This window comes from Heterodontus francisci, chromosome 11, assembly GCF_036365525.1.
Source record: "Heterodontus francisci isolate sHetFra1 chromosome 11, sHetFra1.hap1, whole genome shotgun sequence".
In the NCBI taxonomy this organism is placed as follows: Eukaryota; Metazoa; Chordata; class Chondrichthyes; order Heterodontiformes; family Heterodontidae; genus Heterodontus; species Heterodontus francisci.
Genome location: NC_090381.1, coordinates 55,113,487 through 55,401,844, shown reverse-complemented (window position 1 = coordinate 55,401,844; position 288,358 = coordinate 55,113,487). Strand labels below are relative to the sequence as shown.

General features: G+C 41.5%; 1 protein-coding gene across 2 annotated transcripts; it reads left to right on the top strand.

The window, feature by feature from the left end:
• The first annotated feature begins 104,462 nt into the window (after positions 1-104,462).
• si:dkeyp-97b10.3 (uncharacterized) lies at positions 104,463-284,612 on the top strand. 2 transcript variants are annotated; one of them, XM_068041447.1, is made up of 18 exons: positions 104,463-104,634; positions 209,919-209,950; positions 215,227-215,262; positions 215,866-215,910; positions 216,319-216,354; positions 216,565-216,612; positions 218,327-218,368; positions 230,199-230,246; positions 234,129-234,172; positions 234,341-234,393; positions 234,497-234,717; positions 235,305-235,558; positions 235,746-235,880; positions 256,034-256,172; positions 257,333-257,386; positions 260,672-260,749; positions 280,526-280,810; positions 284,129-284,612. In XM_068041447.1, exons 1-18 carry the CDS (start codon positions 104,597-104,599, stop codon positions 284,170-284,172), a joined length of 1,632 nt encoding a protein of 543 aa, XP_067897548.1. In that variant the 5' UTR covers positions 104,463-104,596; the 3' UTR covers positions 284,173-284,612. The 2 variants fall into 2 exon arrangements, with proteins under 2 accessions (XP_067897548.1, XP_067897550.1); XM_068041449.1 differs by lacking the exon at positions 215,227-215,262.
• The last annotated feature ends 3,746 nt before the right edge of the window (positions 284,613-288,358 follow it).

Below are 288,358 nucleotides of genomic sequence, written 5' to 3'. Positions count from 1 at the left end.
CTGTGCAATTAATTATCTGCGGGCCATCTTAAGAATAGAGATACAACATGAGAACTTAAAATACATTGGTACAGGAGAACACTGGCACACAACTTTTAGCCTTGGAGTAATGTTACATCACACCCCAGGCTTCAAAGATAATGTCATCAAAGTAAAGGTGAAGGTGGCAGTCAGAAACAACATCTTAAGGAAGCGGGCCAACTCCAAGTGGGGAACTGACCCAGGAACATTACAAACAACTGTTCTTGCCCTGTGCTACTCAGCAGCTGAATATGCCTGCCCAGTCTGGGAATGCTCTCCCCATGCCAAGAAGTTAGACCCCACCCTCAACACAGATTGCAAAGCTATTATTGGTTGCCTGAAACCTACTAAAGTGGACAATGTGTACCTGCTTGCCGGTATTGCTCCATCTGCCATAAAGAAGCAAGTTATACCAAGAGTGACTGGGGATTGGGGGTAATATGTTCACCATTGAGGTTCACCAGATTAATCCCTGGGATGGCAGGATTGTCTTATGAGGAGAGATTGAGGAGATTGTGCCTGTATTCGCTAGAGTTTTGAAGAATGAGAGGTGATCTCATTGAAACTTCCAAAACTCTTACAGGGCATGAGAGGGTGGATGTGGATAGGTTGTTTCCCCTGGCTGGTGAGTCTAGAACCAGGGGACACTATCTCAGAATAAGGGGTAGGCAATTTAAAACTGCCATGAGGAGGAATTTCTTCACTTAGAGAATGGTGAATCTTGGGAATTCTCTATTCCAGAGAGCTGTGGGAGCTCAATCATTGAGTATATTCAAGTCAGAATTCGATAGATTTCTGGATACTAATTACATTATGGGATATGGAAATGGTGCGGGAAAGTGGAGTTCAGGTAGATTATCAGCCTGATCTAATTGAATGGCAGAGCAGGCTCAATGGGCTGAATGGCCTACTCTTGCTCCTATCTTCCTATGTTCCTAAGTAAAATGGACAAGGCAGAGCAGTGACCTGCATCATCCTCTCTTCCAGAAATAGCCAGCAACAAAGCGGCTCAAGTCAAGGGGCAGCTTCTTACATACTGTCCAGCCCCTAAACTGTAACCCCCATAGCTGCCTCCTTGTTGATCGGTCAATACATCTACATATGAAGTCATAAGAATTGTCTAATGACCCAGATAAATCCCTCCCATCAGGAGCCAATGAAACATGGTCTACTTGGCTGAGTCTCAATTGCCTCAGGACTGGTGTCGGCCGCTGCAAAGCCTTTATGCAGATATGGGGATACAGCCAAATAAATTCTGCCTACTGTGACTGTGGAGAGGCATCCCAAACAATAAAACATCTCCTAGAATGCCCTTGACTACCAGACCAATGTAGCCCTGAAGATCTGAAGGTCTTCAACTCTCGAGCCAGAGCCTGCATCAAACAGTGGTGAGGGAAGTGTAGCGACACGACAGGAAGTGTCATGGAGTCATTACAACACAGAAGGAGTCCATTTAGCCCATCGAATCCATGCTGGCTGTCTGTAGAGCAATGCACTCACTCCTATTCCCCTGCCTTATCCCCGTAGCGCTATAGAAGAAGACTGCAACCAACAAGCTATAGAAATGCCCAAAATAAACATTATTGCAGTTCATTAATACTAATTTATTTCTGTTCAGCACAAACACAGGAAAATTGTTTTTATTTGTTTATTTTGCTGAGTTGCATTGTGAACTTTTTCTATTCCATCGCATTTCTGTTCCGTATATTTTTACAAAGAGAAAAGACAAATTCAACAGCCAAACATTTTAGCTCAGCTCAAGTGCAGATAACATCAATTATTGCTTAGTTTAGTCAAAATATATTGCATCATTGCTTAAGTCAGCACTTTCCATGTGTGTCTGGTCTATGATAGCACTGTAGTTATGATTAACAGCATTGCAGAATATGATATAGACCTAGCAAAGCAAAGTTTAATGTAAAACCAGCAAACCTCACTTTTGTGTGGAGCCAGCAAAGCATATTCCAGTATAGTGCTAGTGAGGCATAGTGCAGAGGTCAGCTCCCGACGTTTCAGTTTTAAAATAACTTTTGCAATTGGCAATCTGACGCTACTCCTCTCAGTTTGCACCCTGCTCTTTTTCCCTTGCTAGTCCTTAATTTTCATGGTTTGGGTCACCAGCTAATCGAGAGTTTTCCCTTTAATTGCAAGAATCTGTCATTTAGATATGGGGCATTATCATTTTACAGGATAATAACTTACAGATATTCCTTTTAACTTGGGAGTGGGAGTGATGGGAAAGATGGTTGTAAACATTGGTAATCTGGAAGAGATCATGATTGACTCATGTACACATCCTTTCTGTTTTTCGGAGACACAAAAAGTATACAATAGCATATTGACAAGATTAGAATGTAAGAGTGAGTTTGTTGCTGAACCTGATATGGGGCAGGATTTTGGTTTTTGATTTGGGACCACAACTTCGAGGTAAAGGGGGTCTCAACCCCACACCAGGCTGGATTTTGTGGAGGAGGCAGGGCCCCCGGCACTGGTCCGAAATGGCAGAGGGACTCCCACCTCAGCCTTTTTGTGCCCCACTAAACTGTGATCTTCTGGTGTTTTGAATTTTACGTGTCCTGCACTGGGATCCCCATCTTTAAAGGGATGGGGATCACGCCTCCAAGAGCTGCTGGCCAATCACAGGGCTGGCAGCTCAGCAGTATTGCCCGCACCACTGGGAGCAGTGGCCACTGCTGGTATTGCAGAGGCCTTGGACCCAGGCCCAGCGCTGGCACCCTATACCTCAGGTAAGTGAGGCTGGGTCACTGGGGCCAGTCTAGAAGGCCCCGGTGAGGGGGGTGTTGTGAGGGTGGTCATAAAGCCAAGAGGGAGGGGTTCCTGGAAGCATTGTTTCCCATCCGGGGCCCTCCATGGGCCACAGGTTGTCCACAGAGGAGGGAAACACCTCCCCAAGCCCGCAGGGAGGGTGCCTTGTTTTAAAATGCACACTCCCCACGCAGTGGAGGCACCCCCCTGCTGCTGGTTAGTTCCCAGCTGCGGTGGGAAGAGGCCCTTAAGTGGCTTTTAATAGGCCGCTTATGGGTCTCAATTGGCCTCTGCCCGGGAAGGCTGTCGTTGGCCTATCCCACCCCCGGCAAGATCACTTGGCGACGGAGTGCGACGGGCCCTCCGCCTCCCAACCGCCACCCATCTATTGGCCCTCCTGCCTGCAATCCCGCCTCAGGGGGCCCATAAAATCTAGCCCACTATGTGGGGAACAGTCACTTGGCAGTGATTTTCCCCGAATCGGCCCATTAGTAGCTGGGGTGGGCTCGCCATCCAATTAAGACAGCAGGCAGGCTCTTTATTTTTTCTAAATTTCCAAAATATACTTTATTCATAAAAATCTGTAGAAAATACATTACAAAACAGTTCCAAACACCACCAAATCAAAAAATACAAACAGTGCAAAGGAGGTCAGTTTCCTTCAATACAGGAGTGAGTTGCCTCACAACCCTTCCGGGCAGGCTCTTTAAGCTGGAGGACCAATAGGAAGCCCTCCAGGAAGAAGCAACAGGTTGTCTTTTCAGGTAATGGAGAGAGAAGACACACCTCAAGGTGAAGGCACCCTCTCCCCAACTTTTTAATATTTTAAATAAATGGACTCAGCAGCTGGGCTGCCATTGTGGAACTCCTCCACAGGGCAGCCTGCGGCCTCAGCTATAACCAGGCAAGGGAGGGCCTCAAAGCCTACCTGGAGCACCCACCAACCTTCATGCTCACCCCAATCAGGGCTAAAAATTCTGACCCAGCAGTCAAACAAGGAATCATTTTTTAGTGCACTGAATTTGACGTAATATGGCTGTGTATATTGAGGAACATAAAAGTGTATTTTGTAGGAAGCCAGCCAGCAAAGTTTGATTTTGTTGGATCTGGTAGAGATGTATCTCTATTTTGTCGAAAAATCAAAAATTTGAATTTTCTTAAAATTATATGCATCTGTAGGAACTAAAGTGATGCTACAAAATTGAATTACGTGATGTTCCAGCTTTGAGTATTTTCAGTTCCATAATACACTGACAAATCAACAATTTTGTCTCAGTGGTTTTAAGCATAGCAAAAACACGTGCAGATGGATTGTATTAAGTTAGTTAGAAGTCAACTCTGCCTGAATTTTACCTAGTTTTCACCCTACTTCAGCTTCCTATTGCATCTAGAGTAAGTGGTGGAAGCTGCAATCCAAAATTGTTGGAATTTTCATTAAAATATGACACCCTCACACATACAGTATAGACATCCCTCACACAGTTTTCTGCCTTGCAGGCAAGCTGGACACAAGGTCAAACCCACATCCAGGAACTTGTTATCCAGCTTTGCTAAAATGGACCACGAGAACCAATCTCATCAGGGTCTGCCAGCAGAGTGGCAGATGCAGAGTGTGCCATCTGTTGCAAGGATATGTGCAGCTTCTCTGCAACATAGGGCTGCCACATGCAGAGACAGTAATGGTCGGCTGTTGCCTGAAATTGGACTGCACTTTCTTGCAGGCAGACTACAATGCTAACCAATGGGTATGATGCTATGGAGTGGCACCCCTCCTTGAAGACATCACGTGCATGGCACTGTGACTTCAGCAGGCATAAAACAATAGAATGGGTGCTGGATTGCTCCAACATTGTCTGCAATTCATCCTGCACCTGGGACTCCCTTACCATTTAGCTGTGCTTGTCTCTTCCAAACCGCACCCCGCCACCCGCCCCCCCCCCACCTCCTAAACCTTGACAAAGACTGCTGAAGGGTTGAGGTGCTTTTTGAAATTTTCCAAAGGTTTTATGAATTTTGGAGCTCCTATTGTGCCACACTCCTTTAATTGTCCCTATTCATTTGATTTTGGCTAACACACAATTACTGTCTCCTACTACTTGTGGCCTCCCCTGACCCATCTGAATTGGCAACTGCTGCTGTGGATACACAAATGAGCATACACCAGAGAATTGACTGCTATTAACACTTGACCTTTTAGACTTTTTTTAAACTAATTTAGGACTGGCTTAGACTTGTAGATTAAAATGGCCCTAGTGACTCTTTTTCCATTTACGATGCTAGCTGAGCCTCTTTGTGAACTGCTGTGGGAAATGCTCTCCTGCCCATGTCACCATGAAGCATATTGGGGAATCCCCAGACTTGCTTGGTCTTCATTTAAGGTGGGGATTGTTGTCTGGCTGGAGAATATGGTTGAGATCATTAACTTTGCTGCATGTGCTAAACCAATACAAACTTTTTGCAGGATGGCAGTTCTTAAAATGAATGATGACTAAGTACTTTTAAGTTCTCAAAAAGCTATGTGATGCTTTAGGGCTTTACGTTGTCACTGGTGATTTTTTAAATTATGTTTTACATACTTGTTGTTTTCCAGTCTCCACTTCTGAGTCTGTAGTTAGTGCCATTATAGCATTACAGCATGATTTTGCCATCACCAAAATGTTCTCAATGAAACACAAAGGCTAGGTTGCATTTGTATCTGCAGCTGGACTCTTTCTCACATGGGTATATATTGTTTTCCTGGTGCTCTGTTTAAAACTCAAAAGATTGTGAGTCCTCCAGTGGATAGTTTTCAGAGTTAACTAGACTTTGGCCAAAGCCAGACAATTGGATAATAGATAATGTGATTCCCATCTTCAGAAAAAATGAGAGGGATGAACGATCAAATTCTAGACCTATAAACCTTAGTTCCACTGTTGGGAAAGTGTTTGAAAGTATTATGAGGGATAACATAAAGGAGCAGCTTGAGAGTCAGGAGCTAATCCAAGACAGTCAGTGCAGCTTTAGGAGTGGGAAGTTATGCTTCACTAATTCATTGGATTGTTTTGAGGAGATGGCAGGCCTAATAGTTAGGGGATGGGCAAATTTCTTTATGACTTCTCTGACTTTATTGCTTCCTCCAGCCTTAAAACTCTCTTGTGATATCTACGCTTTTCCAGCTCTGGCTTCTTGCACATCCCCAATTTTCATTGCACCACCATTGGCAGCCTTGCTTTCAGCTACTTTAGTCCTAAGCTCTGGAATTCCCTTCCTAAACCCCTCTCTACCTGTCCCTCCTCCATTACAGCCTACCTCTTTGAGCAAGCTTTTGGTCAAATGTCCTACTAGCTCATGGCACAGTGTTAAATTTTGTTTGGTAATGCTCCTCCAAAGTGACTTGGGGTGATTTACTATCTTGAAGGCACTATATAAATGCAAGTTATCTACCTGGATTTCAGGAAGGTATTCAACACTGTCTCATCTAATAGGCTACTATATCAGGTTCATGTCGCAATAGGGAGGGGGATAAAAAAGGAGGGGAAGTGGAAATTTTAGTCAAAGAAACTATTACAGCTGTGAGGAGGGATGGTATGTTGAAAGGTTCATCAAATGAGGGCATATGGATTGAGCTAAGGAACAAAAAAGGGGCAATCACACTGCTGGGAGTGTACTATAGACCACCAAGCAGTCAAAGGGAGATAGAAGAGCAGATATGTAGGCAAATCTCTGAGAAGTGCAAGAACAATAGGGCGGTAACAGTAGGGGAGTTTAACTACCCCAATATTAACTGGGATTGTTTCAGTGTGAAAGGAATTGGGGGAGCAGAATTCTTGAGGTGCATTCAGGAGAACTTTTTGGCCATTATGTAGCAAGTCCAACAAGAGAGGGCACAGTTTTAGACATAGTTTTAGGAACTGAAGATGGGCAGGTGGAAGGAGTGGCAGTGGGAGAGCATTTTGGTGGTAGTGATCATATTTCAGTCTGTTTTAACATAATTATGGAAAAGGACAGAGATCGAACAGGAGTTAGAGTTCTCAGTTGGGGCAAGGCCAATTTTACTAAACTGAGGAGTTATTTAGCAAAAGTGAATGGGAAATAGCTACTTGAAGGTAAATCAGTGTCAGAGCAGTGGGAGGCATTCAAAGGGAAGATTCAAGAGGTTCAGTGTAAACATGTTCCCACAAAGAAAAAGGGTGAGATGGCCAAATCTAGAGCCCCATAGATGTCAAGGAGCCTACTGGGTAAGATAAGGCAGAAAAGTAGCAGATATCGAGAACACAATACTACAGAAAGCCGAGAGGAGTATAGAAAGTGGAGGGGTGAAATCTAAAAGGAAATTAGGAAAGCAAAGAGAGGGCATGAAAGAATATTGGCAAACAAAATCAAGGTGAACCCAAAGATGTTTTATCACTACATTAAGAGTAAGAGGATAACTAAGGAGACAGTAGGGCCCATAAAAGACCAAAAAGGTAACCTATGCGTAAGGGGGGAAGATGTTGGTATTGTTCTTAATGCGTACTTTACATCTGCCTTCACAAAAGAGTGGGACAATGCAGATGTTGTAATTAAAGAGGGGTGTGATGTATTGGATGTGGTAAACATAGGGAGAGAGGAAGTATTAAAGGGATTAGCATTCTTGAAAGTTGATAAATCACCAGGGCAAGATGAAATACACCGCAGGCTGTTAAAAGAAGCAAGAGAGGAAATAGCAGAAGGTCTGACCATCATTTTCCAGTCCTCACCGGATACAGGTGTGGTGCTGGAGGATTGGAGAACTGCTAACGTTGTACCTCTGTTTAAAAAGGGAGTGAAGGATAGATCGAATTATTACAGGCCAGTCAGTCTAACCTCAGTAGTCTGCAAATTATTGGAAACTATTCTGCGAGACAGAATTAACTGTCACTTAGAAAGGCGCAGTTTAATCAAGGATAGTCAGCATGGATTTGTTCAGGGAAGATCTTGTTTGATCAACTTGATCGAATTTTTTTGAAGAAGCAACAAAGAAGATAGAGGAGGGTAGTGCAGTTGATGTGGTCTACATGGATTTTAGCAAGGCTTTTGACAAGGTCACACATGGCAGACTGGTTGAAAAAATAAAATCCCATGGGATCCAGGGAAATGCAGCAAGGCGGATACAAAATTGGTTCAGTGGCAGGAAACAATGACTAATTGTTGACTGATGTTTTAGCGACTGGAGGGCTGTTTCCAGTGGTGTTCCGCAGGGCTCAGTACTGGGTCCCCTGATTTTTGTGGTATATATTAATGATTTTAATGATTTGGATGTAAATGTAGGTGGCATGATCAAGAGTTTACAGACGACACAAAGATTAGCTGTGTGGTAGGTAATGAAGAGGATAGCCGTAGGCTGCAGGAAGATATTGATGGTCTGGTCAGATGGGCAGAAAAGTGGCAAGTGGAATTCAACCTAGAGAAGTGTGAGGTGATGCATTTGGGGAGGTCAAACAAGGCAAAGGAATACATGATTAATGAGAGAAGTGTAGAGGAAGTGAGGGACCTTGGAGTGAATGTCCACAGATCCCTGAAGAACAAAGAAAATTACAGCACAGGAACAGGCCCTTTGGCCCTCCAAGCCTGCGCCGATCCAGATCCTCTACCAAAACATGTCGCCTATTTTCTAAGGGTCTGTATCTCTCTGCTTCCTGCCCATTCATGTATCTGTCTAGATACATCTTAAAAGACGCTATCGTGTTCGCGTCTACCACCTCCACTGGCAACGCGTTCCAGGCACCCACCACCCTCTGCGTAAAGAACTTTCCACACATATCCCCCCTAAACTTTTCCCCTCTCACTTTGAACTCGTGACCCCTAGTAATTGAATCCCCCACTCTGGGAAAAAGCTTCTTGCTATCCACCCTGTCTATACCTCATGATTTTGTACACCTCAATCAGGTCCCCCCTCAACCTCTGTCTTTCGAATGAAAATAATCCTAATCTACTCAACCTTTCTTCATAGCTAGCGCCCTCCATACCAGGCAACATCCTGGTGAACCTCCTCTGCACCCTCTCCAAAGCATCCACATCCTTTTGGTAATGTGGCGACCAGAACTGCACGCAGTATTCCAAATATGGCCGAACTAAAGTCCTATACAACTGTAACATGACCTGCCAACTCTTGTACTCAATACTCCGTCCGATGAAGGAAAGCATGCCGTATGCCTTCTTGACCACTCTATTTACCTGCGTTGCCACCTTCAGGGAACAATGGACCTGAACACCCAAATCTCTCCATACATCAATTTTCCCCAGGACTTTTCCATTTACTGTATAGTTCACTCTTGAATTGGATCTTCCAAAATGCATCACCTCGCATTTACCCTGATTGAACTCCATCTGCCATTTCTCTGCCCAACTCTCCAATCTATCTATATTCTGCTGTATTCTCTGACAGTCCCCTTCACTATCTGCTACTCCACCAATCTTAGTGTCGTCTGCAAACTTGCTAATCAGACCACCTATACTTTCCTCCAAATCATTTATGTATATCACAAACAACAGTAGTCCCAGCACGGATCCCTGTGGAACACCACTGGTCACATGTCTCCATTTTGAGAAACTCCCTTCCACTGCTACTCTCTGTCTCCTGTTGCCCAGCCAGTTCTTTATCCATCTAGCTAGTACACCCTGGATCCCATGCGACTTCACTTTCTCCATCAGCCTACCATGGGGAACCTTATCAAACGCCTTACTGAAGTCCACGTATATGACATCTACAGCCCTTCCCTCATCAATCAACTTTGTCACTTCCTCAAAGAATTCTATTAAGTTGGTAAGACATGACCTTCCCTGCACAAAACCATGTTGCCTATCACTGATAAGCCCATTTTCTTCCAAATGGGAATAGATCCTATCCCTCAGTATCTTCTCCAGCAGCTTCCCTACCACTGACGTCAGGCTCACCGGTCTATAATTACCTGGATTATCCCTGCTACCCTTCTTAAACAAGGGGACAACATTAGTAATTCTCCAGTCCTCCGGGACCTCACCCGTGTTTAAGGATGCTGCAAAGATATCTGTTAAGGCCCCAGCTATTTCCTCTCTCGCTTCCCTCAGTAACCTGGGATAGATCCCATCCGGACCTGGGGACTTGTCCACCTTAATGCCTTTTAGAATACCCAACACTTCCTCCCTCCTTATGCCGACTTGACCTAGAGTAATCAAACATCTGTCCCTAACCTCAACATCCGTCATGTCCCTCTCCTCGGTGAATACCGATGCAAAGTACTCGTTTAGAATCTCACCCATTTTCTCTGACTCCACGCATAACTTTCCTCCTTTGTCCTTGAGTGGGCCAATCCTTTCTCTAGTTACACTCTTGCTCCTTATATATGAATAAAAGGCTTTGGGATTTTCCTTAACACTGTTTGCTAAAGATATTTCATGACCCCTTTTAGCCCTCTTAATTCCTCGTTTCAGATTGGTCCTACATTCCCGATATTCTTCCAAAGCTTCGTCTTTCTTCAGCCGCCTAGACCTTATGTATGCTTCCTTTTTCCTCTTAGCTAGTCTCACAATTTCACCTGTCATCCATGGTTCCCTAATCTTGCCATTTCTACCCCTCATTTTCACAGGAACATGTCTCTCCTGCACGCTAATCAACCTCTCTTTAAAAGCCTCCCACATATCAAATGTGGATTTACCTTCAAACAGCTGCTCCCAATCTACATTCCCCAGCTCCTGCCGAATTTTGGTATAGTTGGCCTTCCCCCAATTTAGCACTCTTCCTTTAGGACCACTCTCATCTTTGACCATGAGTATTCTAAAACTTACGGAATTGTGATCACTATTCCCAAAGTAGTCCCCTACTGAAACTTCAACCACCTGGCCGGGCTCATTCCCCAACACCAGGTCCAGTATGGCCCCTTCCCGAGTTGGATGCTCCTTACAAATTCTGCTCCATCTAGACCTCTAACACTAAGTGAATCCCAGTGAAGGTAGGAGGAGAGGTCGATAAGGTGGTTACCTATGATCCTAAGAAGGCATATGAAATCCTTTCCTTTGTTAGCCGAGGTATAGAATATAAGAGCAGGGAGGTTTTGCTGGAACTGTCTAACTCATTGGTTAGGCCACAACTTGAGTACTGTGTGCAGTTCTGATTGCCTAATTACAGAAAGGATGTAATTGCACTAGAGAGGGTACAGAGGAGATTTCTGAGAATGTTGCCAGTACTGGAAAAGTGCAGCTATGAGGAATGATTGGATAGGTTGGGGTTTTTCTCCTCGGAACAGAGAAGGCTGAAGGGGAGATCTGATTGGAATGTACAAAATTTTTAGGGGCCTGGGTAGAGTGGAGGTGAAGGGCCTATTTACCTTAGCAGTGAGGTCAGTGACTAGGGGGCATAGATTTAAAGTGATTGGTAGAGAAAATAGAAGGGAGTTGAGGAAAAACTTTTCACCCAGAGGGTGGTGGGGTCTGGAACTCACTGCCTGAAAGGGTAGTTGAGGCAGAAACCCTCAACTCATTCAAAAGGAGCCTGGATGTGCACGTCAAATGCCGTAATCTGCAGGGCTACGGACCAAATGCTGGATGGTGGGATTAGAATGGGTGAATCGTTTTATGACTGGCACAGACATGATGGGCCAAGTGGCCTCTTTTTGTGCCCTAAACTCTCTATGATTCTATGTCCAACATGATAGATGGAAGTGTATTAAAATGGACTGCCAAATGATTGGTTGGTAAGTAGTTCAATGAGTAGTAGTGCATGGTAGGTATCTAGCTGGCAGCTAGTTAACAGGGGACTGCCGCACGGTTCACTGTTGGGGGCATCATATATAATTTTTATAAATATTTAAAGAAAAGAATTGTGTCAAATTTGCAGACAATACCAATGAACACAAATTTAAAAGGATCTTAACAGGCTCCTACAGTGTGTGGAGAAATGGAAGATATTGTTCAATACAGGAAAATGTAAGGTTATGAGATTTGTCAGAAGCATGGTTGATACAGATTATGTACTGAATGGAAATGTACATGAGGTATTGCAGCAGGAGAGGGATGTTGGTGGTTTTAGTGGACAAATCACTAAAGCCATCAGCACAATGTTCCCCGGCTGTTCAAGCAAACAGAATGCTGGGATGCATAGGAAGGAGTCTATCGTATAAACCTAGAGAGGTCATTTGGCCCTGATGAGACCACATCTGGAGTACTTCATGCAGTTTTGCTCTCACAATTTCAAAAATTATATTCAGTTATTGGAAGAGGCCCAGAGAACAGTTACATGGCTGATCCAAGAACTTAAGGGAATGAAACATGAGGAAAGATTAAATACCCTGGGTCTATTCTCTTTTGAAAGAGAGGGCTGAGAGGAGGTATGATTAAACTGTTTAAAAATTATGAAAAATTGGTTAAATTGGATCTAAGTAAGCTTGTCTGCCATGTGCAGGATTTAAGTACAAGAGATCATATTTACAAATTAAGGGAATACTGTAGATAGGCGGACTAAGTACACTGAAGGTCTTCTCTTGCCTGAAACTGTTACTATGCTATTTATCAGGAGTAATGTAGAAAGCAAAAGGTGGAAATATCAGAGTGGGAATGGGAGAGCAAGCTAGAAAGGTGAACATACGAACATAGAGCAGGAGTAGGCCACTCGAGCCTCCTCTGCCGTTCAATAAGTTCATGGCTGATCTTATTATAATCTCATCTCCACATTTCCACCTACCCCTGATAACCTTTCACCCCCTTGCTTATCAAGAATCTGTCTTCCTCTGCCTTAAAAATATTCAAAGACACTGCTTCCACTGCCTTTTGAGGAAGAGTGTTCCAAGACTCACAATCCTCTGAGAGAAAAAAATTCTCCTCGTCTCTGTTTTTAATAGTGATCCCTAGTTCTAGGTTCTCCCACAAGGGGAAACATTTCCGCATTCATCCTGTCAAGACCCCTCAGAATCTTTTATGTTTCAATCAAGTTGCCTCTTACTCTTCTAAACTCCAGCAGATACAAGCCTAGCCTGTCCAATCTTTCCCCATAAGACAACCTGCCCATTCGAGGTATTAGTCTAATAAACCTTCTCTGAACTGCTTACAATGCATTTACATCCTTCCTTAAATAAGGAGACCAATACTGTACACAGTACTCCAGATGTACTCCACAGTACTCACCAATGCCCCGTATAGCTGAAGCATAACCTCTCTGCTTTTGTATTCAACTCTCCTCACAATAAATGACAATGTTCTATGAACTTTCCTAATTACGTGCTGTACCTGCATACTAACCTTTTCGATTCATGCAATAGGACACCCAGAACCCTCTGCATCTCAGAGCTCTGAAATATCTCACCATTTAGATAATATGCTTCTTTTTATTCTTCCTGCCAAAATGGACAATTTCACATTTTCCCACATTATACTCCATTTGCCAGATCTTTGCCCACTCACTTACCCTATCTATATTCATTTTTAGCTTCCTTATGTCCTTTTCACAACTTACTTTCCTATCTATCTTTGTGTCATCAGTAAATTTAGCAACCATACCTCTGGTCCCTTCATCCAAGTCATTTATATAAATTGTAAAATGTTGAGGCCCCAGCACAGATCCCTGTGTCACACCACTCGTCATATCTTGCCAACCTGAAAATGACCCATTCATGCCTACTCTCAGTTCCTGTTAGCTAGCTAATCTTCTATCCATGCTAATATGTTACCCCCTCCTCCAAGAGCTTTTATTTTCCGCAATAACCTTTGATGTGGTACCTTATCAAATGCTTTCTGGAAATCTAAGTACAGTACATCCACCGGTTTCCCTTTATCCACAGCACATGTTACTTCTTCAAAGAACTCCAATAAATTGGTTAAGCATGATTTCCCTTTCATAAAACCATGTTGACTCTGCCTGATTATCTTGAATTTTTCTAAGTGCCCTGCTATAACATCTTTAATAAAAACTTTTAACATTTTCCCTAAGACAGATGTTAAGCTAACCGGCCTGTAGTTTCCTGCTTTTTGTCTCCCTCCCTTTTGAGCCACAAGGAGGTCCAGATCACATTTATGGACACAACTGTCCAATCCAGCAGAGTAGTCATCCAACCTACATTTGGTCTTCTTAGTGTAGAGAAGAACACTGTGAACAATGAATACAGTATACCAGATTAGAGGAAATATATGTAGATTGCTTTCTTATTGGGAAGGATTGTTTGGGCCCATGGATAATGATATGGGAAGAGGTGACTGAACAGATATTGCATCTGTTACGGTTGTGCAGGAAGATAAAAGTCAGAGAATAAGCAAGGTTATCTTGCAGGCAGTAGTCTCTTCAGAAAACAGAGGGGAAGGGGGACGGAAGATGTTGCTGGTGGTGGAATCATATTGTAGGACTGGAATCTTATGTGTGCCACAGTGTTCCCAACGGCAGGACCGGCAGTTGTCATAACTTCCACTCCCACCGCAAATCCCGTTTCCTACGTGATTTTGTATGTAAATTAGCCATGCAGCAGCGGGCACAGGGAACACATGGGATCATGCGGCGGTGGTGGCCTTTCATTGGTGGAACCCGCTGTCACTACCCAAGCACCACGATTGCCACAGATATAAAACATTCTGTGCTTGCAACCTCAAGGATCATCAGCCTTCCTTTCATTTAAGTATCTTCAGACTAACTTAAATTGAAGATTTTACTTAAATCAAAATGTTTTTTGCTTCGCTTATTTTGTGCGAGTCACCACCAACTTCATACCATTTATTTTCCCTGCAGCCAAAGTGAATCAAACGGAAGCCAGCAGGCTGCGTCCCACCCCACGGTTCAGTGATGCCTCCCTGCAGGTTCTCCTCCAGGCTGTCAGGGAAAGGCAGGAGGTCCTCTTACCTGCAGATGGAGTCAGAAGACCCTCCCACCTCACCAAGTTGGCCTAGCTGGAGGTAGCAAGGAGGTCTCGAGTGGTGGCGTAACTGGAAGAACATAGGTGCAGTGCCACAAGCAAATCAATGATGTGCTCCGATCAGTGAAGGTAAGTGGTCCTGGTGAAGTAGCTCCATTGTTTTCTTTCATGGCTTTGTGTCTTTAAGACAGAGGATACGCAAGGAATGGAGTAGAATGCGTGAGCAGCCTTGGTACCATTTACTAAATGATGAAGATTGGCATGGTTTATGTGATTGGCGAAAGCCCATGCAGAATGAGTGATGTTGATGCATGTATGCAATAGTTGTGATGCATCATTTGCCAAGTCATTAAACCTGCACTGTCTGTTGCAGGATAAACAAAGCCACAACCAGCATGAGTGTGATAAGACGGAAAGAGGGGTCCCTAACATCAGGCTGCTGATTATGGCTGAGGAGGAGGCGTCGGAGATGGTGAGGTAGGAGCCACAAGGCGTAAGAATGAATTGTCATCTCTGCTCTTGCAGCCATATATGGAAACTGAGGGAAATTGTGCAAACTCATGTGAAGCACATGCTTAAAGTGCCTCTGTGTGTGTCTCCACTGCAGGTGTCCACTCTCAAGTAGCAGAATCCTCCTCTGGGGAAGAAGAAATCAATGTCCCAGAGGGTGCACCGTCACCTGCCTCTTCTTCCACCTCCGCCACAGCAGATACATCCATACGGTCTGAGGAGGGTTTAAGTTTAGAATCCGCGTCACAAGCTGGTGTGCACAACACAGACACATCCTAGCAGCTGAGGGAGCATGTGCCAGCCAGGTCCCCTGACAATTGGATGACTGCTGGGGACCAGGCCCCTGCTCAGCCCCACGCTTATGATGATCCTCTGTTTGTTGCTACGAGACGTCTGCTGCAAAGCCATGTGGAAAATATATCAGTGATATCCAAGGTCATGCATGGCTTTGCGCTTGCCATGGAGGAGTCCATGCAAGCCATGAGTCTGCCATGTCCCAGGCATTTGAATGTATGCATTCCTCAGTCGAGAGTCTGGTGAGCTCCATAGTGAGTCTGGTTGAGCACTCGAGCCATATGTGATCTGCCTTGCACTCCATTGCAGTTGCCGTGAGCTCCATGTAGCACAGTCTAAGCGAGATGGGGACAAGGAACCTGGACCTCCCTCCAGGTGCTCCTTTCCCTCAGGGACACAGGCAGATGCCATCATGCACGCAGATGGAGGAGGAGCGCATGGCCTTCCTCTCAGGACATCCCCAGAGTTAGCGGTGTCTTGTCCTTCCCCCCGACATTAATTCCCTTACCTCCAGCAGGCGAGCACACTGGGGATACTCAAGCACCATTGCTGTACATCCCTCGTAGGATGGAGCCATCAAGGGCTCATTCCTCCAGAGGACGCCTTCCATGGTCATCCACAGCAACGAGGCAGCGCACTGAGCAGACGCCTCCACCTCAGCCGCGAATGTTGGGGTAACACCAGACGTACTGGCAGGAAAAGAAAATCGAAACAGTTTTGAGCACGGAGGGTGATGTAGAAATGCTCATGATTGTAAAGATGTATTAAACATTTTTATTTCATGCAAAATTTGATTCATTCTCGGTAATGTTTTGTTGGTTACAGATGGATAAAAAGAAGTTTTTTGGAGGTCTATGGCAGGAACGCAAAGATACTTGCAAAGCATCTCAGGAAATGTCCAGTGCCCATATCTCATCGGAATTTGAGCCTTCACTCTTCAATGATGGCTGTTTTCCTATTGGTGATTAATAACCTTTTCTAATACTGCCTTGCCATACTTTTGTTTTCTACAGTGATAACTTAACGCTGCTTGCAAAAGGGAATTTCTGTGGGGAATTTTTATGTTTCTCCTCCCAACTTTCCTTGATGATGTGGCTTATTTTTGGCTGAAATGTGTATAAATTAGGCTCTCCCTGATGCCCCTTTCATGTCTCTCCATGGCCCTCATATCGATGGTGGCATTGTTGTCATTGTTGTCCTCCTCCTCACCCACCTCATAGTCTTCCTCATCTGAGGAGGTCTGGTGTTCCTCCTGTTCCTCATCCAGCAGAATGTTGCTGCATCTAATTGAAAGGTTGTGCAAGGCACAGCAGATGATTATTCATGACACATTCTATGGCACATTCAGAAAAGCCCCTCTCGACCAGCCAAGGCAGGGGAATCACATTTTCAGCAGGCCAATGGTGTGTTCAAAAATAGCTCTGGTGGATGTGTGAGTGATATTGTACCTCTCTTCATCAGCACTTTGGGGATGACTTACTGGTGTCATCAACCATGTACAAAGGGGCTAACTCTTGTCATCCAGGATCCATCCATCCACTTCGGCTGGTTGCTCAAAAACTGCTGACAGCTAGGAGTTCCTCAAAATGTATGAGTCATGACAGCTCCCTGGGAAACCTGTGCAAACCTACATGATTCTTCCGCTGTGATCACAAACCAGTTGCACGTTTAAAGAGTGGAAGCCTTTGCAATTAACCAAGACAACAGGCTGGTCCCAGGAGCTCCTATGGCCCCATGAGTACTTTTGATTACCCCTTGCACTCTAGGGAAGCCAGCGATGACTCTGATGGCCGCAAACCTTGCAGTCCTCATCTACAGGTAAGTATTGGCATGTCTGAAAAGGGCATTGGTCACCTCTTTGATGCAGCTGTGGGTTACAGACTGTGAGATGCCACATATGTCGCCTGTGGATCCCTGGAAGGAACTGCTGGAGAAAAAATTGAGTGCAGCAGTCACCTTGAGGGCAACTGGCATGGGATTCCCACTGAAGCCGAGCAACTGCAGATCATGCCGCATGATCTTACAGATTTCTGTGGCCATTTCACGTAACATCCTTAGGCATCCCTGGCATTGCCTCTCTGACATTTGAAGGGGTAATTTGCCCTTGTCCTGAGGATGCGATGACATGCCAGTGCCCATCTTCAATAAGGACTTTCCTGGATGCTATCATTCAGAGAATCCTCATCTTCCTGTTCTGCCTGTTGCTGGCACTTAGGCATCATGAGTTGAAGGAAAAGAGCCCTCCTTAGTCTCTCTCTTTGTTCTTCTTCTAGACAAATTGGGTGTATGAGACCCATGTCACTATGGCTTTTCTGAACAATAAATAAGCAGAGCGGCAATTCAGCCCTCTGTTGCTAGTGAGCTGAAACATCGAGGTAATGAAAATCTCCCTTATATCTGCCTTCAAATTGCAGCCAGGTAGAAGACACACCCACTGTTGTTTGCCTCCTTCCACTCTCCTTGAATCCTTGAGTGTCCACATGGTTCCCATTATCGTTGGAGAAGATGGTGCACATGGAATTCAGGACAAGTCTTCCCACCTTCCAACCTCCCCCTGCAACTTTCCAGCTCGGACCCATCACCCTTGACCCACCCAACGTTAACCTTCCCTCCGTTACCATTGAGCCCCCCTATTACCGTGCTCAGTTTAATCATCAATGTATTCATGCTATCCCCCCCCTTCCATTCCTACTCCCATTACTATCAACATGTCAAGTCTTAGCTTTGAACCTTCTTACATCAAACTGATCATTGTTGCTGAGTCCCGTTCCCCTCCATATGAAGCTGTCAAATACCCACTCATTAGTCTTGACCTTCCCCCCTACAGAATCCATTTGCCCCCATTGACTGTGACTGTTCCCTCTGCTAGCCAGTACCCTCAATTTGCCCCACAGCTCCCTGATGTTGACAGTGCTGATCCCTCCCTTTAGGGTCTTGCCAAATATCTTCACACTGTACTGATCTAATCCACCCACCATCCTGCCGCCGACAAGATGCATCTTCAGCGTCAACATCAACCATTCAATACACTGGACGCTCCACTCCACCCTCCCCTGCTCCTCCAGGCACCCGATCAACCTCACCCTTCCCTCCCTGACTACCCTCCCCTGCTCCTCCATGTAGCCCCCACCCACGCCATCGCTGTCATTCCCTGAGATGATTCACCCTTGCTGGTGCCGAGCCTGGAGGCAAACATCTATTCCAATGCTGGCGTGAGTTTAGCAGATGAGTTAAAGAGAGAAGAGCACAGTCCTGAGACTCAACTGCACAAATCCAACTGTTGCACGCCACGTTGAAACATTCGTGAACTGGGTGGCGTGGAAATATTGCTCATCGTTCACTTAATCTGGCAGGTAGGACTAAATTGTAACTATGCATAAGGTATTGAGCATTATGTTATTTAAATGAATGCAAAGCTGCAATCTGCCACCGTGCTGAGGGAACCCCGGAAACGCCGCAAACCTGCCGCCGTCTTAATTCCTCTAAAATATCCTGCCATTTGGAATATGAATAAACACCTCCCACCTAATTATATCACCCCAAATCCACTGCAGCAGACTGCATAAAATTCCCACTTAGGTGATGGAAATGGCATATAAAGATCTGGTTAGTTCAAAGCTAATAGGGATGGGAAAGAACACCAAGTTAGACTCTGTCATTGTGGGAACACAACGAGTTGATGAGAGCAAAGTTGAGCTCTTTTGAGTGCAACCAATTGAACATGTTGACTGAGGGAAAATGACATTTTGGAAGCTCGGGTGTGAAAAGTGGAATCATCATTTAACAGTATGGAGAAACTGAGAATTTGAAAAGTTGTCTTTATATGAAACAAGGTGGGTAGAAGTATATCTCAGGTCTCTGTGGACTTGTAATTGATATCTGTGCAGTGCCCATTACAAGGAGTGAAGAGCGAGAAATCCAATAAGGGGATGGTAGGGTATTCTCCGGCTCTCTGGTCTAAATATTGATTTGACCTTAGTGATCTCCCCATTTACTTGCCTCTGTCCCCCTTCTCCCTTCCACTTTCATCATTATTTTAGTGTGTTTTTTGTGGGCATCTTTCTCATGCCTCTTTTCCACCTTCTGTCCGAATTTTCAGACCCTCCTGTTCTTTTAATACATTTTCATTTCCTCACTGAGATGATCTTTTGTTTTCATTTCTTTCCAGGTTTCAAAAATTATGGGGGTGATAAAATTCATTTAATGTTTCCCCATGACAGAAGTCAGTACTCCTGAATCTGCTGTTCTCATTCCCCATTGTATCAGTCCTATAAAAGGGTTTGCTTATCTTCCAGATTCCAGTCTGACAATGGTCTACACTCAAAATATTAACCTGTCTTTTCTCTTTTTAGAAGCTGATGACTGTAATTGCAGCATACTCAGGTTTGAAAAAATGTGTTTGCTATATATGTATCTAATAAATTTGAACTCCAAATCTTTTGACATTCAGAAGGGGAATTTTATGCTCTCCCCCACGACGGGTCTGGAGGCAGGAAGAGCATAAAATCAGGTGGGATGGTCGGGGGGGGGGGGGGGGGGGGGAGGGGAGGGGGACTCCGCCACCTTCCCGCCTCCGCCAAATTAAGTCTGCTGCAGGTAAGCCTGTGAACAGCCTTCCCACCCAGACACCAATTGAGGCCCTTAACTGGGCAATTAATGCCCAAGTAAGGGCCTCATCCTGCCACCATTGCAATTAGCTGTGCGCCAGGCTGCCCTGTCGCTTCGTGGGCTCCTTCCCAGCTCCGAGAGTTGGGGAGGCGGGAAGTGGGTGGGTTGTAAAAAGGCACAGTGCCTGAATGAGGGACCTGGCATCGGGAAGGGAAGGCCTGCTGAAAGCCACACCCTGCCCTTGCTAATGACCACCTTACACCCCCCTCCCCTGCGACCCCCACCCCATGAGACCCCTCCCACCCTGACCTACCTGTGACGTGGGTCAAGCAATGCTCCTGGGCCTCAGGTGGATGTTCCAACGGCAGCAGCCACTGCCTTCACGGTGGCGCTGCTCAGTGGAAGAGCTGTCGGCCTCTGATTGGCCAGCAGCTCTGCAGGGCCAGCAATTCCATTGCCAGGGTCCTTGCTCCCGTGGAAGGCTTGCCTCTGTCCACTTAAGTGCCTAATTGGCACTAGATTCAGCGGCCCCGCCACAGAAGAGGCATTGCGGGAGTTCTCACCATCGCTTTTTCCAGACGTCAAGACCCCCGTCACCAGCATAAAATCCAGGCCGATGTTGCTATCCAAACAATAATATATAAATGTGTCAGATGGGGCTGTTCTGTCAGAGCTTTGCAAGACAGGAGCACAGATCAAAGAAGCCACAGTATTGTAGCCCTATCTTCAATTGTGTTGCCATCTTGAAAAGCACCATGTAGTGGCCTGCAGCCTTGATGAACTTAGCCTTTAAAGCAGACTTCATCAAACTGCACAACAAAGAATTTATCATCAAGTATGACTGAAAACTGGCATGAGTCTTAAGGCATCACCTTTTCAAATGTAATAAGGTCTAAATCAGCGTTACTGTGCATATATATGAATGCATAGTATGGTAAATAAGGATGGTGAGCTGCAGGCACAGATAGCCACGTGGAAATATGATGTTGTGGCAATAACGGATACTTGATTCAAAAAAGAGCAGGACTGGATTCTAAATATTCCTGGATACAAGGTGTTCAGGTAAGATAGGGAAGGAAGGAAAGGAGGAAGGGTAGCTGTATTGATAAAGGAGAACTGTACAGTGCTAGAGAGAGAGGATGTCCTAGAGGGGTAAAGGACAGAATCTGTTTGATTAGAACTAAGAAACAATAGAGCTTCCATTTCATTGAAATTTGCAAGGAAATTACAGAGGTGCAGGAATTATTGAGTAGTTATAATGGGGGACTTTAATTATCCTAATTCAGGAGGGGTGTAAAGGGCAGAGAGGGGCAAGAGTTTCTAGCTGTGTTCAGGAGAACATCCTTCATCAGTATGTTTCCAGTTCAATGAGGAAGGCAGCATTGCTAGATCTAGTTCTGGGGAATGAGGTGGGTCAAGTCAATCAAGTGACAGTCAGGGAACATTTAAGGGACAGTGACCGTAGCATCATAAGGTTTATGTTAGCTATGGAAAAGGTCGAGGAGCAATCCAGAGTAAAGACAATTAACTGGGGGAGGGCCAACTTCATCAGAGTGAGAACAGATCTGGCCCAAGTAAATTGGAATCAAAGATTGGAAGGCAAAAGTGTAACAGAACAAGAGGCTGCTTTTAAAGAGGAGATAGCTCAGATACAGTCAAAATGCACTCCCGCATGGGGGAATGGTGGGCAAACACATCCAGAGCTCCCTGGATGATAAAAAAAAAATGGAGAGTAAGACGAAGCAGAAAAAGGGTGCAAAAAACAGATATCAGGTGGATAAAATAATTGAGAACCAGGTTGAATATAGAAGGTTCAGAGGTGAAATGAAAAAACAACTGAGAGAAGCAAAGAGAGAGTATGGGAAGAAACTCAAAGGCAACATAAAAGGGAATCTAAAAGTCTTCTATAGGCATATAAATAGTAAAAGGGTGGTAAAAGGAGGAGTGGGCTGATTAGGGACCTAAAAGAGGATTTACGCATGGAGGCAGAGGGCATGGTTGAGGTACTAAATGAGTACTTTGCAAATGAATACTTTACCAAGGAAGATGTTGCCCAAGTCATGGTGAAAGGGGAGGTAGTTGAGACACTGGATGGGTTAAAAATTAATAAAGAGGAGGTATTAGATAAGCTGGCTGTACTTAATGTTGATAAGTCGCCAGAACCGGATGAGGTACGTCCAAGGATACTTAGGGAAGTAAGGGTGAAAATTGTGGAGGCATTGGCCATAATCTTCCAGTCTTCCTTAGATACAGGTGTAGTGCCAGAGAACTGTGAAAATTACACCCTTGTTCAAAAAAGGGTGTAAGAACAAGGCCAGAAATGACAGGCCAGTTAGTTTAACCTCGGTGGTGGGAAAGCTTTTAGAAACGATAATTTGGGACAAAATTAATAATCAATTGGACAAATATGGGTTAATTGAGGGAAGCCAGCATGTTTAACTAACTTGCTTGAGTTTTTTGATGCAGTAACAGAGAGGGTTGATGAGAGTAAAGCAGTTGATGTGGTGTACATGAACTTCCAAAAGGCATTTGACAAACTGCCATATAACAGGCTTGTCAGCAAAGTTAGAGCCTATGGAATAAAAGGGACAGTAGCAGCAAGGAAACAAAATTGGCTGAGTTACAGGAAACAACTAGTAGTTGTGAACGGTTGTTTTTTGGACTGGAGAAAGGTGTATAGTGGGGTTCCTCAGGTGTCGGTGTTGGGACCCCTGCTTTTCTTGATTTATATTAATGACCTAGACTTGGGTGTATAGGGCATAATGTCAAAATCTGTAAATGACATAAAACTTGGAAGCATCGTGAACTGTGTGGAGGATAGTCATAAAGTCATAGAGTCGTACAGCATAGAAACAGGCCCTTTGGTCCACCGCGTCCATGCCGACCATAATGCCTATGTATACTAATCCCACCTGCCTGCATTAATTCCATATCCCTCTATGCCTTGCTCATTCAAGTACCTGTCCAGATGCCTCTTAAATGTCGCTACTGTTCCTGCCTCCACAACCTCCTCAGACAGCTCATTCCAGATACCCACTATTCTTTGTGTGAAAAATTTACCCCTTTGATCCCCTTTAAACCTCCTCCTTCTCACCTTAAATCTATGCCCTCTAGCTTTAGTCACCCCTACCATGGGAAACAGACTCTGGCTATCTGCCCTATCTATACCTCTCATAATTTTATATACCTCTATCATGTCCCCTCTCAGCCTCCTTCGCTCCAGGGAAAACAGACACAGCCTATCCAATCTCTCTTTATAACTCAAGCCCTCCAAACCAGGCAACATCCTTGTGAATCTTTTCTGCACCCTCTCTAGCTTAATCACATCTTTCTTGTAGTGCGGCGACCAGAACTGCGCACGGTACTCCAAATGCGGCCTAACCAACGTTATGTACAACTGTAACATGACGTCCCAACTCTTGTACTCAATGCCTCGGCCGATGAAGGCAAGCATGCCATATGCCTTCTTCACCACCCTGTCTACCTGCATTGCCACTTTCAGGGAACTATGTACTTGCACCCCAAGGTCTCTCTGATCAACAACACTCCCCAGGGCCCTGCCATTCACTGTATATGTCCTGCCCTGGTATAACTTCCCAAAATGCATCACTTCACACTTGTCTGTGTTAAATTCCATTTGCCAATCCCTTGCCCACTTTCCCAGTTGATCTATATCCTGTTGTAACCTCAGACAACCTTCTTCACTGTCCACTATACCACCAATTTTGGCATCATCTGCAAATTTACTACTCATGCCCCTTACATTCACATCCAAGTCATTAATTATATATGACAAACAACAGAGGGCCCAGCACCGATCCCTGCGGCACACCACTGGTCACCGGCCTCCAGTCTGAAAAACAACCCTTCACTACCACCCTCTGCCTCCTATCACCAAACCAATTTTGTATCCAATTTGCTAGCTCATCCTGGATCCAATGTGTTCTAACCTTCTGGACCAGCCTACCATGCGGGACATTGTCAAAGGCCTTGCTAAAGTCCATGTAGACAACGTCCATTGCCCTGCCCTCGTCAATCCTCTTGGTCACCTCCTCGAAAACCTCAATCAAATTCGTGAGACATGATTTCCCACACACAAAGCCATGCTGACTATCCCTAATCAGACCATGCCTTTCCAAATTCATATGAATCCTGTCTCTCAGAATCCCTACCAATAACTTTCCCACCACTGATGTAAGGCTCACCAGCCTGTAGTTCCTTGGTTTATCCCTGCTGCCCTTCTTAAATAAAGGCAGAACATTAGCTATCCTCCAGTCTTCCAGTACTTCACCCGTGGCTAAAGATGATACAAAAATCTCTGCCAGGGCCCCAGCAATCTTCTCCCTTGCTTTCCATAGCATCCTGGGATACAACTGGTCAGGCCCTGGGGATTTATCCACCTTAATGTGCTTCAAAACCTGCAACATCTCCTCCTTTGTAATGTTGATATGCTCCAGGATATCGATGTTCCCTCCCTTGAACTGACGAGCTCCCATGACCTTCTCCACGGTAAATACAGACGAGAAATATTCATTTCAGACCTTGCCCATTTCCCGTGGCTCCACACATAGATTACCACACTAATCCTTAAGGGGATAAACTCCAAGAGACATGGACATGCTGGAGGAATAGATGGACAAGTGGAAGATGAAATTTAATGCAGAAAAGTGTGAACTGATTCATTTTGGTAGGAAGAATAAGTTCAAGGGTACACTTCTAAAAGGGTCTAGGAGCAGAGGGACCTGTGGTTATATGTGCACAAATCATTGAAGGTTGCAGAGCAGGTTGAGAAAGCAGTTAATAAAGCATCTGGGATCCTGGGCTTTATAAATAGGGGCATAGAGTACAGAAGCAAGGAAGTTATGATAAACCTTTATAGAATATTGGTTTGGCCTCAATTGGAGTATTGTGTCCAGTTCTGGACACCACACTTTCAGAAGGATGTTTAGGCATTCAGGAGAGTGCAGAAAAGATTCACAAGAATGGTTCCAGGGATGAGGAACTTCATTTACGTGGATAGGTTGGTGAAACTGTGTCTGTTCTCCTTGGAGAAGAGAAGATTTGATACTGGTGTTCAAACTCATGCGGGATCTGGACAGAGGAGATAGGAAGAAACTGTTCCCATTGGCCAAAGGATCCAGAACCAGAGGACATTGGTGATTGGCAAAAGAAACAACAGCAACGTGAGGAAATATTTTTTACACTGCGAATGGTTAGGATTTGGATTGCTCTGCCTGAGAGTGTGATGGAGGTGGATTCAGTCGAGGCTTTCAAAAGAGAACTGGATAATTATCTGAAGAGAAAAAATTTGCAGGACTACAGAGAAAAGGCAGAGGAGAGTGGGAGTAGGTGAGTTGCTCTTGCAGAGAGCTGGGACAGACATAATGGGCTGAATGGCCTCCTTCTGTGCTGTAACCATTCTATGATTCTATGAAATGCATGTAATTACATGTAAATCAAGTGAGACATATAAATCATATTCAATAAGATATTCTTTATTCATATTCTTTAGCCATATAGCTATAAAAATGTAACAGTTTATCATCTATGAAACAATAAATACATGTCTTCTTATGAAGACTATGTTTGAATCTGTGGGGATAGAATTTCTACTTGTTTATGTCAGTTACATCAACGCAATCCGGGCTGAATGAGCCAAACCAACAAAAAGGATTAGGGAATTTTCAACATAAGTGACTTCCACCCAAAACCACTTGTGTTGTGTTGCACACGATCTTTTATGCTGGTCAAGATTCAATTTGATCAAGTCAGGCTGACCACAAAACTGGCTATGCCCCCAGGTCAAAGTTGGGAGATTCCTCCCATTGGACTGGTTCAGGAACGCTCTTCAAATTGTGTGAATTGCTTTAGGCACACAGACACTAGTCGGCACATTATAAGTGTTTTTTCATATCAAAAGATATTTAATTTACTAAGAAATTGACCATTGCACACCAATTAAACGATTAAATGGTTCGGTATAGTTTCGGAACATCATTTTCAGTAATTTTAAATAAGGTTGCCCAAAGGTCAAGGACTGGACACCAGTATTAGAAATGCTTATTTTTGGTGATAAAACCATTTTCAGCTGTATTAATAAAACCATATCAGTTTACCACTCTTAAATATGTCAAGGAATTTTTAATGGATAGAAAACAAAAGCAACAATCAATCCCACTTCCTTATGTTGCCCGATTGCTCTGGTTCATTGAAGATTTTATGTTTATGATTATACAAATTAATTTCAGTGGAAATTTGATCTATTAACCTAACCAGCACAATTTTAGAGTACATTTTGGGCAATTTCCAATTGTGCACAAAGTGGAAACTCTACCCCATAGTGTTTCAAGAGCTGCTGGTTGCTAACTTGTTGCATCTGGATGTAAATGTTGTATTGTGTTTAATGCCTACAATCTCAAAAGTTATTTAGTCCTCAATCCTAGCTAAGTCATGTGAGGAAGGGCAGAATAGAGGAAAGGTGCTTCCTTATCTAGGTGAGAAAGATCATAGGTAGAGTTATTGCACAGTCATTTCTATCCACCACCCGACAACTGGCTCATAGTAACAATATTAGAGGTCTTGCAGCAGATGAGCTGCGTCTTTGGTCATCATGGTGTAGTGTCAGAGAGACCCATGAATATGGGAGAATAAACTCATAAAGTACTTAATGGAATATTTGTTCTGGGCCAAAGATTCACAGTAGGCAGTAATTGCAGATAATTCTCATAAAATGCATGCAGGGTTGATCATGGTATAATGCAATTTTCATCCAATCCAAAGGTCAATTTTTTATTCTGTTTGTGGCCAACTTTTATGGAAACTATTCGAGTCCCACTTTTTCTCTCAGAAATGGCAAATGAATGAATCATATTCCAAGAAGGATGCATGCTGATGGGCCCTGCTGAAAAGCTGGCTCTAATGACAGGCAGCACTGACTCTGAAAACTAACCTCATACATTTTGGAAGTCAGTTGGATTGTGTTAAAATGTGAAACAGAATCTTTTTTATGGGGAAAAGAACATCTGTTTTTGCACTTAATAATTCACCAGCTTGATCTAATATTGTGAGAGTAATTGAGACAAAAAAAGGATTTATCAACCAATTTGGATGAACTTTTAAACAGCACAATGGGGAAAGTTCCCCTCGATGTATTGGTAACATTGTTGACATAGTGGTAAGCTTCCTATGGTCACCATTTCTAGTATAACTATAAACTTACTTATTCTATATACATTTCCGATTCTACTAGACATAACGACTAGAGGAAATCATACCAATATGTTTCTGATGTCACTAAAGTTTAAAGAACCAGAACAAATCTTACCTTGTATCAAGATATAAATGGAAGAGGCTCAGATCCAATAGAGTTAACAAAAGTGATTGTCAGCTATATACATTAACCACCGAGATCCTTATTTCACAAAAAAACCTCCCAGATCACAATGATTAATTGTTACTTGGGCAAAATACTGATGGTAATCCATGTTGGGAGAGTAGAGCTATCTGCCAGCGTGAGTCAATGGCCTGGACCTTCCTCCATTATCCAAGCCCAGATCAGATGGAATAGCAGGGAAAATTGGACAGTGCGGCCTAGGGATGCTTCCCACCCTGATTTCCCTCTCTCTGGCCCCATTGATACCGCTACTAATTGATCCCTCCTGACCCATTAAATGCAAATACCAGTGGAAGGCTGTATCTAGATTTTTGCCCATTTTACTGCCGTCAACAGAAAGGCATTGGGAAAGGCTGAAATAGAGCATGAAATACGCAGTAACTGTGACGGTCCTGAAGAAAGAGAGGAGGAAACATCAAGAGTGAATAACTGATGAAATACTAGATATGATGGAGAAAAGGAGACAGAATAAGAACAATAAAGAAAAATATGACAAAATAGAAAGGCAGATAAGAAAAGCATGAAGGACAGCCAAGGAAAAGTATTATGAAGGAAATCGAAGAACTGGAGAAAAGGCATAATATGAGAGCATTGCATGGGAAAGTTAAAGCACGGAGAGATAAGAAGAAAATAGCCACAAATAGTGGCTGTATAAGGAAGGTGAACTTCTCTTTGAAAAAGGTTAGAGAAATGATGGGTGGAATACATCAGTGAGCTGTATGATGATGAAGACAGAAGTGAATTAATACTACTAGAGGGAAGAGAAGGACCAGAGATAAGAGAGGCAGACGTTAGTGCAGCGATAAAAAAAATGAAAGCAAAGAAAGCACCTGGAATTGATGAGATATCAACAGAATACCTGAAAGCCCTGAATGATGTTAACATTGGGATACTGTCAGACCTCTGCAACAAAACTGGCAGAGCAGGATTCATACCTATGGATCTCATGCCGTTAGTGTTCATTAAGCTCCCAAAGAAACCAAATATCCTAGAGTGTTCAGAGCACAAGACAATAAGCCTAATAAGACGTGATGAAAATGATTTTAATAATTATTTTGTAAAGAAATTACCAATCTGTAGAAACAGAGATAGATGATAGTCAGTCAGGATTCAGATCAAAGAAAGGAACAAGGGAGGGAATCTTTAACTTGAGAGTAGTGATCGAAAGTTATCTGGAAGTACAAAAAACCTGTGTTTCTATGCTTTATAAACTGAAAAGGCATTTGTTAGAGCCCACCATCAGAAAATAATGGAGTGCTTAAACAAACTAGAAATTGACAGAAATGATAAATGGATAATTCAGAATCTATATTGGAAGCAATCAGCGGTGATGAGTCTTGATAATGGCTTGTCAGACAGTTTCCCAATCAAAAGAGGAGTGCTTCAGGGTTGTGCTATGTCCCCAAAACTGTTCAACCTGCACACTGAAACTATCTGCAGAGACATAGAACATCTGCAATATTGATGGGTTGAACATTTACAACTTGAGATATGCAGATGACACTGCACTGATTGCATATTCAGAAGAGGCTCTACAAGAAATCGTTAACAAAGTGAATGCAAGGAGTGTGGAACATTGATTAAGAATGAATGTGAAGAAAACCAAGACAATGGTGATAAGCAGAGAGCTAAATTGAAGTAAATGGACAAGTCCTGGAACAAGTGAAAAGGTTTACATACCTTGGACATGTTATCAAAAATGATGGGAGATGTGATTGTGAGATCTGAAGAAGAATTGAGATAGCCAAGACCAGCTTTGTCATAATGAAGTACTGGTTAACATCAAAGAAACTGATCCTGAATCTTAGGAAAAGAATGCTGAGGTGCTACATTTTGTCATCTGTGTTAAGTGCCTTGGAGACATGGGCAACAAATAAAGAGACTATTGATAAGCTGAATACATTTGAGATGTGGACATATCGGAGGATGTTTCACATATCCTACACAGACAGAAAGACTAATGAGGAACTGTTGGAAATGGCTGGAGAAAAGAGGAAATTAGTGCCTAACATCAAAGAGAGAAAGATGCAATACTTTGCTCACATCATTAGAGCAGAAGGTAGACAGGAACAATTATTGGAAGGAAAGATCGACAGAAAACATAAGCGAGGGAAGCGGAGAAGAAAATGGATGACAGATATAATAAATTGGATGCAGTTAACCTATGCAGAATGTGTAAGGATAATACAGGACAGACAGTGGTGGAAATCCATGATAGTCAACTTTCTGGGAAGAAGATGACAACAACGAATGAACAAACTATTACTGCTGCTCCCCAGGGGTACGAGGAGAAGCCTGCTGGTAATACTTGGGGTAGCAATGAGAAGGCACCGAAGTCTTCGGATAGAGGAAGAGGGCTTACTGAAACCCACAGTATAAAACAGGAAAAGGATAACAGCTTCTTGAAGATTGAAATATGTAAGAACTAAAGGAATTTTAATATAAGAATGTAAGTGTGCTCCCAGCTGTATTGAATGACTTGTTCCTAATTCATACAGCATTCATGAAGCTTTCCCAGTATAACTTTGCTTTGTTAATATGCGTCTGGTAGTCTAATTAATACACCTTCCTAGTTCCTGTCAAGTGCACTACTTAAGCATTGGAAAAATAGTTGCAGAGGTTATTCTGCTAGTTTAGATGGGACTCTTTGACAGGAATGTTATGGGGAATTTGGATGATCTGATTTTGATGAGGCTGTGCTGTAAGGTACACAGTGATTAGTATTTCCCAAAGTGGAAAAGGGAAACATATTAAGGCCTAGTTTTTGAAATAAGAGTGTGCCCTGGCTGTTCAGCCCTTTGAGTTCCATTTTAATCCCCACTTGTGATTCACCCCTATTGATAGTGAAGACAAGTTATTCTGGAACCTCTTTTCATAAAACTTTTGGGAGCTACAGTGTTTTTCTTTGAGTGAATTTGTGTCACTAGAATGGATGCCCTATTAGGACACCTTGTGGGCTTTAAATTCTATTTACGTTCAATAACACACCTTATGTCAAGGAAGCGGGGGAGCTGAGTGAGAGTGGAGCAGGATAAAAGGCTCAGCGGCAGAGCAGGCTTGTGGCCGAAGAAGCACAGGCAGAAATTGAAAGAGTGAGGTCAGAGTAAGTGCGGAGAGGAAGAAGTGGCAGAACACGAGGGAACTAAGATCTATATACAGGGAAAGTATTGAGGTAAAGGTCTAAGACAAGGAACTAGAAGAATTAAATCAGGTTTAAATCTTAAGCTTGTTTTAAATAGAGGAATGGCAGAGCATGTCAGTCCCATTAGATGCACATCCTGCTCCATGTGGGATCTCCAGGATGCTTCTCATCTCTTGGACAACCACATGTGCAGGAAGTGTTATCTGCTGGAGGAGCTCGAGCTCCAGGTTTTGGAGCTTGAGCAGAAGCTGCAGTTACTGCGGTGTATTTAATATTTATCTTAGGAATCTAGCACTAGGGACCATATAGTTATAACAATTTAGTAAGGATTTAATAAGTATTTATTTATCTTAAATTAATTTATTAATTAGTGCTAGAGATGTAAGTTAGAGGGGTAAAGTGCTTCACCTGTGAGATGTGGGAGGTCCGTGACGCTTCCAGCGTTCCGGATGACTACATCTGCAGGAAGTGTACCCAGTTGCAGCTCCTCACAGACCCCATGGATCGGTTGCAGCGGCAACTGGATGCACTTAGGAGCATGCAGGTGGCAGAAAGCGTCATAGACAGGAGTTTTAGAGAAGTGGTTACACCCAAGGTGCAGGCAGATAGATGGGTGACCGCTAGAAGGGGCAGGCAGTCAGTGCAGGAATCCCCTGTGGCTATCCCCCTCTCTAACAAGTATACCGTTTTGGATACTGTTGGGGGGGATGGTCTATCAGGGGAAAACAGCAGCAGCCAGTGCAGTGGCACCACGGCTGGCACTGTTGTTCAGCAGGGAGGGACAAAGCGCAGAAGTGCAATAGTTATAGGGGACACTATAGTCACGGGCACAGATAGGCGCTTCTGTGGACGTGAAAGAGATCCCAGGATGGTATGTTGCCTCCCTGGTGCCAGGGTCAAGGATGTCTCTGAACAGACAGGGGGCATTCTGAAGGGGGAGGGTGAATAGCCAGACGTTGTGGTACACATCGGTACCAACGACGTAGACAGGAAGAGTGATGAGGTCCTGCAGGGGGAGTTTAGGGAGTTAGGTAGAACGTTAAAAGACAGGACCTCTAGGGTTGTAATCTCGGGATTACTCCCTGTGCCACGTGCCAGTAAAGCTAGAAATAGGAAGACAGTGCAGCTAAACATGTGGCTGAACAGCTGGTGTAGAAGGGAGGGTTTCAGATATCTGGATCATTCGGATCTCTTCAGGGACAGATGGGACCTGTACAAGAAGGACGGGTTGCATCTAAACTGGAGGGGCACAAATAACCTGGCTGCGAGGTCTGCTGGCGTCACTCAGGAGGGTTTAAACTAGTGTGGCAGGGGGCTGGGAACCAGAGCAGTAGGACAGCAAGTGAAATAAATGAGGGGGAACTAGTAAATAAGGTCAGTAAGACTAAGAGGAAGAGCAGGCAGGGAGATGTTGCGGAGCACGGCGGGACTGGTGGTCTGAAGTGCATTTGCTTCAATGCGAGAAGTATAACAGGTAAGGCAGATGAATTTAGAGCTTGGATTAGTACTTGGAACTATGATGTTGTTGCTATTACAGAGACTTGGTTGAGGGAAGGACAGAATTGGCAGCTAAATGTTCCAGGATTTAGAAGCTTCAGGCGGGATAGAGGGGGATGTAAAAGGGGTGGGGGAGTTGCATTACTGGTTAAGGAGAATATCACAGCTGTACTGCGGGAGGACACCTCGGAGGGGTCATGCAGCGAGGCAATATGGGTGGAGCTCAGGAATAGGAAGGGTGCAGTCACGATGTTGGGGGTTTACTGCAGGCCTCCCAACAGCCAGTGGGAGATGGAGGAGCAGATATGTAGACAGATTTTGGAAAGATGTAAAGGTAACAGGATTGTAGTGGTGGGTGATTTTAACTTCCCCTATATTGACTGGGACTCACTTAGTGCTAGGGGCTTAGATGGGGCAGGATTTGTAAGGAGCATCTAGGAGGGCTTCTTGAAACAATATGTAGATAGTCCAACTAGGGATGGGGCCGTACTGGACCTGGTATTGGGGAATGAGCCCAGCCAGTTGGTCGAAGTTTCAGTCGGGGAGCATTTCGGGAACAGTGACATAATTCCATAAGTTTTAAGGTACTTGTGGATAAGGATAAGAGTAGTCCTCGGGTGAAGGTGCTAAATTGGGGGAAGGCTAATTATAACAATATTAGGCAGGAACTGAAGAATTTAGATTGGGGGCAGCTGTTTGAGGGTAAATCAACATCTGACATGTGGGAGTCTTTCAAATGTCAGTTGATTAGAATCCAGGACCAGCATGTTCCTGTGAGGAAGAAGGATAAGTTTGGCAAGTTTCGGGAACCTTGGATAACGCGGGATATTGTGACCCTATTCAAAAAGAAAAAGGAAGCATTCGTAAGGGCTGGAAGGCTGGGAACAGACGAATCCCTTGAGGAATATAAAGACAGCAGGAAGGAACTTAAGCAAGGAGTCAGGAGGGCTAAAAGCGGTCATAAAAAGTCATTGGCAAACAGGATTAAGGATAATCCCAAGGCTTTTTATACATATATAAAGAGCAAGAGGGTAACTGGGGAAAGGGTTGGCCCGCTCAAGGCCAGAGAAGGCAATCTATGTGTGGCGCCAGAGGAAATGGGCGAGGTACTAAATCAGTACTTTGCATCAGTATTCACCAAAGAGAAGGACTTGGTGAATGATAAGCCTAGGGAAGGGAATGTAGATAGTCTCAGTCATCTCATTATCAAAAAGGAGGAGGTGTTGGGTGTCTTGCAAAGCATTAAGGTAGATAAGTCCCCAGGGCCTGATGGGATCTACCCCAGAATACTGAGGGAGGCAAGGGAAGAAATTGCTGGGGCCTTGACAGAAATCTTTGCATCCTCGTTGGCTACAGGTGAGGTCCCAGAGGACTGGAGAATAGCCAATGTTGTTCCTTTGTTTCAGAAGGGTAGCAAGGATAATCCAGGAAATTATAGGCCGGTGAGCCTTACATCAGTGGTAGGGAAATTATTAGAGAGGATTCTTTGGGATAGGATTTACTCCCATTTGGAAACAAACAAACTTATTAGCGAGAGGCAGCATGGCTTTGTGAAAGGGAGGTCGTGTCTCACTAATTTGATTGAGTTTTTGAGGAAGTGACAAAGATGAATGTTGAAGGAAGGGTAGTGGATGTTATCTATATGGACTTCAGTAAAGCCTTTGACAAGGTCTCTCATGGCAGACTGGTACAAAAGGTGAAGTCACATGGGATCAGAGGTGAGCTGGCAAGATGGATACAGAACTGGCTCTGTCATAGAAGACAGAGGGTATCAGTGGAAGGGTGCTTTACTGAATGGAGGGATGTGACTAGTGGTGTTCCGCAGGGATCAGTGCTGGGACCTTTGCTGTTTGTCGTATATATAAATGATTTGGAGGAAAATGTAGCTGGCCTGATTAGTAAGTTTGCGGACGACACAAAGGTTGGTGGAGTTGCGGATAGTGATGAGGATTGTCAGAGGATACAGCAGGATATAGATCGGTTGGAGACTTGGGCGGAGAAATGGCAGATGGAGTTTAATCTGGACAAATGTGAGGGAATGCATTTTGGAAGATCTAATGCAGGTGGGAAGTATACAGTAAATGGCAGAACCCTTAGGAGTATTGACAGGCAGAGAGATCTGGGCGTACAGGTCCACAGGTCACTGAAAGTGGCAACGCAGGTGGATAAGATAGTCAAGAAGGCATTCGGCATGCTTGCCTTCATCGGTCGGGGCATAGAGTATAAAAATTGGCAAGTCATGCTGCAGCTGTACAGAACTTGAGTTAGGCCACACTTAGAATATTGCGTGCAATTCTGGTCGCCACACTACCAGAAGGACGTGGAGGCTTTGGAGAGGGTACAGAACTGGTTTACCAGGATGTTGCCTGGTCTGCAGGGCATTAGCTATGAGGAGAGGTTGGATAAACTCGGATTGTTTTCACTGCAACGACGGGGGTGGAGGGATGACATGATAGAGGTTTACAAAGTTATGAGCGGCATGGACAGAGTGGATAGTCAGAAGCTTTTTCCCTGTTTGGAAGAGTCAGTTACTCGGGGACATAGGTTTAAGGTGAGAGGGGCAAAGTTTCGAGGGGATGTGCAAGGCAAGTTCTTTGCACGGAGGGTGGTGAGTGCCTGGAACTTGCTGCCAGGGGAGGTGGTGGAAGCAGGTACGATAGCTACGTTTAAGAGGCATTTTGACAAATACATGAATAGGATGGGAATAGAGGGATACGGTCCCCGGAAGTGCAGAAGGTTTTAGTTTAGGCAGGCATCAAGATCGGCGCAGGCTTGTATGGCCAAATGGCCTGTTCCTGTGCTGTACTGTTCTTTGTTCTTTGTATCGGTGAGAGGTTTGTGGCTAGCACATTTCGAGAAGTGGTTACCCCACAGCTTAAGCGTGTGCAGGCAGAGAGGGATTGGATGATCACTAGACAGTCAAGAAGAACTAGGCAGGTAGTGCAGGAGCCCCTTAAGTGCATCTTGCTCTCCAACTGGTATACAGTTCTGAAGAATGGTGGGGATGATGGTTCCTCTGGGGTGTGCAGCCAGAGCCAAGACCATGGCAACATGGGTGACTCAGCTGTGTGGGGTTGGGGAGGGGGAGGGTCGCAGGAGGAAGATTAGGAATGCATAGGTGATCCAGTAGTTGGGGGAACAGACAGGCGTTTTTCCGGCCACTGACTGATTCCAGGATGGTATGTTGTCTGCGAGGTGCCAGCATCAAGGATGTCACTGAGTGGCTGCAGAGCACTCTGAGATGGGGAGGGTGAACAGGCAGAGGTCGTGGTCCATATTGATACCAATGACATAGGTAGAAAGAAGGTTGAGGTCCTGCAGGCAGATTTTAGGGAGCTAGGAAGGAGACCAGCAAGCAGGACCTCAAAGATAGTAATCTCCAGATTACTGTTGGTGCCATGTCCTTGTGAGTATAGAAATAGGAGGATAAAGCAGAATGTGTGGTGGGAGAGATGGTGCAGGAGGAGGACATTTAGATTCCTGGGACATTGGAACTGGTTCTGGGGGAGGTGGGACCAATACAGGCCCAATAGTTTGCATCTCAACAGAGCTGGCACCAATGTCCTGATAGGGCAGTTTGCTAGTGCTGTTGGGGAGGGTTTAAATTAACTTGGCAGGGTGATGGAAATCACGATGTAGCTTTAGAAAAGAGAGACAAGTTGCACAAAGGATTGTGAGAGGCAGATAGCGCTAGCGTAAGGAATAGTACAATATTAAGTGGATCACACGAAAAGAGTCTGTAAGTTTTAAAATGCTGCGATAATGGAGACTTGACTCAAAAAAGGGCAGGAAGGGGTACTAAATATTCCTGGATACAAGGTGTTCGGGAAAGATAGAAAAGGAAGGCAAGGAGGAGGGGTAGCAGTATTGATTAGGGAGAATATTACAGTGCTGGAGAGAGGGGATGTCTGGGGGCAGGTGGGGTTGGGGGCGGGGGGGGGGTGGTCAAGTGCACAATCTTTTTGTCAGAGTTGTGATATAGAGGAGTAAATTTGCAAGGACATTTCAGAGACGCGCAAGAAATTTAGAGTTGTGATAATGCAGGACTTTTTATTATCCTAATATTGACTGGGATAGTAATAGTGTAAAGAGCAGATAGGGGAAGAGTTTCTGAAGTGTGTTCAGGAGGATGTTCTTGATCAGTATGTTTCCGGCCCAAGTTGGAAGGAGGCATTGCTGGATCTGGTTCTGGAGCATGAGATAGGTCAATCGATTAAGTGTCAGCAGGGGAATATTTTTGGAACTATGATCATTGTATTATAAGGTTTAAGTTAACCACGGAAAAGGACAAGGTGGAATCTAGCGTAAAAATATTTAATTGGGGGAGGGCCAATTTCAGTGGGGTTCTGTCCCAGATAAATTGGAGTCAAAGATTGGTAGATAAAACAGTAACAAAAAAATGGGCTGCCTTTTAAGAGGAGATCGTTCGGCTACAGTCAAGGTACATTCCCACGAGGGGGAAAAGATAGGGCAAACAAAGCCAGAACTACCTGGAGGTTGACAGAGATAGAGAGTAAGATGGACCAGAAAAAGGGGGCATATGACAGATATCAGGTTGACAATGCAAGTGAGAATCAGGCTGAATATAGAAAGTTCAGGTGGGGTGAAAAAAGAAATCAGACAGGCAAAGAGAGAGTATGAGAAGAAACAGGCAGCTAACACAAAAGTCTTCTGTAGACATATAAATAGTAAAAGAGTGGCAAAAGGAGGAGTGGAGCCGATTAAGGACCAAAAAGGGATATATGCATGGAGGCAGAAGGCATGGCTAAGTATTAAGTGAGTATTTTGCATTACCAAGTATGAAGAGGCTGCCAAACTCATAGTAAAAGAGGAGGTATTAGCTGGCTGTATTTGATAAGTTGATAAGTCACCAGGACCAGATGGGATATGGCCAAGGATACTGAGGGAAGTAAGGGTGGGAATTGTGGAGGCACTGGCTATAATCTTCCAATCCTCCTTGGTACTACTGTGGTGCCAGAGGACTGGAGAATTGCTAATGTTACACCCTTGTTCAAAACAGGGTTAAACCCAGCAACTGCAGGCCAGTCAGTTTAACCTCAATGGTGGGAAAGCTTTTAAGAACGATAATCCAGGACAAAATAAACAGTCACTTGGACAAATGTGGATTAATTAAGGAAAGACAGCAGAGGTTTGTTAAAGGCAAATCATGTTTAACTAACTTGATTGAGTTTTTTGATGAGGTAACAGAGAGGTTGATGAGGGTAATGTGGTTGATGTGGTGTATATGGACTTTGATAAAGTGCCACAATATACACTTGCCTGCAAGGTTGACGCCCATGGAATAAAAGAGACTGTGGCAGCATGGATGCAAAGTTGGCTGAGTGACAGGAAACAGGGTGTAGTAGTGAACGGTTGTTTTTTAGACTGGAGGAAGGTATATAGTGGAGCTCCCCAGGGGTCAGTAATAGGACCACTGCTTTTCTTGATCTATATTAATGACCTAGACTTGGGTGAACTGTGAGGAGGATAGTGATAGACTTCAAAAGGATACAGATAGCCCTGGTGGAATGAGCAGATAGGTGGCAGATGAAATTTAATGCAGAGAAGTGTGAAGTGATGCATTTTGGTAGGGAGAATGAGGATAGGGCATATAAAATAAAGGTAAAAATTCTAAGGCGGTGGGGTGCAGGAGCAGAGGGACCAGGGTGTATATGTGCAAAAATCACTGAAGTTGGCAGGGCAGGTTGAGAAAGTGGTTAAAATGACATATGGGATCCTGAGCTTTAGAAATAAACATAGAAACATAGAAAATAGGAGCAGGAGTAGGCCATTTGGCCCTTCGGGCCTGCTCCAACATTCAAAAAAGATCATGGCTAATCGTCTAATTCAGTATCCTGTTCCCGCTTTCTGCCCATATCCCTTGATCCCTTTGGCATTAAGAAATATATCTATCTCCTTCTAGAATATATTTAATGACTTCGCCTCCACTGCCTTCTGTGGTAGAGAATTCCACAGGTTCACCACCCTCTGAGTGAAGAAATTTCTTTTCATCTCGGTTCTAAATGGCATACCCTGTATTCTGAGACTGTGACCCCTGGTTCTGGACTCCCCAGCCAGCGGGAACATCCTCCCTGCATCTAGTCTGTCTACTCCTGTTAGAATTTTATAGGTTTCTATGAGATTCCCTCTCATTCTTCTAAACTCTAGTGAATATAGGCCTAGTCGACCCAATCTCTCCTCATGCGTCAATCCTGCCATCCCAGGAATCAGCCTAGTAAATCTTCTTTGCACTCCCTCCAAGGCAAGGACATCCTTCCTCAGATAAGGAGACCAAAACTGCACACAATACAGCAGATATGGTCTCACCACTGTATAACTGCAGTAAGACATCCTTGCTCCTGTACTCAAATCCTCTTGCAATGAAGGCCAACATACCATGCACCTTCCTAGCTGCTTGCTGCACCTGAATGCTTGTTTTCAGAGACTGGTGTACAAGGACACCCAGGTCTCGTTGCACCTCCCCCTTTCCCAATCTATCACCATTCAGATAATAATCAGCTTTTCTGTTTTTACAACCAAAGTGGATAACCTCACATTTACCCATGTTATACTGCATTTGCCATGCATTTGCCCACTCACCCAACTTGTCCAAATCACATTGGAGCCTCTTTGCATCCTCATCACAGCTCACTTTCCCCCCCTAGCTTTGTGTCATCTGCAAACTTGGAAATGTTACATTTAGTTCCTTCACCCAAGTCATTAATATATATTGTGAATAACTGGGGCCCAAGCACTGATCCCTGCGGTACCCCATTAGTCACTGCCTGCCACCCTGAAAAAGACCCGTTTATTCCTGCTCTCTGTTTCCTGTCTGTCAACCAATTCTCAATCCATGCCAGTATATTACCCCTATTCCTTTGTGCTTTAATTTTGCGCACTAACCTCTTATTTGGGACCTTATCGAAAGCCTTCTGAAAATCCAAATACACCACATCCACTGGTTCTCCCTTTTCTATTCTACTAGTTACATCCTCAAAAAACTCCAGTAAATTGTTAAGCATGACTTCCCTTTTGTAAACCCATGCTGACTTTGCCCAATCCCGTTTATGCTTTCCAGGTGTCCTGCTATCACATCCTTTATAATAGACGTTAGCATTTTCCCCACTACTGATGTAATGCTAACTGGTCAGTAGTTCCCTGTTTTTTCTCTCCCTCCTTTTTTAAATAGTGGGGTTACTTTTGCCACCCTCCAATCTGTAGGAACTGCTCCAGAGTCTATAGAATTTTGGAAGATGACCACCAATGCATCCACTATTTCCAGGGCCACTTCCTTTAGTACTCTGGGATGTAGATTATCAGACCCTGGGGATTTGCCAGCCTTTAATCCCATTAATTTCCCTAGCACTATTTATTTTACTAATACCGATTTCCTTCAATTCCTCCCTCTCATTAGACCTTCGATTCCCTAACATTTGTGGGAGGTTATTTGTGTCCTCTTTCGTGAAGACAGAACCAAAGTATGTGTTTATTGTTCTGCCATTTCTTTGTTCCCCATTATAATTTCCCCCATTTCTGACTGCTAGGGACCTATATTTGTCTTCACTAATTTTTTTCTCTTTACATATTTATAGAAGCTTTTACAATCAGGTTTTATGTTCCCCGAAGTTTACTCTCATACTCTATTTCCCCCTTGCTTAATCAACCTCTTTGTCCTCCTTTACTGAATTCTCAACTGCTCCCAACCCTCAGACTTGCTGCTTTTTCTGGCAATTTTATTTGCCTCCTCCTTGGATCTAATACTATCCCTAATTTCTTTTGTAAGCCATGGTTGGGCCACCTTTCCAGTTTTATTTTTGTGCCAGACAGGAATAAATAATTGTTGCAATTCATGCACACGTTCTTGAAATATTATCCATTGCTTTTCCGCCACCAACCCTTTTCGTAAAGTTCCCCAATCTACCATAACTAACTCGCGCCTCATACCTTCATAGTTTCCTTTATTTAGATTCAGACATACAGACATAGAGTACAAAAGTAAGGAAGTTATGATGAACCTTTATAAAACTCTGTTTTGGCCTCAACTGGAGTATTTTGTCTAGTTCTGGTCACCATATTTTAGGAAGGATGTGAAGGCTTTAAAGAAGGTGCAGAAAAGATTTACGAGAATGGTTCCAGGGATGAGGGATTTCAGTGACTTGGATAGGCTGGAGAAGCTGGGGCTGTTCTCCTTAGAGAAGAGAAGGTTGAGAGGAGATTTGATTGAGGTGTTGAAAATTATGAGGGCTCTGGACAGAGTAGATAAGGGAAAAATTGCTCCCATTGGTGGAAGGGACGATAACCAGAGGATGCCAATTTAGAGTGATTAGCTAAAGAACTAACAGTGACATGAGGACAACATTTTTACGCAATGAATGGTTAGGATCTGGAATGCACTGCCTCGGAGTGTGGTAGGGGCAGATTTAATCATGGCTTTCAAAAGGGAATTGGATGGGCACCAGAAGAGAGAAAACTTGCAGGGCTATGGGGAAAGGGTGGGGAAGAGGGACTAGCTGAGTTGCCCTTGCAGACAGTTGGCACAGACACAGCGGGCTGATTGGCCTCCTTCTGTGCTGTAACCATTCTAGGATTCTAATTCATCCAAACACCAGCATCACTAACTAAATTGAAAATAAAAGCAGATGCCCTGCAAAGTGCAATATAAATACTATTGGTAATACCTGAAAATCAATTAGATTAAATTGCACAAATTAACCAATTAAATATTACAAACACAGGAAGCAGCCTATGTATTTCTGCAATGAAGTGCCCTTTAATTTAAAGATCTGAATTCCATTCTGGAAATAAACTAATGAAGCTTTGTTGGTCCTGTAGATCAAAGTGTCCAGGGATAACCTTAAGTAAAATTAAATTAAAGCTATTTCATTTATTGTAACCTGAAGTGGGCTTTCAATTGCCTAAGATATTTGATAAACTTGCTAAGTGCAGTTCTGCTGTGTGATGTAATTCATCACTTGGAGTATTAATGGATGAGGTTGAAGTTGCTTAGAGTTGTTTCACTTGAAATGAATGATACAGAGCTTTTTACAATTTTATGTCACCCAAAAAGCTGATATTATTTGATATAGAAGTTGGAGAGTTTATTGTAATTACTTTAAATTTCAATATGTTAAAAGTTAAAAGAAAGAATATCCATTTTAACATCACAGAATAATGGAAATCTGCATAAAAAGATGATTTACGTTTTCTGATAAAATATTAAAGATGATATCACAAAGAATGGGAAGTGGATAGGAAAGAGAGGTTAGGCAATGGATTAACTGAATCCTGTAATGGTAGAGAGGCAATTTTGACACATATAGATGCTGAGAGAGCTCAGGTGTCACAAACAATGACAACTGCAATCACAGTTTGCTCCCAATATAAAATATCTTATGTTTATACATTTATTAGTTGCAGTGCATTGCGTGCTTCTGAGTGCTTTGGATAGCTGAAATCAAAATTTAGTCTTTATCCTCTCAAATGTAATTGATGAAAGAATGACACACTGCTGCCCCCTATGGGTCATTGTGTATTCTGCTGCCTTGGAAGAACTTGTATTATTTTTTAAATCAAGTTTTCCCCTTATTGAGATCTGAAAGAAGGAAAAATGTTAGCGCAAGAGTTTGCATTGGCATGCTAGTTATAAATGCTGTTCAATACAAAAAGCTTGATCTTCCAAAAGGTGCATTTCAAACAATGGCCCACAGCTGCATGGAGACAGGTTTGTGACAAGAATGTAAGAACATAAGAATCTATAGCTAAAAAGATGTATGGATCATGCTTGTATCTTCTGATGTCCCTAGTGTTACCTGAATGAGATCAGTGGAATGAGATCAGGACATATTATTTTCGTTGCTCATTATCACAGTTTCAATAAACATCCTGATGTTACAAGACAGAACAAGTGTGATATATTTCAAAACAAAGGGGAAGGGATCCCAATAGTATACAAAGTAGTTCAAATAGTATTCTTCTAATATTGGGTAGTTAAATAAATGTTTACAAAAGCTCCAGTCTCATAGAGAATATTTCAAATATTGCATTATTTTCTGACTCCCATTTCAGCTCTCTGCACTCTGGAACAAGCTGTTCAGCTGATTTCAGCAAATGGTTCCACAGAGAGTATCGCTGGCATCCTTTTACATCCTGGATGCCAGTCAGGAGACATTAGTATTGGCAGAGATTTTATTTTTTTTCAATTAAAAGAAATGATTAGGACTTGAAGACAAAGGTTCCCTGCAAAATTACAGAAGTAAATTCAAATTGATGAATTACAGAAGGAATTCTATGATAATAAAACAACTTCCATAGAAAAATAGAATATCTTGATTAGAGGCGATGGAGCCAAGTGTTCTTTGTCTTTAACTGTTCAGCAAGAAACTTCAGTGATCGAGCCAGCTATGCACACAATAAGATTGGTTTGCAGGAGTTGTCACAGGCCTAGGGGGGCAATCCCAAACTGCATGCAGAATGAAGGGCCTGGATTTTTAGGACCCGCCACGGGCGGGCAGGCGGGTGATAAAAATAGTGGCACTGGCTGGCATGTTGGTTTCCCGTTGCCATTTCTGCCACCGGGGAAGGCTGGCCATAAGAACCCGCCTGATCCCCAAATCAGTCCGATAAAGGTAGTTAAAGAGCTGATTGGGACCTCATAGAGGGCTATCTTCAGATTTTGGTGGGGGTTTGAGCTGTATGCTGGGTGAGCGGCAGACCAGGTGCATGGAGGCAGCAACACAGCAGGGAGCCAGTGATGTCTGCCTCAAGAAAGGGAGAGTGGCTAAGTGGGGCACTCAGCCACTGGCACACAGGTGCCATCGGGTGTGCGCAGGTTGCAGGGAGAGCGATCTGTACAGGGGAGTTGTCACCCTCCTGGCATCGTGGGGCATAAGTTGGGCGAGGTGGTAAGGCTTTCAGACACAATTGGCAGGCAATCTGTGAGCAAATAAGACAGCAGCTGGCAATGGGAGTATGACTCTCAGATTATGGATCCTTTGGCGATGAGGAGCAATATCCTCCAAAGGAAGGGCACAGCCCAGGCATGAGGAGGGCAGAGGAGAGGGACGAGGGATAGGAAGGTAACGGAGACCATATCCCCGGCACAGCTCCAAAGACAGAGAGATACCTGCAGAACTGCTCGCCATGCCCTCTCCGTCGCCTTCAAAGTCACTGTGGCCTTGAACATCTTTGCCTGTGGCTCCTTCCAAGGATCAGCCATAGACTTTGGTGGCATATCGCAAACAGTTGCACACCATTGCATCTCATAGCTTACTGATGCCTATTTGCAAGAGTGGGACAATACATTCAATTCCAGACAGATGGAGCCTCACAGGCACAAAGGGCAGTGGGATTTGCCTCCATCGCAGAGTTCTCCCTGGTGAAGGACATCAATGATTGCACTGGTGTGGCCATAAAGGCACCCAGTGACTAGCCAGTGAGATTCATCAATAGGCAGGGCGACCACAGCAAGAGCTTTCTCCATGTATGCACTCACTTTCCTGTCAGTGGCCATGACTCCTCCCATCCTCTGGTGTCATGCATCAATATTTAAATGGCGTTGAAAATTGGAAAAGTGCACAGTTACCGGCGAAACAAACCCCAGTGGCCCACTCAGCACTCTGCTGAAGGCGGTGGCCTCCCCTCTCGGCTGCTTCTATGCAGTGCTCCCCTTGTGGCCTTGGATGAGGTGGAGACAGCTTTCTCACTTCTCTTGGCTTGCGGCTGAGACATGGTGGTTGTCCTTATCGTGGAGGTCAGGGGGCGGGGCACCTCCAGAGGCTGCCGCACTGGCGTCATTGCAGGGGTAGCCTCCATCACTGGGCCCTACTGTACAGATGGCCGCTCAGTCAGAGGAGCCAAGGAGGCCAATGATCATGGTGTCCTGTATGGAGTGGCACCCTCGTCCTCCTTGGTGACTACCTCAGCCCTTGGGTTGTGCTTCCGATGTTGAGGGGAAAACCAACTAGGGCGCAACTAGCATCCCCTCCAAACAGCTCTCCACCATCAGTGCCACTGACATGTCAAGCTACATAAGGTGGCATGCATTTTGTGGATGTCAGTGCGCAGTCCCTTCATGCACTCTGAGTGCTGTCACATGGGGATCTCCATGAGTTTGGCCACTCACTCAGTGGAGGAGATCATGCACTCAAAGCCCCGAGCCATGGTGGCTCACAAGAGTTGAATGGACTCCTCCAATCTCAGCACATGACCCTGCACTGCCTCAGGGAACTCTGACATGTGGGAGCACATCTGTTACTGCTGGTCTAAGTAGAGCCTCCTTTCTTGTGACTCCCGAGGCCCTGCATCCATGCCCAGTTGAGCAGGGCTGTGTCTGTCCTCCCTCCTCCGAAGGGAACTGCCCACAGCTGCCTCTGCCTTTGTCATTTCCTGTTCACCCATGACGTGGTCATCACCCAGTTTCACACAAGGGCCCACCAAGGTGACTATATCTGAACTGATGGAGGGTGAGCTCGTAAGATGTGACGGTGCTTGCTCAGAGATTTCTGATGCCAGCGCTTGCCCCAGTGCAGATACAGGAATCTGTCCTTCTGTCTCGACGTTCAAACCTGTGGGAGACACAAGAAGAGAACATGAGAACGAACCTTGGAGAGCAGAAGCCTCTGCAGTGCTGACGCTTCCTAATGCAACTGAATCTTTGACCGCTGTCAGACATGTTGGAGTGCACTCCACCCCCTTCATTTACGGATTGCAGTTTCTATTCACCCTCTTCCCCAGGGATACCCATCTCGCCTTCCCCGACCTGCTTGTGGTCAGCCACCCTGGTGATCCCCCTTGTTCCCTCTTCCATGGCAGTGATGATGAGTAGGATGGGAAACCCGCCCCCAGACTGTGCCCTTTTACCTTTTGCAATGGCCTTTTCTCCTGTAAGGACAAAAGAGAGATAAGGCACTGCTGCAACTAGGGCCTCTGTCTGCGGCTCATTGACATAGAAAGATGCATGTATCAGCGCTGGACCATCCTCCAGATGTTAATCTGTTAATTGTGTATCAATTGTTTAATTATATGCATGTGGAGTGTGTTAATTAACATAACATAATAGGAGGAGGAGGCCATTCAGCCCCTCAAGCCTACCCCGCCATTCAATAAGATCATGGCTGACTTGCCCCAGACCTCAACTCCTCTTCATGCCAGCTCCTCATAGCCCTCAACTCCCTGATATTTCAAAAATCCATCTACCTCCTCTTTAAATACTTTCAATGATCTAGTCTCCACAACTCTCTGGGGTAGAGAATTCCAGACATTCACTACCCTCTGAGAGAAGAAATTCCTTCCCATCTCAGTTTTAAATGAATGTCCCCTTATTCTGTAACTATGTCCCCTAGTTTGAGATTCCCCCACTAATGGAAACATCTTCTCAACATCTACCCTGTCAAGCCCCTTCAGAATCTTGTATTTTTCAATAAGATCACCCCTCATTCTTCTAAACTCCAATAAATAAAGGCCTAACCTGTTTAGCCATTCTTGATAAGTCAATCCCTTCATCCCAGGAATCAGCCTAGTGAATCTCTTTTTGAACTGCCTCCAATGCCTGTACATCCTTTCTTAAAAACAGGGACCAAAACTGTACACAGTACTCCAGGTGCGGTCTCACCAACACCCTGTACAGTTGTAACAAGACTTCACTATTTTTAAACTCCAACCCCCTCGCAACAAAGGCCAAAATTCCATTTGCCTTCTTAATTACTTGCTACACCTGCATGCTAACTTTTTGTGTTTCATGCACAAGAACACCCAGATCCCTCTGTGCTGCACTTTTTTGGAGTCTCTCTCCATTTAAATAATAGTCTGCCTTTTGATTCTTCCTACCAAAGTGCATGACCTCACACTTTCCTACATTAAACTACATCTGCCACGTTTTTGCCCACTCACTCAACCTATCTATATCTCCTTGCAGATTCCTTATGTCCTCATCACAGCATGCCCTCCACCTATTTTTGTATTGTTAGCTAATTTGGATATGTTACACTCTGCCCCCTCCTCCAAGTCATTAATATAGATAGTAAATAATTGAGGCCCTGGGACTGATTCTTGTGTTACATCTTTCTAACCAGAAAAAGACTCATTAATCCCGACTCTCTGTCTTCTGTGAGTTAACCAATCCTCAATCCATGCTAACACATTACCCCCAATACCGTGAGCTCCTATCTTGTGCAATAATCTTTTATGTGGCACCTTATCGAATGCCTTCTGGAAATCCAAATACATTACATCTACTGGTTCCCCTTTATCAATTCTGCTTGTTATATCCTCAAAGAACTCTAGCAAATTTGTCAAACATGACTTCCCTTTCATAAAACCATGTTGACTCTGTTTGATTGCTTTAAGCTTTTCTAAATGTCCAGCTATTTCTTCCTTAATAATGGACTCTAGCATTTTCCCAATGTTAGGCTGACTGGCCTATAGTTTCCTGCTTTTTGTCTCCCTCCCTTCGTGAACAGGGGGGGGGGGGGTCACATTAGAGGTTTTGCAATCCGCTGGGACCCCCTCCAAAATCCAGTGAGTTTGAGAATATTTTGACCAATGCCACCACTATCTCTGCAGCCACTTCCTTTAAAACCCTTGGATGCAGGCCATCAGGTCCTGGCGACTTGTTTGCCTTTAGTTCCATCAGTTTGTCAAATACTTTGTCCTTCATGATAGAGATTGTTACAAGATCTTTCGTCCCATTAGCTCCTTGCTTAAGCACTTATAAGCAGACACTTACTGATATTGGGGGAGGGTTTTATTGAGGAGCTACATGTTTGTAATCCTTTTATTCTGTACAATAAATGTGAAACTGAGTAAAGATAGACTCCAGCATTATCCTTCCATTACAGGCTTTCTGGAGTTTAACATCAGAGCCTTGCTGAGAGGTCAGTAAGTACCCTGGGCACACATTCCTCCCATTTTAGGAACAGCATGTGCCCTCACGCTCCTCAGCTGAGTGTCTGCTGGAGGTTGAATACCCAGAGGCTTGGGTATATGAGGGTCTGGCATTGCACTCACCTTGCCAGAGTGAATAAGGTAATTGAGCCTCTTCCTGCACTGCACCCAATTCTTCCTGACTACATTCCGTCTGCTTACAGTCTCAGCCACCTCTATCCATGACTTTTCCTGCCACCCTCTGGAAAGAGGAGCTCCCTCCTGTCCCTCACTGCCTCAAAGAGGACCTCCAGGTCTGCATTTGCAAAGTGAGGGGCAGCCATGCCCCAGGTTCCAGTCCTCTGCCTTTCCTGCTTCAGAGTAATGCAGGAATTGAATCAGTAAAATGGCAGCCAAAGTAATGGCTGCCGTGGTCTGTTTAAATTGGGCTCACACTCCTTCAGTCCAGCCTCCGATCATGTCCCCGTGGCTGCTAATTGGCCACCCAAACTGCTCTCCAGCCAATTAACAGATGGCCCCCGTGAAAATCTGGGCCTATAACTGCTCTCCTCTAGGATTGGGATCGGAACTTGGAAACAGTGTCGACACCCGTTTTCAGACCCTGGAAGGAAAATCAGGCCCAGGGTCATCCAGTTCCATCTTTTGATGATGTTACCCAAATGACGATTCCTTAGTGTACATGTGTGGCGGGGAGGGTCGAAACTGAGTTTTTGTGTATTACGTACAAGGGATAAATTGAACAACAGTATCATTTTCTAGTTAATTGTGAAACTGGGTAAAAGCTTTGACTCAGAGACTTCTAATATCTTAAAATATTGCTTCAAGTATTGGCACTGAAAATCATTAAAAGTGTGTTTGTAACAAAATAGATGTGGTATAAATTAGACCAAAGTCAACCTTTATTAAGTATTTTAAAGCAACATTTAACTCTATTTCAAATGAGAAGTGTACAATATAGGGTTATCTATATGGACTTGCTTATTCATAGTGTCATGCAAGCCCCCACCTGCCAAGAATGAGGCATATTAATTTTGTCATATGAATGTTGATTTTAAACTGTTGCTGGGGAAAAGAGAAGCCGGTTACAAGGGCTGCCAAACACTTAAGCTGAAAAACATTTGCATACTAACAGATAGTGCTTGTGGAGACAAAAGGACCATTCCCTGACACATTCAACCCATAATGGATTTTGATCACCAGACATTGAAGGTGTAAGGAATAGCATTCTAGAGACTGCTAAGGTGATACAATCCACAAAAGCCAGGACTGGTTAAACCAGCTGGTCACATGACTAACTGGCTGGTCCAGGGTTTTTTGAACTAGCCACAGAGTTTTTGAACTCAGAAAGACTGTTTGCCCCTGGAGTGAGAAGACCTCTCCTGTCTGCTCCCATCTCTTTCTCACAAGCCTCTGGACCTACTGAGGACACATGAACTTCAAGAGAAAAAAGTCTCCTACATTGAGCAATGTTTAAGAAGAATATTGGGCCCTGACGAAAAGCAAGACCTACCTACAATCAAGGACTTTACAGCGAGCTCGAAGAACAGTAACAAAAACCATCTTCAGATATTGCCTCAAACTTTTCCATTTTATTTCTTATGCTCTTTTCTGTCTCTATCTGCATGGGTTTATCACGTATGCATACTAGCATGGGCGTGTCACGTATCCGTAGGCATTAACCAAATTAGAGTTTAAGTTTAATAAAGTTCAACCTTTTTTCTTTAAACCTAAGAAAACCTGTTTGGCTAGTTACTTTGTCTTATAATTGGAAGTTAGTGAACATGCATTCATTAAGGGAGAGCTAAAAATAATGTGCTCAAAATTAAACCCCGTTACGGCAAGACAAGGTGAAGGCTGAGAGGGAACTCTAGACCCCTTTCTCAGCTGGTTGTAACAATAGGATAAAAAAAACCTGTTTTCCATATTTATCCATTAAGTATTGACTATTAAAGTCAGAAGGAAGGCAAAAATCAACAGAATTGCATTAGAGCAGGGTTGTCCAACATTTTTGCACGGGGCCGGGGGGTGGGGGGGGGGGGGGGTGGCGGGTGTGGGGGACCACATTAAAAAATTTTCTTACATAGGGGGCTGGTGAGACAATTTTGGAAAGATTAAGGCATTAAAAATTTATCATACTATTAATCAAGACAACAACAAATGCACATTTTTGTAAAGAAGCTTTAAATGAGAAGATTAATTTATTGACTTACTTTCTTGTCACTATGTTGGATACTGATTTATTGAGATATGTGGCATTTTTTTGCTTGCATAAGTAGTCAATGTTTGCCCACACACTTTTTGTAGTGATGCAGAGTATTCCAGATAAATGTCCATCTGTCAGGAGTGATCTTGATCACACTCTCTCCCTCTCTCTGTCTCTGTCTGTCTGTGTTCCCCCTCATGTCTAACCCCATCATGTGTTGTGCCCCCGAGTCGTCCTTGCTCTGTGTTGTTCCCCATTCTCTGTCCCCTTTTTCTCTCCCTGTCCCTCTCTCTCTCTGTCCCCCCCTTGCTGTCCACCCCCCTCGCTCTTTCGCTGTGCCCCTTCTCTCTCTCTGTCCCCTCTCTCTCTCTCTGTCCTCCCTCTCTCTCTGTCCCTTCTCTCTCTCTCTGTGCCCCTCTCTCTCTTTGTCCCTCTCTCTCTCTCTCTCACTCTTTCTGACAGTTGCAGAAAGTGGGATGCTCAGCAGAGCAGCTTTGTGGTTGGTCAGTTTTTTAAAAATCGCAGGTCAGTTTCATAGCTGACAGGTGCTGGGAGCGGGAATAATGGTTTCTGAACTTTGGGGTTTTCCAATGGGTTCTGACTTTTTTTCAAAAGCCTGCTGGAAAACACTAAATCTGTCTAAAGTTTGGAAACCGCTGTTTCCGCTCCCAGTATTGTATGATTGTCTTCAAGGATGATGTCCCTTTAAGATCTAAATATGCTAATAAGCTAAGTATCAGGATGCAATCAAGTGACTAGAAGCCAGAGTCACTGCAAATGAACACCTAGAGGCAGGTTCTGTAAATAGTTAGCTCTGTACTGTATAATAGTTTAGCTGTAATAAACCTGTTTTTCTTCAAACAACTGGACTCCACGTATCTTGTTTATGTTGCATCAGACAACATAAAAGAACTCATTTTATGGTGGCAGTTGTGGTGAAAGGATAAACTCTAAGTTGAAGACCACAGGCAAAACCGCTTTAAACACAACCTTTACTAAAGCCAGTAGAGATATATTTCAAGAAAAATACTGGCACTAACAGTGAAAAAAGAACTTACCTCAAGCTGTAGAAGAAAGAGAACAGAATGGCAGGCTTCAAGTAAATTTGGTGAGTCATTGTGTTGACAGGCAAGGGATACTGCTTTAAAAAAAAACTTTGAAGTCCTTCAAAAGACCATTGTTTTTCAAAAGCTCTCTGTAGAAAACAAAGGGGAAGACCCGACTCCTTTCCTGAGCTGATCGAGGTCGGCGCCATTACAGGAGGTGTCCATTAGAAAAATATGAGGAAACCCAGATCACTGCAGAGCCTTCATCCACGCAGACAAAGTTTTAAAAAACATTAAACTACTCAAGCATGAATAAGAGCTTCCAGTCATGAAGCCATAGCAAAAAAAAAACGAACCCACTTGAGTGTGAAGAACATTAAAAAACTCTTTAGAAAACCCATTGAACTGTCTATTGAACAGCTATGTAAACAGACCAGGCTTAAGCGCTGGAAGCAAGATAACTACACAGCACTAGCAAACAGCTGCTCCTGTCAATCAAAGCAGTTAGTATAAATAACAGAGAGTGTCTTAAAAGGGAAACAGTGCAGAGGCGTAGAACAAATCTTAAAGCAAGTTTTAAAACAAAAGAACCTGATATTTTGCAATGAGACACATGGAAGAAAGTTAAGTAAGATCTGATGACCTTACACAATCTAGTAAGAGGATAACTATTTTTCTTACAGCTTTTGTAAGGGGCATAGGAGTGGGCCATTCTGCTTCTCTAACTAGTTCCACCATTAAATGAGATCATGGCTGATTTGTATTCTAACTCCATTCACCCGTCTTGGCTCCATATTCTTCATATACTTGGCCAGCAAAAATCTAGCGACCACAGGTTTTAAATTATTAATTGAGCTTGCTACACCTTTTTGTGGCAGAGCATTCCACACTTCTACCACCCTTGCATTAAGTAATATTTCCTAACTTCTCTCCTGAATGGCCTGGCTCTTATTGTAGGGTTACAGCCTCTTCTGCTAGCCTTCCCACCAGTGGGAAAGTTTCTGTATATCTACCCTGTCAATGCCTTTCAAAATCCTTAAAAACCTCAATCAAATCACGCCGTTACCTTCTACATTCCAAGGAATACAAGCATTGTTTATGTAATGTGTCCTTATAATCTAAACCTTGGAGCCCTAGTAACATTCTGGTGAATCTTCACTGTATGTACTCTTTCCCACAGTTTGATACCCAGACCTGTATACAGTACTCCAGCTGTGTTACTGGCGCTTTGTATAGAGTGATGGAATCTGCGCTTTGCAGGACCAGTGGGGGAGTGTGTGCAAACTGTTGTCTGAACAAATGATTTGTTGAATGTTCTCGTAGGTGCACTGACCCTGGTTTCAAAGTTTGTTTTTTTGAGCGTACCCTGACTGAAAGGGAAACTAAAACATCAAGTTTTTTGGGAAAACAGAAACTGGTTGGAACCAGATTAAAAGTCACAGAGCTATCCAAGCTCAGATCACGTAGGAGTGCAATGTAGGCTGGCTGAGCAAAGTAAAGGCTTGATCCAGGAGCTGGCAATAGGCAAATATGAGTTGCTGCAGCTGCTTCAGTTACTTAAGATAACTGTTTAATCAGTCCCAGCCATACTGTGAACAGTGTTGTCACTGAAGGGCTCAGATAAATATAATATAGGTGGATCCACGCCGTCAAGACTGTCTTGAGCAGAGCTGAGGAGGTTTTGGAGAAGTGCCCCGTTTTGGTGAAAACCGTACTCGTGGGGTTCAGGTTGAAGGGAATTGCTGTCGGATGAAAATTGGTGGTGGCATCTTGGAAGAAAGGAGCTAGAGATCTACCCGAGGATGTTCAGAGCTTTACAGAACTTTGTGGCTGTAATTGGCACCATGTATGCTGAGTGGGCTGCACAGTAAATCCGTGAGATCTATCTTTGTTGTACCTGATAGTTAATGTGTAATTTGTAATATGTATATTGAGCGTGATTTGTCTGTTAATTCATGTTTAATTTATGTTGATTGTTAAAGTAAAAGATATAACATTGAAATCTTGTCCTTTTTTTTATTGGGACGTTCAGTAAATTTGATTCCTTTGGTTTGGTGATCATAACAATAGCTGTAGCAAAACTTTGTCCTCTTTATATTATAGCCATCCAGATATAAAGGCTAACATTCCATTAACCTTTTTGGTTATTCTTTGTACCTACTCCAATTTAGAGATCTATGTACATAGACAATTAAATCTCTTTGGACTTCCACTGTTCCCATAATTTTCACCATTTAAATTTACAACTTACTTTTGTTCCTGTTAAATCTCCAATGCTGCATACTTTCTTCTTCAGCTCTGATGTAGAAGGGCTGAATCTTTAAACCAGTGCCATCGCTTGTCTTAAATGAGGCTGTACATGTGATCAATGGGCCTGATAATAAAGCAGAGGCAGGCTTTGAGCGTGGGATGGAGGATAGCGGGAGCAAAACTCAGAAGAGGTTTCGGCATGTCGCAACGTTCAATTTCAACATGGATACCTAATTATCATTTTACTTTGGGTTTCGCGTCTCCAACGCATATCAGCAGGCATGATGTAAATCCGCATGACATAGTCTCAACTTGCTTATTTACTGGGCCATTCAAAGATAAAATTTGGAGGAGTTGGGAGATGGAAAACTTACAAGATTGACTTAGGACATTCGATGGCTGTGTTTATGCCTCACTTGATGTACTGCTGGGTGCAGTAAGGAGCACAAAGAGACAATCTTCCCCCGCAAGAGGAAGAAGAACCCTGCTTCTGTCACCAAGAATGAGTGGCTAGAGCTGGCTAAGGAGGTCAGCAGCAGCAGTATTTGCCCTGTATGTGGATCCAGTGCAGGAAGCAGTTTAACAACTTAGCAGGTCAGGAAAGGTGAGTACTTGTTGGTTCTCAACCTTTTTGCTTCTGAGGCCCCTTCCATGTTATAAAAATTCCATGGACGCCCTGTAACACAAAAATATTTTTCTGTACAAAAATGAGTCATACAACAGTGGCGCAGTGGTTAGCACTGCAGCCTCACAGCTGCAGGGACCCGGGTACCCGATTCTGTGTTCTGCCTGTGCGGAGTTTGCAAGTTCTCCCTGTGACCACGTGGGTTTTTGTCGGGTGCTGCAGTTTCCTCCCACAGCCAAAGACTTGCAGGTTGATAGGTAAATTGGCCATTGTAAATTGCCCCTAGTGTAGCTCGGTGAGAGGGAATATGGGATTACTGCAGGGTTAGTATAAATGGGTGGTTGTTGGTCGGCACAGACTTGGTGGGCCGAAGGGCCTGTTTCAGTGCTGTATCTCCAAATAAATAAAAATGGAATATATATATTTATTATTTTTGTTTTACTTATTTTGAAGCTTGTTGCTGGACTTTGTTTTCAAATTGCTAAGTGGCCTCTCCCCCTCCCTGTATCTATAATCTCCCCCAGCCCCTGGGGGGAGGCGGTGGCACACTGGTAATGTTCCTGGACTAGTAATCCAGAGCCCAGACTAATGTACTGGGGACATGTGTTTGAATCCCACCCAGCAGATGGTGAAATTTGAATTCAATTAATAAATCAAATTTTAAAAAAAGTTAGTCTAATGGTGGCCATGAAACCATTGTCGATTGCTGTAAAAACCTATCAGGTTCACTAATGTACTTCAGAGAAGGAAATCTGCCATCCTTACATGGTTTGGCCTTTTTATGACTCCAGCCCCACTGCAATGTGGTTGACTCTTAAATGCCCTCTGAAATGGCCTAGCAAGCCACTCAGTTCAAGGGCAATTAAGGATGGGCGGCAACCTGCAAATGAATAAAACAAAACCGAGATCTCTGCTATCCTCCATTCTGGCCTTTTGTGCATCTGTATTTTCATTGCTCCACCACTAGCATCTGTGGGCTGGATTTCATTAGCGCTTTGCGGCAGCGTGCTTTGAACGAGGCAACTTTCCAACATTGGAGTGCCGCCACACAGCACCCGCAATATTACGCATGGGGTTGATTTAAATAGAGGGGGAGGAGCGGCTGTCCCTGATGATGTAGAGAGGGTGGCCGCTGTGTCTCTGGCAATGGCATCTGGTGCCATCGCGCAGGCGCCAGCGTCATTTTTAAAGGGATTTAAGCCCTTAGCACAGATTTAAATTTTTAATGATGTATTGGACATTATATGTTTTTTTATAAATACTTAGGAAATGGAGGCCCTTCCTCAACTGGTCATCTCACTGCCGATATTTGCAAAACTTACATTATTCCCTATCCGAACTTTCCCCCCAACCATCTAACTTTTGCCCTTCAACCCCTGCCCACCATCCCCACAGCCAATAACAATTGGTTTCCCTGCTCCCCCACCCCTCTCACCCTGAAAACTTTATTACTCCCCGCTCCCCACCAGGTTCTCGCCTCTGAACTCCATACAAAAGTTCTGAAGGCGCGCGAGGTATGAATGTCAGCCATAAAATCAGTATGGAACGGCCGCCGGCTGCAGGTAAGTTCATTTACATATCATTATTGTGCATTTAAATATTTAGATGAAGGCCCTGCCGCTATGCAGTGGGGGTCTGCACCGAGGTCCCCCTGCTGCCGGTAACATGCAGCAGACCCTTCTTGATGTCGGGGTCAAGGCGGGCCTCTCCCCGCAGATTTTAACCGGCTCCCGTGCCACGACCTGTGGCGTCGAGGGGTCAGTAAAATTCAGCCCTGTGCCTTTAGCTAGCTAATCAAAACTCTGAAATTCCCTGTCTAAACCTCCCTTTCTCTCCACTTCTCTCTCCTTTAAAATGCTCCTTAAAACCTATTTTTCAATTCATCTGGTTAACTGTACTAATGTTTCCTTATGTGGTTCATGGTCAAATTTTGTTTGATAATGCTCACGTGAAACACCTTTGGATGTTTTCCTATTCTAAAGGCACAATATAAATGCTGTTTTTGAGGCTGCGGGCATTCCCAAGATTCTGCAGACACTGTGGGAGAAAGTTAATTTGGTGACCCAGCAGAACCACCCCGGAATATACAAAATAATCGGGATAAATCAGTTCCAAATTATTTTGTGACTGTTTTGTGAATTTCACTGAACTGACCTGCAATATAATCCCTCATCTTCAGAAATGCCAGCCCATCTTTTTGCTCCATCTGTTTCTGCAACTTTGACACTTTCTCTTCAATGGAATTTAAATTCTCTTGAATTTCTCGAAGAATTTCCTCCATTGTTTTTAGAATCTTCCCCTCTTGTTCCAAGATCTCTGATAAAACATTGCTCTTTCCCAGTGAGAATCTGGTGACTGAGGCGATCTGACCAATCCAATTCCCCAGGAAAACCTTAACTGAAATCCACCTCCATCACTCTGAGTGAAAGGTGCTCTGGTCAATCTACTTCCCTCGGAGCTCTTCAGTCGGCCAGAAACTGGCCAATCACTGCTACTGGAAGGCAGGGTTTACAGACATTATTTCAGTTAGCGATGACCTTATCCATCTATTCTCCAGGGACATCATGTGTAGTTTGGAGATTTTATGGGTTATGATTCCTCAAAGAAGCTGATTGCATCTGAGGGTGCACCATCATAGGACACATGTTTACTGGGTACCAGTGCAGATACGCACACTTCAGTGGGTCCTGTTACACAGTTAGTTGGGTTTTCACTTGATAACTCACAGTTCACAGGTGAGCATGATCAGAGACTGATGGCAGGCATAGCTTTGGAGAGTTTGTATCAGAGAGTACAGCACTTTCAAATCTCTGCTCAGCTGGATGCTGATGCTGAACCCTGGGGGCCATGGATGAAAAGGATAATTATACAGGGACAGCAGCAAATCGGAGAGCGCTTCCATGCACAATATTCACAATAGCAGAGAGGATGGAGGAGTCCAGCAATCAGATGAGCCCATGCAGGCCCTGACCATACCATGCAGACTTTGATTGCCAGCATGTCTGCCATCTGAAAGAAGATGAAAGTTACCTTTGCCATGACTTTACAACATGTAACTGATCTGCACCAAGTTGTTCCCTCGCAGAGATGTAGGAGTGTTGTGCTGCTGTCTTAGGAGACGGATGATGATGAAAGGGTCATGGAAGTGCGAACTCCACTCAAAGCTCTCACACATTGTTCCTTCCCCCATACTCCCAACCCTCCCAGCCAATACCTGACATGCTGCCTCCTCTCCCGATAGTCAAGTCTGCCATGCAGCGGCGCAGGTGGGGCAGTCTTTGGCGAGGCTCTCACAAGCTTCAACACCCAGACGGTGTCAGTCACGAGCATCTCAACAGTCAGAGCAGGGATCTGAGCAGCCTGCCTCTACATTGGCTGAAGCCACATGTAGGCATGCTAAGCAAAGGAAAAGTAAACCATTGTAGCTGACCAAGGTTACGCACATTGGAGTTTGTGAAAATGTTATGTTATTAGGGTCCCTTTGTTTTATCAAACACCCTTTTTGTTTTTGGTATCTTTTCCATTCGTCAGGATCTGTGCTTTTTTTGTCTTTTTGTGTGTTTTTTCTTTTAGTTTATGTCAGGGGTTGCCAACACGTCAATCACGAGCTATCAGTAGCTCGCGGAAGTCATTGGAGCAGCTCCCAACATAGTCAGGTCACTCGCATCATCCACATTTACCATCATTAATCTGTGCATGTGCATCCATGGTGATGCAGTGAGTCCAACGGCAAAATCGAGCCGTGATGCGGTGAGGTCAAGTGGCGTGGTGAGGGTTCACCGAGGGAGCAGCAAGGAGGGAAAAGAGCAAATGGTGAGGGAGCAGCGAGGAGGGTAACTCGAATCATGGATGCTGAGGCAGACCCGTCTAAAAAAAGACAAAAGACAAACTATTTATACCAAGAGTGGGAGAACAACTTTTTGTTTACATGCATTAAAGACAAGTGTGCCTGTCTAATCTGTAGTGTGGTAGCTGCAGTCAGAAAAAAACAGCAAAATGGAGGCACTTTGCAATGCTACACAAGGATTCTGAGAAATATTTTCCTGCAGGAAGCAGTCTCTGCACAAAAAAAAGTGAACTAAAGGCAGCATTGCAGAGACAGCAATCGTTTCCAACTAAACCAGTGATGAAAGCAAATGCGTTAACAGAGGCATCTTTTTAAGTTGCTCACTTTTTAACCAAAAACAAGACAGCATTTTCAGATGGTGCAATGGTAAAGGGCATGTTGACTGTTATGGCCAAATCATTATTCCAAAATTTCGAAAACAAGCCAGAAATTGTCTGCCATATCCAACGTACAGTTAGGGGCAAAGACCATGGCAAGAAAGGAATTGGCGTTATCTGCAGATGTTCCGGAATGGCTAGTGAGGGTTAGTGACGCCCTGAGGGTTACCATTAACCAGAAAGTAAACTGGAACAGCCACATAAATGCTACAATAGCAGGTCAGAGGCTCGGAATTCTGCAGCGAGTAACTCACCTTCTGTCTCCCCAATGCCTGTCCATCTACAAGACACAAGTCAGGAGTGTGATGGAATACTCTCCACTTGCCTGGATGGGTGCAGCTCCACCAACACACAAGAAGCTCGACACCATCCAGGACAAAGCAGCCTGCTTGATTGGCACACCATCCACCACCTTCAATATTCACTCCCTTCACCACCGACGCATAGTGGCAACAGTGTGTACCATCTACAAGAAGCACTGCAGCAACTCACCCAAGGCTCCTTTGACAACACTTTTTAAACCCATGACCTCTACCACCAAGAAGGACAAGGCAGCAGATACATGGGAACACCACCATCTGCAAGTTCCCGTCGAAGCCACGCACCATCCTGACTTGGAACCATATCGCCGTTTCTTCACTGTCACTGGGTCAAAATCCTGGAACTCCCTTCTGAACAGCACCTATGCCCCAAGGACTGCAACAGTTCAAGAAGGAAGCTCACCACCACCTTCTCAAGGGCAATTATGGATGGGCAATAAATGCTGCCCTAGCCAGTGACTCCCACATCCCATGAACAAATAAAAAAAATTAAGTACTTGTCAGTGGTTGTCCATTCAATGTGATGAATCGGATGACTCCAGTGACACTGCTCAGCTGGCTTTGTTCATTCGAATGTGTTTGAAGACTTCACTATTGAAGAGGAATTCTTGGCATTGTTGGCTTTGAAAGCCACTACCAGAGGTATTGATATCTACAACAAGGTTAAGAGTTATTTTGCAATAAAGAATGTGCCAATCAAGAAGCTAGTGTCAATAACAACTGATGGAGCCCCTTCAATGACTGGGCGTCATGTTGGTTTCATTGCAAGCTGCAAAGCAGAACCCGATTTCCCTTGTTTCCTGCACTACCATTTTATCACTCATCAACAGGCAATTTGTGGCAAAATAATGGGATTTGATCATGTTATGACTCCCGTTGTGAAAATAATCAATTCGATTGCTGCAAGGGCCTTACAACACTGTCAGTTCAAGTTACTTCCTGACGACTATCATCCGAGTATGGCGATCTTTTGCTGCATTGAAATCCAGTGGCTTCGCAGAGGGAAAGTGCTGCATTGATTTCTTTCCCTTGTATCAGAAATAAAAGCTTTTATGGAGTTAAGGAACGAAAGTACCAACCAAACATGAGACGTACGTGGCTGCTTGACTTGGCATTTCTAATAGACATGACAGAGAAATTTAACAGCCTGAACTGTGAATTGCAGGGAAAACAAAAAAAAACAATTGCAGACATAATAAGTGCAGTGAAAGCTTTCAAATCAAAACTGGACTTTTGGGTGCAACAATTGCAGAAAAAGAAAGCACTTTCCATCTGTGCTCCAAATGCTGGCAGAAAATGGAGCTGCTCCTGAGCTTCTGGACACCAGCAAGTAGAGTGATCTCTTGACCAGGCTTGGCCAAGAATTCAGTGACAGATTTTGTGACTTTAAGCAGCTGGAGCCCTGTGCGATGTTTACTTCAGACCCCTTTATGGAAATGGATGTAAGTTACATTTCTGAACAGTGAGCTCACTGTTTAACCTGGATTGTGCCAATTTGGAAATGGAGATTATTAATCTTCAAAATGACATTCAACTTAAATCAAAGTACCCTGCAAATGACTTCCGGAGTCTTGTGGGTATGGAGAGATACAGAAATATCTGCACAGCAGCAATGAAAGTGGCTTCATTGTTTGGTTCCACATATCTTTGTGAGTCTGCCTTTTTTTACTTGTAATTTATCAAATCAAAATTTCCAACCTGACTGACTGATGATGCATTTGAACGACTCCATCAGGGTTGCCCTCTCTAGTTACAAGCTGAATTTGACAGGGCTGTTGGACAGCCTGCAGTGTCAAGTATCAAATTGAAATAAAATTAAGGTCAGTTTTCCTTCATATTAGATATATTATAATGTCATGAAGACTCCCATCTGCCAAGAATGAGGCATATCAATGTTGTCATATGAATATCAATTTTAAACTGTTGCTGGAGCAGAGAGATGACTTGTTTAAAGAGATCAGCAGTGGCTGGAAGAACATTAGCATACTAAAAGACAGTGCTAGGAGAGACAAAAGAATTGCTCACTGATTCAATTAACAGAGATTGTGGTGATCCACATCTTGTCGGTGTAAGAGACAGCACTACATCCACCCCCACCGAGAGCTTTGGAAACCACAAACACAAGAGTTGGTTGAAAAAACTTTGTCACATGACTAACCTGCTGGCCAACTTGGAGGTTTGAATTGTGCTCACAGGACAGTTTTCAACACAGACTGCAGGGTGCAACTGAACCTGGAACAAGCGAGCCTTTCTCCTGAATGGCTCTCGCTCGCTTTCACACAAGCCTCCGGACCCACTGAAGATACGTAAACCTCAAGAGAGAAAAGAATCCTACATCGAAACTGGTTAAAGTGTGCACTGGGCCCCAACGAACAACAAGACTTACCGGCAACCAAAGACTCAACATCAAACTCAAAGGACTGGAGCTACAATCCAGATATTGCCTCAAACGTTTCCCCTTTATTCCTTCTATTGTGTCTGTCTCTATCTGCGTGTGTGCTTATCGCCTGTGCATGCTAGCGTGGTCGCGTCGCGTATTCATAGTTGTTAACCGAATTAGAGTTTAAGATTAATAAACTTCCACGTTTCTTGTTTAAATCTAAGAAAACTTTCTGATTTCTTTGTCTTACAATTGGAAAGCAGTAAATAAGGATTCACTGAGGGGGAGCTAAAGACACGCTGTTTTAAAAAATTAAACCCTGTTACAGTGAAACCAGGCAAAGGCTGAGATGGAACCCCTAGACCCCTTCTCGCCTGGTTGTAATAATAATGTAATTATAATAGCTACATGTTTAGTTTGTATTTATCTATCCATATTTTTAAATATATGTTTAAGTAGCCCATGATCATTTTTTGTTTATCGGAAGTAGCTCTCACGAAAGAAAAGGTTGGAGACCTTTGGTTTATGTTGTGTCTTGTCTCTTTATTTGTTGATGTCTGTCTTTTCTAGCAAGTTGAGCTCTTGCCCCTTAGGGGTACAAATTGGTTCTGTATCATATTAAATTATCTTTGAACACCTCCCATTGATCGTCTGCCACTTTACCCATTAACAGATTTTCCCAGTTTACTGTGGATTGTCTCTGTCTCATCCCATGGAAGTTAGCCTTACCTAAATCTAGAATCTTAGTAGCTATTTCTTGTTTCTCCCTTACAGACCTGACACTGAATTCGACCACATTATGATCACTATTAAATAAATGATCATGCACTGTTAGGCTGTTAACCAAATCAGGCTCATTATTCATTACTAAATCTAAGAGAGCATGCCAGCTTGTTGGCTCTAAGATATATTGCTGCAGAAAACTATCCCGGACACATCAAAGAAATTCATTACCTTTCTAACGTGCTAATCTGCTTTTCCCAATCTATATGAAAGGTAAAATCCTGGGCTGAAATTTATATTTCCGTGCGGGCCTCATGTCACGGAGCTGCCACGATATTAAGCGAGGCAGCTCATTTGAATAGTCAGGGGGGGCCTCACCCCGATCACGTGGAGGGGGCAGGTTGGCTGCCCCGGTAATGGGGTCAGCTGCCTGTGTGCAGGCGCTGACGCCATTTTTAAAGGGCTTTGAGCCCTACCATTCAATTTAAATAGTTAAAGAAACAGTTAATAAAAAATATTAAAGACATGTTGTTATGACAGCGGTGGGAGTAATGCACCATCAATTCAGTCCCGTCACTCCACAGGTCACAGCATATTACTAAGCTTTCACACCCAATTGGAAAAACAGCCAAATTAAACATACTAATAACCCCAGAATGAAACAGACCAAATCAGGTATCTTTAGACAACAACACCAAATTAACTATTTAATAAAACCCTAAATCTTCAACACTATTAAGATAAACCTATGTCTAAAGACCTTATAACTTCTTATTTTAACCTAATTCCCCCATTCACACACATACACTCAAAAACTAACAGTTTTTAAAAAAATTAGCTGTCTCTTAAGAATAAATAAACTAAGGAAGTCTTTGTGGATTACGTTACTGGTGGATGGGGTCTTCTAATGTGGAAATAATCAAAGTTCATTCAAAGTCTTCATCCGGATTTGATGAAAATAGTCCTTCAGAAGATAGACATTCAACTCTTTGGCTGCGGCAAGCATTAGACAGTCCTGTATTTAGTTAGCATTTAATATTTATAGTAGAAATCTAGCACTAGGGACCATATAGTTAATTGTAACATAATTTAGTAAGGATTTAATAAGTATTTATTTATTTTAAATTAATTTATTAATTAGTGCTAGAAATGTCAGTTAGAGGGGTAACGTGCGTCACCTGTGATATGTGGGAGGTCCGTGACGCTTCCAGCGTTCTGGATGACTACATCTACAGGAAGTGTACCTAGTTGCAGCACCTCACAGACTGCATGGATTGGTTGGAGTGGCAACTGGATGCACTTAGGAGCATGCAGGTGGCAGAGAGCGTCATAGACAGGAGTTTTAGAGACGTGGATACACCCAAGGTGCAGGCAGATAGATGGGTGACCGCTAGAAGGGGCAGGCAGTCAGTGCAGGAATCCCCTGTGGCTATCCCCCTCTCTAACAAGTATACCGTTTTGGATACTGTTGGGGGGGATGGCCTATCAGGGGAAAACAGCAGCAGCAGCCAGAGCAGTGGCACCACGGCTGGCACTGTTGTTCAGCAGGGAGGGACAAAGCGCGGAAGAGCAATAGTTATAGGGGACTCTATAGTCAGGGATCGGATGTCCACCAAAGCTATTAAGTATCATCACCTCATTCCATGACAATATGAAAGGGACAATTCAACATGGTGGCTCCTCATCAGAGCCCTTTCCTATCCTGAGTGGCGTGAAACAGGGCTGTGTTCTCGCACCCACACTTGCTCCATCCATCAATATTGGCGACCATGCTCTGGAAGTGGTTCAAGAGTTCACCTACCTAGGCTCAACTATCACCAGTAACCTGTCTCTAGATGCAGAAATCAACAAGCGCATGGGAAAGGCTTCCACTGCTATGTCCAGACTGGCCAAGAGAGTGTGGGAAAATGGCGCACTGACACGGAACACAAAAGTCCGAGTGTATCAGGCCTGTGTCCTCAGTACCTTGCTCTATGGCAGCGAGGCCTGGACAACGTATGCCAGCCAAGAGCGACGTCTCAATTCATTCCATCTTCGCTGCCTCCGGAGAATACTTGGCATCAGGTGGCAGGACCGTATCTCCAACACAGAAGTCCTCGAGGCGGCCAACATCCCCAGCTTCTACACACTACTGAGTCAGCGGCGCTTGAGATGGCTTGGCCATGTGAGCCGCATGGAAGATGGCAGGATCCCCAAAGACACATTGTACAGCGAGCTCGCCACTGGTATCAGACCCACCGGCCGTCCATGTCTCCGCTTTAAAGACGTCTGCAAACGCGATATGAAATCCTGTGACATTGATCACAAGTCGTGGGAGTCAGTTGCCAGCGTTCGCCAGAGCTGGCGGGCAGCCATAAAGACAGGGCTAAAATGTGGCGAGTCGAAGAAACTTAGTAGTTGGCAGGGAAAAAGACAGAGGCGCAAGGGGAGAGCCAACTGTGCAACAGCCCCGACAAACAAATTTCTCTGCAGCACCTGTGGAAGAGCCTGTCACTCTAGAATTGGCCTTTATAGCCACTCCAGGCGCTGCTTCACAAACCACTGACCACCTCCAGGCGCGTATCCATTGTCTCTCGAGATAAGGAGGCCCAAAAGAAAGAAAGAAGAAATAGTCAGGGGCACAGATAGGCGCTTCTGTGGACATGAAAGAGACTCCAGGATGGTATGTTGCCTCCCTGGTGCCAGGGTCAAGGATGTCTCTGAACGGACAGGGGGCATTCTGAAGGGGGACGGTGAACAGCCTGAGGTTGTGGTACACAGCGTTACCAACGACATAGGTAGGAAGAGTGACGAGGTCCTGCAGTGGGAGTTTAGGGAGTTAGGTAGAAAGTTAAAAGACAGGACCTCTAGGGTTGTAATCTCGGGATTACTCCCTGTGCCACATGCCAGTGAGGCTAGAAATAGGAAGATAGTGCAGCTAAACACATGGCTGAACAGCTGGTGTAGAAGGGAGGGTTTCAGATATCTGGATCATTCGGATCTCTTCAGGGACAGGTGGGACCTGTACAAGAAGGATGGGTTGTATCTAAACTGGAGGGGCACAAATATCCTGGCTGCGAGATTTGCTAGCGTCACTCGGTAGGGTTTAAACTAGTGTGGCGGGGGGGGGGGGGTGGGAACCAGAGCAGTAGGACAGCAGGTGAAATAAATGAGGAGGAACTCGTAAATAAGGCCAGTAAGACTAAGAGGAAGAGCAGGCAGGGAGATGTTGCGGAGCACAGCGGGACTGGTGGTGTGAAGTACATTTGTTTCAATGCGAGAAGTATACCAGGTAAGGCAGATGTACTTAGAGCTTGGATTAGTACTTGGAACTTTGATGTTGTTGCTATTACAGAGACTTGGTTGAGGGAAGGACAGGATTGGCAGCTAAATGTTCCAGGATTTAGAAGCTTCAGGCGGGATAGAGGGGGATGTAAAAGGGTTGGGGGAGTTGCATGAATGGTGAAGGAGAATATCACAGCTGTACTGCGGGAGGACACCTCGGAGGGGTCATGCAGCGAGGCAATATGGGTGGAGCTCAGGAATAGGAAGGGTGCAGTCACGATGTTGGGGGTTTACTGCAGGCCTCCCAACAGCCAGTGGGAGATGGAGGAGCAGATATGTAGACAGATTTTGGAAAGATGTAAAGGTAACAGGATTGTCGTGGTGGGTGATTTTAACTTCCCCGATATTGACTGGGACTCACTTAGTGCTAGGGGCTTGGATGGGTAAGGATTTGTAAGGAGCATCTAGGAGGGCTTCTTGAAACAATATGTAGATAGTCCAACTAGGGATGGGGCTGTACTGGACCTGGTATTGGGGAAGGAGCCCGGCCAGGTGGTCGAAGTTTCAGTAGGTGAGCATTTCGGGAACAGTGACCATAATTCCGTAAGTTTTAAGGTACTTGTGGATAAGGATAAGAGTAGTCCTCAGGTGAAGGTGCTAAATTGGGGGAAGGCTAATTATAACAATATTAGGCAGGAACTGAAGAATTTAGATTGGGGGCGGCTGTTTGACGGTAAATCAACATCTGACATGTGGGAGTCTTTCAAACGTCAGTTGATTAGAATCCAGGACCAGCATGTTCCTGTGAGGAAGAAAGATAAGTTTGGCAAGTTTCGGGAACCTTGGATAACGCGGGATATTGTGAGCCTAATCAAAAGGAAAAAGGAAGCATTCGTACGGGCTGGAAGGCTAGGAACAGACGAAGCCCTTGAGGAATATAAAAACAGTAGGAAGGAACTTAAGCAAGGAGTCAGGAGGGCTAAAAACGGTCATGAAAAGTCATTGGCAAACAGGATTAAGGAAAATCCCAAGGCTTTTTATACGTATATAAAGAGCAAGAGGGTAACTAGGGAAAGGGTTGGCCCACTCAAGGACGGAGAAGGGAATCTATGTGTGGAGCCAGAGGAAATGGGCGAGGTACTAAATGAGTACTTTGCATCAGTATTCACCAAAGAGAAGGACTTGGTGGATGATGAGCCTAGGGAAGGGAGTGTAGATAATCTCGGTCATGTCGTTATCAAAAAGGAGGAGGTGTTGGACATCTTGCAAAGCATTAAGGTAGATAAGTCCCCAGGGCCTGATGGGATCTACCCCAGAATAGTAAGGGAGGCAAGGGAAGTAATTGCTGGGGCCTTGACAGAAATCTTTGCATCCTCATTGGCTACAGGTGAGGTCCCAGAGGACTGGCGAATAGCCAATGTTGTTCCTTTGTTAAAGAAGGGTAGTAAGGATAATCCAGGAAATTATAGGCCGGTGAGCCTTACGTCAGTGGTAGGGAAATTATTAGAGAGGATTCTTCGGGAGAAGATTTACTCCTATTTGGAAACAAACAAACTTATTAGCGAGAGGCAGCATGGTTTTGTGAAGGGGAGGTCGTGTCTCACTAATTTGATTGAGTTTTTTGAGGAAGTGACAAAGATGATTGTTGAAGGAAGGGCAGTGGATGTTATCTATATGGACTTCAGTAAAGCCTTTGACAAGGTCCCTCATGGCAGACTGGTACTAAAGGTGAAGTCACATGGGATCAGAGGGGAGCTGGCAAGATGGATACAGAACTGGCTCGGTCATAGAAGACAGAGGGTATCAGTGGAAGGGTGTTTTTCTGAATGGAGGGATGTGACTAGTGGTGTTCCGCAGGGATCAGTGCTGGGACCTCTGCTGTTTGTAGTATATATAAATGATTTGGAGGAAAATGTAGCTGGTCTGATTCGTAAGTTTGCAGATGACACAAAGGTTGGTGGAGTTGCGGACAGTGATGAGGATTGTCAGAGGATACAGCAGGATATAAATCGGTTGGAGACTTGGGCGGAGAAATGGCAGATGGAGTTTAATTCGGATAAATGTGAGGTAATGCATTTTGGAAGGTCTAATGCAGGTGGGAAGTGTACAGTAAATGGCAGAACCCTTAGGAGAGGCAGAGAGATCTGGGCGTACAGGTCCATAGGTCACTGAAAGTGGCAACGCAGGTGGATAAGGTAGTCAAGAAGGCATACGGCATGCTTGCCTTCATCGGTCGGGGCATAGAGTATAAAAATAGGCAAGTCATGCTGCAGCTGTACAGAACTTTAGTTCGGCCACACTTAGAATATTGCGTGCAATTCTGGTCGCCACACTACCAGAAGGACGTGGAGGCTTTGGAGAAGGTACAGAAGAGGTTTACCGGGATGTTGCCTGGTCTGGAGGGCATTAGCTATGAGGAGAGGTTGGATAAACTCAGATTGTTTTCACTGGAATGACGGAGGTGGAGGGGCGACATGATAGAGGTTTACAAAGTTGTGAGCGGCATGGACAGAGTGGATAGTCAGAAGCTTTTTCCCAGGGTGGAAGAGTTACTAGGGGACATAGGTTTAAGGCGAGAGCGGCAAAGTTTCGAGGGGATGTGCGAGGCAAGTGCTTTACACAGAGGGTGGTGAGTGCCTGGAACTTGCTGCCAGGGGAGGTGATGGAAGCAGGTACGATAGCGACGTTTAAGAGGCATCTTGACAAATACATAAATAGGATGGGAATAGAGGGATATGGTCCCCAGAAGTGCAGAAGGTTTTAGTTTAGGCAGGTATCAAGATCGGCGCAGGCTTGGAGGGCTGAATGGCCTGTTCCTGTGCTGTACTGTTCTTTGTTCTTTGTCCTTTGAACGATGAGCACAGCAATACAAATAATTTCTTGAAAAAAAAGGCTTTTCTTCTTTACTTAGGGAATTAACTGGGCTTGTAGCTCCTTGTAGAATTTTTTCTGAGAGAGAATAAAACAGCTCCTTTTCTTCAGTATGCCTCACTGGAAAATCTCTCAGAACTAACAGGTTTCTCCCAGTTCCACACATAGTCAAGTGGACATGTTGCACCATGTGACCTCTCTCTCCAGCTGTTGCCCAGGGTAACAAAAATGCAACTGTGGCACACTGTCTCTCTAGAACGTTCTCACCCTCAAAGGTGCACTGTTTTTAACAAAGTCTTAAAGGTGCACACACTGTTTTTAATCCAAGGAGAAAAATAATTGCAGTTCCTTGATACCTCCGCCCTTGGCAAAATGAAACGCCATTCCCGAAATGAGTTTCATTACAATGCCAAAAAAAATAGAAATTGGGAAAAACACTAACATTTTTCACATTCATGCACCATTCACTCTACTGATAATTTACAGCATTTTCTTTCTACCATCCTCATCCATATGAGTTAACATCGTTAAATTTGTGACAAATTTGCCACCGAAATATGTATGATTTATAGATGATAAAGCTGTTACAACAAACACCATTTAAATATTCTAGCATTTTGGTTTTTAAATTTTTCCACGAACGTTGATGGGTTGTGGTCAGTGTATATTAATATTTCTTTATATACCTGGCAGCCATTTACTTCAAAATGTTTGAAAGCCAGTAAAAGTCCAAAAGTTTCCTTTTCCACAGTGGAATACATTTTTGATGGCAATTTAGTTTTCTTGAAAAGTACCCTACTGGCTTCTCTATGCCCAATTCGTCATCCTTCAGTAGGACTGCACCAACCCCCAGGTCGCTAGCATTGATCGCTGTTTTAAAGGGTTTAGCCAACACTGCTTCATTAGTTAAGATTGCCTTTAGCTTTTCAAAAGCTGCCTGACATTCACCTGACCAAACCACTTTGTTTTTCTTTTTCTGTAGCAAATTGGTTAATGGAGCAACCACAGTCCTAAAATTCCGTACAAATTTCCTGTAAAAACCGCACATCCCTAAAAACCTCATTATTTCCTGTTTAGATTTAGAGATAGTGAACTCTACTAAGGCTTGCACCTTTGCCATTTTTGGCAATATCTGTCCTTGCCCCACTATGCGTCCGAGGTAAGTTACCCTTGCTTTTCCGAATTTGCTTTTTGCCAGATTTATCACTAAGTCCACGGCTGGTAACTTTTTAAACAGAATTTTTAGCTGGTTTAAGTGTTCTTGCCAAGAGTTACTGTATATTGGAACATCATCGAGATACACTACACAGTTGGGAATACTGGCTACCACCTGATATTTTAATCTTTGAAAAGTGGCTGGGGCATTTTATAGCCTGAATGGCGTCACCTGGCACTGATAAAGACCGTCAGGTGTTACAAAAGTTGATATCTTCTTGGCTTAAGGAGTCAAAGGAAGTATCCCTTTAACAAGTCGATCTTCATAAGAAACCCAGCACTGCCCACTCTGTTGATACAGTCTTCCAAACATGGAATTGGGTCGGAGTCTGCCTTCATTACCACATTGATTTTTCTATAGTCTACAAAATCGGGTTGACCCATCAGGTTTAGGTACTAGAACTATTGGTGAACTCCAGCTACTTTGACTAGGTTCGGTCAAATTGTTTTCCAGCATGTATTGGATTTCTGCTTTTACTTGAGCCTGTTTGTCCGGACTCAAGCGGTAAGGATGTTGTTTTAAAGGAACGGTTCTCCCTCTATCCACATCATGTGTGGCAAAGGTTGTACATCCTGGCTTATCCCTATAAACTCTTTTAAATGTTGTAAAAAGCCTGGTTAGGTCTTCACATTGTTTTGCCTCGAAGTTCAAAAGCAAGTTGTCCAATTTTCCTAGACATTCTGTATTCGCTTATCTGATAGTTGGAGGTTCAATCTGAGAACTTTCTAGGCCTGCCTCTGCCTCATCCTCCCTATCCTTTTCCTTCTCAGCAGTCCTGCACTGGCTTAAGCTCCTCGCTGCGATAATATTGCTTTAACATATTGATGTGACACAACCAGTTCTTCTTCCGGCGATCTGGGGTGTCAATCAAGTAATCTACCATTACCACTCTTTTGATCACTCTATATGGGCCACTGAACCATGTTTTTGATGGTTCTCCCTGTAATGTTAATAACACCAATACTTCATCCCCTGGTTGAAAATCACAGGCTTTTGCATTCTTGTCTGCCCATTTTTTCATATTGACTTGGGATGCTTTAAGGTACTCCTGAGCCACACCGTAAGCTTTTGTGAACCTTTCCCGGAACACAGATACATAGTCCAGTATCGAAGATGCATTCTTTTGTTCCAAGAATCTGTCTTTTATAAGTTTTAGCGGACCTCTTACTTCATGTCTGTAAACCAGTTTGAAAGGACTGAAGCCTGTAGACTCATTCGGTGAGTCTCTGGTGGCAAATAAAAGAAAGTCTAGTCCTTTATCCCAGTCATGCGAATATTCACGACAGGATGTTTTAATCATTGTTTTGATAGTTTGGTGGTATCTCTCTAAAGCTCTCTGTGACTGTAGGAGATATGCTGAAGATTTTAATTGTCTCATCCCCAAATTGCCAATGACTTCTTGAAATATCTTAGAAACGCAATTAGAACCTTGATCTGATTGAACTTCAAGTGGTAACCCATATCTCGGAAAGAACTGGGTTAACTTTTCTACTAATATTTTTGCAGTAATTGTCCTCAAATGAATGGCCTCTGGAAATTGAGTAGCCATATCCATGATAGTAAGTATGTATTGATGTCCTGCTTTTTCTTTGGCAAGGGTCCTACACAGTCTACTAATACTCTGCTAAATGGTTCCTCAATCACTGGCATAGGAACTAGTGGTGCCAGTTTTATGGTAGGTTGCGGTATTCCCACCATTTGACATGTCATAGTCATAGAGTCGTACAGCATAGAAACAGGCCCTTTGGTCCACCGCGTCCATGCCGACCATAATGCCTATGTATACTAATCCCACCTGCCTGCATTAATTCCATATCCCTCTATGCCTTGCTCATTCAAGTACCTGTCCAGATGCCTCTTAAATGTTGCTACTGTTCCTGCCTCCACCACCTCCTCTGACAGCTCATTCCAGATACCCACTATTCTTGTGTGAAAAATGTACCCCTTTGATCCCCTTTAAACCTCCTCCCTCTCACCTTAAATCTATGCCCTCTAGTTTTAGTCACCCCTGCCATGGGAAACAGACTCTGGCTATCTACCCTATCTATGCCTCTCATAATTTTATATACCTCTATCATGTCCCCTCTCAGCCTCCTTCGCTCCAGGGAAAACAGACACAGCCTATCCAATCTCTCTTTATAACTCAAGCCCTCCAAACCAGGCATCAACCTTGTGAATCTTTTCTGCACCCTCTCGAGCTTAATCACATCTTTCCTGTAGTGCAGTGACCAGAACTGCACACAGTATTCCACATGCAGCCTAACCAATGTTATGTACAACTGTAACATGACGTCCCAACTCTTATACTCAATGCCTCGGCCAATGAAGGCAAGCATGTCATATGCCTTCTTCACCACCCTGTCTACTTGTTTTGCCACTTTCAGGGAACTATGTACTTGCACCCCAAGATCTCTCTGCTCAAGAACACTCCCCAGGGCCCTGCCATTCGCTGTATATGTCCTGCCCTGGGAGGCAGTGGCGTAGTGGTATTATCACTGGACTAGTAACCTAGAGACCCAGGGTATTGCTCTGGGGACATGGGTTCAAATCCCACCACAGCAGAAGATGGAATTTGAATTCAATTAATAAATATGGAATTAAAAAAGCAAGTCTAATGATGGCCATAAAACCATTGTTGATTGTTGTAAAAACCCATCTGGTTCACTAATGTCCTTCAGGGAAGGAAATCTGCTGTCCTTACCTGGTCTGGCCTACATGTGACTCCAGACCCACAGCAATGTGTTGACTCTTACATGCCCTCTGAAATGGCCTAGCAAGCCACTCAGTTGTATCTAACCACTATGAAGTCAATAAAAAGGAATGAAACTGAACGGACCACCTGGCATCGACCTAGGCACTGGAAACAACAACGGCAAACCCAGCCCTTTCGACCCTGCAAAGTCCTCCTTGCTAACATCTGGGGGCTTGTGCCAAAGTTGGGAAAGCTGTCCCACAGACTAGTCAAGCAACAGCCTGACACAGTCATACTCACGGAATCATAGCTGACAGACAACGTCCCAGACACTGCCATCACCATTCTCGGGTATGTCCTGTCTCACCGGCAGGACAGACCCACCAGAGGTGGTGGCACAGTGGTATGCAGTAGGGAGGGAGCTGCCCTGGGAGTCCTCAACATTGACTCTGGACTCCATGAAGTCTCATGGCATCAGATAAAACATGGACAAGGAAACCTCCTGCTGATTACCACCTACCACCCTCCCTCAGCTGATGAGTCAGTACTCCACCATGTTGAACAGCACTTGGAGGAAGCACTGAGGGTGGCGAGGGCCCAGAATGTACTCTGGGTGGGGGACTTCAATGTCCATCACCAAGAGTGGCTCGGTAGCACCACTACTGACCGAGCTGGCCGAGTCTTAAAGGACATATCTGCTAGACTGGGTATGTGGCAGGTGGTGAGGGAACCAACAAGAGGGGAAAACATACTTTGATCTCGTCCTCACCAATCTGCCTGCCGCAGATGCATCTGTCCATGACAGTATTGGCAGGAGTGACCACCGCACAGTCCTTGTGGAGACGAAGTCCCACCTTCACATTGAGGATACCGTCCATCGTGTTGTGTGGCACTATCACCGTGCTAAATGGGATAGATTTTGAACAGATCTAGCAATGCAAAACTTGACATCCATGAAGTCCTGTAGGCCAACAGCAGCAGCAGAATTGTACTCAACCACAATCTGTAACCTCATGGCTCGGCATATCCCCCACTCTACCATTACCATCAAGGCAGGAGACCAACCCTGGTTGAATGAAGAGTGCAGGAGGGCATGCCAGGAGCAGCACCAGGCTTACCTCAAAATGAGGTGTCAACCTGGTGAAGCTACAACACAGGACTATCTGCGTGCCAAACTGCATAAGCAGCATGCGATAGAGCTAAGCCATTCCATAACCAACAGATCAGAAGTAAGCTCTGCAGTCCTGCTACATCCAGCCGTGAATGGTGGTGGACAATTAAACAACTAACTGGAGGAGGTGGCTCCACAAATATCCCAATCCTCAATGATGGGGGAGCCCAGCACATTAGTACGAAAGATAAGGCAGAAGCATTTGCAACAATCTTCAGCTAGAAGTGCCGAGTTGATGATCCATCTCGGCCTCCTCCTGAAGTTCCCAGCATTACAGATGCCAGACTTCATCCAATTGGATTCACTCCATGTGATATCAATAAATGACTGAAGGCATTGGATACTGCAAATGCTATGGGCCCTGACAATATTCTGCAATAGTACTGAAGACCTGTGCTCCAGAACTTGCCACGCCCCTAGCCAAGCTGTTCCAGTACAGCTACAACACTGGCATCTACCCTGCAATGTGGAAAATTGCCGAGGTATGTCCTGTACACAAAAAGCAGGACATGCCCAACCCGGCCAGTAACCGCCCCATCAGCCTACTCTCAATCATCAGTAAAGTGATGGAATGTGTCATCCACAGTGTCATCAAGCGGCACTTGCTTAGCAATAACCTGCTCAGTGACACTCAGTTTGGGTTCCGCCAGGGCCACTCAGCTCCTGACCTTACTACAGCCTTGGTTCAAACATGAACAAAAGAGCTGAACTCAAGAGGTGAGGTGAGAGTGACTGCCCTTGACATCAAGGCAGCATTTGACCAAGTATGGCATCAAGGAGCCGGAGCAAAACTGAAGTCAATGGGAATCAGGGGAAAAACCCTCCGTTGGCTGGAGTCATACGTGGCACAAAGGAAGATGGTTGTGGTTGTTGGACGTTAATCGTCTGAGCTCCAGGACATCACTGCAGGAGTTCCTCAGGGTAGTATCCTAGGCCCGGCCATCTTCAGCTGCTTCATCAATGACCTTCCTTCAATCATAAGGTCAGAAATGGGGATGTTCGCTGATGATTGCACAATGTTCAGCACTATTTGTGACTCCTCAGATACTGAAGCAGTCCGTGTAGAAATGCAGCAAGACCTGGACAATATCCAGGCTTGGGCTGATAAGTGGCAAGTAACATTCGCACCACACAAGTGCCAGACAATGACCATCTCCAACAAGAGAGGATCTAACCATCTCCCCTTGACATTCAATGGCATTACCATCGCTGAATCCCCCACTATCAACATCCTAGGGGCTACCATTGACCAGAAACTAAACTGGAGTAGCCATATAAATTCCGTGGCTACAAGAGAAGGTCAGAGGCTAGGAATCCTGAGGTGAGTAACTCACCTCCTGACTCCCCAAAGCCTGTCCACCATCTACAAGGCACAAGTCATGAGTGTGATGGAATACTCTCTGCCTGCCTGGATGGGTACAGCTCAAATAACACTCAAGAAGCTCAACACCATCCAGGACAAAGCAGCCTGCTTGATTGGCACTCCATCTACAAACATTCACTCCCTCCACCACAGACGCACAGTGGCAGCAGTGTGTACCATCTACAAGATGCACTGCAGCAATGCACCAAGGCTCCTTAGACAGCACCTTACAAACCCACAACCTCTACCAACTAGAAAGACAAGGGCAGCAAATGCATGGGAACGCCATCACCTGCAAGTTCCCCTCCAAGTCACACACCATCCTGACTTGGAACTATATCGCCGTTCCTTCACTGTGGCTGGGTCAAAATCCTGGAACTCCCTTCCTAACAGCACTGTGGGTATACCTACCCCAAATGGACTGCAGTGGTTCAAGAAGGCAGCTCACCACCACCTTCTCAAGGGCAATTAGCGATGGGCAATAAATGCTGGCCTGGCCAGTGACGCACAAATCCCATGAATGAATTTAAAAAAAGCATCACTTTGCACTTGTCTGCGTTAAATTCTATTTGCCAATCCCTTGCCCACTTTCCCAGTTGATCTATATCCTGTTGTAACCTTAGACAACCATCTTCACTGTCCACTATACCACCAATTTTGGCATCATCTGCAAATTTACTACTCATGCCCCTTACATTCACATCCAAGTCATTAATATATATGACAAACAACAGAGGGCCCAGCACCGATCCCTACGGAACACCACTGGTCACCGGCCTCCAATCTGAAAAACAACCCTCCACTACCACCCTCTGCCTCCTATCACCAAGCCAATTTTGTATCCAATTGGCTAGCTCACCCTGGATCCCATGTGCTCAAACCTTCTGGACCAGCCTACCATGCAGGATCTTGTCAAAGGCCTTGCTAAAGTCCGTGTAGACAACGTCCATCACCCTGCCCTCGTCAATCCTCTTGGTCACCTCCTCAAAAAACTCAATCAAATTTGTGAGACATGATTCCCACACACAAAGCCATGCTGACTATCCCTAATCAGACCTTGCCTTTCCAAATTCATATAAATCCTCTCTCTCAGAATCCCTTCCAATAACTTTCCCACCACTGATGTAAGGCACACCAGCCTGTAGTTCCCTGGCTTATCCCTGCTGCCCTTCTTAAATAAATGCACAACATTAGCTATCCTCCAGTCTTCCAGTACCTCACCTGTTGTTAACGATGATACAAAAATCTCTGCCAGGGCCCCAGCAATCTCCTCCCTTGCTTCCCATAGCATCCTAGAATACACCTGGTCAGGCCCTGGGGGTTTATCCACCTTAATGTGCTTCAAAACCTCCAACACCTCCTCCTTTGTAATGTTGATATGCTCCAGGATATCGCTGTTCCCTCCCTTGAACTCATTAGCTTCCATGACCTTCTCCACGGTAAATACAGACGAGAAGTATTCATTTAAGACCTCGCCCATTTCCCTTGGCTCCATACATAGATTACCACACTGATCCTTAAGGGGACCTACTCTCTCCCTTGCTACCCTTTTACTTTTAATATACTTATGGAATCTTTTAGGATTCTCCTTTATCTTATCTGCCAGGAAAATCTCAGCCCCTTTTCACCCTCCTAATTCCCTTCTTAAGTATACTCCTACATCCCCTATACTCCTCAAAGGACTTGCTTGATCCCAGATGCCTATACCTGACATATGCCTCCTTCTTTGTCCTAATCAGACCCTCAATATCCCTTGACAACCAAGGTTCTCTAAACTTGCCAGCCTTGCCCTTCCATCTAACAGGAACATGCCGGCCCTGAACACTTCCTATCTCACTTTTAAAAGCCTCCCACTTGCCAGACGTCTCTTTACCTGTAAACAGCCTCTCCGATTCAACTTTTGAAAGTTCCTGTCTGATGCCATCGAAATTAGCCTTCCCCCAATTTAGGACTTCAACCTGAGGACCAGTCCTATCCTTTTCTATAACTATCTTGAAGCTAATAGAGTTACGGTCACTGGTACCAAAGTGCTCCCCCGCTGACACATCAATCATTTGCCCAACCTCATCTCCTAAGAGGAGGTCGAGTGTAGCCCCTTCTCTAGTAGGGCCATCCACATGCTGCTTCAGAAAACTATCCTGGACACACTTAACAAATTCTTCCCCATCTGATCCCTTAGCACTAAGGCAGTCCCAGTCAATATTAGGGAAGTTAAAATCACCTACTATTACAACCCTATAATTCCTACACCTATCTGTGATTTCCCTACATATATGCTCCTCCAATTCCCTCTGACTATGTATGGCATGTCCAACAAAATTGTCTAACATCCTTTGTAAGACCTAACCAGTAATAATGTTGACTTATGTGTGATTTGATCTTCCGAATTCCCCTATGTTCTGCAAAAGGAATGTCATATGCTAACCTTAATAATCCCTGGTAATATTTAGGTGGTGCCACTATCTGTTCAACAACTGTCCAGTCTACATTTGCAGGTCTATGAGGCGGTCTCCTTTTCCTCCTCAAAACCCCGTTTGCCATATAATAGCCTTCCAAAACTCCTTTCGCCTCAGCTTCTGTCAGAGCCATCTGTGCCATTCGATATATCTCTGGATCAGCTGGATCAACATCTCAGTTGGATTATCTAAATCCCCAAAAGGTTTCAGGTACTTGGCTATCTGTTTGTGGTTCCACTTTTACCTCCGACGATGGATCCTGTTTCGCCATTGCTCGGGTGACTACACACGCAGGAAATATTCCCGGCACTTGTTCCTGTAATTGCTCTGTTTCTCTAACTTCATTTGGTTCTTCTGTAATTATAGGAGAAACTGATACTTTTGATCTGGCCAAATCATTTCCTTGGAGTAGATCAAACTGTGGACAACTCCTACAGTTACTATCCCAGATATTAATTCACTCTCTAGGCTCACTTTATATAAAGGTATGGGTATATACTCCCCACCAATACCATTAACTAAAACTTTAGCATTCAAGGCGGCCTCTGGTGGAAACATAATATCTTTCCCAGCAAGAGTGTTTGGGTTGCTCCTGTATTCCTGAATATAGTGATAGATTTTCCTGCCTCACTTACAGGATATGGAGTTACTTTCCCCTTTGATAAAAATTCATTATAACTTTTGGGTATCTTATTCTTAACTTCTACACTCACCTTAGTTTTTGTTTTACAGCTGTCGGTAAATCTATAGCCTGGTCAGCTATACGCTCAGTCAGAGTCTTTTGCTCTGCATTTGCTTTGCGTACCCCAAGACCTGTGGGTTTACCTTGAAATTTCCAGCACTCTGAACGAAGATGACCTGTTTTGTGGCAATGTTAACACTTTGGCTTGTGAACTTCACTCCTACCCTCAGCACCTTCCTTTCTGATCTGAGGAGGTGATCATGGGGCATTCCCAGCTGTTCCTTCTTGTCCCAAGCTACTTGCCTTCCTTTTACTCTCTCACTTTCCATCCTTCTTGGGTTTATGGGGGTGATGAACAAAAGGATTTGGCTTATTCACAAGCTCAAAATCATCAGCAATTTCTGCCGCTTGCCTAGCTTTCAAAACATTAAGGTTATCCACATGAGTTCTCACTACTGAAGGAATGGAGTTTTTAAATTCCTCCAAGAGAATCAATTCTCGAAGGTTCTCACATGTGGTTTCCATCTTTAATGCCCATATCCAATGGTCAAAATTAATTTGCCTTACCCTCTCAAATTCTACAGACGTTTGCCCAGCCAATCGTCGTAGGTTCCAAAACTTCCGACGGTAAGCTTCAGGGACTAACTCGTACGCAGCCTTTTTTTGCCATCTCATAATCTGCAGGAGCCTCTTCAGGAAGCATGGCATAAACTTCATGAGTTCTGCCTACCAACCTGCTTTGCATAAGCAGTGTCCAGCTTTCCTTCGGTCATTTCATCTGTTTGGCTATTTTTTCAAAAGATATGAAAATGCCTCCATGTCCCTTTCCTCAAACTTAGGAAGAGCTTTTATAAATTTAAACAGCTTTTTGCTGGCTTCTGGCTGAATTTAGATTCTTCCTGATCCGAATTTTCCCTGGATTCAAGACTTCCCCTTTGTCTTAGTTACATCTCTCTTAACCTAAATTCCCTCTCTTTTTGCCTTTCCTCTTCTTCAAGTTCAAGTTTTCTGAATTCTTTTTCAGCCTCAAGTTTTCTTATTGCTATTTCCTTTTCTGTTTCCTGTTGAAGCTCCAGTTGCCTCAACTGTAACTGAATTTTAGCCAATTCCACTGCATCACTCTATGACTTACTACCTTCTTGTTCCTTGTCTTCTTCTTCTAACTCCAGATGTTGGGCTATTAGGTCAATTATCACTGCTTTTTTTGGCACCTGATTACAATTCTAACCCCAATTTTGCCACCAATTCTTTTAGTTTATTCTTGGTTAAAGTTATCAAATCACTCAGGGATTCATTTGCCTTTCCCAGAGACTCTGTTGCAACTGCTAATGCCATTACAATGGTGTAGACTGTACTTTATTGCACAAGAATCATGGTTCCTTTTATTTTTTAAAATTGGCGTTAGATTTGGGTCCTGACAATTAAGTTTCTAATTAATATGATCCCAGACGTGAAAGCAATTAATATGATGCCAGACACAAGACCCCAATTTATATGTTATCCTAGAGGTGAGTAATTACTATGATTCCAAATGTGAGCCCCCCCCCCCCCCAATTAGACTGATTCTGATCCCAGAACGAGCTGCCCAATTAAATTAGTTACGACCGTAGCGGGAGTAATGCACCGTCAATTCAGTCCCATCACTCCACAGGTTGCAGCATATTATTAAGCTTTCACACCCAATTGGAGAAACAGCCAAATTAAACACTCTAGTAAACCCAGAATAAAACAGACCAAACCAGGTATCTTTAGACAACAACAAATTAACTATTTATTAAAAAAACCCAAATCTTCAACATTATTAAGATAAACCTATGTCTAAAGACCTTATAACTTCTTATTTTAATCTAATTCCCCCATTCACACATATACACTCAAAAACTAACAGTTAACTGGTTTTAAAAGTGGAGTTTTTACAAAATTAGCTGTCTCTTAAGAATAAATGAAATACGGAAGTCTTTGTAGATTACGCAACTGGTGGATGAGGTCTTCTAATGTGGAAATAATCAAAGTTCACTCAGAGTCTTCATCCGGATTTGATGAAAATAGTCCTTCAGAAGATAGGCATTCAACTCTTCGGCTGCAGCAAGCATTAGACAGTCCTTTGAACGATGAGCACAGCAATACAAATAATTTCTTGAAAAAGGCTTTTCTTCTTTACTTAGGGAATTAACTGGGCTTGTAGCTCCTAGTAGAATTTTTTCTGAGAGAGAATAAAACAGCTCCTTTTCTTCAGTATGCCTCACTGAAAAATCTCTCAGAACTAACAGGTTTCTCCCAGTTCCACACACAGTCAAATGGACACATTGCATCATGTGACCTCTCTCTCCAGCTGTTGCCCAGGATAACAAAAATGCAGCTGTGGCACACTGTCTCTCCAAAACGTTCTCACCCTTAAAGGTGAACTGTTTCTAACAATGTCTTAAAACACAAACACTATTTTTAATCCAAGGGGAAAAATAATTACAGGTCCATGACAATCTATTTTTGCCTCTCTCCCACCCCGCCAATAACGATAAAATTAATTACTTGCCCTCTTCCCACTTACCTTGACCACCTAACGTTTCCCACACCCAAAGTGCATAAACTTCAACCTAAAACCCTTCCCACTATCCCCTACACCAATGATGTTTCTTTGACCCTGTTTCCTGCACCCCACTGCACTGAGACACTTACCTCCTCCCCCCTCCCAAGTGTTCCACCTCGTTTCCCTGGATGGGGATCCAAAGGTGCGGGAGTGCCAAACAGTGGCATGAAGACTGCACAGGATAGTAGGCATATAAATATTATTAATTCATTGATTTTAATTTATTTAAATATTTAAATGGCGGTGCCGTTGCTGAGCGGCGGGGGGTTGCCACAAGGCCTTGTGGCTGCCAGCAATATTGGGCCGGGCCCTGCCGCTGTCGGGGTGCATGGCGGTCCTCTCCCAGAGGCATCTTTCAGCCTCCCCCTGCCACGACCCTCAATGTCAGGGGGTCTGTAAAATGCAGCCCCCTCTATTAAAACCATGCTGCCTTTGTTATATGCTTATCTAATTTCTGCATTTATATAATCTACCACTTCACAGCTGCTATCAGAGGCCTGTACACAATCTGTAGGTGTCAGTTGTGGCTTAGTTGGTAGCCTGCTTGCTTCTGAGTTAGAAGATTGTGAGTTTAAGTCCCACTCCGGAATTTGAGCGCAAGAATCTAGGTTGACACTCCAGTATTGTTTTGAGGGAGTTGCTGTCTTTCAGATAAGACATTAAACTGAAGCTCTTTCTTCCCTCTCAGTTGGATATAAAATATCCCAGGGCACTATTTCAAAAAATTATAGAGGAGATATCCCTGGTGAGCTGGCCAATGTTTATCCCTCAATCAACATCACAAAAAACAGATTATCTGGTCATTATCATATTGCTGTTTGTTGTTATCTTATTCTATCCCTTTTGTTTGTTTTTGAACTATTATTTATATTACCTTTACCACCTGAGCCATCCCCTCTATTTATCAGGTTAAAGTTCTTGTGACTACCCAATTTACCCGTTCTGCTAGGACCCTGGTCCCAGCCTGATTCAGGTACAGCCCATCCCAAAGGTACTTTTCCTTCCTGTCCCATAAAATGGAACCCGTCTTTCCGCACCACTCTTTCAGCCCTGTGTTCACATCCCTAATCTGTTTATCCCTACACCAATTTTCACATGGCTTGGGTAATAACCCAGAGATTATAACCCTTGAGGTCCTGCTCTGTTATTTAGCTCCTAATTCCTGGTACTCTCCAAACAGGACCACTTGCAGACTCTTCCCTAAGTTATTAGTCCCAACATGGATCACAATGACTGCATTCTCCATCCCCCTTTCCAATATCCTTTTCATGTTGGTTTGAGATGTCCCTCACCCTGGCACCAGGAAGGCAACATACCATGTGGAACCCTCGATCCTACTTACAGCGGATGTTCTCTGTCCCTTAATTATTGAATCCCCTACAACTACCACATCATACTTCCCCCCTTCCTCCTCTCCCCTTTGTACAGTCTCCAGTTCCAAGGTACCATGGTCCATATGCTGGCTAACTTTCTCTATCCTTATCCTCACAGGTAGCGAGTACATTGTGCCTGTTGAATAGGATCAGTTTCTGTGGATTTTTGTTCTTTATCTCACCTGGGTTCCCTTTAGCCTGCACACCACCAGTCACACCATCCCTGTCCTGAAGCAACAGCTCTCTACGACATCTGACTGAAATCTGGAGCAAACTGTCCAGATACTGCTCCCCCTCGTTTATGTGTTGGAGTGTCTCCAACTTGCACTCCAGCTCTGGCAGCTGGAAGCTGGAGGGATCTCTGGCAGCTGGAGGGGCTGCAGCTGGGAGCTGGAGGGGTCACTGGAAGCTGGAGGGATCTCTGGCAGCTGGAGGGGCTGCAGCTGGGAGCTGGAGGGGTCACTGGCAGCTGGATGCTGGAGGGATCTCTGGCGGCTGGATGCTGGAGGGGTCACTGGCAGCTGGAAGCTGGAGGAATCTCTGGCAGCCAGATGCTGGATGGTTCACTGGCAGCTGGAAGCTGGAGGGATCTCTGGCAGCCAGATCTTGGAGGGTTCACCGGAAACAGGAGGTGTCACTGGCAACTGGATGCTTGCGGGGGTCACTGGCAGCTGGAAGCTGGCAGGTCCTGAATCTTTGGAGAATGTTTGCAAGGATGAGAGCTGCAGCAACGGATGTGTGGATCAGGGCTTGTGTACTGGCATCCTTTCAAACATGGCGCCTGCAGTTCATTCCGCATCAGGTGACAACGCGGCAGCCACCTCAATGCCCGCCTCTATTCACCCCACCTGCTGGCCATTAACTGACCTGCCGGTGCGAGATATCCATGGGAATAAGAGTCAGAGAGGGAGGGCCTTCGTCACCTGCTTCCACTTGCACCTTCCTTTTCCCACTGGGTCCTGTGAAATCCTGGCCCTGGAGGACTGTGCACAGTTTTGGACTCCATATTTAAGGAAGGATATACTTGCCTTGGAAATGATACAGTGAAGATTCACCAGATTGGCTCATAGGAACGTAGGAGCAGGAATAGGCCATTCAGCCTTTCGAGCCCGCTCCACCATTCTAGATCATGGCTGATCATCTACCTCAACACCATATTCCTGCTCTATCCCCATATCCCTTGATGTCATTAGCAACTAGAAATCTATTGATCTCTGTCTTGAACTAACTCAGTGACTGAACCTCCACCACCCTTTGGGGCAGAGAATTCAAAAGATTCACCACCCTCTGATTGAAGAAGTTTACTCTTCATCTCAGTCCTAAATGGCTTGCCCTTTATTCTGAGATTATGTCCCCTGGTTCGACACCCCACAGGGGAAACATCCTTTCTGCATCTACCCTATCTATCCCTTCAATAATTTTGTAAGTTTCTATGAGATCGCCTCCCATTCTTCTAAACTCCAGAGAATACAGGCCCAGTTTCCTCAATCTCTACTCATAGGACAATCCCACCAGCCCAGGAATCAGTCTGGTTAACCTCTGCTCCACGCCATCTATGGCAAGTATATTCTTCCTCAAGCTAGGGGACCAGAACTACACACAATATTCTGAAGCAAGACTTCTTTGCTCCTGTACTCAAATCCTCTTGCAATAAAGGCTAACATACTGTTTGCCTTCCTAATTGCTTGCTGCACCTGCATGCTAGCTTTCAGTGACTTATGAATGAGGACATTAAATTCCATTTGGACAGCAACACTTTCCAATCTCTCACCATTTAAGAAATACTCTGCACCTCCATTCCTCCTACCAAAGAGATAAGAGCTGTCCTATACTTTCTAGAGTTTAGAAGAACAAGAGGTTATCTCATTGAAACATACAAGATTCTGAAGGGGCTTGACAGGGTCGATACTGAGAGGTTGTTTTCCATGGCTGGGGAATCTAAAACATGAGGGCACAATCTTAGCATAAGGGGCTGATCTTTTTGGACTGAGATGAGGAGAAATTTCTTTACTCAGAGAGTTATGAGTTATTGGAATTCTCTATCCCAGAGGGTTCTGAATGCATCATTTTTGAGTACATTCCCCCCGTTCGATTTTTAATCTCTCAGCGATCGAGTCATATGGGGATTGGGCGGAAAAGTGGAGTTGAGGCAGATCAGCCAAGATCATATTGAATGGCGGAGCAGGCTTGAGGGGACGTATGGTCTACTCCTGCTCCTATTTCTTATGTGATTATGGGAACAAGTTCTTTTGAGATGGGAGATCAAAGTGATAGATAGTGATAATGGGGCATGATTTGTGAATTGGTTCATGAAAGAAACCTGCACTAAGACCAATAGAATTATTAAAACAATGTGAAAAAAGTAGTCAGTGAAATTGCTGTCTTAAAATACCTTTGGATTTTGATGTTAATCAGAGGAAGTATGTTTAAGTACTGAAATAATGTCCTTTGAGCTTTGAAGCTATGACAGGCGGGCCGAAGGGCCTGTTTCAGTGCTGTATCTCTCTATGACTCTATGATAGGTCATGAAAGAGTATCTCCGAAACACCCCATTCTGCCATTGTTGCAGAACCCTTTCAGGGGGCAGTGACTGCGGAAAGGCCTTCCCTTTTCAGTTCATAAATGTGATTATTTCTGATTAAATTCTAACCTGTGTGGAGAGTTATTTCTTTTTTGATTGAAAGAATAGCTTGGATGTTGTAGTAGTAATAGTAGTGGAGCATTTAACTTTTTTTTTATTTGTTCATGGGATGTGAGCGTCGCTGGCCAGGCCAGCATTTATTGCCCATCCCCAATTGCCCTTGAGAAGGTGGTGGTGAGCCACCTTCTTGAACTGCTGCAGTCCATGTGGGGTAGGTACACCTACAGTGCTGTTAGGAAGGGAGTTCCAGGATTTTGACCCAGCGACGATGAAGGAATGGTAATATAGTTTTCAAATCAGGATGGTGTACGGCTTGGAGGGGAACTTGCAGGTGATGGTGTTCCCATGCATCTGTTGCCCTTGTCCTTCTAGGTAGTACAGGTTGTGGGTCTAGAAGGTGCTGTCGAAGGAGCCTTGGAAGCTTCTAGGTAGTAGAGGTCGTAGGTTTGGAAGGTGCTGTCGAAGGAGCCTTGGTGTGTTGCTGCAGTGCATCTTGTACACACTGCTGCCACTACCTAGAAGGACAAGGGCAGCAGATGCATGGGAACACCATCACCTGCAAGTTCCCTCCAAGCCACACACCATCCTGATTTGAAAACCATATTGCCATTCCTTCACTGTCCAGGCAAGTGGAGAGTATTCCATCACACTCCTGACTTGTGCCTTGTAGATGGTGGACAGGCTTTGGGGAGTCAGGAGGTGAGTTACATGCCGCAGGATTCCTAGCCTCTGACTTGCTCTTGCAGCCACGGTATTTATATGGCTACTCCAGTTCAGTTTCTGGTCAATGGTAACCCCCAGGGTGTTGATAATGGTGGATTCAGTGATCGTAATGCCATTGAATGTCAAGGGGAGATGGTTAGATCCTCTCTTGCTGAAGATAGTCATTGCCTGGCACTTGTGTGGTGCTAATGTTACTTGCCACTTATCAGCCCAAGCCTAGATATTGTCCCGGCCTTGCTGCATTTCTACATGGACTGCTTCAGTATCTGAGGAGTCACGAATGGTGCTGAACAATCATCAGCGAACATCCCCACTTCTGACCTTATGATTGAAGGAAGGTCATTGATGAAGCAGCTGAAGATGGTTGGGCCTAGGACACTACCCTGAGGAACTCCTGCAGTGATGTCCTAGAGCTGAGATTGACCTCCAAAAACCACAACCATCTTCCTTTGTGCATGAAAGAGTTCTGCAGCTATTCACGGAATAATTGATTTATTAGTGAAGGAGACTTCAGAAAGATTTAGGGTTGCAGAAATTGGAGGGGTGCATAAAATTACTGCTGTATATATTATTAAGCATATACTATATGGTTTACATGATGTGGTCCATTCACACTAACTGTAGACAAAGGCCCAACTGAATGATAAAGAGTATTTTAACTCCTGATGGGTTGGCTGGTGGATTGGATGACCAATTGCCCTGGAAGCCCGATTCATTTTAACAGCTCGGCCTTACTTAAATAGAGTTGTCAATCAACCCAATATAAATTGACAAAACCCAAGTAGTTTAGAGTCAGAGTTGGTAAATATATTGTGTGAGTGCTTCATGATCCAGTGGATAATGAAAGCTACAATAGGTAGTGCTCAGCTTGACCTGGTAATAGAAGTCATAGCATCCCTGAGTCACTGACATAGAATGGTCAAGTCTAACATGATGCAGTATTCAGATATATCTAAAGTAGGAGGTAGGTATATAACTTGAAAAGGTCTAATTTAATGAAATGAGGGAGGAATTAAAGCAAATGGATTGGAAGAGGATGTTCAACAACACTTTGGTAGAGGTCAATTGAATGCTTTTAAAGGAATAATGCAGATAAATACATATTTAGAATCAACAAGCTCAGACTAAACAAGCATAATCCTAAATGGATTATCAAGCAAATTAAAAGAGGAAAAGTGCCCTCTACAAATCCCGCAGAGAGAAATTGTTCACTCGGTTTAATATAAGATTATGTGGAAGCACGTTAGAAAAGGTGGGTGGTCAGAGGCATTGAGAGGAATGCCACTGTTTTCTATGAACAGAAAATTAGAAGATGAAATTTAATTGCATCAATTTAAAAGAATTGCGCATTGGAAGGAAACATGGGGGCAGACATTTTCTATGAATGTGTTGCAATAACTAAGGAAGAGGTTAAAAGATACCGAGGAGTCTTGGTGGTATAGAAAAGGTAAGATTGCAGTACTACGTTGAATTGACAATGGGACACTTTCAAACTAATAAAAGGTAAACTAAAGACTGATAGCAGAAAGTTCTTCCTCACACATAAAGTGATCGACACATGGATTGGCCTTCCATAATATGGAGATGGAAAACCTGGAATAAATTAAGAAACAATTAGATGTTGTAATGTGGGGAATATAATGTACTTCTGGATGGATGAATTAACCAAATGATCTTCCTTATCTTTTGATCTTGTGATTTAATTGTGCAGCTGTGGAATGTTGAATGACTTCATCATTAATAACTTGACAAGCATAAAACTGTTTACTCACTTTTTGCCAATGTTTATTCATCTATTTTTGGATCAGTAACAATTCTCAGATTGTTGTTAAAAGCAGATAAATAATGCATTAGCGCTTTCTACCATATTAAGCTACTTGTAACTCCTGTTTGCTTTCCTGTTAAGATTAGCAATATGGCCCCAAAAACCATGAGGAAAATTAATTCAAAATTGATCAATTAAATGCAATGTTTACAGTACATCAAAATGAAAAGATTAGTCAAAATGACATTGAAAATGTTATTTGAATTCTGCATTTCAGTTATTGTTTTGCAAATATCATTTCATTACACGTCATATTTGAAATTATATTGACTATAAATTTTATTATGTAAAATAAATTCAATAGGATTACATTTGATGAGAGTTATTAATAGGGAGTTAATAAATGGCAAGCGTTCTCGGCACTGACAGAAATTACTTACATCATAATATAATATTGCTTGATATGACAGTTCATTAGATTAAATGCACCTCTTCAATTTAATGATATTGTGCCAAATAGGCACTTACTCTTAATGAACTCCGAAACACCACTTGGTGAAGGTTATATCAATATTTTATTCACACACACTAAATTATAAAGTACAAGCTCTCACTACTTGCAAAGTATACTACCTGTCAAGGCACAAAGTGATCAGTCTCAGACTTGCGGCTGCTCGCCTACATTCTCTGAGTCCCTTACTCAGGCGTACCTTCTGGAGTGTTGTTCCCAGGTTCTCGTGCCTTCCCTAGTTTTGGCCAGGGGTTAAACCTTGTTTCCAAGACCCTCCCCTCTTACTTACTCATAGGGGTCCAGTACAATGATAATTCCTTACTTGGTTCAGTGAGAGCCTGGTCAGTAATTCCCCTTTCTTAATACCAATGTCTAAACTTAAGTCTAATTATGTCTCGTATCCAAAGTGACTTCTCTGTCTGATATGGGCAAGGACACTGTCTGTCATCATGTTTTCCTGTTATTGTCTGCAATTCCTTGGACATCTGTGTCTTGTTCCCCTTTTCTACCCAGCCCCCCTGTGTTTCAACACATTATGTAATTATTTATAACTAGCCCCTTCATTTCAACTAAGTTCTTATGTGCTTTTGCTGGGTCTACAGTTTTTGCTGGGCCTACAATGATCATTAACAGTGACTTTATTTAGACATTCATTTGATCGATCAAATACTTGCCTTAAATAACAATGAACAAATCATAACAAGGATTGAAGACAATTATATTCAAACAGGATGTGGATATATTCGTGAAGGTAATAATATTGTTTATCTAAAACACAAAGAAAATCACCATCAAACTTGAGAAATCTTAGTTATGCTAATCTGGGCTGAGACATGCCTACATTTTTGGGTATAAATTTACTTTTGTTCAGAACAGGCATAAATCCAGGAAACTTGCATTCTTTTGCGTGTGGGTACAATTGTTAATGTGCAAGGTTTGGTGGATGTAACTCGGGAGCTGCAAAAATGATTAAGGAAATTTTGTACGTAATGAGGTACTGATGTAAAACCTGCATTCTTACACTACAATGGTGATTATACCTCAAAAGGTACTGAATTGGCTGTACAGCATTTGGTCCATCCAGAAGTTGTGAAAGGCGTTATATAAAATGCAAGTCTTATTCTTTTAAGTCACATAATGCACAACACAGTTCATATGTTATTGTTATGCCAAAAAATTACGAGGAACTTCAGGGCCAATATATGTTCAACAAGGTTTAAGAGACAATTAACTCAGTAACTTAATTGCGACCCAAACTGTGGTGTGTGGAATTATAATGATCTGTTACAATTTAGGGCAGAACTTTCAATTTTGGTGGGGGAATGCAACAGACAAATGATCCATTCACGACCCTTTATATGCCCCTGTAGAAGTTAAAAATTCTTCGCTTAATTAGCTACATCTATATTTACTTGAATCCCTTTCAAACTCAGACATTCATCCAACTGCCTTTTAAAGGAGTTAATCAATGTACCTTACATATCTTATTGGAGCTTATTTCACAGATCTATTGGTCTGTGAGAAAGTAATTGCTTTGAAGCCTGAGTTTTCCAATTGGGAATTGTGGGGTGAAATTCAGCTTTGGTGGTGGCAATGAAAGGATGGTAGCATATCAGCTGCCTTCATGGTAAATTATTGGGTATTCACCAGACGAGTAGCACAGTGTCTTGGACGAGCAATCCAAAAATTTGAATTCAAATCCCACTACGGCAGCTGGGGAATTTAAGTTTATTAACTAAATTAATCTGGAATAAAAGGTTAATATCAGTAATAGTGACCATGAAACTACCAGATTGTGGAAAAACCCATCAGTTTCACCACAACAACTTAGATATATATAGGGCCTTTAACGTAATAAAACATCACAAGGCATTTTAGAGTCATAGAGTTATACAGCACAGAAACAGGCCCTTCGGCCCACCATGTCGTGCCAGCCATCAAGCACCTAACTATTCTAGTCCACTTTCCCGCACTTGGCCTGCAGCCTTGTATGCTATGGCATTTCAAGTGCTCATCTAAAAACTTCTTAATGTTATGAGGGATCCTGCCTCTGCCACCCCTTCAGGCAGTGTATTCCAGATTCCAACCACCCTCTGGGTGAAAGAAATTTTCCTCAAATCCCCTCTAAACCTCCTGCCCCTTACCTTAAATCTACGCCCCCTGGTTATTGACACCTCCGCTAAGGGAAAAAGTCTCTTCCTATCTAACCTATCTATGCCCCTCATAATTTTGTATACCTCATTCATATCCCCCCTCATCCTTCTCTGTTTTAAGGAAAACAGCCTTTTCAGTCTCTCGTCACAGCTGAAATGCTCCAGCCCAGGCAACACCTGGTGAATCTCCTCTGTACCCTCTCCAGTGCAATCACATGCTTCCTATAGTGTGGTGACCAGAACTGTATACAGTACTCCAGCTGTGGCCTAACTAACGTTTTATACAGCTCCATCATAACCTCCTTGCTCTTATATTCTATGCCTTGGCTAATAAAGGCAAGTATCCCATATGCCTTCCTAACCATCTTATCTACCTGTGCTGCTGCCTTCAGTGATCTATGGACAAGTACACCAAGGTCCCTCTGACCTTCTGTACTTCCAAGGGTCCTACCATCCATTGTATATTCCCTTGCCTTGTTAGTCCTCCCAAAATGCACCTCACACTTCTCAGGATTAAATGCCATTTGCCACTGCTCTGCCCATCTTACTAGCCCATCTATATCATCCTGTAATCTAAGGCTTTCCTCCTCACTATTTACGACACCACCAATTTTTGTGTCATCTGTGAACTTACTTATTATACCTCCTATATTCACGTCTAAATCATTAATGTATAGTACAAACAACAAGGGTCCCAGCACCGATCCCTGTGGTACACCACTAGTTACAGGCTTCCACTCGCAAAAACAACCCTTGACCATTACCCTCTGCCTCCTGCCACTAAGCCAATTTTGGATCCAATTTGCCAAATTGCCCTGGATCCCACGCGTTCTTACCTTCTTAATCAATCTCCCATGCGGGACCTTATCAAAAGCCTTACTGAAGTCCATGTAGACTACATCAACTGCTTTACCCTCATCCACACATCTAGTAACCGCTTCAAAAAATTCAGTCAAGTTAGTTAGACACGATTTCCCCTGACAAAGTGCTGACTATCCCTGATTATTCCCTGCCTCTCCAAGTGGAGATTAATCCTGTCCCTCAGAATTTTTTCCAATAGCTTCCCAACCACTGATGTTAGACTCATCGGCCTGTAATTACCTGGTCTATCCCTGCTACCCTTCTTGAATAATGGTACCACATTCGCTGTCCTCCAGTCTTCTGGCACCTCTCCTGTGGCCATAGAGGATCTGAAAATTTGTGTTAGAGACCCTGTCACCTCCCTTGCCTCACATAACAGCCTGGGATACATCTCATCTGGGCCTGGGGATTTATCCACTTTTAAGCCCACTAAAACATCTAATATTTCGTCCCTTTCAATGTTAATATGTTCAACTATATCGCAATCCCCCTCCCTGATCTCTACACCTACATCGTCGTTGTCCACAGTGAAAAAAGATGAAAAGTAATCATTTAAAACCTCACCTATGTCCTCCGGCTCCACACACAGATTGCCACTTTGGTTCCTAATGGGCCCCACTCTTTCCCTGGTTATCCTCAAGCCCTTAATATACTTATAAAACGCCTTAGGATTTTCCTTTATCTTGCCCGCCAGTGTTTTTTCATGTCCCCTCTTCACTCTCCGAATTACTATTTTTAAGTACCCCCCTACACTTTCTATACTCCTCTAGGGCCTCCGCTGTTTTCAGTGCTCTGAATCTGCCATAAGCCTCCATTTTTCCTGATCCAATACTTTATATCCCTTGACTTCCAGGGTTCCCTGAACTTGATGGTCCTACCCTTCACCTTAACGGGTACATGTTGGCTCTGAACCCTCACTATTTCCTCTTTGAATGACTCCCACTGGTCTGATGTAGACTTTCCTACAAGTGGCTGCTCCCAGTCCACTTTGGCCAGATCCTGTTTTATCAAACTGAAATCGGCCATCCCCCAATTCAGTACCTTTATTTCTGGCCCGTCTTTGTCCTTTTCCATCACTACCTTAAACCTTACAGAGTTATGATCACAATTCCCGAAATGCTCGCCCACTGATATTTCTACCACTTGTCCAGCTTCATTCCCTAGGATTAAGTCCAGTACTGCCCCTTCTCTTGTAGGACTTTCTACGTACTGGCTCAAAAAGCTCTCCCATATGCATTTTAAGAATTCCGCTCCCTTTAAGCCTTTTGCACTAAGACTATCCCAGTTGATACACGGTAAGTTGAAATCCCCTACTATTATTACCCTATTATTTTTACACCTCCCTGAGATTTTCCTACATATCTGTTCCTCTATCTCTCCCCGACTGTTTGGAGCATGCAGTACACTCCCATCCAAGTGATTGCCCTCCTTTTGTTCTTAGGTTCTACCATATGGCCTCATTTGAGGAACCTTCAAAGATAACATCCCTTCTTTCTGCAGTAATTGACTCCTTGATCAACAGTGCAATGCCACCTCCTCTTTTATCCCCTCCCCTATCATGCCTGAAGATTCTATACTCTGGAATATTGAGTTGCCAATCCTGCCCCTCCATCAGCCATTTCTCTGTGATAGCAATAATATTATAATCCCATGTGCTAATCAATGCCCTCAATTCATCTGCCTTATTAGTAAGACTCCTTGCATTTTGCAGGAGCATTATAAAACAAAGTGTGACACCAAGCCACAAAAGGAGATATTAGCTCAGATGAGCAAAAGCTTGGTCAAAGAGGCAGGTTTTAAGGAGTGCCTTCAAGAAGGAAAGTGAGCTGGAGAGGCAGAGAGGTGTAGGGAGGGTATTCCAGGGAGGGTATTCCAGAGCTTGGAACCTAAGCAACTGAAGGCACGGCCACCAATAGTGGAGCGATTAAAATCATGCATGTATGAGAGGACAGAATTAGAGGAGTGCAGATATCTTGGAGGGCTGTGGGGCAGGTGGAGATTACAGAGATAGGGAGGGGGCAAGGCCATGGAGGGATTTGGAAACAAGGATGAGAATTTTAAAATCAAGATGTTGCTTGGCTGGGAGCCAATGTAGGCCAGCGAGCATAGGGGTGAGAAGGGAATGGCAAGTTAAGAAACGGGCAATAGGAAGCTTAATTTAAATATTAATTTAGGAGCAGTGGCATAAAGCACATCAGTCCCTGACTTTTACAGTGTTAATCAGATTTGTACAATCTGCTGTACATTTTGCATAGTCCATGTGACAACAGCTTGTTGCATTACTTTTGGGATAGCACCTCTATGCAAAATTTCTATAATATGCTTCCACAGCTTGATGCTGATACATGTCATCAAACAGACTTCCCTTCACATGACTTGTGACACCATAGAACTACCCTCCTTCCTTGGCAGTCTCTTGGGACTGAGAATGACTTGCTTCCACTCTGGTTCAGTGACTCTAACATGGCTAATGAGTCCGATGCGCAAATCGCACTCTACCACATGTGCGGCAGGTAGTGTTTGAAGGCGAGTTACTTGGGAGGCTGTACACTCCTTCCACTGCCTGGACTTGTTTTCTGTGCACTCCCGTTAAAATCTCACGAGGTGCCCAGTACTTTCCCGAAAGCACCTTCTCCACTTTGAACGGTAGAGAGACAGGGTCTCCAATGACTTGGTGGGTATGTTGGATTTCTTCAGGGATGCCTCAAGAACGTGCCTAAACCTTCAATAGTTATAGAAACTACACCTTTATCTTAAGGTTGCATTCAGTTATGCATTTGAACTTCAGCTTGCATTGCAGTTAACCATCAAATATCGGTTTTGTCTGCATTACATTACGGGCCTATCTAGATCGGCAGTTATGCGACATATTCTTTTAGGCTTATTTTATTTTACCTTAATTGTTTTGCCTTTGTTTAATGCTAAAAGCTGCATGAAAGCATAATCTGTCCCAACAACCCTCCCTCTGGAGAAAGTGAACAGGAAGGAGGTACAGACCATCAACGCTCTATATTGGCAAGGACATGCACAAGAGAATAGATGGCACAGAATAATCCATCATCTACAACTTGTGGCATTCAGCAGGAAATTATCAAAAACTTTTTCCATTTGAAATGAGATACCTTATTGTCAGAACCATAATGCCGTTTAAGAGCCTTTGCAATGCTCACAAGTAAGCAGAACTCAAAGCTGTTATACATTTACCCTCCTTACATGAACAAATAAACAGAGAACTGAAGGCCTATATAAAAGTAATCTATAAACTGACTAATCTGCCAAAGATTACCACATTTATTAATTGTATCTTCTCTATGATCTATTGCTGTTTCTAATCACTGTGCCTACTCCTTGCATCTAAGATTATTTTCACATGTGAACTTAATCACTTACTCCTATTTTGTAATACCTCAGCGTGAGGAGATTGAAAGTTTGGTGACTGAGACTGACTGTACTGATGGAGGTCTCAAAGACATATTTGGCACTCGTCTCAGTGATGCTGATGTCCTTGCAGTGCTCCATCATTGGTGGCAATGCCTTCATCTGTCTAGGGCCCAAGGTCTGGAATTCCCTCCTTAAGCCTCTCCACCTTGCTATCTCTCTCTTCCTTTAAGACCCTCCTTAAAACCTACTTCATATCATCACCCACCTCCACCTGTACCTCAGCCCATCTGCTGTTGAAGCCCTCACCCATGCCTTTGCTACTTCCAGACTTGACTATTCCAATGCTCTCCTGCCTGGCCTCCCATCTTCCACATAACATAAACTTGAGTTCATCCTGACCTGCATCATTCTGCTCACCCACCACCACTGTGCTTGCTGATCTACATTGGCTCTTGGTCCACCACTACTTGAATTTAAAATTCTCCACCCTGTGTTCAAATCCCTCCATGGCCTTACCCTTCCCTATCTCTGCAACATCCCTCAGCCCTGCGTTCCTCTAACTCTGGTCTCGTATGCATCCCCCATTCCCTTTGCTGCTGTAATGCCACCAGAGTTGCAATAGAAACCTCAGTAAAGATACACTGATGGAGTAGGAGCAGCTGCAAGAAAATTCCCAGTTTATATCATATAGGCATAGAGGGAGTGGTATCAACATTTCCAGATAATACCAAAATAGGGGTATGGTTAATTATTAGAAGACTAAAGGAAGTTACAAAGTGATATTGATAAGATAGTGCAGTATTGGGCTCCGTGCTATAGGAAGGATATTGAGATTTTAGAGAGGGTACAACAAATTCACGAGGAAGCTTAGATTAGATTAGATTAGAAATACAGCACTGAAACAGGCCCTTCGGCCCACCGAGTCTGTGCCGAACATCAACCACCCATTTATACTAATCCTACACTAATCCCATATTCCTACCAAACATCCCCACCTGTCCCTATATTTCCCTACCACCTACCTATGCTAGTGACAATTTATAATGGCCAATTTACCTATCAACCTGCAAGTCTTTTGGCTTGTGGGAGGAAACCGGAGCACCCGGAGAAAACCCACGCAGACACAGGGAGAACTTGCAAACTCCACACAGGCAGTACCCAGAATCGAACCCGGGTCCCTGGAGCTGTGAGGCTGCGGTGCTAACCACTGCGCCACTGTGCCGCCCCAAGCTGCCTGGTATGAGAAAATATATATATGAAGAAAGACTTGGAAAATTGTTTTTCTTGAAAGAATGGCACAGAGTAGATAGAAGCATACTGTTTCCAGTAGTTGAGGGATTTAGCTCTAGTGGATCGAGATACCAGATTAACTAAGATTTAGAAAATTGGAGAAACTTCTTTACTCAGAGAGATGTGAAGATGTGGAATTTATTTCCAGCCCTCCTGTCTGAGGCAGAAGATACATCAACATTCAAAATTAAGTTGGATTGGCAGATGAAGGAAGGATATGGGTTCAGGGTACATAAGTATGATTAGGACAATTTGCTTGCATGGTGAGTAAATGTTGACATTAGACAGTGTAATGGAAACGTTCTATGTCGAATGATGATTTTTTGAATCCACTTGCTGGAGACCTAAATTAAATTTTAAAAAAGGGAAAAAGGGATAAATAAAAGGTGACTTCACTAGTAGCTGAGATGGCCACCGCAAATTTGCATCACTGTACCCTATGTTCCAATGCATCGAGGTGGAGACGAGTTGTCTGCTCACTCCCCTCAAGAAAATGACCTGGGGAATTTGAGTGAGCTACCTACCCTGCTCCCATTAGCAAGACATTAACGCAATCACTTGGGACATTAAACTGGTGGAGACGACCCTCTCAAACCTAATCACTTGAACAATGGGATCCTGGTTGAGAGAAGGGAACTCCTAGACATGAATTGATTAGGTTGCAAGAGGGAATACACACTGATAGATATCATTTGAATCACTGGGTGATGGTCATGTGACAGGCCCACTATCTGTGTGTTTAAGCTGATGTTTTCTCTGCAGCAACTGAGACAAGCAACTAGACACTGACAACAGAAGACCCAAGTGGGGTCCCTCCTCCCTCTCTTTTTCTCTCTCTATCCAGTCCACCTAGCAAGCTTTGAAACCTGTCTGCTCACCTACACCTATCACTGCTGCAGACAGATATCCCATGAAGGAATCATCTACATCGCTGTCTCCAGGAGAACCACCGAACCAGCTGTCCACATCTGCAAACTGGAAGCCTCAGGATCAACGAATTCAGCCTGAAGCCAGCCGAGTCACCAAACCTACACAGACTGTATACCCCATTTTATTGCTCCAAACTCTAATCCAACCAATCTATCCGTACCCATTCTGTAACCTATTTGTGTATGTGTGTGAAAATTGGAGTGTAGTTTATTATTTTACTTAGATTGGTGTAAGTACAACAAAACTAACCTCTTTCTTTGTTAAACTCAAGAAAAACTGTCCGATTGGTTCCTTTTATGACTATAGCATGTGAATAGTTAAACACTCATTGAATTGGCAAGTATATCCACTTTTGAAAAAGAAATAAACCTGTTGTGGTCAAACAAGGAGAGAGAAAAGAGGGAAACCCTTCGACTCCTCTTTGGCTCATCGTAACAACAGGCTGGGCTAAATTATCAAGTTCTATGTTCTAACTTTGACAGTAATATATTTTTATCTATTACTAAATGCATCAGGTGAAAAAGCAAATAAATTATTTTATCAAAGACTACTGCTCTAGTGAGAATATAGAGCAGGGTTGTCCAACATACAGCCTATGGGCCAGGATCTGGCCAGCTAAAGGTTTCCATCCAGTCCGCGGATGTATTTCAAAGATGGGAAATTTCCCATTGGCTTCTACTTTCAGACCAGCTTTTTAAAACATTGTGCTCAGTTTCACAGCTAACAGGTGCTGGGAGCGGGAACAGCGGCTTCTGAAGTTTTGACAGATTCAGGGTTTTCCAACAGGTTCTGACTTTTTTTTTCAAAGCACCTGTCAGCTGTGAAACTAAGTGCATTTTTTTAGAAAGAACTGACCAACCACATACCCAGATGGTACTCTTAATCAGGAGTGCAGAGCACTCCCACTCCCTGCAACTGCCAGAGAGGTGGGTGGTGGCAGAAGGAGAGGGGGGGCAGAAGGATAGGGGGGAGAGGGGGCAGAGAGAGAAAGAGGGGGCAGAGAGAGAGAGAGGGGGGCAGAGAGAGAGAGAGGGGGGCAGAGAGAGAGAGAGAGGCGGCAGAGAGAGAGAGGGGGCAGAGAGAGAGAGAGAGAGAGAGAGAGGGTGGTCAAGAAAGACAGAGAGAGAGAGAGAGGGTGGCCAAGAGAGGGAGAGGGAGAGAGAGAGAGGGGGCAGAGGGTGAGAGGGTGGTAGAGAGAGAGAGAGGGTGGCACAGAGAGAGAGAGAGAGCGGCAAGGAGAGAGAGAGACGGGGCAGAGAGAGAGAGAGAGAGACGGGGACAGACAGAGAGAGAGAGACGGGGGCATAGAGAGAGAGAGAGACGGGGGCAGAGAGAGAGAGAGAGATGGGGCAGAGAGAGAGAGAGAGACGGGGGCAGAGAGAGAGAGAGGGAGAGAGACGGGGGCAGAGAGAGAGAGAGAGAGAGAGAGACGGGGGCAGAGAGAGAGAGAGAGAGACAGGGGCAGAGAGAGACGGGGGCAGAGAGAGAGAGAGAGAGAGATGGGGAGAGAGAGAGAGAGACGGGGGAGAGAGAGAGAGAGAGAGAGGGCAGAGAGAAATAGAGAGAAAGAGAGAGCGCCGGGGGCAGAGGGAGAGAGAGAGAGAGAGCCTGGGGCAGAGAGAGCGAGAGAGAGAGTGAGAGACGGGGGCAGAGAGAGACAGAGCGGGGGCAGAGAGAGAGAGAGACGGGGGAAGAGAGAGAGAGAGTCAGGGGCAGAGAGAGAGAGAGAGATGGGGCAGAGAGAGAGAGATGGGGCAGAGAGAGATAGAGAGGGGGCAGAGAGAGATAGAGAGGACGCAGAGGGAGATACAGAGAGGGCAGAGAGAGAGAGGGGGGCAGAGAGAGAGAGGGGGCAGAGAGAGATAGGTGGCAGAGAACAAGAGGAGTGGCATAGAGATAGGTGGCAGAGAGCGAGCGAGGGTAGCAAAGAGAGAGAGAGGAAGGAGAGAGAAAGGGGGTGGAGGGAGAGAGAGAGGGGGCAGGAGAGGGGGAAACAGAGAGAGAGGGGGAACAACACACAGGGGGACAACACAGAGACTGGGAACAGAGAGAGAGAGAGATAGGGATCAAGATCACTCCTGACAGACGGACATCTATCTAGAATACTCCACATCGCTACAAGTGTGCAGGCAAATATTAACTACTGTGCAAGCAAAAAAATGCCAGGGCTCTCATTAAATCAGTGTCCAACATAGTGACAAAAAAGGTCAATTTAAAGCTTCTTCACAAAAATGAAGATTTGTTGTTGTTTTGATTAATAGTGTTACGACCGACCACTCCTGTCAAAGCCCCCAATCAAAGTTTATGATTTTGATTGTGATGGGAGAAATGCACTGTTAATTCATTCCTGTCGCTCCACAGATTGCCTAACATATCATTTAAAACTTTCCAAATTAAAGAAAGACCCAGCCACATTGTACCTTCTATTAACCCCCAAATGAGGCTAACTAAACCAGGTGTCTTTAAATCAATAAATTAACTCTTTAATTAGAAGAACTAAATTCTTAAATACTATGACGATATGAACAACATTTAAAATGGAAAAAATTAGAGTCCTTGCAAATTTACTTGCTTGAAGTCCTCACAGAATGTTGCTTGAAGTCCTCACAGAATGTTGCTTTCCTTCTCCAGCGAATTTCAACAATTAACGACTTTCAAAAACTTACAACAGAATCAATCTGACTTTAGAGTATTTGAGGGATAAAAGATTGTCACAATCTAACTTCCCTTTCTTCAATTTAAATTACCAGAGTTCTGTGTTTTGGCTTGATGTTTTAGAAATTTGAGAGATAATAATTAAACAGACTAATATCCTACTCCTTCAGTTTTAACGGTTGAGGGCTCTTTTTCAGGTGTGCTAAACACCACAGCTGTCTGTGTGTTCTGTTAGAACAAACTGTCTTTAACTAAAAGCCAGTTCAAAATTGAATTGTAACAAATGTATGGCTTGCTACTCACTCCTAGTGGCAGTCTCTATGGTAACAAGAATACACCCTTTGAATCGCAATCTCCAAATGGCTGTTTCTAACGGCAACCGAAAATGCACCTTTCTATAACTCCTGAGGCTTGCCCGTTCTTAAAGCAATACTGATCCTCTGCAAACCTTAAAGGCAGACCGCATATTCCCGGAAAAAAACTACAGGACCACGACACCTCCACCCCTAGCAGAATGAAATGCCATTCCTGAAATGCATTTCACTCCAATGAGTAAAAAAAAACAAATTGAAAAAATGCTAACTTTTTTTTCCATGCATTTATAGATATACACATTTCTAAAAAAAAATGTTTAGACTACAGCAACAAGTTCCACCAGAACATTTCAGCTTTAAATTAACCCATTTTAAATTTCCAAGCATAGTCTTCCAATTGTTTTGTGTTTTCCTTCCAAGTGTCCCTATTATCCATCACCTCAGCCAGGTGAGCTGCACAGCTAGGAGCACTGACCACTACTGGGTTCACTATTCTCTGAGAAGTTTCTCGAGTACCCCTTAACCTATTTGGCATCACTTGACACTGGAAAACCCTGTCTGGTGTAACAGGAGCTGATTTTTTTCTTATCCTGGGGTGTCAAAGGAATTTTAAGACATATTGTGTTGCCCACTCTGTCCAAACAGTCGTTTAAATGAGAATTTGGGTAGGAGTCTGCCTTCTTTACCACAGTGACTTTTCTAGAGTCTATGCAAGCTTGAGCTGTCCCACCAGGTTTAGTCATCAAGACCATCTGCGAATTCCAGCTGTCCTGACTAGGTTCATCTAAGCTGCCCTTCAGCATGCATTGTACCTCTGCTTCCACTTGGGCCTGTCTATCTGGATCTAAGCAATAAGGATGTCATTTTAAAGGAAGCGCTCCCCCTATATCCACATCATGTGTGGCTAAGGTTGTATATCCTGGCTTATCCCTATAAAATTTTTGAAACATTGTGAAAACCCTGGTTAGGACTTCACGCTGTTTTGCCTCTAAGTGTAAAAGCCTATTGTTTAATTTTCCTAGCCATTCTGCATTCACTGATTGGATAGTTGGAGGTTCAATCTGAGAATTTCCTAGGCCTACTTCTGCCTCATCCTCACTATCCTTTTCCTTCTCCACAGTCCCGATGACCTGACATACCTGTACTGGCTTATCCTCCTCCCTGCAGTAATATGGTTTGAGCAAATTAATGTGACATAACCGGTTCTTCATCCGGCAATCAGGGGTGTCAATCAAGTAATCTACCTCACTCACTCTTTTGATCACTCTATATGGGCCACTGAACCATGCTTTGAATGGTTCTACCTGTGACAGTAACAACACTAATACCTCATCCCCTGGTTTTATGGTAGGTTGTCGTTTTCCCACCGTTTGACAGGTGTGACATGCCCCACAAAATTGTCTCACATTCTTTGTAAGCCCGGGCCAGTAATAATGTTTGCTTATGTGTGATTTGGTCTTCCAAATTCCCCTATGTCCTGAAAAGGGAATGTCATGTACTAACCTTAATCATCTTTGGTGATATTTAGGTGGTACCACTATGTGTCCAACAACTGTCCAGTCTTCGTCAGCAGGCACAGTGGCGCAGTGGTTAGCACCGCAGCCTCACAGCTCCAGTGACCCGGGTTCAATTCTGGGTACTGCCTGTGTGGAGTTTGCAAGTTCTCCCTGTGTTTGCGTGGGTTTCCTCCGGGTGCTCCGGTTTCCTCCCACAGCCAAAAGACTTGCAGGTTGGTAGGTAAATTGGCCATTAGCAAAAATGCCCCTAGTGTAGGTAGGTGGTAGGGAAATATACGGATAGGTGGGGATATGGTAGGAATATGGAATTAGTGTAGGATTAGTCTAAATAGGTGGTTGATGGTCGGCACAGACTCGGTGGGCCGAAGGGCCTGTTTCAGTGCTGTATCTCTAAACTAAACTAAAAAACTAAACTAGGTCCATGAGGCGGTCTCCATTTCCTCCTCAAAACCCCGTTTGCCATATAATAGCCTTCCGGAACTCCTTTTACCTCAGCTTCTGACAGAGTCGTCTGTGCAATTTGGTAGATCTCTGGTTCAGCTTGCTGTGCTGCAATGATAGATGATCTGTTAAACATCTCATTTGGATTATTTAAATCTCCAAATAAAGTTTCAGATGCCTGATTATCTGTTTGTGGTGCCTCTTTTACCTCTGACAATGGATCCTGTTTAGCCATTGCTCGGATAACTACACATGCAGGAACTTGCTCCTATAATTGCTCCGCTTCCTTAATGTCACCTGGTTCCTCTGTAACCATAGAAGAAACTGATATTTTTGATCCGGCCATATCATTTCCTAGGAGTAGATCAATTCCCTTTACTGGTAAACTGTGGACAACACCAACAGTTACTATCCCAGATATTAAGTCAATCTCTAGGCATACTTTATACAAAGGTACGGATATACACACCCTGCCAATTCAATTAACTAAAACTTTAGCGTTCAAGGCGCTCTCTGGTGGAAACCTCATATCTTTCCCCAGCAAGAGCGTTTGGGTTGCTCCTGCATCCCTGAGTATAGTGATAGGCTTTCCTGCCTCACATACAGGATATGGAGTTACTCTCCCCTTTGACAAAAAATCATTATAACTCTCAAGTATTTTATACTTAACCTCTGTAGTCCTCTTAGTTTTAGTATCTGGTTTCACATTCACAGCTGTCGTTAAAGCTATAGCCTGGTCTGCTATACTCTTAGTCAGAGTCTTTTCCTCTGCACTAACTTTGTGTACCCCAACAAGTCCTATGGGACTTCTGAACGAAGATGACCCGTTTTGTTGCAATAATAACACTTTGGCTTGCGAACCTCACTTCTACCCTCAGCACCTTCCTTTCTGATCTGAGGTGGTGATCCTGGGGCATTCCCAGCTGTTCCTTCTTGTCCCAAGCTACTTGCCTTCCTTTTACTCTCTCACTTTCCATCCTTCTCGGGTTAATGGGGGTGACGGACACAATAGGTTGGCTTATTCACAAGCTCAAAATCATCAGCAATCTCTGCTGCTTGCCTAGCTTTCAAAACTTTCAGTTTATCTATATGAGTTCTCACTACTGAGGGAATGGAGTTTTTAAACTCTTCTAAGAGAATCAATTCGCGAAGGTTCTCATATGTGGTTTCTGTCTTTAATGCCATATCCAACGGTCAAAATTCATTTGCTTCACCCTCTTAAATTCTAAATATGTCTGCCCAGTCAATCTCCGTAAGTTCCTAAATTTCTGACGGTAAGCTTCAGGGACTAACTCATACACAGTGAGAATAGCCTTTTTTGCCATCTCATAATCTGCAGATGCCTCTTCAGAAAACGTGGCATAAGCTTCATGAGCTCTGCCTACCAACTTGCCCTGCATGAGCAATGTCAAGCTTTCTTTCGGCCATTTCATCTGTTTGGCTATTGTTTCAAAAGATATGAAAAATGCCTCTACGTCCCTTTCCTCAAACTTAGGAAGAGCCTGTATAAATTTAAACAACTTCTCGCTGGATCCTGATCTAAATGCAGATTCTTCCTGACCCGAATTTTCCCTGGATTTAAGACTTCCCCTTTGTCTTAGTTCCTTCTCTTTAAATTTAAATTCCTTCTCTTCTCTTTCACTCTCTCACTGAAGTTCAAGTTTTCTTATTGCTACTGCTTTTTCTTTTTCCTTTTCCTCTTTTTCCAATTCAAGTTTTCTTAATTCTTTTTCTGCCTCAAAAATTTTCATTTCTAACTGTATCCTAGCCAATACCACTGCATCACTCTCGGACCTACTACCTTCATGTCTCTCGTATTGCCCTTCATCTGTATTATCATCATCATCTTCTTCTACTAATTCCAGCTGTTCAGCTATCAATCCAATTATCTCTGCTTTTTTGGCACCTGATTTCAAATCCAATTGATAGAGGATCTGGATCAGCGCAAGCTTGGAGGGCCGAAGGGCCTGTTCCTGCGCTGTAATTTTCTTTGTTCTTTGTTTGTTCAACCCCAATTTTGCTGCCAATTCTTTTAATTTGTTCTTAAAGTTATCAAGTCACTCAGGGAAACATTCTGCTTTCCCAAAAACTCTGCTACAACCACTAATACTATAACAATGTTATAGACTGTATCTTATTATACAAGAGACCTGGTTCTTTTAATTTCTTGTAATTGGTGTTAGATTTAGATCCCAACAATCGAGTTTCTAGTTGATACGATCCCAGACTTGATAGCAATTAATCTGATGCTAAATGCAGAACCCCAATTTAAATATGTTGTCCCAGAGATGAGTAATTACTATGATTCCAAATGTGAGCCCTCCAGATTAGTCTGATACTGATCTCAGACGCGAGCCTCTGAATTAAATGATTCAACTGCGAGTGAGCCCCCCAATTAAGATTTGATTCAAATCCAGAGACCCAATTAATATGTGATTCAAATCTTGAGTGAGCCCCCAATTAATATGTTAGTCAAATCCCAGACGAGCCCCAATAAATATGTTACGACTGACCGCTCCTGTCACAGCCCCCAATCAAAATATATGAATATGATTATGGTGGGAGAAACACACTGTTAATTCAATCCTGTCACTCCACAGATTTCCTAACATATCATTTAGAACTTTCCAAATTAAAGAAAGACCCAGCCAAATTGTATCATCTATTAGCCCCTGAATGAGGCTAACCAAACCAGGTATCTTTAAATCAACAAATTAACTCTTTAATTAGAAGAACTAAATTTTTAAATAATGAAGATATAAACAACATTTAAAATGGAAAAAAATTAGAGTCCTTGCAAATTTACAGTCCAATGTTGCTTGAAATCCTCACAGAATGTTGCTTTCCTTCTCCTGCGAATTTCAACAATTAATGACTTGCAAACACTTTCAAAAAATCAATCTGACATATGAGTTTTTGAGGGATAAAAGATTGTCACAGTGTAACTTCCCTTTCTTGAATTTAAATTACCAGAGATCTCTGTTTTGGCTTGATGTCTTAGACTTTTGAGAGATAATAATTAAACAGACTAAAATCCTATTCCTTCAGTTTAAATAGTTGAGAGTTCTTTTTCAGGTGTACTAAACACCACCTCTGTCTGTGTGTTCTGTTCGAACAAACTGACTTCAACTAAAAGCCAGTTCAAAATTGAATTGTAACAAATGTATGGCTTGCAGCCACTCCCAGTGGCTGTATCTATGGTCACGAGAATGCACCCTTTGAATCGCAATCTCCAAATGACTGTTTCTAACGGCAACTGAAAATGCACCTTTCTATAACTCCTGAGGCTTGCCAGTTCTTAAAGCAATACTGATCCTCTGCAAACCTTAAAGTCAAACCACATATCCCGGAAAAAAACTACAGGGCCATGACAATAGCAAGATAGATTTTTAATGCCTTTATCTTTCTGAAATTGTCTCACCGACCTCCAGCGCAAGACAAAAGTGTAATGGGCACCCCACCCCATGTGAAAAGGTTGGTTAACCCTAATATAGAGGAACCAGTGCATCGATGCTGACCTTCCTTCTTCAGTCTGAGATGTGTAGAATGACAATGGAGTTTTCCTGTTTCCCTACCCTATGTTACTAACTGCAAATTTGGTCTGCAAAGCAAAAACAGAACACAGGAAGAATCATTTACTTCCCCAATTTGATAAATTTCGAGTCTGTTCCAAGTTTCTGAGGATCAGGTCCTCCTCCTTTCCAGTTTACTCCCTTTGCTTAAAATGATTAGATGTAGTAATTTGTGAAGAAGGGTTGTCAAGGTGCTTTTGACATTCATCTTCTGATTTTAAAAAATCCTGATCAGTAAAAGTAGGTTACTTAAAGGAAACTGATCATTCGAAGATAAAAGCAAAATACTGCGGATGCTGGAAATCTGAAACAAAAACAAGAAATGCTGGACCACGCAGCAGGTCTGGCAGGTTAACTCTGCTTCTCTTTCCACAGATGCTGCCAGACCTGCTGAGTTGATCATTTGAAGAGACGTCTTACAGTCTATGGCTCCTTCACGATGATTGGGACTTCCTATTAAATTGCACCTTTTACTTCGTAGAAGTTTTTCGGTGCCCTACATCTTTCGGCCACTGAAAGGGAATGATATGACGACCTGTTGTATGTCCCGGCTGTCCCTCTGCGAAACAATGATAGAGGCCTGGAAGCAGCTCATGATCTCTGTTCAGGGCACCTTATTATAACTTTAATTGAAAATGTTGGGTGGCGGGTATTTACAAATACTCAGGAAAATAATTCCTGCTTTTCAAACAAATAACCATTGTGACTGTACCCGTTTAGAAAATATGTAGCTATAGTCCATAAACGCGTTTCTTTTTGCTTTTAAGTAGCTTATTACATAAAGAAATATCCAATCTTCATGGGAAAGCATTTGGAAAACTTTTATTCATTGGTTTTCAAAATTTCAAGATGTTAGCACATATAATGAAACACTCGGCGCAAATTGTGTGGTGAAAACAAAACTTGGTCTCTCTTCACAAAACAAAAAACAATCGCAAAAAAAAAGCTTGTTATGCAGACAGTGTCTGTACCTTTTCACTAGCTGGGTCTTTGCTGACCAGTTACTGGTGACTACCGGCAAAGAGTACAACTTACATTTAACAGAAATTCAATCTGTTCTACACCTGAAGCACTGCGCTCACAGAACTCATTCTCATAGCTCAGTTCTGATGCAAGGTCACTGACCTGAAATGATCTCTGCTTCTCTCTCCACAGATGCTGCCAGACTTGCTGAGTATTTCCAGTACTTTTTGTTTCTACCTCACGGATAAGTATTGTTTCTCCGCTCCGTTTCCTTGTATTCACTGAGAGCACTGGCTATGTTCCAGCTCTGCGTTCATTAACCTTGCTTCCTGCCTATTCAACAACAGCTCTCAGTGTCTGTTTCACTTTCTCTGTCCACAACCCCCTCACCCCGCCCCTGGCTCTCTCGCGGGTTCTAATTGTGCTCATTGGAACCACAGTTCGACTTCCTTCCCGCCACCCGCTTTTAATGTGCTAAAGCACCGAGGATTATCTAGCGCATTGAATGGATAGAAATGGTTGCAGACTGTTCAACTGAAGAAATGCAAGCCAGGTCAGTGGGAATTAGCTTTATATAAACTCAAGAGAAATTACGAGTTTGTTGTGTGTGTATTGCGTTGATCATAAAAAAACGTTGAATATAGTTGAGTTTACAATTACATCAGAAATTATAGTAACATTTTCATAAAGACTTTTGTAAATGTGGATATCTTAGGAACTGCAGGGCTTGTTTTTCTCTTTCTTTGTCTGGGTAAGTTCCTGTGGAAGCTGGCTCCCATTGTTATTGTTTTGGAGATTCCACTGAAGAACGTGGTGTTGTATACTGTCCTTGGCGCCATGTTTCTGCAACAAAGACTTGTTATTAATCCTGCAATTGGTGGTTGTAACGAGCAAAATCTACACTTAAAACAACCCTAGTCTATGTTACAACGAGAGGAGATGCGTTCCTTTCTGAGCAAACACATCCGATCCCCTAGGAAAACCTTTGTTGAGCGTATTGCTCGGAAGCTCACCTGTAGAGCAGGTGATGCGTTACTATTTACAAACACACATTGGAGACTGGGGCTGAACACTAGTTGCAGCGCCTCACCTGTACCTCCACAGAGGACGCGTGTTTTGTATGACCTGAGCGCAAGCGGAGAAATGTAAGCACAGCGCTTGGAATCCCGTGAATGCAAATTTATAGCTACATTTTAGAACGTGTTGCAAATATTTAGTATTCGTCAAGTTCCCCCTCTACCTGTGAAAACAAGTGTTTGTTGCGCAAGTGACTGGCATTACAGGTCGTCACACCATTATTCTCTTCGGGATATAACTTGCTACTGGTGATAAGACACACGATCGCTGCCAATAATACTATTTGCTCTACTGTGGCTCGCTGCCAATAGATCACCATAGAAATACTAGGATATTGTACAGGTTTAAAACTGGCCAGTGACGTGCTTGTAATTGAAGTAAAAACAAGAAATAAAAGCAAAATACTGCGGATGCTGGAAATCTGAAACAAAAACAAGAAATGCTGGATTCACTCAGCAGGTCTGGCAGCATCTGTAGAAAGAGAAGCAGAGTTAACGTTTCGGGTCAGTGACCCTTCTTCGGAACTGACAAATATTAGAAAAGTCACAGATTATAAACAAGTGAGGTGGGGGTTGGGCAAGAGATAACAAAGGAGAAGGTGCAGATTGGACCAGGCCACATAGCTGACCAAAAGGTCACAGAGCAAAGGCAAACAATATGTTAATGGTGTTTTGAAAGACAAAGCATTAGTACAGATTAGGTGTGAATATACTGAATATAGAACATCAGCAAGTGCAAACCTGAAGAAAAACAACCTGAAAAAAACAGTGGGTAAGCAAACTGAACAAACTAAGATGAAATGAAATAAATGCAAAAAATGTAAAAAGGAATGCAAAAAAAAAGGAAGAAAAAATAACTAAAAATGACTAAAAATGAAAGTAAAGTGGGGGGCTGTCATGCTCTGAAATTATTGAACTCAATGTTCAGTCCGGCAGGCTGTAGTGTGCCTAATCGGTAGATGAGATGCTGTTCCTCGAGCTTGCGTTGATGTTCACTGGAACACTGCAGCAATCCCAGGACAGAGATGTGAGCATGAGAGCAGGGGGGAGTGTTGAAATGGCAAGCAACCGGAAGCTCAGGGTCCTGCTTGCGGACTGAGCGGAGATGTTCCGCAAAGCGGTCACCCAGTCTGCGCTTGGTCTCCCCAATGTAGAGGAGACCACACTGTGAGCAGCGAATACAGTATACTACATTGAAAGAAGTACAAGTAAATCGCTGCTTCACCTGAAAGGAGTGTTTGGGGCCTGGGATAGTGAGGAGAGACGAGGTAAATGGGCAGGTATTACACCTCCTGCGATTGCAAGGGAAGGTGCCCTGGGACGGGGACGAGGTGGTGGGGGTAATGGAGGAGTGGACCAGGGTGTCGCGGAGGGAACGATCCCTTTGGAATGCTGACAGGGGAAGGGAGGGGAAGATGCGACTGGTAGTGGCATCACGCTGGAGGTGGCGAAAATGGCGGAGGATGATCCTTTGGATATGGAGGCTGGTGGGATGAAAAGTGAGGACAAGGGGAACCCTGTCACGGTTCTGGGAGGGAGGGGAAGGGGTGAGGGTAGAGGTGCGGGGAATGGGTCGGACACGGTTGAGGGCCCTGTCAACCACAGTGGGGGGAAATCCTCGGTTGAGGAAAAAGGAGGTCATATCAGAAGCACCGTCATGGAAGGTAGCATCATCAGAGCAGATGCGTCGGAGACGGAGAAACTGGGAGAATGTAATTGAAGTAGATGGAGTTAGTTGTTAGCATTATCTTTATATTACCTGCCAGGGGTTGATTTCATAGAGCTAAGCGAATCCTGCAGATTGCAGACTTGCTGCTTTTACAACGTTGAAGTCAGCGACTGAAAAACACACCATTGCAGACCTCAATTTACAAATAAAACACATTGCAGTAGGGTGTAAGTTTTAGTCAATCGAAAACGAAGAAGGCGAGGAGCTGTGGTGCTTTTTGATTTTCTGTGCTAGAGTCGCCCCTTCCAGAGGAGTGAGTTCGCCAGTTGCTGATTTTTTGCTGTGAATGATTCTGCATTTCAGTTTTGGAAATGATACGAAGCGCCGACACTGCTTCCAATAATAATAAACAAATATGTTCATACCTCCCCTCCCCAAAAAGTTCACATATTGGTTAATAAAACTTCCATTTAACTGAGTAATCGAGTTTATGGATGAAGGCACCACGATACGTCACGTTCGTTCAGCTCCACTAAATATGCAAATTCAAAGTACAGCAAAACATTGCAAAACAAATAGCGTGCTAGGATGTATGTATTTATGGACAATTTAATACAATCCAAAAAAAATCTATATTGCTCTTGCATAGGATCTTGGTTAGGTCTCCTCTAGAATACTATTATTCATCCCCTCACATTGTGTATGATGCAGAAGCCTTCCAAAAGGTTCAAAGGGGAGGCCTTAGATTTATACCTAGTATGAAGGTCCTGAGTTACTAAGAGACATAGTGAGCTGGAACTCCCGGAATCTTACTGCCTCCGCACACTGCCCTCGAGGTGGCTGTGGTGAGGCAGAGACAGATGCCCACCTCCTACTGGAATGTGCCTTTGCAAAGCAGGACAACACAGTGGCGCAGTGGTTAGCACTGCAGCCTCACAGCTCCAGGGACCCGGGTCCAATTCTGGGTACTGCCTGTGCGGAGTTTGCAAGTTCTCCCTGTGACTGTGTGGGTTTTCGCTGGGTGCCAAAGACTTGCAGGTGGTAGGTAAATTGACCATTGTAAATTGCCCCTAGTGTAGGTAGGTGGTAGGGAATATGGGATTACTGTAGGGTTAGTATAAATGGGTGGTTGTTGGTCGGCACAGTCTCGGTGGGCTGAAGGGCCTGTTTCAGTGCTGTATCTCTAAATAAAATAAATAAGGTGTGGAAAGAGATGCAGTGGTTTTTGTTGAAGTTCATCCCAAGTAGCTCTGTAACACAGGACTCTGTGCTCTACAGGCTGTTCCCAGGGACACACACCGAGATAAACATCAACTGCTGCTGGAGGACCATCAATTCGGTGAAAGGCGCACTTTGGTCTACCCAAAACTTGCTGGTCTTCCAGCGCAAAGAGTTGTCCACAACCAAGTGTTGCAGACTGGCACATTCCAAGGTCTGGGACTATGTGCTGAGAGACACACTAAAGTTTGGGGCAGATGCCGCAAAGGCTCAATGGGGAAAGGCCATTGTGTAAGGTCCTCCTGCCATAGTGAACCGAGGGGCTGGAAACCATGGAAAACCCCTCAGGCGGTACACACCAAATATGGTTTTGCTGTAAAATGTACATTGTATGTAAAATGGAATGGAAGGGTTGTGAGGCAACTCCTGGATTGAGGAAAACTTATTTCCTTTGCACTTTCTGGAATGACAACTTGGTGCTGTTTTGAACTGTTTTGTAATGTATTTTTTTTTACAGAAACTTATGAATAAAGTATATTTTTGAGAGAAAAAAACATTCTGAGCTGGATCTTCTTACCCTAAACTTTGAAAAGATTAAAGGATTAGATTTTGTCCACCAGGATAGGGTAGTTGATTTTAATAGGTTAGGGACAACCAGAGTAAAGGCCTGCTACCTGACTCAAACCCGACGACATTTCGGGTTCGGGTCGGGTCGGGTCGCTCTTCCGGGTCTGGCTTTCAGGCTCGGGTCGGATCGGGCCAGGTCAGACACATATAGTATTAATATTTGCTTTGCTGGGAGGAAAAGGGAAGTTGAGTTTAGTAAGTATCAAAAGTTGAAAAGCCTACCTGAGCTGGGAGTCTGGGATGTCGAGGAGGGAGACTGTGAGTCTGCGCAGTGAGCGAGTGAACGTCTCTATGATGTCATTGCACTCATGCTGCAGCTTCCTTCCAAAAGTGGTCAGTACAGTGAGCGCACTATGGTCGGGTTGGGCTCAAGGTCAGGTTGGGCACAGGAAAAAATGGAAGGACACAGGCCAGGTCGGGCTCGGGTCCGATGTAGTTCTGTCGGGTTCAGATCGGGTTTTCTTTTCCTGACCTGAGCAGGCCTTTAAACCAGAGGACATGTGTACAAATTACGTTAGTAAAAAACCAGGCTAGCTGTCAGGAGGTACTGTACTTCTCTTCACAGGGTTTCTGGCTCATGCAGCGAGTGTGGATTCACTGCAAACATTTAAAAAGGAGCTGGATGAGTTCCTTACTGTGGAAATTGTTTGATTACCTTGGGGGGTCAGAGAAGAATTTTCACTTTTTTTTTCTCTATCTTTTGTAGATCTATTTTAAAAATGTACATGATCAAAACCTGAGTGCTGTACAAACAGTACAATGCAAAGTTCAGTTATTTTGTAAATGATTTAGTGAGGTCTTGCTGATAACACATTTGTTCATAAAATTGCCCATCCTCTGCAGTGCAGAGAAAAATTCAATTTGGGCATCTTTCCACAGCCCCTGGCTTGACTAATCTAATCTGTGATGTTGCTAATGACATCAAGAGATATGAGGAAGGAGTGGGAATATGGCATTGAGGTGTGTGATATCCCCCCCTCTCACTCTCTCCAGAGAGCTACCTTTTAAGGTACAAATCTCTTACATTAGCTTCTGTTAGGAGGTGCATGGCCCTCTCCCCTGCTGTGAGCACACAATGGACCAGGATTTGGAATCCATGGCCATCCATTAATGTCTGGATGAGTATAATCCAGTTATGATGTGGCTACTTCACATCTTCCTTGTTTCAGAAGAACCCATTCAATTCAGGAATGTCTCTTGATGGTTTCAGGATGGGTGTAATTGACACCTCTTAGACTGAAATGTATTCTTTTGTCCTTAATAGACAGTCAGGCAATGTTCGAATACACAGGCCATGTCATCTGAACGTTGGCAGCCATCTTTTGCAGCATTGTCCACCTTTTTTTTTAAAAGGTAAAGTCAATTTTAAAGAGTTCACCCTGAATAAAGTTTGTATCTTAAAAGTAAGAATATTATATGTCTTTATTAGGCACGACAACAGAATTAGATGCCAAGGTGGTGTTTGGTTCCTCTGCCTCCATCTTCCCACTGGAACCACTAGCTTGAGTGTCTTCCTCACTTTCATTCCCAATTAGCAGCTTCCATTACAATGTCAGCAATTTTGTGTTCATCAGCAATCTGGATGTTTGCACTTCCTTATCAATACCAGCCGTACAACCCTCTGAAAACTATGTTCCTCCAATTCTGGCCTCTTTTGAATCCCTTACTTCCTTCATCCCACCATTTGCAGCCCTGCATTCAGAGATCAAGGCCCTAAACTCTGGAATTCCCTCCTTAAACCTCTCGCCTCTTGACAATGGATTCAAAGCTCATGTCTATGGCATTTATTTATTTAGAGATACAGCACTGAAACAGGCTCTTTGGCCCACCGAGTCTGTGCCGACCAACAACCACCCATTTATACTAATCCTACATTAATCCCATATTCCCTACCACATCCCCACCATTCTCCTACCACCTTCCTACACTAAGGGTAATTTACAATGGCCAATTTACCTATCAACCTGCAAGTCTTTGGCTGTGGCAGGAAACCAGAGCATCCGGCAGAAACCCACACAATCACAGGAAGAACTTGCAAACTCCACACAGGCAGTATCCAGAACTGAACCCAGGTCACTGGAGCTGTGAGGCTACATTTCTAATCACTGCGCCACTGTGCTGCCCATGCCGCATTAGAGACCATATTTGCTGAAGGTAGTTCATGGTTTTAGAGTGGGCTGTTGGTCCCTGTGTGGATCCTTGGCTGTATCAGATGAAGTTGCTTCCTGTGCTCGTGGGAAGAATTTACAGTGCCAAAATAAGTTGCTTTCAGCTCCTCGCACAGTGAAGAATTATATAAATAGCTCGCAGAACATCTGCTGTAAATGGAATGCCAGCATAATGCGTGCCAGAATTTCATATCATGAATCACTCCAGCATCCATTGGCTGGATCACAGATGCTGTGTTTGATGGAAGAAATATTAGTTCCATTGCATTTAGGTGAGCCCCACAGTAGCCTGGTAATCCCATCATTAACCAAGCAGATCAAGGCCTGAAGGACATGGCTACGTGACTGGACCTGTGTCAGGTGATATGGGAACTAAAATGAGGAAGTAATTTATTTGATCTTCTCCTGACTTACCTATCTGTCACAGACAGGCTTGCCATGATAATATTGATATATGTAAAGACTACACAATCTTGTGAAGGAAGATTCTTTTCTCCGCAATGAGACATCTTGCGTCATGTAGTGTGGCATTCCCACTGTGCTAAGTGGACTAGACTAAGAATGGATCGAGTAGCCAAAAACTGTGCTGACTTGAGGCAACGTGGGGGACCAGTAATGGCAGAATTGTATTTTACCACAATCTGTAACTTCATGGCCTGGCACATCCCTCATGTTTTGATTGTCATTAAGTCAGGAGACCAACCCTGGGTTAAAATGGAATATAGTTAAGCATGCCAGAAACAGCACTAGACATACCTTAAAGTGACAAATTAACCTAGTGAAGTGATTGCACAGGGCTACCTGCATGCTAAACATCAAAATTAACAGCCTATAGATAAAGTTAAGCAGCCTCACAACCAATGGGTCAAGGCAAAGTTCTGTAGCTTTACCACTTCCAGTTGAGAATGGTGGTGGACAGTCAAGCAACTAATAGGAAGCTGAGGCTCCACAAACATCCCTACCCTCAATGGAATCCAACGTATGACAAGGCTGAAATATTTCCAAGTGGCTTTAGTCAGAAGTACTGAGTGAATAATCCGAATTGGCATCCTCCTAAGGACCCTGACAACATCGATACCAATGTCCAGCCAATTAGATTCACTTTACATGACATTAGGAAGTGGCTGATGGCACTGGACACAGTAAGGGCTGTGAACCCTAACAACAACTCAGCTGTAATGGTGAAGATCTCTGCAACAGAGCTACATATTCCCCAAGCCAAGCTGTTCCAGTACAGCTATGACATTGACATCTACCTGTTAGTGTGGAAAATTGCACAGATAACCACAAAAAAAATGGCCAATTACCACCCTATCAGCCTCCTCCCAGTGATTGGTAAAGTGCTGAAAGGAATCAGTACTACCAACAAATGACACCTGCTCAACAATAATCATCTCAGTGAGATTCAATTTGGGATCTGCCAGTAGCATGTGGCTCCAGGCCTCAACACAGCTTTGATCCAGACAAAGAGGCCAGGACTGAATATGCAGCAAAGAGTAGATGCCCTCAACATTAAAGTAGCTTTGACTTAGTATGGCACCAAGGGATCCTAGAAAAATTGAAGTTAATGGGTGTTCGTCCAGTGGCTGGAGTCATACACCATGCAATGAAAGATGGTTGTGGTTGTCAGAGGCCAATTATCACAGCCCCAGGATATCACTGCAGGAGTTCTTCAGGAAATTCTGCATCATCAGCTGCTACATCAATGAACTTCCCTCCATCATAAGAATCTGCTGACGATTCTACACTGCCCACCTCTATTCACAACTCGTCTGATAATAAAGCAGCTCATACCAGCCTATAACAAGACCTGAACAACATCCAGGCTTGTATTCACAATGGCCGATAATATTTGATCCACTTAAGTGGCAGGTAATGACCATCTCAAATAAGAGAAAGCCCGGTCATCTCATTTCGATTTTCTATCATACCACCATCATAGAAGCCCCCATTATTAACATCCCAGGGTCACTAATGACCAAAACTGAACTGAGCTGAACCACTATATCAGCACCATGGTGTCAAGTACAGTGCAGAAGCTGAGTAATCTGCAAGCTGTGGCTCAGCTTCTGACCCTGTGAATTTTCCCCACCATCTGCAAAGCTCAAGTCAGGATTGTAATGGAATACTGACCACCTGCTTGGATCAACACTGATGAAGCTTGACAAAATGCTGGGCAATCACTTGATTGATGCCCCATCATTAGACTGAATCTATAGGATACACCACAGCAACTTGACAAGGTTACTTTAACAGCACCTCCCTCTCCTGTACAGTCTTACCATTGAGGAGGATAAGAGCAACGTTGTTATGGGAACATTACCACCTCCAACTCACTGACCTTCCTGACTTCAGCACTGTTACTTCATCATTGCTGGGCCAATATTGTGGAATTCTGTACCTAACACTATTGTAGAAGCATTGTCATTACAAAAACAGCAAAGGTAGAAGAAGCCCTACCAATATTTCCCCAGGGAAATTAGGGAAAGGCAATAAATGGATTCTTGTCAGTGACATCCACATTCCAAGAACAAAAAAATGAATTTGTCAAGTATCAAGGCAACTTTTTTCCCTTCAGATGCCTTTGGTCAAAAAGACATAGTCACTTCTCAAAAGGAGTCATCAGTTGTCTTTACCTTTTTGTTGTTTCTTCAGATTACAGGCAGAATAATAACATCAAAGTTCAGTGATTTTTGGAATTCCTAATCACCAGCAGATTTTTGCTCTTGGTAGCACAGGCTATAATTCACTTGGCTTTTTTCCCATCTGAAAATTTTTCATTGATGAAAGCTAGTCTTCTGCTTTGGTGAGTCTTGTAAAAAGGGCACTTTTATCAGCATGGAGAGTTGTGGGCTTGTAATGAGATTAAAGGTTGAAGTTTAACTCTGCCCACATCCCGGTGGGGGGAGGTGGGGTGGTGAAGAAGTTAAAATTGCTGTGGGACTTACCCATTGAGATCTTGCTATCTTCCCATAGGTTGCAATTTTAACCTGCTCTTCTGAGCAGGTAAGAGGAACAATTCACCAGAAGCCACCAGGCTCCTTCTTGAAATATGCTGATTGGACTCTGATGATGTCATTGTGGCTTGACTGCGATTTTAACTGGAGGCCTATGCAACGAGCTGTTGCCCTGCCTTGGGCTTTCCTCCCAACCAACTGGTTCACCCGTATCCCCTTTCAACCACTTACCTAATTACTGAGGAGCCTTCCTTTAGACCCTGCAGGCCTCCTGTGCCCAACATATCACTTCTGCCAGCTGCCATTTCCTGCAGATTTCATAAGTATGGGGAGAGTGTGAGATGAATTTTGGATTGTTCTAGCAAAGAGTTGGCACATAAATAATGGGCCAAATAACCTTCCACTGTGTTGTAAATCCCTATAGTTCAATGGTTCTTTAAACACAAGCTACTGAGGCAAATTGAACTGCTTTCCACCACATTACCTCATCTAATTTGACTGCTTCAGCTTCCTCCTCTGTATGGGTCTGTACCCAACTTTTGCACAGTACTTCATTTAGAGGAAGGAAACTGCATTCAGTAAAAAATAATATGTGACCATGCAGGAAGTTGAGACTCTGCTCATAATGTATCCATTAACTTGTAGAAATAAAGTAGCAGCTGAGCATTTGCCCAGTTCCAAATTTTGTTTAGAGTTCTGCTGCACAAACCACAAAATTGAAGGGTTTTTATTTATGTATAAGCACTGCTTCAAGCAAAATATATTTCTCAATTATCAAATTTACAACTTTGTTACATAGTAATAAAAATGTCTGCCATCAAAAGCAATAATTGTGTTCTTGTAGCAATTAGCAATTAATGCTTGTGTCTTCAACTAGTTGAATGAAGATACATATTAACAAACTTTTTATTATGAAAAGCCTCTGCTCAGTTTCATAAAAAACAAATGTTTGACTTCAAAAGTATATCTTGCACCTGGGTGTTTCAGATTTTATATGCACATGGTACTGGAATGAAAAATTGCCGAATCTATCCACATGCACAGTGTACCTTTGGAACAAATTTCATATTAATGTTTGTTACCATTAAGTATCTTTGAGATATTTGCCTTTATTAATGGTGAAAGGTCACTACCACAAAATGCCAGAAATGAAGCTGCACAGCATTGGTTTTCAATGCTTAGAGCACCACTTAGAATCCTAGGTTTTATACACTGAAAACTGGCTTTTGTGTGTTTGCATTTCAGGAATTTGCAAGGAATTCGTTTATGAGCGTATCCTTTTATAATTTTTTTTTTCACGAGTTGTATGGACTCTGTGTCCTGTCCTGAAAAGGCTCAGTGACTTGGTCATGTTAACAATTTTGAGCAAGAGCAACAGTAATTTGACTTTTGGGTGAGGGTAGCAGAATTTCCGACAGCAGTTGAATTTCAGGTGGAATCAGCAGCTTTTCTCGATTACCGATTGCAACAAATCAATCTCTAACACAAGATAAGCACAGATCAGGAAGGGCATTTAGCAGATTAGCTCCAGGTGAGCAAACTAGACAAGATTCTTTAATTCCACACTTCCAACGAGCAGCAACACTCATAAAACCTGCAGGGCTACAAGGATAGAGTGGGGGAATGGGACTAACTGGGTTGATCTACAGAGAGCTGGCATGAATTCGATGGGCTGAATGGCTTCCTTCTGTGCCATAACGATTCTATGACCCATAGGAACTGTCACAATGGTGACAGGTCTATAACACAGTAGCCTCATTCTCCAACCTACTCTCCATTGGGAGAGTAGGATCATAGAATTACCTGTTAACATAATTACATTGACAAGATGTTTACAATAGTCTCTGAATGTGAGAGATTCCAGGCATTCCTCATTTTCCCATTGTTTAGCAACAAAACAAACTTTATCACTAGGCCACAAATTAGATAGAGATCATAGAATGATAGTACAGAAGGAGGCCATTTGACCCATCATACCTGTGCTGGCTCTTTGTAGTCCCACTCCCCTGCTCTTTCCCCATAGCTGAGTAAATGCTTCCTTTTCAAGTATTTATCCAATTCCCTTGTGAAAGGTGTTATTTAATCTTTATCCACTACCCTATCAGGCAGTGTATTCCAGACAACTCCCTGCATAATTTTTTTCCGCATTCTTTTGCCAATTACCATAAATCTATGTCCTCTGGTTACTGACCCTTCTGCCACTGGAAACATTTTCTACCTAGTTACTCTTATCAAAAGCCTTCAAGATTTTGAGCACCTCCATCAAATCTTCCCTTAACATTCTCTGGTGTCAGGAGAACAACCCCATTTTCTGGTCTTTCCATGTAACTGAAGTTTTTCATCACTATTAGCACTCTAATAAATCTCCTCTGCACTCTCTCCAAGGCCATTACATCCTTCCTAAAGTGTGATGCCCAGAATTGACTACATGCCCAGCTAGGGTCTAAGCAGTGTTTCATAACAGTTTTGGACAACTTCCTTGCTTTTGCATAAAATAAAAGAAAAATACTTCAAATGCTAGAAATCTGATATATAAACAGAAAGCGTTGGAGATACTCAGCAGGTCAGAACTGATGAAAGGTTACAGACCTGAAACGTTAACTCAGCTTCTCTCTCCACAGATGCTGCCTGACCTGCTGAGTATTTCCAGCACTTTCTGTTTTTATTCCTTGCTTTTGCACACTATTCCTCATTTTGTAAAGCTAAAAAATCCTTATGCCTTTTTTAAATAGTCTTCTCAACATGTCCTTCCTCCTTCAGAGATTGTGCATGTAAAACCCCAGGTCTCTCTTTTTGCACCCCCTTTAAAATTTACCATTTAGTTCATATTGCCTCTCCTCATTGGAGAGGATGGTGGGAAGGGTTTGAAGATAAAAGGTTATAAACTTTGGTTGGGGGAAGGTCAGGATCACGAGGTAAGTTGTTCTGGGGGGAGAGGACAATTAATAAAATGTTTAGTCATTGGGGTTGGGAGAGAGGATTGAAACTTTTAATACATTTTTAATTTTAATTTTATAACTCCTGTAACCTTAAAAATGTACATTAAACTGAAGTGCTAGAAGCCCTTTAAAAATGGTACTGGTGCCGGCGCCTGCGCAGTGGCAGTGGATGCCGTTGCCAGGGATAAAGCACCAGCCCCCTCCCACATCACGGGGGTGCGGTCCGCTCCAGCCATGTAAATGAGCTGCTGCACAAAATATCGCGGCGGCTCCACAGCACACATCTCGCGCATGTGCCACGCTGTTTATGAAGCTTGCCGTCGAAATCGGTGGCAAGCTGTTAAAATTCAGCCCAGTGTCTTTGATCAATATCGCTAACACCTCTTTTTTCCTTCCCTAAATTTCCTGAATACATTGTAGTGAGGTATATTAAGTTCCCAGTTCTCCTCTTGTTTGAGCCAAGTCGCTGTTATTGCCATTATATTATAGTCCCAGCTGGCTACCTTTGCCTTCAGCTCACCAACCTTATTTACCATGCTTCGGGCATTTATGCACATGCACTGCAAATCCATCTTAGTCTGTCTTACATTTCCCCCCTGTCTGATCCCACCTATATCTGAACTATTTAATCTAATGATATCTAATGCATCATCCTGGTGCCTCTCCCCTGGCCAAATTAGTTTAAACCCTCCCCCACTGCATGAATTAATCTCCTTGTGAGGAGGCTGGTTCCAGCTCCAGTGAATTGCAACCCACCCATCCGTACAGGTCTATACTCCCACAAGAACTGGTCCCAATGCCCCAGGAATCTGAAGCACCCCCACCTGCACCATTTCTCCAGCCACATATTAACCTGTCTTATCTTACTGCTCCTATAATCACTAGCATGTGGCACTGCTCTTTAACCTCCTCCCTCGCTCCTCCAACTGCTTTTAGACCTCAACCCTTTTCCTACATACGTCATTGGTTCCAACGCGAACCAAGACTTATGAATGTTCCCCTTCCCTACACAAAATGTTCTGCAGCTGTTCAGTGATGATCTTTACCCTGGTATCAGGGAGGATGCAAGACTCATGTTGATGTTTGCAGACAGGCCTGTCTATTCCCCTGACTATCGCTTGCTCTATGATCATTGCATTTCTACACTTTGCTGAATGCCCCTGTGCAGTCATTTGCCCCATGGTTGTGCTTGAGACTGCACTCCCTCTCCCTCAAGGTGTCATAACCCTTACTAGTATTCAGTACTGAAAACCAGTTTGAGAATGCTACACTTCTGAAGGATTCCTGTACTGCCTGCCTCTTCCCACCCTGCCAGATGGTCACACACTTCCTATCCTGCTAAATGCTGTAGCTGCAGGATGATCTCCTGCAATGTGCACTCCAGGAATTTCTCAGCCCTGCGATGGCTGCAGCCACTCCTCAAGCTCAGAAACCCTGAGCTTAAGTTCGAGCAACTTGAGAGGAATAACATTCCGCCATTAGTTCATCCATTAAAAAGAATCATAGGAACTAGATTTTTCTTAATTTCTTGCAGGATTTTTGCCTTGACCACCCTACCTATTCCCTGGGTTCATTACACTTTGTGTGAAGAGGAAATTCCTGTTATAAGTTCTGGCTTTGCCTTTTGCTAGTTTGAACTTGTACCCACTTGTACTGTTCCAGTTTAATTTGGAACATTATTCAGATTAACTTATTCTGTACCATTTATCTTGCATATCTCTATGAGGTCCCAAATCAGCTGTGTCCTTTCAAGGCTGAAATGACCAAGTTTCTCCAGCCTTTCTCAAAACTCAACCTACCAATGCTCGGAATAAGTCTGATAGCTTTTTGCTGCATTACCTTTGGGCCTTGACTGTCTTCTTTGTTTCATAGTGAACAGAAATGGATACAGAAATCAAAGTATAGTCTAATAGAGCACTGTCTAGTTTAAGCATGGCCTAATCTGACTCGCAGTTTAATATTTGGCTGTATAAAAAGACTTTTTTTTATTGACTGCTGCTAGACATGTTAATTGCTGAGTCTTTCAAAACCTTCAAAGACTGATTATACAAATACACGGTACCAGTGGGGAGCCTCATGCTGAATGCACTGTTCAGGAAATTGTGGACACGCTGCCTGTGATTCTAGTTCTGTTAATCTTAATGTGTATTTGTAAAATTATTCCTTTTGATCTCTTCTAATTTCACTTTTAACTATTTCAATACCATTGATGAAGTATATATGTTGCACATTTTTTCTTCCTTTGTACAGTCCAGTAATCTGACACTATTCTGCGTTTATACATGTTAATCTAAACCATCTTCAATCCTCCATAAACTTGAGCCCATCCAAAGCTCTGCAGTCCATGTTCTAACTCTTCCCAAGTCTCGGTCACTCATCACTCATTTGCCTGTTGACCTACATTAGCTTATGGTACTCCAATTCCTGATGGAGATGCACACCATGATGCTCACAGCATTGGCAGACCTGCAAGAAAGCCTGATGTCCAGGTTAAGGAGCACGGAGGAGTCTGGCTCCATCTTGGCTTAGCAATTTGTGCAGAGCTTGGAGCCCAACCTTCCCAGTGATGGGAAGTGATGGCCAACTCCATGAGAACACTTGCGGATCTGACTATGATGCAGTGTCTGATGGCCCCTGTCTCAGCTTCCATTGCAGTACAAGCAGAAGCCACCCAAAGTCTTAGTGCTGCAGTGGAAGCAGACTCTGAGGTCCTGAAATATCAGGTTGTTGCCATACAGACTCAGACTGTTGCCATGATGGCTGCAGATACAGGTGCTCAAAGGGGCTTTCAGGTTCTCCCAGCAGTCCAGCAATCTTTGCTCCAGCAGATTACTCAGGTTGCTGAGGCGCAGCCCAGGGGAGTGATTCCGTAGAATATGAACCTATTGTCCTTTCTCAGGATGACAACCTTCACCTATCCACCACTTACACTCTGCTGGTGCCCCTGCTATTGCCTGTCAGCCAGGCAGCCTAGACTGCTGCTGCCCATCCTGAGGTGGTGCAATCCGAAATCAGGCCTTCTAGGCCTAGAGCTGCTCTAGGGCATCCTGCAAGGCCATGTACAATCTCCCCGACTGAAAATCAGCATTGTGGCCAAGAGGATCATGTAATGCTCCAGAACAGAGGGGTGCCAAGGTGTGTGACTGTTGTACAATAGTGATTTCGGGTTGAGCTCAGTGGAACTGTAGTTGAATGAGGTGAACATGGACAGCCCGGCAGCAAGTGGTTGCACTGGTTGCATTCTACCTTCCACCTGCTCCTCCTCTTCCGCCTCTTCTAGTTCCTGCTTCTCCTCCCCCTGCTCGCTGTATTCCTGGTAGCGTGTAATATTCTTGGTTAGACAAATTAACACTTAATGAGTCCGCTGAGATAAATGAAGCAGGAGCTTTATTGGAACATGTCTTACTGCTCTGGCATATCTTCCAAGAAACTGTATGAGAGACCAAATTATGTGATGTTGCATCACATCCTGTGATGAGGTACATAGTATGATTAGCATATTAACCAATTAGATTTAACCTATTAACAACTCAATATCCGATATAACACATTAAACTACATCTCCCCCCAGTCTCTGATTCCAATTTCTTTATGAAGATCAAACAAACCACAACCTTAAACTTTGACGTGTCACAGTCCTTAATCTTGCTTTCCTTTTTTAGGTCCACTTCTTTCCTCCATTCTTCTTATATGGACAATCAGTCAGGTTGTCATCTGGATTGATGGATGAATGCAGCATCTCTGGCAGGGATAGGCACCAACATGTTGCACCACGGATATTTGAGAAAATTATTGACCCAGCCATGGACATGGGTGCAATTAATCTGTATATAAAGTGTATAGCGAACCTAATGCCATCAAAACACAATTATATTTTAAACACATTTTTCCCTATTTAGTGAGATGCCTGGCATTGTTTTTGCATGCACAAATAGTCAGTGGCAGCCTGCAGACTTGATTTAGTGATGCAGAGAATTCAGATCGATGGTCATCTGTCAGGAGTGATCTTGATCTCTTTCTCTCTCTCTCCATACCTCTCCCCTCTCTGTGTACATCTATCTCCCTTCTGTATCCCTCTCTCTCTCCCTGCATTCATCCCTTTCCTCTCTGTGTCCTCCTCTCTCTCCTCTGTGACCCGCCCTCTCCCTGTGTCCCTCCCCCCCATTCCTCTGCCCTCCTCTCCCTGTCCCTCCTCCCTTCCCCCCCTCTCTTTCTCTACCCCTCTATCCACACCCCCCACCATGCACCAGGAGTGGAAACACATTGCCGCTTGGCGCCAGCCCTGCACTCTGAGAGAAACCAGGGCCTTTGGAGTGCTGAGAACTTGGACTGTCCAGCTCAAAACGTCTTGCCTATCCAGTTCTATCATTGCTTTCCTGTGCACTGTCCTATCTGTTCTACTCACACCAACGCTCAATGGCTGATGCCACAGGCAGGGAGCAGCTGATCGACGACTCCAATCTTCTTAGTGAGTCCCGCCCCCTGCACTGCTCTCATTGGTCAGCGCCCCCTGATTGACAGCTCCAGTCTTCCCAGCGAGTCCCGCTTCCCCTGTGCTCCACCAGCACCGCACCCTGCCCTGCTCCCATTGGTCAGCGCTCCCTGATTGATGGCACCAGTCTTCGAGCGAGTTCAGCCTCCCCCGTGCTCTGACTCGACGGCAAACCATTTGCGCTTTTAGTTGATGGAATACAAAACTTTTGGCGGGCTGTAGGAACCAACTGGATGTCCCAAGGATCCCCATCCTTTGTAATTACTTTCGCTCCTGATAATTTTAAATGCTTTGCTCCAAGCCTTTAAACTTGTGTTTTAAAATTTTATTTTATTTTGAAACATAAGTTAAAAGAGTTGAAGCAAGACGCTTAAAATTACCGCAGACCTCAAACTTTTTACCACTGGCACTGGTGTCCGTGCACCGCCACGTTGCCAACCCCCTGATCTCTGGTTAGTTAGATGTGGTAGATGACTGATTCCCTGGGTTAAGAGGCTACTTTTGTATTGCCACCAGTGCACGTCTGTTCTGTCTCATTGTACCACGCTCTGTTTGGATGAGGTAGGACCGTGGACGTGGTGTCTCTTCAATCACTTATCCATAGTGAGCTTGGTCTCAGATCCAAACTGGCTCTTCTGGTTGGAAGTCAGCCAGGTTGCATGTCTTGTGACGTTTGTCATAGTTCCACATCTGGCAGGAACGATCTTTGTCTTCTTTCTTTCTCACTTTCTCCAAGTCATCAACTTGGACTTGTGCATGAGTGTGAGTGTGAGAGTAGGAAGTTGAATTCTCAGTCTTCTTTCCATGAGGAATTCACATGGTGCTGGATTTTGATTTTATTTTATTTTTATTATTTTTTAAATTTATTTTTATTTTATTTATTTTTTTATTTATTTTAAAAAAAGATTTTTTTTAAAAGATCATTTTGGAGTGGAGTTGAATGATAGCTCAGAAGTGCAAGTTGGATATCATTGTTCTTTCATTGTAAGCACTCCTTTTTCAACTTCACTGTTGGCTTGAGGGTATCTTGGTGAGCTGGTAGTATGGAACAATATGACACTGTGAACTCTTTAAAGTATTCACTGGCAAACTGTGGTCCATTGTCTGCGATTACAAGGTCTGGGATTCCATGTGTTGCAAATATCTCCTTCAATGATGTAATTACTGCTTCAGAAATGTGACCCTGCAGTTGGTTGATTTCTGTCCATCTGGAGTAGTGGTCTACTATGATCAAGAACATCTTACCTTTTTGTTCGAAGAGGCCTAACCCAAAACATTCCCATGGTTGTGATGGGAAGGAAGATGACATCACCGGTTCTCTTGTGTCTCGACGATGAATAACACAAGTAATACAGCTTGTTATCATCTCTTCTAGTGACTCTGAGAGACCTGGCCACCAAATGGAATATCTTGCTCTGGCCACCAAATCTTGCTCTGGCTCGAAATTTTGTGATGCTCAAATGTCCTTGGTGCAATCGTTGTAGTATGTCGAGTTTCAGAACTCTCGGAATGACCACTCTCTCGTCATAGGTGATTAAATCATCAACTACTCTGTTCATAGTACTGTCTGAGAATGGGTGGGATTGTGCAGCATGTATGCTGGCCATCCTTTGATGCAGTACTCTCTGACCTGTGCACATTCTTCATCAGATTTCTGTGCATCTCTGATTTCGTTCAGTTGCTGAGTTGTTGCTGGTAAAGTTGTGGTTGTTGTCGATGCAAAGGTTTCTACCTCTTCAACAAGGGCTATATCAGCTTGTTCGGGCCCTGCCACTGGGATGTAGAACAAGGCATCCGCTGTACTCTGCTGCTTTCCTGAAACATACTCTGTCTTTGCATCAAACCTCATCATCCTCAGTCTGAATTATTGTACTTATTGTTGCTAACTCCTTCGAATTTAAGAGTCACCAAGGGCTTGTGGTCTGTCTCTATCTTGAAGTGTAGACCAAGAATGTAATCTGCAAACTATTCGTAGCCGCTAGTGATTCTTTCTCTATCACTGCATATCTCCATTCGGTCTCTGTCAGTGAACGGGATGCATAGTAAATTGGTCTGCGTTTTCCATCCATCTGTATCTGAAATAGTATAGCTCCCAGCCCTGTAGAAGATGCATCTGCAGTGATGATAGTGGATAGCTCTGGGTCATAGTGAGCTAATACATCAGGTGATATCAACATCTCTTTGATTTTCTCCCCAAAGTCCTCTGTTGTGTTTCCTCCCAGCACCATGTATTGTCCTGTTGCAACAGCTGACATAGTGGCTCATTGACGTCAGTTAGATTGGGCAGGAACTTTCCGACTTGGTTTACCATACCCATTAATCTCTGGAGCTCAGTCATGTTCCGAGGAGCTGGAAACTCCTTGATTGCTCTTGTCTTCTGTAGATCAACTCTGACACTTGATACATCCACAAGATTCCCACGGAACTTGACAGTGGGCTTGCTTCCTCTAGGTGCCTCAGCACAGCTCGATCTCTCGTGTCATGTTCTGTCTGAGTGGTTCCATGGATCCATGGGTCAGGACATCATCCAGCTGACTTACGACTCCATCCAATGTGGTACTAAAAGGTAGTCTGTTGAAGCAAAACTTCCCAAATGGAGTAACGAAGTTGCGAGCAACTTAGACTCTTCATCGAGGGGTAGTTGCCAAAAACCACTATTTGCATCTAGCTTTGTGAAGATTGAACTCTTTCCCAATTTAGCTAAGCTCTCGTCTACAGACAACGTGGGATGAACATTGCATTCAACTGCTTTGTTCAGCTTGTAAGATGAACAGAAAATCTGATACATCCATTGGGTTTTCACACCGGGACCATCCTGGAACACCAGCTTATTGGTTCTGTCACAGATGAAATAACCCCCTGCTTCAACATAGGGCCAATTTCCTTCTTTACTTTTGACAAGGACTGTATGAGGAACTTTTCTGGGTGTAAAGTCATAGAGTCATAGAGTTATACAGCACAGAAACAGGCCCTTCAGCTCACCATATCTGCACCGGCCATCAAGCCTATCTATTCTAATCCCATTTTCCAGCACTTGGCCCGTAGCCGTATGCTATGGTGTTTCAAGTGCTCATCTAAATACTTCTTAAATGTTTAGAGGGTTCCTGCCGCTACCACCCCTTCAGGCAGTGCGTTCCAGATTCCAACCACCCTCTGGGTGAAAATTTTTTTCCTCAAGTCCCCTCTAAGCCTCCTGCCCCTTACCTTAAATCTATGCCCCCTGGTTATTGATCCCTCCACTAGGGAAAAAGTTTCTTCCTATCTACCCTATCTATGCCCCTCATAATTGTGTATATCTCAATAAGTTCCCACCTCAGCCTTCTCTGCTCTAAGGTAAAACAACCCTAGCCTATCCAGTCTCTCTTCATAGCTGAAATGCTCCAGCCCAGGCAACATCCTGGTGAATCCCCTCTGCACCCTCTCCACTGCAATCACATCCTTCCTATAGTGTGGTGACCAGAACTGTACACAGTACACCATCTGTGGCCTAACTAGCATTTTATACAGCTCCATCATAACCTCCCTGCTCTTATATTCTATGTCTTCGCTAATAAATGCAAGTATCCCATATGCCTTCTTAACCACCTTATCTACTTGTGCTGCTGCCTTCATTGATCTATGGACAAGATCTGACCCTCTGTACTTCCTGGGGTCCTATCATCCATTGTATATTCCTTTGCCTTGTTAGTCCTCCCAAAATGTATCACTTCACACTTCTCAGGATTAAATTCCATTTGCCACTGCTCTGCACATTTTACCAGCCCATCTATATTGTCCTGTAATCTAAGGCTATTTTCTGGACTATTTACGACACCACCAATTTTCGTGTCATTTGCAAACTTACTGATCATACCTCCTATATTCATGTCTAAATCATTAATATACACTACAAAAAGCAAGGGACCCAGCACCGATCCCTGCAGTACACCACTGGTCACAGGTTTCCAATCATAAAAACAACCCTTGACCATCACCCTCTGCCTACTGCCACTATGCCAATTTTGGATCCAATTTGCCAAATTGCACTGGATCCCAGGAGCTCTTACCTTCTTAACCAATCTCCCATGTGGGACCTTATCAAAAGCCTTACTGAAGTCCATGTTGACTACATCAACTACTTTACCCTTATCCACACATCTAGTTAACTCCTCGAAAAATTCAATCAAATTTGTTAGACGTGATTTCCCCCGACAAAGCCATGCTGACTATCCTTGATTAATCCCTGCCTCTCCAAGTGGAGATTAATCCTGTCCCTCAGAATTTTTTCCAATAGTTTCCCTACCACTGATGTTAGACTCACTTGCCTGTAATTACCTGGTTTATCCCTGCTACCCTTCTTGAATAATGGTACCACATTCGCTGTCCTCCAATCCTCTGGTACCTCTCCTGTGGCCAGAGATGATTTGAAAATTTATGTCAGAGCTCCTGCAATCTCCTCCCTTGCCTCACATAGCAGCCTGGGATACATCAACTGGTCCTGGGGATTTATCCACTTTTAAGCCTGCTAAAACAGCTAATACTGCCTCCCTTTCAATGCTAATATGTTCTAGTATATCACAATCCCCCTCCCTGATCTCTACACCTACATTGTCGTTCTCTATAGTGAACACAACGGCAAAGTAATCATTTAAAACCTCACCTATGTCCTCCGGCTCCACACACAGATTGCTACTCTGGTCCCTAATGGGCCCTGCTCTTTTCCAGGTTATCCTCTTGCTCTTAATATACTTATAAAACGCCTTGGGATTTTCCTTTATCTTGCCCGCCAGTGTTTTTTCATGCCCCCTCTTCGCTCTCCTAATTACTTTTTTAAGTACCCCTCTACACTTTCTGTACTCCTCTAGGGCCTCTGTTGTTTTCACCCCTTTGAATCTGCCATAAGCCTCCTTTTTTTACTTGTCTAATCCTCTATATTCGTTGACATCCAGGGTTCCCTGGACTTATTGGTCCTATCCTTCACCTTTACGGTAACATGTTGGCCCTGAATTCTCACTAATTCCTTTTTGAAGAACTCCAACTGGTCTGATGTAGACTTTCCTACAAGTGGCTGCTCCCAGTTCACTTTGGCCAGATCCTGTTTTATCATATTGAAATCGGCCTTCCCCCAATTCAATACTTTTATTTCTGGTCCATCTTTGTCTTTTTCCAGAACTACCTTAAATCTTAGAGTTATGGTCACTATCCCCGAAATGCTCCCCCACTGACACTTGTACCACTTGTCCGGCTTCATTCCCCAGGATTAGGTCCAGTACTGCCCCTTCTCTTGTAGGACCTTCTATGTGCTGGCTCAAAAAGCTCTCCTGAATGCATTTTAAGAATTCTGCCCCCTTTAAGCCTTTTGCACTAAGACTATCCCAGTTAATATTAAGGAAGTTGAAATCCCCTACTATTATTACCCTATTATTTTTACACCTCTCTAAGATTTGCCTGCATATGTGTTCCTCTATCTCTCCCTGACTGTTTGGAAGCCTGTAGTACACTCCCAGCCAAGTGATTGCCCTCCTTTTTGTTTTTAAGATCTAACCATATGGCCTCATTTGAGGAACTTTCTAAGATATCATCCCTCCTTACAGCAGTAATTGACACTTTGATCAATCGTGCAATGCCACCTTCTCTTTTACACCCCTCGCCCCACCCTGTCACGCCTGAAGATTCTATACCCTGGAATATTGAGCTGCCAGTCCTGCCCTTCCCTCAACCATGTCTCTGTGACAGCAATAATATCATGTTAGTCAATGCCTTCAATTCATCTGCCTTACTAGTAAGACTCCTTGCATTAAAATAGATGCAATCCAGCCTTGCATTATTCGCTTCTGCCTTAACAGGTCTATATTTGCTCTGCTTTCCAGACTGACTTGGTTTCTCTTCTATATTTGGTTGTGCATCACCCCCTACTGTACCTCCACTCTGTATCCCATCCCCCTGCCAAATTAGTTTAACCCCCCCCCAACAGCACTAGCAAACCTCCCTGCAAGGATGTTGGTCCCGTTCCGGTTCAGGTGCAACCCGTCTGACTTGTACTGGTCCCACCTTCGCCAGAAACAGACCCAGTGATCGAGGAAACTAAAGCCCTCCCTCCTGCACCATCTCTTTAGCCACTCATTCATCTGCTGTATCCTCCTATTCCTATACTCACCAGCACGTGGCACCGGGAGTAATCCAGAGATTACAACCTTTGAGGTCCTGCTTTTTAACCTGTTATCTAGCTCTCTAAATTCTTGTTGCAGGCCCTCATCCCTCTTTCTACCGGTGTCGTCGGTACCAATGTGAACCATGACCTCTGACTGTTCACCCTCCCCCTTCAGAATGTCCTGCAGCCACTCCGTGACATCCTTGACCCTAGCACCAGGGAGGAAACATACCATCCTGGAGTCACATTTGCAGCCACAGAAACGCCTATCTGCACCCCTCAACGATAGAATCCCGTAGTTCTGCCACTCTTTTTCCTGCCTTCCTGTGCAGCTGAGCCACCCATCGTGCCACAGACATGGCTCTTGCTGCATTTCCTTGAGAAGCTATCTCCTCCAACAGTATTCAAAGGGGAAAATCTGTTAGATAGGGAGATAGACCCAGGCGACTCCTGCACTACCTGTCTAGTTCTTCTACTCTGCCTGGTGGTCACCCATTTCCTTTCTGCCTGAGCAGTCTTTACTTGTGGTATGACCATCTCCCTGTACATGCTGTCCACGACGATCTCAGTCTCATGGATGCTCCACAGTGTTCCCAGCCACTGCTCCAGATCTGAAAAGCGAATGTCGAGTAGCTGCAGCTGGAGACACTTTCTGCACATGTTCGCCCTGGACACTGAAAGTGTCCCTGACTTCCCACATTGCACAGGACTGGACATTGACCAGCCATGATGTTCTGAGCATGGTCCTATACCAACAGCGCATTCAGCGAGTGGTAAACTTGGCAGTACATCTCAGCATTTTAGATAAGGTGCCTGCAAAGCCATGTGTATGCAGTCAATGGCACCATGGGGAAGCCTACTATCTTGGCAAAACCACATGCATGTTTTTCCTGCTTCTCTATGGTCAAACTGAACACAATGAACTCCATTCTCTTGGCATAAAGAGTCTCTGTCACCTCTCTTATACACCATTGGACAGCAAACTGGGAGTTGTTACAGATGTTGCCTCTTCTAGCCTGGCAGATTCCTAACAGAGAGAAACTCAGGGCCACGGTCACTTTCACAGCCACTGGTAGCACAGTCCTTGCCCTGCTCTGAGGCTGAAAGTCTGGTTGCAAGAGGTGGCAGAGTTCTCCGAGCATCTGCTTCATAAAGCAAAGATGACATAAATACTGCTCCTGGCTTTGGGTCAGAGAAGTACTCTCAGAAGGCCATAAGTGGATAAGTCCTTCTGCTGAGAGTGCTTCTCCCTCTCCTGCTCCTCCTTCTTAGCTGCCTCTGCTCCTTCTCCCTCTCATGCTGTAGCCCAAGGGGAATGGTAATTATGACTGGGAGCACGTAGTCTGGCCAGAACCCTTGAAGTCAGAATCAAGGCTTTCTCCACATGCAGCACCCCTCCCTGTCAACTTCACCAACTTTAATCAACTCCGCAAAACACCATGCACTTCTACAAACTCAAACCAATCCAATAGAAATTAATCAGCAACCAACCTGCACGATGTTGGTGGTCCCTTTAAAAAGCACTGGACAGAATGGGGGAGTAGGGACATTCCTGCTGCTGAATGCATGTTCAGCTGTACGTGCTTAAGAGAGGGCCTTTAGATGGAGCAATAAGGTTGAAACAGCAACACTTGTGTCAAATCAGCATTACACAGTGACTGACATCATAATCTGTCTACTTTGCATACTTCCAGCACATACTTCTAACACCCTCACCAAGATAGGAAGCCGATCACACCCTTCACACTGTGCCATCATGCAAGCTGGTTACTACGAGAAGTGACTCACCAGCATCACCGATACTCCCGAAGCCTGTTCTACCTGCTATTTTGTGTCAAATATTGCTAGGAACATCCTCCAAAAACTGTAACAATGGACTGGATTTTGTTCCCAGCCCGAAGTTGGGTTCTGTGGCAGGGGGTGGGGGCTGGAAAATCAGAGGGGCAGCGGCCGCCATGGAATGTGTGCCAGGATTCTTGGGCCTGATCTTCCCGGTGGCAGGGGAGCTCCGTGGCAACCCCTCTGCCGCTTTGCGACAGGACCTGACATGGCATATTTAACTAACCTATTTGCATGAATTAAAATATAAACCATAGCGATCTTACCTTCAGCTCCCGATCCTCAGCGCAATGAGCGGCACTCAAGCCTTCACCTTCCCGTCCAGGTGGGGAAGGGGTGAACTCTGCACTCTGTTTGGTATGTGGAGGGGGAAAGGGTGAATTCTGCACGTTGTGTACAGGGAAGGTGGGAAGGGATGAACTCTGCACTTTGTTGAACTGTCTGCAGGGCTGGCAGCCTTTTAAAAATGGCGCCAGCACCTGCTTTCTCATCAGTGACACCATGAATGGCGTCACCAATACCACCCCGCCATGTGATTGGGGGCGGGCGGCTGCCGTGAATATGTAAGGTGGCTGCCCACTGCAGAATTGCGGCAATGCGGCGACGTAGGTCACATGGGGGACGGCCACCATTTTCCACACCCACCGCCACTCCCAGCAGCGGGACTACAAAATCCAGCCCAATGTGTCATGCAGTGTGCACATTATCTGTTTGAATGCAGGGCCTGTTGATCTGGACCCTTTTTGCTGGCACCTGTAGCCATGGGACTGGGGAAACACGGTGCAGAGAAGCACAAATTCCAACAAGGGGTCACCTCTTCCTCGTCTCTTAGATCCAATGCTTCATTGTAAAAAAAATGTTGAAAGATACTTGTTGTGTTTCCCTGAATATTGTGTCAGACAAGCCCCTCACCTGCCAAGACTGAGACACACATTATTTCATCACATGAACATTAAAACTTATTAGAAAGATATTTGCATAGTAACAGACAAGTACTTCAAAGGACAAAGGAGCTATTCCCTGCTCCAATTTAATCCACAATGAACCATTCCAGGTTAACTGCTAAGATGGCCGAATACACAAACAGATGTGGTCGGACCGGTTTGGTCACATGACTGACTGACACTTGGAGTTTTTTGAATTTGAACTTCCAACAGGAATTTTGAATTCAGAACGCTGTTAGCTCCTCCACTGAGAACACCTCTCTCTTGTCTGTTCTTATCTCACTCTCACCAGCTTCAGAAACCATTGAAGACACATGAACCCCAAGAGAGAAAAGTCTCCGACAGTGAACAAGGTTTAAGAATAATACTGGGCCCTAACGAAAAGCAAGACTACTTACAAAAGGACTACAGTGATCTCAAAGCACAGTAAACAAGAAACTCTTCTGATATTGCCTCAAGCCTCTCCATTTTATGTTTCTTCCACTCTTTTCTGTCCCTATTTGCATATGTCTATTGCATGTGCATGCTAGCATTGGCGTGTCATATATCTTTAGATGTTAACCGTGTTGGAGTTTAAGTTTAAGGTTTAATAAATTTCATTTTGCCTCTTGAAACCTAAGAAAGCCTGTTTATGCTCATTTCTTTGCCTTATAATTGGAAAGTGGTGAACAAGGATTCACCAAAGGGGGAGCTCAAAACACAGTATGTTTAAAAATTAAACCTTGTTACAATAAGATCAGGTGAACACAGCAAAAAAATCCCTCGACACCTTTCTCACCTAGTTGAAACAATTGTTACCTAATTCTCCTGGGGTGGATAGACATGAGATGGAGGTTCAGGAGACATGATGGTTTAGGTAGTGAGAGTCTTGAACTTCTAGTGGGGGAAAGGCCCAGTCTTGATTGGTCTGCAACACCTGAGAAGAAATTAAAGTGAGAAGACATTAGAAGAATGTTTGCTGGTGTTGATTGCTTTACTTTGTCTCCTACAATGATGCCACTTCAGATCCTGAAAATTCATTGAGGGTGCAGAGGTATACAAACCTGTTGGGTGTCATTCCTTCTGCTTCTCCATCTCCAGCTTCCTCCTATAGCAATCATCTTGATTGCTTTTGCTTTCGGACAGAGCTGTTCATTATTCTGCAGTCTCTCTGGACTAATATTTTGTCTTTTTTACTACAGCTGTTACTCCTCCCATTGCCTTTTATTCCATGACATCTTTGCCATTTAATCTCTCCTGCCCTCTGCCCTATCACAGACCTTCCCTTTTGATCTTCCTTCTCCCTCCCCCCTTTCACTTGCTCAAAGCCTGTTGCATTTCGAACCTTTGCCAGTTCTGCTGAATGGTCACAGACCTGAAACATTAACACTGTTTCTCTCTCCACAGATGCTGCAAGACCTGCTGAGTATTTCCAGCACGTTATGTTTTTATATCCAGATTGTTAGAGCCCATTTGTCAAAAACTGTAAGCTTTTACTGTCATGCCAATAGTTGCCAACCTCTGCCTCTTACTGAGTGCAGGTGTCTTCTGCAATGACAAATGCATCAAGTGAGTTCTTGTCAAACACTTGGGGTTAATACTGTTTGGCCTTCATTGTTAGCCCCAGGAATGCTAGGGGAAGAAAGTTGAAGAGTGGTTTCTAAGCAAGATGTCATTAATGATCTGGGATGGGCATGCTGTGTGCAGGTTGCAAAAGTCTCACAGTGCTACATGGTGCTGTGGGAGGGGCGGACGAGGGTTTGTTTGTGGTTCCTTTGTCTGAGAGAACATGGTTCAAGTGCTAGACAATGCTTCTTGATACCCTGTGATAGCAGAAGTGACAGATCAGTGATCCTCTTTTAGATTTCCTCCTCTGGTCAGGCAGTCAACATAGGAACATAGGAAGATAGAAACAGGAGTAGGCCATTCAGCCCCTCGAGCCTGTCCTGCCATTCAATGAGATCATGGCTGATCGTCGGCCTAACTCCATATACCTGCCTTTGGCCCATATCCTTTAATACCTTTGCTGAACAAAAATCTATCTCAGATTTAAAATTAACAACTGTTCTGGCTTCAACTGCCGTTTGTGGGAGAGAGTTCCAAACCTCTACCACCCTTTGCGTGAAGAAGTGCTTCCTAACATCTCTCCTGAACGGTCTGGTCCTAATTTTTAGACTATGCCCCCTAGTTTTAGAATCTCCAACCAGTGGAAATAGTTTATCTTGCCTGTCTTTTCCTGTTAATATCTTGAAGACTTCGATCTGATCACCTCTTAACCTTCTAAATTCTAGCAAAAACAGACTTAATTTGTGTAATCTCTCCTCGTAACTTAACTCCTGTAGTCCAGGTATCATTCTTGTAAACCTACGTTGCACTCCCTCCAAGGCCAATATATCCTTCCTAAGGTGTGGTGCCCAGAACTGCTCACAGTACTTCATGTGGGGTCTCACCAGGGTTTTGTGCAGCTGCAGCATAAACTCTGCGTCTTTATACTCCAATCCTCTAGATATAAAGGCTAGCATTCCATTAACCTTTTTGATTATTTTCTGCACTTGCTTGTAGCATTTTAAAGTTCTCTGCACCTGAACCCCCAAGTCTCTTTGGACATCCACTGTACTTAACCTCTTCCCATTTAGAAAGTACCCTGCTCTATCTTTTTTTGGTCCAAAATGGATAATCTCACACTTGCCCACATTGAAATCCATCTGCCACAGTTTTGCCCACTCACCTAGTCTGTCAATATCTCTTTGCAATTTTATGCTATCATCTAGACTGTCTACAATGCCGCCTAACTTTGTATCATCAGCAAATTTGGATATATGACTTACTATGCCATCATCCAAGTCATTAATGAATAATGTGAATAATTGAGGCTCCAACACAGATCCCTGCGGGACACCACTCGTTGCATCCTGCCAATCGGAGTACTTACCCATTATCTCCACTCTCTGTCGCCTACCACTCAACCAACTTCCTAACCATGTCAATAATTTGCCCTCAACTCCATGGGCTTCTACCTTAGTTAACAGTCTCTTATGTGGGACTTTATCAAATGCTTTCTGGAAGTCCATATAAATAACATCCATAGACAATCCCCTGTCCACTACCTTAGTCACCTCTTCAAAAAATTCAATGAGATTTGTCAGGCATGACCTTCCTGTCATGAATCCATGCTGACTGTCCCTGATTAACTGAAATTTTCCAGGTGTTCAGTCACCCTTTCCTTGATTATAGACTCCAGCAACTTGCCCACCACAGATGTCAGGCTAACTGGTCTGTAATTTCCTTGGTTCCTCCTTTCACCCTTCTTAAAAAGTGGAGTGACATGTGCAACTTTCCAATCCAGAGGGACCACTCCTGAATCTAGGGAACTCTGAAAGACTATAGTTAGGGCATCTACAATGTGCTCCCTTACTTCCTTTAACACCTTCGGATGAAAACTGTCAGGTCCTGGGGATTTCTCACTCTTTAGTTCCATGAATTTCCTTGTTACTGATGATTTACTTACGTTAATTGTATTAAGTCCCTGTCCCCTATCAGCTATTAATTTTTTTCGGGACTTCCGGCAATTTATCCTCCTTTTGAACTGTAAATACTGAGGCAAAGTAATTGTTCAACATGTCTGCCATTTCCCCATTAGTAATGACAATATCTCCAGTTTCAGCTTTTAGTGGGCCTACATTGCTCTTGACCACCCGCTTTCCCTTTATGTAACTATAAAATTTATAAGATTTTGATGTCCCTTGCAAGTTTCCTTTCATAATCTCTTTTAGTAGCTCTTATAAGCTGCTTTGTGACCCTTTGCTGGTCTTTGTATTGATCCCATTCGGCCGGATCTGTGCTGCGTTTTGCAATATTGTAAGCCCTTTCTTTTTGTTTTATGCTATCCCTAATCTCTTTAGTTGTCCATGGCTGTTTTTTCTGTGAAGTGGAGCTTTTTCCTCTCCGGGATATATACTCGCTCTTATTTCGTTAAATGTTTCTTTAAATATTCTCCACTGTTCTTCAGTTGTTTGACCCATTAACAGATCTACCCAGTTTACTGTGGACAGTCTCTCTCTCATCCCGGTAAAGTCAACCTTACCCAAGTCTAAAGTTCTCGTAGCTGATTCGTGCTTTTCACTTTCAAACGCTACCTTGAATTCGATCATGTTGTGATCACTATTTGATAAATGTTCACGCACAGTTAGACTACTAATTAAATTTGGCTCATTACTCATAACTAAATCTAATATTGCCTGTCCCCTTGTTACATCTAGGACATATTGCTGTAGGAAACAATCCCGGACACATTCCAGAAATTCACTACCTTTCTGACAGGTGCTAGTCTGCCTCTCCCAATCTATGTGTAAGTTAAAATCCCCCATTAATACTACTCTGCCTTTGTTACACACTTGTCTAATTTGTGCATTTATACAACCTAACACCTCAGAACTGCTACCAGGGGTTCTATACACAGCACCTATTACAGTTTTAGATCCTTTTCTGTTCCTCAATTCCACCCATAAGGTCTCTACTGGATGCCCTCCCCTCATTATATCCTCCCTCACCAATGAGGTGATATTATTCCTAATCAGTAAGGCTACTTCACCCCCGCTGCCATTTTCCCTGTCCCTCCTGTAAACCATTGAATTTTTTACAGCACTGACGTTATGTCCTCTGCACCACGCTGCCAACACTTGTTGACTCTGCTTCCTCCTGCCAAGCTTTCCCACCCATGCTCTTGACTTTTTTGCCAGAAGAAAGGAGCAGGACTTCCCTCCTTTTCCCAAAGCAGGAGCTCCAAAGCTCATAATCAATAAAGGAGATCTGTTTGTGGGAGGCAGAGTGTGCATTCATTCTTCAAAATGATTTTCCTGAAGTTTCCAGATGCACAGAACTCACCACAGACATTATTCTAATGCCACAAACAGTGTTCCATCTTTTAAACCAGTGTTTGAGGCCTGAAACTGCTCACCAGGAACCGGCACCCAATCAGGTACATCAGCACTGCTTAACCAGCACCCTCACCATGCCAGCTAGTGGGATGAGGAGATTTGAGTGCTGCACCTTCCTTCCAGTATGCTCCCCTCATTAGTGCTGGCAGGACCCAGGAAAATCAACCCTTATTTTTATCTTGAATCAGTCATGTGAGATATAGCTTCAGTAAATTAATTATGTTGCTGTGAACCACAGTTGGGTTTAAGTTGATAAGATCTCTGGTAAACATACATTGAAAAAGAAAATCCAGGTTGGAAAAAAATCTGCTAGCTTTCTTCATTATCTTACAAAGAAAAGTGCTTCTCAGCATAGTCTTTTACAAGTTTTTCAAGCGATTACCAAGCCCTGGCTCAGCATTTTTCTTGGCTATGACTAAAAATGACAGTAGCGATAGTAATGGAAGAAAAGCCTATTCCAGCTTTTGCTCATGAGTTCAGTAGCATCTACTTTTTGATTGCCATTAGGTGCAAAATATAGTCCCTGATATTTGCAAAAGTGATAAGCATTCTCAACATATGGGGGAAAGATTTGCTGCACAAAGATCATGCAAATGTGTTGTACATAAGTACATGAGGTCTATTTCTGCTCTCCAGCATCAACTAGTACTTACATGCAAATAAGGAGGAAATAGAACTGGAGCTGTTCAGACTGTCTGAAACGAACCAGAAAGAATGTCATCCTCACTGTGCTTATACTTTCTTTCCTCCATTACCTTTCGGCTTCTAGTTTGCAGGGCAGTGGTGTCCACTTGCTGACATGTTGGAAAACATAATGTATTTTAATAAAAAGCAGGAAATACACTTTTTTTTTCCTTTTTGAGGCTGGCGGACTTACTGTGTACGTCCAACATTTTCTGTTTTTACTTCTGGTTTCCAGCATCTGCATATTTTTTCCTTTTTGTTTTCAATTTCTTTCATTTTCTTGCATCTTACATGTGCTTTTTGCCATAGTTTTTCACTATCTTAGCTTTTTCCATTTTTTTTGTTTTTTTATGTCTGTACATTTCCCACTGAAATGACATTTTATATCCAACCAGTCCCTGCTTGGACATTAAGCAATTTGCTGGTTATTCTACCTTTTAACTTCTGCATGTGATTCAATTACCTGTTCTTGCCCCCTTTTTCCCCTCCTACAAGCCTTACATTCAGTTTTCAGATTTGACAAAAGGTTATAGCTGCAATGTCTTTTCACAGACATTGATGGACCTGCTGTGTATTTGGAACATTTTCTGTTCTTTTTTAGATTTCCAACATAATTAGCTGTTTAAAATTGTTTATGCTGATTCTGCTTTGCTGTATTTTCAGATATGTAACTCCTAGTTGGCAATGAGCTGTTTTAAAATATAACAAGCTGCAGATGTGGGATGGCTCTTCTGGCCTTTTGACAAACATTTTAAAACACTAAAGTCTCAGTGGAAAAGAAAACCATGGAGAACTGGCCTAATGGTCATTCAAAGATAAAACATTATCGGTGTTACCAGATACCACAGGGTATTCCTGTGTGCATAGGAAACAAATCCTAAAAAGAAAACATCTCTGGTGAAAATACTTTTAACATCTTGTAGACTGATCTGACTCTTGTTTTTTTAAGTAGCAGTACTTCTGGTTTCTTGTTAATTTAATTCTTCCAATAAACATAACTTATGTATATTTCAAACAGCTTCATAAGAACATAGAAGCAGGGCTAGTCTATTTGGCCCCTTGAGCTTGTTGTGCCATTCATTGAGATCATGGCTGACTTGTCTACTAACTTCATTTATCCAGCTTGACTTTAAATCCCTTCATAACCTTGACTAACAAAAATCTATCAATCACCTATTTACAATTATTAATTGAGCTTGCCTCTACTGCTTTTTGTGGGAGACAGTTCCATACTTACATCACCGTTTGCTTGAAGAAGTGTTTCCCAATTTCTCTTCCGAATGGCCTGACTCTGATTTCAAGCTTAAGTCCCCTTGTTCTAGACACTCCCACCAGTCGAAAGGTTTTGTACCAAAACAGCATTTGCACCACGTGAGCACACACTTCTGTTGTGGCCTGCGCCGAGTGCCATTTTGGGGAGCATCTGCTGGAAGTATGCAGAGTAGGCTGATCATGATATCAATCAGCATGTAATGTTGATTTGATACTAGCACTGGCATTTTCGACATCGCTGCTTCTGTTAAGCTTCTCCCGAAGCACATGTTCAGCAGCAGGCAGAGCGTGCACATGGCTTTGTCAGGATAGTGGGCTTTTTTTATCCATTCATGGGAAGTGAGTATCTCTAGTAAGATCAGTGTTTGTTATCTAGCCCAGTTGCCCTTGACAACGTGGTGGTGAGCTGCCTTCTTGAACCGCTGCAGTCCATGTGGCGTAGCTACACTCATGGTGCTGTTAGAGACATCCAGGTTTTTGACCCAGCAACAGTGAAGGAACGGGGATATAATTCCAGGTTAGGATGGTGTATGACTTAGAGGGAAACTTGCAGTTGGTGGTGTTCCCCATGTCTCTACTGCTTTTGTCCATCTAGGTGGTAGGGGTCATGGGTTTGAAAAGTGCTGTCGAAGCAGCCTTGGTGAATTGCTGCCATGTATCTTGTAGGTGGTACACACTGCTGCCATTGTGCACTGGTGGTGGAGGGAATGAATGTTGAAGGTGGTGGATGGGATGCCAATCAAGCGGGCTGATTTGTCCTGGATGGAGCTTCTTGTGTGTTGTTGGAGCTGTATTCATCCAGGCAAGTGAAGAGTATCCCATCACACTCCTGACTTGTGCCTTGTAGATGATGGACAAGCTTTGGGGTGCCATAGGTGGGTTACTCCCCACAGAATTCGCAGCCTCTGACCTGCTCTTGTAGCCACTGTATTTATGTGGCTGGTGCAGTTAAGTTTCTGGTCAATGAATTCCCCACTAGTGATGTTGACAGTGGGGAATTCAGCGATGGTAATGCCAGTGAATGTCTAGGGGAGATGGTCATTGCCTGGCACTTGAGTGGTGCAAATGTTACTTGCCACATACCAGCCCAAGCCTGAATGTTGTCCAGGTCTTGCTGCATGTGGGAACAGACTGCTTCATTATCTGAGGAGTTGCGAATGGTACTGAATACTGTGCAATCATCAGTGAACATCCCAACTTCTCACCTTATGATGGAGGGAGGGTCTGTAAACCTGGATGTTGATGGTGGGGGATTCAGCGATGGTAATGTCAAGTTGGGGGATGGCCATTGCAGGGGGAGACCACATAAGTCACTGCAGCTAGTTCCAACTGCTGGGCACTCCGTGGCGTGAAGGGATATCGCTAATTCAATCTCCTTCTATGGATCATAAACCCCGCAGCCTGTTTTCCTCTTGCCCTCCACTATGGAACTGGAGCCATCTACATAAGTATCTCTTCCCTCTGGACTCTGAATCCACCCTCAGTTTCCAAAACACTCTCTACAGTACACGTACGGAACATTTCCGGGTAGTTGAGGTTAACCGCTAGCTTCAATGTAATAACAAGGTCCATCTCAATATCCTAGTACTAGATACAATCCCTTCTTTAATTCTTCCTTCCAGCAACAACCTGATAGGGGTGTGGTGGGTGAGTAATATAAGGATCTTGATGCCAGTAAACACTGCAAAATGCTTTACTGCCCATAACGTCGCCAGCAGGTAGCGTACAGGGAGAGATTCCCTTTTCTGCCTGCGAGGACTGTAGATGCATACTTAATGGTTTACAAATGGCAGTTTATTTCCTGCAAAAAGACTGCACTTAAACTGGCATCAGTGGCTGCGGCTTCCAAAAGGAAGGGTCAATTGCTCCCGAAATTTATAATCGTGTGTTCAAATTTGAGCATTGTATTGTTAGAGCATTCTATTGCTGTTGTTAGAGCATTCTATTGTGAGATATTGTTAGAGCATTCTATTGTGAGATATTGTTTGAACATTCTATTGTGAGATATTGTTAGAGCATTCCATTGCGCGATATTGTTAGAGCATTCTATTGCGATATTGTTATAGCATTGTATTGTGAGATATTGTTTGAGCATTCTATTGTGAGATATTGTTTGAGCATTCTATTGCGAGATATCGTTAGAGCATTGTATTGTGAGATATTGTTAGAGCATTGTATTGCGATATTGTTATAGCATTGTATTGTGAGATATTGTTAGAGCATTCTATTGCGAGATATTGTTTGAGCATTCAATTGTGAGATATTGTTTGAGCATTCTATTGTGAGATATTGTTTGAGCATTCTATTGTGAGATATTGTTTGAGCATTCTATTGCGAGATATCGTTAGAGCATTCTATTGCGAGATATCGTTAGAGCATTGTATTGTGAGATATTGTTAGAGCATTGTATTGCGATATTGTTATAGCATTGTATTGCGAGATATTGTTTGAGCATTCTATTGCGAGATATCGTTGGAGCATTCTATTGCGAGATATCGTTAGAGCATTGTATTGTGAGATATTGTTAGAGCATTCTATTGTGAGATATTGTTAGAGCATTCTATTGTGAGATATTGTTTGAGCATTCTATTGTGAGATATTGTTTGAGCATTCTATTGTGAGATATTGTTAGAGCATTCTATTGTGAGATATTGTTTGAGCATTCTATTGTGAGATATTGTTAGAGCATTCTATTGTGAGATATCGTCAGAGCATTCTATTGCGAGATATTGTTAGAGCATTCTATTGCGAGATATCATTAGAGCATTCTATTGTGAGATATTGTTTGCGCATTCTATTGTGAGATATCGTTAGAGCATTCTATTGCGAGATATTGTTTGAGCATTCTATTGTGAGATATTGTTCGAGCATTCTATTGCGGGATATTGTTTGAGCATTCTATTGCGAGATATCATTAGAGCATTCTATTGTGAGATATTGTTTGAGCATTCTATTGTGAGATATCGTTAGAGCATTGTATTGTGAAATATTGTTTGAGCATTCTATTGTGAGATATCGTTAGAGCATTTTATTGCGAGATATTGTTTGAGCATTCTATTGTGAGATATCGTTAGAGCATTCTATTGTGAGATATTGTTTGAGCATTCTATTGTGAGATATCGTTAGAGCATTCTATTGCGAGATATTGTTTGAGCATTCTATTGTGAGATATTGTTGGAGCATTCTATTGTGAGATATCGTTAGAGCATTCTATTGTGAAATATTGTTTGAGCATTCTATTGTGAGATATCGTTAGAGCATTCTATTGCGAGATATTGTTAGAGCATTCTATTGCGAGATATTGTTTGAGCATTCTATTGTGAGATATTGTTAGAGCATTCTATTGCGAGATATTGTTTGAGCATTCTATTGTGAGATATTGTTGGAGCATTCTATTGTGAGATATCGTTAGAGCATTCTATTGTGAAATATTGTTAGAGCATTCTATTGTGAGATATTGTTTGAGCATTCTATTGTGAGATATCGTTAGAGCATTCTATTGCGAGATATTGTTTGAGCATTCTATTGTGAGATATTGTTGGAGCATTCTATTGTGAGATATCGTTAGAGCATTCTATTGTGAAATATTGTTTGAGCATTCTATTGTGAGATATCGTTAGAGCATTCTATTGCGAGATATTGTTTGAGCATTCTATTGTGAGATATCATTGGAGCATTCAATTGTGAGATATTGTTAGAGCATTCTATTGTGAGATATCATTAGAGCATTCTATTGTGAGATATTGTTTGAGCATTCTATTGCAAGATATCATTAGAACATTCTATTGTGAGATATTGTTGGAGCATTCTATTGTGAGATATTGTTTGAGCATTCTATTGTGAGATATTGTTGGAGCATGCTATTGCGAGATATCATTAGAGCATTCTATTGTGAGATATTGTTTGAGCATTCTATTGTGAGATATTGTTAGAGCATTCTATTGCGAGATATCATTAGAGCATTCTATTGCGAGATATCATTAGAGCATTCTATTGTGAGATAGTGTTAAAGCATTCTATTGCGAGATATCATTAGAGCATTCTATTGTGAGATATTGTTTGAGCATTCCATTGTGAGATATTGTTAGAGCATTCCATTGTGAGATATTGTTAGAGCGTTCTATTGTGAGATATTGTTAGAGCATTCTATTGCGAGATATCATTAGAGCATTCTATTGTGAGATATTGTTTGAGCATTCTATTGTGAGATATTGTTAGAGCATTCTATCGCGAGATATCATTAGAGCATTCTATTGCGAGATATCATTAGAGCATTCTATTGTGAGATAGTGTTAAAGCATTCTATTGCGAGATATAATTAGAGCATTCTATTGCGAGATATCATTAGAGCATTCTATTGTGAGATATTGTTTGAGCATTCTATTGTGAGATATTGTTAGAGCATTCTATTGCGAGATATCATTAGAGCATTCTATTGTGAGATATTGTTTGAGCATTCTATTGTGAGATATTGTTAGAGCATTCTATTGTGAGATATTGTTGGAGCATTCCATTGTGAGATCTTGTTAGAGCATTCTATTGTGAGATATTGTTAGAGCATTCTATTGCGAGATATCATTAGAGCATTCTATTGTGAGATATTGTTTGAGCATTCTATTGTGAGATATTGTTAGAGCATTCTATTGCGAGATATCATTAGAGCATTCTATTGTGAGATATTGTTTGAGCATTCTATTGTGAGATATTGTTAGAGCATTCTATTGTGAGATATTGTTAGAGCATTCTATTGCGAGATATCATTAGAGCATTCTATTGTGAGATATTGTTTGAGCATTCTATTGTGAGATATTGTTAGAGCATTCTATTGTGAGATATTGTTAGAGCATTCTATTGCGAGATATCATTAGAGCATTCTATTGTGAGATATTGTTTGAGCATTCTATTGTGAGATATTGTTAGAGCATTCTATTGCGAGATATCATTAGAGCATTCTATTGTGAGATATTGTTTGAGCATTCTATTGTGAGATATTGTTAGAGCATTCTATTGCGAGATATCATTAGAGCATTCTATTGTGAGATATTGTTTGAGCATTCTATTGTGAGATATTGTTAGAGCATTCTATTGTGAGATATTGTTAGAGCATTGTATTGTGAGATATCGTTAGAGCATTCTATTGTGAGATATTGTTTGAGCATTCTATTGTGAGATATTGTTAGAGCATTCTATTGTGAGATATTGTTAGAGCATTCTATTGTGAGATATTGTTAGAGCATTCTATTGTGAGATATTGTTTGAGCATTCTATTGTGAGATATTGTTGGAGCATTCTATTGTGAGATATTGTTAGAGCATTCTATTGTGAGATATTGTTAGAGCATTCTATTGTGAGATATTGTTAGAGCATTCTATTGTGAGATATTGTTGGAGCATTCTATTGTGAGATATTGTTAGAGCATTCTATTGTGAGATATTGTTAGAGCATTCTATTGTGAGATATTGTTGGAGCATTCTATTGTGAGATATTGTTTGAGCATTCTATTGTGAGATATTGTTAGAGCATTCTATTGTGAGATATTGTTGGAGCATTCTATTGTGAGATATTGTTGGAGCATTCTATTGTGAGATATTGTTAGAGCATTCTATTGCGAGATATCATTAGAGCATTCTATTGTGAGATATTGTTTGAGCATTCTATTGTGAGATATTGTTTGAGCATTCTATTGCGAGATATCATTAGAGCATTCTATTGTGAGATATTGTTAGAGCATTCTATTGTGAGATATTGTTTGAGCATTCTATTGCGAGATATCATTAGAGCACTCTATTGTGAGATATTGTTAGAGCATTCTATTGTGAGATATTGTTTGAGCATTCTATTGCGAGATATCATTAGAGCATTCTATTGTGAGATATTGTTAGAGCATTCTATTGTGAGATATTGTTAGAGCATTCTATTGTGAGATATTGTTGGAGCATTCTATTGTGAGATATTGTTAGAGCATTCTATTGTGAGATATTGTTAGAGCATTCTATTGTGAGATATTGTTAGAGCATTCTATTGTGAGATATCGTTAGAGCATTCTATTATGAGATATTGTTTGAGCATTCCATTGTGAGATATTGTTGGAGCATTCTATTGTGAGATATTGTTAGAGCATTCTATTGTGAGATATTGTTTGAGCATTCTATTGTGAGATATTGTTAGAGCATTCTATTGTGAGATATTGTTAGAGCATTCTATTGTGAGATATTGTTGGAGCATTCTATTGTGAGATATCGTTAGAGCATTCTATTATGAGATATTGTTTGAGCATTCCATTGTGAGATATTGTTAGAGCATTCTATTGCGAGATATCATTAGAGCATTCTATTGTGAGATATTGTTAGAGCATTCTATTGTGAGATATTGTTAGAGCATTCTATTGCGAGATATCATTAGAGCATTCTATTGCGAGATATCATTAGAGCATTCTATTGCGAGATATCATTAGAGCATTCTATTGTGAGATATTGTTTGAGCATTCTATTGCGAGATATCATTAGAGCATTCTATTGCGAGATATCATTAGAGCATTCTATTGTGAGATATCATTAGAGCATTCTATTGTGAGATATCGTTATAGCATTCTATTGTGAGATATTGTTCGAGCATTCTATTGTGAGATATTGTTAGAGCATTCCATTGTGAGATATTGTTAGAGCATTCGATTGTGAGATATTGTTAGAGCATTCTATTGCGAGATAGCATGAGAGCATTCTATTGTGAGATATCATTAGAGCATTCTATTGTGAGATATTGTTAGAGCATTCTATTGTGAGATATTGTTGGAGCATTCCATTGTGAGATATTGTTAGAGCATTCTATTGTGAGATATTGTTAGAGCATTCTATTGTGAGATATCGTTAGAGCATTGTATTGTGAGATATTGTTAGAGCATTCTATTGCGAGATATTGTTTGAGCATTCAATTGTGAGATATTGTTTGAGCATTCTATTGTGAGATATTGTTTGAGCATTCTATTGTGAGATATTGTTTGAGCATTCTATTGCGAGATATCGTTAGAGCATTCTATTGCGAGATATCGTTAGAGCATTGTATTGTGAGATATTGTTAGAGCATTGTATTGCGATATTGTTATAGCATTGTATTGCGAGATATTGTTTGAGCATTCTATTGCGAGATATCGTTGGAGCATTCTATTGCGAGATATCGTTAGAGCATTGTATTGTGAGATATTGTTAGAGCATTCTATTGCGAGATATCGTTAGAGCATTCTATTGTGAGATATTGTTAGAGCATTCCATTGTGAGATATTGTTTGAGCATTCTATTGTGAGATATTGTTTGAGCATTCTATTGTGAGATATTGTTAGAGCATTCTATTGTGAGATATTGTTTGAGCATTCTATTGTGAGATATTGTTAGAGCATTCTATTGTGAGATATCGTCAGAGCATTCTATTGCGAGATATTGTTTGAGCATTCGATTGCGAGATATCATTAGAGCATTCTATTGTGAGATATTGTTTGAGCATTCTATTGTGAGATATCGTTAGAGCATTCTATTGCGAGATATTGTTTCAGCATTCTATTGTGAGATATTGTTGGAGCATTCTATTGCGGGATATTGTTTGAGCATTCTATTGCGAGATATCATTAGAGCATTCTATTGTGAGATATTGTTTGAGCATTCTATTGTGAGATATCGTTAGAGCATTGTATTGTGAAATATTGTTTGAGCATTCTATTGTGAGATATCGTTAGAGCATTTTATTGCGAGATATTGTTTGAGCATTCTATTGTGAGATATCGTTAGAGCATTCTATTGTGAGATATTGTTTGAGCATTCTATTGTGAGATATCGTTAGAGCATTCTATTGCGAGATATTGTTTGAGCATTCTATTGTGAGATATTGTTGGAGCATTCTATTGTGAGATATCGTTAGAGCATTCTATTGTGAAATATTGTTTGAGCATTCTATTGTGAGATATCGTTAGAGCATTCTATTGCGAGATATTGTTTGAGCATTCTATTGTGAGATATTGTTGGAGCATTCTATTGTGAGATATCGTTAGAGCATTCTATTGTGAAATATTGTTTGAGCATTCTATTGTGAGATATCGTTAGAGCATTCTATTGTGAGATATTGTTTGAGCATTCTATTGTGAGATATCGTTAGAGCATTCTATTGCGAGATATTGTTTGAGCATTCTATTGTGAGATATTGTTGGAGCATTCTATTGTGAGATATCGTTAGAACATTCTATTGTGAAATATTGTTTGAGCATTCTATTGTGAGATATCGTTAGAGCATTCTATTGCGAGATATTGTTTGAGCATTCTATTGTGAGATATCATTGGAGCATTCAATTGTGAGATATTGTTACAGCATTCTATTGTGAGATATCATTAGAGCATTCTATTGTGAGATATTGTTTGAGCATTCTATTGTAAGATATCCTTAGAACATTCTATTGTGAGATATTGTTGGAGCATTCTATTGTGAGATATTGTTTGAGCATTCTATTGTGAGATATTGTTGGAGCATTCTATTGCGAGTTATCATTAGAGCATTCTATTGTGAGATATTGTTTGAGCATTCTATTGTGAGATATTGTTAGAGCATTCTATTGCGAGATATCATTAGAGCATTCTATTGCGAGATATCATTAGAGCATTCTATTGTGAGATAGTGTTACAGCATTCTATTGCGAGATATCATTAGAGCATTCTATTGTGAGATATTGTTTGAGCATTCCATTGTGAGATATTGTTAGAGCATTCCATTGTGAGATATTGTTAGAGCGTTCTTTTGTGAGATATTGTTAGAGCATTCTATTGTGAGATATTGTTAGAGCATTCTATTGTGAGATATTGTTAGAGCATTCTATTGCGAGATATCATTAGAGCATTCTATTGTGAGATATTGTTTGAGCATTCTATTGTGAGATATTGTTAGAGCATTCTATCGCGAGATATCATTAGAGCATTCTATTGCGAGATATCATTAGAGCATTCTATTGTGAGATAGTGTTAAAGCATTCTATTGCGAGATATCATTAGAGCATTCTATTGCGAGATATCATTAGAGCATTCTATTGTGAGATATTGTTTGAGCATTCTATTGTGAGATATTGTTAGAGCATTCTATTGCGAGATATCATTAGAGCATTCTATTGTGAGATATTGTTTGAGCATTCTATTGTGAGATATTGTTAGAGCATTCTATTGTGAGATATTGTTGGAGCATTCCATTGTGAGATCTTGTTAGAGCATTCTATTGTGAGATATTGTTAGAGCATTCTATTGCGAGATATCATTAGAGCATTCTATTGTGAGATATTGTTTGAGCATTCTATTGTGAGATATTGTTAGAGCATTCTATTGCGAGATATCATTAGAGCATTCTATTGTGAGATATTGTTTGAGCATTCTATTGTGAGATATTGTTAGAGCATTCTATTGTGAGATATTGTTAGAGCATTCTATTGCGAGATATCATTAGAGCATTCTATTGTGAGATATTGTTTGAGCATTCTATTGTGAGATATTGTTAGAGCATTCTATTGTGAGATATTGTTAGAGCATTCTATTGCGAGATATCATTAGAGCATTCTATTGTGAGATATTGTTTGAGCATTCTATTGTGAGATATTGTTAGAGCATTCTATTGCGAGATATCATTAGAGCATTCTATTGTGAGATATTGTTTGAGCATTCTATTGTGAGATATTGTTAGAGCATTCTATTGCGAGATATCATTAGAGCATTCTATTGTGAGATATTGTTTGAGCATTCTATTGTGAGTTATTGTTAGAGCATTCTATTGTGAGATATTGTTAGAGCATTGTATTGTGAGATATCGTTAGAGCATTCTATTATGAGATATTGTTAGAGCATTCTATTGTGAGATATTGTTAGAGCATTCTATTGTGAGATATTGTTAGAGCATTCTATTGTGAGATATTGTTAGAGCATTCTATTGTGAGATATTGTTGGAGCATTCTATTGTGAGATATTGTTAGAGCATTCTATTGTGAGATATTGTTAGAGCATTCTATTGTGAGATATTGTTAGAGCATTCTATTGTGAGATATTGTTGGAGCATTCTATTGTGAGATATTGTTAGAGCATTCTATTGTGAGATATTGTTAGAGCATTCTATTGTGAGATATTGTTGGAGCATTCTATTGTGAGATATTGTTGGAGCATTCTATTGTGAGATATTGTTAGAGCATTCTATTGTGAGATATTGTTGGAGCATTCTATTGTGAGATATTGTTAGAGCATTCTATTGCGAGATATCATTAGAGCATTCTATTGTGAGATATTGTTTGAGCATTCTATTGTAAGATATTGTTTGAGCATTCTATTGTGAGATATTGTTGGAGCATTCTATTGTGAGATATTGTTAGAGCATTCTATTGTGAGATATTGTTAGAGCATTCTATTGTGAGATATTGTTGGAGCATTCTATTGTGAGATATTGTTGGAGCATTCTATTGTGAGATATTGTTAGAGCATTCTATTGTGAGATATTGTTGGAGCATTCTATTGTGAGATATTGTTAGAGCATTCTATTGCGAGATATCATTAGAGCATTCTATTGTGAGATATTGTTTGAGCATTCTATTGTAAGATATTGTTTGAGCATTCTATTGCGAGATATCATTAGAGCATTCTATTGTGAGATATTGTTAGAGCATTCTATTGTGAGATATTGTTTGAGCATTCTATTGCGAGATATCATTAGAGCACTCTATTGTGAGATATTGTTAGAGCATTCTATTGTGAGATATTGTTTGAGCATTCTATTGCGAGATATCATTAGAGCATTCTATTGTGAGATATTGTTAGAGCATTCTATTGTGAGATATTGTTAGAGCATTCTATTGTGAGATATTGTTGGAGCATTCTATTGTGAGATATTGTTAGAGCATTCTATTGTGAGATATTGTTAGAGCATTCTATTGTGAGATATTGTTAGAGCATTCTATTGTGAGATATCGTTAGAGCATTCTATTATGAGATATTGTTTGAGCATTCCATTGTGAGATATTGTTGGAGCATTCTATTGTGAGATATTGTTAGAGCATTCTATTGTGAGATATTGTTAGAGCATTCTATTGCGAGATATCATTAGAGCATTCTATTGTGAGATATTGTTTGAGCATTCTATTGTGAGATATTGTTAGAGCATTCTATCGCGAGATATCATTAGAGCATTCTATTGCGAGATATCATTAGAGCATTCTATTGTGAGATAGTGTTAAAGCATTCTATTGCGAGATATCATTAGAGCATTCTATTGCGAGATATCATTAGAGCATTCTATTGTGAGATATTGTTTGAGCATTCTATTGTGAGATATTGTTAGAGCATTCTATTGCGAGACATCATTAGAGCATTCTATTGTGAGATATTGTTTGAGCATTCTATTGTGAGATATTGTTAGAGCATTCTATTGTGAGATATTGTTGGAGCATTCCATTGTGAGATCTTGTTAGAGCATTCTATTGTGAGATATTGTTAGAGCATTCTATTGCGAGATATCATTAGAGCATTCTATTGTGAGATATTGTTTGAGCATTCTATTGTGAGATATTGTTAGAGCATTCTATTGCGAGATATCATTAGAGCATTCTATTGTGAGATATTGTTTGAGCATTCTATTGTGAGATATTGTTAGAGCATTCTATTGTGAGATATTGTTAGAGCATTCTATTGCGAGATATCATTAGAGCATTCTATTGTGAGATATTGTTTGAGCATTCTATTGTGAGATATTGTTAGAGCATTCTATTGTGAGATATTGTTAGAGCATTCTATTGCGAGATATCATTAGAGCATTCTATTGTGAGATATTGTTTGAGCATTCTATTGTGAGATATTGTTAGAGCATTCTATTGCGAGATATCATTAGAGCATTCTATTGTGAGATATTGTTTGAGCATTCTATTGTGAGATATTGTTAGAGCATTCTATTGCGAGATATCATTAGAGCATTCTATTGTGAGATATTGTTTGAGCATTCTATTGTGAGTTATTGTTAGAGCATTCTATTGTGAGATATTGTTAGAGCATTGTATTGTGAGATATCGTTAGAGCATTCTATTATGAGATATTGTTAGAGCATTCTATTGTGAGATATTGTTAGAGCATTCTATTGTGAGATATTGTTAGAGCATTCTATTGTGAGATATTGTTAGAGCATTCTATTGTGAGATATTGTTGGAGCATTCTATTGTGAGATATTGTTAGAGCATTCTATTGTGAGATATTGTTAGAGCATTCTATTGTGAGATATTGTTAGAGCATTCTATTGTGAGATATTGTTGGAGCATTCTATTGTGAGATATTGTTAGAGCATTCTATTGTGAGATATTGTTAGAGCATTCTATTGTGAGATATTGTTGGAGCATTCTATTGTGAGATATTGTTGGAGCATTCTATTGTGAGATATTGTTAGAGCATTCTATTGTGAGATATTGTTGGAGCATTCTATTGTGAGATATTGTTAGAGCATTCTATTGCGAGATATCATTAGAGCATTCTATTGTGAGATATTGTTTGAGCATTCTATTGTAAGATATTGTTTGAGCATTCTATTGTGAGATATTGTTGGAGCATTCTATTGTGAGATATTGTTAGAGCATTCTATTGTGAGATATTGTTAGAGCATTCTATTGTGAGATATTGTTGGAGCATTCTATTGTGAGATATTGTTGGAGCATTCTATTGTGAGATATTGTTAGAGCATTCTATTGTGAGATATTGTTGGAGCATTCTATTGTGAGATATTGTTAGAGCATTCTATTGCGAGATATCATTAGAGCATTCTATTGTGAGATATTGTTTGAGCATTCTATTGTAAGATATTGTTTGAGCATTCTATTGCGAGATATCATTAGAGCATTCTATTGTGAGATATTGTTAGAGCATTCTATTGTGAGATATTGTTTGAGCATTCTATTGCGAGATATCATTAGAGCACTCTATTGTGAGATATTGTTAGAGCATTCTATTGTGAGATATTGTTTGAGCATTCTATTGCGAGATATCATTAGAGCATTCTATTGTGAGATATTGTTAGAGCATTCTATTGTGAGATATTGTTAGAGCATTCTATTGTGAGATATTGTTGGAGCATTCTATTGTGAGATATTGTTAGAGCATTCTATTGTGAGATATTGTTAGAGCATTCTATTGTGAGATATTGTTAGAGCATTCTATTGTGAGATATCGTTAGAGCATTCTATTATGAGATATTGTTTGAGCATTCCATTGTGAGATATTGTTGGAGCATTCTATTGTGAGATATTGTTAGAGCATTCAATTGTGAGATATTGTTTGAGCATTCTATTGTGAGATATTGTTAGAGCATTCTATTGTGAGATATTGTTAGAGCATTCTATTGTGAGATATTGTTGGAGCATTCTATTGTGAGATATCGTTTGAGCATTCTATTGCGAGATATCATTAGAGCATTCTATTGCGAGATATCATTAGAGCATTCTATTGTGAGATATTGTTGGAGCATTCTATTGTGAGATATCGTTATAGCATTCTATTGTGAGATATTGTTAGAGCATTCTATTGTGAGATATTGTTAGAGCATTCCATTGTGAGATATTGTTAGAGCATTCGATTGTGAGATATTGTTAGAGCATTCTATTGCGAGATAGCATGAGAGCATTCTATTGTGAGATATCATTAGAGCATTCTTTTGTGAGATATTGTTAGAGCATTCTATTGTGAGATATTGTTGGAGCATTCCATTGTGAGATATTGTTAGAGCATTCTATTGTGAGATATTGTTAGAGCATTCTATTGTGAGATATCGTTAGAGCATTGTATTGTGAGATATTGTTAGAGCATTCCATTGTGAGATATTGTTAGAGCATTCTATTGTGAGATATTGTTAGAGCATTCTATTGTGAGATATTGTTTGAGCATTCCATTGTGAGATATTGTTAGAGCATTCTATTGTGAGATATCGTTAGAGCATTCTATTGTGAGATATTGTTAGAGCATTCCATTGTGAGATATTGTTAGAGCATTCTATTGTGAGATATTGTTAGAGCATTCTATTGCGAGATAGCATGAGAGCATTCTATTGTGAGATATTGTTAGAGCATTCTATTGTGAGATATTGTTAGAGCATTCTATTGTGAGATAGCATGAGAGCATTCTGTTGTGAGATATTGTTCGAGCATTCTATTGTGAGATATTGTTAGAGCATTCTATTGTGAGATATTGTTGGAGCATTCCATTGTGAGATATTGTTTGAGCATTCTATTGTGAGATATTGTTAGAGCATTCTATTGTGAGATATTGTTAGAGCATTCTATTATGAGATATTGTTTGAGCATTCCATTGTGAGATATTGTTAGAGCATTCTATTGTGAGATATTGTTAGAGCATTCTATTGTGAGATATTGTTTGAGCATTGTATTGTGAGATATTGTTAGAGCATTCTATTGTGAGATATTGTTAGAGCATTCTATTGTGAGATATTGTTTGAGCATTCTATTGTGAGATATTGTTGGAGCATTCTATTGTGAGATATTGTTAGAGCATTCTATTGTGAGATATTGTTAGAGCATTCTATTGTGAGATATTGTTTGAGCATTCTATTGTGAGATATTGTTAGAGCATTCTATTATGAGATATTGTTTGAGCATTCCATTGTGAGATATTGTTAGAGCATTCTATTGTGAGATATTGTTTGAGCATTCTATTGTGAGATATTGTTAGAGCATTCTATTGTGAGATATTGTTTGAGCATTCTATTGTGAGATATTGTTAGAGCATTCTATTGTGAGATATTGTTTGAGCATTCTATTGTGAGATATTGTTAGAGCATTCTATTGTGAGATATTGTTAGAGCATTCTATTGTGAGATATTGTTAGAGCATTCTATTGTGAGATATTGTTAGAGCATTCTATTGTGAGATATTGTTGGAGCATTCTATTGCGAGATAGCATTAGAGCATTGTATTATGAGATATTGTTAGAGCATTCTATTGTGAGATATTGTTAGAGCATTCTATTGTGAGATATTGTTAGAGCATTCTATTGTGAGATATTGTTAGAGTATTCCATTGTGAGATATTGTTAGAGCATTCTATTGTGAGATATTGTTGGAGCATTCTATTGTGAAATATCATTAGAGCATTCTATTGTGAGATATTGTTCGAGCATTCTATTGTGAGATATCATTAGAGCATTCTATTGCGAGATATTGTTTGAGCATTCTATTGTGAAATATCATTAGAGCATTCTATTGTGAGATATTGTTCGAGCATTCTATTGTGAGATATCATTAGAGCATTCTATTGTGAGATATTGTTCGAGCATTCTATTGTGAGATATTGTTTGAGCATTCTATTGTGAGATATCATTAGAGCATTCTATTGCGAGATATTGTTCGAGCATTCTATTGTGAGATATCATTAGAGCATTCTATTGCGAGATATTGTTTGAGCATTCTATTGTGAAATATCATTAGAGCATTCTATTGTGAGATATTGTTCGAGCATTCTATTGTGAGATATCATTAGAGCATTCTATTGTGAGATATTGTTCGAGCATTCTATTGTGAGATTTCGTTAGAGCATTCTATTGCGAGATATTGTTTGAGCATTCTATTGTGAGATATTGTTTGAGCATTCTATTGTGAGATATTGTTTGAGCATTCTATTGTGAAATATCATTAGAGCATTCTATTGTGAGATATTGTTCGAGCATTCTATTGTGAGATATTGTTTGAGCATTCTATTGTGAAATATCATTAGAGCATTCTATTGTGAGATATTGTTCGAGCATTCTATTGTGAGATATCGTTAGAGCATTCTATTGCGAGATATTGTTTGAGCATTCTATTGTGAGATATTGTTTGAGCATTCTATTGTGAGATATTGTTAGAGCATTCTATTGCGAGATATCATTAGAGCATTCTATTGTGAGATATTGTTCGAGCATTGTATTGTGAGATATTGTTTGCGCATTCTATTGTGAGATATTGTTAGAGCATTCTATTGTGAGATATTGTTCGAGCATTGTATTGTGAGATATTGTTTGCGCATTCTATTGTGAGATATTGTTGGAGCATTGTATTGTGAGATATTGTTAGAGCATTCTATTGTGAGATATTGTTAGAGCATTCTATTGCGAGATAGCATTAGAGCATTGTATTATGAGATATTGTTTGAGCATTCTATTGTGAGATATTGTTCGAGCATTCTATTGTGAGATATTGTTTGAGCATTCCATTGTGAGATATTGTTAGAGCATTCTATTGTGAGATATTGTTAGAGCATTCTATTGTGAGATATTGTTAGAGCACTCTATTGTGAGATATTGTTAGAGCATTCTATTGCGAGATAGCATTAGAGCATTGTATTATGAGATATTGTTTGAGCATTCTACTGTGAGATATTGTTCGAGCATTCTATTGTGAGATACTGTTAGAGCATTCTATTGTGAGATAATGTTGGAGCATTCTATTGCGAGATAGCATTAGAGCATTGTATTATGAGATATTGTTGGAGCATTCTATTGTGAGATATCGTTAGAGCATTCCATTGTGAGATATTGTTAGAGCATTCTATTGTGAGATATTGTTAGAGCATTCCATTGTGAGATATTGTTAGAGCATTCTATTGTGAGATATTGTTGGAGCATTGTATTGTGAGATATTGTTCGAGCATTCTATTGTGAAATATCATTAGAGCATTCTATTGTGAGATATTGTTAGAGCATTCTATTGTGAGATATTGTTCGAGCATTCTATTGTGAGATATTGTTTGAGCATTCTATTGTGAGATATTGTTCGAGCATTCTATTGTGAAATATCATTAGAGCATTCTATTGTGAGATATTGTTACAGCATTCTATTGTGAGATATCATTAGAGCATTCTATTGCGAGATATTGTTTGAGCATTCTATTGTGAGATATTGTTTGAGCATTCTATTGTGAGATATTGTTTGAGCATTCTATTGTGAGATATTGTTAGAGCATTCTATTGTGAGATATTGTTAGAGCATTCCATTGTGAGATATTGTTAGAGCATTCTATTGTGAGATATTGTTGGAGCATTCTATTGTGAAATATCATTAGAGCATTCTATTGTGAGATATTGTTCGAGCATTCTATTGTGAGATATCATTAGAGCATTCTATTGCGAGATATTGTTTGAGCATTCTATTGTGAAATATCATTAGAGCATTCTATTGTGAGATATTGTTCGAGCATTCTATTGTGAGATATCATTAGAGCATTCTATTGTGAGATATTGTTCGAGCATTCTATTGTGAGATATTGTTTGAGCATTCTATTGTGAGATATCATTAGAGCATTCTATTGCGAGATATTGTTCGAGCATTCTATTGTGAGATATCATTAGAGCATTCTATTGCGAGATATTGTTTGAGCATTCTATTGTGAAATATCATTAGAGCATTCTATTGTGAGATATTGTTCGAGCATTCTATTGTGAGATATCATTAGAGCATTCTATTGTGAGATATTGTTCGAGCATTCTATTGTGAGATATCATTAGAGCATTCTATTGCGAGATATTGTTTGAGCATTCTATTGTGAGATATTGTTTGAGCATTCTATTGTGAGATATTGTTTGAGCATTCTATTGTGAAATATCATTAGAGCATTCTATTGTGAGATATTGTTCGAGCATTCTATTGTGAGATATTGTTTGAGCATTCTATTGTGAAATATCATTAGAGCATTCTATTGTGAGATATTGTTCGAGCATTCTATTGTGAGATATCGTTAGAGCATTCTATTGCGAGATATTGTTTGAGCATTCTATTGTGAGATATTGTTTGAGCATTCTATTGTGAGATATTGTTAGAGCATTCTATTGCGAGATATCATTAGAGCATTCTATTGTGAGATATTGTTCGAGCATTGTATTGTGAGACATTGTTTGCACATTCTATTGTGAGATATTGTTAGAGCATTCTATTGTGAGATATTGTTCGAGCATTGTATTGTGAGATATTGTTTGCGCATTCTATTGTGAGATATTGTTGGAGCATTGTATTGTGAGATATTGTTAGAGCATTCTATTGTGAGATATTGTTAGAGCATTCTATTGCGAGATAGCATTAGAGCATTGTATTATGAGATATTGTTTGAGCATTCTATTGTGAGATATTGTTCGAGCATTCTATTGTGAGATATTGTTTGAGCATTCCATTGTGAGATATTGTTAGAGCATTCTATTGTGAGATATTGTTAGAGCATTCTATTGTGAGATATTGTTAGAGCACTCTATTGTGAGATATTGTTAGAGCATTCTATTGCGAGATAGCATTAGAGCATTGTATTATGAGATATTGTTTGAGCATTCTATTGTGAGATATTGTTTGAGCATTCTATTGTGAGATATTGATTGAGCATTCTATTGAGAGATATTGTTGGAGCATTCTATTGCGAGATAGCATTAGAGCATTGTATTATGAGATATTGTTGGAGCATTCTATTGTGAGATATCGTTAGAGCATTCCATTGTGAGATATTGTTAGAGCATTCTATTGTGAGATATTGTTAGAGCATTCCATTGTGAGATATTGTTAGAGCATTCTATTGTGAGATATTGTTGGAGCATTCTATTGTGAGATATTGTTAGAGCATTCTATTGTGAGATATTGTTCGAGCATTGTATTGTGAGATATTGTTTGCGCATTCTATTGTGAGATATTGTTTGAGCATTCTATTGTGAGATATTGTTAGAGCATTCTATTGCGAGATATCATTAGAGCATTCTATTGTGAGATATTGTTTGAGCATTCTATTGTGAGATATCATTAGAGCATTCTATTGTGAGATATTGTTAGAGCATTCTATTGTGAGATATTGTTGGAGCATTCTATTGTGAGATATCGTTAGAGCATTCTATTATGAGATATTGTTTGAGCATTCCGTTGTGAGATATTGTTAGAGCATTCTATTGCGAGATATCATTGGAGCATTCTATTGTGAGATATTGTTAAAGCATTCTATTGCGAGATATCATTAGAGCATTCTATTGTGAGATATTGTTTGAGCATTCTATTGCGAGATATTGTTTGAGCATTCTATTGCGAGATATTGTTTGAGCATTCTATTGTGAGATATTGTTAGAGCATTCTATTGTGAGATATTGTTAGAGCATTCTATTGTGAGATATTGTTGGAGCATTCTATTGTGAGATATTGTTCGAGCATTCTATTGTGAGATATTGTTAGAGCATTCTATTGTGAGATATTGTTGGAGCATTGTATTGTGAGATATTGTTCGAGCATTCTATTGTGAAATATCATTAGAGCATTCTATTGTGAGATATTGTTAGAGCATTCTATTGTGAGATATTGTTCGAGCATTCTATTGTGAGATATTGTTTGAGCATTCTATTGTGAGATATTGTTCGAGCATTCTATTGTGAGATATTGTTCGAGCATTCTATTGTGAGATATCATTAGAGCATTCTATTGCGAGATATTGTTTGAGCATTCTATTGTGAGATATCATTAGAGCATTCTATTGTGAGATATTGTTAGAGCATTCTATTGTGAGATATCGTTAGAGCATTCTATTGCGAGATATTGTTTGAGCATTCTATTGTGAGATATTGTTAGAGCATTCTATTGTGAGATATTGTTCGAGCATTGTATTGTGAGATATTGTTTGCGCATTCTATTGTGAGATATTGTTTGAGCATTCTATTGTGAGATATTGTTTGAGCATTCTATTGTGAGATATTGTTTGAGCATTCTATTGTGAGATATTGTTGGAGCATTCTATTGCGAGATAGCATTAGAGCATTGTATTATGAGATATTGTTGGAGCATTCTATTGTGAGATATCGTTAGAGCATTCCATTGTGAGATATTGTTAGAGCATTCTATTGTGAGATATTGTTAGAGCATTCCATTGTGAGATATTGTTAGAGCATTCTATTGTGAGATATTGTTGGAGCATTGTATTGAGAGATATTGTTCGAGCATTCTATTGTGAAATATCATTAGAGCATTCTATTGTGAGATATTGTTAGAGCATTCTATTGTGAGATATTGTTCGAGCATTCTATTGTGAGAGATTGTTTGAGCATTCTATTGTGAGATATTGTTCGAGCATTCTATTGTGAAATATCATTAGAGCATTCTATTGTGAGATATTGTTCGCGCATTCTGTTGTGAGATATCATTAGAGCATTCTATTGCGAGATATTGTTTGAGCATTCTATTGTGAGATATCATTAGAGCATTCTATTGTGAGATATTGTTAGAGCATTCTATTGTGAGATATCGTTAGAGCATTCTATTGCGAGATATTGTTTGAGCATTCTATTGTGAGATATTGTTTGAGCATTCTATTGTGAGATATTGTTAGAGCATTCTATTGTGAGATATTGTTCGAGCATTGTATTGTGAGATATTGTTTGCGCATTCTATTGTGAGATATTGTTTGAGCATTCTATTGTGAGATATTGTTAGAGCATTCTATTGCGAGATATCATTAGAGCATTCTATTGTGAGATATTGTTAGAGCATTCTATTGCGAGATATCATTAGAGCATTCTATTGTGAGATATTGTTTGAGCATTCTATTGTGAGATATTGTTAGAGCATTCTATTGCGAGATATCATTAGAGCATTCTATTGTGAGATATTGTTTGAGCATTGTATTGTGAGATATTGTTTGAGCATTCTATTGTGAGATATTGTTTGAGCATTCTATTGTGAGATATTGTTAGAGCATTCTATTGTGAGATATTGTTCGAGCATTGTATTGTGAGATATTGTTTGCGCATTCTATTGTGAGATATTGTTTGAGCATTCTATTGTGAGATATTGTTTGAGCATTCTTTTGTGAGATATTGTTAGAGCATTCTATTGCGAGATATCATTAGAGCATTCTATTGTGAGATATTGTTAGAGCATTCTATTGCGAGATATCATTCGAGCATTCTATTGTGAGATATTGTTTGAGCATTCTATTGTAAGATATTGTTTGAGCATTCTATTGCGAGATATCATTAGAGCATTCTATTGTGAGATATTGTTTGAGCATTCTATTGTGAGATATCATTAGAGCATTCTATTGTGAGATATTGTTAGAGCATTCTATTGTGAGATATTGTTAGAGCATTCTATTGTGAGATATCGTTAGAGCATTCTATTATGAGATATTGTTTGAGCATTCCGTTGTGAGATATTGTTAGAGCATTCTATTGCGAGATATCATTGGAGCATTCTATTGTGAGATATTGTTAAAGCATTCTATTGCGAGATATCATTAGAGCATTCTATTGTGAGATATTGTTTGAGCATTCTATTGCGAGATATTGTTTGAGCATTCTATTGCGAGATATTGTTTGAGCATTCTATTGTGAGATATTGTTAGAGCATTCTATTGTGAGATATTGTTAGAGCATTCTATTGCGAGATAGCATGAGAGCATTCTATTGTGAGATATTGTTCGAGCATTCTATTGTGAGATATTGTTAGAGCATTCTATTGTGAGATATTGTTGGAGCATTGTATTGTGAGATATTGTTCGAGCATTCTATTGTGAAATATCATTAGAGCATTCTATTGTGAGATATTGTTAGAGCATTCTATTGTGAGATATTGTTCGAGCATTCTATTGTGAGATATTGTTTGAGCATTCTATTGTGAGATATTGTTCGAGCATTCTATTGTGAGATATTGTTCGAGCATTCTATTGTGAGATATCATTAGAGCATTCTATTGCGAGATATTGTTTGAGCATTCTATTGTGAGATATCATTAGAGCATTCTATTGTGAGATATTGTTAGAGCATTCTATTGTGAGATATCGTTAGAGCATTCTATTGCGAGATATTGTTTGAGCATTCTATTGTGAGATATTGTTAGAGCATTCTATTGTGAGATATTGTTCGAGCATTGTATTGTGAGATATTGTTTGCGCATTCTATTGTGAGATATTGTTTGAGCATTCTATTGTGAGATATTGTTTGAGCATTCTATTGTGAGATATTGTTTGAGCATTCTATTGCGAGATATCATTAGAGCATTCTATTGTGAGATATTGTTAGAGCATTCAATTGCGAGATATCATTAGAGCATTCTATTGTGAGATATTGTTTGAGCATTCTATTGTGAGATATTGTTAGAGCATTCTATTGCGAGATATCATTACAGCATTCTATTGTGAGATATTGTTTGAGCATTGTATTGTGAGATATTGTTTGAGCATTCTATTGTGAGATATTGTTTGAGCATTCTATTGTGAGATATTGTTAGAGCATTCTATTGTGAGATATTGTTCGAGCATTGTATTGTGAGATATTGTTTGCGCATTCTATTGTGAGATATTGTTTGAGCATTCTATTGTGAGATATTGTTTGAGCATTCTATTGTGAGATATTGTTAGAGCATTCTATTGCGAGATATCATTAGAGCATTCTATTGTGAGATATTGTTAGAGCATTCTATTGCGAGATATCATTCGAGCATTCTATTGTGAGATATTGTTTGAGCATTCTATTGTGAGATATTGTTAGAGCATTCTATTGCGAGATATCATTAGAGCATTCTATTGTGAGATATTGTTTGAGCATTCTATTGTGAGATATTGTTTGAGCATTCTATTGCGAGATATCATTAGAGCATTCTATTGTGAGATATTGTTTGAGCATTCTATTGTGAGATATTGTTAGAGCATTCTATTGCGAGATATCATTAGAGCATTCTATTGTGAGATATTGTTCGAGCATTGTATTGTTAGATATTGTTTGCGCATTCTATTGTGAGATATTGTTTGAGCATTCTATTGTGAGATATTGTTAGAGCATTCTATTGCGAGATATCATTAGAGCATTCTATTGTGAGATATTGTTTGAGCATTCTATTGCGAGATATTGTTTGAGCATTCTATTGTGAGATATTGTTCGAGCATTCTATTGCGAGATATCATTAGAGCATTCTATTGTGAGATATTGTTCGAGCATTGTATTGTGAGATATTGTTTGCGCATTCTATTGTGAGATATTGTTTGAGCATTCTATTGTGAGATATTGTTTGCGCATTCTATTGTGAGATATAGTTCGAGCATTCTATTGTGAGATATCATTAGAGCATTCTATTGTGAGATATCGTTAGAGCATTGTATTGCGATATTGTTATAGCATTGTATTGTGAGATATTGTTAGAGCATTGTATTGCGATATTGTTATAGCATTGTATTGTGAGATATTGTTAGAGCATTCTATTGCGAGATATTGTTTGAGCATTCAATTGTGAGATATTGTTTGAGCATTCAATTGTGAGATATTGTTTGAGCATTCTATTGTGAGATATTGTTTGAACATTCTATTGCGAGATATCGTTAGAGCATTCTATTGCGAGATATCGTTAGAGCATTGTATTGTGAGATATTGTTAGAGCATTCTATTGCGAGATATCATTAGAGCATTCTGTTGTGAGATATTGTTAAAGCATTCTATTGCGAGATATCATTAGAGCATTCTATTGTGAGATATTGTTTGAGCATTCTATTGCGAGATATTGTTTGAGCATTCTATTGCGAGATATTGTTTGAGCATTCTATTGTGAGATATTGTTAGAGCATTCTATTGTGAGATATTGTTAGAGCATTCTATTGCGAGATAGCATGAGAGCATTCTATTGTGAGATATTGTTCGAGCATTCCATTGTGAGATATTGTTAGAGCATTCTATTGTGAGATATTGTTGGAGCATTCCATTGTGAGATATTGTTTGAGCATTCTATTGTGAGATATTGTTAGAGCATTCTATTGTGAGATATTGTTAGAGCATTCTATTGTGAGATATTGTTTGAGCATTCCATTGTGAGATATTGTTAGAGCATTCTATTGTGAGATATTGTTAGAGCATTCTATTGTGAGATATTGTTTGAGCATTGTATTGTGAGATATTGTTAGAGCATTCTATTGTGAGATATTGTTAGAGCATTCTATTGTGAGATATTGTTTGAGCATTCTATTGTGAGATATTGTTTGAGCATTCTATTGTGAGATATTGTTAGAGCATTCTATTGTGAGATATTGTTGGAGCATTCTATTGTGAGATATTGTTAGAGCATTCTATTGTGAGATATTGTTTGAGCATTCTATTGTGAGATATTGTTAGAGCATTCTATTGTGAAATATCATTATAGCATTCTATTGTGAGATATTGTTCGAGCATTCTATTGTGAGATATCATTAGAGCATTCTATTGTGAGATATTGTTTGAGCATTCTATTGTGAGATATTGTTAGAGCATTCTATTATGAGATATTGTTTGAGCATTCCATTGTGAGATATTGTTAGAGCATTCTATTGTGAGATATTGTTTGAGCATTCTATTGTGAGATATTGTTAGAGCATTCTATTGTGAGATATTGTTTGAGCATTCTATTGTGAGATATTGTTAGAGCATTCTATTGTGAGATATTGTTAGAGCATTCTATTGTGAGATATTGTTAGAGCATTCTATTGTGAGATATTGTTAGAGCATTCTATTGTGAGATATTGTTTGAGCATTCTATTGTGAGATATTGTTAGAGCATTCTATTGTGAGATATTGTTGGAGCATTCTATTGTGAAATATCATTAGAGCATTCTATTGTGAGATATTGTTCGAGCATTCTATTGTGAGATATCATTAGAGCATTCTATTGTGAGATATTGTTTGAGCATTCTATTGTGAGATATTGTTAGAGCATTCTATTATGAGATATTGTTTGAGCATTCCATTGTGAGATATTGTTAGAGCATTACATTGTGAGATATTGTTTGAGCATTCTATTGTGAGATATTGTTAGAGCATTCTATTGTGAGATATTGTTTGAGCATTCTATTGTGAGATATTGTTAGAGCATTCTATTGTGAGATATTGTTAGAGCATTCTATTGTGAGATATTGTTTGAGCATTCTATTGTGAGATATTGTTAGAGCATTCTATTGTGAGATATTGTTAGAGCATTCTATTGTGAGATATTGTTCGAGCATTCTATTGTGAGATATTGTGAGAGCATTCTATTGTGAGATATTGTTGGAGCATTCTATTGCGAGATAGCATTAGAGCATTGTATTATGAGATATTGTTAGAGCATTCTATTGTGAGATATTGTTAGAGCATTCTATTGTGAGATATTGTTAGAGCATTCCATTGTGAGATATTGTTAGAGCATTCTATTGTGAGATATTGTTGGAGCATTCTATTGTGAAATATCATTAGAGCATTCTATTGTGAGATATTGTTCGAGCATTCTATTGTGAGATATCATTAGAGCATTCTATTGCGAGATATTGTTTGAGCATTCTATTGTGAAATATCATTAGAGCATTCTATTGTGAGATATTGTTCGAGCATTCTATTGTGAGATATCATTAGAGCATTCTATTGTGAGATATTGTTCGAGCATTCTATTGTGAGATATTGTTTGAGCATTCTATTGTGAGATATCATTAGAGCGTTCTATTGCGAGATATTGTTTGAGCATTCTATTGTGAGATATCATTTGAGTATTCTATTGCGAGATATTGTTTGAGCATTCTATTGTGAAATATCATTAGAGCATTCTATTGTGAGATATTGTTCGAGCATTCTATTGTGAGATATCATTAGAGCATTCTATTGTGAGATATTGTTCGAGCATTCTATTGTGAGATATCGTTAGAGCATTCTATTGCGAGATATTGTTTGAGCATTCTATTGTGAGATATTGTTTGAGCATTCTATTGTGAAATATCATTAGAGCATTCTATTGTGAGATATTGTTCGAGCATTCTATTGTGAGATATTGTTTGAGCATTCTATTGTGAAATATCATTAGAGCATTCTATTGTGAGATATTGTTCGAGCATTCTATTGTGAGATATCGTTAGAGCATTCTATTGCGAGATATTGTTTGAGCATTCTATTGTGAGATATTGTTTGAGCATTCTATTGTGAGATATTGTTAGAGCATTCTATTGCAAGATATCATTAGAGCATTCTATTGTGAGATATTGTTCGAGCATTGTATTGTGAGATATTGTTTGCGCATTCTATTGTGAGATATTGTTAGAGCATTCTATTGTGAGATATTGTTCGAGCATTGTATTGTGAGATATTGTTTGCGCATTCTATTGTGAGATATTGTTGGAGCATTGTATTGTGAGATATTGTTGGAGCATTCTATTGTGAGATATTGTTAGAGCATTCTATTGCGAGATAGCATTAGAGCATTGTATTATGAGATATTGTTTGAGCATTCTATTGTGAGATATTGTTCGAGCATTCTATTGTGAGATATTGTTTGAGCATTCCATTGTGTGATATTGTTAGAGCATTCTATTGTGAGATATTGTTAGAGCATTCTATTGTGAGATATTGTTAGAGCATTCTATTGCGAGATAGCATTAGAGCATTGTATTATGAGATATTGTTTGAGCATTCTATTGTGAGATATTGTTCGAGCATTCTATTGTGAGATATCGTTAGAGCATTCTATTGCGAGATATTGTTTGAGCATTCTATTGTGAGATATTGTTTGAGCATTCTATTGTGAGATATTGTTAGAGCATTCTATTGCAAGATATCATTAGAGCATTCTATTGTGAGATATTGTTCGAGCATTGTATTGTGAGATATTGTTTGCGCATTCTATTGTGAGATATTGTTAGAGCATTCTATTGTGAGATATTGTTCGAGCATTGTATTGTGAGATATTGTTTGCGCATTCTATTGTGAGATATTGTTGGAGCATTGTATTGTGAGATATTGTTGGAGCATTCTATTGTGAGATATTGTTAGAGCATTCTATTGCGAGATAGCATTAGAGCATTGTATTATGAGATATTGTTTGAGCATTCTATTGTGAGATATTGTTCGAGCATTCTATTGTGAGATATTGTTTGAGCATTCCATTGTGTGATATTGTTAGAGCATTCTATTGTGAGATATTGTTAGAGCATTCTATTGTGAGATATTGTTAGAGCATTCTATTGCGAGATAGCATTAGAGCATTGTATTATGAGATATTGTTTGAGCATTCTATTGTGAGATATTGTTCGAGCATTCTATTGTGAGATATTGTTAGAGCATTCTATTGTGAGATATTGTTGGAGCATTCTATTGCGAGATAGCATTAGAGCATTGTATTATGAGATATTGTTGGAGCATTCTATTGTGAGATATCGTTAGAGCATTCCATTGTGAGATATTGTTAGAGCATTCTATTGTGAGATATTGTTAGAGCATTCCATTGTGAGATATTGTTAGAGCATTCTATTGTGAGATATTGTTGGAGCATTGTATTGTGAGATATTGTTCGAGCATTCTATTGTGAAATATCATTAGAGCATTCTATTGTGAGATATTGTTAGAGCATTCTATTGTGAGATATTGTTCGAGCATTCTATTGTGAGATATTGTTTGAGCATTCTATTGTGAGATATCATTAGAGCGTTCTATTGCGAGATATTGTTTGAGCATTCTATTGTGAGATATCATTTGAGTATTCTATTGCGAGATATTGTTTGAGCATTCTATTGTGAAATATCATTAGAGCATTCTATTGTGAGATATTGTTCGAGCATTCTATTGTGAGATATCATTAGAGCATTCTATTGTGAGATATTGTTCGAGCATTCTATTGTGAGATATCGTTAGAGCATTCTATTGCGAGATATTGTTTGAGCATTCTATTGTGAGATATTGTTTGAGCATTCTATTGTGAAATATCATTAGAGCATTCTATTGTGAGATATTGTTCGAGCATTCTATTGTGAGATATTGTTTGAGCATTCTATTGTGAAATATCATTAGAGCATTCTATTGTGAGATATTGTTCGAGCATTCTATTGTGAGATATCGTTAGAGCATTCTATTGCGAGATATTGTTTGAGCATTCTATTGTGAGATATTGTTTGAGCATTCTATTGTGAGATATTGTTAGAGCATTCTATTGCAAGATATCATTAGAGCATTCTATTGTGAGATATTGTTCGAGCATTGTATTGTGAGATATTGTTTGCGCATTCTATTGTGAGATATTGTTAGAGCATTCTATTGTGAGATATTGTTCGAGCATTGTATTGTGAGATATTGTTTGCGCATTCTATTGTGAGATATTGTTGGAGCATTGTATTGTGAGATATTGTTGGAGCATTCTATTGTGAGATATTGTTAGAGCATTCTATTGCGAGATAGCATTAGAGCATTGTATTATGAGATATTGTTTGAGCATTCTATTGTGAGATATTGTTCGAGCATTCTATTGTGAGATATTGTTTGAGCATTCCATTGTGTGATATTGTTAGAGCATTCTATTGTGAGATATTGTTAGAGCATTCTATTGTGAGATATTGTTAGAGCATTCTATTGCGAGATAGCATTAGAGCATTGTATTATGAGATATTGTTTGAGCATTCTATTGTGAGATATTGTTCGAGCATTCTATTGTGAGATATTGTTAGAGCATTCTATTGTGAGATATTGTTGGAGCATTCTATTGCGAGATAGCATTAGAGCATTGTATTATGAGATATTGTTGGAGCATTCTATTGTGAGATATCGTTAGAGCATTCCATTGTGAGATATTGTTAGAGCATTCTATTGTGAGATATTGTTAGAGCATTCCATTGTGAGATATTGTTAGAGCATTCTATTGTGAGATATTGTTGGAGCATTGTATTGTGAGATATTGTTCGAGCATTCTATTGTGAAATATCATTAGAGCATTCTATTGTGAGATATTGTTAGAGCATTCTATTGTGAGATATTGTTCGAGCATTCTATTGTGAGATATTGTTTGAGCATTCTATTGTGAGATATTGTTCGAGCATTCTATTGTGAAATATCATTAGAGCATTCTATTGTGAGATATTGTTCGAGCATTCTATTGTGAGATATCATTAGAGCATTCTATTGCGAGATATTGTTTGAGCATTCTATTGTGAGATATCATTAGAGCATTCTATTGTGAGATATCGTTAGAGCATTCTATTGCGAGATATTGTTTGAGCATTCTATTGTGAGATATTGTTTGAGCATTCTATTGTGAGATATTGTTAGAGCATTCTATTGTGAGATATTGTTCGAGCATTGTATTGTGAGATATTGTTTGCGCATTCTATTGTGAGATATTGTTTGAGCATTCTATTGTGAGATATTGTTTGAGCATTCTATTGTGAGATATTGTTAGAGCATTCTATTGCGAGATATCATTAGAGCATTCTATTGTGAGATATTGTTAGAGCATTCTATTGCGAGATATCATTAGAGCATTCTATTGTGAGATATTGTTTGAGCATTCTATTGTGAGATATTGTTAGAGCATTCTATTGCGAGATATCATTAGAGCATTGTATTGTGAGATATTGTTTGAGCATTCTATTGTGAGATATTGTTTGAGCATTCTATTGTGAGATATTGTTAGAGCATTCTATTGCGAGATATTGTTAGAGCATTCTATTGCGAGATATCATTAGAGCATTCTATTGTGAGATATTGTTTGAGCATTCTATTGTGAGATATTATTTGAGCATTCTATTGTGAGATATTGTTAGAGCATTCTATTGCGAGATATCATTAGAGCATTCTATTGTTTGATATTGTTTGAGCATTGTATTGTGAGATATTGTTTGAGCATTCTATTGTGAGATATTGTTTGAGCATTCTATTGTGAGATATTGTTAGAGCATTCTATTGTGAGATATTGTTCGAGCATTGTATTGTGAGATATTGTTTGCGCATTCTATTGTGAGATATTGTTTGAGCATTCTATTGTGAGATATTGTTTGAGCATTCTATTGTGAGATATTGTTAGAGCATTCTATTGCGAGATATCATTAGAGCATTCTATTGTGAGATATTGTTAGAGCATTCTATTGCGAGATATCATTCGAGCATTCTATTGTGAGATATTGTTTGAGCATTCTATTGTGAGATATTGTTAGAGCATTCTATTGCGAGATATCATTAGAGCATTCTATTGTGAGATATTGTGTGAGCATTCTATTGTGAGATATTGTTTGAGCATTCTATTGCGAGATATCATTAGAGCATTCTATTGTGAGATATTGTTTGAGCATTCTATTGTGAGATATTGTTAGAGCATTCTATTGCGAGATATCATTAGAGCATTCTATTGTGAGATATTGTTCGAGCATTGTATTGTTAGATATTGTTTGCGCATTCTATTGTGAGATATTGTTTGAGCATTCTATTGTGAGATATTGTTAGAGCATTCTATTGCGAGATATCATTAGAGCATTCTATTGTGAGATATTGTTTGAGCATTCTATTGCGAGATATTGTTTGAGCGTTCTATTGTGAGATATTGTTCGAGCATTCTATTGCGAGATATCATTAGAGCATTCTATTGTGAGATATTGTTCGAGCATTGTATTGTGAGATATTGTTTGCGCATTCTATTGTGAGATATAGTTTGAGCATTCTATTGTGAGATATTGTTTGCGCATTCTATTGTGAGATATAGTTCGAGCATTCTATTGTGAGATATCATTAGAGCATTCTATTGTGAGATATCGTTAGAGCATTGTATTGCGATATTGTTATAGCATTGTATTGTGAGATATTGTTAGAGCATTGTATTGCGATATTGTTATCGCATTGTATTGTGAGATATTGTTAGAGCATTCTATTGCGAGATATTGTTTGAGCATTCAATTGTGAGATATTGTTTGAGCATTCTATTGTGAGATATTGTTTGAGCATTCTATTGTGAGATATTGTTTGAGCATTCTATTGCGAGATATCGTTAGAGCATTCTATTGCGAGATATCGTTAGAGCATTGTATTGTGAGATATTGTTAGAGCATTGTATTGCGATATTGTTATAGCATTGTATTGCGAGATATTGTTTGAGCATTCTATTGCGAGATATCGTTGGAGCATTCTATTGCGAGATATCGTTAGATCATTGTATTGTGAGATATTGTTAGAGCATTCTATTGTGAGATATTGTTAGAGCATTCTATTGTGAGATATTGTTTGAGCATTCTATTGTGAGATATTGTTTGAGCATTCTATTGTGAGATATTGTTAGAGCATTCTATTGTGAGATATTGTTTGAGCATTCTATTGTGAGATATTGTTTGAGCATTCTATTGTGAGATATTGTTAGAGCATTCTATTGTGAGATATCGTCAGAGCATTCTATTGCGAGATATTGTTTGAGCATTCTATTGCGAGATATCATTAGAGCATTCTATTGTGAGATATTGTTTGAGCATTCTATTGTGAGATATCGTTAGAGCATTCTATTGCGAGATATTGTTTGAGCATTCTATTGTGAGATATCGTTAGAGCATTCTATTGCAAGATATTGTTTGAGCATTCTATTGCGAGATATCATTAGAGCATTCTATTGTGAAATATTGTTTGAGCATTCTATTGTGAGATATCGTTCGAGCATTCTATTGCGAGATATTGTTTGAGCATTCTATTGTGAGATATCATTGGAGCATTCAATTGTGAGATATTGTTAGAGCATTCTATTGTGAGATATTGTTTGAGCATTCTATTGCAAGATATCATTAGAACATTCCATTGTGAGATATTGTTGGAGCATTCTATTGTGAGATATTGTTAGAGCATTCTATTATGAGATATTGTTAGAGCATTCTATTGCGAGATATCATTAGAGCATTCTATTGTGAGATATTGTTAGAGCATTCTATTGTGAGATATTGTTGGAGCATTCTATTGTGAGATATCGTTAGAGCAGTCTATTATGAGATATTGTTTGAGCATTCCATTGTGAGATATTGTTAGAGCATTCTATTGCGAGATATCATTAGGGCATTCTATTGTGAGATATTGTTAAAGCATTCTATTGCGAGATATCATTAGAGCATTCTATTGTGAGATATTGTTAGAGCATTCTATTGTGAGATATCGTTAGAGCATTCTATTGTGAGATATTGTTTGAGCATTCCATTGTGAGATATTGTTAGAGCATTCTACTGTGAGATATTGTTAGAGCATTCTATTGCGCGATATCGTTAGAGCACTCTATTTTGAGATATTGTTAGAGCATTCTATTGCGAGATATCATTAGAGCATTCTATTGTGAGATATTGTTTGAGCATTCTATTGTGAGATATTGTTAGAGCATTCTATTGCGAGATATCATTAGAGCATTCTATTGTGAGATATTGTTAGAGCATTCTATTGTGAGATATTGTTGGAGCATTCTATTGTGAGATATTGTTGGAGCATTCTATTGCGAGATATCATTAGAGCATTCTATTGTGAGATATTGTTAGAGCATTCTATTGCGAGATATCATTAGAGCATTCTATTGTGAGATATTGTTAAAGCATTCTATTGCGAGGTATCATTAGAGCATTCTATTGTGAGATATTGTTAGAGCATTCTATTGTGAGATATTGTTGGAGCATTCTATTGTGAGATATCGTTAGAGCATTCTATTATGAGATATTGTTTGAGCATTCCATTGTGAGATATTGTTAGAGCATTCTATTGTGAGATATTGTTAGAGCATTCTATTGCGAGGTATCATTAGAGCATTCTATTGTGAGATATTGTTTGAGCATTCTATTGTGAGATATTGTTAGAGCATTCTATTGTGAGATATTGTTAGAGCATTCTATTGTGAGATATTGTTGGAGCATTCTATTGTGAGATATTGTTAGAGCATTCTATTGCGAGATATCATTAGAGCATTCTATTGTGAGATATTGTTTGAGCATTCTATTGTGAGATATTGTTCGAGCATTCTATTGTGAGATATTGTTAGAGCATTCTATTGCGAGATATCATTAGAGCATTCTATTGTGAGATATTGTTAGAGCATTCTATTGTGAGATATTGTTAGAGCATTCTATTATGAGATATTGTTTGAGCATTCCATTGTGAGATATTGTTAGAGCATTCTATTGTGAGATATTGTTAGAGCATTCTATTGTGAGATATTGTTGGAGCATTCTATTGTGAGATATTGTTTGAGCATTCCATTGTGAGATATTGTTAGAGCATTCTATTGTGAGATATTGTTAGAGCATTCTATTGTGAGATATTGTTGGAGCATTCTATTGTGAGATATTGTTTGAGCATTCCATTGTGAGATATTGTTAGAGCATTCTATTGTGAGATATTGTTAGAGCATTCTATTGTGAGATATTGTTTGAGCATTCCATTGTGAGATATTGTTAGAGCATTCTATTGTGAGATATTGTTAGAGCATTCTATTGTGAGATATTGTTGGAGCATTCTATTGTGAGATATTGTTAGAGCATTCTATTGTGAGATATTGTTGGAGCATTCTATTGTGAGATATTATTTGAGCATTCCATTGTGAGATATTGTTAGAGCATTCTATTGTGAGATATTGTTGGAGCATTCTATTGTGAGATATTGTTAGAGCATTCTATTGTGAGATATTGTTGGAGCATTCTATTGCGAGATATCATTAGAGCATTCTATTGTGAGATATTGTTTGAGCATTCTATTGTGAGATATTGTTCGAGCATTCTATTGTGAGATATTTTTAGAGCATTCTATTGTGAGATATTGTTGTAGCATACTATTGTGGGATATTGTTAGAGCATTCCATTGTGAGATATTGTTAGAGCATTCTATTGTGAGATATTGTTAGAGCATTCTATTGTGAGATATTGTTGGAGCATTCTATTGTGAGATATCGTTAGAGCATTCTATTGCGAGATAGCATTAGAGCATTCTATTGTGAGATATTGTTAGAGCATTCTATTGTGAGATATTGTTTGAGCATTCCATTGTGAGATATTGTTAGTGCATTCTATTGTGAGATATTGTTTGAGCATTCTATTGTGAGATATTGTTGGAGCATTCTAAAGTGAGATATTGTTCGAGCATTCTATTGTGAGATATTGTTTGAGCATTCTATTGTGAGATATTGTTCGAGCATTCTATTGTGAGATATCATTAGAGCATTCTATTGCGAGATATTGTTAGAGCATTCTATTGTGAGATATCATTAGAGCATTCTATTGTGAGATATTGTTTGAGCATTCTATTGTGAGATATTGTTCGAGCATTCTATTGTGAGATATTGTTAGAGCATTCTATTGTGAGATATTGTTGGAGCATTCTATTGTGAGATATTGTTTGAGCATTCCATTGTGAGATATTGTTAGAGCATTCTATTGTGAGATATTGTTGGAGCATTCTATTGTGAGATATCGTTAGAGCATTCCATTGTGAGATATCGTTAGAGCATTCTATTGTGAGATATCGTTAGAGCATTCCATTGTGAGATATTGTTAGAGCATTCTATTGTGAGATATTGTTTGCGCATTCTATTGTGAGATATCGTTAGAGCATTCTATTGTGAGATATCGTTAGAGCATTCTATTGCGAGAAATCGTTATAGCATTCCATTGTGAGATATTGTTAGAGCATTCTATTGTGAGATATTGTTAGAGCATTCTATTGTGAGATATTGTTAGAGCATTCTATTGCGAGATATCGTTATAGCATTCCATTGTGAGATATTGTTAGAGCATTCTATTGTGAGATATTGTTAGAGCATTCTATTGTGAGATATTGTTTGAGCATTCTATTGTGAGATATCATTAGAGTATTCTATTGTGAGATATTGTTAGAGCATTCTATTGTGAGATATTGTTAGAGCATTCTATTGCGAGATATCGTTATAGCATTCCATTGTGAGATATTGTTAGAGCATTCTATTGTGAGATATTGTTAGAGCATTCTATTGTGAGATATTGTTTGAGCATTCTATTGTGAGATATTGTTATAGCATTCTATTGTGAGATATTGTTAGAGCATTCTATTGCGAGATATCGTTATAGCATTCCATTGTGAGATATTGTTAGAGCATTCCATTGTGAGATATTGTTAGAGCATTCTATTGTGAGATATTGTTGGAGCATTCTATTGCGAGATATCGTTATAGCATTCCATTGTGAGATATTGTTAGAGCATTCTATTGTGAGATATTGTTAGAGCATTCTATTGTGAGATATTGTTTGAGCATTCTATTGTGAGATATCATTAGAGTATTCTATTGTGAGATATTGTTAGAGCATTCTATTGTGAGATATTGTTAGAGCATTCTATTGCGAGATATCGTTATAGCATTCCATTGTGAGATATTGTTAGAGCATTCTATTGTGAGATATTGTTAGAGCATTCTATTGTGAGATATTGTTTGAGCATTCTATTGTGAGATATCGTTAGAGCATTCTATTGCGAGATATCGTTATAGCATTCCATTGTGAGATATTGTTAGAGCATTCTATTGTGAGATATTGTTAGAGCATTCTATTGTGAGATATTGTTTGAGCATTCTATTGTGAGATATCATTAGAGTATTCTATTGTGAGATATTGTTTGAGCATTCGATTATGAGATATCGTTCGAGTATTCTATTGTGAGATATCGTTAGAGCATTCGATTGTGAGATATCGTTCGAGTATTCTATTGTGAGATATCGTGAGAGCATTCTATTATGAGATATTGTTAGAGCATTCTATTGTGAGATATTGTTAGAGCATTCTATTGTGAGATATCGTTAGAGCATTCTATTGCGAGATATCGTTATAGCATTCCATTGTGAGATATTGTTAGAGCATTCTATTATGAGATATTGTTAGAGCATTCTCTTGTGAGATATTGTTAGAGCATTCTATTGTGAGATATTGTTTGAGCATTCTATTGTGAGATATCGTTAGAGCATTCTATTGTGAGATATCGTTATAGCATTCCATTGTGAGATATTGTTAGAGCATTCTATTGTGAGATATTGTTAGAGCATTCTATTGTGAGATATTGTTAGAGCATTCTATTGTGAGATATTGTTTGAGCATTCTATTGTGAGATATCGTTAGAGCATTCTATTGCGAGATATCGTTATAGCATTCCATTGTGAGATATTGTTAGAGCATTCTATTGTGAGATATTGTTAGAGCATTCTATTGTGAGATATCGTTAGAGCATTCTATTGTGAGATATTGTTAGAGCATTCTATTGCGAGATATTGTTAGAGCATTCTATTGTGAGATATTGTTAGAGCATTCGATTGTGAGATATCGTTCGAGTATTCTATTGTGAGATATCGTTAGAGCATTCTATTATGAGATATTGTTAGAGCATTCTATTGTGAGATATTGTTAGAGCATTCTATTGTGAGATATTGTTTGAGCATTCTATTGTGAGATATCATTAGAGTATTCTATTGTGAGATATTGTTTGAGCATTCGATTGTGAGATATCGTTCGAGTATTCTATTGTGAGATATCGTTAGAGCATTCTATTGTGAGATATTGTTAGAGCATTCGATTGTGAGATATCGTTAGAGCATTCTATTGCGAGATATCGTTAGAGCATTCTATTGCGAGATATCGTTATAGCATTCCATTGCGAGATATCGTTATAGCATTCCATTGTGAGATATTGTTAGAGCATTCCATTGTGAGATATTGTTAGAGCATTCTATTGTGAGATATTGTTGGAGCATTCTATTGCGAGATATCGTTATAGCATTCCATTGTGAGATATTGTTAGAGCATTCTATTGTGAGATATTGTTAGAGCATTCTATTGTGAGATATTGTTTGAGCATTCTATTGTGAGATATCATTAGAGTATTCTATTGTGAGATATTGTTAGAGCATTCTATTGTGAGATATTGTTAGAGCATTCTATTGCGAGATATCGTTATAGCATTCCATTGTGAGATATTGTTAGAGCATTCTATTGTGAGATATTGTTAGAGCATTCTATTGTGAGATATTGTTTGAGCATTCTATTGTGAGATATCGTTAGAGCATTCTATTGCGAGATATCGTTATAGCATTCCATTGTGAGATATTGTTAGAGCATTCTATTGTGAGATATTGTTAGAGCATTCTATTGTGAGATATTGTTTGAGCATTCTATTGTGAGATATCATTAGAGTATTCTATTGTGAGATATTGTTTGAGCATTCGATTATGAGATATCGTTCGAGTATTCTATTGTGAGATATCGTTAGAGCATTCGATTGTGAGATATCGTTCGAGTATTCTATTGTGAGATATCGTGAGAGCATTCTATTATGAGATATTGTTAGAGCATTCTATTGTGAGATATTGTTAGAGCATTCTATTGTGAGATATCGTTAGAGCATTCTATTGCGAGATATCGTTATAGCATTCCATTGTGAGATATTGTTAGAGCATTCTATTATGAGATATTGTTAGAGCATTCTCTTGTGAGATATTGTTAGAGCATTCTATTGTGAGATATTGTTTGAGCATTCTATTGTGAGATATCGTTAGAGCATTCTATTGTGAGATATCGTTATAGCATTCCATTGTGAGATATTGTTAGAGCATTCTATTGTGAGATATTGTTAGAGCATTCTATTGTGAGATATTGTTAGAGCATTCTATTGTGAGATATTGTTTGAGCATTCTATTGTGAGATATCGTTAGAGCATTCTATTGCGAGATATCGTTATAGCATTCCATTGTGAGATATTGTTAGAGCATTCTATTGTGAGATATTGTTAGAGCATTCTATTGTGAGATATCGTTAGAGCATTCTATTGTGAGATATTGTTAGAGCATTCTATTGCGAGATATTGTTAGAGCATTCTATTGTGAGATATTGTTAGAGCATTCGATTGTGAGATATCGTTCGAGTATTCTATTGTGAGATATCGTTAGAGCATTCTATTATGAGATATTGTTAGAGCATTCTATTGTGAGATATTGTTAGAGCATTCTATTGTGAGATATTGTTTGAGCATTCTATTGTGAGATATCATTAGAGTATTCTATTGTGAGATATTGTTTGAGCATTCGATTGTGAGATATCGTTCGAGTATTCTATTGTGAGATATCGTTAGAGCATTCTATTGTGAGATATTGTTAGAGCATTCGATTGTGAGATATCGTTAGAGCATTCTATTGCGAGATATCGTTAGAGCATTCTATTGCGAGATATCGTTATAGCATTCCATTGTGAGATATTGTTAGAGCATTCCATTGTGAGATATTGTTAGAGCATTCTATTGTGAGATATTGTTTGAGCATTCTATTGTGAGATATCATTAGAGTATTCTATTGTGAGATATTGTTTGAGCATTCGATTGTCAGATATCGTTCGAGTATTCTATTGTGAGATATCGTTACAGCATTCTATTGTGAGATATTGTTAGAGCATTCTATTGCGAGATATTGTTTGAGCATTCTATTGTGAGATATTGTGAGAGCATTCTATTGTGAGATATCGTTAGAGCATTCTATTGCGAGATATTGTTTGAGCATTCTATTGTGAGATATCATTAGAACATTCTACTGTGAGATATCGTTCGAGCATTCTATTGCAAGATATCATTAGAACATTCTATTGTGAGATATTGTTAGAGCATTCTATTGTGAGATATCATTCCAACATTCTATTGTGAGATATTGTTAGAGCATTCTATTGTGAGATATCATTAGAACATTCTATTGTGAGATATTGTTAGAGCATTCTATTGTGAGATATCATTAGAACATTCTACTGTGAGATATCGTTCGAGCATTCTATTGCAAGATATCATTAGAACATTCTATTGTGAGATATTGTTTGAGCATTCTATTGTGAGATATCATTGGAACATTCTATTGTGAGATATTGTTAGAGCATTCTATTGTGAGATATCATTAGAACATTCTGTTGTGAGATATTGTTTGAGCATTCTATTGTGAGATATCATTAGAACATTCTATTGCGAGATATCGTTATAGCATTCTATTGCGAGATGTCGTTAGAGCATTCTATTGCGAGATATCGTTATAGCATTGTATTGCGAGATATCGTTAGAGCATTGTATTGTGAGATATTGTTAGAGCATTCTATTGTGAGATATCATTAGAACATTCTATTGCGAGATATCGTTATAGCATTCTATTGTGAGATATTGTTAGAGCATTCTATTGCGAGATATCGTTATAGCATTCTATTGTGAGATATTGTTAGAGCTTTCGATTGCGAAATATCGTTAGAGCATTCTATTGTGAGATATTGTTAGAGCATTCTATTGTGAGATATTGTTAGAGCATTCTATTGTGAGATATTGTTAGAGCATTCTATTGTGAGATATTGTTAGAGCATTCTATTGTGAGATATCGTTAGAGCATTCTATTGTGAGATATTGTTAGAGCATTCTATTGTGAGATATTGTTAGAGCATTGTATTGTGAGATATTGTTGGAGCATTCTATTGTGAGATATCGTTAGAGCATTCTATTGTGAGATATTGTTAGAGCATTCTATTGTGAGATATCGTTATAGCATTCTATTGTGAGATATTGTTAGAGCATTCTATTGCGAGATATCGTTAGAGCATTCTATTGTGAGATATTGTTATAGCATTCTATTGTGAGATATCATTAGAACATTCTATTGTGAGATATTGTTAGAGCATTCTATTGTGAGATATCATTAGAACATTCTGTTGTGAGATATTGTTTGAGCATTCTATTGTGAGATATCATTAGAACATTCTATTGTGAGATATTGTTTGAGCATTCTATTGCAAGATATCATTAGAACATTCTATTGTCAGATATTGTTTGAGCATTCTATTGTGAGATATCATTAGAACATTCTATTGTGAGATATTGTTAGAGCATTCTATTGTGAGATATCATTAGAACATTCTGTTGTGAGATATTGTTTGAGCATTCTGTTGTGAGATATCATTAGAACATTCTATTGCGAGATATCGTTATAGCATTCTATTGCGAGATATCGTTAGAGCATTCTGTTGCGAGATATCGTTATACCATTGTATTGCGAGATATCGTTAGAGTATTCTATTGTGAGATATTGTTAGAGCATTCTATTGCGAGATATCGTTAGAGCATTGTATTGTGAGATATTGTTAGAGCATTGTATTGTGAGATATTGTTAGAGCATTCTATTGTGAGATATCGTTAGAGCATTGTATTGTGAGATATTGTTTGAGCATTGTATTGTGAGATATTGTTAGAGCATTCTATTGTGAGATATCGTGAGAGCATAGTATTGTGAGATATTGTTTGAGCATTCTATTGCGAGATATCGTTAGAGCATTCTATTGTGAGATATTGTTAGAGCATTCTATTGCGAGATATCGTTAGAGCATTGTATTGTGAGATATTGTTTGAGCATTCTATTGCGAGATATTGTTAGAGCATTCTTTTGTGAGATATTGTTAGAGCATTCTATTGCGAGATATCGTTAGAGCATTGTATTGTGAGATATCGTTCGAGCATTCTATTGTGAGATATTGTTAGAGCATTCTATTGCGAGATATCGTTAGAGCATTGTATTGTGAGATATTGTTTGAGCATTCTATTGCGAGATATCGTTAGAGCATTCTATTGTGAGATATTGTTAGAGCATTCTATTGTGAGATATCGTTAGAGCATTGTATTGTGAGATATTGTTGGAGCATTCTATTGTGAGATATCGTTAGAGCATTCTATTGCGAGATATTGTTTGAGCATTCTATTGTGAGATATCATTAGAACATTCTACTGTGAGATATCGTTCGAGCATTCTATTGCAAGATATCATTAGAACATTCTATTGTGAGATATTGTTAGAGCATTCTATTGTGAGATATCATTCGAACATTCTATTGTCAGATATTGTTAGAGCATTCTATTGTGAGATATCATTAGAACATTCTATTGTGAGATATTGTTAGAGCATTCTATTGTGAGATATCATTAGAACATTCTACTGTGAGATATCGTTCGAGCATTCTATTGCAAGATATCATTAGAACATTCTATTGTGAGATATTGTTTGAGCATTCTATTGTGAGATATCATTGGAACATTCTATTGTGAGATATTGTTAGAGCATTCTATTGTGAGATATCATTAGAACATTCTGTTGTGAGATATTGTTTGAGCATTCTATTGTGAGATATCATTAGAACATTCTATTGCGAGATATCGTTATAGCATTCTATTGCGAGATGTCGTTAGAGCATTCTATTGCGAGATATCGTTATAGCATTGTATTGCGAGATATCGTTAGAGCATTGTATTGTGAGATATTGTTAGAGCATTCTATTGTGAGATATCATTAGAACATTCTATTGCGAGATATCGTTATAGCATTCTATTGTGAGATATTGTTAGAGCATTCTATTGCGAGATATCGTTATAGCATTCTATTGTGAGATATTGTTAGAGCATTCGATTGCGAAATATCGTTAGAGCATTCTATTGTGAGATATTGTTAGAGCATTCTATTGTGAGATATTGTTAGAGCATTCTATTGTGAGATATTGTTAGAGCATTCTATTGTGAGATATCGTTAGAGCATTCTATTGTGAGATATTGTTAGAGCATTCTATTGTGAGATATTGTTAGAGCATTGTATTGTGAGATATTGTTAGAGCATTCTATTGTGAGATATCATTAGAGCATTCTATTGTGAGATATTGTTAGAGCATTCTATTGTGAGATATCGTTATAGCATTCTATTGTGAGATATTGTTAGAGCATTCTATTGCGAGATATCGTTAGAGCATTCTATTGTGAGATATTGTTAGAGCATTCTATTGTGAGATATTGTTAGAGCATTGTATTGTGAGATATTGTTTGAGCATTCTATTGCGAGATATCGTTAGAGCATTCTATTGTGAGATATTGTTAGAGCATTCTATTGTGAGATATCGTGAGAGCATTGTATTGTGAGATACTGTTTGAGCATTCTATTGTGAGATATTGTTAGAGCATTCTATTGTGAGAGATCATAAGAACATTCTACTGTGAGATATCGTTCGAGCATTCTATTGCAAGATATCATTAGAACATTCTATTGTGAGATATTGTTATAGCATTCTATTGTGAGATATCATTAGAACATTCTATTGTGAGATATTGTTAGAGCATTCTATTGTGAGATATCATTAGAACATTCTGTTGTGAGATATTGTTTGAGCATTCTATTGTGAGATATCATTAGAACATTCTATTGTGAGATATTGTTTGAGCATTCTATTGCAAGATATCATTAGAACATTCTATTGTCAGATATTGTTTGAGCATTCTATTGTGAGATATCATTAGAACATTCTATTGTGAGATATTGTTAGAGCATTCTATTGTGAGATATCATTAGAACATTCTGTTGTGAGATATTGTTTGAGCATTCTGTTGTGAGATATCATTAGAACATTCTATTGCGAGATATCGTTATAGCATTCTATTGCGAGATATCGTTAGAGCATTCTGTTGCGAGATATCGTTATAGCATTGTATTACGAGATATCGTTAGAGTATTCTATTGTGAGATATTGTTAGAGCATTCTATTGCGAGATATCGTTAGAGCATTGTATTGTGAGATATTGTTAGAGCATTGTATTGTGAGATATTGTTAGAGCATTCTATTGTGAGATATCGTTAGAGCATTGTATTGTGAGATATTGTTTGAGCATTGTATTGTGAGATATTGTTAGAGCATTCTATTGTGAGATATCATGAGAGCATAGTATTGTGAGATATTGTTTGAGCATTCTATTGCGAGATATCGTTAGAGCATTCTATTGTGAGATATTGTTAGAGCATTCTATTGCGAGATATCGTTAGAGCATTGTATTGTGAGATATTGTTTGAGCATTCTATTGCGAGATATTGTTAGAGCATTCTTTTGTGAGATATTGTTAGAGCATTCTATTGCGAGATATCGTTAGAGCATTGTATTGTGAGATATCGTTCGAGCATTCTATTGTGAGATATTGTTAGAGCATTCTATTGCGAGATATCGTTAGAGCATTGTATTGTGAGATATTGTTTGAGCATTCTATTGCGAGATATCGTTAGAGCATTCTATTGTGAGATATTGTTAGAGCATTCTATTGTGAGATATCGTTAGAGCATTGTATTGTGAGATATTGTTGGAGCATTCTATTGTGAGATATTGTTAGAGCATTCTATTGCGAGATATCGTTATCGCATTCTATTGTGAGATATTGTTAGAGCATTCTATTGTGAGATATCGTTAGAGCATTGTATTGTGAGGTATTGTTAGAGCATTCTATTGTGAGATATTGTTAGAGCATTGTATTGCGAGATATCGTTAGAGCATTGTATTGTGAGATATCGTTAGAGTATTCTATTGTGAGATATTGTTTGAGCATTCTATTGTGAGATATTGTTTGAGCATTCGATTGTGAGATATCATTAGAGTATTCTATTGTGAGATATTGTTAGAGCATTCTATTGTGAGATATCGTTAGAGCATTCTATTGTGAGATATTGTTTGAGTATTCTATTGTGAGATATCGTGAGAGCATTCTATTGTGAGATATCGTTAGAGCATTCTATTGTGGGATATTGTTAGAGCATTCTATTGTGAGATATCGTGAGAGCATTCTATTGTGAGATATCGTGAGAGCATTCTATTGTGAGATATCGTTGGAGCATTCTATTGTGAGATATCGTGAGAGCATTCTATTGTGAGATATCGTGAGAGCATTCTATTGTGAGATATCGTTAGAGCATTCTATTGCGAGATATTGTTTGAGCATTCTATTGTGAGATATTGTTAGAGCATTCTATTGTGAGATATCGTTAGAGCATTGTATTGTGAGATATTGTTATAGCATTCTATTGTGAGATATCGTTAGAGCATTGTATTGTGAGATATTGTTAGAGCATTCTATTGTGAGATATTGTTAGAGCATTCTATTGTGAGATATCGTTAGAGCATTCTATTGTGGGATATTGTTAGAGCATTCTATTGTGAGATATCGTGAGAGCATTCTATTGTGAGATATCGTTAGAGCATTCTATTGTGAGATATCGTGAGAGCATTCTATTGTGAGATATCGTTAGAGCATTCTATTGCGAGATATTGTTTGAGCATTCTATTGTGAGATATTGTTAGAGCATTCTATTGTGAGATATTGTTAGAGCATTCTATTGTGAGATATCGTTAGAGCATTCTATTGTGAGATATTGTTAGAGCATTCTATTGTGAGATATGGTTATAGCATTCTATTGTGAGATATCGTTAGAGCATTCTATTGTGAGATATCGTTCGAGCATTCTATTGCAAGATATCATTAGAACATTCTATTGTGAGATTTTGTTTGAGCATTCTATTGCAAGATATCATTAGAACATTGTATTGTGAGATATCATTAGAACATTCTATTGTGAGATATTGTTAGAGCATTCTATTGCAAGATATCATTAGAACATTCTATTGTGAGATATCGTTTGAGCATTCTATTGTGAGATATCATTACAACATTCTATTGCGAGATATCGTTATAGCATTCTATTGCGAGATATCGTTAGAGCTTTCCATTGCGAGATATCGTTATAGCATTGTATTGCGAGATATCGTTAGAGTATTCTATTGCGAGATATCGTTAGAGCATTCTATTGTGAGATATTGTTAGAGCATTCTATTGTGAGATATTGTTAGAGCATTGTATTGCGAGATATCGTTAGAGCATTGTATTGTGAGATATTGTTTGAGCATTCTATTGTGAGATATCTTGAGAGCATTCTATTGTGAGATATCGTTAGAGCATTCTATTGTGGGATATTGTTAGAGCATTCTATTGTGAGATATCGTGAGAGCATTCTATTGTGAGATATCGTGAGAGCATTCTGTTGTGAGATATCGTTAGAGCATTCTATTGTGAGATATCGTTAGAGCATTGTATTGTGAGATATTGTTTGAGCATTCTATTGTGAGATATCGTTAGAGCATTCTATTGTGGGATATTGTTAGAGCATTCTATTTTGAGATATCGTGAGAGCATTCTATTGTGAGATATCGTTAGAGCATTCTATTGTGAGATATCGTGAGAGCATTCTATTGTGAGATATCGTTAGAGCATTCTATTGCGAGATGTTGTTTGAGCATTCTATTGTGAGATATTGTGAGAGCATTCTATTGTGAGATATCGTTAGAGCATTCTATTGTGAGATATTGTTAGAGCATTCTATTGTGTGATTTGGTTATAGCATTCTATTGTGAGATATCGTTAGAGCATTCTATTGTGAGATATCGTTCGAGCATTCTATTGCAAGATATCATTAGAACATTCTAGTGTGAGATATTGTTAGAGCATTCTATTGTGAGATATCATTAGAACATTCTATTGTGAGATATCGTTCGAGCATTCTATTGCAAGATATCATTCGAACATTCTATTGTGAGATATTGTTATTGCATTCCATTGTGAGATATCATTAGAACATTCTATTGTGAGATATTGTTTGAGCATTCTATTGCAAGATATCATTAGAACATTCTATTGCGAGATATTGTTAGAGCATTCTATTGTGAGATATTGTTAGAGCATTGTATTGTGAGATATTGTTAGAGCATTCTATTGTGAGATATCGTTAGAGCATTGTATTGTGAGATATTGTTTGAGCATTCTATTGCGAGATATCGTTAGAGCATTCTATTGTGAGATATTGTTAGAGCATTCTATTGCGAGATATCGTTATCGCATTCTATTGTGAGATATCGTTAGAGCATTGTATTGTGAGGTATTGTTAGAGCATTCTATTGTGAGATATTGTTAGAGCATTGTATTGCGAGATATCGTTAGAGCATTGTATTGTGAGATATCGTTAGAGCATTCTATTGTGAGATATTGTTGGAGCATTCTATTGTGAGATATCGTTAGAGCATTCTATTGTGAGATATTGTTTGAGCATTCTATTGTGAGATATCGTGAGAGCATTCTATTGTGAGATATCGTTAGAGCATTCTATTGTGGGATATTGTTAGAGCATTCTATTGTGAGATATCGTGAGAGCATTCTATTGTGAGATATCGTTCGAGCATTCTATTGTGAGATATCGTGAGAGCATTCTATTGTGAGATATCGTTAGAGCATCCTATTGCGAGATATTGTTTGAGCATTCTATTGTGAGATATTGTTAGAGCATTCTATTGTGAGATATTGTTAGAGCATTCTATTGTGAGATATCGTTCGAGCATTGTATTGTGAGATATTGTGATAGCATTCTATTGTGAGATATCGTTAGAGCATTGTATTGTGAGATATCGGTAGAGCATTGTTTGTGAGATATTGTTATAGCATTCTATTGTGAGATATCGTTAGAGCATTGTATTGTGAGATATTGTTAGAGCATTCTATTGTGAGATATTGTTAGAACATTCTATTGTGAGATATCGTTCGAGCATTCTATTGCAAGATATCATTAGAACATTCTATTGTGAGATATTGTTAGAGCATTCTATTGTGAGATATCGTTAGAGCATTCTATTGTGAGATATTGTGAGAGCATTCTATTGTGAGATATCGTGAGAGCATTCTATTGTGAGATATCGTTAGAGCATTCTATTGCGAGATATTGTTTGAGCATTCTATTGTGAGATATTGTTAGAGCATTCTATTGTGAGATATCGTTAGAGCATTGTATTGTGAGATATTGTTATAGCATTCTATTGTGAGATATCGTTAGAGCATTCTATTGTGAGATATTGTTAGAGCATTCTATTGTGAGATATTGTTATAGCATTCTATTGTGAGATATTGTTAGAGCATTCTATTGTGAGATATTGTTGGAGCATTCTATTGTGAGATATCGTTAGAGCATTCTATTGTGAGATATTGTTGGAGCATTCTATTGTGAGATATCGTTAGAGCATTCTATTGTGAGATATTGTTAGAGCATTCTATTGTGAGATATGGTTATAGCATTCTATTGTGAGATATTGTTAGAGCATTCTATTGCAAGATATCATTAGAACATTCTATTGTGAGATATTGTTAGAGCATTCTATTGTGAGATATTATTAGAGCATTCTATTGTGAGATATCATTAGAACATTCTATTGTGAGATATCGTTCGAGCATTCTATTGCAAGATATCATTAGAACATTCTATTGTGAGATATTGTTAGAGCATTCTATTGTGAGATATTGTTAGAGCATTCTATTGTGAGATATCATTAGAACATTCTATTGTGAGATATCGTTCGAGCATTCTATTGCAAGATATCATTAGAACATTCTATTGTGAGATATTGTTATTGCATTCCATTGTGAGATATCATTAGAACATTCTATTGTGAGATATTGTTTGAGCATTCTATTGTGAGATATTGTTTGAGCATTCTATTGCGAGATATTGTTTTCGCATTCTATTGCGAGATATCGTTAGAGTATTCTATTGTGAGATATTTTTAGAGCATTCTATTGTGAGATATTGTTAGAGCATTCTATTGTGAGATATCATTAGAACATCCTGTTGTGAGATATTGTTTGAGCATTCTATTGTGAGATATCATTAGAACATTCTATTGTGACATATTGTTTGAGCATTCTATTGCAAGATATCATTAGAACATTCTATTGTGAGATATTGTTTGAGCATTCTATTGTGAGATATTGTTTGAGCATTCTTTTGCGAGATATTGTTAGAGCATTGTATTGTGAGATATTGTTAGAGCATTGTATTGTGAGATATTGTTGGAGCATTCTATTGTGAGATATTGTTAGAGCATTGTATTGTGAGATATTGTTAGAGCATTCTATTGTGAGATATTGTTCGAGCATTGTATTGTGAGATATTGTTGGAGCATTGTATTGTGAGATATCGTTAGAGCATTCTATTGTGAGATATTGTTAGAGCATTGTATTGTGAGATATTGTTAGAGCATTCTATTGTGAGATATTGTTAGAGCATTGTATTGTGAGATATTGTTGGAGCATTCTATTGTGAGATATTGTTAGAGCATTGTATTGTGAGATATTGTTAGAGCATTCTATTGTGAGATATTGTTCGAGCATTGTATTGTGAGATATTGTTGGAGCATTGTATTGTGAGATATCGTTAGAGCATTCTATTGTGAGATATTGTTAGAGCATTGTATTGTGAGATATCGTTAGAGCATTCTATTGTGAGATATTGTTAGAGCATTGTATTGTGAGATATTGTTAGAGCATTCTATTGTGAGATATCGTTATAGCATTCTATTGTGAGATATTGTTAGAGCATTCTATTGCAAGATATCGTTAGAGCATTGTATTGTGAGGTATTGTTAGAGCATTCTATTGTGAGATATTGTTAGAGCATTGTATTGCGAGATATCGTTAGAGCATTGTATTGTGAGATATCGTTAGAGCATTCTATTGTGAGATATTGTTGGAGCATTCTATTGTGAGATATCGTTAGAGCATTCTATTGTGAGATATTGTTTGAGCATTCTATTGTGAGATATCGTGAGAGCATTCTATTGTGAGATATCAGAGCATTCTATTGTGGGATATTGTTGGAGCATTCTATTGTGAGATATCGTGAGAGCATTCTATTGTGAGATATCGTGAGAGCATTCTATTGTGAGATATCGTTAGAGCATTCTATTGTGAGATATCGTGAGAGCATTCTATTGTGAGATATCGTTAGAGCATTCTATTGCGAGATATTGTTTGAGCATTCTATTGTGAGATATTGTTAGAGCATTCTATTGTGAGATATTGTTAGAGCATTCTATTGTGAGATATTGTTATAGCATTCTATTGTGAGATATCGTTAGAGCATTCTATTGTGAGATATTGTGAGAGCATTCTATTGTGAGATATCGTGAGAGCATTCTATTGTGAGATATCGTTAGAGCATTCTATTGCGAGATATTGTTTGAGCATTCTATTGTGAGATATTGTTAGAGCATTCTATTGTGAGATATCGTTAGAGCATTGTATTGTGAGATATTGTTATAGCATTCTATTTTGAGATATCGTTAGAGCATTCTATTGTGAGATATTGTTAGAGCATTCTATTGTGAGATATTGTTATAGCATTCTATTGTGAGATATTGTTAGAGCATTCTATTGTGAGATATTGTTGGAGCATTCTATTGTGAGATATCGTTAGAGCATTCTATTGTGAGATATTGTTGGAGCATTCTATTGTGAGATATCGTTAGAGCATTCTATTGTGAGATATTGTTAGAGCATTCTATTGTGAGATATGGTTATAGCATTCTATTGTGAGATATTGTTAGAGCATTCTATTGTGAGATATGGTTATAGCATTCTATTGTGAGATATTGTTAGAGCATTCTATTGTGACATATTATTAGAGCATTCTATTGTGAGATATCATTAGAACATTCTATTGTGAGATATCGTTCGAGCATTCTATTGCAAGATATCATTAGAACATTCTATTGTGAGATATTGTTAGAGCATTCTATTGTGAGATATTGTTAGAGCATTCTATTGTGAGATATCATTAGAACATTCTATTGTGAGATATCGTTCGAGCATTCTGTTGCAAGATATCATTAGAACATTCTATTGTGAGATATTGTTATTGCATTCCATTGTGAGATATCATTAGAACATTCTATTGTGAGATATTGTTTGAGCATTCTATTGTGAGATATTGTTTGATCATTCTATTGCGAGATATTGTTTTCGCATTCTATTGCGAGATATCGTTAGAGTATTCTATTGTGAGATATTTTTAGAGCATTCTATTGTGAGATATTGTTAGAGCATTCTATTGTGAGATATCATTAGAACATCCTGTTGTGAGATATTGTTTGAGCATTCTATTGTGAGATATCATTAGAACATTCTATTGTGACATATTGTTTGAGCATTCTATTGCAAGATATCATTAGAACATTCTATTGTGAGATATTGTTTGAGCATTCTATTGTGAGATATTGTTTGAGCATTCTTTTGCGAGATATTGTTAGAGCATTGTATTGTGAGATATTGTTGGAGCATTCTATTGTGAGATATTGTTAGAGCATTGTATTGTGAGATATTGTTAGAGCATTCTATTGTGAGATATTGTTCGAGCATTGTATTGTGAGATATTGTTGGAGCATTGTATTGTGAGATATCGTTAGAGCATTCTATTGTGAGATATTGTTAGAGCATTGTATTGTGAGATATTGTTAGAGCATTCTATTGTGAGATATTGTTAGAGCATTGTATTGTGAGATATTGTTGGAGCATTCTATTGTGAGATATTGTTAGAGCATTGTATTGTGAGATATTGTTAGAGCATTCTATTGTGAGATATTGTTCGAGCATTGTATTGTGAGATATTGTTGGAGCATTGTATTGTGAGATATCGTTAGAGCATTCTATTGTGAGATATTGTTAGAGCATTGTATTGTGAGATATCGTTAGAGCATTCTATTTTGAGATATTGTTAGAGCATTGTATTGTGAGATATTGTTAGAGCATTCCATTGTGAGATATCGTTATAGCATTCTATTGTGAGATATTGTTAGAGCATTCTATTGCAAGATATCGTTAGAGCATTGTATTGTGAGGTATTGTTAGAGCATTCTATTGTGAGATATTGTTAGAGCATTGTATTGCGAGATATCGTTAGAGCATTGTATTGTGAGATATCGTTAGAGCATTCTATTGTGAGATATTGTTGGAGCATTCTATTGTGAGATATCGTTAGAGCATTCTATTGTGAGATATTGTTTGAGCATTCTATTGTGAGATATCGTGAGAGCATTCTATTGTGAGATATCAGAGCATTCTATTGTGGGATATTGTTGGAGCATTCTATTGTGAGATATCGTGAGAGCATTCTATTGTGAGATATCGTGAGAGCATTCTATTGTGAGATATCGTTAGAGCATTCTATTGTGAGATATCGTGAGAGCATTCTATTGTGAGATATCGTTAGAGCATTCTATTGCGAGATATTGTTTGAGCATTCTATTGTGAGATATTGTTAGAGCATTCTATTGTGAGATATTGTTAGAGCATTCTATTGTGAGATATTGTGAGAGCATTCTATTGTGAGATATCGTGAGAGCATTCTATTGTGAGATATCGTTAGAGCATTCTATTGCGAGATATTGTTTGAGCATTCTATTGTGAGATATTGTTAGAGCATTCTATTGTGGGATATCGTTAGAGCATTGTATTGTGAGATATTGTTATAGCATTCTATTGTGAGATATTGTTAGAGCATTGTATTGCGAGATATCGTTAGAGCATTGTATTGTGAGATATCGTTAGAGCATTCTATTGTGAGATATTGTTGGAGCATTCTATTGTGAGATATCGTTAGAGCATTCTATTGTGAGATATTGTTTGAGCATTCTATTGTGAGATATCGTGAGAGCATTCTATTGTGAGATATCAGAGCATTCTATTGTGGGATATTGTTGGAGCATTCTATTGTGAGATATCGTGAGAGCATTCTATTGTGAGATATCGTGAGAGCATTCTATTGTGAGATATCGTTAGAGCATTCTATTGTGAGATATCGTGAGAGCATTCTATTGTGAGATATCGTTAGAGCATTCTATTGCGAGATATTGTTTGAGCATTCTATTGTGAGATATTGTTAGAGCATTCTATTGTGAGATATTGTTAGAGCATTCTATTGTGAGATATTGTGAGAGCATTCTATTGTGAGATATCGTGAGAGCATTCTATTGTGAGATATCGTTAGAGCATTCTATTGCGAGATATTGTTTGAGCATTCTATTGTGAGATATTGTTAGAGCATTCTATTGTGGGATATCGTTAGAGCATTGTATTGTGAGATATTGTTATAGCATTCTATTGTGAGATATCGTTAGAGCATTCTATTGTGAGATATTGTTAGAGCATTCTATTGTGAGATATTGTTAGAGCATTCTATTGTGAGATATCATTAGAACATCCTGTTGTGAGATATTGTTTGAGCATTCTATTGTGAGATATCATTAGAACATTCTATTGTGACATATTGTTTGAGCATTCTATTGCAAGATATCATTAGAACATTCTATTGTGAGATATTGTTTGAGCATTCTATTGTGAGATATTGTTTGAGCATTCTATTGTGAGATATTGTTGGAGCATTCTATTGTGAGATATCGTTAGAGCATTCTATTGTGAGATATTGTTGGAGCATTCTATTGTGAGATATCGTTAGAGCATTCTATTGTGAGATATTGTTAGAGCATTCTATTGTGAGATATGGTTATAGCATTCTATTGTGAGATATTGTTAGAGCATTCTATTGTGAGATATGGTTATAGCATTCTATTGTGAGATATTGTTAGAGCATTCTATTGTGACATATTATTAGAGCATTCTATTGTGAGATATCATTAGAACATTCTATTGTGAGATATCGTTCGAGCATTCTATTGCAAGATATCATTAGAACATTCTATTGTGAGATATTGTTAGAGCATTCTATTGTGAGATATTGTTAGAGCATTCTATTGTGAGATATCATTAGAACATTCTATTGTGAGATATCGTTCGAGCATTCTATTGCAAGATATCATTAGAACATTCTATTGTGAGATATTGTTATTGCATTCCATTGTGAGATATCATTAGAACATTCTATTGTGAGATATTGTTTGAGCATTCTATTGTGAGATATTGTTTGATCATTCTATTGCGAGATATTGTTTTCGCATTCTATTGCGAGATATCGTTAGAGTATTCTATTGTGAGATATTTTTAGAGCATTCTATTGTGAGATATTGTTAGAGCATTCTATTGTGAGATATCATTAGAACATCCTGTTGTGAGATATTGTTTGAGCATTCTATTGTGAGATATCATTAGAACATTCTATTGTGACATATTGTTTGAGCATTCTATTGCAAGATATCATTAGAACATTCTATTGTGAGATATTGTTTGAGCATTCTATTGTGAGATATTGTTTGAGCATTCTTTTGCGAGATATTGTTAGAGCATTGTATTGTGAGATATTGTTTGAGCATTCTATTGTGAGATATCGTGAGAGCATTCTATTGTGAGATATCAGAGCATTCTATTGTGGGATATTGTTGGAGCATTCTATTGTGAGATATCGTGAGAGCATTCTATTGTGAGATATCGTGAGAGCATTCTATTGTGAGATATCGTTAGAGCATTCTATTGTGAGATATCGTGAGAGCATTCTATTGTGAGATATCGTTAGAGCATTCTATTGCGAGATATTGTTTGAGCATTCTATTGTGAGATATTGTTAGAGCATTCTATTGTGAGATATTGTTAGAGCATTCTATTGTGAGATATTGTTATAGCATTCTATTGTGAGATATCGTTAGAGCATTCTATTGTGAGATATTGTGAGAGCATTCTATTGTGAGATATCGTGAGAGCATTCTATTGTGAGATATCGTTAGAGCATTCTATTGCGAGATATTGTTTGAGCATTCTATTGTGAGATATTGTTAGAGCATTCTATTGTGAGATATCGTTAGAGCATTGTATTGTGAGATATTGTTATAGCATTCTATTGTGAGATATCGTTAGAGCATTCTATTGTGAGATATTGTTAGAGCATTCTATTGTGAGATATTGTTATAGCATTCTATTGTGAGATATTGTTAGAGCATTCTATTGTGAGATATTGTTGGAGCATTCTATTGTGAGATATTGTTGGAGCATTCTATTGTGAGATATCGTTAGAGCATTCTATTGTGAGATATTGTTAGAGCATTCTATTGTGAGATATGGTTATAGCATTCTATTGTGAGATATTGTTAGAGCATTCTATTGTGAGATATGGTTATAGCATTCTATTGTGAGATATTGTTAGAGCATTCTATTGTGACATATTATTAGAGCATTCTATTGTGAGATATCATTAGAACATTCTATTGTGAGATATCGTTCGAGCATTCTATTGCAAGATATCATTAGAACATTCTATTGTGAGATATTGTTAGAGCATTCTATTGTGAGATATTCTTAGAGCATTCTATTGTGAGATATCATTAGAACATTCTATTGTGAGATATCGTTCGAGCATTCTATTGCAAGATATCATTAGAACATTCTATTGTGAGATATTGTTATTGCATTCCATTGTGAGATATCATTAGAACATTCTATTGTGAGATATTGTTTGAGCATTCTATTGTGAGATATTGTTTGATCATTCTATTGCGAGATATTGTTTTCGCATTCTATTGCGAGATATCGTTAGAGTATTCTATTGTGAGATATTTTTAGAGCATTCTATTGTGAGATATTGTTAGAGCATTCTATTGTGAGATATCATTAGAACATCCTGTTGTGAGATATTGTTTGAGCATTCTATTGTGAGATATCATTAGAACATTCTATTGTGACATATTGTTTGAGCATTCTATTGCAAGATATCATTAGAACATTCTATTGTGAGATATTGTTTGAGCATTCTATTGTGAGATATTGTTTGAGCATTCTTTTGCGAGATATTGTTAGAGCATTGTATTGTGAGATATTGTTGGAGCATTCTATTGTGAGATATTGTTAGAGCATTGTATTGTGAGATATTGTTAGAGCATTCTATTGTGAGATATTGTTCGAGCATTGTATTGTGAGATATTGTTGGAGCATTGTATTGTGAGATATCGTTAGAGCATTCTATTGTGAGATATTGTTAGAGCATTGTATTGTGAGATATTGTTAGAGCATTCTATTGTGAGATATTGTTAGAGCATTGTATTGTGAGATATTGTTGGAGCATTCTATTGTGAGATATTGTTAGAGCATTGTATTGTGAGATATTGTTAGAGCATTCTATTGTGAGATATTGTTCGAGCATTCTATTGTGAGATATTGTTAGAGCATTGTATTGTGAGATATCGTTAGAGCATTCTATTTTGAGATATTGTTAGAGCATTGTATTGTGAGATATTGTTAGAGCATTCCATTGTGAGATATCGTTATAGCATTCTATTGTGAGATATTGTTAGAGCATTCTATTGCAAGATATCGTTAGAGCATTGTATTGTGAGGTATTGTTAGAGCATTCTATTGTGAGATATTGTTAGAGCATTGTATTGCGAGATATCGTTAGAGCATTGTATTGTGAGATATCGTTAGAGCATTCTATTGTGAGATATTGTTGGAGCATTCTATTGTGAGATATCGTTAGAGCATTCTATTGTGAGATATTGTTTGAGCATTCTATTGTGAGATATCGTGAGAGCATTCTATTGTGAGATATTGTTGGAGCATTCTATTGTGAGATATCGTGAGAGCATTCTATTGTGAGATATCGTGAGAGCATTCTATTGTGAGATATCGTTAGAGCATTCTATTGTGAGATATCGTGAGAGCATTCTATTGTGAGATATCGTTAGAGCATTCTATTGCGAGATATTGTTTGAGCATTCTATTGTGAGATATTGTTAGAGCATTCTATTGTGAGATATTGTTAGAGCATTCTATTGTGAGATATTGTGAGAGCATTCTATTGTGAGATATCGTGAGAGCATTCTATTGTGAGATATCGTTAGAGCATTCTATTGCGAGATATTGTTTGAGCATTCTATTGTGAGATATTGTTAGAGCATTCTATTGTGAGATATCGTTAGAGCATTGTATTGTGAGATATTGTTATAGCATTCTATTGTGAGATATCGTTAGAGCATTCTATTGTGAGATATTGTTAGAGCATTCTATTGTGAGATATTGTTAGAGCATTCTATTGTGAGATATCATTAGAACATCCTGTTGTGAGATATTGTTTGAGCATTCTATTGTGAGATATCATTAGAACATTCTATTGTGACATATTGTTTGAGCATTCTATTGCAAGATATCATTAGAACATTCTATTGTGAGATATTGTTTGAGCATTCTATTGTGAGATATTGTTCGAGCATTCTATTGTGAGATATTGTTGGAGCATTCTATTGTGAGATATCGTTAGAGCATTCTATTGTGAGATATTGTTGGAGCATTCTATTGTGAGATATCGTGAGAGCATTCTATTGTGAGATATTGTTGGAGCATTCTATTGTGAGATATTGTTAGAGCATTCTATTGTGAGATATGGTTATAGCATTCTATTGTGAGATATTGTTAGAGCATTCTATTGTGAGATATGGTTATAGCATTCTATTGTGAGATATTGTTAGAGCATTCTATTGTGACATATTATTAGAGCATTCTATTGTGAGATATCATTAGAACATTCTATTGTGAGATATCGTTCGAGCATTCTATTGCAAGATATCATTAGAACATTCTATTGTGAGATATTGTTAGAGCATTCTATTGTGAGATATTGTTAGAGCATTCTATTGTGAGATATCATTAGAACATTCTATTGTGAGATATCGTTCGAGCATTCTATTGCAAGATATCATTAGAACATTCTATTGTGAGATATTGTTATTGCATTCCATTGTGAGATATCATTAGAACATTCTATTGTGAGATATTGTTTGAGCATTCTATTGTGAGATATTGTTTGATCATTCTATTGCGAGATATTGTTTTCGCATTCTATTGCGAGATATCGTTAGAGTATTCTATTGTGAGATATTTTTAGAGCATTCTATTGTGAGATATTGTTAGAGCATTCTATTGTGAGATATCATTAGAACATCCTGTTGTGAGATATTGTTTGAGCATTCTATTGTGAGATATCATTAGAACATTCTATTGTGACATATTGTTTGAGCATTCTATTGCAAGATATCATTAGAACATTCTATTGTGAGATATTGTTTGAGCATTCTATTGTGAGATATTGTTTGAGCATTCTTTTGCGAGATATTGTTAGAGCATTGTATTGTGAGATATTGTTGGAGCATTCTATTGTGAGATATTGTTAGAGCATTGTATTGTGAGATATTGTTAGAGCATTCTATTGTGAGATATTGTTCGAGCATTGTATTGTGAGATATTGTTGGAGCATTGTATTGTGAGATATCGTTAGAGCATTCTATTGTGAGATATTGTTAGAGCATTGTATTGTGAGATATTGTTAGAGCATTCTATTGTGAGATATTGTTAGAGCATTGTATTGTGAGATATTGTTGGAGCATTCTATTGTGAGATATTGTTAGAGCATTGTATTGTGAGATATTGTTAGAGCATTCTATTGTGAGATATTGTTCGAGCATTGTATTGTGAGATATTGTTGGAGCATTGTATTGTGAGATATCGTTAGAGCATTCTATTGTGAGATATTGTTAGAGCATTGTATTGTGAGATATCGTTAGAGCATTCTATTTTGAGATATTGTTAGAGCATTGTATTGTGAGATATTGTTAGAGCATTCCATTGTGAGATATCGTTATAGCATTCTATTGTGAGATATTGTTAGAGCATTGTATTGTGAGGTATTGTTAGAGCATTCTATTGTGAGATATTGTTAGAGCATTGTATTGCGAGATATCGTTAGAGCATTGTATTGTGAGATATCGTTAGAGCATTCTATTGTGAGATATTGTTGGAGCATTCTATTGTGAGATATCGTTAGAGCATTCTATTGTGAGATATTGTTTGAGCATTCTATTGTGAGATATCGTGAGAGCATTCTATTGTGAGATATCAGAGCATTCTATTGTGGGATATTGTTGGAGCATTCTATTGTGAGATATCGTGAGAGCATTCTATTGTGAGATATCGTGAGAGCATTCTATTGTGAGATATCGTTAGAGCATTCTATTGTGAGATATCGTGAGAGCATTCTATTGTGAGATATCGTTAGAGCATTCTATTGCGAGATATTGTTTGAGCATTCTATTGTGAGATATTGTTAGAGCATTCTATTGTGAGATATTGTTAGAGCATTCTATTGTGAGATATTGTGAGAGCATTCTATTGTGAGATATCGTGAGAGCATTCTATTGTGAGATATCGTTAGAGCATTCTATTGCGAGATATTGTTTGAGCATTCTATTGTGAGATATTGTTAGAGCATTCTATTGTGAGATATCGTTAGAGCATTGTATTGTGAGATATTGTTATAGCATTCTATTGTGAGATATCGTTAGAGCATTCTATTGTGAGATATTGTTAGAGCATTCTATTGTGAGATATTGTTAGAGCATTCTATTGTGAGATATCATTAGAACATCCTGTTGTGAGATATTGTTTGAGCATTCTATTGTGAGATATCATTAGAACATTCTATTGTGACATATTGTTTGAGCATTCTATTGCAAGATATCATTAGAACATTCTATTGTGAGATATTGTTTGAGCATTCTATTGTGAGATATTGTTTGAGCATTCTTTTGCGAGATATTGTTAGAGCATTGTATTGTGAGATATTGTTGGAGCATTCTATTGTGAGATATTGTTAGAGCATTGTATTGTGAGATATTGTTAGAGCATTCTATTGTGAGATATTGTTCGAGCATTGTATTGTGAGATATTGTTGGAGCATTGTATTGTGAGATATCGTTAGAGCATTCTATTGTGAGATATTGTTAGAGCATTGTATTGTGAGATATTGTTAGAGAATTCTATTGTGAGATATTGGTAGAGCATTGTATTGTGAGATATTGTTGGAGCATTCTATTGTGAGATATTGTTAGAGCATTGTATTGTGAGATATTGTTAGAGCATTCTATTGTGAGATATTGTTCGAGCATTGTATTGTGAGATATTGTTGGAGCATTGTATTGTGAGATATCGTTAGAGCATTCTATTGTGAGATATTGTTAGAGCATTGTATTGTGAGATATCGTTAGAGCATTCTATTGTGAGATATTGTTAGAGCATTGTATTGTGAGATATCGTTATAGCATTCTATTGTGAGATATTGTTAGAGCATTCTATTGCAAGATATCGTTAGAGCATTGTATTGAGATATTGTTAGAGCATTGTATTGTGAGATATTGTTAGAGCATTCTATTGTGAGATATCGTTATAGCATTCTATTGTGAGATATTGTTAGAGCATTCTATTGCAAGATATCGTTAGAGCATTGTATTGTGAGATATTGTTAGAGCATTGTATTGTGAGATATTGTTTGAGCATTCTATTGCGAGATATCGTTAGAGCATTCTATTGCGAGATATCGTTAGAGCATTCTATTGCGAGATATTGTTTGAGCATTCTATTGTGAGATATTGTTAGAGCATTCTATTGTGAGATATCGTTAGAGCATTGTATTGTGAGATATTGTTAGAGCATTCTATTGTGAGATATTGTTCGAGCATTCTATTGTGAGATATTGTTATAGCATTCTATTGTGAGATATCGTTAGAGCATTCTATTGTGAGATATTGTTAGAGCATTCTATTGTGAGATATCGTTAGAACATTCTATTGTGAGATATTGTTATAGCATTCTATTGTGAGATATCGTTCGAGCATTCTATTGCAAGATATCATTAGAACATTCTATTGTGAGATATTGTTAGAGCATTCTATTGTGAGATATTGTTAGAGCATTCTATTGTGAGATATCATTAGAACATTCTATTGTGAGATATCGTTCGAGCATTCTATTGCAAGATATCATTAGAACATTCTATTGTGAGATATTGTTATTGCATTCCATTGTGAGATATCATTAGAACATTCTATTGTGAGATATTGTTTGAGCATTCTATTGTGAGATATTGTTTGAGCATTCTATTGCGAGATATTGTTATCGCATTCTATTGCGAGATATCATTAGAGTATTCTATTGTGAGATATTTTTAGAGCATTCTATTGCGAGATATCGTTAGAACATCCTGTTGTGAGATATTGTTTGAGCATTCTATTGTGAGATATCATTAGAACATTCTATTGTGACATATTGTTTGAGCATTCTATTGCAAGATATCATTAGAACATTCTATTGTGAGATATTGTTTGAGCAATCTATTGTGAGATATTGTTTGAGCATTCTATTGCGAGATATCGTTAGAGCATTCTATTGTGAGATATTGTTAGAGCATTCTATTGTGAGATATTGTTAGAGCATTGTATTGTGAGATATTGTTAGAGCATTCTATTGTGAGATATTGTTAGAGCATTGTATTGTGAGATATTGTTGGAGCATTCTATTGTGAGATATTGTTAGAGCATTGTATTGTGAGATATTGTTAGAGCATTCTATTGTGAGATATTGTTCGAGCATTGTATTGTGAGATATTGTTGGAGCATTGTATTGTGAGATATCGTTAGAGCATTCTATTGTGAGATATTGTTAGAGCATTGTATTGTGAGATATCGTTAGAGCATTCTATTGTGAGATATTGTTAGAGCATTGTATTGTGAGATATTGTTAGAGCATTCTATTGTGAGATATCGTTATAGCATTCTATTGTGAGATATTGTTAGAGCATTCTATTGCAAGATATCGTTAGAGCATTGTATTGTGAGATATTGTTAGAGCATTGTATTGTGAGATATTGTTTGAGCATTCTATTGCGAGATATCGTTAGAGCATTGTATTGTGAGATATTGTTAGAGCATTCTATTGTGAGATATTGTTAGAGGATTCTATTGTGAGGTATTGTTAGAGCATTGTATTGTGAGATATTGTTAGAGCATTCTATTGCGAGATATCGTTAGAGCATTCTATTGCGAGATATCGTTAGAGCATTCTATTGTGAGATTTTGTTTGAGCATTCCATTGCGATATTGTTATCGCATTGTATTGTGAGATATTGTTTGAGCATTCTATTGCGAGATATCGTTATAGCATTCTATTGTGAGATATCGTTGGAGCATTCTATTGTGAGATTTTGTTTGAGCATTCTATTGCGAGATATCGTTATAGCATTCTATTGCGAGATATCGTTAGAGCATTCTATTGTGAGATTTTGTTTGAGCATTCTATTGCTAGGAGTAGATCAGTAACGGAATTGTGTTGCAGTTTAAATCTGTAATCATGCGTTCAAATAAACTAACCTTATTAAACATAAGAACCTCTTGTGTGAGTAATTAATTTAGTCGCTTGTAATTTGTGGGTCAAAACAGCCTACAAGCTTGGGTATAGAAAAGGCTTACACGTCACTGATGAAGCAACTGAAGATGGTTGGGCCTAGAACACTGTTCTGACGAACTCCTGCAGCAATATCCTTGGGGTGAGATGATTGGCCTCCCAACAGGCACAACCACCTTCCTTGTGCTAGGTATGACTCCAAACAGTGGAGAGTTTTCCCCCTCCTTCCTATTGAGTTCAATTTTGCTCAGGCTCCTTGATGCCACACTTGGTCAAATGCTGCCTTGATGTCAAAGGCAGTTACTCTCACCTCCCTCTGGAATTCAGCTCTTTTTTCCATGTTTGGACCAAGGCTGTAATGAGGGCAGGAGCTGAGTGGCCCTGGTGGAACCCATGACACAGGTTGCCATTGATTGCACACACATGGCTTTGCAGGTGCCACATCTAAATACTGAGATGTACTGTAACTGCAAAAGTTCACCTGGTGAACGGGCAGTTACTGTGCGGTCATGCTCAGAAAGTCATGCTGGTGAAAGACCGTTATCCTGGCAACAGTCGTGATGCTTTTGTTCTGCACCTGTCCACTGTTCCTTCAGCATTATTTGAGCCACCACGTCAAACCAGAGGGTGGCTGCTGGGTGATTAAGGTTATCCATTTAACACCTGACTCATGACTTTGCTCTGCAATCAAACCACACATGGCTACTTGCATACAATGAGAGTCACGCTGCCTCACTAAACATCATATAGCAGACCATTGGAGTACTGAAACAACAATTTCACTGCCTGGACCTCTCTGGAGGAGCCCTCGAGTACTCATAGAAAATAGGAGCAAGAGTAGGCCATTCGGCCCTTCGGAGTGGATGGAGTGTATGTCTGATTCGTGGTGTCTGCTGTCTCCTCCACCATGGCTTACCACCATGATGGCACAGTATTTGCCACCAGGAACATGATGAGTAGCTCAGGAGGAGGAAGAAGAAGGGAAGAGGAAATCAGTACATCCCCTTTCCAAAAGGAGAGCAAAATACTGCAGATGCTGGATATCTAATAAAAACAAAAAATGCTGGAAATATTCCGCAGGTTTGGCAGCATCTGTAGAGAGGGAAACAGAGTTAATGTTTCAAGTTGATGACCCTTGATCAGAACTGGGAACAGTTAGAAATGTAATAGGTTTTAAGGAGGTCAAATGGGGGAGGGTGGGAAGCAGAACAAAAGGGATGGTCTGTGATACAGCGGATCAGTTGCCGTCCAAAAACAAAACAAAGAAAACAAAATTAAGACCGAAATGTGCAAAGTAAAGGAAACAAAATAGGGGTCAGAGATTATGGTCTGAAATTAGTGAACTCAATGTTGAGTCCAGAAGGCTGTAAAAGTGCCTAATCAAAAGATGAGGTACTGTTCCTCGAGCTTACATTAAGCTTCATTGGAACACGGCCGGAGGCCGAGGATAGAGAGGTCATCGCGAGAGCAAGGCAAAGAATTAAAATGGAAGGCGAACGGAAGCTGGGATCATGCTTGCAGGCTGAGTGGAGATGTCCCGCAAAGTGGTCATCCGATCTGTGTTTGGTCTTCCCATTGTAGAGCAGACTGTATTATGAACAGCTAATACGGTATACGAAATTGAAAGAAGTACATGTAAATCACTGCTTCACCTGAAAGGAATGTTTGAGGCTTTGGATGGTGAGGAGAGAAGAGGTCAAAGGGCAGGTGTTACACCTCCTGCACTTGCATAAAAAAATGCCTTGGGAAGGGAATGGGATGTTGGAGGTGTTGAGGAGTGGACCAGGGTGTCACGGATGGAATGGTCCTTTCAGAATGCTGAAAGCGGAGGGGAAGATGTGTTTGGTGGCATTGGGCTGGAGGTGGCAGAAATGGCGGAGGATGATCCTTTGGATGTGGAGGCTGATGGGTGGAAGGTGAGGACAAGGGGAACCCTGTTATGGTTCTGGGAGGGAAGGGAAGGGGTGTGGACAGAAATGTGGGAAATAGCTCGGACATGGTTGAAGGCCCTGTCAGCCACATTGGGGAGGAATCCTTGGTTGAGGAAAAAGGAAGACATTTCAGAAGCGCTGTTATGGAAGGTTGCATCATCAGAACAGATGCAATGGAGACAGAGAAACTGGGAGAATGGAATTGAGTCCTTACGCGAGGAAGGGTGTGAAGAAGTGTAGTCATGGTAGCTGCGGGAGTCAGTGGGTTTATAATGAATATTTGTTGACAGCCTATCACCAGAGATGGAGACAGAGAAGTCAAGGAAGGGAAGGGAAGAAAAGAATCAGAGATGGACACTGTGAAGGTGAGAGAAGGGTGGAGGGCAGGGGGAGGGAAAGGGGAGGGGTCCCCTTTCCAGTTGGGCTGTCTGTGATCACCTCATTCAACTACAGTTCCACTGAACACAACCCCAATTCCCCACTCTATGGCAGTCACACACCTTACCATCCCACTATTATGAACCATCATACCATCCTCTTGACCACAATGTTGAAATGAAAGCTACAACAAAAGAACCATTTCAAACCAATTTTATCCAACAAATCATCTAATATTCCATACAAAAGTCAAATAATCACACTCGGTCATTCCTTTAGTGCCTGTCTTGCGGGTGCCTTTGCCTGGCCTAGTGCTCCTATGCGGTGCAAGTCCAGTGGCTGCAAGTTGGTGGAAGGCTGCTGACTTTCACTGGGGGACACTGTAATAGTCCTTGCAGGCTGCCCTCTTGAACAGTTCAGGGCCTAGAAGGCTGGATTCAGACTGCCCCATGCCGTCATAGGCAACAGGATTCTGTGCTGGCTGGGTGATGGGCAACAAGCAGGGCACTGGCAGAGTGGCAGTGGTGGGAGCACGAATGCTGTTCCCTTGAGAGAGGAAAGCAGGTTTGTGCTCCACGGAGCCACTGCTACTCCCCCGAGGTGCCACCTCAGCAATCCTAACAATCTGCTGGAGCACAATTGCTGGATTGCTGAAAGCCTCTCTGAGAACTAATATCTGCAGCCATGATGGCAGCAGTCTGAGCCTGCATAGCAACAAGCTGAGGTATCATTGTTCTACTCCAGAAAGCTTGTTGCTGATTGATTAAAAACAAGAAATGCTGGAACCACTCAGCAGGTCTGGCAGCATCTGTGAAAAGAGAAGCAGAGTTAACGTTTCGGGTCAGTGACCCTTCTTCGGAACCTTCCGTTAGCTCTGCTTCTCTTTTCACAGATGCTGCCAGACCTGCTGAGTGGTTCCAGCATTTCTTGTTTATATTTCAGATTTCCAGCATCCGCAGTATTTTGCTTTTATATTATTGTTGATTGATTATACTGGAGCCCGTCTTTGCTCAGTTTTGCATTTATTTTACAAAGTAAAAAGATGCAGCTCCTCATTCAAATCTTTACCAGTTTCAGTAAGGGTCTTCTTATAGATACTCAAGTAAGAACCTAATTAACACCCTGCTCCTGCATATAATTAAACACAATAAACAATCATGATATCAGGCTGTACTGCAGCACTCAGACATTGCGGCGGCTACTGCTTCTGCTGCAATGGAAGTTGAGACATCAGCCATCAGATGTTGCATCATGGTTGGATCCGCAAGTGTTCTCAGGGTGTTGGCCAGGACTTCCATGCTGGAAAGGATGGGTTCCGAGCTCTGCGCAATGCCCTCTGCCAAGTTGGAGCTGGACTCTTCCATGCTCCTTGACAGTGACGTCAGATTTTCTGGCAGGCCTGGCAATGCACCAAGCATATCTGTGTGCATTCCCATCAGCCTCTTTCTGTACGTTGCACCATCAAAGTCCTCATTTGAGTCCTCTGCAGCTAACTCATCATGCCACCTAGTCCCCTGGGGAGCTGGCACCTGCACTATCCTTTCCTCTTGCCCTGGCTGCAGGCCACTTATGCCTAGTGACTCACTACGTGCAGATACTGCCTCTATGATACCCTCAAAAGAATGCTCAGTGTCAGTGTCTGAGCTGATCCTGACTGAAATTGAGTTATGGTATTTCTTCTTCATCAGTGCCCTGCTCCTCTTGCACATCACTGCCTGGTCAACTGGCAGTTCTTGGGTATCTGAAAGGGTAAAGGCACAATGGTATGGTTGGGGTGAGGGATAGAGCGAAAAATAAGAGGTACATGCTTATGAGGAGTTGGTGGTGTAGTGGTAATGTCACTGAACTAGTAATCCAAAGGCCCAGGCTAATTCCCTGGGACATGGGTTCAAATCCCACCATGGCAGCTGGTGGAAGTTAAATTCAACAAAGTGATTCCTGACAATGTACCAGCCCGCTGACATCTTCAGGGCGCGCCAAGCTGCGCACATGCACAGCTACATCTTGTCAGGACTTAGTGGCGCATGTGCGGGATGATGTCATTGTGCAGCGCCAACGTCATCGCGTATTCGCGTCTAGTCCATCTTCGCACATGCGCGATAAAGCGTCATCGGGTATCCAGCCGCCCCCCACCCCACTCGGCAGGAGGAAGCGGCTGAATGGGAGACTTTGAGGCTGGAGCTCTCCCCCTTTCGGCAACTCACCCCAGGCCTCGACGCTTCCTCCCCTCAGCCGCTTGCTCCAGACATCGCTGCTACCCCCCCTCCCCTCAACTCCCCTGGCCGATTGTTCCTCACTTCGCATCACCCCGCTCTCTGGCCTCTCGCCTCCCACCCACCCCCCACCCCCCCACCCCAGCTGTTAGCTCCAGGCCCCGCCGCTTCCCTCTTCTCGGCCACTCACTCCTACGACGACCAGTCACCCCTTGCGGCCTGCCTGCTTCTTCGGGTGGCGCCTGATGAAATGTGGGAGCGAGTGGCGTGGCCAGAGCTAGTGGCTGTGAGGTGGGGGGGGGGTGCGGAGAGCGAGCGGCCAGAGAGCGGGGTGGCGCGAAGCGCAGAACAATCAGCCAGGGAAGTGGAGGGGAGCAGCGAGGTCTGGAGCAAGCGACTGAAGGGGTGGTGGGGCGGTGGGGGGAAGCTGCCAGTAGGGAGGAGGGGGAGAAAGCGAGTTGCTGAGGAGGGAGAACGGCCAGTGGGGCGGGAGCTAGTAGCTGCGTTCAGCTGAAATCAGTCCTGGTCACTCATATAAATGAATCACAATAACGAATCGGCAGCACATTTTATACTCTGCCCAATTTTCCTTTCCATCGATCAGGGTGCTAATTCACTATCTTTCAATGGAAATTCAATCATAAAATTCCTTTTGTATTTAATAGGATTACTGGAATATTAAATGGATCTGAGGATTACAGTTAGTATTCTATAACTACATAGCACATTACCGGGCTTCCATTCAACTTAATGCAAGGTTAGTTTGCTAGAACATCTAGCCATGAGCATTTCCTGTGATAAATTGAGCAGTGCCATCTTTAATCCTGGCAGCTGCCTGAACGTCGACCCTGACATTCCAGTTGAAGAGCCTGCATTTGCGCATGTGCAAGCACTGCGCCACCTACTGGTCGTGTTGTCAGCAAACGCAGCCTAAATTCAATTAACTAATAAAAATCTGGAATTGCAAGGTAATCTCAGTAATGGTGCCATGAAACTATCACTGATTGTCATAAAAACCCATCTGGTTCACGAATGTCCTTTAGAGAAGAAAATCTGTTGTCTTTGCCTGGTCTGGCCTATGTGTGACTCCAGACCCAAGGCAATGTGGTTGACTCTTAACTGCCCTCTGAAATGGCCTACTCAGTTATCAAGGGCAATTAGGGATGGGCAGCAAATACTGGCCTTGCCAGTGATGCCCACATCACATGAAAGAATAAATAAGCTCCCTCTGCAGCTTGTAACTCAGGAGAGATTGTGGGATGGGAGAAAGTGGATTACAGAACACAAGAAATAGGAGCAGAAGTAGACCATGTGGCCCATCGAGCCTGCTCCACCATTCAATATGATTACTGCTGATCTTGGGCTTCAATTCCACTTTCCTGCCCGCTCCCCAGATCCCTTGATTCCCTGCGAGACCAAAAATCTATCTATACCAGCCTTAAATGTATTCAATGATGGAGCATTCACAACCCTCTGGGGTAGAGAATTCCAAAGATTCACAACCCTTTGAGTGAAGTAATTTCTCCTCATCTCAGTCCTGAATGATGGGGCCCTTATCCTCAGACTATGCTCCCGCATTCTAAATTCCCTGACCAGCAGCAACAATCTCTCAGCTTCTACCCTATCAAGCCCTTTCAGAATCTTGTATGTCTCAATTAGGTCACCTCTCATTCTTCTAAACACCAGGGATGTAAGGATTAGTAAGGAGCGCACCATCATCCTTAATGATTTCAGCCCCACTGTTGGCTACTGCCTCAGTTGTCCAGCGCTGTCTATTCTATCAGTGTGACAGCATGCAGACATTCCCGTCAGCCGCCGCTTAAGTGCTGCTGCCTCCGATTATGGGCCACCTTGTCCTGTAAGAGAGAGGGAAGTGTGTCAGTGAGTGTGGTGCAATATGTTTGGGTGATGTGCCTGTCATGGGTGAATAGCTGGCAGTGTGTGCAAACTGTGAGTTGTGGGTGTGCAGTTTGCAGCAATGTGTGAGGGTGGGGTGAGGCAATGAATGTTGGGTATGACTTGTGCTTGATAAAGATGTTGGTAGGAGATTAAATCGAGCACTGTGAGGCTAGTGATTCATTTGTAAGGATATGACATGTGAAAATGCGTTCACTGACTTTGACCAGTTGTGTGAAGTCATTGAACTATATGTGGACTGTAGCTCACCACCACCATCTCAAGGGCAATTAGGGTTGGACAATAAATGCTGGCCTAGCCAATGCCGCCCACATCTCATGACCGAATAAAAATAAAATCCAGGTCCTCGGGGCTAGACTCTGGCATTGATCATGGCAGCTGTCTGCTCCCATTGCCTTTGTAGTGTCTAACTGGAGGGTCACCCAGCACCCCCACCATGGATAGAGGACCTCGCTCCACCTGTCCACCACCTGCACTCAGGCTTCCAGTGCAGTGCTGCATCAGACAACCTTGGTCCACACCTATTGCCCTATTTCTATCCCTCTTTCTGCTCAGAGCCTCTTCTGTAAGCAATTTCAACCCTGCTAGAGCCAGGATGCACATCCCCTTTAAGAGGTGCAGGGTGGCTTTAATAGTGCAGGCTAGCTTTACTTGGTGCTAGCCTCATGTGAACCTGGTCTCTCTGCTGAGGTGTGCAACCACTCAGCAGTGTGCATAGTGCTGGGCTGCACACCATTATTGCTTAAATTAACAGGCAGCATAAAGTTTGTAATCCTCATGCCTGTTTTCAGGCCTTATCCAATTTCTCTCCCTTTCTCTCTATGTACCCTATCAGTTCCTTTTAAAATCTTATAAACCTCAATCAAATCACCCCTTAACCTTCTATATTACAGGGAATACAAACCTAGTTTATGTAATCTCTCCTTATAACCTAACCCTCGGAGCTCTGGTAACATTCTGGTGAATCTGTGCTGCATTCCTTCCAAAGCCAATGTATCCTTTCTAAGGGGCAATGCCAGAACTGGACACTGTACTCAAGATGTGGTCTAACCAGGGCTTTGTATAACTGTAGCCTCCATGTGGACATGGAGGCATCCTAGATCAAAGCACTGGCACATCCTGGATTATGTCATTGTTCGAGTCAAAGATCTAAGTGATGTCTGTATCACTTGATCCATGCAGGGAACTGGTGTCTGCTGGATAGACCATTGACTTGTTCACTCGGTGATGAACATTCACCTAGCACCAAGGCATTGCAAGACCCAAAAGTCCAAGAGGAAGAAGCAGTCCGACCGAAGAGAGGGCCATCTATAAACTAAGGTCAAATGAATAAAATCCCCTTCACTCACAGGATGGTGTCTCTCTTCTTAAGGATGACAATGCCATCCATCAACGCTGGAAAGAACATTTTTAACAAGTCATCAACCGAGAATCCACAGTGGCAGCTGATGCTCTTCAGGCTGTCCCCCAGTAACCTGCCGTAGAATCCATGGGTGAACCAGCATCAATGGGAGAGCTTAAACAAGCAATCAAAGGATGAAAAACAACAAAACCTGCAGCCCCGATGATATTCCAGCTGAGGTCTTCAAAGCTGGTGGACTTTTACTCACATCAAGACTCCATGCACTCATCCTACGGATTTGGGAGGAAAAATAACTCCCCCTCTGCCCCCACTGCCCTCACCAACTTCAGGAATGTGACAATTGTAACTATCTTCAAGAAGGGAAATAAATCATGCTGTGGAAACGATCGAGGTATTTCCCTCGTCCATCACAGGGAACATGCTGACACGCATTCTCCTGAATCACCCACTTCCCGTGGCTGAGGAAATCCTCCCAAAGACACAGTGTGGCTTTAGACCTTCCAGAGGAACCTCTGACATGGTCTTTGTTGCCTGACCAATCCAGGAAAAATGTCGAGAACAACGAGGCTCTGTGGATTGTGCTGCAAAGATTTGGATGTCCAATAAACTTCATCACAATCCTGCAATTGCTCCATGATGATATGATTGTAACTGTCTTGAGTGGGAGATCTGAAACATACACCTTCAAAATCCAGACCAGGGTCAAGCAAGACTGTGTGATAGCCTCCATACTATTTACAATCTACCTGACAGTAGCTATTCACCTCGCGAAAGACCAGCCTGGTGTGAGTATTAAATACCGCCTAGATGGAAAACTCTTTAACCTCAGTCGCCTCCGTGGCAAAAGTAAACTGACCGCCATAAATATACATGACCTGCAGTTTGCAGATGACTGCAGTGTTGTTGCCCACTCTGCACCAGATTTGCAAGCCGCTCTTGATCCCTTCAATTCTGCATACAAGAGACTCGGCCTGTCCTTGAATGTTGCCAAAACAAACCTCAGAAATCAACTCACACCTGGTCATGTCTGATACCTTGGCAGCCACCTCTCTCAAAAAGCCACCATTGATAAGTAGATCCAAGACCGGTCAGCTGCGCCAGCTCAGCCTTCTACAAACTACGGCAGCGAGTGTTTGACAACAAAGACCTCCACTAGTCAACAAAAGTCCTATTGTACAGTGCAGTTGTTGTCAACACACTTCTGTATTGCAGTGAGACCTGGACTGTATATCAGCGACACATAAGAACGCTGGAGAAATTCCATTTGCAATACCTCCACCATATCCCCCAGATTCAATGAGACGACTGTCGAACAAACGTTAACGTCCTTCTTGAAGCCAGCTCCACAAGCATTCAGCCAACTTCGATGGACTGGACACTGTGTCCGGATGGCCGAAAACCATCTCCCCCACCAGGTCCTGTTTTCTCAACTCTCAAATGGCCAGCATTCCAGGGGAGGACAAAGAAAACAGTTCAAAGACACTCTGAAGCTCTCTTTAAAGCGTGGCAGCATTGACAATGATGACTGGGAGGAGCGTGCAACCAATCGTTCAAAATGGCGACAACTTGACAATCAAGCTGCATCATGCTTTGAGTCCAAACGCCTTAATGATGAAGCAGAGCAGCGGCAGAGAAGGAAAGAAAAGGAAGCAAATCCTGCACTCCGAATCCCCCTACCTCGTGGGACATCCTGCCCCACGTGCCCAAAGACCTGTGGGTCGAAAATCGGCATGTTCAGTCACCTGAAGACCCGTGGCAGAAACTCACGACCTTGACTAGATGTCATCCTCGAATCGAGGGACAGACGACGACAACCACGATAACTGTAGCAAATCCTTCTCCCCTTTATATTCTAGCCAATCAGATATAAAGGCTAAGATTCTAGTCACCTTTTTGATTTTGTTTTTGTAGCTGACTACTATATTTTAGTAATCTGTCTACATGGATCCCTAAATCTATTTGGACTTCCACTTTCCTAGCTTGTCACCATCAGAAATACTCAGATCTTTCCTTTTTTGGTCCAAAATAAATGACCTCACACTTACCTGCAATGCAATCCATCTGCCATTGTTTTACCCACTTACTCAACCTGTCAATGTCTCTTTGTAGTTTCATGCTCCAATTTGAACTGCTTTAGTATGCACCAATCTCTGTGTCAGCAGCAAGCTTGCATATATGGCTCTTTATATGTGGCTCTCTATCTAAGTCATTAATAAATATAGTGAATAGTTGAGGCCCCAACACAGATCCTCGTGGACATCACTGGTCACTTCCTTCCAATTCAAGTGCAGACCCATTATCCCTACTCTCTATCTTCTACTACCTAACTAATTTCTGAAACAGGTCAATAATTTGTCTGCAATTCCATGAGCTTTCATTTTAGCTAACCGTTACTTAAGTGGAACCTTATTGAATGCCTTCTGGAAGTCCATATAAACTACATCCATAAATAGTTCACTATCACATAAAACCCCAAGTCCGATAGCTGTGCAAGTGAATCATTTTGTGGTTGAATTCTTAGGAGCTGATGTGTGGGTGGGACAGTGGAGATCCCACAGCAGGATACTCATTAGCTTGTACCCTGTGAATCTGTAAAGAAAGACTTGCAGGTGTATAACACTTTTCACAACTGTGGGACTCCCAAAGTGCTGTTGAAGTGTAATCACTGTTGTAATGTAGGAACCTTGGTAGCTAATTTATGATGTTGATTGAGGAACAAATATCGACACCGGGTACAACTTCCCTGCTCTTCAAAATAATGCCATGGGATCTTTTATGTCCACCTGAGGGGGTAGATAGGTTTAATATCTCATCCAAAAGTGCAGCACTTCCTCACTGGAATGTCAGGCTTGATTTTTGTGTATAAGGTCCTGGAGTGGAACTTACACCCATAATCTTCTGATTTAGAGGTAAGTGTGCTATGAAATGAGCCACAGCTGACAAATAATTGTGCCGCTGCAGTCACAGAGAGGTTGCTTCAGCTACCTAGTGGCCATACAGGAAAGAACAGCAGGTCCTAAAAACTTTTGCAAAGTTTTTAGCCTCTTTTATCAGGCAGACTTACTTATGCGAGGCAATTTGTCCAAAGGAAATTTGAGCAATGTGATTCCAAACCAGCACCTTGTTGAATTGTGTTGAGACCATCACATGCAAAATGTGTAAGAGTGATTGGTGCCGGGGGGTGTGGGGAGGTAACATATATATATATATTGTGTCACATAGAATTTTCCAGCTGGAGAATCTTGTCAGCATTGTTCTAAATAGTTTACCTGAGCAACACATGAAGCCATTTCTGTCCTACACCTGACCATTTCTCTCCTGCTTCTTGCAGGGAAACATTGGGCTGCATTTTAAGAGTCCACCGCCGAAGTAGGCAGCGGATGTTAAAAAAAAAAGTGCCCCGCCCACATGGGCACCATGGCACAGAGGCACCGCAATTTCAAACACCATTGGGGGGGCTGGGAAAAAGCATTCAAACATCATGAAATTATGTTTTGGTGCAATGTGATTTACCTGCCCCTTTAATTTTTAAATATCTATGAAGGTTTGTAAGCCATTTAAAAATGGTGCCATTGTTCGCAAAGCCCTTCGTCACCACTTAGCTAATGTCAAATTACTCCTGTTAAGAGTATCTTTACTAAATAACAAATGTGCCTTACAAGTAATGCATCTACTCCGGTTTGCATTTCTTTTGCTGATATACACAAAATCACAATTCCTTTTTTCTTATTACAAGGAGCGATGCTCTCCTTTTTGGCCATGCATTTCGCAGTTCCAGAGTGATGAGTTGTTTATTGAAGTACATTCAAATTCTGTTTCTCAATATAATGTTTGATGTCAATATAATTATTGCCTGCTTGCTTTTTCTTTGTCTTTATAAAGAGAAATTGCTGCTCCATGTTTTCAGACTCCAGTGTCTCCTCAAGACGGAATTGTTATTTTCACTTTGTGTCACTTTGCTATTTCATTATGTTGTAAATAACTGTCATTTGTTGTGGTGAATTCCTTACTTTATTCTGGCTCCTAGCTATTTGGAACCACAGATTCCAGCATATTTTTAGTTGCAAATATTGATTTTTTAGAAAAATAACCCATGCAGCAGCAATTTAATGAAAGGCTGTGGGTGTCAAATAAGTGTATTGGTTGTTGATATAATAGAGACACAGGTTTTAATGGGGGATGTTGGGGGAAAAGGGGAGTTAAAATCTGGGCTTTGGAGTCAGTTTGCATTTTCACATAAACTTTTATTCTGTACTGCTGGATGACTGAATGTTTGCACTTTTTTGTTCTGTGACGGTACAAAGCACTGATGTTATATATAATGTTTCATTTGCATCAGTTTTAGTTCCTTTTTAGCATTACTTTAGTTATGAAAGCTAATCCCGACAACTGGTTCCACTGTTTGTTAAAGATAATGGAAATATGTCAAATGTTGTCACAAAACTTCAGCCAAAATGACCTAAAACTGGTCTTTAATTTTCTTACAGTGAAGAAAGAACTCCACTAAGGGACTTCAAAGGTAACTTCATGGCACTACTGATACTTCTGGCTTTTTTATGTATATTTGAATCTGTTGTATGTTTTGTGTGTGGCCTGGCAGGACTACAAAGTATTAAAGCCTAGAAAAATATGTCAATATGGAAATGCTGAAAATCGGAAGTACTTTCTGTGAAAATTACTTTCCCTGCTGTTCTCTTAAAAGATCACAGTACTTTCTCCCTGTTCAGAGATATCCCCAACTTGGTCAGTATTTTAGATCACAAAGAGTCCATTCTTTTGGGTCTTCTTTCCCAAGCTTCTATGGTGGCATATGCTTTAGGAGTGGCCCACTGGCATCCCAGATTGATACTATTGAAATTAATGGGATCTGGCACTCTGGGCCGGTCTGTGGACCAATGTAGATCTGCACATTCTGTGACATTGCTCACAAGTCATCTAGATTCTGGAGCATGTTTAATGTTTAGCTATGAAGATAACTCTGTAAGATTTAAGGTAGTTATGGAAAAGGAAAAAGATGGGTCAGAAATAAAGGTATTGAATTGGGGGAAGGCCGATTTCAATATGATAAAACAGGATCTGGCCAAAGTGGACTGGGAGTAGCTACTTGTAGGAAAGTCTACATCAGACCAGTGGGAGTCATTCACAAAGGAAATAGTGACAGTTCAGGGCCAACATGTTCCCGTAAAGGTGAAGGGTAGGACCAACAAGTCCAGGGAACCCTGGATTGTAAGGGATATAGAGGATTGGATAAGGAAATAAAAGGAGGCTTAGGGCAGATTCAGAAAGCTGAAAACAGCGGAGGCCCTAGAGGAGTATAGAAAGTGTAGGGGGGTACTTAAAAAAGTAATTAGGAGAGCGAAGAGGTGGCATGAAAAAACACTGGCGGACAAGATAAAGGAAAATCCCAAGGCATTTTATAAGTATGTTAAGGACAAGAGGATAACCAGGGAAAGAGTAGGGCCCATTTGGGACCAAAGTGGCAATCTGTGTGTGGAGCTGGAGGACATAGGTGAGGTTTTGAATGATTACTTTTCATCTGTGTTCACTATGGAGAAGGACGATGGAGGTGTGGAGATCAGGGACGAGGATTGTGATATACTTGAACAAATTAGCATTGAAAGGGAGGAGGTATTAGTGGTTTTAGCGGGCTTAAAAGTGGATAAATCCCCAGGCCCAGATGAGATGTATCCCAGGCTGCTATGTGAGGCAAGGGAGGAGATTGCAGGGCTCTGACACAAATTTTCAAATCCTCTCAGGCCACAGGAGAAGTGCCATAGATCACTGAAAGCAGCAGCACAGGTAGATAAGGTGGTTAAGAAGGCATATGGGACACTTGCCTTTTTAGCTGAGGCATAGAATATAAGAGCAGGGAGGTTATGATGGAGCTGTATAAAATGCTAGTAAGGCCACAGTTGGAGTACTGTGTACAGTTCTGGTCGCCACACTATAGGAAGGATGTGATTGCACTGGAAAGAGTGCAGAGGAGATTCACCAGGATGTTGCTTGGGCTGGAGCATTTCAGCTATGAAGAGAGATTGGATAGGCTAGGGTTGATTTCCTTAGAGCAGAGAAGGCTGAGGAGGGACATGATTGAGGTATACAAAATTATGAGGGGGCATAGATAGGTTATATAGGAAGAAACCGTTTCCCTTAGTGGAGGGGTCAATAACCAGGGGGCGTAGATTTAAGGTAAGGGGCAGGAGGTTTGGAGGGGATTTGAGGAAAATATTTTTCACCCAGAGGGTGGTTGCAATCTGGAACACACTGCCTGAAGGGGTGGTAGAGGCTGGTACCCTCGCAACATTTAAGAAGTATTTAGATGAGCACTTGAAATGCCATAGCATACAAGGCTAAGGGCCAAGTACTGTAAAATGGGATTAGAATAGATAGGTGCTTGATGGCAGTCACAGACATGATGGGCCGAAGGGCCTGTTTCTGTGCTGCATGACTCTATGCAGCTTGGTTAAATAAGTTTGGCCCTTTAAGTACCACTGCTGACGTATGGCCTGCTGGAAAATGGTCTAAATAGACAAATCCAGGTAATTTTTATAGCTTATCAGCTCCTGCGATCAATTTGCAGGCACCTGCCAATGTCTTTTCTGTATTAGAAGTGCTGTATAAGTGCACATTGTTGTTAGTTGCTAAGATGTGTAGCTTTTTGTTTTTAACTGACAGGATATCAAATCCCTGCAGTAGTAGGCACTTCAGCAGCAATAACTTGCAGATGTGGAGGCACTGTTCAGGCACAGTTCAGTATGACCCATCAAGGATCTCCAGAATGGTTGTTGTCTGCTGTTCCCTCCATAACATCAAGCTGCAGAGAGGAGTGAAACTGCAGGAAGAGGAAGATGCAGAATGATTGGCATCCTCCTCCAAAGAGGAGCCAGATGTGGCCATGGTGCCTGCAGTTGCTCACCTGGCTGCCCGAGAAGTCAGCTGCGGCCTAACTCAGGCACACTTCAGCGAATCTAAGTGCATGCAGGCATCTGACAGTGCCATCAGAAATCCCGCCCCTGCCATCAAATACAATTCATTCCAACAATCATAAATTCAACCTTTACCTTTGCACCCTTTCCTTCTATAAAATCTTATATCATTCACCCGAATGTCCAGGTGATCAGGATGCAACATAGTGGAGGCCAGGAGAATAAGGAGTTCAAATAAAATGTTTCATTCATTGAAATAAACATTAACATAACATCATATACATTTCTATGAACACCCAAGTAAATGCCCTATGCAATTAATAAATATTTCTTATCCGTTTCCTATTACACCTGGTGCAACTCCTGTTGCCTCATCAGAGCTAGGGGAAGGCTGTGCATTCCATTGCTCTAACAGCTGACAGTGGCCAATGCCCTCTGGGTTTTGGAGCCTGAGAAGGTCCTGCCAAACACCTGTCCCTGTACAGAAACAGGGTCATGGGGCAGGAGGCAGCGTGTGGGGCTCAGTCTGGGAATGGGGGCATTGTAAGGAATGAGAAATGGGAATGTCTTGAGAAGAGTCCCCACTGCCATGTGCCCTTTCATTTTCTTTCTCCATCCAGCATCTACGACCAGCTAAGCAGAGCTTGGAGTGTCCTGCAGTCTCCGAAGGGGACTCTCCAATGCTGTCCCTGTCTCCAGCACCAGCTCCTGGTCACATATGATAGGTGCCGCATCATGTGACAGCCTAACTATCTCTACTGCAGTGCCCATCAAGGTGTGTGTATCTGCACTGGTAGAGGGTGCGCATAATTCATGAGACAGTGCATCCTCAGAGTGCTCGCTCTCCTCTGAGGACTGCTCATCAGCTCCTCTCACCTTTGAAGGATCTGTGGCAGATCAAAGACATGAGTTAATGTTGACACGGGGAAAGGATTTAGACGCAACATTATGCACATCGTGACATTTCAGTTAATGGTGACATCAATTCAAATTAAGTGACTGTTAGCGCCAAGTGGCAGTGTGAAATCTAATGCTGTCACCAGATCTGGGCCACCCTATCTCTCCATCACTGATGCCTAAAGTCTGTGCCACCCTGCCATACAGCATTGAAACAGGGCCTTTTCGCCCACCGAGTCGGTGCCGACCAACAACCACCCATTTATACGAACCCTACAGTAATCCCATATTCCCTACCACCAACCTACACTAGGGGCAATTTACAACGGCCAATTTACCTATCACAGTCTTTGGCTGTGGGAGGAAACTGGAGCACCCGGCATAAACCCACACGGTCACAGGGAGAACTTGCAAACTCCGCACAGGCAGTACCCAGAGTTGAACCCAGGTCCCTGGAGCTGTGAGACTGTGGTGCTAACCACTGCGCCACTGTGCTCTCTTCTTCTGTAGTGAGAAAAAGCAGAGATGAGTGAGAAGTGGAATGTGTACTGAGGATGGAATGAGAATATTTGTGGTGGGTGACTGTGAAGGGTGCAGGATGGCAATAGGATGAGGGTGAATGTGAGTGTTGGCTGTTAAAATAGAGATTTGAGGCGGTGCCTGAAGAGAAAGGAATGTGTGGAACTGTTGGGTGTGTCGGGCAGAGGAGTGCTGTACAGGAGAATGCTAGAGAAGTCAAAAAGTGATGGATGCTACCTGAAAGTGGTATGACACTCACCTTTCATGACCTAATGAGGCCATTAAACCTTTTCCGACACAGGATGGGTGCAAGCAGTAGAGACAGCTTAACAGATGGTCTCAGGCATAGCGACAAAGAAGCCCATGAGCTCCTTGCACATTTTGTTGGAGGTGAGGGTGGAGGGGGACTGGGGAGAGGGGTTTAAGATGGTTGGTAATGGAGAAGATGGAAGCCATACCAGGGCTATCAACTGGGATGGAAAAGAATGAAGTTTTTGCAGGGGCTCAGGCATCAAATATGAATGTAAGGGAATGGCTGAACAAAATCAATAGCTACAGAAATATCATGGCAAATCGAGGGACATAAACTAGACAGTTGGGATTCAGAAAGTGCAGTTGTAAGTAACTTGGGAGAATTTGTTGCAAAGACAGACAGAAAAGGAAGTTGAATTGGAAGGGATAGAATGATGTGGGATGTAAGTATGTGGTCAGAGGCGGCCTTATCTGTGAAAGAAAGTAAATGAGTAGAGAGATCACAGGAAATGGCAAGATCGAGGGGATAGCCATAAAAAGGACTAGGAGATTATATGGAGGGAGAAGTTTAGGGAGGACAGGAAGGCAGATATCTCAGTGTGAAACTTGATAAGGACCACACTGTCACCTCAGTGGTTTGAACAGGTCAGATGGTAGAAAGTTTGATCTTGTGGGAAGATCTCAAGAAGAAGCAAGCTGTTGCCACTTATCAGCCAAGTTTCAGTCAAAGTCAGGATCATCCACAAGAAGGTCACGGTTGGCAAGGGCCTTCATGAGTGAACAGACATTCTGGAAGGGAAAAAAGAGCAACCACTGATCAACTGGCAGAGTTCAAGGCATCAGTGGTGAGTGGGGTGAATGGTACGGGAAGAAGGTCGGTGAGGTTAATGTCCAGCAGGCACAATTGGCAGGGAACTCGGCAAGCAAGGAGGGTAGAATAGTTTGGGTTTCTGCTTGTGGGAAGTAGCATTATATTAGGGAATATAATTCATTTCAGAGGTTTGCAGGAGATGTGGACTGCAATTACGCAGACTTACCTGCATAGCTTTACCAGAATATTATTTTGGCTAGCAAGGAGAACGGGCAATCTACTTACATAGATTAATGGACCCTTTTATTGTTTTGGGGATCTTACATATCGTAGTGTATCCTCTTAATTGCTTTTGCTATGTCACCCATTACTGTTCTTTCCATTGCACAGAAGAAAATCCTGATAATGTTGAAAACTCAGAGTCAGGTCAGTGATGTTCCATATTTCATATTCTTGCTGCCATCAGTCTAATATCATTATTTCTCACTCATACTACACAGAAATAAACAATGCTTGCACTCACTGGTGTAAGCTTCATTGACAGATGTTTTCATTTTGAGTGTTGTGACATAATTTTTTTCTCTTTTTTATTCACTTGTTTATTTGATATCTGACAATCTTTGAATTGCTCATCTTGGAATACCTGCCACAAATTCCTCTTGCTTTTCCACGTGTTTATCAGCCTAAAAAACTTTGGGGCCCAAAATTCTAATTGTACCCTGGGTAGAAAATGGGTGGATTGCCCGACAGGCTTCCACCCGAAGACCAGGAACCATGACAAGATTTTGGGGGAGTGTGGAAGAAGGCGAATCATCCACCCACACCAGCATAGCACCATTGAGTTTCCTGACTGCTGTTCCCTTATCAACATGAGCTACATACCCTGACTATGCATATAATTCTGCCTGATAATTTGAGGAGGGATCTTGCCTTTGGACATTGGTGGATTTAGGGCCCACCAGAATTTTGATTCCTTTACCTGAAAAGCAGTTTAAAAAATATTCTGTAGTTTCCTTTTTCATGTTCAAGGTTCTGATGATGAAGGTTCTGCAGAATCAGAGAAGAATGAATCTGGTAAGCTGTGACTCTTCCTTTGCTTCACGTACTTACATACACTTATCAACAGTTTTCAATATTCAAGTTAGTGAATTTAGTGGTACTGTGTATAAAACAGGTCCATTTATTTCAACGTAAAAATCTGATCAGATAATGTTCACATAGAATGGCTGCTAATTAACATTTATAACACTTATTTTATGATACTGGAATAAAACATACACAGACTTGTGCAAAACAACTGAAACTACTGGAATTTCTTAACTGAATCAGCTTTATTATTATTGCAAACAGTTTAAGTAATCCTTGAAATAATACAGTTTTTCATTTAAGGATGTATTTTGTGGTTGTTATTATCCTGTTCCATGATAGAAATGTTAATTTTCATTTCATTTCTGCGTAACATTCTAAATGTCGTTGGATAAGAACCTGGAGATTCTGACTCATCTGAGGGAGAGTTAGGTAATGTACATATGCTTTACATTGCTCCATAATTTTGTACATTATTTTTTTCACTGAGTAAAACTGTAACAATTCCCATAACTATTGCTAATATTTAATTGCATATGAACATGTGATTCTTTGAATTAATTCTTCCTTCTTAGATCCTGTGACTTATTTTTTATTGATTATAAAAGTTAAGCATTAACATGCGATACCTTTGTTGTTCAGACACTGATGAAACAACTGCTGGAGATGGCAAGCCAAATGATAATGCAGGTATTAACTATATAAAAAACATATCCTTCATTTATCACAGTGTTTCTGTAAGGTAAGAATTGTATCATTAAAGATAATTTGTACCAAAGCATGAGTATTGATCGTTAAATGATTATTACGCACATAGGACATGAATATTCACCACTTTGATAGCAGTAGTATAGTACTAAACATTTACCCAATGGCTGTAAAAATCTTATCCTTCAGATGAGAAAGCCTCATCTGCATATTCTGTTGGTTCAGATGAGCATTAAACATCCCGTGGCTTTAAGTGAAGAAGAGTGGGGTGCTCTTTGCATAGACAACTACTGGGAGAATGATGGGGATGTGTCCCCACTTGCTCCTTAGTTTGCTTTGCATGGATTTGCCTCACCTCCAATCCAAATTCCAGAATTGACTCTGATGTTTCCCCCAGCTACTGCTTTTTATTTGTGGTTATGGCTCTGATCTCCTGAAACTCTAGCCAACACTCTTCCCGCAACCCACACCATCAAATACGTATAACCTGGACATTTATACCACTGCAAAAGGCTGCCGCATACACCTACAGCCACAGCCCTTCAATGTTGTTCATTCTATATAAAGATTTCTTAAACGTTTCTGAGAGATGTGATAATATGCTTATCAAATGCACATCTTTCTTTTTTAAATGTGTTGTTGGGTGTTAGCCACTGTATATTGTTGGCTGTTTAAATGTCATTAGTAAGGTATTTAAACACCTTTGTCCTTTCTATAGTGTGATATCAGTACTACACTAAATGGTAAAATACAATGGATTTGAATCTCCACAAGGGTTCTCCTGATCATCCACCGTAACTTTGGTGGAAGTTCCATGGAAACTCTGCAGAAACGGTGCAAACACTGCTTGCTGTTTCTTTGGGATGTCCATGGATCTTCCACTGAAGTTACAGCACACAAAGGGGAAAACTGCTGCAGAAATTCAACTTTTAAAAAATTTGTTCTTGGGACATGAGCATCGCAGGCAAGGCCAGCATTCATTGCCCATCCCTAATTGCCCTTGAGAAGGTGGTGATGAGCTGCCTTCTTGAACTGCTGCAGTCCATGTGGTGTAAGTACAGCCACAGTGCTGTGAGGGAGGGAGTTCCTGGATTTTGACCCAATTACAGTGAAAGAACGGTGATATAGTTCCAAGACCAGATGGTGTGTGACTTGGAGGGACACTTGGATGGTGGTGTTGCCATGCATCTTCTGCGTTTGTCCTTCTAGGTGGTAGAGGTTGCGTTTATGGAAGGTGCTGTTGAAGGAGCCTTGGCGAGTTGCTGCAGTGCATCTTGTAGATGGTCCACACTTCTGCCACTCCAATGTTGCTGTTGACATTGCGTTCACTTTTTAAAATAACTTCAATTGATTATTCTATGACAGCTCCGTGACAAATTTAATTAAATAACTCTGGAATAAAAATCTAGCATCAGTAATGATGAACATGAAACTACCGGATTGTTGTAAAAACTCATCTGGTTCACTAATGTCCTTCAGGGAAGGAAATATGCTGTCCTGACCCAGTCTGGCTTACATGACTGCAGATCCACAGCAATGTGGTTGACTCTTAACTGCCCTCTGAAATGGCTGAGCAAGACACTCAGTTGTATTCAAGAAGGCAGCTCACCAACACCTTCTCAAGGACAAGATTATGCTGTTCAATTTAATGAATGTGTTACTGAAATCATCCTTTTGAATATTGTTTTAACTACAGAACAAGCCACAGAAGGCCCCTACTTGCGAAGTCCAGCACCAGGTAATTGCAGATTTCACTTACCTGCATTGAAGCCTACAAGTTAAATGTGAGAAATGTGCATAACCGTAGAAGCCCACTGTCATTAACACTAAATTAAAATAAAAGGCCATTAAAAAGCATGAAATTGCAGCTTTTTGAAATATGTGGCTGCATGTGAGCTTCTTTTTGGATTTACCCACAACCTTGTCATTTCGTCACAGAAATATTTAGCAGCCAAATACTTTGACTAATGGTAAGCTACGTCTTCTTCTTCTTCTCTCTTTGGCCTCCTTGTCTCGAGAGACAATGAGTAAGCGCCTGGAAGTGGTCAGTGGTTTGTGAAGCAGCATCTGGAGTGGCTATAAAGGCCAATTCTAGAATGACAAACTCTTCCACAGGCGCTGCAGATAAAATTGGTTGTCGGGGCTGTTACACAGTTGGCTCTCTCCTTGCACTTCTGTCTTTTTTCCTGCCAACAGCTAAGTCTCTTCGACTCGCCACTCTTTAGCCCCGCCTTTATGGCTGTCTGCCAACTCTGGCGATCACTGGCAACTGACTCCCACAACTTGTGATCAATGTCACAGGACTTCATGTCGCATTTGCAGACGTCTTTAAAGTGGAGACATGGGCGGTCTGATACCAGTGACGAGCTCGCCGTACAATGTGTCCTTGGGGATCCTGCCATCTTCCATGTGGCTCACATGGCCAAACCATCTCCGGCGCCGCTGGCTTAGTAGGGTGTATATGCTGGGGATGTTGGCTGCCTCGAGGACTTCTGCATTGGAGATACGGTCCTACCACCCGATGCCAAGGATTCTCCAGAGGCAGCGAAGATGGAATGAATTGAGGCGTCGCTCTTGGCTGACATACGTTGTCCAGGCCTCGCTGCTGTAGAGCAAAGTACTGAGGACCCAGGCTTAATACAGTCAGACTTTTCTGTTCCGTGTCAGTGCGCCATTTTCCCACACTCTCTTGGCCAGTCTGGACATTGCAGCGGACGCCTTTCCCATGCACTTGTTGATTTCTGCATTGAGAGACAGATTACTGGTGATAGTTGAGCCTAGGTAGGTGAACTCTTGAACTACTTCCAGAGCGTGGTCGCCGATATTGATGGATAGAGCATTTCTGACATCCTGTCCCATGATGTTCGTTTTCTTGAGGCTGATGGTTAGGCCAAATTCGTTGCAGGCAGCCACAATCCTGTCGTTGTGTCTCTGCAGAGACTCTTTGTGGGATGTTAATGCAGCATCGTCAGCAAAAAGGAGTACTTATAACCTAATTAACCTCAGTCACATCTATTTTTAGCTTTTTTCTTCTCTCTTTTGAGTGCAGGAAGTCCATGTTAGGGCAAGTGCATTTGATGCATAGAACTGTACATGTGGAGGCTGGGAAATCACAAGCTGCTCAACTCACCTACTCTCTGTTTGCTCTGCAATTTAAATGCATGACCTGGTTTTCTGCTGGTGGTGCTCTCAATTGCATAGCATGATTTTAAATATTGGATGATGGGGAAACCCTTTGATTTTCTTGGCTTGCAGTGTGCTCAGCTTGCTCATTTTAAATAGGCATGACAAGTTCTTGCATGTTAAGAACAGATCCATTCAACTTGTACTGTTAATTTATTTTTACTGCCACATAGTTGCAAGCTTAGGGAATTGCTTTCGAGGCTTTACTCAGCGGATTTAATGAAAGAATGAAGAAGAAAGGGATTTGCATGGAAAATTTTTATAACGCAATCTAACTATATAACACATGTTCATTTACTGACACAGGATGAGGTGCATTATGAGAACATACTGAATTTGCTCTTTAATCTTGCAATGTATGTAGACTACTTTCCTTTACCACATAACTACTCATACTTCAGAAAATTTGGAAAGTGAACTTCAGGAAGCACCATTGCATTGCTTAAGGATTTGGACCTTGCAACACTTTTGTTTGAAGCCACGTTGCTGCCTGAACAAGAAAATTTGTAAGAGTCACTTGATTCTATCCAAATGCTGTCCATTGTCATGCTCTGACTGTGTAGGTACTCATTAGCCACACCTGTGCAGTTGTGTAGGAAAGCTTTTCTGCCCTTGAACAATGGGAGGCCTTCAAAGAGGGGATGAATCGGATACAGAGTAGACAATTCGCATAAATGCTGGCCTAGCCAGTGACACCCACATCCCATGAAAGAATTTTTAAAAAATGAGGGGGAAAGGAAGGGCACCAAAAGCTAGAGCTTCCTAGATGAATCAAAATATAGAAGTCGAAATGAGACAGAAAAATGAGCCCAATGACAATTGCAAGGTTAATACGGTAAAGAACCAAGCTGAACATACAGAGGAGACCTAAAAAGGGGAATAATATGAGTATGGGAATAGATTAGTGGCTAATACAAAAGGAAATCGAAAAGTCTTTTGTCAACACAGAAATAGTAAAAGGGTAGTCAAAGGAAGGATGGGTCCAATTGGAACCAAAAAGGAGCTGGGGAGACAGAGGGATAGCTGAGGTACTAAATGAGCACTTGGGATGTGTCTTCACCAGAGAAGAGGATGCTGTCAATGTAGCAATAAAGGAAGAGGCAGTAACGATATTGGATAGGATGTAAATAGATAAAGAAGTTATACTTAAAGAGCTATCACTCCTCACAAGTCACCTGGTCTGGATGGTTTTCCAAGTTACTGAGGGAAGTAAGGGTGGAAATTGCAGAGGCGCGAGTCACAATTTTTCATCCTCCTTGAATATGCAGGTAGTTGCAGAGGCCCTGTTTAAAACAAGGCAGAGGGATGAATCCAGCAACTACATGCCAGCTAGTCTAATGCTGGTGGTGGGGAAAGTTGAAGAGACAATAATCCAGAACAAAATTAATTGGTATTTGTATAAGTATGGATGAATAAATGAAAGTCAGCATGGATTTGTTAAAGGAAAATCATGTTTGACTAACTTGATCTAGTTTGTTGATAAAATAATGGTGTGGGTGAATGAGGTTAGTTGTGTATATGGACTTCAAAAAGCATTTGATGAAGTACTACATAATAGATTTGTTGGTAATATTGTAGCCCTTGGGATTAAAAGGATAGTGGCAGTATGGATACAAACCTCAGTAAGGGACAGAAAACAGAGTAGTGGTGAATGGCTGTTTTTCAAACTGGAGGGAAGTATACAGTATCTCCGTAGAACTGAAGTCCCTCATCCCTGATACCGTTCTAGTAAATCTCCTCTGCACTCTCTCCAAGGCCTTAACTTCCTTCCTCAAGTGTGGTGCCCAGAATTGTACGCTATACTCCAGCTGAAGCCTAACCAGTGTTTTATAAAGGTTAAGGCATCACTTCCTTTCTTTTGTTCTGTATTCCTCTATTTATAAAGCCAAGAATTCTATATGCTTTTTTAACAGCCTTCTCAATTTGTACTGCTACAAGGGAAGTGTACAATGATGTTGGTATTAGGCCCATTGTACTGGCCGTTAGTTTACAGGGCACAATTTCAAAGTTTACAGATGATACAAAACTTGGAAATGTGATAAACAATAAGAACACAGGAACACAAGAAATAGGAACAGGAGTAGACCATTTGGCCCATCGAGCCTGCTTCGCCATTCAAAACGATCATGGCTGATCTTAGGATTCAACTCCATTTTCCTGCCTGCTTGCCATATCCCTTGATTCCTTGGGAGACCAAAGGTCTGTCTATCCCAGCCTTAAATATATTCAAGGATGGAGCATCCACAACCCTCTGGAATAGATAATTCCAAAGATTCACAACTCTTTGAGTAAAGTAATTTCTCTTCATCTCAGTCCTAAATGATCGGCCCCTTATCCAGAGACTGTCCCCCCAAGTTATCGATTTCCCTACCACCTCCCTCCTCGCTTCCAGTATGCAGAGTGAGACCCCTGTGATTTCCTCCCCCTCACTCCTCCCTTCCAGAATGCAGAGTGAGACCCCTGAGTATCAGAACTCAGAATCGGAAATAATCTCTCAGCTTCTACCCTATCCAGTCCCTTCAGAATCTTATATGTTTCCATGAGATCACCTCTTAATCTTCTAAACTCCAGAGAATACAGGCCCATTTTACTTAGCTCTTATCATAGGACAACCCCCTCATCCCAGGGACCAATCTCGTGAATCTTCGCTGCACTGCCTCCAATGCAAGTATATCCTTTCCTAAATGTGGAGACCAAAACTACACACAGTGGGATGAATTTTACCAGCCCCTCGACGTTGCGGGTCGCAGTGCGAGGGCCGGTAAAATTCTGCGGGGAGAGGCCCGCCCCGACCCGCGACGTCGAGAAGGATCCGCCGCAAATTACAGGCGGTGGGGGGACCTCGGTGTGGCCCCCCCCACTCCTTGGCAGTGGCACCCCAATTACTATATTCGAAACGGTACTTACCTCTGCAGATTATGCAGCCTGCCACCTCTCGATGCACACTTCCGGATTTCACTTTGAACGGGTGGCTGTCACGTGCCGTCCCGTTCTCAAACAGAAAAGCCGGCAGGTCATCAGAGGCAGAAGGTTGCGCTACAGAAGGTAAGTTCTGATACTGAGGGGTCTCACTCTGCATACTGGAAGCGAGGAGGGAGGCAGTCTGGGATTACTGGAGGGAAAGCTCTGCAAGCATGAAGGGAGGTACTGTGTACCCTCCCTCCATAAACAGTGTACCCACTGCATTTGTTTGTGTTTGCGCAGGAGAAATGGCACTCTGGTCACCCAGTGTGTGGCCAGGGTGCCAGAAAGGGTAGGAGCGTTAACGTTTTATGAATGGTGGGGGCAATCAATGCAGCTGGGATGATCTTGATGTAGTCATGCTGTGCCACTCTGAGCGTTAGCCAAGATGGGCAATGCCGTGCCATGCCACATAGTGAATCCATGTTAGCACCTGATGTACCCATCAACAACAATCCGTGCCTTGTTAGAAACCTTCCAATAAATGAAGGATACAACTTTATCTATCACGTAGAAATGGCTCATCCTACAGTGTGTGATCCGCTTTTCCTGAGGATCCATATGCACTGGGGCAAAATCAACAGGCAGGTGCGGTGCATGTAGAGGCCCCCCAGTCGTGAGCTCCAGCCCCTAAGGGGAGATCGCCATTACAGTCGCCGTGCATTTACAGGCCCCAAATGACATGCCATTGGATATCAGAGCACCAGTTTCAGAGGTGATTGCAGATGTAGAGAGGGTGGTGACACGTCTCTGTGCCCTGCTCAACGATGACCTGCAACCCATGGACTTCGGTCAACATCCTATGCCTGCAGTCCTAATAGTGGCAGCGGCTCTTAAGCTTGATGCCTATGCAGCATTTCAGGGGCCCACCTGAGACTGTTGTGGGGTCACACAGTCAGCGGTGCACCGCTGCATCAGGGAGGACACCGGTGCCCTGCACCGGATTGCCAGTGAGTATGTCCGCTTCAGGACCGACATTCACAGCCAGGCCCAGAGGGCCATCGGTCTCGGCACCATTGCCGGAGAACAATAGTCCTCAGGGTCCATAGACTGCACCCATGTGGCCATCAGGCTTCCCGCCGGGCTACCACCTGCAGAAGTTGCAATTAAAGGAATCCTCCCAATCTAGATGCAGCTGGTATTTGATCACCAGAGATGTTTCATGCAAATCTGTGACCGCTTCTCAGGCAGCTGCCATGACACTGGTCCTGCTCCAGTCCCAGCTGCCACAGCTGTTCACTGAACTGGCTCAGATGGAGGGGTGGCTTCTTAGAGACAAGGGCTACAACTGCTCGAGTGCATGTGGAGTGCTCTAACCAGATTGTGACCCACACTCTAAGGCCGGACAGATACCCACCAAGGTGACAGTATCTGCTCTGGTGGAAGGTACATTAGTGTCATGTGACGCTGCTTCCTTGGAGTCTGGCTCTTCCTCCAAGGTGGTGGATGGCATGCATGCAGCCAGATTAGACTAAATTCTCTTCCTTCAGTTTAAATGGCTGAGAGCTCTTTTAGTTGCTAACGCCAGCTGTCTGACTGTGTTCTCTTAGAACAGACTGTCTTCAACTAAAAAGCCAGTTCCAAAAATAATTGCAGCATTGTATATCTGGTCCTGGGTCCCTGAATGGCTGTTGCCAGGTAACCAGGATGCATTCTCTGAAGCTGGTTGGTTCCCTCTCCATATGGTTGTATCCAACGGCAACCGAATTGCATTTTCCCTAACTCCTAAGGCTTGCTGGCTCTTAAAGCAGTACGGCTCCTTTTCCACCCTTAAAGACACACCACATATTCCCCGGAGAAAAAAACTACAGGACCATGACAATTCTTACAACTGAAGTGCATAACTTCACACTTCCCTACATTACTCCATCTGCCGTCTTGTCGCCCACTCACTTAACCTGCCTATATCTCTTTTTAACCTCTCTGTGTCCTCCACACAGCTTATCTTTCTACCTACCTTTGTATCATCAGCAAACTTTGATACATTTCTCTGTCTCTACATCTAAGTTATTAATATAGATTGTAAATAGCTAAGGTCCCAGCACTGATCCTTGCGGCCCTCCCCTAATAACTGCCTGCCAACTTGAAAATGCCCCATTTATGCCCACTTGTTGCTTTCTGTCTGTTAACCAATCATCTATCCATGCTAATATATTACCCCCAACTCCATGAGCCCTTATCTTGCCAATTAAACTTTTGTGTGGCACCTTGTCAAATGCCTTTTGGAAATCCAAGTATACTACATCTACCGGTTTCCCCTTTATCTACCCTACTAGTTACATCCTCAAAAAATTCTAATAAATGTGTCAAACAGGATTTCCCTTTAGTCAAACCATGTTGACTTGTTCTAATCATACTGTGCTTTTCTAAGTGCATTGTTAAGACTTCCTTAATAATAGATTCCAGCATTTTCCCAACACCTGATGTTAGGCTAACTAGCCTGCAGTTCCCTGTTTTCTCTCTCCCTCCTTTCTTGAAAAGCAGTGTAACATTTGCCAACTTCCAATTTGATGGGACTGTTGCCGAATCTAAGGAAGATTGGAAAATAATAGCAATACATCCACTATCTCTGCAGCTATCTCTTTTAGAACCCTTGGGTGTAGGCTATCAGGTCCTGGAGATTTGTCAGATCTTAGTCCCTTAAGTTTCTCCACAACTTTTTCTCTGCTGATATGAATTTTCTTAATTTCCTCACTCTTTTCATCCTCTAGGTTACCGTCTATTTCTGGCATGGAATTTATGTCCTCTACTGTGAAGACAGACACAAAATATTTGTTCAATGCCTCTGCCATTTCCTCATTCCCCATGATAATTTCTCCTGTCTCTGCTTCTAAGGCACCAACTTTTACTTTAGCTACTCTCTTCCTTTTGATATACCTATAAAAGCTCTTACAATCTGCTTTTATGGCTGAATTTTATGAATGTGGCGCAAATCGCAGCGGCACACTTTGAAGTTGGCGGTCCACCCGTGATATAGAAAGGTTTAATTTTCCCTCCCCCACCCCCCCCCCCCCCACCAAAAACAGTGCTTTGTGAGTCCTGACCTTTCACCCAAACTTAAAGACCTTTGCACTTCAACCCCTTCCCACCATCTCCTCAGCCAATGGAATCAGTTTTTTCCGCTCCCCCGCGACTTGAAAATTACTCTCCTCTGCTCTCCCCACCAGTGTCTCACCTCGGTTCCCCAAATGGCCACTGGTCAGAATGTCACCATGGGACGGCCGCCCGGTCCAGGTATGTTCATTAACATGCATTTGAATTAATTTTATTCTACAAATTATGGCTCTGCTGTCAGTAAAATCCGATGGGGCTTTCACAGTGTCGGGGGTCGAGGCGGGCCTCTCCCAGAAGAATTTTCCTGGCCCCCCTGCCACGACCCCCGACGCCGGAGGGCTAATAAAATTCAGCCCTGTATTACTGGCTAGTTTAGTCTCATTCTATTTTTTCTTTTTTTTATCAACTTTTTGGTGGCCCTTTGCTGGTTTCTAAAACACTCCCAGTCCTCAGACTTGCTACTTTTTTTTGCAACATTGTAAGCTTTTTCTTTTAATCTAATACTATCCTTAACTTCCTGAGTGAGCCACACTTGGGTCTTGGCTGAGTTTTTGTTTTTCAAAGGAATATATTTTTGTTGAACATTTCGAGTTGTTTCTTCAAAGGTTTCCCACTGTTCATTTACTACCATACCTTTTAGTCTATTTGCCCTATTTACCTTAGCCAGTTCTCCCCTCATGCCTATGTATTTGGCTTTGTTTACGATTCTTGTTTGTGATTGGAACATTTCACTTTTAAACTTAACATGGAATTCAATGGTATTATGATCAGTGTTTCCCAGTGTATCTTTTATTATGACATTGCTAATTGATCCTGCTTCATTACACAATACTATACCTAAGATAGCTTTATCCCTCGTTGGCTCCACAACATATTGTGCCCAGAAACTGTCCCAAAAACATTCTACAAACTCATCTTCCAGATCACTCCTGCCAATTTCATTGTCCCAGTCTATATGAAGATTAAATTCCCCCACAATTATTACATTGCCTTTGTTACAAGTTCCAATAATTTCTTGTTTAATGCTTTTTCCAACAGTATAGCTACTGTTAGCAGGCCTATAAACTACTCCCACCAGTGTTTTCTGATTCTTGCTATTCCTTATTTACACCCAAACTGATTCTACTTCATGATCTTCTGAGGCCAGATCCTTCCTCACTAATGTCCTTATGCCATCCTTTACTATCAGGGCTACCCCTCCTCCTTTGCTAATCTGTCTGTCTTTCCAAAATATTGTGTGCCCTGGAATATTTATTTCCAAACCTTGATCACCGTGTAACTATGGCCGGAATTTTACGCCACCCCAGCGAGCCGGATGGTGGCGGGGGGTGGGGGAGTGGCATAAAATTGAGCAGGAGGCTCTGGGAGGCCTTCCCGACCCACTTCCGCCTCCGTCCCACTTTATGTGGGCCAGGGGATGGGGGTGGGTGAGAAACGGGCCGCCCACCCACCCAGGCCAATCAAGGCCCTTAAGTGGCCACTTAACAGCCACTTAAGGGCCTTCACCCACCTCCACGGGGATTTTACCCCTATCAAGCGGGCATCCGGGAGACGTGAAAGGCCTCCCAGTGAAACCTGACGGCCTCTCAGCGGACCGGGGAGGGGGGAGCTGGACAAATGGGCACAGGGTAGCTGATTGAGGGCCGCCCCTTCTTCCCCAACCACCCCCAGGACCCGAGACGCCATCCCTTCCCCCCAAACTACCATCCTTGCCTCACCAGGCCATGACCAATTAGCCCAGCGAGGCAGCCCTAACTTACCTGGACTCCTGGCTCCATGTCCTCGGTTGGGCTGCAATCCCAGCAGTGGCCACAGCTCCCGGTGGTGCTGCTGGGAGAAAGAGTTGCCAGCCCGATAATTGGCTGGCAGCTCAAAGAGGCGGGACTTCCTCCCTCAAGCGGGTGGAAGTCCCGCATCGGAACAATTAAAGCCCAGGGACCCGTAAAATGCGGGTCGGATCCCCAGGCCGGGCGGATGCGGGTTCACCATCGACTTTTAGGTCGGTGGCCAGCTCCTGTCCACTGGACATAAAATCCAGCCCCATGTCTCTGTAATGGCTATATCATGTACCTCTATTTGTGCCACTAGTTCATGTATCTTATTGCAGATGCTTCGTGCATTCAGATATAGAATCTTTAATAAGGCGGATAGTAATACATCAGGAAAATATAGACAGACTGGTGAAGTGAGCAGACACATGGCAAATGAAATTTAACATAGAGCAGTGTGAAGTGACATATTTTGGTAGGAAGTATGAGGAGAGGCAATATGAGCTAAACGATACAATTTTAAAGGGGGCAAAGGAACAGAGAGACCTGGAAGTGTATGTACACAAATTGTTGAAGGTATCAGGACAAGTTGAGAAGGCTGTTTAAAAAAAAAATAGAATCCTTGGCTTTATAAATAGAGGAATCAAGAACAAAAGCCAGCAAGTGAAGCTAAATCTTTATAAAACACTGATTAGGCTTCAGCTGGAGTATTGTGCACGATTCTGGGCACCACACTTTAGGAAGGATGTCAAAGCCTTGGCGAGGGTGCAAAGGAGATTTACTAGAATGGTACAAAGAATGAAGGATTTCTGTTCTATGGAGAGACTGGAGAAGCTGAGGTTGTTCTCCTCAGAGCAGCGAAGGTTAAGAGGAGATGTGATAGAGGTGTTCAAAATCATGAATAGTTTTGATAGAATAAGTAAGGATAAAATGTTTTCAGTGGCAGAAGAGTTGATAACAAGAGGACACAGATTTAAGGTGATTGCCAAAAGAACCAGAGGCGACATGAGGCTTCATTTTTACACAAGAGTTGTTGTGATCTGGAATACGCTGCCTGAAAAGATAGTGGAAACAAATTCAAGAGTAGCATTCAAAAGAGAATTCGATAAATACTTGAAGAGAAAAAAATTGCAGGGCTATGGGGAATGAGCCAGGGAGTGGGATTAATTGGATGGCTCTACCAAAGAACATGCACGATAGGCTGAATGGCCTCCTTCTGTGCTGTATCATTCAGTGATCCACTGCAGTCTATCATGGAGCATATAACAACTCCAGCAGTATCAGCAGCAGATCCTAAGCCTATCTGGAATGCTTAAACTGTTGCTACAAAAATTTCCAATATACCTTATCAGGAATTAGCACAAGGAGGTAAAGGATCACCTGAATCCCAGGTGGCAGTCACTGAAATACAGTAGCAGCCAGCGCACTTATTCCTTCTCCAAGAAAATCAGGTTAGAATTTAGAAATCACACATAATGCATCAGCACTAAGGGAAAAATAGTAGCAAAACACATTAACATCACTCGCACAGGGGACAAAGTAGATTAATAATTGATCATGCTGTACTTGAACTTTCAAGTTTTTTTTCAGACTGTATAAAAGCTAGCAGCACAACAATGAATGGGCATTGATGTGAGTTGAAGAATTGTTAATGACAGTGTTGCTGAAGGGGCTTGGACCAGCTTTCTCAAGGCTACACAGTTAAAGGGTTTTATTAAAGGACCAGTAAGGACTTAGCTGACTATCTCTTGCATGAGCACCTGGGAATCGCCTGTGTAGTAGGGAAGTGCCTGACAAGTGAGATCATGGGGGGAGCTTTACGCTCTCCCCCGCGGCGCGTTTGAAGGTGGGGAGAGCATAAAATCAGGTGTGATGGTGGCAGAGCGAGTTCTTGCCACCATTTCACCTCTGCCAAAAGTTAGCCCGGGGTGGGAAGGCCCTCCTTAACTGGCCAATTAACCTCCAATTAAGTTGGATTCACAATTAGCTGTGTGGTGGGTGGCCCTGTTGCTGCACAGGAAGCACGCCACAGGCTGCTTCCTGGCTTGGTGGGGGGTCTTCATTAAAACACACTTTGTGGCTGAATGAGGGACTGTGGGGGGGCGGGGGGCGCTGAGGCCCACCACACCCACCCCCCCCCCCGCCGCCTTAGCCACCTCCCCACTCAACAAGAGCCCTCCTGTCCTGCCTGACTCCAGCAATGTTCCTCGGCCTCCAGGACGGTCACCACCGGTTGCAGGCATGACCTCTGCTGTGGCGCTACAGCTACCAGCCTCTGACGTCAGAGTCCTAGATCCTGTGGAAGGCCTGCCTCTGTCCACTTAAGTGCCTGATTGACACTAAATTCAGTGGGCCTTCTGGCAAAGAGGAGACATGGGGATCTCAACGTTGATTTTTCCAGACATTGAGACCCCTGCTGCCAGAATAAAACTCCTCCCATGTCAGAACAGAATGGAGACAATTGAGCTTTGCAACTTATTGAGCCTGGGACTAATCGGTGGTGTTAAGAGGTACAAAGTGGAAATTTTATGCTGTGAGACATGCTTTTCTCACTCTTATATTAGCAAAAAATAATATTAAAGGCTACAATCTTTTTTCCAGGAGACTGCAGCACTGAAGATACAACAACAATAAATCCACCAGACTCAGGTCACTTTATTTGCATATTGATTAACAGTTAACGATGCCTAGAACCTTTTTAAAATTCTCTTAAGAAAGCTGCTCATTGTTTTTAATTGGTGCTAGTGGGGATCAGAAGTGCCACATTGTAATGTGATCTTTTAGATGTACTGTATTTACAATTAATACATTTATTTTCACAATTTAATATATTAAAACAGAGAACATATTAACCGAGTATGCTATTTAGATTTTAAAATACTTCACTTTGTATCTATAATGCATGCCTCTTATAGTAGCCAGAGCACTGTGATATTGATGTGCTTATATCTTAAATGGTTAAAAAAAAAAGTTTATGGTTTTCTTTTTGCTGCATGCAGACAACAGTTTGAATTGTTTTCACTGTCTTCTTCAATGACATCTTTTGTATGTGTGTACGTGCGGTGGGGTAGGTGGGAGTGGGGAGGTGGTGAGGTTTATGAGCATTACCCACAGATTACCGTGCTCTCATTTGGACATGTGTGCTACGGTTTTTTACACCAAGAATATTGGATGAATGAGAGTAACTACAAGTAAATAATCTTAGCAAAGGATTCATAACACATTGCTGTTTTTCCACCTCTACGTAATATTCAACAGTGGAAGACTGGATAGTGCAGTGTATGAAAGCACTGTCCTTTAACCTCTGAGACACAGGTCTGATTCTAATCAATGATCTGGAAATGGCAGATTTAAATAATTTCCTATCCAGTTTTTCCCCTTATCTCTTTTGAAGTTGACAACAACAACAGAAATAGATTCTTTTGAAGATGACAGATAGTTTTCTTTCTTTATGAGCATTGTGTAACATGATTAATTACTGTTTCAAATGTCCTTTTCATGCCTTCTTAAGTGTCATTTTTCATGAGTAAGTTTGGACATTGTGTGTTGGTAGTCTGTTCAATTATGGGAACATAGGCAGGTGAGCTGGAACCTGCATTTGACAGTATGATATATCAATTTAAGCATTTATTAAAAACAAATACCTGCCATTGAGGAATGGCATCAAGCTATCTCCATTTTACTAGCTGTTAAGAGTCAATAGAGGAAATAACTTGGACAGCCCCAGTTGTGGACAGACATTGACAGCAGAAAAACTGTTCCTTTCCCTGATGCTATGTGCACATGTTTATATTATGAGTACGGTGTGTCATGCTGCTCAACTCCAGGTCCAGATTCTAGTCCGAAATCGCTACTGCACATTTAATAAGCATGCACATACAGTTTGAGATTGTCTGGAACCTTTCTATGGTTTGATAAAAGCTTTCACTGATTTGTAGACTTCTGTGTGCATTTCAAAAATAAGATAATAATAACCTTATGGCAATTTAAGTGAAGAAGTGAAAAACCTGGTGAACATAAGCACAGAGATGCTGCCATGTCAGAAATTATCAAAGGGCTCAAGTTTTAAAGGGCTGGAAAAATTCTACACTTTCTTCTTTTCTTCTTTTCTTTTGGGCCTCCTTATCTCGAGAGACAATGGATACGCGCCTGGAGGTGGTCAGTGGTTTGTGAAGCAGCGCCTGGAGTGGCTATAAAGGCCAATTCTAGAGTGACAGGCTCTTCCACAGGTGCTGCAGAGAAATTTGTTTGTTGGGGCTGTTGCACAGTTGGCTCTCCCCTTGCGCCTCTGTCTTTTTTCCTGCCAACTACTAAGTCTCTTCGACTTGCCACATTTTAGCCCCGTCTTTATGGCTGCCCGCCAGCTCTGGCGAACGCTGGCAACTGACTCCCACGACTTGTGATCAATGTCACAGGATTTCATGTCGCGTTTGCAGACGTCTTTATAGCGGAGACATGGACGGCCGGTGGGTCTGATACCAGTGGCGAGCTTGCTGTACAATGTGTCTTTGGGGATCCTGCCATCTTCCATGCGGCTCACATGGCCAAGCCATCTCAAGCGCCGCTGACTCAGTAGTGTGTGTAAGCTGGGGGTGTTGGCCGCCTCGAGGACTTCTGTGTTGGAGATACGGTCCTGCCACCTGATGCCAAGTATTCTCCGGAGGCAGCGAAGATGGAATGAATTGAGACGTCGCTCTTGGCTGACATACGTTGTCCAGGCCTCGCTGCCATAGAGCAAGGTACTGAGGACACAGGCCTGATACACTCGGACTTTTGTGTTCCGTATCAGTGCACCATTTTCCCACACTCTCTTGGCCAGTCTGGACATAGCAGTGGAAGCCTTTCCCATGCGCTTGTTGATTTCTGCATCTAGAGACAGGTTACTGGTGATGGTTGAGCCTAGGTAGGTGAACTCTTGAAAGAGCGTGGTCGCCAATATTGATGGATGGAGCATTTCTGATGTCCTGCCCCATGGTGATTGTTTTCTTGAGGCTGATGGTTAGGCCAAATTCATTGCAGGCAGACGCAAACCTGTCGATGAGACTCTGCAGGCACTCTTCAGTGTGAGATGTTAAAGCAGCATCGTCAGCAAAGAGGAGTTCCCTGATGAGGACTTTCCGTACTTTGGACTTCGCTCTTAGACGGGCAAGGTTGAACAACCTGCCCCCTGATCTTGTGTGGAGGAAAATTCCTTCTTCAGAGGACTTGAACGCATGTGAAAGCAGCAGGGAGAAGAAAATCCCAAAAAGTGTGGGTGCGAGAACACAGCCCTGTTTCACGCCACTCAGGATAGGAAAGGGCTGTGAGGAGGAGCCACCATGTTGAATTGTGCCTTTCATATTGTCATGGAATGAGGTGATGATACTAAATGATACAACCTCACTGTCTAAATTGTGTTCACTGGAAGGCTTGCCCAGCACTCTCTAACAGATGTTATGTTTTGTTTGGCATTCACTTTTAATTTGACTTGCTTTTTCCCACAAGTCCTCAAACCTTCTATTCTTGTAAGTCCTGCAATAGTAGAATCTGAAGAGAAACTGAAAGTACCTGCATGAGAAAAATGTGGCCGACAAAAAAGGCCACCTGATTAGTGGCCCTGTCATACAGCGTCATATTTGGAAGAGGTGTCAAAGCCATGGGTGGGGTGGGAGGGGGGGGGGGGGGGTGGTGGCAATGGGGGGTGCTTTTTAGCAATGTTTTTAAAAATTGTACACCCTTCAGCACCCATAACCCCTGGCATCAGTGTCTACATGATTTCTGCACCATGCTACTCTGCCTAGTGCCCCTAGCCCAAGCAAGGAAAATACCCAGCACTCAAGGTGTCTACACTGGCTGTTGGCTCTTGACAATAAGGCTCTAGTGCTTGTGACAGATGTGTCTGGAGTGCCGTTACATTATATAAATGGAAAGACTGCACATATTTCCACAAGATTATCCCAATTGTACGCAGGAATATGTGGTGGGTTACGTTATAAACCCCATGGTGTCTGATGAATTGTAAAACTGCCAATATACCATACTGATAGTCACAGCCCCACTCCAAGCACTCACACCATGATGAAGGGGTTCTTGATAGAAATCTTTTAAGACATTCATGGGTATAGAGAGCTTAGATCTAGGAACAATTTTCTGATGCATGCAAGTTTTGAAAACTAGATAACACAGTTTAAAGTTAAGTTTGTCAAAGGAAAACAAGAAATTTAGGCAACATTTCTTTAGTAAGAGGGTGATAGCATTGTGGAACAGATTATTAGTTGGAACAAAAAACCATGGCAGGTGTTATTATAGGACTGATGAACTCCTGTTAGGGAACAGAGCTGTTAGCACTAGAATTACAATAAACAACCTGGTGGGAGGTTTGTAAGGGGAGATTAGATGGACTAATGCACTTCTGCCTGAGGCATTAATTACCATGGTAACGTATAAGAGAAGTAGTAGTTTAACCCTACTGTATCACAATCCTTCTGTTCAAATCTTTAGAAACTATTACATTGATTTTTCATTTTTTTAAATCAAATCTTTCTCTCATAGACTTCTACATCAAGGCAGCCTGTCCAAGCTGTAACAGTCAAATGGTAAGAAGCTTCATTTTTAAAATAATTTCTATTATAGAAATATTTTAGTGATTTAGCAGGAACAAGCTAATAAGGTAAAAAGAACATTGTAATATAAATGTAATATGGTGAGGCAGGCAATTTGAAATGTTGTAATCAATTCTATTAAGACTTTTTTTTAAACAACAGAATCAAAATTTTGAACAAATTACACCGAGACAGATCTCAAAGGAGCGTTTCTGGTAGGCATTTTTCAAGTACTTTATAAATATAATTAGTGCTTAGTGTTTTGTCTGAAATCAATTTTAATTAATATTATCTTCCTTTATCTTTTTAAATACCCAGTCTGAAGTTGGATCATGAAGGAAGCTATCAGTGTGTTGCTACTGGACTCATATTTGAAGTGACAGAAAAAGTTGACATAATTTACTCAATTCTGTCTTGGTATAAATATGACACATTTCTGCCAAAGAAGAACTGGAAACTTTGTGGCCCATTGTTTGATGTGAAGAGTGATCCAGCCTTACTAAAGAGCATTTACTTCCCTCATTCCCTCTGCTTGGCAGGTAAGAGTTTCTCTTTTGTAGATAATTGTAATTTTGTAATTTTCTTTCCCTTTGTACATACACCCATTGATGCTGATCTTCACACCATCCTCCACAAGGTGGCATTATAAACTCAGTTTGCAGCATGAATATTCTTTAGATCAAACAGCAGTTCACAACCGGTGAGTGCGTTCATATTCCTCACTAGTTTCCCTTGTTATTGTCAGTTAGACTTACAAAGACCATAGAATTTAAAAACAACGCCACATTTTTGTTTTGCTTCCTCACTCCACAAAAAAGATAATTTTATTTTTTCTCTCCTTTTTGTTCCCTCTACTGTTTGCTGAAAAGGAGAGCAAACCCATGACCTGTTTGTAAGTCTATAAGCTCTATAGCTTTCAGGTATATTAGCATGGATTGACCACCCCCTCCAATTTTCAACCCATCTTTCCGGGAAGCATCTTAACTTGGTATTTCTCCTAAATGTCCCAGTTAACTGGCATGAAGCTGATTCATTAGAGTCAATTTCAGTACTGTATTCACAAAATGATTTCAAAAATGTTTTAACCAGTTGTTTAACCTTTACAAATTTGCGTCCCATCCTACAGATCATTCACCTGATTTAAAATTTGGAATTTTACACGTAAAGAACAAGAAATCTGAAATAGAGCCAACCACTGATCATTCAACGACACACGTTCAGTGGAATGTGAGCTCCTTGTCACCCGTTGGGCCAGTCTTTCAGCCCTCTTCTGAAGACGTTCAACATCATGGTGTTGTCCTAATTTATAAAATCATTAACACCCACCAGTCCTTATTATTTCATGTTTATATGGCAGCAAACAATGATTCTATTATTAAGGTATGAACTATTCTAGCTGTACTCATTAAGATTACAATTATGACTTTTTTGTTATAGTTGCACCTTGTGTTAAGTTACAATTAGTATTTTATTCATGCTTGAATGGATTATTTTGTTAGTTGTAGGTGCAAACAAACTGTTAATTAAAAAGACACATTTCCATATGAATGTACTTGTTCATTTTTAGGATATCTCAAAGGATGAAAAACATTCAAAACAGAAATCTGTAAAAATTGATAAACCTACTCCATGCCACAAAAAGCTGATTATTGGCAAAACATATCGACTCTTGAGTGACCCACAAGCTGAGATATTCCCTGGGGTATGTTGTAGTAAACGATTATTGATTTATTTCTGCTGCTTACATGCAAAGTTTTGTGTTATCTATACACACATTATATATATATTTATTGTACAAATAAACTTAACAAACTGTTTCAAGGTGATGACATTTTCCAGAATTGGGATTTACAAAATTATACCAAATTCCTTGTCACTTGCCATTGTCCTAAAAATCCTCTTAGATCTGATAAGCTATAGTAAAATTTTGGAATCTACTGAATATGCTGGGACCTGAAATGGCATTTAACAATCTAAATTTAGGCTACAATAAAATGTTTGTGGTGATTGTGACTGTACTAATTTGTTAATTGCTATTGCTACATTTTTAGAGAAATCCTGGGCAAGATTTTCCCTGTGGTCTTCTGAACCCTGCCATCAGGCTCAAATTGGGCTCAGAAGCTCGTCCCGTGTGGGAAACAGTCACTCATTGTGATTTTGCCCAGAGCAGCCAATTATTGGTGAGAGGACAGGTTCACCATCCAATTAAGGACAGCGGGCGGGCTCTCAAACCTGGAGGGCCAATCAGATGCCTTCCAGCTTGAAAGCAGCAGCAGGCTGTAATGGACGGTAAAATGGAAGTACCCTCTCTCCAACTTTTTTAAAGTTTAAGTAAAAAATGGCTTTTGCAGCCACTGTGGGGTGGAGCTCCTGTACAGGGCGGCCTGCAGCTGCTGCTGCTGTTGTACCCAAACAGGCAGAGAAGGCCTCTAAACCTCCCTGGAATGCTAGCCCCCACCCGCAGTCTACCGCCGGGAAGCCGCATCCAAGCAGTTAAACTGGCTTCCACCGCCTCCAGCCTCCCTGTAAATCGCCCGGGGCGGGATGAAGCCACAGAAAACGCACATCTGCTGGGGGCATCTTTCTTAGCATCTGCCTGCCTCTGCTCCTGGCTGCAGCGGGGGCTAAAAATCAAGACCACTATCTTATTTTGGCAAGAGAGACAGAGAGGATTAGAAGCAAAGGATTAGCATCTTACATGACCTCAGGGCATCCCAAAGATCTACCCAGGGAATTTATTGCTTTTGAAGTCTGGTCACTTGTAGTGTAGCGAAGCTTCGTATCTATTTTGAAAACAGCAAGGTCCCACAAACAGCAGAGAGATAAATGACCAATTGAACTATTTTAGTGCTGTTGATTAAGGGATAATATCGGCCACGATACCAAGAGAACTTCCCTGTTCTTTTTTCAAAAGTGTCATGGGGTCTTTAATGGCAACATGAGAGGGCAAACAGGACCTCAGTACCTCTGAGAGTGCAGGACTTCCTCAGTATTGAACTGGAGTGTCAGCCTAGATTATATGCTCAGGTCCTAGACCCACAACCATTTGACTATGAAATGAGCCACGGCTGATTACACATAAACCATCAGCATTATGTACATTGGACATTTTATTATTTGGTACTGTACAGCAGAAATCTGTATTTATGCAGGTTACAAAAATCACCACTTTTCTCTATAATTAGATGTTATGTGCTGCTCATAAAAGGGCCAACATATTAAAAGTGAGTCATTGGTTATTTGGAGCTTGTTGCGAGTATTAACTTGCATGTTTTTGTTCAGATCTTGGATTTGAAACTCCCTTGAGTGTTTATCTTTGTTACGACCAGGTGAGAAAGGTGCTTAGGGGTCCCTCTCAGCCTTCACCTGATCTTACTGTAACAGGGTTTTAATTTTATACACACTGTGTTTTTCGCTCCCCTTGGTGAATCCTTGTTCACCGCTTTCCAATTATAAGGCAAAGAAACCAGCACAAACAGGCTTTCTTAGGTTTAAAGAAGAAAAGTTGAAATTTATTAAGCTTGAACTTAAACTCTAATTCAGTTGTATTGCCTTAGCAGTCTCTGGAATGCTCCTCTTACACACAGTATCTAGTGGTCAAGGTCCATTGTGGGTTGAATGTGTTAGGGAATGGTCCTTTGTCCTTCCAATCACCATCTGTTTGTGCTTGTAAAAACATGTGATGAGCCACTAAAGACTGGAATTAGTGTTGCTGATATTAAAGGACAAATGCTTAACATGTTTGTATAATATTCCTTTTTGGCCTTAACTGAAACATGGGGGGGTGCGTGAAACTGAACATGGATGGAGTGGCAAAACAGGCGGTATTGTACCAGCTGGCTGCGAAACATCCTGCTTGATTGGCTTCAATAGAACCGAATATCCAGCCTGCTGTATAATGGGGCAAAAGCATTTCCACTTGTTTTGTGCCCCTTTCTATGTCCAATTCCAACCTCATTAACTTGTTTATTTTATTTTAAACACATTAATACATATGCTATTTTTTTTTACATTCTTTCATGGGATGTGGGCATCACTGGCTAGGCCAGCATTTATTGCCCATCCCTAATTGCCCATGAGAAGGTGGTGGTGAGCTGCCTTCTTGAACCACTGCAGTTCATGTGGTATAGGTACACCCACAGTGCTAGGAAGGGAGTTCCAGGATTTTGACCCAGCGACAGTGAGGAATGGCGATATAGCTCCAAGTCAAGATGGTGTGTGGCTTGGAGGGAAACTTGCAGGTGGTGGTGTTCCCATGCATTTGCTGTCCTTGTCCTTCAAGGTGATAGAGGCCACGGGTTTGGAAGGTGCTGTCAAAGAAGCCTTGGTGAGTTGCTGCAGTGCATCTTGTAGATGGTACACACTGCTGCCACTGTGCATCGGTGGTGGAGGAAGTGAATGTTGAAGATAGTGGATGGGGCACCAAACAACTGTGCTGCATTGTCCTGGATGGCGTCAAGCTTCTTGAGTGTTGTTGGAGCTGCACTCATCCAGGCAAGTGGAAAGTATTCCATCACACTCCTGACTTGTGTCTTGTAGATGGTGAACCGGCTTTGGGGAGTCAGGAGGTGAGTTATCTGCTGCAGAATTCCCAGTCTCTGACCTGCTCTTGTAGCCACAGCACTTATATGGCTGGTCCAGTTCAGTTTCTGGTCAATGATAACCCCCAGGATGTTGATGGTGGGGGAATTCAGCAATGGTAATGCCATTGAATGTCAAGGGGAGATGGTTGGATTCTCTCTTGTTGGAGATGTTCATTGCCTCGCACTTGTGTGGCGTGCATGTAACTTGCCACTTCTTAGTCAAGCCTGAATGTTCTCCAGTTCTTGCTGCATAGGGACACTAATTGCTTCAGTATCTGAGGAGTCGCGAATGGTGCTGAACATTGTTCAATCATCAGTGAACATCCCCACGTCTGACCTTATGATGGAGGGAAGGTCATTGATGAAGCAGCTGATGATGGTTGGGCCTAAGACACTACCCTGAGGAACTCCTGCTGTGATGTCCTGGAGCTGAAATGATTGACCTCCAACAACCACAACCATCTTCCTTTGCGCTAGGTATGACTCCAACCATTGAAGGGTTTTCCCCTTGATTCCCACTGTCTCCAGTTTTGCTAGGGCTGCTTGATGCCACACTCGATCAAGTGCTACCTTGATGTCAAGGGCAGTCACTCTCATCTCACCTCTTGAGTTCAGCTCTTTTGTCCATGTTTGGACCAAGGCTGTAATGAGGTCAGAAGCTGAGTGGCCCTGGCGGAGCCCAAACTGAGCATCAGTGAGCAGGGTATTGCTGAGCAAATGGCGCTTGATAGTTCTGTCGACGACCCCTTCCATCATTTTTCTGATGATCAAGAGTAGAGTGTTGGGGCGGTAATTGGCTGGTTGGATTTGCGCTGCTTTTTGTGTACAGGACATACCTGGGCAATTTTCCGCATTGCTGGGCAGATCCCAGTGTTGTAGCTGTACTGGACCAGATTAGCTAGCAGCACGGCCAGTTCTGGAGCACAAGTCTTCTGTACTATTGCCGGAAAGATGTCGGGGCCCATAACTTTTGCAGTATCCAGTGCCTTTAGCTGTTTCTTGATATCACACAGAGTGAATTAAATTGGCTGAAGTCTGGCATCTTGGTGGGGACCTCAGGAGGAGGCCGATATGGAGCATTCACCGGCACTTCTGGCTGAAGATGGATCCAAATGCTTCAGCCTTGTCTTTTGCATTGATGTGCTGTGCTCCCCCATCATTGAGGATGGGGATATTTGTGGAGTTTCCCCTCCTGCTACGTGTTTAATGGTCCACCAACATTCATAGAAACATAGAAAAATAGGAGCAGGAGTAGGCTATTCGGCCCTTTGAGCCTGCTCCGCCATTCAATACAATCATGGCTGATCATCCAAACTCAGTAACCTGTTCCCACTTTCTCCCCATATCCGTTGATTCCATTAGCCCTAAGAGATATATCTAACTCTTTCTTGAATATATTTAATGATTTGGCCTCAACTGCTTTCCGTGGTAGAGAATTCCACTGGTTCACCACTCTCTGGGTGAAGAAATCTCTCCTCATCTCAGTCCTAAATGGCTTACCCTTATCCTTAGACTGTGATCCCTGGTCCTGGACTCCCCCGCCATTGGGAACATCCTTCCTACACTTAGTCTGTCCAGTCCTGTTAGAATTTTGTAGGTTTCTATGAGATCCCCTCTCATTCTTCTAAACTCTAGCGAATACAAGTCTGATCGACCCAATCTCTTCATACGTCAGTCCTGCCATCCCAGGAAACAATCTGGTGAACCTTTGCTGCACTCCCTCCATAGCAAAAGCATCCTTCCTCAGATAAGGAGACCAAAACTGCACACAATATTCCAGATGTGGTCTCACCAAGGCCTTGTATAATTGCAGCAAGACATCCCTGCTCCTGTACTCGATACCTCTCGCTATGAAGGCCAACATATCATTTGCCTTCTTAACTGCCTGCTGCACCTGCATGCTTATTTTAAGTAACTGATGCACAAGGACACCCAGGTCTCGCTGCACCTCCCCCTTTCCCAATCTATCGCCATTCAGATAATAATCTGCCTTTCTGTTTTTGCCACCAAAGTAGATAACCTCACATTTATCCATGTTATTACAGCATCTGCCATGTATTTGTCCACTCACTCAACCTGTCCAAATCACACTGGAGCTTCTCTGCATCCTCTTCACAGCTCACACTCCTACCCAGTTTTGTGTTATCTGCAAACTTGGATATATTACATTTAATTCCCTCATCTAGCGGGAGGTAGAGGAGCAGATATGTAGACAGATTTTGGAAAGATGTGAAGGGAACAGGGTTGTAGTGGTGGGTGATTTTACCTTCCCCTATATTGACTGGGACTCACTTACTGCTAGGGGCTTGGATGGGGCAGAATTTGTAAGGAGCATCCAGGAGGGCTTCTTGAAACAATATGTAGAGAGTCCAACTAGGGATGGGGCTGTACTGGACCTGGTATTGGGGAATGAGCCCGGCCAGGTGGTCGAAGTTTCAGTAGGGGAGCATTTCGGGAACAGTGACCATAATTCCGTAAGTTTTAAGGTACTTGTGGATAAGGATAAGAGTAGTCCTCGGGTGAAGGTGCTGAATTGGGGGAAGGCTAATTATAACAATATTAGGCAGGAACTGAAGAATTTAGATTGGGGGCGGCTGTTTGAGGGTAAATCAACATCTGACATGTGGGAGTTTTTCAAATGTCAGTTGATTAGAATCCAGGACCAGCATGTTCCTGTGAGGAAGAAGGATAAGTTTGGCAAGTTTTGGGAACCTTGGATAACGCGGGATATTGTGAGCCTAGTCAAAAAGAAAAAGGAAGCATTCGTAAGGGCTGGAAGGCTGGGAACAGATGAAGCACTTGAGGAATATAAAGACAGTAGGAAGGAACTTAAGCAAGGAGTCAGGAGGGCTAAAAGGGGTCATGAAAAGTCATTGGCAAACAGGATTAAGGAAAATCCCAAGGCTTTTTATACGTATATAAAGAGCAAGAGGGTAACTAGGGAAAGGGTTGGCCCACTCAAGGACAGAGAAGGGAATCTACGTGTGGAGCCAGAGGAAATGGGCGAGGTACTAAATGAGTACTTTGCATCAGTATTCACCAAAGAGAAGGACTTGGTGGATGATGAGCCTAGGGAAGGGAGTGTAGATAGTCTCAGTCATCTCATTATCAAAAAGGAGGAGGTGTTGCAAAGCATTGAGGTAGATAAGTCCCCAGGGCCTGATGGGATCTACCCCAGAATACTGAGGGAGGCAAGGGAAGAAATTACTGGGGCCTTGACAGAAATCTTTGCATCCTCGTTGGCTACAGGTGAGGTCCCAGAGGACTGGAGAATAGCCAATGTTGTTCCTTTGTTTAAGAAGGGTAGCAAGGATAATCCAGGAAATTATAGGCTGGTGAGCCTTACGTCAGTAGTAGAGAAAGTATTGGAGAGGATTCTTCAGGACAGGATTTACTCCTATTTGGAAACAAACAAACTTATTAGCGAGAGGCAGCATGGTTTTGTGAAAGGGAGGTCGTGTCTCACTAATTTGATTGAGTTTTTTGAGGAAGTGACAAAGATGATTGATGAAGGAAGGGCAATGGATGTTATCTATATGGACTTCAGTAAAGCCTTTGACAAGGTCCCTCATGGCAGACTGGTGCAAAAGGTGAAGTCACACGGGATCAGAGGTGAGCTGGCAAGATGGATACAGAACTGGCTCAGTCATAGAAGACAGAGGGTAGCAGTGGAAGGGTGCTTTTCTGAATGGAGGGATGTGACTAGTGGTGTTCCGCAGGGATCAGTGCTGGGACCTTTGCTGTTTGTAATATATATAAATGATTTGGAGGAAAATGTAGCTGGTCTGATTAGTAAGTTTGCGGACGACACAAAGGTTGGTGGAGTTGCGGATAGTGATAAGGATTGTCAGAGGATACAGCAGGATATAGATCGGTTGGAGATTTGGGCGGAGAAATGGCAGATGGAATTTAATCCGGACAAATGTGAGGTAATGCATTTTGGAAGGTCTAGTGCAGGTGGGAAGTATACAGTAAATGGCAGAACCCTTAGGAGTATTGACAGGCAGAGAGATCTGGGCGTACAGGTCCACAGGTCACTGAAAGTGGCAACGCAGGTGGATAAGGTAGTCAAGAAGGCATTCGGCATGCTTGCCTTCATCGGTCGGGGCATAGAGTATAAAAATTGGCAAGTCATGCTGCAGCTGTACAGAACTTTAGTTAGGCCACACTTAGAATATTGCATGCAATTCTGGTCGCCACACTACCAGAAGGACGTAGAGGCTTTAGAAAGGGTACAGAAGAGGTTTACCAGGATGTTGCCTGGTCTGGAGGGCATTAGCTATGAGGAGAGGTTGGATAAACTTGGATTGTTTTCACTGGAACGACGGAGGTGGAGGGGCGACATGATAGAGGTTTACAAAGTTATGAGCAGCATGGACAGAGTGGATAGTCAGAAGCTTTTTCCCAGGGTGGAAGAGTCAGTTACTAGGGGACATAGGTTTAAGGTGAGAGGGGCAAAGTTTAGAGGGGATGTGCGAGGCAATTTCTTTACACAGAGGGTGGTGAGTGCCTGAAACTTGCTGCCGGGGGGAGGTGGTGGAAGCAGGTACGATAGCGACGTTTAAGAGGCATCTTGACAAATACTTGAATAGGATGGGAATGGAGGGATACGGTCCCCGGAAGTGCAGAAAGTATTAGTTTAGGCAGGCATCAAGATCGGTGCAGGCTTGGAGGGCTGAATGGCCTGTTCCTGTGCTGTACTGTTCTTTGTTCTTTTGTTCTTGTTCTATATCATTAATATATATTGTGAATAGATTCACGACTGATATGGCAGAACTTTGATCTGCTGGTTGTGGGATCGCTTAGCTCTGTCTATCACTTGCTGCTTCTGCTGTTTAGCATGCATGTAGTCCTGTGTTGTAGCTTCACCAGGTTGACACTTCAGTTTTAGGTACGCCTCGTGCTGCTCCTGGCATGCCTCTCCCCTCTTCATTGAATCAGGGTTGGTCCCCCAGCTTGATGGCAATGGTAGAGTGGGGGATATGCCAGGCCATGAGGTTACAGATTGTGATTGAATACAATTCTACTGCTGCTGATGGCCCACACGCCTCATGGATGCCGAGTTTTGCATTGCTGGATCTGTTCAAAACCTGTCCCATTTTGATTTTGGTAGTGGCACACAACAGGATAGAGGGTATAACTCAATGTGAAGACGGGACTTCATCTCTCCTACCAGTACCGTCATGGTGAGGACAAGGTCAAGTAAATTTTTCCCTCTTGTTGGCTCCCTTACAACCTGCCTCAAACCCAGTCTAGCAGCTATGTCCTTTAGGACTTAGTCAGTAGTGGTGCTACTGAGCCACTCTTGGTGATGGAAATTGAAGTTCCCCACCCAGAGTACATTCTATGCCCTTGCCACCCGCAATGTTTCTTCCAAGTGGTGTTCAACATGGAGGAGTGTTGATTCATCAGCTGAAGATGGGGGAAGGGGGTGGGGTGCAGTAGGTGGTAATCAGCGGGAGGTTTCTATGCCCATATTTAGCCTGGTGCCATGAGACTTCACAGGATCCAGAGTCAATCCTGAGGACTCCCAGAACAACATCATCCTGTCTGTATACCACTGTGCCACTACCACCACTGGTGGGACAGGACAGACCCAGGGATGGTGATGGTCATGTCTGGAAGGTATGATCCCATGAGTATGACTATGTCAGGCTGTTGCTTGATTTGTGTGTGGGACATCTCTCCCAACTTTGGCACAAGCCCCCAGATGTTAGCAAGGAGGACTTTGCAGGGTCATCAGGGCTGGGTGTGCCATCATTGATTCCAGTGCCTAGGTCGATGTGTCCATTTTCATTCCTTTTAAGTTTTTCTCTCGTGGTTCAGTACAACAGAGTGGGTTGCTAGGTGTCATGCCTGGCCCCCACATGCCAAGAATGAGGCACATTAATTTTGTCATGAACATTGATTTTAAACTGTGACTGGAGTGAAGAAAGGACATGTTAAACAGATCAGCCAAGGCTGGAAAAGACATTTGCATATTAACAGATGGTGATTGGAAGGACAAAGGAGCATTCCCTGACATATTCAACCCACAATGGACCTTGACCACCAGGTATTGTGTTTATGAGGAGCATTCCAGAGACTGCTAAGGTGATACAATCCAAGACATGGTCAGACCAGTTAGTCACATGACTAACCTGCTTGGCAACCTGGGTTTTCTGAATTGTACAAACAGTGTGAACTCAGAAAGTCTGTTTGCTCCTGAACTGAGAAGATCTCTCCTGTGTACTCCCATCTCTTTCTCACAAGCCTCTGAATCCACTGAAGACATGAACTGCAAGAGAGAAAAGTCTCCTACAGCGAACAAGGTTTAATATGAATACTGGGACCCAACAAAAACCAAGATCTACCTACAATCAAGGACTCTACAGTGAGCTCGAAGAACCGTAACAAAAAATCTTCAGATATTGCCTCAAACTTCTCCATTTTATTTCTTCTGTTCTTTTCTGTCTCTAATTGCATGTGTGTATCACTTATGCATGCCGGCATGGGCGCATCGTGTATCGTGTATAGGCGTCAACAGAATTAAAGTTTAAGTATAATAAATTTCAACTTTTCTTCTTTAAACCTAAGAAAGCCCGTTTGTGTTGGTTTCTTTGCCTTATAATTGGAAAGCAGTGAACAAGGATTCACCAAGGGGGAGCTAAAAACACAGTGTGTTTAAAATTAGACCCTGTTATGTTAAGACCAGCTGAAGGCTGAGAGGGACCCCGAGACACCTTTCTCACCTGGTCAACCACATTGCTGTGGGTCTGGAGTCAGATGTAGGCCAGGCCAGGTATGAACAGTAGATTTCCTTCCCTGAAGGACATTAGTGAATGAGATGGGTTTTTAACAACAATTGATACGGTTACCATGACAGATAACAGCTTTTTTTTTTATAATTCCCAATATATTAATTGAGTGTAAGCTCCACCAGCTGTCATGGTGGGATTTGAATCCATGTCCCCAGAACAGCAGTCTAGGCTGCTGGATTGTTAGTCTATTGCCATTACTACTACACCACCACCTCAAAACAGTGCTAATCACTTGACTGCTAATATCACCAGCAGTAATTTCTAACCTTAAGTCAAGACTAGTCCATTTACAACTAAGGAGGCAAATTGCCCACTCCCTCCATTGGTACCATCAAAATAGGCATTGCACTTGATTTTAGAAAGAAGTTTCCAGTCTTTTGGTTTACTTTTGAGGATGGCACGGTGTGCTAATCAGATCTTAAGGGTATCCCTGACTATCTGTTAAGAGTGTTTTCTTATTCTGCATTTCTTTTGCCCAAAGGTCAAGTTGTTCTTTTTTATTCTTTAACCTGAAACCTCTGTTTCATATCAAAATTATTGTGATGGATTTGTATCTCTTTACTATTTGGATTGTTACCAAGCACTTAGCTGATCCTTTTGCTTCATTATTATGGCTTGGTTTTGTTTGTACATCGAAATGCTTGTCTCAGTGTTCTGTGTAGCTTCATATCAAAATACGCCTTCACACTTGTTTCAAGTCCCATCTATTTCATATGCCTACACAAAATACTCATTTGTTTACTACTGCAGTCTTTATATTTCTTAAGGAAGGTCTACTTTTTTCCAAGGGATCTTTGTTGTTCACATCAGGGACTTCTGCACCTGCTAGTCCACTGTATGGAGATATGTTTTTTCAGATATCTCTGGCAAAGCTTACAGCTCAAACAGTTCTCATGTAGGAAACTCCGGTTCTTAGTTAATAGTGGTTAAGCTGGACTAGTTTCGTTAAAGGTTCTGAGTTCCTTAAATCGAAGCAGCTGGGCAGGTGGCATAGGAAATGAATGCACCATTACTCTGTACCATGTGTTGTAGGACATAGCCAACACTAATAGTTCCCTCTGTGCAAAACCTACAGATTGAGCTAGGCTGCTGAAGGAGTTCCCTACAGGGAAAAAATATCAATGGGAGAGTATTCCAGGGCCAATCTTGCATTCCTCCTTGTGGTTAGGTACCAAACAGCTTTGACCAAACCTGGGGAGTGGATCATTTGACCACTGGCTGGGAAATGGTGAACAATATAGAGAACCTAAAAGAGGGGAAAGTTCCCTTGATAGCTTAGCAAAGTTATCCAGTGATTTTTTTTTTTTTATTCATTCATGGGATGTGGGCATCGCTGGCCAGGCCAGCATTTACTGCCCATCACTAATTGCCCTTGAGAAGGTGGTGGTGCGTTGCCTTCTTGAACCACTGCAGTCCATGTGAGGTAGGTACACCCACAGTGCTGTTAGGAAGGGAGTTCCAGGATTTTGACCCAGCGACAGCGATATAGTTCCAAGTCAGGATGGCGTGTGACTTGGAGGGAAACTTGCAGGTGGTGGTGTTCCCATGCATTTGCTGCCCTTGTCCTTCTAGTTGGTAGAGGTTGCGGGTTTGGAAGGTGCTGTCTAAGGAGCTTTGGTGCGTTGCTGCAGTGCATCTTGTAGATGGTACACACTGCTGCATGGTGCATCGGTGGTGGAGGGAGTGAATGTTTGAAGATGGGGTGCCAATCAAGCGTGCTGCTTTGTCCTGGATGGTGTCGAGCTTCTTGAATGTTGTTGGAGCTGCACCCATCCGGCAAGTGGAGAGTATTCCATCACACTCCTGACTTGTGCCTTGTAGATGGTGGACAGGCTTTGGGGAGTCAGGAATTGAGTTACTCGCCGCAGCTGAAGCGTATACATCTGGAAGATTCTGGTTTCAATACTGCTACAACAGTGCGATTGTCATCAGAGTGAACTAGCAACCCAGATGTTGTGAGTTCATATTCCGCCATGGCAATTTGTGGAACTGCATTCAATGAATCTGACAATCTGACAATCAGAGATCCAAGGCATAACACTGGCGGGGACGGGGGAGGAGTGAAGTTTTCAGGGTGGGGGTAGGGGGACGGGGAGCAGGGAAAACTCTTCCTATTGGTTGCGGGGATGGTGGGAAGAGGTTGAGGGTCAAAGGATATAAAGTTCGAAGGGGAATGCTCGGGATCTGAAGAAACATTTTTTTTTAAGGGAGAGGGCAATTTATATATAGATCACTCATTGAAGGGTGGGAGAGGGGATTCAAAAATGCATTAAAATTTTATTTTTATTTCCCAGGGACCGGGACCTTTAAAAATTTAAATGTAATTGAAGGGCTTGAAGTTCTTTAAAAATGTGCTGGTGCCTGCATGGTGGCTCTGTATAGCGTTGCCGGGGATGGAGTGGCCACCCCCTCTACATCATCAGGGGTGGGCGTTCTGCCCCCTCCATGTAAGTGTGCCGCTGTGCGAAATATCGTGGCGGCTCCACGGCGCCCATCTCGCACGTGCACTGTGCCTCTTTTGAAGTTCAGCGCCAGGATTGGCGGCAAGCTTTAAAAATTCAGCCCTATGTTCTTGACTCTTAATGCCTTTAGAGATGACCTAACAAGCCACTCAGTTGTAAAAACAATTTCTAACCCAGTGGCCAACTAAGAATGAGCAGTAAGTGTGATCACCCACATTCCGACAGCAAATAAAATGTTGTCTGATTTCAGCTTGAATAGTAGTAGTTTCATCATAAATTACAGGTCATGGAAGAGAAACTTGGCCAAAGTTCCACTTCTTGATTGATACCCAGTACCACATGAAAGAAGTGGGCATTGAGGCGGGTCAGCATCAGTTGTAGTGCACTACGGTTGAATATCCTGCTCATAATTTATGGTTTTTATGGAGCTTCCACATCCAGCATATAAATCCACTAAACATGAAGTGAGGCTAAAGCAAGGTAAGAAATGGATGCAGGAGTAGGGCATACGACCCCTTGAGCCTGCTCCATCATTTAATATGATCATGGCTGATCCTTGACCTCAACTCCACTCTCCCACCTAATCCCCATATCCCTTGATTCCTTTATAGTCCAAAAATTCTAGCGAACTTAGCCTTAATTATACTGAATGATTCAGCATCCACAACCCTCTGGGCTAGAGAATGCCAAAGATTCACAACCCTTTTAGTGAAGTAATTACTCCTCATCTCAGTCTGAAATGGCCATTTCCTTATCCTGAGACTATGCCCACGAGTTCTAGATCCTCCTGTCAGGTGAAGTAGCTTCTCAGCATCTACCTTGTCAAGCCCTTTCAGAATCCTACATGATTCGATGAGATCGCCTCTTCTAAATTCCAGAGTGTATAGGCCCATTCTACTCAATTTCTCCTCTTACGACAACCCTCTCATCCCAGGAATCAATCTAGTGAACCAGTGTTGCATTACCACAGAGGCAAGTATATCCTTCCTCAGCTAAGAAGACTAAAACTATGCACAGTATAGTTTCACCAAAGACCTGTACTATTGTAGCAAGACTACCTTGCTTTTGTACTCCAAACCCCTTGCAATAAAAGTCAACATATCATTTGGCTTCCTAATTGCTTGCTGTACTTGCATGTTAACTTCTGTGTTTCTTGTAGAAGGACACTCAAATCCCTCTGAATCTCAACATTTAACAATTTCTCACCATTTAAAACATTTCAGATTTTCTATTCTTCCTTCCAAAGTGAATAACCTCACAATTCTCACATTAAACTCACTATAATGCAGGATCACTGAATTGCCCATTATGGTCAAGGTACATGTAATGGTCACTCTTGATGTGTAATTATATCAAGCAATGGGTCAGTGCCTTTGCGAGGAAGCGAGGGGAATAATTGATCGAGGAAAATGAATGAGACAAAGATTAAAAAGTAGAAAACAAACAGAAATCACTTTGATTTTCAAAATGCATAAATACTTTTTATTTATTTAATTCAAACTGATCTGAGATAATCTTATAGCCCAGGTTCAGTCAGAACAAGAGAACAAGTAAAGCCAATTCAACAGTCCTAAGGAAAATGGAGCTGGGATTGCTGTGCTTCTGCATTCTATCATGCAAGTAGTTGGGGAAATTGAATTGAGCAAGGTCATATCATTATAACAATTTCAATATGCTCCCTCCACATTTTCCTCAAGTACAGGTAATGCATAAATGGAAGGGCGGGAAGTCATGAGAGCAGCCACTCTTAAAGGACTGCGGCACCACTTTCAGGTTAACTTAGCTGCTTGTTTTGGCTGCAATTATAGGCAGCCTTGGAAGGTTAGCAGAAAGTAAAGGCGGAAATTTGCAAAGCTACACTTCCAATTCTATAATGCTTCAGCATGAACTTTGTGACAGGCATTTAAAAATGCTTCTAAAATTACAAATAACTTCAATGTTGTAGCACCAAGTCAGAAGGACATCTGAATCTACCACACACTGCTTAGTCATCCATTCCTACAAAGTCAAATGTTGACTGGATCTTGCATGCATCTCTGTATTCTTCCAAATGCTGAAAACTATGGGCAGAATCTTAGCTTCTTTAAAACTAATCATGGGCCAGGACCATTTCCGGGTCCATCGTGAGGCGCCCTCTGAAGAGATTTGTACTTTTATAAAATAAATGGTGGTCACAGCTGCCAGGTCACACCTGTGGAGAGGAAGCCCCTCCACAGGATGGCCCATGGCCACAGCTGTAGCCCACTAATCCCTGCACCTTGGTGATGGTAGGGGGAATCTAAAAGAGTCCTCGTGGGCCCCCCAGGCTAGCCACCAGCAAGCTTCCTCCAGGCACTTGCTGTGCTTCTATAAATATGTGAAGAGAAAAAGATTATCGAAGACAAATGTAGGTCCCATACAGTCAGAAACGGGGGAAATTATAATGGCAGAACAATTAAACACATACTTTGGTTCTGTCTTCACAAAGGAGGACATAAATAACCTCCCAGAAATGTTAGGGAACCAAGGGTCTAATGGGAGGGAGGAACTGAAGGAAATCAGTATTAGTAAAATAAATAGTGCTAGGGAAATTAATGGGGTTACAGGCTGACAAATCCCCAGGGCCTGATAATCTGCATCCCAGAGTACTAAAGGAAGTAGCCCTGGAAATAATGGATGCATTGGTGGTCATCTTCCAAAATTCTATAGTCTCTGGAGCAGTTCCTACAGATTGGAGGTTGGCAAATGTAACCCCACTATTTAAAAAAGGAGGGAGAGAAAAAACAGGGAATTACAGACCAGTTAACCTTACATCAGTAGTGGGGAAAATGCTAGAGTCTATTATAAAGGATGTGAGAGCAGAACACCTGGAAAGCATAAACGGGACTGGACAAAATCAGCATGGGTTTACAAAAGGGAAATCATGCTTAACAAATCTACTGGAGTTTTTTGAGGATGTAACTAGTAGAATAGATAAGGGAGAACCAGTGGATGTGGTGTATTTGGATTTTCAGAAGGCTTTTGATAAGGTCACACATAAGAGGTTAGTGTGCAAAATTAAAGCACATGGGATTGGAGGTAAGATACTGGCATGGATTGAGAATTGGTTGACAGACAGGAAACAGAGAGTAGGAATAAAAGGGCCTTTTTCCGGGTGGCAGGCAGTGACTAGTGGGGTACCGCAGGGATCAGTGCTTGGGCCCCAGCTATTCATAATATATATTAATGACTTGCGTGAGGGAATTAAATGTAACATTTCCAAGTTTGCAGATGACACAAAGCTGGGGGGGAATGTGAGCTGTGAGGAGGATGCAAAGAGGCTCCAATGTGATTTGGACAAGTTGGGTGAGTTGGCAAATGCATGTCAAATGTAGTATAACATGGATAAATGTGAGGTTATCCTCTTTGGTTGTAAAACCAGAAAGGCAGATTATTATCTGAATGGCGATAGAGTGGGAAACGGGGAGGTGCAATGAGACCTGGGTGTCCTTGTACACCAGTCGCTGAAAGCAAGCATTCAGGTGCAGCAAGCAGTTAGGAAGGCAAATGGTATGTTGGCCTTCATTGCAAGAAGATTTGAGTACAGGAGCAAGGATGTCTTACTGCAGTTATACAGGGCCTTCGTGAGATCACATCTGGAGCATTGTGTGCAGTTTTGGTCTCCTTACTTGAGGAAGGATGCTCTTGCCGTGGAGGGAGTGCAAAGAAGATTTACTAGGCTGATTCCTGGGATGGCAGGATTGACGTATGAGGAGAGATTGGGTTGACTAGACCTATATTCACTAGAGTTTAGAAGAATGAGAGGGAATGTCATAGAAACCTATAAAATTCTAACAGGAGTAGACAGGCTAGATGCAGAGAGGATGTTTCCAATGGCTGGGGAGTCCAGAACCAGGGGTCACAGTCTCAGGATATGGAGTATGCCATTTAGAACTGAGATAAGGTGAAATTTCTTCACTCAGAGGGTGGTGAACCTATGGAATTCTCTACCGCAGAAGGCAGTGGAGGCCAAGTCATTAAATATATTCAAGAAGGAGATAGATATATTTCTTAATGCCAAAGGGATCAAGGGATATGGAGAGAAAGTGGGAGCAGGGTACTGAATTAGACGATCAGCCATGATCTTTTTTGAATGACAGAGCAGGCCAGAAGGGCCGAATGGCCTACTCCTGCTCCTATTTTCTATGTTTCTATGTGCTTTGGCCTCAGTGGGGAGTCCATCTGCTTTCTGGAAGATCCCAGTGGCATTCCCAATTTGCCCCTAAGTGGGTCTTTAAATATTTAGATTGACTACTCACCACTGCCGGGCAGGTAGCTGTTGTCGGTTTCACCCTACATCCAGGAAGATCAGCCGAAGGCGGGAATGCTTCAGCCCGCCAACCTGATGACCTCATTTAAAAATTTCCTCCCGGTCTCGCCTTCAAGCCTGCCTCTGTGGGACCAGGAAGATTCTGCCCAATGTGTTCTACCAGGTTTCTTTCTAAACGAAGGCACCTGTACACAAACACAGAGAGACAAACCAGATTGTGGCGGCCCTGCTGACTTCTGAATTCTGAACTGCCATGAGGAAGTAGTTATTGCAGAGGAATGGAACCTTTTCCATATCAATGTAAGCATTAAGATTTTTCAGGTCAAGTATAGCAGAATCAGATTTAGAGTAAAGCTCCCCTAACAATGTGCTAGCTCATTCTTGCAAAAAGAAAGAAAAACTGGCCAGATTACCTTTGGATTCTGTTACGATGGTGCTTCTATATTTTTTGATTAAGTATTTTTTGAGGACTTATGTATTTTAAAATTATGGATATTGTTTTGTTTAGGAAAACATGGGGAGGTGGTGGTGTAGTGGTAATGTTACTGGACTAGTAATCCAGAGGCCCTGGCTAATGCTCTGGGAACAAAGGTTCGAATCCCACCGTGGCAGATGGTGAAATTTGAATTCAATTAATAAAAAAAAATCTGGAATTAAAAGCTAGTCTAATGGTGACCATGAAACCATTGTCGATTGTGGTAAAAACCCATCTGGTTCACTAATATCCTTTAGGAAAGGAAATCTACCATCCTTATCTGGTCTGGCCTACATGTGACTCCAGACCCGCAGCAATGTGGTTGACTCTTAACTGCCCTCTGAAATGGCCTAGCAAGTCACTCAGTTCAAGGGCAATTAGGGATGGGTAATAAATGCTGGCCTAGCCAGCGACAGCCACATCCCATGAACGAATAAAAAAAAAACTGAAAAGGATTGCATGGATGTTATTTCACTGGGCTCATTGAAAGGATACTGAGGGGACTTGGTTTGTAAATACCCTTTACTGGAAGCCATCTGTCTTCAGATAAATACCCAGCAGGGGCTTTTTGCACTACGGGGAGATGTTTACAGAGATGTGACAGGTCAAGATTTATAGGGGTCAGGAGGCTTGACTCTTGAGATTGTTTTTGGTTTCACTTTGGACAGTCAGTTGGGGTTTGGACAGTATTCTGGAAGGAGTTTAAGAATCAACCTGCTAAGGACAAAACCCCAGCTCAGCTTTTTTCCACCTGTTTGATAAACCTGCCAGCTTTTCCATCTCTTTGAGAAGTTCTTTGAAGTGAGTGTAAGAAATAGAGAAATTGATACTGCATTCCTCCTGAAAGGCTTGTCAGTGTGTGTGTGTGTGTGGTTGCATTTTAAGAGTCTGCCGCTGAGGTAGGCAGTGGATGTAAAAAATGTGCCCCACCAGCATGGGCACTGCGTCACAGAGCCGTTGCGATTTCAAATGTGGTGGCTTATTTGCATGAACGCAGCACTCCCCACCCCCTGCGATCACGTAGAGGGTCGGGTGAGCCATCACAGGCAATGGCGTCTGGCACTAATGCGCAGGTGCCTGTGCCATATTTAAAGGGCTTACAGCCCTTAATGAAGAGTTTAAAATTAACAGGCCAGGTTCGTTCAATGACCAAAAAAAAGAATTAGATTACCATTAAAATCATTTTCCCACACCCGCAATGGCATTTCAAAACATTCCTGCCCTATTCCCCCACAGAATTTGTTTCTTAAGAATTTGATCAGAACCCCCTTCAAACTTTGGCACCTTTGCCCTTTATCCCTTCCTAACACCCCCCTACTGCCACCCCCCAGACCAATCCGCAGCATTTTAACCTCGCTCACGCACAGAGGAAAAATCCTCCTCCCCCCTCCCCACAGGTATCGTGCCATGTTTTCCTGAACAGGGATTCAAAGCTGCAGCAATGTCGGCTGCCCGAATGAAGATCGATGTGGCGATTAAGGAGGTGGGACCCTCATTAAATCAAGTATGTAAATTAGTTTACATATTTAAATGGCAGTCCCGTCACCAAGCAGCGGGGCAGCTGCCACGAGGCCTCACCACCGCCGCCGAGATCGGCATGGGACCTGACGCTGTCATGGTCGGTGGCAGGCCTCTGCCGTACCGATCTTCATTGCCCCCGCCAATGTTCCCGACAGCAGAGGGGCTTTAAAATCCAGCCCTCTGTGTATGTGTGAGGGGCTAAGGTAAAAAGGGAACTTTCATATTTCACTCTGTGTGTTCATGCTTTGCTTCATTACTGGTTATGTCTTGTTTTATAATAAACTGATAATTTTGTTGTTTATTAAAGAAACGTGATTGGTGTATTTTATTCTGGGATGAAGAGTAGAGTCTGTGATTGACCATATTGGTAACTGGATAAACATTTAAATGTATGTTGTGACCTGTGGAGAAGTGGAACTAGAAAAGACAGTGCACTCCACCCACCTCAGTCGTAATAATACCATGTCAATACACAGTTCTCAAAATGCAGCTCATAATGGGTATCATGAGAAATGCTTGCAATTGGAAGTTACTTATTACAGGAGGCTTTTTTGTGGTGAAAGTGTGTAAGGAAATGAGTGATGGAACATTCACAAGTGCAGAGGTATGCGACTTCCAGACATTGATTATAAGCCATTCTAACAATTTTAGAGCTTAAGGGAAAGGGATCTTTGTAAGTGTCAGATATCATTAGCATATTGCATTATTATGACATGTTTCTCTTACCTTGTTTGTCCTAGTAGGGCCATTAAACTCTTTCTGGCTCTGTATCTAGGCATGGAGTGTTGCTGTTGTCACTCATTGACTTTCCCACCTCCTTTCACTGTCATTAAGCTTGGGGAAGCCCGCATCATTCTGTTCTAATAAACCTTTGCTTGTCTGACTGACTTTCTTCAGCAGCACCTCCCTTACTACAACAAAGATGCATATAATTTCTGCCCTGCAGCTAATCTCAAAGCTATTTCTATTGAAGTAACTAGTTTAGCTGCAACAAAAGTAAATCTAATGATACCTAGCCCTCTAAGCCACTTCAAGCTTTTAAATCCTGCAGCAGCAAGCTATTTCTCACCCTCCAATAGCCAAACTCCCAGTTAGAGGCCTTTCTGATGCCTGGGGCTTGCCTGAAATATCTTAATAGTCTTGTCTATGGAAATGATAGCAAGGTGAGGGGCTTCTGAGTGCAGGAACATGTACATTTAGTTTCATTTCATTAGCTTTTGGAGACAGAATGAGATCAAGTACCATGCAGTGTAGCTATGTTTAAGTTTACCTTAAGCAGTGAGAGTGAGATAAATCCCTTTTCTTCCTATGTAGGTGGAGTGTTTAAGACTTGGGAATTCCAACCAAGTTCCAACTTTCCTAAAATAAAATCAAAATACTGTGGATGCTGAAACTCTGAAATAAAAATAGCAAGTGCTGGAAATACTCAGCAGGTCTGGCAACATCTGTGGAGAGAGAAACAGAGTTGATGTTTCCAGCCAGATATGATTCTTCTTCAGAACATTTCTAATCTTGGTGCAAGGTTTCCTTTGTGTCTGGTGTTATGAAATCATAAATCTGTTTATAAAGAACATGTTTACAATTTTGTGAGGAAATAGTGTCTCCTCCAATGGTTAAATGAGAACTTTGTAGAATGGAAATCATGTGTATTCATATGGATTCACTTAGAAATGCATGTACTCTTTTTCAATAGAGTGGAACATTGAAGTTTTTTTTATTTTATTAGGAAATTACATTCGCGGATATGTCACTTCTTAAATGTAAAGGTTATTTTGAAGTATATTTGGAACAACCAGAAGATCTTCAACTAACGCTAAAGGACATAGATTCGGGTGAAACAATGTGGACCTCAAAACTGCGGGAATGTAAGTATTTCTAAAATGCACACACATAGTTAGATTCTTTTAAACTGAGCTTGTTTGCAAGTAGTGCATCTAATTTATGGGCTGATTTAATTGTCTGTGATTGTTAATGATATATGAAGTATCAGAGAGTCTTTCACAGTTATTCGTGTTTTACTACCTAAAAGTTGTAGCCTTGCATGTTTCATTTTTACAAATACAAATTATATCTGATGTTCTAGTTCTCCCAATTTTTTTGAAGTATCATTGTTTCTGTTTGGATCTGTTTTCCCCTATATACCATACACCCATTGTAACAGACAGAAAAAATACATGTCACATCCTTCTCCATGTCTACTGTCCAAATTCTGATTTCTGTGAGTAGCTGGTGTGCCCCACATACCAACTCGGCCAGGAAACTTCTCACAATTCTGCTGGATAGTGAAATCCACCAGACTTGAAAGTTTGAGGTCTGAATTGTTATTACATTGCCACACATATGTGTCTCTTAATTTGCAACCTCTGTCTCTTGGCAAGCTTTTTTTTGTCTCCACCTATTTTATCAATGCTACTATAGTTATTCCCCTCTCAACTTTTTCTTTATTCCTCCTAAACATTCTTCTTCTCTTCATCCTCACTGTGTGGAAATCAAGACTCATTGCACTATCTCCTAATCCAACTCATTCTTTCCATGAACCTCCTGTTATGCAAGAATTTACATCCTTCAGTCCTTGTTCAATCTCATTTTTGTTTAAACCAAGCCGAATGTTATTAAATCACTATTGCCTGATTTATCTCATCTCTTTTACTCTTCTCAATTTTGATGAAATTTTGCACCATGGGTCTGGGCACATTGCCTAAATTTCTCAATAAAAAAGAACATTAGACAGGCATCCTTCACAGGTTGAGACTTTAACCATAATTCACTGTGTCCTAGGACCTCACAACATAATTCCTGGAACAGATATACTGGAATTCCAGCCTAATGTAATGCACCATTGAATTTTATAAAGTTAACAAATTGAATTCCGAATTATTCTTTGCGCTTTTATATAATACTTTGCATCTTTCATTTTTCAAGTTTTAGGATTTTATTTATTTTGATAATTAAGCCATTTTGCTTACGATGTAACCTCGCCCCTTTAATCTGAAGAATATCTTTGTATGATAAAATAACATTACAGGTGACTGGTCAAATTATAACCAGAATGAAGAAGGAAAGCAAAGAGACATGAACAGTAAGTTTTTACGATGGTAGTTTCTTAAGCAAGATTTTTTAGAATGCTCTATAAAAAAAACTATTGATTTGGTATAGGTTCCTTAAGGCCTTTTTTTAAAAACTCATAAAAAAATGGAGTTCTGCTGCCCAAAAAGATGCACATCTACATAACAGATTGAATATAGATTGCTATAAAAGATTCAGGGTATTGAGAAGATGTGCATCTACCAGACTTGCCCCCAAGTGAGCATGTTAAATAATTCAAAGGGATGAATTCTTTACATGATGAAGTATTTGTCTTAGTTTGGGAGCTGCAAAGACCCCAACTTCAGCCTACTTTTGATGGCTATCCACCAACCTCTGCTGAAAGGTGCATTTGTGCATATCTTAGGTGAAAATAGGTTGGGGCTTGGCTTGGATAGAATACCAACACTCTCTGTCTATGCCTACGGTGACTTGGATGAGATTACTGAAAGGGCTGTTGGTACCTATAGGATTGTACCTCAGTAGGTGGCATTGCCTTTAAAAGAGAGGAATAGACAAAGGGAAAATGTTAAAGCATCATCAAAAACTGTTTCTTTGGGTAAAAAGCTAACAGAAAATGTATGGTAAACTAATCTGGCTGGATGGTCCAACATAATTCATTTTACAGAATAACAGAGAGAGTTGACTGCCTTCCTGGTCACTGAGCAACATCTGTGATATGCAGAGCACAACCTAAAAAGAGTAATTTGGACCTGGAAAAATTTATGCTGTGCAATAATGAAACAGAAATAAAGAATTGCTTCTGCTACATCAGCATGGCAATCACACTAGTTAGATGCAAAATTAATTTACAAATAAACTCACTATTTTCCAAAATAAAATTTCTAGCTTATCATTTTTATGAATATTCTTGAAGTAACTAAAGTATCACTAGAGGGGGTCGCCCAGACTTAAATGGGCTCTGAACTGAGAACGGATAAGAAATTGACTGAAGCATTGGAAATATAAGATACTTGTTAGGGGAATTATGTTGGGGTGGAGGAAGCACAGTGGAATTAACTTAAATATCATTTGTTGGATCCTACTATTTCTAATTTAGTGACTTGAATTCAGAAGCTCAATTCAAACTGGTGAGTTTCACAGATGATACTACACTAGGAGGGGGAATTAAAGAATGACTTGAACAAAATGTGTAAATGGACAGAGCAATGGTAGATAAAACTGCAAAGTACCACAGACAGGATGAAAATGACTGACTTAAATAATCTATGAACAGTGTTGAAATGGTTAAGGATGAAGTTGAAAGAAATCTGTTGTTTTAGTAGACAGCAGATACAATTACTGGAGCAGAAATCAACCAAGTAAATAGATGCTAAATTTTTTTTATTCGTTCGTGGGATGGGGCATCGCTGGCTAGTCCAGCAGTTATTGCCCATCCCTAACTGCCCTTGAGAGGAGGTGGTGAGCTGCCTTCTTGAATCGCCACAGTCCTTGGGGTGTAAGTACACCAACAGTCTTGTTAGGAAGGGAGTGCCAGAATTCCTGCGACAATGAAGGAACGGAGATATTGGGCTGAATTTTACCAGCCCCTCAACGCCATGAGTCGCAGCGCGGGGGCCTCGACGTCGCGAAGGGCCCGCTGCATATTACCGGCGGTGGGGCGGGCCGCTACCTGGTGGTGGGCCCTTCATCTGCATATTCAAATTAATATAAATGAGATGTTAATAATCTTATCTGCAGGCGGCAGACGTCCCACGCCGATTTTACGGCCTCTGTTTGGCTTTTGCATGCCTTCGGAATCCACACGGAGTTCCGAAGCGAGATCCTGGTGGGGAAGGGGGAGGAATAAAATTTTCAGGGCGGGAGGGGTGGAGGAGCAGGGAAAACATTTATTATCAGCTGTGGGGATGGTGGGAAGGGGTTGAAGGTCAAGGGAACAAATGTCGGGGGAGGAAGTTTGTGATATTAATAAAATGTTTTCATGGTGGTACAGGGCAATTAATATACGATTTACCCATTGTGGGGTAGGCAACGTGATTGACACCTGTCATAACATTTTATTCTAAATTCCCAGCGATCGGGACCTTTAAATATTACAATGTAACTGAAGGGCTTGAAGCCCTTTAAAAATGGCACCAGACGCCATTGCCAGGGATGCGGCGGCTGCCCATACACGTCATCGGGGGCGGCTGTTGCACCCCCACTATTTAAATGAGCCCCCCATGCAAAATATCGCAGGAGCTCCTGGGCGGCCTTTATGTGTCGGAAGGCCGCCGATTTGAAAGCGGCCGCCAAGGAACACGGTGCGCGATTAAAATTCAGTCCATAATTTCAAGTCAGGATGGTATGTGGCTTGGAGGGGAACTTGCAGGTGGTGGTCTTCCCATGCATCTGCTGCCCTTGTCCTATTAGGTGGTAGAGGTCGCAGGTTTGGAAGGTGCTGCCGAAGGAGCCTTGGTGGATTGCTGCAGTGCATCTTGCAGATGGTACACACTGCTGCCACTGTGCATCAGTGGTGAAGGGAGTGAATGTTGAAGGTAGTGGATGGGGTGCCAATCAAGCAAGCTGCTTTGTTCTGAATGGTGTCAAGCTTCTTGAGTGTTATTGGAGCTGTACCCATCCAGACAAGTGGAGACTGTTCCATCACACTCTTAAGTTGTGCCTTGTAGATGGTGGACAGGTATTGGGAGAGACAGGAGGTGAGTTACCTGCCGGAGAATTCCCAGCCTCTGACCTGCTCTTGTAGCCACACTATGTATGTGGCTGGTCCAGATCAGTTTCTGGTCAATAGTAACCCCCAGGATGTTGATAGTGAATTATATAGCCAAGGCAGCAGGGTACCAGTCAGAAGATGTCATTCTCAAACCATGGTCAGACTATGCCTTGGGGCAACTTAGAAATCTTACAGAGGTGTATAAGGCAGTACATGATATAGGAGAGACAGATTTGGAATACAACTTTACACAGAACTGTGGGAGGAGGACAATGAGGCATTGGTGCAAATTACTAAAGGGCACAAAGAGTAATCAATACATGAAATGGACTTCTGGGTAATATATTGGAGGCAAATACCCTAGAATTATTTAAAAGGATTTGAATGCTTTGAGAGCAGACTGCAGGGTCTCATGAGATGAATAACCTAAGGTGAGCGTCATTCAGATTTATCTTGTGTCAAATTTGTTTGATAATGCTGCTGTGAAGCGCCTACATTAAATCAAATTACTTTACATTCACGTTGCTATATAAAGGCATATTGTTGTGTTCTTGTGAAAAACAAAATTGTCAATCAAGTGTTAGTGAATAATTCTTTGTCCTTCAGAAAACAAGAAAAGGAAATCAACCAATGACAGCTTTATGGAAGAGACCAGTTCCAAAAAACCACGATGGAATGATACAAGTACAGTACTTCTAATTATTCAATGGAATTAAATAGTCAAACAGAATGTATGCGAGAAGATGGTATGTAGCATAATAGCTAATTGGAGTGGAATAGACAATTGTAATGATATCATTAATTTAGACAACATTCTAAACTACAAGAGCTTTGCTTCTCAAGTCATCAGAACCCCTGATGTACATTCATGCACCATTTACAGCTATTTTCAGTGATTGTGCTTAGATATCTTGCTGTGTGAGTTGACTGGCAGTTAAGGTTGATATTACATGTCTATAAGCCTCCATTTGCCCATGCAAGGGGATTTAATGGAACTGTTTGTTTCAATAACATGTACCTGAAAGTTAGAATGTTTAGTTTAGTTTAGTTTAGAGATACAGCACTGAAACAGGCCCTTCGGCCCACCGAGTCTGTGCCGACCATCAACCACCCATTTATACTAATCCTACACTAATTCCATATTCCTACCACATCCCCACCTGTCCCTATATTTCCCTACCACCTACCTATACTAGGGGCAATTTAATATGGCCAATTAACCTATCAACCTGCAAGTCTTTTGGCATGTGGGAGGAAACCGGAGCACCCAGAGGAAACCCACGCAGACACAGGGAGAACTTGCAAACTCCACACAGGCAGTACCCAGAAATGAACCCGGGTCGCTGGAACTGTGAGGCTGCGGTGCTAACCACTGCGCCACTGTGCCGCCCATTTTGACCCAGCAACAGTGAAAGGAACAGCAATATAGTTCCAAGTCAGGATGGTGTGTGGCTTGGAAGGGAACTTTCAGGTGGTGGTGTTCCCTTGCATCTGCTGCCCCTGTTCTGCCGGGTGGTAGAGGCCGTGGGTTTGGAAGGTGCTGTCAAAGGAGCCTTGGTGAGATGCTGCAGTGCATCTTGTAGATGGTGCACACTGCTGCCACTGTGCATCGGTGGTGAAGGGAGTGAATGTTGAGGCTGGTGGATGGGGTGCCAATCAAGCAGGCTGCTTTGTCCTGGATGGTGTCGAGCTTCTTGAGTATTGTGGGAGCTGCACTCATCCAGGCAAGTGGAGAGTATTCCATCACACTCCTGACTTGTCCCTTTAGATGGTGGACAGGCACTGGAGAGACAGGAGGTGAGTTACTTGCCACGAAATCCCTAGCCTCTGACCAGCTCTTGTAGCCACAGCATTTATGTGGCTGATCCAGTTAAGTTTCTGATCAATGGTAACCACCAGGATATTGATAGTGGGGAATTCAGCGATGGTAACGCCATTGAACAGCAAGAAGAGATTTTGAGATGGTCATTATTTGGCACTTGTGTGGTGCGAATGTTACTTGCCACTTATCAGCCCAAGCCTGGACGTTGTCCACGTTTTGCTGCATCTGGACATGGGCTGCTTCAGTATCTGTGGAGTCGTGAATAGTGCTGAACATTGTGCAATCATCAGCAAACATCCCCACTTCTGACCTTATGATGGAGGGAAGGTCATCGATGAAGCAGCTGAAGATGGTTGGGCCTAGGACATTTCCCTGAGGAACTCCTGCAGTGAATGTCCTGAGACTGAGATGATTGACCTTCAGCAACCACAACCATCTTCCTTTGTGTTGTGTATGACTCCAACCAGCAGAGAGTTATCCCCCTGATTCCCAGTGACTCCAGTTTTGTTAGGGCTCCTTGATGCCATACTCGGTCAAATGCTGCCTTGATGTCAAGGACAGTCACTCTCACTTCACCTCTGGAGTTCAGCTCTTTTGTCCATGTTTGGATCAAGGCTGCAATGAGGTCAGGAGCTCAGTGGCCCTGGCGGAACCCAAACTCAGCATTAGTGAGCAGGTTGTTGCTGAACAACTGCTATTTGATAGCACTGTTGACGACACCTTCCATTACTTTTCTGATGATCGATAGTAGACTGATAGGATGGTAATTGACTGGGTTGGAATGGTCCTGCTTTTTGTGCACAGGACATACCTGGGCAATTTTCCACATTGTCGGGTAGATGCCGGTGTTGTAGCTATACTGAACAGCTTGGCTAGGGGTGTGGCTAGTTCTGGAGCACAAATCTTCAGTACTATTGTTGGAATGTTGTCAGGGTCCATTGCCTTTGAAGTATCCATTGCCTTCAGCTGTTTCTTGATATCATGTGGAGCGAATCGGATTGGCTGGAGATTGGCATCTGCAATGCTGGGGACCTCAGAATCATCCACTCGGCACTTCTGGCTGAAGATGGATGCAAATGTTTCAGCCTTGTCTTTTGCACTGATGTTCTGGGTTCCTCCATCATTGAGGATGGGGATATTTGTGGAGCCTCCTCCTCCTGTTAGTTGTTTAATGGTCCACCACCATTCACGACTACATGTGGCAGGACTGCAGAGCTTAGATCTTTTGGTTGTGGGATCACTTAGCCCTGTCCACTGCATGCTGCTTCCACTGTTTGACATGCAAGTAGTCCTGTATTGTTGCTTCACCAGACTGAAACCTCATTTTTAGGTATGCCTGGTGCTGCTCCTGGCATGCCCTCCCGCACTCTTATGTGGCTTGGTGTCATATTTTATTTTATCATGCTCCTGTGAAGCACCTTGGAATGTTTTATTACATTAAAGATCCTATATAAATATGTTGTTGTTGTTATCACATAGATACTGCGATTTCACACCTTTCCATGTATTTCAAATGCCAAGTCTCTTGGTGAGATACTGTTATAGCTTAGCTTCTGGAGGAACAAGAAGCCTGGACAGCAACCTTCTGACTTCTGTGCTTAACTTCACATATGCAGTTGCCAGAAATTGTTGTCTGACTTACTCTTTAATAATGGTGAGCACCGATAACCTCACTATCTTTATTACCGCAAAATCCAAGCCATTCTAAATGGAGCCAGGAGAATTCATAATGGGAAAAAGTTGACACAAAATATATGACAAAAATATGACCACAGGAAGTCAAGTGGCAATGCATGCAAGTGTTATTGCTACCCGATTTTCCCTCCAACTCTGTTGAATGGGACTGGGAACAATCAAAGCAAAATACTGTGCAGCCTAATCCACACATTACTACTCATGCAAGTTCTTTCTCTCTTTAATATTAATTCCACTAGTATAGTGACCTAGTGGAGAAAAGAAAATGCTAAATGTTTATATAGTATTCAGTATGGTATGTATTGGAATAGAATATCAGTTTTCCACAAAATAACAAAGGTATATTTTCAGTTCTGAAGAAGGGTCACTGACCTGAAATGTTAACTCTGTTTCTCTCTCCACAGATGCTGCCAGACCTGCTGAGTATTTCCAGCATTTCTTGTTTTTATTTCAGATTTCCAGCATCCGCAGTATTTTGCTTTTCTTATATAAAAGTATATTTTATATGTACGTTCTTTTAGTTTGCATCTCCCAGAGTCGATATCGACTGAAATGTTACATCGCTGGACATAACAATACTATTTTGTTCTCTACTGACCTATTTCCACTTGTTTAAATGGTCAAAGTATCTAGTCACAATGCAGAATATCCTACACAAAGCCATTTTCATTGAATGAAATAGAACGATATACTGCAAGTGATCCATTTCTATTCATCAATGTTATTTCAAGACAAATGATTTCACAGAGATTTGCTGTGTCTGGTCCATTTAAGCCCCATTTTCCAATACCAGTAAAATTGGAGGCTGTGTCACCCATGGCACAGACGCACCCATGCTGGCTGTGGGGAGGGTTGGTCTCACTGAATTTTGCAAGCTTAGTGTCTCAGCTTAATTAGAATCTTCTCCTTATGCAGCTGAATACTACTGTAACCTTCACTACTATGGGAAGAACTATGCCAAAACTTTACTTTGTCTTTAAATCTTCCACAGGAGGTTGCATAGCTTGGTCACTGTCTCTCCAGTGAATAGCAAACCGGAGATTCCAAAGACAGGTCTTAATGACATACCAATGCACAAGTGCTATGAGGTGCATGCATATAACCATGTGTTTTGACAGTAACAAATAGATGCCCCTGATGTCTCGCTGGGTCTGAAGATGTGCTTTCATGAATTAGCCCTTCTCATCCAAATAATGGAGCACTGTGAGAACCGACAAAGGGGTTTATATGTTCCCAACTTTGTTCTCTGTTGCTTGGTCCTGCACCAGAATTTAAAGAAGCTGAGATAAAAGTAGCAGAGATTGAAGGGAGAGCACCAGAGGTGTGTTAGCAGAAACCTTCTTAAAAGATTTGTTTAGGGACAAGGAAAGTGCCCAAACAGGCAAGCCAAGAGTGAGGGAGATGCCTCACCTGGCTGAAGTACCACAGGGGTGTGCAATGGAAGCTGACAGCCACTTGCGAGCAGTAGTGTCCCAGAGGACAAGTGGCAGATTGGGCGGAAACCATCCCCAAAGTAAAGGGAAATGGAAGGTAAAATGCCCTAAGGTAAACAACATTTGTGAAAGCCACAAAAAAACAAAACTGAGGTCAGTGTGGATGTGCCCACTGAAGAATCAAGGGGTCAGGTTCTAATTCCAAAGCTAACCGAACCCAGCAAAGCAGATTCAGAACTCACTAAGGACAAAGTGCAGAAGGAAAGCCCAGATGCCTCACAGATGCTAAAAACAATCTATCATCCACTGTCACCCTAGAGATAAGAATTATCAATGTATCCGAACTTGAATTATTAAATCCATGTGTTGTCGAAGCAGCAGGGGTTAAGGTCTGTACAGGCAGAAAAATTTGAAAACAGCCAGGAACACCTGGAGTACTGTGTACACTACTGGTCTCCTTATTTAAGGAAGGATGTGAATTCATTCGAAGCAGTTCAGAGAAGGTTTATTAGACTAATACCTGGAATGGGCAGATTGTCTTATGAGGAAAGTTTGGACAGGCTAGGCTTGTATCTGCTGGAGTTTAGATAAGTAAGAGGTGACTTGATTGAAACATATAAGATTCTGAGGGGTCTTGACAGGGTGAATGTGGAAAGGATGTTTCCTCTTGTGGGAGAATTTAGAACTAGGGGTCACCGTTTAAAAATAAGGGGTCGCCCATTTAAGAAAGATGAGGAGAAATTGTTTCTCTCAGAGGATCTTGAGTCTTTGGAATTCTCTTCCTCAAAAGGCAGTGGAAGCAGAGTCTTTGAATATTTTTAAAGCAGAGGTAGGTAGATTCTTGATAAGCAAGGGGGTGGAAGGTTATTGGGGGTAGGCAGGAATGTGGAGTTAAGGTTACAATCAGATCAGCATTGAATGGCAGAGCAGGCTCGAGAGGCCAAGTGGCCAACTCCTGCTCCTAATTCATATGTTTGTATGAACAATGCAGTGATAAAAATTTGCATATTACAAGCCTTAGAACAGAAAGAATGTCTCTCCAGCCGTCTCCCAAAGTACTGCAAACAGATACTAGAGAAATCCAACCCCGTTGAACACCACATAGCTGAGATTTAAAAGTGGGATACTGATAAAAGGCACAAAGTTTCCTAACACATGCTTTCCTGAGGCAAAATTTCAATGTGTGAAAAGGAAATTCAATTACAATTGTGCCTTGTCCAAAGAAAGGATGATGTAAAGCTCAAGGTTGAACAAGAAATGGCTGTTACAGACAATGCCAACTGTAGCAGTTGTAAGATTGAGGTGTGGGTGTCATGAATGCAGAATGTGTGCAGTGGTGTGACCATCTACCTTCCTACTTTCCATCTTTCTTTCTTTCTAAACTAAATAAAAACAAACATAAAAATGAAATCCAAGGAATTACATTTTTCCCTTTTGCGGGAGATGTCGTGCATGAGCATGAAAAATGCAGCAATGAAAATACAGAACCCATACTGAAGAGTTATAAAAATTGACTTTTCCTTTAAAAAAGTGGCCAATGTGCGACAAAATGGTCACTAAAGGTCAGACGACCGGGCCCTGTATATTCAAACTGTCTTGCTGTCTGTTAAGGACAAAAGGATACATTCCAAACTAAGAGGTGTCAATTACATCCATCCATCAAGATACATTCCTGAATTGAATGGGTTCTTCTGAAACAAAGAAGGTGTGAAATAGCCACATCCTGGTTCATTGCTGTCACAACAAGAAGGGGCCCTGTGTCTCCTAACAGAGACAATATGTGAGAGTCTTTTATCTTAAAAAGTAGCTCTCTGGAGAGAGAGGGGAGACATCACAGGGGGAAAACCCTCCGCTGGCTGGAGTCATACCTAGCGCAAAGGAAGATGGTTATGGTTCTTGGAGGTCAATCATCTGAGCTCCAGGACATCACTGCAGGAGTTCCTCAGGGTAGTGTCCTCGGCCCAACCATCTTCAGCTGCATCATCAATGACCTTCCTTCAATCATAAGGTCAGAAATGGGGATGTTCGCTGATGATTGCACAATGTTCAGCACCATTTGCGACTCCTCAGATACTGAAGCAGTCCATGTAGAAATGCAGCAAGACCTGGACAATATCCAGGCTTGGGCTGATAAGTGGCAAGTAACATTCGAACCACACAAGTGCCAGGCAATGACCATCTCCAACAAGAGAGAATCTAACCATCTCCCCTTGACATTCAACAGCATTACCATCACTGAATCCCCCACTATCAACATCCTAGGAGCTACCATTGACCAGAAACTGAACTGGAGTAGCCATATAAATACCGTGGCTACAAGAGCAGGTCAGAGGCTAGGAATCCTGAGGCGAGTAACTCACCTCCTGACTCCCCAAAGCCTGTCCACCATCTACAAGGCACAAGTTAGGAGTGTGATGGAACACTCTCCACTTGCCAGGATGGGTGCAGCTCCTAAAACACTCAAGAAGCTCGACACCATCCAGGACAAAGCAGCCCGCTTGATTGGCACCCCATCTACAAACATTCACTCCCTCCACCACCGACGCACGGTGGCAGCAGTGTGTACCATCTATAAGATGCACTGCAGTAATGCACCAAGGCTCCTTAGACAGCACCTTCCAAACACGCGACCTCTACCAACTAGAAGGACAAGGGCAGCAAATGCATGGGAACACCACCACCTGCAAGTTTCCCTCCAAGTCACACACAATCCTGACTTGGAACTATATCATCATTCCTTCACTGTCGCTAGAGCAAACTCCTGGAACTCCCTTCCTAACAGTACTGTGGGTATACCTACCCCAAATGGACTGCAGCGATTCAAGAAGGCAGCTCACCACCACCTTCTCAAGGGTAATTAGGGATGGGCAATAAATGCTGGCCTGGCCAGCGAAGCCCACATCCCATGAATGAATAAAAAAAAAATCAAAAAGCCTGTCCAGCCAAGAACTGTGAGAGATCCAGCAACAGCCAATGAAGGAGTCCTGCTGTGAATTCTATCCTTCAACCTGGTGTAGCAGAGAACTGAAAGTGACCACCGCTTCCAGACTGAAGTCTCAACCACCAGAAAATCTACAAGCAACCCAGGCCTGCAACTTTAAAAAGCGGATGTATCCTCCGAGAAGCTTCAACAGGTTTACTGTGAACTCTGAAGACCTACCTCATTTCAAATCACTTACTCTTTTCCTGTGTGTGTGTGTGTGTGTGTGTGTGTGTGTGTGTGTGTGTGTGTGTGTGTGTGTGTGTGTGTGTGTGTGTGTGTGTGTGTGTGTGTGTGTGAGTGATAGAAAAAAGACTGGATTTTAAAGGGTCTCCGACGCAGAAAATGGTGACGGGGGGCATGAAGATCGTAACGGATGAGGCCCGCCACCAACCCCAATGCTGGCAGGTCCCATCCTGATCTTAACAGAAGTGGAGAGGCCTCGTGGCAGCCACCCCCTCCCCAACCCCGCTCGGCGACGGGACCAGGATTCCCATATTGAAATAGATTACCCGACCTAAATTAATGAAGGTCCCATCGCCTTCTTATTTGCCACACCAATCTTCATTCAGGCAGCCGGCAATGCTGCGCCCTCGAATCTCCGTTCTGGAAAATGTTGTGCGACACCTGTGCGGAGGGTGGAGGAGGTGATTTTCTCAGTGTGGGGGTGGGGGGAGCAGGGTCAACTGCTTCGGATTTGTTGGGGAGGTTGTGATGGGAAGAGGTAAAGGACAAAAGTTCAGAACTTTGGGGGTGGGGAAGATCATATAATCATGGTAGGTATTCTGTGTGGGGAAAGGGCAGGAATGATGTTTAATGTCATTGTGGGGGGGGGGGGGGTGGGGGGGGAGGTCATGGAAAGACTTTTCTATTCATTTTGTTAAACTATATAATAACTGGCCCTTTAAAAATTGCACTTGTCATTTATGGCTCTAAGCCCTTCAAAAATGGTGCTGCGCCTGCTCATTGGCAGCAGACACCATTGCCAGGGACGGCTCTCCCGCCCCCTCCACGTCATCGGAGGGGGGGCAGCTGCCCTGGCCATGATAATGAGCAACCGCATTTGGAATTGCGGCAGCTTTGTGCTGTGCCCCGTGTGTGCTTTTAAAATGCATCCCAGAGAGTGAGCGCATGCGTGGGTGCGTTTGCGACCATTTCAGGAATGAATATTATTCAATAAATAGTTAATCTTTGTTTTAAATCTACAAGGAAACCTGTCACTGTCTGTTTATTTGACAAATAAAACACAAAGGGTTTAAACCCTAGTAACAAAAACATTTGCTGTGGTCAGTTGGGAGGTGAACAGTGGGGACCACTCACATCCCTTACCAGCTGGCCATAACAAGTGTGAGATGAATCAAATACTCAAAGGCAGGGGCCCGTTTTTTTTCAACTTGCACCCAAGACCAGCAAGGTACCATGCCACTGGGAGAGTCTGGGAAGACTTGCATTCTAATTGTATGGAATCTTCAAACTGATCTAATTCCTTGTACACGTACCTTTGGATTATTTAAAGTTAGTTGATTATTTAGATTTATTTTTACAAATTAATACTATATTGGAGGAACGTTGACACTGCCCCAACCATCTCTGTTTGTTGAAGTTCTCTTTTTATATCAGAATATTTTGCTTCTCATTTTGTTAGTTTTCAATAGGATTCAGAATTTTTTACAGAAGACCTTTTGCAATAAGCCTGACCTTTCTTGCTTTTGTCAAATTTGATGTTTTGCTTCTTTTCCACAGAAGATTAGCAGCTGGAATTTACAGGGTTTGTGGGGGGTGTTTCTGATCTCTTCCTCAAACTTTGGCAGTAATCCAAAGGAGGATTTTGTTGTTTGATATTTTAATCTTGATATTGTGATGCTTCATCCTTGGATCCAATCTATAAATCTATAAACAGAAGTTGTAGAATAACATATTATGATAAGGAGTGCTAAGCTTACACTAGGAAAGAAAGAATGTCAGAAATAGTTGTTTGCGCTGCTTCTGTGGGATTGCTGCTGACGGCAGCAGGAGATCAGGGAGCTCCCAAATTCTACCCTGAAATTTATTGCTTCAATTTTGCTTAATTAACTCTGACACATGAGAGACATTGGCCCAGAATTTGCCGTGTTGCCCAAGAGCTGGATTTATTTATGCTGCAAATTGCTGATAACAGCGGGGTGAGGACATCTGAGATTTTGGTGAATGGCTGAACCAATAGCCTATCTCTTTAACCAATGAAATTTAAGGATAAAGATAGAGAGCAAATGCCAGAGAAGGTAATAGGGTGAATTAAATTCAAATTGGATAGGGAAAGAAATAAAGGGAGGGCATTGCAAATTGGATTCAGAGGGGAGGTGGTGGCGTAGTGGTAATGTCACTGGACTAGTAATTCAGAGGCCCAGGCTAATGCCCTGGGGACACAGATTCAAATCCCACCACGGCAGCTGATAAAATTTAAATTGAATTAATTAATAAAAATATCTGGAATTGTAAGTGAGTCTCAGTAATAGTGCCATGAAACTAACATCGATTGTTGTAAAAGCCCATCTGGTTCACTAATATTCTTCAGGGGAAGGAAATCTTCTGTCCTAACCCAACAACACCTACATGTGACTCCAGACCCACAGCAATGTGGTTGACTCTTAACTGCTCTAGTGCTCTAGTCTGGGGTAATTAGGGATGGGCAACAAATGCTGGCATTGCCTAAGTTTTTAATTCCAGATTTTATGAATGGAATTCAAATTTCACCATCTGCCATGATGTGATTCAAACTCATGTCTTCAGAGTACTGGTCTGGGGTTTTTAGGTTACTAGTCCAGTGATGTTACCACTACACCAAAGCCTCCCCTTTCTTTCTCATTGCAAATTGCTGGGGTTTTTACTTGCTGCTATTTTCCCAGCAAATTCTGGGCCATTATGATTATAAGGTGCAACTAAAGCAATATGCAGTAGAGGGCAACATGTCATTGATCTGCCAATAGAACAATCTCACATTGGCAGTTGTTTGGTATTTTTATCTTGACATTGTGGAGCTTCATCTTTGGATCCAGGTTATAAATGTTTGACAGAAAAATAACATATCATAATAAGGAATTCTAAGCTTACACTAGGAAAGAAAGAAGAAAATCTTTTCATTTGTATGGTGATTTTTAAGTTTGCACTATTTCTAAAAATGTTTTACAGGGCCATGAATTATTTTTGAACTACAGTCAACTTTATTACGCGAGCAAACATTTACATTCCTCCATAAAAGGTTGAAGGGACAACAGTTTGACCTCTTGCTTATGGCCAGAACCTTGCCTGCTGGAAGCATGCCCGAGAATCATAGAACAGTACAGCACAGAAGGAGGCCATTCTGCCCATTGAATCTGTGCCATCTTTTTCAAAGAGCAATCCAATTAGTCCTACTCCCCTACCCTTTCCCCATATCCCTGCAATTTTTTTCTTCTTCAGGAATTTATCCAATTCCCTTTGAAAGGCTGCTGTTGAATCTGTATCCACCACCCTATCAGGCAGTGCATTCAAATCCGAACCACTTGTTGCATAAAAATATTTTCCTTCATATTCCCTTCTTTTGCCAATCACCTTAAACCTGTGCCCTCTGTTTAACCAACCTTCAACCACTGAAAACAGTTTTTCTGTATTTACTGTATCTAAACCCTTCATGATTTTAAACACCTCCATCAAATCTCCTCTTAGCCTTCTCTGCTCTAATGAGAACAACTGCAGCTTCTCCAATCTGTCCACATAACTGTAATCTCTCATCCCTGGAATCATTCTGGTAAATCTCTTATGTACTCTCTCCAAAGCCTTCAGGCCTTTCATAAAGTGTGGTGACCAGAATTGGACACCATATTCCAGCTGGAACCGCACTGGTGCTTTATATAGGTTTGTATTCTATGCCTCTATCTATAAAGCCCAGGATCCCATTTGCTTTATTAACTGCTTTGTTAACCCATCCTGCCACCTTCAAAGATTTGTGCACAAGCACTCCCAGGTCTCTCGGTTCTTGAACCCCCTTGAAAATGGTACCATTTAGCATGCATTGTCTCTGCCCATTCTTCCTACCAAAATGTATCATCTCACACTTTCCTGCATTGAATTTCATCTGTCATGCGCCTGTCCATTCCACCCCCTATGTCCTTTTCCTCTTCCTCAGTGTGTACTACATTTCCAAATTTCATGTCATCTGCAAATTTCCAAATAGTGCCCTGTACCTCTAAGTCCAAGTCATTAATGTATCTCAAAAACAACAGTGGCCCATGTACTAACCCATGGGGAACTCCACTGTATACCTCCCTCCAGTCCGAAAAACAGCCGTTCACCACAACTCTTAATTTTCTATCGCTTAGCTAATTTTGTATTCATGTTGCTACTGCCCATTTTATCCTATAGGCTTCAAATTTGCTAACAATCCTAATATGTAGTAATTTGTCAAATGCCTTTTGGAAGTCTATTTGCACAACACAAACTGCATTGCCCTCACCACCCTTCCTGTTAACTCATCAAAAAACTCTATCAAGTTAGTCAAACATGATTTGCTCTTAACAAATCTATGCTGTTTCTCCTTTATTAGTCCGTGCTTGTCCAAGTGGCTGTTAATTTTCTCCCAGATTGATGTTTTTAAAACCTTCCTCACCACTGACATAATGGCCACGTTTATCTTTCTCCCCTTTTTTGAACAAGTGTGTAACATTTGAAATCCTCCAGTCCTTTGGCACCACCCCGTATCTAAGGAGGACTGGAGATTGTGGCCAGCACCTCCACAACTTCTACCCTTAACTTCCCTCAGCAACCAAGGATGTATCCCATCGGGACCGGGTGACTTATCTGCTTTAAGGACTGCCAGCCTTCCTAGTACCTCCTCTTTACCTATTTTTATCTCATCCAGTATCCTGGCAACCTCCTCATTTTCCATAGCTTTTTACAAAGTCTTCTTGGGAAACACCGATGCAAAGTATTCATTTAGTACCTTAGCCATGTCTCCTGCCTCCACCAATAGATCTCCATTTTGGCCCTGAATCCAAAAGGCCTGCCTGATATGCCTATAGAAAATCTTTGGGTTCCCTTTTATGTAAGTCGTTAATCTATTCTCCCACTTTCTCTTTGCCTTTCTTATTTCCCTTTTCACTTCTCCTTCATACTTTTTAGGTTCAACCTTTATCATCCAAGCAGCTCTGGCTTTTGGTTGCGGCCCCCCCGCACCCCCCACTTCCCCCTTGTGCATAACTGAACCATCTCCTCTTTAAAGGCTCCATTAGATTTCTGCCTGCCAATATACTCGTGCCAGATCCCTCCTTAATTTGCTGAAATTAGCCTTTTCCAGTCAAGTACTTTTATTCTAGATTACTCCTTGGCAATCTCCCTGTGTGAAGTTGAAAAATTAGTCATTAAATCTTTTTGAAGTAATGTGATACAAAATGCTAGAAATACACATCAGGCCAGTCAGCCTCTGCATGGTGAAAAGGTTAATCTTTCAGGCTGAACCCTTCATCAGAGCTTTGATATCCAAACTTTTAACCTGTCTTTTCCCATTACAGACATTAAGTGACCAGCATTCTTGGTTTTTGTTTCAGATTTCCAGTCTTTGTAATTTTCTTTTCAATTGTTGAGCAGTATAGTTTTATCCCCTTCTTTTTGCATTTGCCCTGACCTTTTTTGGTTATATTGATATCTGAAGGTTGAAGGTTTGAATTAATTATCGGCACTGATATAAAGAATGAGTTTAATTTGTTTTATTAAAACTGTAATATGCAAGGAAAGTGCTTTCATCTAACAGCTCTGTCTATGACTAGAACTTTAGTGTATATTGGGAGGGTTGTAGACAGAGCATACGCAAAGCCTGCCCGATACTGATGGCCACAAGACCTGCCTGATATCAATGGTCACCAGCCCTGCCCAATACTGATGGTCACAAAGCCTGCCTGATATCGATGGTCACAAGGCCTTCCTGATATCGATGGTCACAAGGCCTGCACAATGCTGATGGTCACAAGGCCTGCCTGATATCGATGGTCACAAGGCCTGCCTGATATCGATGGTCACAAGGCCTGCCCGATATTGATGGTCATAAGGCCTGCCTGATATCGATGGTCACAAGGCCTGCCTGATATCGATGGTCACAAGGCCTGCCCGATATTGATGGTCATAAGGCCTTCCTGATATCGATGGTCACAAAGCCTGCCCGACATTGATGGTCACAAAGCCTGCCCGATATTGATGGTCATAAGGCCTGCCTGATATCGATGGTCACAAAGCCTGCCCGATACCGATGGCCACAAAGTCTGCCGATATTGATGGTCACAATGCCTGCACAATGCTGATGGTCACAAGGCCTGCCTGATATCGATGGTCACGAAGTCTGCCCGATACCGATGGCCACAATGCCTGCACAATGCTGATGGTCACAAGGCCTGCCTGATATCGATGGTCACGATGTCTGCCCGATACCGATGGCCACAAAGTCTGCCTGATATCGATGGTCACAATGCCTGCACAATGCTGATGGTCACAAGGCCTGCCTGATATCGATGGTCACAAAGCCTGCCCGATACCGATGGCCACAAAGTCTTCCTGATGTCGATGCTCACAATGCCTGCACAATGCTGATGGCCACAAGGCCTGCCTGATATCAATGGTCACGATGTCTGCCCGATACCGATGGCCACAAAGTCTGCCTGATATCGATGGTCACAATGCCTGCACAATGCTGATGGCCACAAGGCCTGCCTGATATCAATGGTCACCAGCCCTGCCCAATACATTGATGGTCACAAGGCCTGCCCGATACTGATGGCCACAAGGTCTGCCTGACATCAATGGTCATAAAGCCTGCCTGATGGTCAATATGCCCAGTTCACTTACAGCTGCACTTTCAAAATTCCAGCTGTCCAGCCTTTGGCCTTCTGTTTGCCTCAAGATTTTTGCAGCTACTGATTTGCTCAACTTGCACCTTACCTCCACTTTTGGTGCCCTAGTCTCTCATCCTGGAGGTCCCCCGGTACAGCCCTCATCTCCGCTTCCTTAATTCCAAGGGATGCAGATTTGAAAGGATATGGCAGACTATTGGTTTAGCCATCCACTGCCAGATCTGGCTGGACCACATGAAACACTATTGGGTCCTGCCGTTGTTTGCTAAACCTGCTTACTATACCCGGATCATCCTGGAAAGCAAAGATAACTTTTGGCTTATTTTCTGTACTGTAACCATCTTCTTAAACCTCTCTCCCCTGTCTCCTCCACCCTGACTTCCAACAACAAGTGCGAGGAGCTCATGGACTTCTTTGTCACTCAGAATGAGACCATCAGATCAGCTGTCTCTGCCACGTCCCTCCCCTCCACTAACCCACTGGGCCATACTTCCTCTAAAGTTCCCTCTGCCCTAGACCTGAATGCACATCTGTTCATAGTTTCTCTCCTGTCTCCCCTCATGCCCTTTCCAAGCTCATCTTGTCCATGAAACCCACCTCCTGCTGCCTCGACCCTATTCTCACTAAACTGCTGACAACCAGCTTCCCCTCCTGATCCCCATGTGAGCTGATCTTGTGAACAATTCTCTCTTTTTGCTTTTGGCCCTCTCTTTAAATCTGTCGTCATCGCCCCTCTCTTCAAAAAGCCAACCCTTGACCCCACTGTCCTTGCAAACTACCATTCCATCTCCAACCTCCCATTCCTTCCCAAAGTCATGAACGTTTTGTCGCCTTCTAAATCCGTGCCACTCTTTCCTAGTACTCCATGTTTGAATCCCTCCAATCAGGTTTCTGCCCCGCCACAGTACCAAAATGACTCTTACCAAAGTCACAAATGTAACAACGGTGAATTATCCCTTCTCAAACTGTCTGGAGCTTGGGCTCATAAGTGGCAAGTAACATTCGTGCCACACAAGTGCCAGGCAATGACAATCTCCAATAAGAGAGAATCTAACAATCTCCTCTTGACGAGCTCCCATCCACATATTCGCACCATCACTAAGACCACCTATTTCCATCACTGTAGCATTGGCTGACGTCGCCCATTTCAGCTCATCTGCTGCTGAAACCCTCATTCATGCCTTCATTACCTCTACACTTTACTATTCTGTTACGACCAAGTGAAAAAGGGGTCTAGGGTTCCCTCTCAGCCTTCACCTGGTCTTACCGTAACAGGGTTTAATTTTAAACACACCATTTTTTTAGCTCACCCTTAGTGAATCTTTGTTCACTAACTTCCAATTACAAGGCAAAGAAATTAGCCAAACAGATTTTCTTAGGTTTAAAGAAAAAAGGTTGAACTTTATTAAACTTAAACTCTAATTTGGTTAACACCTATGGAAACGCGACGCACCCACGTTAGCATGCATACGCGATACATACATGCAAATGGAGACATAAATGAGCAGAAGAAATAAAGTGGAAAAGTTTGAGGCAATATCTGAAGATGGTTTTGGTTACTGTTCTTCGAGCTGGCTGTAGAGTCCTTGATTGTAGGTAGGTCTTGCTTTTCGTTGGGGCCCAGTATTCTTCTTAAACCTTGTTCGATGTAGAAGACTTTTCTCTCTTGGGGTTCATATGTCCTCAGTGGGTTCAGAGGCTTGTGAGAAAGAGATGGGAGCAGAAAAGAGAGGTCTTCTCACTCCAGGGGCAGTCTTTCTGAGTTCAAAAACTCTGTGGCTAGTTCAAAAAACCCTGGACCAGCCAGTTAGTCATATGACCAGCTGGTTTAACCAGTCCTGGCTTTTGTGGATTGTATCACCTTAGCAGTCTCTGGAATGCTCTTCCTTACATCTTCAATGTCTGGTGATCAAAATCCATTGTGGGTTGAATGTGTCAGGGTGGTCCTTTTGTCTCCACAAGTACAATCTGTTAGTATGCAAATGTTTTTCAGCTAAGTGTCTGGCAGCCTTTGTAACAGGCCTTCTCTTCTTCCCAGCAGGTTTAAAATCAATGTTCATATGACAAAATTAATATGCCTCATTCTTGGCAGGTGGGGGCACGCCTGCATGACAATTCCAACACACTCCTGACTGGTCTCTCACATTCTACACTCGGTAAACTTGAGGTCATCCAAAACTCTGCTGCCCATGTCTGAACTTACACCAAGTCCCCTTCCCCTATCACCATTGTACTCACTGACCTACATTAACTCCCAGTCAAGCAACGTCTTGATTTTAAAATTCTCATCCTTCTTTTCAATTCCCTGCAAGGCCTCACCCCTCCCTATCTCTGTAATCTCCTCCAGCTCCACAATTCTCCAAGATATCTGCGCTCAGCTAATTCTGGTCCCTTGAGCAATCCCCCATTTTAATCGCTCCATCATTGGCACTTGTGCCTTCAGTTGCCTAGGTCCTAAGTTCACAAATTCCCTCCCTTCATCACCCCGCCTCTCTATGTTGCTTTCCTGCTTTAAGACACTTCTTATAACCAACCTCTTTGACAAACCTAATATCTCCTCATGTGGCTCAGTGTCATATGTTTTATCAAAATCCCATGATGCATCTAAGGACGATTTATTACGTCAAAGGGACTATATAAATACAAGTTGTTGTTGTTGTCACAAAGCTCTCCTGATATTGATGGTCACAATGGCTGACCAATATCGTTGGTCATGAAACCTGCCTGATATTGGTTATCAGGCCTTATTTAAATTTAACTGATGAACTATATGCATGATTTGAGCACTGATAAACATCCTGCCTTTTTGGAAGGACAGGGAATCATTGAGTCAGCAAAATAGTATGAGCTAGTAACACTGAATTAAAGATGAGGGCTGGGCCAATGGAGAGAATTAATGAATGGAGATAGGATTAGGAGCACGGAGAGCAATTTAGCTCATTCTAAAGAAAGTGTGATTTGGAACATTTTTTTCTTCTTGCCAGACCTGCTCCAGAGTGCCCTTTAAGGAATACTGCATCTGACCATTTCTGGCTCTGTAGCGTGGGCAGGTCCAACACTCAGCTAAACTCCTTACGAAAATGGTATTGGGATTCTTTTTTTTAGAGATACAGCACTGAAAAAGGCCCTTCGGCCCACCGAGTCTATGCTAACCATCAACCACAGATTTATACTAATCCTACATTAATCCCATATTCCTACCACATCCCCACCTTCCCTCAATTCCCCTACCACCTACCAATACGAGGGGCAATTTACAATGGTCAATTTACCTATCAACCTGCAAGTCTTTGGCTGTGGGAGGAAACCGGAGCACCCAGCGAAAACCCATGCAGTCACAGGAAGAACTTGCAAACTCCGCACAGTCAGTACCCAGAATCGACCCGGGTCGCTGGAGCTGTGAGGCTGCGGTGCTAATCCCTGCGCCCTAAATCTTACATCGTGGGACCTAGGGTCCCTGGGGTAATGAGACCAGCCTGTTTCTCTTGGCCCTAGCCACCTAAATTGAGGCTGCTCAAAAATTGTACCAGACTGGCCTCAAGTTCCCATGAAATACCGGGCAGCAGAGAGGCTAAAATCAGGGCCTAGAGGAGAAGAGCTAAGGGAAATGGCAGAAAAGGATATCAGGAAACAAGGGAAATTGTTTGTGAAACAATATGACTTGTCCAAAGAATCCTAAGCAGCAATCTTTCAGAACTGGGACCACTGGTGGAGTGGCCCACCATATAAAACTAATTGTTTTACTATGTAGGGGATATACTCTTTCCCTGTATTGTAATCAATTGGATTTGATTAATCTGTAAGCCTGTGGCAATAATCGCACAGACCTTTAATCTGCTGAAAATCCATTTGAATACACAGCAGAAGTCTATTTGTAGCATGCTGAAAGTTGATACCCTGCTGTGAATGCTCTTCTACACTTACTGCAGCTGCCTGTTTACCTCATAAATTCACAATAGACTTGAAGCAGTTCCTCAAAAGGTATAACATCAAAGATAAACTGCCAGCATGAGCCACACAGATGAGGAAGGCCCCAGGATCAATGCTGTGCTCTCTGCTGAATTGTTTGATCTCAGTCAGGGTGGGGTAAGTGTGCTACAAGGGGGTTAAGTGTCATTGAACTAAAGAAGGGATAAAAATCAATCGGACTGCCCACACTTGATAATTATGCAGTGACCTCTGCTGAAAAGTGTGTGTGTGTGAATGTCAGTGGAGGTCAGTATAGGTGCTGGATGTGATGAACTGTTGAAAAGCCTGACTTTTACAGCTTTGGTTTGTGCATGAGGCTACTTGGGCCTGATGCTGGAGAGTGACTGGTGCCTGTGGAACTACTGCTTAACATGAGTCAACACATTTGGGAAAGGAGTGGAGAAAATTGGAAAATAGAAACCCTGCAAATCTCTTGATCACTTTAACTGATGAGGAAATGTGTATCGTTAAAAATGCGAACGAAGACAGCACAAGAACAAAAAAATGGCTGACAGCCTCCATCCTGAATCTGGGGTGGAATTTTTAACCGGCAAAATCAGTTGTGTTTGGGCAGGTGGGATGTTAAAATGTTAAAAACTTGAATCCCAACCCTCAACCCAACTCCAACCGTCACCCACTTCTGGTTTGAACAGAGGTGGGACAGGGGTTTAGAGAGGCTGGAGCAATCAACCCACTCCCAGGAGGCAGGTTGGCAATTTAAATATTATAATGAGGCTGCATGCCTCATATTTAACCAGCATATTACATTTCACCCTGGCTGGTCGGGTTTCCCAGGCCTGAGAAATCCGTTGGCTAAAAGAAGGCAAGAACGTGTAGATCATGGAAGTAAGTGCCTTTCCACTTACCTGCCAAATCCAATTTATTTGTTTCACCCACCCACCATGATCAGACATCCTGCCCGAGGCCCTTCTGATCTCCTCCACCAACAACCTTTCCAATCTCCCCACCCACCCCCCCCCCACCCCCCGCCCCTGGCACCTGATCTCCCTCCTCCTCCTGATTCTTCCGATCTCACCCATCCCCAGATCATTCTGAATTCCCAGTAGGTTTCTGATCTCCGAGAGGCTTCCGATCTCCCCCCAGCCTGAACCCCTCCACCCTGACACTTATGGTTCACCAAACCCTGTCTCTGATCTTTCTTCTGGCCTTCATCTCCCAAGCTGTAGACCCTGATCTCTCCTCTGGCTTTCGATGTGTCTTCCGGTCTCCAATTCCCCCCACCACCCCCCCCCCCCCCCCCAGCCGTTCCACCTTCCGGTATTTCCTATGGTCTCCAATCTTCCCACTTACCCCCAACCTTTCCAATCCCTTACTCCCTCCTTTATGCTCTCCAGCTGTGGCCAGGTGCTGATGGCTTAACTCCACAGTTAAACAAATGCCTTGTCAACACTCGTAGACCTGCAACTTGAAAGAAAGTTTTGCAAAGTAGAAACCAGTTTGGAGTATATTTGCTTTGCTATTGTCAACAATTAAAAAAGTCAGAATAATTTTTCCACAGTATGGTATCCAAGTACTTTAGTTCAGTTTAACAGTGAACTCAAGTCCATGAATGCAATAATCCTGAAGTCAAATGCTGGCAAGTAACATCTGATTTGCCATGCAATTGTAAAGATTTTTTTGCAATTCATTGAAGCTTTACAAATGACTCTATTGTTGCTAATTCATTTTAATGTATTTTCTTTGCAGCAGATGGACTAACATGCAAAAAGGATAATATTATCACTGACAAGCAGTTAATGCAATTTGCTGAAAAACTGGGGAGTAATTGGAAAGTCATTGCCATTAGTTGCCTTGATCTGCAGTCGCAAGATATTAATGAAATTAAGGACAAGAATGAATCACTTACAATGCAAAAATTTCAGATGCTGGAAAAATGGAAAAATAAGGAACTGGACAATGCAACTCCTTCCAATCTTCGTAAAAAACTCATGGATGCTAATATTGAATATGAAGCCTGGAATATCCTAGAAGGTACATGGAAACATGTTTTTTTTTTAATGAATTCATTGAGATGTTCTAGAAAAAATGCAATTGTCCAAACATAGGGGGTACTTCCACTGTTGTTCAGTGGCTAAAAAAATGGCAACAGCGGGCAATAGAACTGTCTGAAAAACATGGGAGAACTGCTAAAATTGCCAGTTTTATCCTTTACAGTGCTGGTCCATATTTTCTGTCCCAAAAATGGCACATTAAAGTTCATTTAAAAAATTGTGTTAAAGTCTACTATTACTTGTTACACCCTTAATAATAAGCTTTGGGACAAGCATGCGGTAATTTTTTGTTTTAATTCTCCATGCAATCATGTAGCGGTTACCTCATTCAGTTGGAGTAAATTCATCAAAGGAACAGCTAAACTCTCTTGATGTCATGTGATTGTCACATCTAATAGCTCAGTGTTACCCTTAGTGGGAGAAGGCTGACTGCAGGGGTGGGTCCCACTGTAGGCTATGTCCCATCCTAACTAACTACCATGGAGCTTCTAAACTACGCTGCTCACAGGCACATTAATCAGCTGAGCAACACTGGGCAGGGTTTTTAGCCCCAGAGGGGGTGACCGCTGAGGCAGGAGCAAAGGTTCACAACGCCAGCTGGCTTTCCAGTTTGCCAGCACCATCCCACCCCCGAGCCATTTTCCCAGAAGCGGGATCGGAGACTGCAGGGCTACCCGGCCGCAAGAGAATGCGGTGGCTGACTGGGGGAGCTAGTACTCGAGACAGGCTTTGAGGCCCTCCCCGCCTGCCTGGCCTCAGCTGCAGATCCCCTTCGCAATGGGGCCCAGTTTCCTCACCTGGAAAAGCAAGCTTCTACTTCTTCAGTGCTGGAGGGCCTCCTATTGGCTGCAAGAACTGACGGCAAGCCCACCCTCTGGTCACTAATTGGCCAATTCGGGGAAAGTTACTACCAGGTGACTATTTTCCGCACTGTGCGGGCCTCTGACCCCCATTTGACCCTGATGTCGGGGTCTTGTAGCCCAGGGGTAAAATCTTGCCCACACACAGATGAGCATATTAAACTGTTGAAAAATCCCAAGTGCACTGATTGATTTTCCATGAAGGACAGAGCAATATAGAAACAAAGATCTCAGTAGTTTATGTTGATCAATAAAAATACCAGAAGAAGCAGAAGTAACCGACAAATTGATACACAAGTATAATTTATAATACAATCTACACAAGTAGATAACGCAGACAATTTTTAAAACTTGAATTGTTGTTGACTCTGTTTCTGATTTCAAAAATGAGGTTGATTACATAAATAAAAGCAAGTAATTTGGCTCTGATTTGATGGATATTAAATCAGTCTTTCAAGATCCTGAAATGGCCTAGTCAATTAATCAAACTGTACAAATTTGCTGCTCATCTTAATTTTCTAGTTCCCTGCTGTGCAGAGCTCTATTACTGTCCTCGATCACTACTTGACTACTTAAGTGGATGTGACATGAAATCAGCATTATTACAGGCATGTCCTGATAGACCAGGGCTCTGCTGGTAAGCTAACAAATACATGTCAAGCTAACTCACCAATGGAAACTGAACCAATTAGAATTTCTATTTACTACCCTTAAAATAAAAAATAATTGGGCAAATTAAAACCCTTCATTCCAACAATGGAAAGCATCTCCTGAAGAGACAATAACACTGAGTATTTTGATTGGGGATAGGTTGCATAAAGGTAGAATGATAGTGTGTTGGAGATTGCAGGATTCATAACCTACGCACCCAATCACTGTATTAAACACACACAAATCTAAAAGAGTACAGAGCTTAGAATTTCTCCAACAATCTACATATATCTATTTCATATGATTGTTTAGGATGACCCTTGAAGTCAGTAAAATCATGTTCATGAGTAATGGACGTAAAAATATGGGCCTAGAGTTTCCTTTCGTTTGCGTTTTGCCCAAAATCAGCAAGTCCAGCCTAAAAGATTGCGGAATTTGAAGTGCAAATTACATTCAGCACAACTTGAGTTTCAGCGATCATTTGCACTAGTTTAAAAAACATCATACTAGAATCTGGCCCTGCCCACAAAACTGGCTGCACCCCCAGAACGAATAATCACCAATGGGAGTTCCCGCTAATTGAGCTCGTTTACGGGCCTTCAATGAAACTGTAAAAATTAAGCTGGTTCTGTCGGGTGCAAGGATCGGGACATTTTAAAAGCTTTTGGATATAATGCTTTGTAATTTGCTAAGAAACTGACTACTGTACTCCAATATAACTAGTAAACAGTTCTGGATAATTTTTAAAAGTCACTTTCAGTTATTTAAAATTGGGTTACTTACAGGTGATGGACCAGACATGGCTTAAAATATTTTTTATGATCAACCTATTTTCAGCTTTATTAATCAAACTGCGTCAAATTACCACTCTTAAATATATCAAGAAATATTTTTTAATGCAAAGTTTTTCAAAAAATTATGTTCAAAACACTGCCCAATTGCACTGGTTCATGGCAGATTTTACATTTGGTGATATGCAACTGAGTATTAGTTTGAGCAGAATCTTGCAAAAGAAATACTTCTCAAAACTGATCACTGATTGCTCCCAGAGCAGAAACTATTCCAATGATAAATTAGTTACATAAAGTAAATTTCCTTTTTAAAGCATTTATATATGAATTCAGTGAAAACCTTTATTACACTTTTGTTTGTTGAGTTGCAGTAATCTAAAATAATTCTAATATAAAATAGTCTAAATACAAATTAACAATTTATGTTTACTGACTTCATAGTAATTAATTTAGTAAGAAATTTAGCAATACACTGCAATTTTCTGTAGTGAAGTTGAATGATTCTTGAACAGAAGCATTGGCACTGAATTTCCACAGGGATTGTCTCAATTTTCCTGCCATAACTTCAGTAATAGAAGGGTGAGGCCCTCAATTAAGACTGCTTTCAGCCATTTACACTATTTCTCCAAAGTTTCTACTTATCTCCTGCCAGAGTTATAGCAAGAGATTGAGCGAACCCCCAACAGAAATTCAGAGCTATTATGGGCCCGACTTTAATTCTATGCAAGTGGGTGGATCTTGAGTTGAAGTCTCGCCCATTGTGTTCTAACTATATTTTGAAGACATAGCTGGACAGGATTGTGACTATAAATTTGAATGGTGTTATCCAGAATCTTTGTAAGCTCCTTACCATCAGTTTGAGCCACTGATTGTGTTTAAATCCTATGGGAAACTCCTTACAAATTTGTTTGCCCTTGATTTTTTTGTTGTCATATTTTGCTGTTCTCTTTGTTACTTAAATTTATTTCAATTTTGTTGTTTGTTGTCTTCTCCCAGGTTTCTGTAATCAAGTGAACATGCATGAGGAACATCATAAGTAGACTATGTGAGGAGAAGTCTTCAAGATCTATTATGTAACCTTTGCCACAATCATTTGTAGTTTGCCTATTTGCAAGTTCCATTTTTCTACGTTGTCTTTTTTGTAAAAAAGCAGGAAATTGAAATCAGCCTTTAATTGTTATACTTTATTATTTGAACTAAGAAGCTCTATAAAGAAGTTACTTTTACAAAAATTCTAAATAACTTAGCATGTATATATATTTCTTGAAAAAAGTACACCTTTGTGTATCTCTTACAGGCAGTGAGCTTCATTTGTATATAATGTAAAGTTTTTTAGACCCTAAAGCAAAACATTGATGTAAAATGTAATTGCAAAATGTGGCAGCTAATGTACAGAGACCTGTTTTGAGTGGCTAGAAGGCTAACTTTTAAATGGATGTTCAGCATTTTATTTGTAGTCACCTTTTTTATTGAAAAATTAAAATCAAGTTCTTTATGAATCAGTAGTTTCTTTCTAATCAGATTAGATGTGATTACTCCCCTATTAAAATGATACAGTTGAATCACTGGCATGACAAGGGTTAAATGAGGAACCTAGCCAAAAAGAAAGTACCCACGATGAGCAACAAAGCATTAAGAAACAGAAAGTCGAAGCAACAGCAATGTATCTGAGAGTTAGAGCATCACAATATTGATAGATTATAAAATCTGATAATTTGCACAATAGTTTTGACTTTTTAGTAAATATAGAATTACATCAACATAAAAATGTTCATAACAGTATGACGTATTTGTCAGGTTTTACACTATGTTTGCATCAATATAGCAAATATGAGAAAGCAGATAACAGGAGCTTTGAGGTTATGTTTAGCAGGAGACATTAGATAAGGGTGGCATCACTTAAATTGTTGTCCTCTCCACCTCCCATTCCCTTCCAAGACACTTCTTAAACCCGAACTCTTTGATCGAGCTCTTCATCACCCTTCTTAATATTTTTTTCTTTGGCTTGGCATCAGTTTTGCTCTTATTATGCCTCTGTGAGGTGTCCTGGGATGCTTTTCCAAGTTAAAAGTGCTTAATGAATGCAAGTTATTGTAAAGTTGAAACAAAATTTGATATGGAAAATGTAGTTGATATTAAGGAAATTAAAAGAGATTCCATCGATACCTTCATAGAAAGCAAAGATAAATAGAGAACAAACATGCGTTTTTAACTGCAGAAGATAGTTCCATAAACCACAGAAATTGCTGGGAATACTCAGCAGGTCTGGCAGCATCTGGAGAGAGAAACAGAGTTCATGGGTGGAATCGTAACAACTTAAAAAATAATCACGGTGCAGACCATTTTCGGTTTCCGGGCCCGCACTTGCCAACAGCATGCCCACCCACACAATCTTCTGGGAGGCAGCCTCCTAATTGGGATGATGGGTGTGTTCCTGAGGCTGCAGGCCCAATTAGAGGAGGGCACTGGTGCTGTAGGAGGGGAACCGCGAGGGTGTTTCCATCTTGAGGCACCTTTTGAAGACATCTCAATTTTGTTAAAATAATCTGTGGCCACAGCTGCCAGGCTAGCTGCAGCTGTGGCCCACTGATCCCTGTGGCTCTGGTGGGGGCTGCTAAGTGTTGGAGGCCTTATAGGCCTCCAAGCCAGCCACTGGCACGCTGCCTCTAGGCACCTTCGTGACTTTGGCTTTGGCGGGGGGCCCATCTGCTGCCAGGAAGATTCCAGTGGCGTCCCCAATCTACCCACAAATAGCAAATATAAGCAAATTGGCTACCCGCCACTGCCGGGTGGGTAGTCCTTGCCGCTTCCTCCCCGCATACGGCAAGATCGTCCAGAGGGGGGAATTCATCAGCTGTAGATCCAATGCCCTCCCATCCTACCTTCCTCCCGATGGCTCCACATGCTGACTGACCTGCTAAGTGTTTACAGCATTTTCTGTTTTTATTTCAGATTTCAAGCATCAGTAGTATTTCGCTTTTCTCTAAACTATCCTTTTTGGACCCCATAATGTGCTTCAAGATCTGTGTGATGAAAGTACTCCTCCAGTACTGTTAAGGTCTAATTTCAAAAAACTTTTCAAAAATTACATTCACCCTTGTCTCTGTGCTCCCAGTAAGCCAGGTAAACTGTGTTAGCAATGCAGCCTTCATTAGCTAATAAAATGGTATAAAATCCAAAGAGTTCCCCTCAGTGGGTTGGCTATGAAAAACATGTTTTTTTCATTTGTTCATGGGACGTAAGCATCACAGGCAAGGCCAGAATTTATTGCCCATCCCTAATTGGCCTTGAGAAGGTGGTGGTGAGCCGCCTTCTTGAACCGCTGCAATCTATGTAGTGAACGCACTCCCACAGTGCTGTTAGGTAGGGAGTTCCAGGATTTTGAGCCAGCAACAATGAAGCAACGGTGATTTAGCCCAGAATTTTATGTCAGGCTGGAGGTCCTGCCCACTGCTAGAAAAAGTTGGTGGCGAGCCTACCGGGCCTGGAAGCCACATCATGATTTTACGCGGCCCAGGCCCTTAATTGGCCTTGGGTAGGACTTTTGCCCCTCTGAGTCAAAAAGTCCCACCTCCAAGAGCTGCCAGCTAATCAGTGGGCCGGGTAGTCTTCAGTCCCAGCAGCGCCACCGGGAGTAGTGGCCACTGCTGGGACTGTGCCCAGCCAGGACAGGCAACATGCATGAGCCCGCAGAATGCAGTTAAGTGTGCGGGGCCTTGCCAGGTACAATCGAATGGGTCCCAGCAAGGCGGGGGTGGGGAGGGGCATCACTCGAGGCAGGGGCAAGGTGCTCCAGTGGGGACAGCTTGTGTGGAAGGGGGGACCCACCATCAGGCAACGGGTGCCACATCAGGATGGCCCCCCAACAGCCCTGCAAGGAGGTCACCAGGTTTTACTGGGCAGCCTTCTGAGCTACTGAACCACCCATACCAGTGGCGGTGGGAAGAGGACCTTAAGTGGCAATTAATAGGCCACTAAAGGGCCTTAACTGGTGGGGGCAGGTGGCCATTTGTCACCTCCACTGATGCTCGTAAAATTGTAGCGGGGGCGGGAAGGTGATGGGAATTTTACATCACCCCCACCATCCCCTGCCTCCAGCCCGCTCCTGCAGGGGAGTGTAAAATTCTGGGCATATTTCCAAATCAGGATGGTAGGTGACTTGGAGGGGAACTTCCAGGTGGTGGTGTTCCCATATACCTGCTGCTCTTGTTCTTCTATGTGGTAAAGGTTGTGGATTTGGAAGGTGCTGTCAAAGTATTGGTGAGTCACTGCAGTTTATCTTATCGATGGCACACACTGCAATAGACTAATCAGACATGTGTCTCCACCTTGATGCCTTGGAATGTGAAAGGTTTACAAATGCAAATGGTGGCAGTTATTTTTAGCTGTGGCAACGTCTTTGTAAAAGTTGTCTGTAATATTCCAGCTTTCCAGTTTTTTAAGTTTAATGTAAATTTCCAACTGATGAATTAAAAATCCTCACTTGGCATAGCATGTTTTCTTGACAGGATCATCAACTACTTTGAGGTTAGTAGCTGATTGATTTCTATTGACTGTCGCTGAGTTGGTAGAAATATTCAGTTGTTTGTACTGTTGTTTAAAGTTGCTGAAGGCTATAAAGTGTGATGTGACAGGAGTTGAAGGACTTTGTCCTGACTTCAAGGGTTTTGTACAAAGCATTAGCTCCCAGACATTGGTGCAGTCATATGCATCTCCTTGGATTATAGCATGCTAGGGAGAATGAGCAGAGGCGACACAGAGGAGGACAAACTGCTGGAGGAGGAAGGAGGAGAAAGGGGAAAATGGCTCCCAGAAGGAGGTCATATCTTCCCAGGTTATTCAGGAAGCAATTCTCCTACCTGAACCTCAACAAGGAGTAGTGTATCATACATCTCTTCACTGAAATCTACCACCTGCTGAGCCACAGTTGTAGTCTCAGAGCAGGGCAAGAACGGCATTGCCAGTGGCTGTGAAGGTGACTGTGGCCAGGAACATTGGTACATCTGGTTTCTTCCAGGCTGTAGTATTTTCACCATCTCCCAGTTCGCCATCACCATTGTGTAAGGGAGGCCACTAAGGCTCTCGGCAAAGTGACCCGAATACATTTGATTCTCTCTTGCCAGAGAGAAGCAGGTGGTGTGAGCACATGGCTCTGTTAGGATTGCAGGCCTCCTTATAGTGCCACTTACTGCACGCAACTCACTTTGCGGGTGTCACATGTCAACT

Excerpts from the sequence above, each read along its gene's own strand:
- si:dkeyp-97b10.3 (XM_068041447.1), top strand. The coding sequence starts at position 104,597 with ATGGTTGCAGACTGTTCAACTGAAGAAATGCAAGCCAG. Across the intron at positions 218,369-230,198 it reads CTTGCGAAGTCCAGCACCAG|GAGACTGCAGCACTGAAGAT; the intron begins GTAATTGCAGAT and ends TCTTTTTTCCAG. Across the intron at positions 260,750-280,525 it reads ACCACGATGGAATGATACAA|CAGATGGACTAACATGCAAA; the intron begins GTACAGTACTTC and ends TTTTCTTTGCAG.